We start from the raw sequence: 280,968 nt of genomic DNA, 5'->3' as shown, positions 1-280,968 counted from the left end.
AACCTCGTTTCACTAGGATACTTTACATAGCCTATTTGGCCCACTCTTTCATGCACGAGGAGTAATCTAAAACCAAATAGAAATTTACCAGCTCTAGTACTGCGGTCATAGCCGTCTTTCGTTTTCAGGTAGCCAAGCCAGCCGCTCCAACATTTTAAGTGCACCCTTATTACAGACTTTATGGCAAACACACAGAAGCAAGTGGGAAAGCCAGCGCTAGAGCACTGGAAAAGAGAGTAACGACACGCATTGGTTCAATGGAAGCGCCTCCTGGTGGAGGAATTATGGGTATTGCAAAAGCGCCCAAGAACTGACATCTCGGCATTGTTGGTGAATGAGCAAGTGTGGTATTTTCAATAATTTAAGGACATTTATAGATCCCCCTTGTTAATAGCATCATTGAGGATCCTTTACAGATAAATATTAACACATAGGCGAGTAAAAAAAAAAAAAAAAGTTGTCTACATTAATGTTTCAATCTACATTTTGTAATAAACAAATTATAAGTATAATTTGATATGACCAAGACACCTAAAAACAAAAACACTGCCGTTTTCATCAATTTACAAGCAAGTGGGCAACACACATACATTGGAGTGAATGAGTTTTCTGGGCGCTTTTGCAATACCCATATCCTGCCACTCGGGGCGCAAAACCCTTACCACGGGAGTCAATGGCATGGATGTATTATATTGGTCAATGGTGGTGTCGTTCATAGAGTGCCGAAGCGGAAGCAGCCCCATGGGTCCTCAAATCGAAAAAAGTCTCCATACGAATGAATGGGAGTCCAAGTTTTATTTCGTGATCCGTTTGAATTGTGCCATGACAAAAAAATATGTCCTCTACCTGTTTAAAACATCACGTTTCATGAAGAGAAATCAGCAGTTTATCGTAAAACGACAACAGAAGAATGTATTTTGTGTGGCGACGTTCTACGGACTACAGATCTGTGTCCCACAAAAAATACGTCACCAACTGACATGGGAAAGGGCGGCATTTGGTGTGTGACGTCACCTACGCGACCTGTAGTCTTTCTGGTTACGGATTCTTCTGAATTTTATTTTACAATAGTTTTACAACAAACGGCTGATTTCTCGGCATGAAACGTGATGTTTTAAACAGGTAGAGGACACATTTTTTTCTCATGGCACAATTCAAACGGATCACGAAATAAATCTTGGACTCCCATTCGTTCGTATGGAGACTTTTTTCGATTTGAGGACCCATGGGGCTGCTTCCGCTTCGGCACTCTATAGACTGTAAAAGGTGTCGTTACTCTCTTTTCCAGTGCTCCAGCGCTAACTTACAAGCGCATGTGGGAACTTCCGGTTTTCAAAATAAAACTACATTAAAAATTCATAAAAATATTAAATAAGTTCGAATGCAATAAAAAAGAGGTGTGTGTCATAGAGCAAGCTTAGATCTACTGTCCTACACTGATTCTGAGGCAACAGGTCACATGACCTGGGTGTTATTGAGCTGTAATGCTCATATTTACATTATGACAGGTATTAAAAATTCATAAAAAATATTAAATGTGTTTGAATGCAATAAAAAGTGGTGTGTGTCAGAGCAAGCTTAGACCTACTGTCCTACACTGATTCTGAGCCAACAGGTCACATGACCTGGGAGTTATTGAGCTATAATGCTCATATTTATTATGACAGGTATTAGAAATTCATAAAAAATATTAAATGTGTTTGAATGCAATAAAAAGAGGTGCGTATCATAGAGCAAGCTTAGATCTACTGTCCTACACTAATTCTGAGCCAACAGGTCACATGACCTGGGAGTTATTGAGCTATAATGCTCATATTTACATTATGACAGGTATTAAAAAATCATTTAAAAATTTTTTAATGTGTTTGAATGCAATAAAAAGTGGTGTGTGTCATAGAGCAGGCTTAGATCTACTGTCCTACACAGATTCTGAGCCAACAGGTCATGAGTTATTGAGCTATAATGCTCATATTTAGCCTACAGTATAAAATACATTAAAAATTCATAAAAAAATATTAAATGTGTTTGAATGCAATAAAAAGAGGTGCGTATCATAGAGCAAGCTTAGATCTACTGTCCTACACTAATTCTGAGCCAACAGGTCACATGACCTGGGAGTTATTGAGCTATAATGCTCATATTTACATTATGACAGGTATTAAAAAATCATTTAAAAAAAATGTATGTGTTTGAATGCAATAAAAAGTGGTGTGTGTCATAGAGCAGGCTTAGATCTACTGTCCTACACAGATTCTGAGCCAACAGGTCATGAGTTATTGAGCTATAATGCTCATATTTAGCCTACAGTATAAAATACATTAAAAATTCATAAAATATTAAATGTGTTTGAATGCAATAAAAAGTGGTTGCTCTATGACACACACACCAGCCAACAGAAACATACTTTTTATGAATTAATTTTTTACCATGTCATAATGTAAATATGAGCATTAGAGCTCAATAACTCCCAGGTCATGTGACCTATTGCCTCAGAATCAACACAGGACAGTAGGTCTAAGCTTGCTCTAGGACACACACCTCTTTTTATTGCATTTGAACACATTTAATATTTTTTATGAATTTTTAATACCTGTCATAATGTAAATATGAGCATTATAGCTCAATAACTCCCAGGTCATATGACCTGTTGGCTCAGAATCAGTGTAGGACAGTAGATCTAAGCGTGCTCTATGACACACACCACTTTTTATTGCATTCAAACACATTTAATAATTTTTATGAATTTTTAATACCTGTCATAACGTAAATATGAGCATTACAGCTCAATAACTCCCAGGTCATGTGACCTGTTGGCTCAGAATCAGTGTAGGACAGTAGGCCTAAGCTTGCTCTATGACACACACCTCTTTTTATTGCATTCGAACTTATTTAATATTTTTATGAATTTTTAATGTAGTTCTCATATTTTACAAAATAAAATCTTACATTTAACACTGACGTTTTATTTTGAAAACCGGAAGTTCCCACACGCTCTTGTAAGTTAGCGCTGGCTTTCCCACTTGCTTCTGTGCGTTTGCCATAAGTCTGTAATAAGGGCGCACTTGAAATGTTGGAGCAGCTGGCTTGACTACCTGAAAACGAAAGACGGCTGGCGTGACCGCAGTGCTCTAGTGGAAACTCCCGGCATCCCACTATTTCAAAAGCAACTTGGGCTGTATTTTTTTTTTTTTTTAACTTATAGCTTCCTCATAGACCATTATGTAGACATGGCAATCATTTCAATTATTCCATGCAAGTCTAATGATTAGCCTGTAGCTATTTGATTACATTCACTACATTCTGTTAGCCTATTGCAACACTTACCATCTTGGCACACACAATACATTTTGTGGATCTCACTACAATAGCTAAATTATCATTTTAATCTTAGTGGCACTTATTATTTTATTTTATTATTTTACAAGTCAGATGCCAGTGAAATAAACATGCTAGTTTAAACAGCTATAGCTTAACTGCAGACCATTGAAAATAATCACTCTCCTTTGATGGCCCAGCCACATTATTAATTTGTGAACACATTGAAGTGAATCATTTTTGCCAAATGTGTAGCCTAAAGGAAAGTTCAAAGTAATTTCTTAGCTCCGAAGGCAGAAATACCGCTCAAATCGTTGTGAGGAGAGAAACAATAAAACACAAAATGATGGGAGGTCAAAATGGCTGATCTGCAGCCTGCAGAAAGGGGCGGGACTAAATGTCGATTTGTGATTGACCGGAATTCAATTGTGGGCGTGGCTAAAGGTCGCCTGTTATTGGCTGAAATTCGAACGTGGGCGTGGTTAAAGGTCACTTGTGATTGGTCGCGCCAGCTGTCAATCAAACTCAAAAGAAGAAGAAGGAGGAGGTTTATTAGTGCCCCTAGCTGGGCCGCATGGCCGGCCAGCCTCCCCTCCCGAGCTCTGGCAACACACAAAACACACTTTGCTCAGCACCAGCACCGGTACCGGCAACGATGGCGGCCTCATACCAGTACCGGTGGGCTGCTGTGCTTCTCGGTAGACGACACAGACAGCAGATAGTTGCCCTTCTCAACCAGAGTACCAGTACCATGTAACCGGGCCGTTGCTAGGGACGCCGCTTAAGTTTATAGATTACTAACGTTGTATTTTAACCAACATTTTGTCTCAAATTAGTTATTTCACCAGTAAGCAGCTGCAGATGATGAGCTGCTTACCGTAGATGACCAAATAATCGCCCGTGTGCAAATACGCGCCTGTGCTCTAATAGCCGCTGGGGTCCGACCTCATTTGGCATAATAAACGCCGGTTCAATTAAACGCCCGGGCGATTAAGTGTTTACCATAGTCTTGCACAGAAAACAAAAGTTTTTTTTAACAGTGCTTCACCGGCTCTCACCTCTGTCAGTCAGCCCCTCCTCTCGCTCTCTCTCTCTCGCATGCAGGCGCACACACACACACAGACACAAACACAGGCGCCCTAGACAGGCAAGGACCGCCATTGACCCCCATTCCGAAGGACCGCCATTCCGAAAATTTCCAAAGTCCATCATTCCGAATTTCCGTGGGACCGCCATTCCGAAGGTGTCAATTGCGGTGTTTTATTTTGAAAATTGATTCTCTCGTGTTTCTTTGTTTGTCTTCCTGCCTGACTTTGTGAATCGCTCGCGGCGTGAAATAAACCCCAACAGGACGGACAGAACCCCCCAGCTTCGAATCCGGGGGTTAATCATAATAACCACCTCACTACATCAACCCGCCTATTAGTACACAGCTGCTTACTGACATAACTCATTTTAGACAAAATGTTGGTTAAAATGCGACGTTATTAATCTATAAACTACCGTAAAAAAAAAAAGAAAAAAAGAAACTACCGGAAACGGTTAAACAAGAGGCCTGGTTGCATGGTACTGGTTCTCTGGTTGAGAAGGGCAACTGTCTGCTACCTGTGTCGTCTACCGAGAAGCACAGCAGCCCACCGGTACCGGTACGATGCCGTCATCGTTACTGGTGCCGAGCAAAGTGTGTTTTGTGTGTCGCCGGAGCTCCGGAGGGAGGCTGGCCGGCCGTGCGGCTTCTTCTTCTTTTGAGTTTGACGGCTGGCGCGACCAATCACAAGCGACCTTTAACCACGCCCACATTCGAATTTCAGCCAATCACAGGTGGCACAGGTTTTAAATTGTTATCTTTTACATGACTGACACACTGACGTTCTACGTCGTATTGTGCGTATGCACTGTCAAAACCATCAGTGCCCAGCGCCATCCAAAAAGCTGATCGGCGCACCATCGGATTTATCAACCATCGAGGTGCCAGCCTCTCAGCCAAAGCTGGTGACATTCCCAACTACTGTCATAAGTGGGAAATTGTGCTCATCAACAGCAATTGGTATGGGAAGTTCAAATGGATTGAATACAGTAAAGAACAAGACTCTGCATTTTGTAAAGCATGCATTTCCCCAAGATGCATACAGAGTTTACTTTCATCAGAGATGGCTACAAAAATTGGAAACGTCTCGGAGTTGCCTGCGACAAACATGAGTCAAAAAAGCAGCATGCAATTGCACTGACTAAGCTGGCATCGTACAGAGACAGTCATGGACCGCAAAGGCGCAGGAGTCAGGACTGTCCTGAACCAACTGCACGGTGAAGATGATGGGAGTTAGACTGGACTCATGAGAGTGTCGGTCGGCCTCTCTCCTACCCAAATCTGCCACTTTTGGCGTGAAAGACCCATTAAAGGCTCCATGCTATCTGTTTGGGATTGAAATTGCCGATGCTGAACTGACTGTTTTCACCCAGCATATCAGACAGAAAATGGAAAGGGAGAAATTCTACACACTAATAGAAGTACTGGATAATTGTCCTGCAGACATTTTTCCCAATATGAACAGTCATTTAAGGGCCATCACAACCTTCCCTCTAACATCCTGCAGTGTTGAGAGATTTTTCTCTGCAACAAACCGGATCCAGATGCGTCTTCGATCATCCATGTTGTCAGTTGTCATTTGAAAGAGAACTAATTAACAATACAGACTATGATGACATCATTAGCCTTTTCAATGCGAGGCCAAGAAGACTCCGCCTTGTGTAGTGCAAAAGCGGGTAACCCAGCTAGAAATTTTTTGTTCTAAAAACATTCTGACAATGTTACCTATAATGTTGTTAGAATGTTTTTAGCGGGAAGTTTTCTTTAAGTTCCCAGAACGTTCTAGAGGAACATTCTCTGAAAACATCCTAAGAATATTTTGTGATAACCTTCTTAAAATGTTGAAAGAAAACATTGCTATAACATTATACCCTAATGTTTAAATGATGTTTTTAGCGGGAAGTTTTCTTTAAGTTCCCAGAACGTTCTGGAGGAACATTCTCTAAAAACATCCTAAGAATATTTTGTGATAACCATTTTTTGTTCTAAAAACATTCTGACAATGTTACCTATAATGTTGTTAGAATGTTTTTAGCGGGAAGTTTTCTTTAAGTTCCCAGAACGTTCTAGAGGAACATTCTCTGAAAACATCCTAAGAATATTTTGTGATAACCTTCTTAAAATGTTGAAAGAAAACATTGCTATAACATTATACCCTAATGTTTAAATTATGTTTTTAGCGGGAAGTTTTCTTTAAGTTCCCAGAACGTTCTGGAGGAACATTCTCTAAAAACATCCTAAGAATATTTTGTGATAACCATCTTAAAATGTTGAAAGAAAACATTGCTATAACATTATACCCTAATGTTTTAATTCTGTTTTTAGCGGTAAGTTTTCTCCAAGTTCCCAGAATGTTCTGGAGGAACGTTCTCTAAAAACATCCTAAAAATGTTTTGTGATAACCTTCTTAAAATGTTGAATGAAAATGTTGCTATAACATTATACCCTAACGTTTTAATGATGTTCTTAGCGGTAAGTTTTCTTTAAGTTCCCAGAATGTTCTGGAGGAACGTTTTCTAAAAACATCCTAAAAATATTTTGTGATAATCTTCTTAAAATGTTGAATGAAAACATTGCTATAACATTATACGCTACTGTTTTAATGATGTTCTTAGTGGGAAGTTTTCTTTAAGTTCACAGAACGTTCTGGAGGAACGTTCTCTAAAAACATCCCGAGAATGATTTTTGATAACCTTCTTACAATGTTACAAATGAAAACATTGCTACAACATTATGCCCAAATATTCTTGCAAAGGGTAACAGCTGAAAGTTTTTAATGTTTCCAGAATGACAATACTAAGGGACTCAATAACATGCTTTGAAAAAAAAAAATCCACAAAGGTAATGTTGTAACATTTCATTAAAATATTTAAACATTGAAATATGACATCATCATTCAATTTCAAGATTACACTTTCCTAACAGACCACTAGGATCACTGAGAATTTACCTAATAATAGAACTGGACTACAAGCCCATGTTAATGTTTGACAACATTCATTTATTTAAAACATTTTTTGATCTACTTCAATAAGCAATGCAAAAGTACAAGGTCATCTACTGTATGATTTGAACCATTTAAAGGGATAGTTCAAAATTTTTGAAAATTGGCCCATCGCCATGATCCCCCTAGTAATAGCAGTAGGTTCGTTACCTTTAATTGTTGGTCCAAGCTGCTTTTAGATCGGGGGAGAAGAATACCGAGCGGCGCAGCTACACTACGGAGGCTAATGGAATTTCTTGGTTTTGCTCATCAAACTCAGCAAATACACAACCAAAAAACTCAAAAACGCTGTGGTGGACAAGTTGTGACCTGCACATTTACCACGCTATGAGATAATAGCGGAAAGTTAAGAGAAGTGAAGCAAATACTCGGAACTACTTTCTTCAGTGAACCACTGGTCGGAGGGACACAGTGTGCGCACCTCAGCCAGTGCCGTAGTATACGGACGTATCTGCAGTAAACAGGCGCTTTTGAAATCACTCCGCCGAGCAGCCGTCTAGAGTGTAAAGTCCGACTTTGCATCTAAAACAACTCCATCTCGCAACTTTCCGCTATTATCTCATAGCGTGGTGAATGTGCAGGTCACAACTTGTCCACCACAGTGTTTTTGAGTTTTTTGGTTGTGTATTTGCTGAGTTTGATGAGCAAAACCAAGAAATTCCATTAGCCTCCGTAGTGTAGCTGCGCCGCTCGGTATTCTTCTCCCCCGATCTAAAAGCAGCTTGGACCAACAATTAAAGGTAACGAACCTACTGCTATTACTAGGGGGATCATGGCGATGGGCCAATTTTCAAAAATGTTGAACTATCCCTTTAAAATATCAATCACAAGGAAAAAACCCTAACCCAAAAATACAAAGAAAAGGTGTGTGTTCACTGTTCATGTGTCAGAATCCTCTGACAGCAGTGTGGGGCTCACACACTGCAGGACAGGAGTCTTCCTCTGTGACAGATGGTCCAGTTGCCTTAAATCACCACCTGCATTATGACAAAAAAAATCATAAAATCATGATTGTTTCGGCTTCATTAGATGTCTTTTGGTTATCCTGTAAATTACAGACCATTAATAATGAAGTTAATACCGGAAATAACCAGTTATATCAGCAATATAAGTAAAGTAGATAAAAAGTGAGGTATGGTATAGTGGTAGTGATACAATGTCTAGTAATTACTATACTATTTACTACTATATACAGGATTCCAAAAAACTTGTTAAAGGGATAGTTCAACATATTGGCAAATTGGCCCATTGCCATAACCCCTATAGTCATAGCAGTAGGTTCGTTGCCTTTAATTGTCGGTGCAAGCTATTTTTAGAACGGCGGAGCAGAGCCGTGAGCTGCTCGGAGCTACGCTACGGAGGCTCATGGGATTTCTTGGTTTCCCTCATCAAATTCATCAAATACACAATCCAACAACTCCAAAACGCTCTCCTGGACAAGTTGTGACCTGCACATTCAGTTGTTTTAGAGGTAAATTAATGCAAAACCGCTGATGCACATTGGCTTCAGGGACAGTTTTTCATCAAGCAGTCTCTGCATTTACCTCTAAAACAACTCTGTCTGGTAACGTTGTGTTATTATCTCATAGCGTGGTGAATGTGCAGGTCACAACTTGTCCACCAGAGCGTTTTGGAGTTGTTGGATTGCGTATTTGATGAGTTTGATGAGGGAAACCAAGAAATCCCATGAGCCTCGTTAGCGTAGCTCTGAGCAGCTCACGGCTCTGCTCCTCCGTTCTAAAAATAGCTTGCACCGACAATTAAAGGTAACGAACCTACTGCTATGACTATAGGGATTATGGCGATGGGCCAGTTTGCCAAAATGTTGAACTATCCCTTTAAGCCCGGTGGTAGGGTGGCACCAGCAGCCCAGGGACAGGGGACTGACCCTGACCATTGACTGATGGCAGGACCCTATAGGTAACAGATACATTAATGGAGTAATAGAATTTAGAAGGCGTGATTTCATAATACCCAGGGGGCAAAGCAAAAAAAACGGACACGGAGCGTTGTAAAAGGTTTGACACCAGAAATGATATCTATGAACTTCAAGGATTAAAACCTGGGTGGACAACCCGGTCAACTAGCTGCTGGAAAGCTACAGGGAGCCAAAACCCCTTTCTGGGGTCATTTTGCTGGCGAAATGATGTAAATGCAAATATTTAGGTACTACAATGGCATAAATAGTCATACAACTATAAAATTTGGCAGAGAGTATCTTGACACATAGGGGGAGGCATGAAAAAAAGATTCTGGGGTTTGTTGCAACTCGTTTTTAAGATATCACCCTCAACATCCCAAAAAAGACCAAAAAAAGTACTGTTCGCCTGACAAATTCTCATGAAAATTATTATTTTTCAGCACTTTATGGAGAATATCTATGCCTAACATATATATAGAAAATTGCCTTAATTCATAAGCTTCCATTTGAGACCAAGATAGCCTTTCTATCTCAAAAGCCCCACTTGCTGTGGCCAACGGTCTTCTCTATCTATCTGTTCACTTTGGGGAGACCAGAAATAGAATGGTTTCTGATCATGCCAGTTAACATGTAGTTTTTCACAATAGGTGTTGCATTGTTTGGAGACAGCCTGTAGCTTTCCAGTAGCTAGTAGAAAGGCTATCTTGGACTCAAATGGAAGCTTATGAATTAAGGAAATTTTCTATATACATGTTAAGCATAGATATTCTCCATAAAGTGCTGAAAAATAATAATTTTCATTAGAATTTGTCAGGCGAACAGTACTTTTTTTGGTCTTTTTTGGGATGTTGAGGGTGATATCTTAAAATCGAGTTGCAACAAACCCCAGAATCTTTTTTTCATGCCTCCCCCTATGTGTCAAGATACTCTCTGCCAAATTTTATAGTTGTATGACTATTTATGCCATTGTAGTACCTAAATATTTGCATTTACATCATTTCGCCAGCAAAATGACCCCAGAAAGGGGTTTTGGCCCCTGTAGCTTTCCAGCAGCTAGTTGACCGGGTTGTCCACCCAGGTTTTAATCCTTGAAGTACCTAGATATCATTTCTGGTGTCAAACCTTTTACAACGCTCCGTGTCCGTTTTTCCAAAAACTGGGATTTTGCCCCCTGGGTATAAGGGCTTAAGATCAATATTAAAAGTTGAATGGAAATGTGAAAATATTACCATTATCATGTCTTATTATAAGACATTTATATAACATATTTAAACACCAGCTATAGCCAGTCTCACAGATTGCACTCTTGCTGTTCAATCAACCACAAAAATAAATAAATAATAAAAATACTATTTAAATAAATCAACTGTCTGCACTAAAAACTAAAAAACAACTGCCTGGTGTCTCTATTGTTAAAGTCTAGTGTTATTTATCAGAGATTTTTATTTTTTTCCTCAGAGGTTTTTGCAATCTGAAGTCACGTACAAGTAATGTAACACACCGCCAGTCGTCATGGAAACGAGACAGTCACGGATCTACTAAAGATACTCTATCTACTGTTTGGACCAGAGTGAAAACAAACATGTGTAAACGCGAACCTTACGAGCTGCAAAATGAAACAATGGAATGGATCATTTTCACATCTGGTGAAAGCGTCTCGGCTCACAGAAGTCCGGAGCTCTGACGTTGTAACTTCACATCACAACTTCGTTGGGCATAACGGGACATGTCACGAAGGAGAGGCCATTACGTATTAAGTATTGTTTGTTTGTTACCTCAATAAAGTCATTTCTATTTAATTTGTGTATATCTTAGTCATTAACATTTGTTACCTCAATAAAAAGTAATTTCTATTTAATTTGTGTATATATCTTAGTCATTAACGTTGAAAACACTCTCTTTTTTGTAGTAGAGTGAAAGGTAAAAAACAACAACTAAATTCCCCAAAATTAAAACGGAAAAAATGATTTTATAGGGCCCCATTTGTATTACAGCTCTGTTTACAAACTTGTCGGCTTTCTTTAAGTAAACAAGCCCCTCGGTGTATGTTTGAATAGCCATCTGACGTTGTCTGTGGGGGAAGAAAATGTGGTTTTGAGGGAAACAGGTAAACAGCCTAAACAATGTAAGATCTGCCTGCTCCCATTACGGGGACAGCTCTCCATTCCGACACACCTCCACTTCGAAACACCGCTTTTCCGACGGGGACAGGAGGGCTCCGTCTCGCGCGTGATTTTCGATTTTCGGCGTTAGGTTCAGTAGACTTTTTTCTCTGCTACTCTACACAACTCCACAATGGGTTGAAACTGCTTCAGCACACTGCTGCATCGTGTTGTCAGACATGAGTGTTGCATGATTCTCTATGTCAGCAGCTTTTTGCGTAGTTTAGAAAGGCAAATTGTACCAGCGTATTTTGATGTCAAATTGCATACCTGCTTCGCAAAATGTGTACACACGAGAAGGTCTCAGACTCAGAGCAGAACTTGGTGCAGTGGCCCGGTGTGTGTTGATTCCTCCAGCAGCAACATGCTACCTGGCTCTCAGAGCTGCAGGCTTTCAGCAGCTGTCTCTCGGCACACGGCAGCTCGATCCCCTGGTCCAGCCCCAGCTCTCTTCTCCACAGCTTTCCAGTTTTCAGCAGGACACCGCAGCTGCCGTGACATATTGGCATGTGAAGTGTAACCCACTAAGCGCCACAGGGTAGTATGATATATGGACCAGGGACAGGTTCCTAACAGGAGGGTTAAAGTGACAGAGAGAGAGAGAAAATGACACATTATCATAAATGGAGCCACAGGATACAGTCAGCTTGGCTGTATTGACCTGTATGGAAAATAAAATAAAAAAATACATGGAAAGTGTCCAGTGTTATGTTCGTTTCAATGTCCCTTTAATGTCGTTGTTGTGGTCAAGTCAGCACGCTCAGTCCAAAGGGAATAAAGTCAAGTCAGATGTAGTTTAAAAGTCTTAAAGTCTGTGTTAAGTGTCATCCGAGATTTGATAAATATGTTAGAATATGGTTCTTGAAAACACATGCAAAGACCGATAACTATGGAGCACTGATCTGAGGGTAAAACTATTTTTGAGGACAAGGATTTCTCAGTCCAGGTGAGACGCTGAAGCATCGGACTCATATCTGGCCACCACTGGCAATGGGAGCCCTGAGCTATGGGCCAGACGCTCCAGCGCCTCACCTGGACTGTATGTCTTTTCCCTCACCATGTGTTTATCTGAAGTATTCAGAATTAGAGCTGGACTCAGACTCAGAGGTTCAAACCTGTAGCTGCCCGGGTATGATGTGACAGTTTGCATGAATGTCATTTGGTGGTACTTGATTGAAAGTTCAAATTTGACAACGCTCAGCAAGTGGGCAGGGCTTCAGTGCCTGCAGCAGACACAACTCCAGCTTCCAGAGCTAGGAGAACTGCTTGATTTTGTCATGATTTTAAAACCTTATTTACTAAACTAATTTTTCTAGCATTAAATCAAATTTGACAGGATGGTTAAGACATCTGTGGTGTGACTAACTAGTTTAATTTTATACAGACTTTAAGTTAAGTAGCCGTGAGTCTATGGTGGTCCTACCACAGTGTGGATGAAGGTGTCGAAGAGGGTTTGGTGTCCTCCTTGGGCACAGTCGATGTTGACCCACTCCTCGGGAAGGAGAAGCCTTCTCACTGGGGGTTCGCCATCTCCCTTGTTAGGGAGAATCCAGAGTTTCCTGACAGATCTCAAAAACCTAGCCTGTAAAGACAATGCTCTTACTATATGTTATTTTGAAACTCTCTATGGCCATATTCAACACAAAACACTAGTATAACACAACAGTGATTAAATGATCCTTTTCTTCTAATCTGAAATGGAGTATTTTAAAGCAGAAGTGAGTGATATATTTGTGTTAATATAAGTCTTAAATAGTTATATCTTCCGACAGCAATCACTTACATAGAGTGTTTGGATTGAAACACGGGTCTCTCAGTCCCTCTGCTCTGCTCTGAGCCGAGGAGAAAACATTTATCGTATCCTACAGTTTTTATCCAATGAGGAGAGAGAACGGCATGCAGGGCTGTGTGTGCAGCCAAGGAACGCCGTGAATGTGGTGACGTAGCGACGAGGACTGTTATGGTGCGTTCAAGGAAACTCGTATTTTTCCGACCGTGAAGTGGTACCAGTTCGATCTGGTACGAGTTCACCGGTCGGAAGTTACGAGTGGCCGTTATAGTGACTTTCACCGGTAAAACAGGTCGGAAAAACACGAGTGGGTTGCCTGGAACGCTACAAAGTCGTAAGTTGTGACTTGAAGCTGTAATTTACGATTTCAAAAGCCTGCCTGGAACGCAGCATTAGCGAAAACGACCGGATCACTCACTTCTGCTTTAAGACGTTCTGTGTCCTGCACAATATGGCGGCCCCGCTGACGTATCGCCAGATATTGAGAGTGAGGAGTTGTCGTCACAGCTCAGAATCCCAATACATCCATGTCAGAGCCCCGCCCCCCTTCTCCGCCATGATGGAAGGATTCCGGTGGCAAAAGCCATACTAGTCTATGGGCAAAACAAAATCGTCTACTCCGTAATTTACTGTTTTACAATGCCGGAAATCACTGCTGTGTTAAAAACTGCTCCAGTGATTTACTTTCTCCTTATTCTTTCTTGTAATTTGTTCATCTGTTGGCGCAAAAAAGAGCTAGAATTTAGTCCGTCTCTGTGCTGTTCTGATGTGTTGCCCCTGGCAACCGATAGCGTCTCCTTCCATCATGGCCGACTGGCTGCTCAAATCGGCACGTGACTCCTCACTCTCAATAGAACGCGGCATCTATGTTTATATATCTATGATATGGTTGTGATGAGGCATTCTGGGGGTGGAATATGAGGTGTGTTCATGTCCGCACCATTCTTTGGTCCGGTGTGATTTATCAATGGAATATTGCGCGGAGTTGTGCGTACGCACAGCTTGATCAGTGTTTCTCACTAACAGAAAAAAAAAAAAGTTTTTTTTTCTCCTCACGTGTGTTTACATGCGGTGCGCCCGCACGCGAGAGAGGCGGCAGGTTGAGAGGCTGACAGCTGACAGATGAGAGATGGTGAAACCCTAGCATGATTATTAAAAAAAACACCATATCTCATCTCTGCCCGCACATAGACATACACAGGTTCACATACAGACAGGGGCGCAAGGTAAATGCAGCTGCAGCGCCCCCCCCCCCCCCCCCAACTGGACGACCACAAATTGGTAGATCATTTTGACTTGGTCACTTTAAAAGTAGCTCTCAGGCTGAAAAAGTGTGAGCACCCCTGTACTACACATTATGAACAAAGTAAACACACACACGGTAGCATAACAAAATAGCATATCTCATTTTCTATTAGGTTATCAGTGCAGAAATATGCAGCTCTAAATCTTGCTTTAATACACTTAGCATACAACACTAAACGGTAACTGTACGTTCACACCAAAAGCTTCCAAAGCGTCAAAAACGCCGGAAGTCAATTCATTTTCAATGAGCGCCCGGCGACACCGAGCGTCCAAAGCGTCAACAGGCGTTGCCGCGCTTCCAGAGCGTCCAAAGCTTCCAAAGCGTCCAAAGGTCACCAGATGAAAAGTTGAGCCAGGTTTAACTTTAGGGTAATGAGCTATGACGCGGTCAAGCGGCAACCGGCGGCAGCCTGTCAGAATAGAGATGTCCGTCGGCTGCCTTTTTTTTTTCTTTTTTTGTATTTCGGCTCCCCAATGACCAGCGCGATCGAACTTTGACGCCAGTCACGTGACGAGCGGCCAAAGCAAATATTTCCCGTTTTGGGAGCTGTCTTGTCTGACGCCCACCCCCGAGCGTTTTTGACGCTTTGGAAGCTTTTGGTGTGAACGCACAGTAAGTCAGGTTCAATGTATCCTCGGTGGTTTTCCACCTCTCCTGTTCCACTCACCACATGGCTAATACAGTTAGCATGCGCTAGCTTAACTCCACCAACTCACCATGACACCGCCAAAAGTAGTGATAGTCCTGGCTCACGGCTCCTAAACCACCGCTCGGACTCAAGTTGCGTCCCTTAAATAATTATTCAGTGGTGATAACCGCGTTCACAACCACTGTGTGCTTAATTTCTGCTTGTTTTGTATCTCACCCCTGCAGCCTCACCGCTCTGACTCGGCACTGACGAATTCAAACTGGAAGGGGCGGGACTTACTCCCCTCTGACCAATCATTGATCTGCGCTGCCTGATCTAGCCAATGAGGATCAAGTGTGTGCAAAATCACTCTGATTGACAGATTAATGAACAAATGGGGAAATAATGTGAATAACTAGTAAACTAACTGGACCCAATTCTCTATTGGGGATCAATAATCAATTCAAAACAGTTATAGTCTTACCATGATCCACGGTCACAATCTGTGCCTCCAATGTGGACTTGGGAGCGAAGTAGTCTGAAGTTGCAGCAGGTTCCTGGTTCCTGTTGTGTCCCGCCGGCTTGGGGGTCAAACCACCAGTCAATCACTATTGGTGCAAGTCTTGAATTTTAATTTGTCAGACGCCCACCTGCTGGGCCGTAAATCTACTACATGCCAATGATCTTATCAACTGCCTAGGCTAGAATAGATCACTGACACCTTAATAACTGTTGTGTAAAACGCACACACAACAATGAGCAAGGCAACATATGCCACTAAAACACACATAGCCCCATTTTATTTTATTTTTTTAAGATCATCCAGTGAAAATACATTAGCATTACATTATTATCCTGTAAATATACCCCAAAACCATTAAATCCAAATTGGCAAGCTTTCAGGCCACCATATAGCTTCCCCCTAATGTACACAACCAAGTTGCCCACTTATTTCAAACAGCCCACACAAATATAGTGGGCTGCATAGAGCTGCCTGTATTTTATATTGTGGCAAAGGAGTTGTTGTCCTCATTCGGGGAAAGATGGACTGTAGAGTAGACAATGGATAAATAATTGCCTGCCCATCTCTGTCAGGTTTCTCATGTTCCCATGATAATTACTGACTTTTCTCATATCAAACTTCATATCACAGATATCATAAAATTCAGCTGCTGCTGATTTGAACATTTTCTAAAGTAGCCTATGTGAAAAATAACTTTTGCCCCATACTGTAATCAGTGTCATACAAAACGTGTCCATTGATATCGTGAGAGAAGATGAGTCAACCTAGTGCATATTTCCTTATAATTGATGAGTAAAATATTGATAAGTAAAAAATAATTATTAGCTGATAGTGATGACTGACTGAGCAGTCCTCTAGTCATCATCAATCATTGTGATAGAGCAGGATGGTTTATATATATAAAAAAAAAAGGCTATAATGTAATCGAGGCCTTGTTAACATACTGAAAACCTGTTCTGAATGTTGCTTTGAGAATGTTCCTCTGTTGTTTTCCTCTAACATCATGGAAATGTTTTATAGAATAACATTCAATAATCCATTAACTCAAAAACATCCCCAGGACACCCTAAGCATGTTTTAGACAAATATTCTACGTTTGTTAACATATCACATTACAAAAATGTTTTGGAAAAGAACACTGCACAATCTGAAGTATCAATAACATCATGAAAACATTTTCCAAATATTACTTAGAAAATGTTCTTAATGTGATATTATTTAACATTGAGGGAACATTGTATTAATAACATGCTGTAATCTGTTACCTAAACATTGTCCCTAAAATATTCTCATAATGTTACATGCAAAACATTCTTCCTTTGTTTACATAAAACATTAAAGGAACATTTGGTAAAAAAAAAAATTGTGATCTGAGGGATCAATAACATCCGGCAAACATATTCAAAATATTGCTTTGTGCATATTCTTCATTTATCATAATATAACATTGTAAGAATGTTTTATAAATAACATAATATAATCTGAGGCCTTAATAACATAATGAAAATATTTTCTGGATGTTGCTTTGAGAATGTTCCTTTGTGGTTTTCCTGTTACATCAGGGAAATGTTCTCTAGAAGAACATTCAATAATCAATTAACTCAACAACATCCCCAGAACATCCTAAGCATGTTTTAGACAAATGTTCTACGTTTGTAAACATATCCCATTACAGAAATGTTTGGGAAAAGAACATTGTGTAATCTGAAATATCAATAACATCCTGAAAACATTTTTGAAATATTACTTTGAAAATGTTCCTCATGTGATATCACTTAACATTGTGGGAATATTTTATTAATAACATTTTGTAATCTGTTACCTAAACATTGTCCCCAAAATATCCTCAAAATGCTATGGGTAAAACGTTCTTCCTTTGTTTATAAATGACATTACACAAACATGCTATTTGTGATCTGAGGCATCAATAACATCCTGAAAACATTTTCCAAATATTACTTTGAAAATGTTCTTAATGTAACATTATGGGAACATTTTATAAATAACATTCTGTAATCTCTACGTAAACGTTGTCCCTAAAATATCCTCAGAATGCTATGGGTAAAATGTTCTTCCTTTGTTTATAAATGACATTACACAAACATGCTATTTGTGATCTGAGGCATCAATAACATCCTGCAAACATTTTCAAAATATTGCTTTGTGCATATTCTTCGTTTATCATCATATAACATTGTAAGAATGTTTTATAAATAACATAATATAATCTGAGGCCTTAATAACATAATTAAAATGTTTTCTGGATATTGCTTTGAGAATGTTCCTTTGTGGTTTTCCTGTTATATCAGGGAAATGTTCTCTAGAAGAACATTCAATAATTCATTAAAGCAGATATCAGTGGAATGTTTTTGTTAATATAATTCCTAAATAGTCCTATTTTCCGTCAGCAATCACTTACATGAAGTATTTCAGCCTAAACACGAGTCTCTCCGTCACTCTGCTCTGCTGTAACCCGAGGAGAAAATTTTCCTTGTGGGATACAAGTGTTATCCAATGAGGAGAGAGAACGGCATGAAGGGCTGTGTGTGCAGCCAAGGGATGCGCGTGAATGTGGTGACGTAGCACGAGGACCAATTGATGCCTGACAAGGGCGGGGGCTGCTAACTCATGGTGCGTTCAAAGAAACTCGTACTTTGTGTTTTTCCTTCCTGTGAAGTCATACCAGTTCGATCTGGTACGAGTTCACGGGTCGGAAGTTACGAGTGGCCGTTATAGGGAACTTTCACAGACAACAGGATGGTAAAAACACGAGCTACGGGTTACCTGGAACGCTACCAAGTCGTAGTTGTGACTTGAAGCTGTAACTTACGGTTTCAAAAGCCTGCCTTGAACGCAGCATTAGCCGAAACGGCCGTGAAGCTGATATCTGCTTTAACTCAACAACATCCCCAGAACATCCTAAGCATGTTTTAGACAAACGTTCTACGTTTGTTAACATATCACATTGCAGAAATGTTTTGGAAAAAAACATTGTGTAATCTGAAGTATCGATAACATCCTGAAAACATTTTTGAAATATTGCTTTAAAGGGACAGTATGGGACTTTATTGGCTTTTTATTGACAAAAATCAAATATCGCTTTCATAAATACGTATTTCACTGAAGTGGAATCGCGCCCGCATACAAATGAGCGCTTTCTCGTACCTTAGAATGAGATGTTACAAGTCGTTACAAACATACAGGGGGGGGTTCACCGAACCTTCTCTGCCATGTTGAATCGCCATGTTTTACGTTCAGTGTCACCGTGGCTGTAAGTAACCTCAAACTCGGGCCGCCGGAGCTTCTCGGCTCGGGGAGAAAGTTTTCCAGACAGCGGCTGTTAAAACTGTCACCACCGTGTAGCTAGTGTGAGGAAGGACGGAGGCACTGGTGTTGCCTTCAGGTGCAGTCAGACACCTGAATGACGCCGTGAGTGACGCCGTCGGCAAACCAACTGGATGTTATTTTACTCGACGAGAGAAAGCCGGTAAAACGTGGGTCAGGTAAACAATACGACATCACCATGACAACATATTGTCACGCCTGTATTGTTTTGCCTCGTGCTGGCGGACCGTTTGTTTACATAGAGGCTTGTTTATCCTGATACATGCAGCGTGTGTTGTTTTTCTGACTTCTGCCCGAGTTTACGTAAACGCAACAGCAAGAATACGTGCCGACATGCAACCGCACCGCTAGATGGGGGTAAATCTCACATACTGTCCCTTTAAGAATGTTCCTTCTTTGTTATTGTATAACGTTGTAAGAATGTTTTTAAAATAACCTATTGCAATCAGAGGCCTTAATAAAATCCTGAAAATGTTTTTAAAATGTTTTTCTGATAATGTTTTTCCTTTGTTATTATGGAACATTTAGATAATGTTTTATAGAGGAGCATTCTATAATTGTTTACCTCACCGACATCCCCAAAACATCCTTAGAATGTTTAATCTAAAACGTTCTATCTTTGTTAACATTTAACAATACAGGAACATTGTTTGAAATAATAAACATCATTATAATGTTCTTTAAACATTAGATGAAAATGTTTTCTTTAAAACACAAACAGAACTTGTAGGGAATGTTAGCCAAAGTTGTGGGAACGTTCCCTGCTAGCTGGGAAGCCGGTGTTTAATTTTTTGTCAGTTTCATCATTACAAGGAGGTGGTGGTTTTATCATTGTCATCTGACTGATTTTGACTATAGTATTAACGAAATAGAGTATTCTACTAGGAAATTATATGCAAAAATATATATATCAGTCCACAAGTTTTTTTCCCCCTCCTGTCATATGATTTTTTAAACATGTATACACTTAAATGAATAAATAAAATAAATCAGGCCCATCCAGAATTTTTCAGGCCCACCCATCAGTCACATATTCTGTATCCGCCACTGATAGAGACAGAGTACTGGAGTTTTTTTTAAATCTGTTCCATACTAGACAGGCATACCCGGTGGTGGAATAGCACAGGGCTAATGCTGTTGTTCGCAGCGTACTTGGGTGAGGCCCCCACTTAGAGCTTGTTAAGCCTGTTTCTGGTGGTGGTTTGTCTTCCTAATGTGTTTTCTGTAACTTAGGGTACAGTCTAAGGGCCATGATATGATTGCTGCTTCATCGAACGTACGCGTACACAACGTGTCGTGTCTGTGCCAGTCTGTGCATATACTGTACTTGTTGCAGCACTACACAGCCAAAACGGACAATACTGGCGGTCTCCACTTGGGGCAGACAACAGAAATATAACCCGGAAATTGTGAAACGCCCCACCGATCTGTCGCCAACTATATTGACAGTCATGCCTGTCACTATGTAATGACATCAAAACATAGAGTTTCGCACCAGGGGCCTCATTTATGAAAGAGGGTGTAAAACTGCTACTAAATATTTGCGTACGGCGAAAAGACGAAAATGGCGTACACCCTAAATATTTACACCTTTTTCAGATCAATCAAACTGTGCATACACACAACTCTCCGCAATAAATCACACAGGACTCAAGAATGGTGCACACGTGAACACACCTCTTACTCCGCCCCCGGAACGCCTATATAAACTATATATGGTCAGCACGTGCATATTTAATTAGCCATGTGCTCTCTGTGGCGCAGCAACTTTTGTGACAACAAAGTGACAACGGAGACAACCGGCGGAGGACGGGGGAAAGAAGCGGAACTTCTCCGCTTCTCCGAAAGCAGATACACGGGCAATAAATCAGTCAGAAAAATGATCTTGCATTTTAATAAGCTACAATAAAAACAAAAACCTCCCAAATCTCAACAAAAGGGAGCAGAAAGAAGAAGAATCTTATATAATCTGCCCGTTTATCCCAGAAAATCTTTTTTTTTTTTTTTTTTTTTTTTACCTAGATGTTAAAACAATGTAGGAAGCAGGACGATAGTTACCATTACTTTGCAGGCCTTCCCACTACACAGTTACAGCTCTACTGGACTCGGTTTAGGTCATTTTCCATTACAGCTGAGTCCTTCACAGTTCCTCCTCAGAGCCGCGTCGTCTCACTCTTTATTCTCTCCTCTCGTCAGCTCCAAACACACGTGCACCTCGTTAACTCAGGTGACAGAATAATAACAGTCTAGGCTGCAGATCAGTGTGCGCTGCTGCCGGTGTGTTTTTAAACTTGGATGGTTCGATCCTTATCGGACGTCACATAGCCTAATCAAAAAAGCAAAATCCTCAATCCGCTCTGTTTATCAATTAACATAAAGCCTAGTGTTATTATAGAGCGGGTTGGATTGCCAGCATCAACGGTCCACCACTACCACAATTACTTTAAAAAATCCTCTGTGCTCTTCTAAATGTACTCCGCTCCTCTCTCCCTCTCACACTGCAGTTCTCTGACTCAGCAACGGTGTCGCCAATTCCTCCTGTTCCTCAAAAAAGGCGTACGCCAGGGTCAAAATGGGTGTAAATGTCCGCACTTTTCCCCGTCAGGTTTTGGCTTGATAGATCCCAAATTTGGCGGAGAAAAGTGCGTACGCACAAAACGAGGGGAAAATGGCGTAAAAAAAGGTGTATCCACGATGATAAATGAGGCCCCAGGTCTGTCAGTCTCTCCCTCTGTTCTGGTCTGATCTCGTCAATGTGTCCATTCACAAGTGCCTCTAGCCGTCATGTCAATATTGCAACTCCAGCACGCGCTGTCGCGCCACGGCACCTCGTGTCGAGATGTGCGACCGACCGTGGCCGATGCATCAAACAAACGCAGGTAACGCATGGCAGCCATGATGAGCTCGCGTTGTTTGCAAGAAGTACATAGTATATCACAGGGGATACACCCAGGGACACTGGATGGTTGTTTTCTAGCCTCGTAATGTCCCAGGTTATGTTAAGTTCCCATTTTTGAGGTGGAAACTGCAAATTTGGATCTTCCCAGGGTTTGGGTGCAGGTGGTTTTCTAGAATGTATGTTGACATATTTGAAAGGCCTCAGCTTCTGGGAAATCATGTGGCTGCATTGCATGGGCTAGGTCATCCGCATAGATGAACCTGCTGCATCCTTCCAGTAGGGGCTGGTCATAGGTGTACACATGTACACAGGTGACAGACACTACCCTGTAGCAGCCCACTGGTCTGGAGGTCTGCTTTTCTTCTTTCTTTGCCTCGCAGTCGGGGGATGATGGGGCTCCTGTTGCTGTAAGGGCAGCTATGTTTTGGACAGCTCGCTCAGCAACTCGGGGTTGACAGGGAGAAGCTGTTTAACCGCACTATGGGCCAGGGGGAGCCGCTTGCCTTTGTAGTGGGACCGGGTGGGCTCCGCTATTGCAACTGGCCAGGGGACCTCCAGCTTCTCTGCCGCACGTTTGCACATATCGATCCTCCCTGGTGGTAGGTCTTTTCAGCCAGGGCTGGGGCCACAAAGATGTCGTCTTCCTCCTCGTCCTCTGATATGAGGAACGAGGCATAGTCGTCATCCTCTGCAAGGCTGATCTCCAGCACGTTTTCCTCAGGAAACGGGGTGCCTGGAGATGCTTGCACTGGGTGGCCTAGTAGTTCGTCTCCGGGATTCCCGAGACATGTCCACGTCTTTCTCCACGGCTGAGTCAGCAAGGCTAACTTGGCGGGCTAGCCTGCGCCTGAGGCTCTTGACTGTGAACACTTTGCAGTGTCCACAGGACCCGGGGATCTCGAGGGCTAACCTGGCGTGGTCAACCCCCAGACAACTGCACACTGGGCGGGTGCCCTTCCCCGAAATTTTGTTCCCGCAGCCACAGGGTTGAGAGTCTCCTCTGGTGTGAGGGTTTTTCGCGGTCGCCATCTCGCTGACGAGCTGGAGTGCACGCAGGAAAAAAGGGACCATTGCTAGCTGGTGTGTTAGCTGGGGTCAAGGGAAGTAGCTGGCGTGCTAGCTAGCTCAACCAACTGAAAAAAAAAAAAAAAAAAATTGGCAAAGATTTGTAGCACTTTATTGGATCTGTTTATGTTTATCCTATCATTTTTCTCTGACTCTGAAGACAACCATTGTTGTTTTTACATAGGGGAGGTATTTTCACAAACCTCTTCCACCTCTCTTGCACAATGTTGAACTTCCACTATTTGCATTGTTTTTATGTAAATAATGTGCAAATAAACTTAACTAATAAACTAAACAAAAGGACAAGATGAAATGAAAACTGAGGATATTTCAAGTTTGGCAGTTAAACATATAATTAAGATTATCTATGTTTATATCAATAAAATAAAAATATATTCTGACCATACAAATTTTTGCACTGTAATAAAGGGTGGTCTGATTGTTGCCAATAGTAACACGAAATCATCCCATATTTTGGACAGGCCAACAAAAATAGGTACTGTCCACAGAACAGCACATTTGTCAAACATGAACGCTTTACTGGTCGATTAATATTCAACTATCCCAGTTAGCTAAATAATTAGGTGACAACTGAAATGTCACCAATAATAACACCAATTTAGACATTCAGTAATGTAAAATCATTGCCACATTTTTTTTATTTAAATTCTTTTTTTTGTTAGACCTTTACTCAACCAGGTAGAGGCCTACTGAGATCAAAATCGCATTTACAAGGGAGACCTGGCCAAGAGGTCAACACACACGTAATAATAAGATTGTACAAATCAAAAGACAGTTTACAAACAAGAAAATTAAACAATAGATTAGAAATCGAAAGCAATCTGGTGTTTCAAAGTGTGCGAGATGAGGTCAGCAATTAAAAAACACAGGCACTATTCGATGGACTCTCAAAGTTTAAAAAAGAGCTAAATGCTTCAAGTGAAAAGAGTTCAGTTTACTTGAAGTTCAGTTTCAAGTGTATTCCATACAGACGGGGCGGCGAAACTGAACGCATAAACTGAATACTTCACATTTAGAGTGGACACTGCAGCAATTAAGAGGCATTTAAGGGAAGCTGATGTGCTACAGCTCATTTCTTATTGGTGAATTACATTCTCTATGTGTACGATGCAGTAGCTTAAACGTGACGTCCTCTGGCCAAAAGAATGTTAGGCTCATTATATTCTTGATTTTTACCACTGGGCACATAGACTCAAACACATAGCAGGCATCATTGTCTACATGGTTGCCTGCACGGTTTGTGCACATTATTTTAACCCAAAGCCCGACCCAACTGATGATTTCTACTGGAGCATCCCTGTCTGGGTTGCTGCAGCTTCAGCACAGTGTTCCAATTTCACACAGTTTTCATCTGAATTGTGGGTTGTTCAAGTGCCACTTCCATAAGACAACGATTTGATGAGGTTTCAGATGTATTTATACAGCCCAAAATCACAAATGACAAGATTGCCTTAATGGCTTTAACAGTATAAAGCTTGGCAACACCTTCTGTCCTATATGAGCCTTGAATCAGACAAGGATTCAACATAAAAAAAAATACCCTCGACTGCGGTGTGCCTCTACCAATGAGTCAGGTTGTCACAATTTCCCTGTCTGTTTCCGAGTCAGTGTTATTGCAAAACATTATGATGTCTCAATGGAATTGAAGTTTAACGATTTGGATATAAAATGTTTTCGCTTGGTGCAGTGGTAGTTAGTGCTTTCAGTGGAGTTTGCAGGTTTTCCCCATGTCTGTGGATTCTCACCGGGTGATCCAAAAACATGTACTATAGGTTAACTGACCAATAGATGTGTGTGTGTGTCTTGTTTGTCTCTATATGTCGGCCCTGCGATGGACTAGCGACCCTTCTGCCGCCCTATGTCAGCTGGGATTGGCTCCAGCCCCCCTGCAACCCTAGCAGTGTAGGGTGAATGTTTTCACTTCATTTTGTCCTCAGGCCTACCCGTACTGAGAAGGATGTATTCACAGAGATTTGGATCAATACTCCAAATGTTTTACTTTGTGGATATGATCAGCTGGGCAATGAAATTCAACCACAGGCCAAATGGCTGCAAAAACAAACAGGTTTCATGTTTCCTATTCAGATGGCCAATTAGTCAGCAAGCAGAGCCCTCATTTGCATTCATTAAACTGAATCTAAACTTCTGTACCATGAGGAAAGATTTATTCATTGTGAATTTAAATTGACTGTTAATGGTATAACAATGGACAACAAGCCATCAAATGACACCAAATAGACCACAATATAGAAATGCATTAGCACTTCATTGTCGACTTATTGAATCCAAGGGACAGTTGAAACATACTGTGGCCTCAATAGATTTTATATAAAACATTTGAATATATTTCCAAGCATAAATTAATGTGAATTTGTCCCCATTCACTTGCACTGGCAGCATGACAGAAAGTGATCTCTTTGATGTCCAATATGAACAGAAGGAATAAATACAGCAAGAAAACAACAGGTCTCTATCTTCATATGGGCTTCTGAATATACTGTTTTAAGACAGACTGAACCTGTCCTTTAAATTGGGCTAAATTTTTAATCCTTTTTGACATTGTTTGATTTTCAGTAAATAGTAATTTTATTTATTTTAATTTATTGTTCACAAATCTGGCTAAATCCGTGTTAATGAGCACTTCTCCTTTGCCGAGATAATCCATCCACCTCACAGGTGTGGCATTGCATATCAAGATGACAGCATGAATATTGCACAGGTGTGCTTTAGGCTGGCCACAATAGAATGTGCAGTTTTACTGTAATGGGGGGGGGGGGGTATCTGGTGTGACCACCATTTGTAGTCACAGTACAACACATCTCCTTCGCATAGAGTTGATCAGGTTGTTGATTGTGGCCTGTGGAGTGTTGGTCCACATCTCTTCAATGGCTGTGCAAAGTTGCTGTAAACGCCGATCCAGAGCATCCCACAGATGCTCAATGGGTGACGTGTCCAGTGAGAATGCTGGCCATGCAAAACTGGGATGTTTTCAGCTTCCAGGAATTGTGTACAGATCCTTGCAGCATGGGGCCGTGCATTATCATGCTGCAACATGATGTGATGGTTGTGGATGAATGGCACAACAATGGGCCTTGGGATCTGGTCACGGTATCTCATTCAAAATGTCATCAATAAAATGAACCAGTGTTCGTTGTCCATAACATACGCCTGCCAATACCATAATCCCACCGCCACCTTGGGCCACTCGAACGTTGACATCAGCAAACCGCTGACCCACACGACGCCATACACGCTGTCTGCCATCTGCCCTGAACAGTGAAAACCGTGATTCATCCGTGAAGAGAACACCTCTCCAAAGTGCCAGACTCCATAGAATGTGAACATTTGCCCACTCAAGTCGGTTATGACGACGAACTGCAGTCAGGTCGAGACCCCAATGAGGACGACGAGCATGCAGATGAGCTTCGGTTTCTGACAGTTTGTGCAGAAATTCTTTGGTTATGCAAACCAGTTGTTGCAGCAGCTGTTGAGTGGCTGGTCTCAGACGATATTAGCCAGATTTGTGAACAATATTTGAGAGAAATAGTTCTTTTGTGTACATACAAAAAGTTTTAGATCTTTGAGTTCAGCTCATAAAAAATTTGAGCAAAAACAAAAGTAAATGACTAAGGCTGTCCACATTCTTTTGGCCATATAAAATGTATCAGTTGAAGCAAAGGCAATATACTGAAAATGATAATGCACCACATGTGGCTAATGTTCTAGGTGAAAAAGAGTCACCAGACTCACAACGAGGATCTCGAAGTCAATATCTCTTTATTGAAGCTATGCACAGAATCAGTCATGGGAAAGGAGCTCCCCGAACAGAGAAATTCATCAGTATTTCAGCACAATGCAGAGTACTCAAGGACACATTATACAGCCGAGCAACGGCCACATTGTCTCTTATGTTGCAAGGAAGATGTTTTCCAAACTTTGCCTCTCAGAGGCATCTGCATACTGCCGCTATCTTCAAGGCCACTTTGCAAAATAAAACTGGACTGAGACTTCTCACAAAAATTTCCAGGAAAACAGGACATATAATCAACAAGGTAAAGTGAACAGTCAGTATTTTTCTATCCCCATCCAATACTAAAACTAACACATCATGCAAAACATTGACACGACAACAAATCCACCATATCAAGTCTCTGTCTGAGGGTCTGCAGACACTCGTCCACCAAGTCCATCCCTTTGATCTGTCATTTGTTAACTTTGTGAGCTCGCCTGCAGAACGTCCAGTTATGTTCCACTGTGTTCTCGTTGGCTCGTTCACTCATGTGGTGAACACGTGTGTTGCGTATTGTGAAGCCCTGGAAAAAATATCAAGACAGACAAACAGAGTTATTTCCCATGATTTATTCTGATTTTGCTATTAATAAAGAATTAGGGGGGGGGGGGGACCAAACCAAAACAAAGAGTGCCGTTTCATACAGCTTTTGAGATGAAGTCGAGCAGGTGGACACGCAGGCCGACTTCCTGTTGGTGGTCGCATGGTCCAAAAGTGAAGGACACCTGGTAGTCTCTGGTGTCCATCATATGTTTGTTCCACTTTGTGAAACTGCTGGAAATGGACTCTAACACTGAATGGACCTTTAAGAGAGAGAATCATATATCAAATCATTAGAAATTATTATGTTATTATTTTAAACACACACACTTATACACTGACTTGAAACCCACTACCTCACACAAACTGTCATTTATTGGTCACATGGACACTATTCTATCTTGCCTGTCTTTTGCACTGTTTTTATTTATTTATTTATTTACACTCGTGTCAATGTGAATAACTGCCTGTGTGTGCTTTTTAATTGCCCCTTGGGGACAAATCAAGTTTTATTGAATTTAATTGAATTATCATGCTGTTGATTAATAGTGGTTTTGTTTGTAGTTCATGTCTTTATGTCAGCAAGTTTTGGTATGACAAATAATTTTGCCACGTTATATCAGTACAACCCTGGGCCGACCTGTTTGCTCTCACCTTCGTGGTGATGGTGAGCTGGGTGATGATGACTGCGACAGGGTTGGAGTACTTTGATAGCTTCCTGGTGCTGGACAGCTCCACTACTTCCTCATAGGTGTCAGTGGGGTAGGGCAGCGCAGGTTTGGGGTCTCCAAGGCACTGGATCAGGGGCTCAATCTGATAGAAGTCAGCCTCCTTCCTGAGCAGCTCCGTCTCCTTGAAGTCGCACGGTAACGTTAGCTCTGAAGTCCGCAGGAAGTTGAGAATGTAGCTGAAACAGCAGAAACACAGACGGGATCGGTCCAGGTGCAAAACTCTGAGCTGTCAGTTGAAGTCAGGACAAGAGAGGAGAAAGCTGCTGTATATATATATGTATGCTATATTCACACCACAAACAACTTATCCAGACTGGAAGAAGTTTGTTTCAGTTTTTCTAACATTTGAGTTTGAGTCATTCCCGTCTTGAAGGATCAGGTCATTTTATTCTGTATCAGATCTTCAACATATCCTCTTAAAAGACCAAAAACAACAATATGAGTCTGCCTCTTAATACTTTTTGACTTTTCTGTGGCTCTCAAGCCAAAGTCAACTGGTGCCTACTGAAACTGTTAAATAAATACGGTAAATAAATAAATACAGCTGGTCTCTGTAGTTTTTAGTGAATATTATTAAACCATGAGGAGCTGAACTATTTTCAGCTGTAAAACCATCCACATTTGGCACTCCAGTATTTACACTTATGGGATGGTCTGTGGGTTGGATAAGTCAAAATAAACTACTGTGTGTGTGTCTTTATGGTAATGAGGGAACATGTCACCCAGTTCAACAGTGTGGCTCATTTACGTGTATTTTATAAGATCGGGCATTGGCAAGACAACTTTTTCATTGAATCTGCAGACATTAAAAAATAAATAATCACCAGTGAGATATTTTCACTCCTTTGTAACTGAATGGATATTACACCAGGAGCATGAAGCTGCTGATTTAGGCTTGTAGGGCTTGCAAAGTGACAAACGGCACCGCTGCACTCTGAAACCCAATATTTCCATTGGCTTGCACTGCTTCCCTGTAGCACAGCACTGGGCAAGCACGAGCAAGCGCTGCAGCCAAAGTTCAATCTAGTTGAACCTCTGCGCTGTGACGCAGGCCAACACAGCCAATAGAAGCAAGGCATCCAGCCAGACAGGAAGACAAATGCAAAGTGGACGAGAAACTGTTGCCTTGGAAACGCAGCTTCTTCCCCAGATGCTCTCTGTACCTGAGGCTCCCTAAGCCTCTGCCCTGCTGCTCTCCTTCTCCTTGTCATAAGCAGGGCAAATGCTAACCCTTGTTTTTTTTTCTAGCTCTATATTAAACATGAGTCATTGTTGCTAATGAGCTAAACTCCACCTATGTTCCCGTTCTCTACGACTCTATCGTGAATTGCGCTGGCCCAGGCAGGGAGCGCAGTGAACGCTGCGTTCTGTCTGTAATTTGTTGTGTAGCTAAATTCAGATTGTGTTAATGCCAAGGTGGCAGTTGTGGGTCTGAGAAGTGAAGCTCACTTCCGCGTTCAAAAAACTGCAATCCCCTCGGCTTCCTCTGGGGGCTGGTGTCAGAAGGGAGCATTCCCCATAGACCCCCATGTTAAAATCGCCGATTTTACATCCTCAATAAACATGTTAAAAGCCTGGTGTCAGAACGTTTTTTTTTCTCAATCGATAGTTTCTACCCCCGCACACACTCTGAGGGGGGTGAATTTTTTTTTAACTCTACCGTTTTACTGTTATTAGGTTAAGATTCTGGCCAATTAGGACGCGGAAACGTTGAGTGACAGGTCCGAGCAGCTCCGTGGACAGCTGCTTCGAGGCCAGTGGGCGGGTTCTCGGCCGGCCAATCCAACATGGCGCTGTCCAGGCCGCCATATTTGAGTCACAAAAACAACTCCCCAAAACCAATGGGTGACGTCACGGACGCTACGTCCATTCTTTTTACAGTCTATGGTTAATGCTAAAGCCTGGTTTATGCTTCTGCGTCGTGTAATGGTAAATTTGAATATTCCTTTGTTTTAATCACTTGAGACGTCCCCACACCCTGCTTTCCCCCCAAGGTATCAGAACTCCTTTTGTTTGTTACCCATTTGTGTATTTTAATGTCTCTAGACCTTCACCCTGCAGGACGCCCCAGGTGTGAAACACACCCTCGGGGGTCAGTGCCAATACCTACAACAAGAACAACAAGGGGTGTGGAACACACCTTAGGAGGCGTTCCGCAAGTATAAGGCCCCGTCCAGACGAATACGCGGCTTCACCGAATCCGATCTTTTTCTTAATCGTTTTGAAAAAAATCTCCGTAAACACGGCATCGTTTTCAGAAATATCTGCGTCCACACGATCACCTGAAAACGACCTAAAACGCTGTAGTACCTACATACTGCAGGCGTGTGTGTGGAGTGTGTGTGTCGCTGTAGCGCTGCCTGCCACACATAAACACTTAAAACAGCTGAAGAAGACGGGAGGTCCCCGCTGTAATTCAATAGAAGAAGTCCCCCGCTGTATTCAAACTCCAACATGGGATTAAATGTTGACAGGGAGTCGTGTCAGAGTAAATATGATGATCAGTGATGATTAAACAGGCGCGATTCAGCTGCAGCGTCTGAGCGACGCGACGTTAGTCGGCCGTTGTTGTTGTTACGTGCATAGACTGTCAGTGTGCAGCAGCTGCTGCAGCGGTGTGTGTGTGTGTGTGTGTGTGTGTGTGTGTCTCAGGTTACAGGTAGAGCGGCGGGGGGCATGACATCATCGTTTCTGAAAAAATCCGTATTGGCCGTCCAGACGAAAACGCTGGGGCGGCGTTTTCAAATTTTCCCACTCTGGGACCCGTTTTCAAAAAATACCGTTTTCACCCCCTGAAAACGCCGGATTCGTGTGGACGCGAGGCCAATCCGATAAAGTATTTATCCGGATTCGAAAAAAACGGATTCGTCTGGATGGGGCCTAAATGTTCAGGTCTCCCCATTGTCTTTGTCTTTCTGTACAATCACCGCTCGGGTGAGGACTGACCTTTCCTTGCAAGGAAATAAAAACATGTCGGCCCAAACACACCCCACTTTTCAATGAAAATACACCGGTAGACCTGAGTTGGTCCAGGTTCGCGTTCTCACCAGAGGGACCGCACCAGATGTTGGCATTTGGTGTGGAATCAAGCGGACAGAGACCACCCCGCTTGATTTAGTGCACACCCGAGTGCGATTGATGCTTTCACACCGACGAAAACGAACCGAACTAAGAGCTTTTGGTTCGAATGGACTGTTTAGTGCGCACCAACTGCTGTTGGTGTGAAAGCGCCCTAATTTAAAGGGAAACTTCGTTCTTTTCATCCTGGGCCATGTTTTCACATGTTTTTCTGTATACGTGAGTGATGGATAATACAATTATTGAGGTGGCTCCAGTATTGAGCCGGGCAGGCAGCCTGCAGCCCAGCTAACACTCTTCCACGGGGGAAGTGGCTCCCGTCAAAGTTCGCCCTATAAATGGGCATTTTTTTCACACTGACAGGCTCAGACAGTTACAATGAGTGTCCGACAACATACTAGAAAGGAGAAATGAACGTATGTCTCTACCTTTAGCTGGAGGTCGCTGTTTGTTGTGAACTGTGTCCAAATCTCACCACGCTAGAAATCTCGTTCTGAAATCTCGCGATAACTCGCGGCAAAACACTGGTGGGGAATACTGTTATCTGACTGAGGTGGAGAGACGACCGGAGAATTTACAAATTGTAACAACAAAATGTTGGGCTGCTCTTCGCGCAGCTTTCACAGACTACCTTACTTCGACACGGACACGCTGAAGTTATGGCTAGCTGTGCTACAAATGGATGCTGACACTCCTGTGGATGCACTGCGCCGTCGCCGTGCCGACCACAGGGTCTGCTGTGACCACTTTGACCGGGACGACTACTGCCAGTCAAAGAAGAGACGCGCTAAAGGTAGCGACATACGTTCATTTCTCCTTTCTAGTATGTTGTCGGACACTCACTGTAACTATCTGAGCCTGTCAGTGTGAAAAAAATGCCTGTTTATAGGGCGAACTTTGACGGGAGCCACTTGCCCCGTGGAAGAGCGTTAGCTGGGCTGCAGGCTGCCTGCCCGGCTCAATACTGGAGCCACCTCAATAAAAGTATTATCCATCACTCACATATACAGAAAAACATATGAAAACAGGGCCCAGGTTGAAAAAAACCGAAGTTCCCCTTTAAGGCAAAAAAGCCCAAAAATATACAAAAAATTCATGAGGCCAATATGCTGACACGCATCTAAACCATAGACTGTAGATACCAACATGTATCAAATCTTTAGCCGGCTGGTAAGATGCTAACACCCCGTTAACATTTAGCATGTTAGTGACGTGCGAACTCCCTAACAACACTTAGCATGTTCATATGGCAACAAGCTAAATTTCCTATTGACATTTCACATTTTAATGTAGTAATATGTTAACTCCCGGTTAACACTTAGCTCATCAGAATATAAACGTATGTGAATTCATTACAGGGTAAATGTGATTAATCCGACCAGCTAGCTGCATTTACTGTTCACACTGACCGAAACAGTGGGCCGTCGCGATCAATGAAGTAGTTCCCGTGTGAGTCCCTCACAGTGGGGAGGTCTCCAGTGAACATGGCTCCCAGCATGGACTCCGGATAACGCTGCAGCGTGGACATTGACGTGCTGTACACGCAGCCGCCCACGTTCACAGTCACTGGCTCCCCCATCTGGACAGAACAGGAACAACGGTCAGAAACAACACTGAGGAACAATTTGTTTTGTTAATGCGATCTGGAGGAAACGGCGCTCAGTTTAACCCCACAGTTTTTTATATATATATGTGTAAATTTAATTTGTTGTGTGGCAGTGAACTAGGCTGCTGCTGATAATATGGACACAAAGATAAGACCCTTTGCTGACTGACTGCAGCTGTCTTACACAAATGTTACCTTTTCACTCAGGGGAGGTAGTGGAGGAATTGCAATTAAATCTATGGCAAAGGTGGAGGTTTATTAGGCAGTCAAATTAATCCAAATAAATTAATTCATGTTAATGGGCTTTATGCACAGCTCCACTACTTCCTGAAATAAGCCAGCTAGTTTATTTCCTGTCTTACATTATTGGACCAATTGATTAATCCAGGTGTATCTGACCTCACAACAATGGTCAGGCACACCTGGATTAAAGGAGCTTGAGGCAAGATCAAGGAATAAAACTCATTAGCGATACAACGGCCGTAGCGGCTGTCAGGGTTACTGCAGCCATCAGCCAAGCTGGTGCGGGAGCGCGCATCAACTCTCCACAGCAGTGCAGCTGATGCTGTGACAGTGACACTGTGGCTGAATTGGAAACGTTACTACGTTACTATACCAGTGTTTTCCATTAATCAGCCGCCACAGTTTGGTTTGTGTCCACCGCAGCAGTCTCTCAAAGAAAAAAAGAACAGCTTTCACTATCTCTCATCTCTGCCAGTCAGCCCCTCTACCTGCTGTCTCTCTCACGACACACACACACACACAACCACACACACACACACACACACACACGTCGCGCTTGGCTGTTAATAAACAGTAAATGCGCCATGCCGCGCTCATTGTACAGTGCTCAAATTACAGCGACACCGGGAGGTTGACCGCCCAGGCATCAGGTCAGCACCGGAAAAAAAAGAAAAGAAGAAAACCTCTAAAAACCTGTGGGGAAGTTACTAAAAAAATGTCGGAGCCAATCTACTTACAGACGTTATTTGGATAAACTGACAACAGATTGGGAATCTAAACTGTCACTTTCTCGCATGAAAAAATATTAAAATTTAAGAAAGTGACGTTATTTCTCTACTCGCTGCTCACATAACTGTTCAGGCTGCAAGACATCCGCCGACCGCTGGTCGCAAGCGGTGGAAAGCCGAAGCTGTCGAGGACGCGCATGCAGCGGCATTTGACGTCACATCCGCGGACAGCGCGGGAAATTCGGACCCAGAATTGCAGCGCATTATGCAGCACACAGCCTGTTCAAGGCAACGGAGAGATACGCGAGTGGGCTCATTCTTTTTGGTTTTGAACGCTTCATCGCCCATTAGCAGTAAAAAACTTAAAACGCATGTGCATTTCTTCACAAATCTTGCCTCATGAACCTTTAATCAGTAAGTAGTGGAGCTGTGCATAAAGCCCATTGGTTAAATAACTTTGGCAAAGTATGACCCCCTGCATCGACTGTCCAGTCGTGCCTTGGACTAGTCCCCCAATACTACAGCCTGCAGCCCCTGAGCCTAACCTTAACACCACAACTAAATGCATGAGAGAAACATTTTCAAGTGAAGAAGGGGTGTTCAAATCTGATGGTGTTAGCGCCAGTACTGGCCTGAATGAACATTGCTCATGATGTGACCAATCCATTAACTATAGTTTCTTCATTAATGTGTTACAGAGAAAGAATTGCTGAAGCAAAGGGATCCATCCAGTCCAAGCAGAAAACACTGAGACAGCACCACAGACTGCAGCCTCCAGAATGAACATGAATCATCAGCACCTCAGTGAAACAGTTTCAATGATATCATAACCTTCATAAAGGAGGATTAAAATAGGACGGCTGTATTAGACTGCATTAGTTAGCTGTAACTAATAAACCGCTCACCAAGTGTGTATCTCAGTTTTCACTAACGAGTTAAGGCAAAAATACATAAAAAGAAAAACATGCACACAGACACACACCATATGACCCAGGTCTCCATTCTCCATCTGCAGCCCTGGGATGGCTGACCGTGTTGATTCCCTTCAGGTCAGACTGTTGAGAAGATCATTTCTGCGTTTCCACCAACACCTGTAACAAGAGGACGAACAGCTTGTGAGATGGTTGCCATGGAGATGAGCGGCCAGCTGATGCAGCAGCGTTGCCATGGCCCAGACATCATCTGGCTGATTGGTCTTGCCTCCCTGATGTGTCCTAACTCTGCTAGCTAGTGAGAAATGGGAGGAGGAGCTGTGGGCCTCGTTTCTTCAACCTCAGACACAAAATAACGCAGATTCAGAGCCGATGAATGAACCTCCCTGTCGCTCATTAATGAAACTCACACAGCATTTTAATGAGCTGTGGCTAAATCGTGCGTCAGTTGTGTGTTTATGGGCTGGAAATCTCTTGGTACGTCTTAGTTTCAATTGTTATTCAGCATGTTGCAAACTAAGTGAAAAACATTTTCATTCTGTTATTAAAAAAAGTCATTGGAACAGATCCAGAGATATTGTTTAATTTAAGGCTGCAATGAAAATGTGTAGAAGTGTAGAAAATGTCTAAAATAATGGCATTCAAAGAGCCAACCAATATCCAGGGCTGAAGATATTAAATTATGACAAAGAAAAGCAGCACATTTTTTGTAATTCCATGAATTCTTCTTCTTTCCTGAAACCTGGCACCTGCATTACCCACAATGCAAAACCACTGTCATAATAGTACGAGAATAAAGCCATAATACTTTAACCTGTTGTTTTCGAGGAGGAACATGGTTAAAAAGAGGACAGTACGTGGAGCATTTCGTAAAGTTGTACTTCAGTATAGGTTTCACAAACAAGGAGAACCCCACCATGTAGTTTTTTACCTTAAAATAATGTATCTAAACTCACTGAAGTGGTACATCGCAGCTCCGCTAAGCTCCAGAGCCTGAGCTCAAGCCCAGTCTCCCTGCGCCGTGTTGGGCCCCCCGGCCGACCAGCCTCCCCTCCAGAGCTTGAGCTCTGGAGCTTTGCTTGGCCCCGCTACCGGCAACGGCAACCGCAACGGTACCGACGATGGCGCCGCAACAAATTCATGTAGGTTACTGTGTTTCTCTGGGAACGAGGTAGCAGACAGTTGCTCTTCTCAACCAGAGTACTACCAGTACCACGAATCATGGGGCTTTAATCTTTTGGCACATCAGCACCACATTGTCATCAGGATCAGGACTTTGAAAAGAATATGCAAGAAAATGCATCTGTTCCGCAGAAATAACCAGGCGGACTGCCATTTTCTCATAATATTATGACTTTTTCTCGTAAAATTATGACTTTATCCTCAATTTTTTTTTTCTCAATGTGGCCCTAATACTCAGTCGTATAGCATAGATCTTAGTCACAGTTGTTTTGTTTTGCTTGTTTTTTAAATCTGCGGGATCTGTGTTATGATGATTATTTTAGTTATGTGGTAATAATAAAAAAAACTCATTATCACCCAGCTCCCAGTTATTGATTGGTGCTGATCTTAAAATCTAGGGATGGAGCACTAAATCATCACAGTAGCTGCCCGGGTTTGGACGCCGCCATGGGAGGGAGATACTGCATGTCGCTCTCTCTCTCTGCTAAGACATCGTCAAATGAAGAAGAAAATAAACTAGAAAATTTCCTCTGGGGAAATTTTGAAAGGCCCACGGGGCTACTGCCGGTTTTGCCATCTCTGTCAACATGGGAATCAAACCCACGATCTTAAGGTCAAGAGTGTGTGTGTGTGTGTGTGTGTGTGTGTGTGTGTGTGTGTGTGTGTGTGTGTGTGTGTGTGTGTGTGTGTGTGTGTGTGTGTGTGTGTGTGTGTATAATCACATGAAGTTACCTGTGTGTGTTAGAGTGTGGGAGAGGAGTGCGCGCTTCCGCGCGCATTTGTATGTTACCTGTGTGTTTTGATGTGTGTGTGTGTAACTGTAATCACATGAAGCTGGCTCTAGAGTCTGTGTGTGTGTGTGTGTGTGTGTGTGTGTGTGTGTGTGTGTGTGTGTGTGTGTGTGTGTGTGTGTGTGTGACTGACTTGACACATGTTATGAGCTGCGTCCTGTGTCAGTCTGATTTAGTGTGTCTGTGTTTATAAACATTTAAACGAGCGCCAGGTGGATTGTTTATGAAGTTAACGAGCTCTGGCCTGAGGATCAGAGGTTACCACGGCAACTCGAGGTGGTTACCACGGTGATAGGGGCCCCCCAGGCTGAGGCAGACAGAAACGTGGAGAAAAGGAGCGATTTTCTGCCTCTGCACAGTCTTCTACAGTAAATATTTTGGAAACGCTGGCAGTTTTAAAACATCGGTCCGTTCTGGTTCTCTCAGAAAATATTTGTATTGGAGTCAATGAGGAGCAGAGACAGACGTGGCCGCACTCAGAGGCTTGTTCTGTAAATTCTGTAAGTCTCTCTGATATTTTGAGCACATGATATGAGAGATAACAAGTTTGTCTTACAAATTCTGAAACAATTATGTGTGTAGAGTGTAAATTGTGGCCGGGCCGAGTGTGGAAAGAGAAAAAATCTGGAGTTTTTCTGGCCTCTCTCCCACTCTAACCGATGATGTCACGCGCTCTGACACAAACATTCCGTGCAATAGACCACTTCGGTGTCGACGTCACAGTGACGTACTGGTGGCAGGAAAATACCGGAAGTAAGCAACAAATACACGTCCTGACCATAGGTCCTGACATACAGCTCAACTTTAAAAAGCAGCGCAGCTGCTTGGCTGCAGCACGACCCTAAGCTGTGATGATGATCCCACATTAGAGGGTGAATTTTATTTAATTTTCGTAATCGCGGTGCAGAACAGTGAGTTTGGAGCTGACGAACGGAGAGAAAAAAGAGAGTCGTGCCGCGGCGAGACCGATGAAATGGTGATTAGAGAGGGAGCGATCAGCGGTGACCGCCGCGCTGACGGACCCAGTGGAAATTGGGGTGATACAACGACTGCTGAGGAGGAACTATAAAGAACTCAGCTGTGATTTAAACTAGGACCTAAACCGAGTCGAGTAGAGCCGAGCTGTAACTGTGTAGTGGAGAAGCGGCAACACACGCGCGTCCCCTCAGATGCGGCTGCATCTCTAGGTCACTGGTGTGTGAGTGTGAGAGAAATAAAAGCTCTGACTTGCTTGGGCAGACGTTGTTTGGTGTCACCCGCTGATTTGCACATGTAGGCTACAATATCTAGTCCCCGAATATAAGACGACCCGTCCTTTCCAACTTTTTTCGACGGAAAAAATACTCTTATATTCGGGTCAGTGTATAAAATATATGTAGATATTGCGTGCATCGTTTAGGGATTTTTATTAAACATTTACTGTTTCATTCAGTGTAAACGTTAACACGTGTACACGTTCACCCTCTTATTCATTTATTTTGACATTCATTCATTCATTTTTACACACATCGGGTCATGAGCGGTGTCCCTAGCAACGGTCTGTGATATATAGCCTAACAACGGTCTGACTAATACAGAAATAACAGACATGGATCCGTTAAATAAACTGTAATATACAGTCATACAAGTAGGCTACAGTTTGCTGTCATACCGTAGTTGATGGACTTGTTGATGATCGCCCACGCAGCGTTTTGTGTCCCTAGGCAGTAGCCTACGTCGGTCCGTAACACACAACACACTCCGTTGCTAATCGTTAACTTAGCCTACTCAGGTATGACAACCTGTTTTCTGTTGACAAAGCATTAAAATAATCAGAGAAGGCCTCTGTATGATCCATCTTCCTCTGATTTGATCGCTCTTGATGCCGGCTTTCCACTATTGACACCAGATCAGCTGTCACGTTCTGCCACCAGTGAAGCCCGCCCACAACATACGTCATCAATGTTTATAAACATAGAAATGGTCTATACACACCCATTATAATCTCATAATTTCTCCAAAAATGATCATGGTCATTGAACAGGGATTGATCAAAAACTATATGACCTATCAAAACGTGGAGTAATACACCAATACACAAGACTTGTGTCTACTGTTTAAAGTTTAAATGGAGTCTCTAGGTGAAAGTATGCCTGAGCAGTAGACGTTTGTTAAACTCCAATGATTGGTATTTTTCGCTCTTTTTTTTCCGCCCGCCCCATTGACTTCAATGCAAAATTTTGCACAGTTTTTCGCGACTCACGTCGCGAAAAATTTGTAAATTGTTGAGAAAAGTAATAGCACACCAATCCCGATCAAGCCGCACGTTTTGATATATAATTTGTCCTAGTACTGACTAGTAGCGAACCGAAAAGCGTCCGGAAGATGAAAAAAAAAAAACTAGGAAAAAATCCACACAATAACAGTAGTTATTCGCCCGGGCACTGGTCCCTGCAGCTATTTCATAGCTGTTGGGACCAGTGCCCGGTGCGATGGCCCGTGGCCCTAATGAACAAATAAAAAATTAAACCACAGACCCAAACAACACTGACTTAAGTGATATCACTTGTGGCAATAAATCCGATTTCACACTGATCACAACTGTTTCATATATGTGGTGGTACTCAAGACCTGGGAACAGCGTTCACAGTGTAATGAGTTCACCTCTCTCTGACCCACCGCAGAATACAGCTAGCTGCCTCTCATTAGCAGTTGTCTTCATCTTTGCGGGCACTATAATCAGTATTTTTATATTAACAACCCACAGAGAATTATTACACTACTCTGTTCTCCACTGAACTCTGCAGAGCCTCATAACCTCCCTCAGCTTCTGGTTTTTCAGCCCGCGGCTTTACAGCTCAGAGTCAGTGCTCTCATTAACTCTGTTTCCAGCAGCAGTTCCTGGAGAAGCCTCTGAAATCCTGCAGCACACTTCCTGCTCAGCACCGAACACCAGACAGACGCAGTACGAGATGAGCTGGTGGAGCAGGTAAAGAGTCAGACTGAACATCACACAGCATGAAGAGATGCTCAGGTCAGGGGACTGTGAGGGCCGCTCTGAAGCCCCCAGCTGGAGTTTAACCAAGTGGTTCACGGTGGAGTCGCTGTAAATGCTAGCTGCCATAACATATTTATCACCATTATAACTTTACTAATTTTTCTGTTGCTCACAGTTTGTAACAATTAACTTCACAGAGTTCTTATAATGTACACACCTTTTTAATTATTGATTTGATATTTTTCTAGGTTATGGTGTTGTTATTAGGGCCTACTATGAATGGATTTCCCCAGTGTGGGGATCAATAAAGTCACATCTTATCTTATATTTTGTGTATTGGAGCCATACTTATTTATATCCACGTGTAGGCTACTCTGTCTCCTCTGATTCTAATTGGCACACAACCCCAACAAGGAGACTATACTTTCATCCTCCTGTCACATGTTGGATTTTCTCTGTTTATTTTGAGTTCGTGCAGTTAAATCTCCATCTCAATCAACGTTTACTGCTTATTTTAATGTCTATTTCCTGTGGTGGTTGTATTACATTTTTCTATTCCATAAAACTAGATAAAATCAGCAATTTCCTTTAGGTCAGCCTTGTTAAACCCATTGTATGATCCAAGTGAGTGAAATTAACTGTGTTGGGCTGCTTTCCACTGGTGTTGCTATGTAATTTAACTGTGGTTATTTTACAGGCCGTTTGCGGTGATGCTGCGTCACTCTGTTAGAAAGACAAGTTCTGTTTTTCCCCACACATTTTAGACCCCTGAAGGCAGCAGGCTAGAAACAGCTCAGTGTTGATGATGAACGCAACGTCTCTAGGTTTACTGTCGACGGGTTAGCATGATGTGTGTGGGTGGGTGAGACGTTTCACCTTTGATGGGTTAAATTAAATGTATAAATAGACTCTCACCTGTGACCTGTGCTGCATCGCTGCCGCCTGCTCCTGAAACACGACCCAGAGCCGGAGGAGCAATAAGCCTCTAGCTGACCCCCGCATCTCCATCCATGCCTCACTCACCGGCGTCCAGTCACACGGCGAGCACAGGCGGGCTTCCGGGAAGTCCTATCAAAATAAGAGTCGTGTTAAAGACGAGAACAATAAAATTATAGGCTATCTATTCAGGGAAAATCGAAAATATATAAAATAAAACGCTTAGATCATAAGTGCTTGGTCCTCTTTTTACATTATGTTGATTTTTCTTTTCTTTTTTTTCATAATTATGTCTCATTTGAAATTAATAGGCCTATAGCCTACATTTTATTTCTTGGCGCCTTTCAGAGCAGCCATGGTCGCCTTACAGAAGAACAATACTGTAATACAATGGCACAGAGATAACAGAAAACCTTAGAACAGTACAGTAGCAAAATGAATAGCCTATATAATAAACATGCACAATACAGATGGCGAAAACGGATGGATAAACAATTGGGTTAGAGGGAGTAGGCAGCTTTGTGTCTTGAGGTGTGACTTGAAGGTATCAAATTAGTCCAGATGTGTAGTGGGAGAGTGTAAAGTCTGGGTGCTGAGCAGCTAAAAGCACGAGCACCAGCATTTAAATGGGGGTGTGGTGAGCAGAGCAGCAGATGAGGAACAGCGTGGCCAAGGGGGGATATATAGGTGAAGCATGTTAGAGAGATGGGGGGAAGGGGGACCAAAGTGGGGACCAAACAGCCATCGATAGGAATACTGTGGGGGTGGGCTTTGGAGAGTGATGACTTGGATCCAATGAGGAGAACTTCACTGTTATTGCTATTCAGTTTGAGCATGGTATTTGACATCCAGTGGCTTACAGGCAGTCAGAGAGGGCAGCTGTGGGTGAAGTAAAGTCAGGTTTAGTGGAGATGCAAATGTGGGTGTCGTTGGCATGTCGTTAGGGGTGGATTTGGTGCCTATGAGAAGGAGCTCTGTTTTGTCACTGTTGAGTTTGAGGAAGTTGTGGCTTAGCCATGTTTTTATTGTAGAGATGCAGGTTTCGATGTGGGTGAGGGGGGTTTGGTGCTGATGTAGATCTGGGTGTCATTGGCGTAACAGTGGAAGTCCAGGTTGAGTTTGAAGAAGACTGCTTCATTATTGGCTGGGAGTTTCTAATAATCTGCTGAATGGATGTAGAATCAGTGTTATCAGAACAAATTCATACAAATACCCAAGCTGAATATCAGTGAATAATTATGATAGATATCACTATAATCAGGGGCACCGAAAAGGGGGGGTAAAGGAGACGGATTCTAGGGGCCCATCGTTGAGGGGGGCCCAGAGAGGCCCCTAATGATGATGAAATGATAATACAGAAAAAATAATATGACACTAAGTTATTAACTAACATATAAAAACAAATATTTTATTTTCAATGTCCTGGTAACAATAACTTTATTTGTTTTGGAAACATCAAAGCCTGCAGGGCCCCCCCTTCCCCCTCTCTATTTATGTTCAGTCCGACTGGATCAGCTGCAGGTAGCGCACCGGCGCTTTGTCACACAGCGCCACAGCAGGCAAGGGGGCAGAGACGGCAGTATGCCTCAAATAGCAGGCAGCCAAAAACGAAAAGAAAAGAAATTAAGAGAGGAGAAGGAGTTGAAGGGTCGACAATATGTCACCCAGTATTTCAGAAAAAAGGTGGGTTTGTTATTTGTGGTGGAAAACTATGGAATATTAACTTTATCCCTGTCTGTGGTCTATAGCTAGCTCACTTTTCCCACCATGTTAGCTCAAGAAAACTCTGGATTTTTACATTTCACTGTTATTTTAGTTAAATAATCAATCCAGTCAAACATTTATCAAGCTGTTCTTATTCAATTAGTTGACCTTCCCTCTGTCAAAATGATGCCTCATTCTGAACAGAGTCAAGTGCACCAGAAGCTGCAGCAGCTGTCTGTCAGCCCCCAACTCCCCATGCCCCTGAACCAGCCCCAGTGCCCCCACATGAGGAAGGAGGTGAGCAGCTGTGTGTGTTGAAATAATAACAATAATAATAATAATAATAATACATTTTACTACAGTCTCAAAACAATACAAAGGTGAATCTGTTATGGGAAAGATTAATTAAAATGAATGAAATAAAAATCATTTTGAACAATTTTAATGGTTCAAAAAGCATAAACCCTTAAATAGAATTAAATAGAACACGTGCAGTAAGAACAGAGGAGAAAATCTGTGGTGTGTGCAGCAGACTGGGGTGACTGCTCTCAGTCCAATCTGAGAAGTTTACATGTTGGTGACTATGCTATTACAAATAGTTTTATTATAGGAAATACTATATAATTAATGTCTATGCATACACTCTACAGAGCCAGGTCCAGGACCCTCTTCTGGTTTGTCAGGGAGGAATGTGGAGGAAGTGGAGGAAGAGATGGAAGAGGGTACAGATGAATGTGAGAGCGCAGAAACACAGGCGACAGAGAGTGAGGACGAAGATGTTGAAAGTAATTCAGAGGAGGATGGACTGAATGAGTGTACAGAAAGAGTCAGAAAGACCACAGAGAGGCAGGAAGAAAAACAAGCTGATGTTGAGGTAGCCTATTTGAAAGGGAAGAAGATAATCTGACTGATGACCCTGGTTTCTGGCCAGCAGATTTTACTGATCATTGTTTATTTCCTATTTAAGAATCAGTGTTGCAGCAAATAAATGAATCAAAATTAATTCCAGTGTATTCAGAGTGCTCAGTTCTTCCCCTACTGTACATGTCAACTGTCATGTTGTTCTTCTTTCACAAATATGGTAATGATAGTCAAAAATACCATTAAAATGCAGAATTGTATGTAAAATAGCATCAAAAAATGTTGCCGCTGTGTTGGGGGCCCTGTAAAGATTCTTTTCATGGGGCCCAAAATCCCTAGCGGCGCCCCTGCTTGAAGGGCTACTGACTCGCCTTCACATAGCCTACACAGACACGTGTGTGGGGGTGTTAGACCGACCTCCCACCACCAGGGGCAGCAGCAGCGGTGAACAGACCCTTGACAATAACAGGAAACTATTTGTTTATTAGCCGCTACATCCGGTTGGCCACAGGTCTTCTGTTTTCCACTCCGGAGACGATCCTGCAAAACATCCGTGTCTGTCTTTTTACTCAGATGTTTTTGTTGTAGTGTTGTTCAACAAACTTTGCAGCACACCACCCCTCCGTCCGGAGGAGCTTTGCACCGGTACGTGTGTGCGGAGGTGGGCTCGGCTCCGTCCCTGCGGCTCCAGCAGCGTCGCCCTCCGCTCCCACAGCGATGTCCGCCGACAGAGGCTTCATCTCTGCACGTTTCCCCTGCTGACTCGAGCCGGAGCTCCACGGTTCACCATGGCGAGCGAAAACAACGACACCAACGCGGGCACCGAGGGGGAGGAGGCCGGCCACCCGTCCGAGACCAACGAGCACGACTACGCGCACGCCGCGGCCGCTGCCTTCCCCGCCCCGGAGGCTTCCTCCGTCTCCGGTAACGGTGCAGCGGCGGACGGCGGCCCCACAGCCGGGGAGCCCCCCGTCTCTCTCACGGTAGAGCTGCCCGAACCGGCCGTCGGGGCGGAGGTGGACTGTCCCGCTGAAAACTACGTGGGTCCAGCAGCCTCCACGCCGCCGCCGCCCCCTCCCCAGCCCCAGGCCGAGGACGACCCCCAGGCGGCGGCCGAGCCCGAGGCCGCCGCCGCGGGGTCCGGCCGGGGCGGCGGCCGGCAGCGCAGCAGGCGGCCGGAGGACAAGAACTGCGCCGGCTGCAGGGTCGAGTTTGAGCGGCAGGGTCGCCGCTTCAACCGGAGGGCGGTGTACACCTTCACCACCCCGGACACGGTGCACTGGGTCTTCCCGGAGTCCGCGGTGAACGAGAAGTCCTTCCTGTGCGAGACCTGCGTGCAGGTGATCCGGAGCAAGGGCAAACGCAAACAGACGGGGAAGAGGCGGTCTCTGTGGCTGAAACCTCCCGATACCAAACAGGTGTGTGTGTCTGTCATTCATCATTTCAAACACAGCTGTGAAGTGTTACATGCAGAACCACCAGTATGACTGTGTGTTTCACACTTGGAATAAGTTTCGTTGTTTTTCTGTTTGTGTCCTGTTGTTGGTTTGATGACTGCAGACAAGTGCAAAGGCCAAAAAGAAGAAAGGCCGAAGGATGGGGAAGAAGGGCAAAGCAGCGTTGCTGGTGAGCAAGTCCTGCTACAAGTCTGCTTTCAAGATGCTGTGGTCGGCTAAAGGTGCCAGGAAGCCCATGCTGGAGTTCTGGACCAAGCAGCTGAAGGAGGAGGTGAGGCCGAGGACTTGAGTTGTTTCAGTTTTCACATGTTGCATTGTTTTGTCCTGGTGTCATTGTGATGCTGACCTGGCTGTTTCCTGCAGATGAAGCTGCTGTCTCGACAGGGAGACAGCCCCTTCCAACAGAAGGTGACGAGCAGGAAGCCCCTGTTGACCTTCCCGTGGCGGCGGTGCCTGAACTGGGCCCAGGACAAAGCTCCGCTCGTCACCACCTGCCTCCGCACGCTGTTCCCCGACGTCAACAGTCTCTCCAAGAGCAGCCAGTAAGTTTGAGTTCACACCGTCCACAGAGCTTCACCGTGGGTCAGAGAAGTTACAGATGAACATCTGTTTGTTTGTGTGGCAGCCAGATGTCAGAGGAACAGGCACAGACGCTGCTGGAGCGCCGGACTGTGGTGGCGCTCTCCATCCCGCTCTTCACCAGGAACATATGGAAGAACAACTTCATGCAGGCTTCTCTAGGGGCCGAGCTGCGCCTGCAGGGCTGCTCCGGCTCCGCCCTCGACGCCCTCAACACCATGGGACTGTGCCAAAACAAGGACACTGTCAGATTACTGACGCAGAGGCTCCAAAACGGCAAGAGGACGGTGAGTATACTGGTCAGTGGTGCAGCAAAACCACCAATGCACATGTTCGTCCTGTTTGAGTGAAGCTGAACTATTAACATCTGACAAAGTCTCATATTATGTGAATTAGTGACGTTGACCAGGCTCCCTTGCATCAGCAGCACTACACTTCTAGTCACTGGCAGGTTGAGATCAGTCTGCGTTTGGGCTTCTCCTGAGGATGAATATTTTTCAATAGTTTTCAAGTCTAGACTGTAAAAATAACGCTAATTCACCAGTACGGAAGCCTTAAGGGACCATTCATCCCTCGACTTTATTTCTTCTGTTTTCAAAAACGGAACTAAGCAAAGTTTCTCTTATTTTACAGCCATGGTTTGTAATGATTGTTTCTGTCAGACGGAGGCGCTGCTCTGTGGTAAAACATAATTTACTAAGTTTGTGCTGCTTTGTGTTTTGTCAGTCAACACAGAACGGACGACAAACTTCAAAGCTGAAACAGGAACAGATGGCAGACGTGGAGGAAGAAGAAACTGAGGAAGAAGAGGAAGCAGAGGAGGAGGAGGAGGAGGAAGAAGAAGAAGAAGAAGAAGAGGATGAAGAAGAGGTAGAGGTGGGCTTGGAGGAGGAGGATGAAGACGACGAAGACGAGGAGGAGGAAATGGAGATTGCGGAGGAGGAAGAAGTAGAAGAGGAGGAGGTGCAGGATGGAGTGCAAGAAGAAGAGGAGGAGGAAGAGGAGAATCGTGCAGCTGAGGAAAAAGAGGAGAAGAAGAGAAAGAAGGAGGCAAAGAAGCAGAGGAAGGAGGAGAAGAGGAAGGAGAGAGGAAAACGAAAGGCGAAGGCGAGAGAGGATGAAGAGGAGGAGGAGGATGAAGATTCGGAGCAGAAGAAGAGGAGGGTGGTGGTGGTTCGGCTCGGCCTGCTGAAGGGACACTCCGAGGTCGGACGATCCGACCTATCAGCTCCCTAAGACGTTATTGGCCCCGCCCACGGACTACACAGGCATTCTGGGAATAGTAGGAGGTCCGAAACTGGATGAGAGCTTTACTTTTTCATTTTTGTTTTTTTGGGATGTTTAAAAAAAATCAGATTGAGACTGAAACGAGCTGATCTGAGTCCAGATGACCTCCACTGAACTAACGATGAAGACGCAGCCGATTGGTCACATGAACATCTGCATCGTCCTTATTCTGACTGATGGTCGTGTGTGACAGTTCGGATCTCAGAGTGACAACCAGAAAAGACAACTTCCTGTTATTTCACTTTACACACAGACGCCGCAGCAGCTTCCAGAACACTGTTTTATTCTGGTGAGATTTTCTTTACAGGTGATTAATACGATCAAGAAACTGATCTGAAACTTAAAGTCGTACAGATGTTTCTGAACCAAAATGGGTCATTTGGTCCTAATTATACAAACAGTGGTTGAATGGAGGTGGGAATGAGTTCGACCGAAGAGTCATTTAATGTTGCAGCTCTTTAAAGTCATAATTTGAAAATAAAGTCCTACATTTTTTTGAAATTTAAGAAGAAAGTCTCTTTTTAAATCAATAAAATTTGTTATTTTGAGAAAAACTCCATGACATTTAGAAAACAACATGTCAGGAAGTTTACGTTTTACGCTCTTTCACTGTCATGTCATGGTTTATCGAACTGTTTATTCAACTCGGTAAGTGAGGGTGAAGAGACGGATAACACTAAAACCAAATCTGACTGAAGGATGAACTTGCTCCAAAACAAAATATCAACAACATCTGCAGCCTCCGTCTCCTCAGTGTCACAGTTATTGCAGCTGATTATTAGTAGTTTGATTATTTCTATTTCTTTTAATTTCTCTTATATGTTATTGTCTCAAAATTTACAATAAGAAAGTGATGAGCTCAGGTTGTCCACATCCCTCAAATGACAAAGCAGTTTTCTTGTTATATTACAACTGGAGCTGTTGTGATTCGTTGATTAATTGATTTGGTATTTAAGCAAGGATTAATCTACCACTATTTTGATTATGAATTAATCATTAAGACCCTGTGCCTGGCTTCGGCTTCTCTGTGTGAGAGGATTTGCTGCTTCTTTCTGTTTTGTTTCATTATCATGTTGGAAAATCTTTGGGTTTTTGAATTGTTGGTCACAAAAGAAGACATTAATCATGTTGGGCATTTTCAAGTTTCTGATATATTTATTAACAAGGAGTTATTGATTAGTAAAAAAAAAAATTACTCAATGAAAATCAGTCTTTCACAAGCCTCATTACAACTCAGAGAAGTTTGTTGAAATAACATTTTCCCAGTTACGTCTTTGTCAGAGGTTATACTTTTCACATCGGCCAAGTTCTTGTTAATTAAAACTTACTGTCATGGTAATATTACTTTTTTTTTTTCATTCATTCATTTTCATTTTCATTTATCTGAAAGGTAAAATGAAGATAGTGTTGATGAAACATTCCTAGTTTGATGTGGTTGTAAATTAGAAGTTAACAACCAACCATCATCCACTCCAACCAACAATATACTATACTGGGAGGACAATTTTTGCAGATAAAATAATTTTGATTGTTTTTTAAAGTTTTCTCCAATATTTTTGAATGTGACAGATCTCTGTCTCTTTTCAATCTCAATGTCTTGAAAACCATCAGCCTCCAATACAGCATCCCTGAAAGGCCAGTGTTTATCATTTCAAGACAAGTGAGTCTTTTAGGATCATTTTCGTAAGTTTATCGTTTGGGGTAGAAAGAAACACACAGGTTATATGCAAAGGAGCATCTGCACTGATACTGGATTAGTGATGCACTTCATCCCCTTATGACAAAAATCAGTATTATAAAAGCAGACACAAAAAATCCTTTGCAGAAATTTTTTTTTGTCTTTAAAAATGACCCCAGAGAGGCAAAAGTTAATAAAATGTTTTACTTACCTTTCAGGGCTTCATAGTTTCAGGTTATGAGAGTTCATAGTTTTTCTTTTCTTTTTGTATTTCCTGTTTGTTGGCCACAGTGAACCTGAGAGTCTTTATGCTTTGTTCTCATCACGTGGGACAGATGTTAAGGATGGGATGTATGCCTTCTGATTTTCAAGCTATAATGTTATCTGACAACTACAGATGGCTGTGTGATCACAGAGTTGGTTGTATGAGGTTTGAAGATACCGTCCATTGACAAAATAAAATTGTAACCATTGGATAAATAACTGCTACAACAAACTTTGGTTTAACATAAAACGTCCACATGTTAAAAGTAACATTAGGACTGTAATGGCTGTTAATTACTGTAACAGCAACGTGACATGAACGCATCATTAAAGTCCTGACAAACAAGAAGTTTTAGGATTCATTTATTAACTCTGAGGAAGATCATCAAAAATCTACATTGTCAATAATCTTCCTAACAATCTACATGTTTGTCAGAAATCTAATTTTTTTCTTCCCCTTGGCAAGATGGTTTTACGTTTTATAATTTCAGAATAATCTTTTTCCAAAAAGAAATGCTAATTATGGCGAAAACAGATATTGCTTAACTGAGAATAAGAATTACTTTATTAATGCCCAAAGGGAAATCCATGTATTCATTAACTAGTCAGATTAACCACATTTTCTCCTGTAATCAGCAGCAGACTACAGATAAATTACACCTTCACCGGATATTAAAGAGCCGTAAAATCAAGTGTTAACACTGAGCTCTTCCTCTCTGCTGTGATCACAGGGTACTTTCACAGTTTGTCATCACTTATCTCTCCTTTATTTTAGGTTTTAGTTCATTTTCTCAAAGCTTCTCTGCTGAATGCATGTGTTTGTGTGTGTTTGACTTGAAAACTATGACAGGTGTGTTTTCGGGGTGTTGGTCTCAGATCTGATGTTTGACTGGTTCTTCTAAACTTTTGCCAATAAAAAACGCCTCGTGTCTCTGCTAGTGACTCAGGTGTTGCTGCTTTTATTTGTTTTACAATGTTCTTGATCAGGAGAGTTTCTATCAATTCTATTGAAAAAAAGGCTCATACTGTCACAAACAGTATAAACTCCTCAAAAAAAATAAGTAGGCTGACGTTTTTTTGAGGAGTTCATTTTACATAATGTATACAATTACTATAGGCCATTATGATCATTTATTGGTAAGAACATAACAGATTTAGCACCTGCAGTAGTAATCTGTAGTAACAGCACTTCATTTTTTGACGAGGGGAGTAAATATTGCTCTACATGTATGAACATGCAAAGATAGAGATTTAACCCGAAACAAAACAAGGTATATATCATACATGTGTGTGTATGCATATACATAGTGTGTATAGTCTAGTAATTATTCTCCAAAAAAAGTTTTCTTTGAAATGTAACATTTTTTAAAAATACGGTTACACCAGGACTGCACAATAATCATAATGAAGGATTAAAGGTTTTTATTTCTGTAACAGAGTCTTGTACAGCAACAAAAACATCCACAGAGCTGCTGCAGCTACAATAAATATTCATGGCCACACTCCACCTCCAGCGCTCGGCTGGTTCTTCTCTTCTCTGCTGCTTTTAGAGCCGGACAGAGTTAAGTGCGAGGAATTAAGTAAATAGATCGATACAGTATGTTTTTGTGGTTAGAAGTACAAGAGCATATTAACAGCACAACTACTGAGAGTACAAATTATGTTTTTGCCAGTCTGCAAAATTTCATTTTCAGATTTTCAGTTAATTTTCTCAGGTCTAGGTTTGGGGAAGATAAATAAAGAACTTGGCCTGAAGTTCCTAATTATAGAAGAGCAAATATCTGATTTCATTCAAAGGTAAATGTTGAAGACTGAGGATTTTTCTGTCAGTCAAGAGTTTCAATCCAAACGCAAAGACCCCGTGGTGGTCTGAGGATTATTCTGACCTGCAGACTGATCAAATCCTGACATTCTTTATCTCACTCAGCAGTTTTGTTGTCACAAGAAAAACTACAGGATAGAGCGACTTTTATTTTGAAGGGGAGAAAGTGGACAGAGCAACCGGAGACACGCACAGTTCGGTGAAGTTTGTAACGGTGACTTGACTGAACTGTGGGACCGCCGCTTTCGGTGCGGGATGAACAGCTGTGCGTCAGGAGCGTTTTTAAGAAATGGTTTGGCTGTATTTACACATTATTTGTAGATTTTGTCTGACTACGTTTCCACTGTCTGTGTGAACAAGACAAAGAGGATCGAGGTGTGGGTCATCCTGTACGTGTGCGTGTGTGTGCGCGTCTCAGACGTTGAGGGTCTTCTTGATAGAGAAGATGATGTCTTTGATCTGCGGCACACTGTTGTCCTCCAGGATTTTGGCGTACGGCATGGGGATGTCGACGCCCGTCACTCTGGTGACTGGAGAGTCCAGGTAATTGAAGGCAGGACCTACACACACACACACACACACAAGCCCAAAGATTATGAAACCCATTCAATCACATTTTAAGTTGAAATTCATCAACATACAACATAATGTCACAGCAAAAGTAAGTTAAGATTTTTCAGTTATACTTTGTGGGATTTTTTGTGTCTAAACTATTGATTAAAAAAAAGTAATAAAGGATGACCAAACATTTACAAGCTCAGATTTCTGACATACAAACAGCCGACGTATCTAACCGGTCACTTGTTACCTTCCATGATCCTGGCGCAGATCTCGGCTCCGACGCCAAACTGAGGCCAGCCACCCTCCACCGTCACCAGGTTGTTGGTCTTCATCACGCTGGTCTCAATACTCTCCACGTCCATAGGACGGATGGTCCGCAGGTTGATCACCTGACACACAGACAGACAGGAAGTCGTTAACAGATTGCCGACCAGGTCACCTTCGTCAGGTGGCAACAATCCTGTTTCCCTACCTCACACTCGATTCCCTCCTTGGCGAGGACGGCGGCAGCGTCCAGACAGTGGCCGACGTACCGAGAGTGAGAGACGACAGTGACGTGTGTCCCTGAAACACAGAAAGGAGAAGGCGGAGCTTTAAGTTGGTGATCAAAAGAGCGCCAGTCAATCAACGATGAAAAGAAGACAGGATGAAATCAGTGTTGTTTTTGGCAGGCATTTTAGATTTAGTCTTAGTCTTATTGACGAAAATACTTATTAGTTTTAGTCAATTTTAGTCATTCCTATATGTTATAGTTTTAGTCTAGTTTTAGTCGACGAAAACTCAACAAGGTTTTCGTCTAGTTTTAGTTAGTTTCAGTAAAAAAAAAAAAAAAAAAAGTCTTTCAACAAATTAATTCAATAAAGGAATGGTTTTACACATAATGTTTCCACCCAATGCCAAATACTTTATGGTCTAAGGATTATCCATTAGCCTACACACAGATAAAGTGGTAACAGTAGTGCATTCAGTTTTTTTTCTGATGGAGTGACGGCAGGTGTGTTGAGCAGAATGTGCGCTGCATGCCAGGTGGTGGGCGTAACCACACAAGGATGCAGCAGTGTTGCAGACACTTGTTGATTTTAATGGACAGATTACACGCACAATAAGAAGAAATGTCGTGCATTTGAACGTCTGACCACCCGTCAGCGCCGCGGAGCGGCTGCACCGCACTGACCGAGGTCACCAGAGCAGCGGATCACTGCCTGCTGCTCTCTGCCGCTCTAATCACAAGCACCGGGCGGCGGCGCACCGCGGCTCGTCTCAGCAGCGTCGTTCTGTTGTTGACGGAGCCGTTGCTAAATCGTGTGCAGCTAGTAATGACAATCCATAATATGGAATGTAGAGGCGATCACAGCCCGACCACTAACATTTACGTCCGTTCTCGTCTCGTCAACGAAAACTCACACACGTCTCGTCATGTTTTCGTCATCAGAGAGCCATGTTCGTCTCGTCACCGTCTCGTTATCGTCATGAAAAAAAGGGGCGTCAACGAAAATATTTCGTCATCGTCATCGTTAACGAAAACAACACTGGATGAAATACGACATTTATCTCCTTGTCAGCCCACAGTGGGACTGTCAATCAATTCATATATCTAATCACAATTAATCACACATCTTTTTATTTACTCAAAATACATCAAATTAGAAAAAAAAAACATCTTTAAGGGATATTTGTCCTATGATGCTGCTTTATGCAAATGTCACTTATGGACAAATTTTGTCCAGAAACTCTCAAGGTCTCAAATAACAACATGGCTCCATCTGACTAGTTACTGCTAGCAGACGCTTTAGCATGTGACTGCAGCCGATTAATTTCTAGCAACTGACTGAAACTAAGGTCAAAATCATAATAACAGAACGTGCGTTAATCACGTGTCAAAAAATAAATAAAATAAAAAATAGTGTCATTAAAAAGGAGGAATTTGCTTCAACATAATAATAACAACAAGGCATTAACTTCACTAGTCCACATATCACAACTGACCTTGTCTCTCCACCTTGGCCTTGCCGATGGGAACGGTGAAGTCTTTGGACAGAGCCTCCTCTGACATCTCAAAGGGAACACCGTACATCAGCTCGTTCTCCAGGAACACCACTGCAACACACACACACACACACACACAAGGCAGAGTTCAGTGAGAACAATTATACAGACAGCTTCATTCAATATTGGGCTGATCTCACAGCTATGATATATATATAAAAATTCAAGCAGCATTCAAGACTGAAATCCAACTGCTCAAACATCAGGTGTCAGTCAGAGACCCTTTCTAGCCAGACGTTGAAAAGATGAAACAAACTACTTCACTCAGTGACCTGAGGAAACCACTGAGCTACTTCCATTCAACCTCATGTTACAGAAGCACTGGTTTGAGGAACAGGATGGAAAGTGCTAGAAACACTATGTCAGAAAATCAGATATATGGCTAAAATACTGTTAATACAAAGTAAAACAGTTCCTGTCAATGGCAGAGACAGAGGACAGCTTCTCTCACCAGGGTTGTCGTCTCTTATGGCTGCTTTCAGGAGACCTCTGGCGTCTTCTGAGTTCCAGGGGCTGACGACCTTCAGGCCTGGACAGTGAGCGTACCTGCGGACAGAGAATCACATAATCACACTGACACAACTGTTGATGTTTTATGTTGATTTTTTTTTTTATGTCATCAATCAGATTTCTTTGTTTCCCTTCCTTTCAGTGTGTGAATTCTCCCCTCTTCACTCACTGTTATACAAGCTAAACAAAAAGGAGAATAACACGTGTAAGTGAACGCACCACGCAGCGAAGCACTGCGAGTGCTGTGCAGCGACGCCCGCTGACGCTCCGTTGGGTCCCCTGAAGACGATGGGCACCGACTGCAGACCGGCCGACATGTAGTAGGTCTTTGCTGCAGAGTTGATGACCTGGTCGATGGCTTGCATGGAGAAGTTGAAGGTCATGAACTCACAGATGGGTCTGAGGCCGGCCTTCAGGAGACAACACATTCATTTAGACAGAGCTGCAGCGCAAAGAAAGAGTCATGTTTGAGTTTACTGCACTGAGGCCATTTTAACTCATAAAAATGATTCAGTGTTAACCAGTATAATATTTATCCTCCAATGTATTTGTCACAATTGGTTGAACTGTACTCGAGGGATCATCACAAAAAATGTGTGTTTATGTAAACGTGAGGAATATCAGGCAATTATTCGTCATCATTTACTTAGTGTTGCCAAGAGGCATCGGCTTTATTTGTCTGACCTTATTGATATGGCAACATTTATCATCACTACATACACTGTAATAACCATATTGTACAATCAGAGGGTTGTGCGTGTTCACTCACCATAGCAGATCCCACTGCAATACCAGTAAAGCCCATCTACATATGAGAGAGAGAGAGGAAAACAACGTTAATACACTTTTCCTGTGTGTTTTGATCAGACATCAATTAAACCAACTCTGACAGAAGACAACTCAAACAGCTTAATCATTGCAATCAACATTTGTGGAGTTGAACGTGTCTCACCTCTGAGATTGGAGTGTCAATGATGCGTTTGTCTCCATACTTCTTCCACAGTCCTCTGCTCACCTACACACACACACACATTTACTAGTTACTAGTACTAGTTAGGAATCAAACTTACTTTCCTGGAAGAACACTTGTAACATTGACAACTAACTCCCAAAAATCATCGTAATCCCTGTTGGGGACCCAAGTTTCTGACCCCAAATGGACAAACTACGTACAATTAATTAAAAAAAAAAAACGTATAGTAGTTCACTTACTGACCTATTCCAAACACATATAAAAAAGTCTCTACAGTGAGACAGTAACAGAGATAATATATGAGCCTCTTTGAGTTAAGAACTGTTTGCAGATATCAGGCAGTCTTGTCAACAAACTGCAGATTAATCAATGAGCAGACTTTCATTTCCCTCAGTTCCCCCAGTTTATTATCACAGTAGAGACACAGACAGGATACAGTGATGTTGCCTTCAGGGACCCTGACCCACTGTGTGGTAACATGGGTCCACTCACCTTGTAGGCTCCGTCGTACTGAGCCACCTCCTCGCCCATCAGGAACACCCGCTCGTCCCTCTCCAGCTCCTCGTCCATGGCCTGGTTGAGGGCATCGCGGACCGTCACCTGACAACAGCAGCACCACACAGTCAGTACTGACCCACGACGGGCACCCAGAGGACACGGCTCGTCCTCAAGTCTTCTACATGTCAAGACCTGTCCTGTTAGTGAGGGTTTTACCCTTTGGATTTCAAGCTGCTACAGTTTTAATTCAAGTTGTCTGGAGAAACAAATGCTTCAATTGGTACAGTAAAATAAGTAAAGAAGTTGTTTTTGCAACAACATCATTAGTTTATATTTTACCCCTACAGCAGCAACGTCACCCGAGGCACAACAAAAGATAAAAATAAGTGTTAGGTAGGAATGGGCGATATTTTACCGTTTGCGATATACAGTCAAAAAATTTCCCCACGATAAGAATTTGTCATATTGCGATAATAACAATAAATTCTAGTTGATGACGTTTTTTATTTGACTTTATTTTTTAAACTTTATTGTATTCAGATTTACTCCCGTTTGATGATGTTGTGTGCAACCACGCACTCGCAGCCCAGCTCACGTTACAGGCACCTGCGTGCAGACCTGACCTCTTGGCTCACATGAAGAACAATAACAAACATGGTGGAAGGCGGAGCTGAGAGCAAGGAGCTCGTTGCTAAACGAGGCTCCAGCATTTGAATAAATGTTGAATCTGTTCTCACATTTCAAACTTGTTTGATTTGAGTCATTAAAATTTTGCAGTACTGTACAGGTGAATTGGTATTTTTTATCGTCACTTTTATCGTTACCGGGATAAATGGCAGAAATTATCGTCATACATTTTTTTGTCCATATCGCCCATCCCTAGTGTTAGGCCTTGGAAACATGTTTAAATTTTCATCCACCACATATAATGATGGTGGAGGCTGCCTGCAGCAGGACAACAAACCCAAACACACAACCAGACTCATACTGAACTATCATCTGAGACAAGAAGACATATTTCAACAGATGGTCTGGACCCCTCACAGTCATGTCATGTGGTCATTACACGAAGAGACAGAGGACACTGAGACAGACTAAACCCCAAGAGGAACCAGGGCAGGATCTTTAAGATGCTGGAACAACCTCCTTGATAAGTACCTGAAAAACTATGAGCAGGTGAACTGATGTTTTAAAGGCAACAGGAGGTCACAACAAATACTGATGTGATTTGTTTGTTTTTATGTTTTTTGTTTTACTAAATGTTTAATTGAGAAGTAGTCTTAGTATTTTCTGTTGCATTTCTCCACCAAGTTCTCTTCACTGACATTAAACTCAATACAACAGTTAATTCTGCACCCAACATGCACTGAGACGACCACAATGCAATATAATTGTCCCTCAACAGTAACACTTTATCATTCACTAATCACAAGCACATTATGATTCATTTAATGCGCACACATATCTGTATAAGGTAGATAACGTTATAGACACAGATATACATCAGCAATAGTTGGATTCATCTTGGCCACAAGTTCTCATCAATGTCAAACCTTCAGCTCCTGCCAGTCTGACAGACACATCCAGTAATCACTGTGGGAAATTGTCCTCTGTGGGGTTGAGGGGTTGAGATTAAGGTGGAGAAAAAGGGGAGGCTGTGCTGGGATGGACTGACAGAGAGCTGAAACATCACCTGTCCCGTTTTCTCACTTGGCCCAAGTCTTGAATGAAGCTGCTCGGTGCCTCTGCCGTAAGTTTGTTTTAATGATTCAAAGAAATTTAATGTCTTCAACATAATCTGACACTTTTTAAAACAACGATTCAAAATGGCCAGTGAACCGGTTTGCTGGTGGCTGAGTCTGGAAGACTACCAACAAGTGAAATCCTCGCTGTCTGTTTTGAAATCGATGAGACTGAGTAAAATCATCAGATGTCTGCGGGATGACATGATGCGAGCTGCCACCAGCGGACACACGCGTTATTAATAATAAATCTAATTTAAGTGGGTGGTAGCGGCAGCAGCTCTGATACAAAAATACATCGTAATAGCACCCGCACTTTGTCACAAAACCCGGAATAGAGTAAATAACATAAATCAGTGAATAGGTGTTGTGGCTAAGGTTAGCCTGCTAGCTGCTAACTGACCTGCACTGCGGCCGGGAGGCTCCTGTGAAATCCCCGCCTCTGCAGCGCCGACACGGCTTTCTGTAAAAAGACAGCGAGCCGCCATTAACAACATTAAACATCTTACAATGTACTGACACTGATACGGAAGAAAGATCTTTAAACAATCCCTTACTTTGCTTGTGCGGAGAAAGCACCTCAGTGACACCGCCATCTTCACTCTGTCCTCTGCCGGAGAGAAGGCGGGGACTACACAGAGGTCAGTAGACGTCGACCAATCAGCACTGCGCTTGATCTCTACGTCATTGTGCGTCATGACACACAGCCTATCACATCCGCTCACGAGAGACAGAGGCGGGAGAAAGCGGAAAAAGGAGTCCAAGGACACAGTAGCGCTGTCATTTTGTATGGAAGACAAATCATGCTGAAATAAAATTTTTTTATAAAAAATGAAATAAAATAAAATAACAATGTGGTTTTGTTTTATTGATGACTTAACCAGGAGAGTTTCCTCCTTGTATTGTGGTGTAGGCTATTGTTAAAACCATGTCATGTAGCCTAATTATAGTTATACAAGTGCTACAATGAAATAAGAAAGAAGAAACATTGTTTTATTGTTTTTAAACTATAAGTTACACTATAGACTGTGATCTTGAGGTTTGAGTCACCAGAGCACAGTAGATACAACTAATAAACTGATCCATCAGTGACATTGTACAACTTCTATCTCTTCTAAAAGCGTTACGCTACACATTTGAAGCCTTTGGGCGCAGAAGCAAGTGGATAAATTATTAGAAATATTTCCCAGTGTAACAAATCTCTATAGCCTACATATTTCATCACTTAACCTCCTAAATTATCTGTCACCAGTCAGATTTTGAAATTTCGGCATCAAAATCTGATGTCCACTCAGTGGTAGTTGATGTGTGTCTGACCTAGGGTTGCAAAATTCCGGGAATTTTCAAAGTTGGAAACTTTCCATGGGAATTAACGGGAATATATGGGAATTAACAGGAATATATGGGAATAAACGGGAATATATGGGAATTAATGGGAATAAATCAGAAATGTACAAAATTGAAGGTTGGCCCTTAACAGGGATAGTTGGAGAAAATATATTGTAGCATAATCTTGGCTAAAACAACCAGATTTAATGCAAGTGCACTATATGCTATTCCTCCATTACATGCACACAGCACACTTCTTACTGCAGGGCTATTGAGGCCACGCCCCCTACATGCACTGTGCATTCCTCCATTACATGCACAGATGATTTCTTGAACCCTGAAGGCCACACTGTTGAGCCCAAAGCACAAGAGGGGGGCTCCTTTCATTTAAAGGGACAACGAGAAGTTTTTGAAAGTGAAGGGTTTTCACACTACATTTCCCATGAGCCTCCATGCGCACTGTGAAATAATTGGACCGGCGTAAGATGAAAACAGCGAAAACATTTGCCAAAAATGTTTTCATTGATCAAGAATGAAAGTCGGAAGTTGGAAGACGATCAGATACCGTCGTAGTTCCGACCATAAACCGCGATTCGGCGGCGTTATTCCCATGACCCACAGGGCAGCATCCGCAAAACCGAAACTAGGAAATGCTGGGTGAGCCGACCACTAAATAATAATAATAACAGTAATGTAGATTCATCCACATTAATATGAGACTTTTTTTATAACCAAATAAAAACTCCTCGTTGTCCCTTTAACATTTTGAAAGGGATTTTTTTTTTTTGGGGGGGGGGGGGGGGATATTTCCAAAATTCCCCAGCTTAACTTCCCATGGAAAGTTTCCGGAAATTTACCGGAAATTTTTCGCCCCTTTGCAACCCTAGTCTGACCTAAAACTACGCACTTCTGATGAAGCACATTAGCCTACATAAACTTAAAAACACAAACACACATTTGAGGACATCAACACAGACTCAAGCATATATATTTTCACATGTAAATTTAGACAAAAACTAATGAAACAAAAATTTGGTGATACACATAGCCACTTTAATAGATGTTTCCCTTCTGTGTTAAATGTGTCGTAATTAAACGGAACAGCTAAAATAAGTATTTTCAATAAATGCTACTTAGTCATCATTTTCTTGAACCATTTTTAATCAAATGTTCACTCAGTTGTTACAGTTGTCATTTCACCACAGCAGGCTGCTGGAGTTATTTCAATACTGATAATAGAGAAGGTCATTTTACAGCTGCAAATCTTTTCATCTCAAGACAACAGTTGGACCAAACTTGAAAACATTTGATGCATCTAGTGTGTGGTAACTATAAATGACCTGGACACTGTAGAGAGTTTCACTTTTTTTTTAAAACCTGCTTCCTTGTGATCCAGCTCCTTCTGTGGGACTGCAGATTGTTTTTATAAACACAAACACACCTCTGGACCTGCCTCCTTCCCCTCATGGGTTAAAGTGCTGCAGAGAAACATTCTGATACAATTCAATGACCACTCAGGACGTGAAGACCATCGCATTGGACCGGATTGCACTGAACAATAAAGACAAATCATCTCAGCACAGAGCACTGGGTTTGAAACAGTCGCTCTTTGCTACAACTTGGTTTCTGGTGATCAGTGTCATCAGGCTGCAGGAGTCACCCGTGCTCAAGGTTCACAGCTCAACAGCCACTGTGACACAGGAAAACGCTTCAGCACACAGGTGATCTATGTGAAAGGCTTTTGATAGAGTCTATGGAAGCCACGCCCACTTTTAAATGTATGTTTTTAGGACATTTTAAGAAACTGGCTTTGATGTTTTCCAGTGGAAAATTATATGAGACTGGCATTGCTCTCATATTTGTTAATCAAATGTAGCCTATTGTAAGGCTTTAGCCAAAACTGATTAGCTTAACTTTGAGAAGTGGAAATCTGGGCCAATATCTACGCCTGGCTCTCTCCACTGGTAATAACATCCACCTTCCAGCAACCTCTAAATCGACATGCTCAATATCAAAAATTAACATTTAATTACCATGCTGTATCCTGTTTGATTACTGTGTGCAAAATAAGTGAGTTGGTAGATGGATTGTGTATTTCAGCCTCTGTCGCCAGTCTTTATGCTAAGCTAAACTAAGCTAACTGTCTACCTAATAATAGAAAACACTAGAAGGTGTAAGCTTACTCTAATCATTTAAACCTTTAAATACATGACATGGAGTTTCACAATTAAATCTGCAAAGAGCTCAGAAAAATGAAAACCACAATACACAACTGCTGAAAATGAAATATATTTTGTCTCTGTCTGAAATCAATTTTCTTTTTGGCTTTCTTATGAAATGTATTAAGAAAGCCTCGGAAGCACAGCATTCCCTTTGTATTCTAATAAGTGCTTTATTATCAATTATAAGTTTATATATTATATATTAATTTATACCTCTGTACTGTTTGTTCAGGAAACTTGATTGACATTTTCACTATGTTCTGACATTTTACAAACTAAATAAAAAATAATCTTTAGTAGTGTATTTCGGGACATGGCTCTGATTTGTCTTAACATCCTGTGTGCTGAGGCGTTTAAATGCAATCCTTTGTACATGCAGATGACCCGGTGACAAATCATATCTATGTATGATACTGTCACATGCAGTATCTTTTTTTTTTACAAAAAGAGAAAAAAGACATTCAAATTTCCATAGGCACAAAGATCCATATGGCACAATAAACAAAATAAAAAATCTCAGCTGGACGACAACAAACATTAAAACACAACAGAATAAAAACTGAGGAAAAACACTTAAAATATCAGGAATTACCACAAAAAAGGTCTGAAATTAACCTTCATATGAAGATAAACTGAGTTCTGTGGAGTAAAACATTAAAGACACTGTGTCTGCAGTGAAAAGCAGACGTCACTTATCTGATGGCTGCAGGTCATTTCAATAAAAAACTGGAAACCTGCTCAGAGAGATTTATTTATTTGATAACTATCTTGTATGAACTTTAAATGTTCATAGTCATGTGCGCAGGGACATCATGTGCCTTTAGTTTTTGCATTTTTTCTTACCTGTGAACTCAAACATGTGTGTCCAGATACACATTCAATTGTAAAATCTTAAGACACTATGCAGCTCAAACAGACAAGTCTCCAATCTCTGATGCAGTTTTTGGACAGACGTGGTTTACTCTCTGCAGCAGGTTGATTTTCATAGAAATGAACTGAAACTTCCCAAGCTGTTGGTTTAAGCACTGATTCCAAAGGTGTATGATTTGACAAATAAAGTTAATTCTTAGACCTACTGTATATTGATCTTCACGTTTCTTCACTACTACCTGCCGCTGTAACTGGTGGAAAAAAGTCCTTTCAGATTAATTTCAGACCCTGAGTACAATCAGAGATGAATGCTCTCAACACACAAGCTTTCACAGCAGCAGTGCAAAGCCTGAAGTTGCATTATTATCATGGCGTTTTATACTAAGACTGGAAATGAGAGGATGAGGACAATGGGCCAGATGCTTGTCCAGATGTTGAGCTAATTACAACAACACTTTCTGAAAATCTGCTCAGGAAAATGGGAATTTCATGTGCGCTTCCATCTGTTACCATAATGTGAATGTAAAGAGTTGAATGTATTTTGATAATGTAAACAGTTGGTGGCGCTAACTTTCTGGTACGGTGCAGAAGAAGAGGGCAGCAGTTAAATCTCAAACGAAACGCATGTAGTGTCGTAGGCAGGATCAACATGTTGTGCTCTACCAAGTTCAAACTGCTGTCTCCTGCACATTTGGTCTGAAAAAGTCAATTAATGAATCAACAACTGACAAATCAACTGGCTGAACAGCACACGGAGGAGTCTGGGTAACTGGGACGAAAACCACAGGCACAGAGGAGGAGGAGGAGGAGGAGACCAACGCCAGGCATTACTGTCAACTCACTGCCACAATCTAACTGATGGGTTAAATGCACAAAAAGCAGCAGAGTCACATTAATGAATGTCTCCCACAAGCTGAGACCAAACTAAATCAGCAGCCAGCAGGTGTGATCTCTCCTCCGCTGTGGGTTGTGTAGTTTCAAACACATTGCAACAAACTTCCTTTACACTACTGTAGGTCATTTCTGTCTGTAAACTGAGCCGTGATCTCTTGTATAAACAGGTGAATTTAATTTTTCTAGTTTCTGTTGCAACCTCCTGTCTTATTTTTTTGTTTCAAGTTGTAGATGCACTGATTTCTGGAGAAATTTGGAAATTAGAAGTTGATTTATTTTGAAATTTGGTGCCATGACGGTTTGGGGGGCTGAACTACAGGCAGAAATGACTTGATGATTCTTTGTGATGCTGCTCTGTTTTATTTTCTCCACCTGACATCCTGCAGTGACCCAGCAGCAGTGTCTGGAGGGGTCAGTTTCATTGTCGCTCCATGGTGACAGTGTGAGAGCACTGGCATTAGAGTTTTGGATCCATGAAACTGAAGTTCGGGATCAAGCATATTCAGAGTTTCAATTCCCAAACGTTCAACCGCCGCTTTTATGAGCCCAAAGAAGAAAGAAGGAGGCGTCGGCTTCCTGCAGATCAACCCACCAGACTCTGAGTTCGCCACCCATACATCTGAAGCCCAGCAGTTGCGTCTTCGACAGAGCAGACCTCTGGGATTGTCATACGTTTTTTGAAAGAGCTTACTGAGGCCATTTATCCCGGCCGTCCGGCTTCTAGTCTCTTCAACCACAGCAATGGATTAAAAGTTTAAAAGCAGGAAAAAGCAGAAGTAGGGATAAAAACTAAGATGTTACTTGGATTTTTTGTTGTTGTTAGTGATTCAAATGTGAAGGAGCGACAACATGAACCGGTCCACACCACAGCGCAGAACCAGTGGGTCATCATGTCACTCGACTGTCACGACGGCTTCCAGGCCGAGGACGGATTGCGGCGGTGGGCGGGGTCAGATGACAGGGTTGCTGCGGTCGGTGGTGTCGGCCTTCTTCAGTTTGCCCTTACTGAAGGTTTGGATGGAGCTCAGCAGGGCGGTCCGACCTACCCCTGCTCCATCAGAGGAGGACTGAGGAGGAGGAGGTGGACAGGAGGAGGAGTCCAGCATTGGAGGGGGTGGAGGTGGAGGAGGCGGGGGAGGCGGAGGAGCATTCTGGGCTCCTGGATTGAGGAGAGAAGAAGAAAGGGAGTAAGAAAACAACAGCAACAAAGTCTTGCCCCTCAGTTTTCGAAGCGGTTGGTTGCACAAAGATACATCAGACTGAGTTTACCTCGAGTTAACAAGTGGCCACATGATGATCTCATTTAAAATCAAACAACTATACGGTGGGAAAAGTGTCAGCATCCCATAATAGCCTCTTACACTTTACACCAGAGTTCAAGCTTGATGAATTCTAACCCTAAGATAAAGACACTAAACCAGTGGATGTGTATTAAACCACAGGAAAGACAGTTGTACCTATTTCTAATAAGATGCCTCTTATAAAGGGCTTTAACTAATAGCTTAATTAATTAATGGTTAATACATCATTTACTAACATTTTTAGATCAGTTATGAGCCATCAATAAGCTCCAATTATGGGTTTCCAGGTTGTCAAAAGATCGTACACTAGCCAGATAATGGGTTAATGAGACCCAATTACATGTGTTGTAATTTGATAACATCAACATTTTTTTTTTGTTTTTTTTACCTTATATACACTGACTTACAAATCATTAGTTAATTGTTTATTAACCATTATCAAAGCTATTAGTTACAATCTATGAACCCTTTATGTAAAGGCGATTTATTATCGTGTGTTGCCTGGACTTTCGAGAGTAACAGGGAAACTGTTTATCTTTGTGAAACCAGCACCTGCAGATCAGCGTCGAGGCTAAACTCAACTCACCATCAGTTCAACATTGGAGCCAAACTACACACACGGTTTGATCAACATCAGAAACATTCTGACACTTAAAGCTGCAGTTGGCATCAGTTATGTAGTCCTCCTCTGGCTCCACCTACACCCTCTAATCGTATTTACTAAAATCCAGTGCCCCCAGAGCTTTTCCACCAATTAGGTAGAGGGGGCAGGAGTAGCTGCCAATCACAGCTCGTACAAATGCTGCAAACACGTACCCCCCAACCCCCATAAAACTTCTGATGCCGCCGTTGACAACGACTGCCTAAACAGCGCTTGGCAAAGGTTGGGGGAGGGACCTGAACGTTGTATCGGTTTGAAATGTCCGACTCCCGGAATTTCGATGACTTACCAACTGTAGCTTTAATACTCAGCGTCGTTTGAGAACTTACAGTAAAGAGGTCCACTAGGTCCTTATGTAAATACATTTGGTCATGTTAAAAATATGTGACATTCAGGACTGTGCAAAGGTTTTTGACATTTTAATGTTTAGATCACATAATATCACATAGGACTCTGATTGGTCCTGAACTGACTCTGCAGAGTCATGAACAACCATCTCCAAAGATAAGAAGAACATGGAGACCTGGAGCAGATTACTGAACTCAAGACAAACTCCAATATTATATTTATATCCAATATTATTATTATATTATATCTGAAAGCATCACTTCATATTCTGTGAATTCTGTGAATACTACAGTACCCATGAACCTCGGTAGCAGCCACTGTAGAGGACTGAAAATAGGGTTTGAAAATATTCAGATCAGACTGATGATCAAAAATTCAAACATGAGATTGTCTGACTTCACCTCAACATCAGCTGAATAGCGACATAATCTGGAGCTCTCTGATTGGATGATTCTGACCGCAAAGCCCTCTGGGATTGGCAGTTGATTCTCTCCTGGAGCTCTTGTCCTGTGTTATCTCAGCTAGCACAGCAGAATCATATTGATGGACAGAGCGAACTGATGGTGAGTTGAACATAAACCTGGTCCATCTCTTTCAGTTGTGCCATTTTGCATCCCAAACTGAATGAAACCCAGGTGGTTGCAGGCAGAGAAAGAAAAGGTTGAGGAGCTTAAACATGAAGCTAAAGCAGAGGCCAAAAGCTGCCGCCTGTGTCCTCGCGCTCCACCTGCTGTGGGACTGCATTGTAAATGTCCTGCTATGTAATGAAAGGACATCCATCAGTCTGACAGATGGTGACCAAACATAGAGAAACTGCTCACGACAGGAGACAATCAACACGTCTGCAGACGATACTTGTTTCCAATAAACACTTAAAATATTTCACAAGAGGGAAAACATAAGAAATGATATTTGAATCACTAGTGTCTGCAGTGGTGATGATTTCTCTCCAGGAACAAATTGGCTTTCATTACATTTAGCAGCCCCAGTGACCTCCCATGTGTTTTATATAACTGTCAGATGGTTCTTCAGAAGCATCCACAGTTAGACCTCACCTGTGATCAGATCTCACATGCTGGCAAAAATAATTAGACCATCACCTGCTCACAACCATACAAGTTTTTTTTTGTTTCTTCAAGTTGCACTTAAAATGACTGAAACATCATGGAAGAAAACAATAAAAAAAAGGCTTCAATGCTTAATGCATGTGATAGGAGTTACCTGTTCAAAAGCAAACATTCAAAGATCTGACACGTGTCCACAGTGACACCCCGTCCCAAACACATAAACACCGGCAGACAGAAGGAACAAGACAGGAAGACAAAGACAGACAGACAGACAGACATGCTAACTGACACATCACAATCTCCAATGAGAGCAGGAGGCCTGAATCAGGGAGGAGCTGCACTGGCCGTCAGGTTTTAGAGATCATTGTAGATTGTGAGGGTTTTGTAAAGATGTGCGTTCACCCTGCTCCACGCCAGAAGAGACGACACTTCATCACACACCACCTGCTGCTTTTTTATAGTCTGTTGTTTTGCATAATGATGTAATGGCTACTTGGACCCCAAGGGGGGGTTGTAGTCACTACCCCGGTGGTGGCTGATGGAGATCCAAGTAAATACATTTAAAAACAAATGTGACTTTTCTAGATTAAATTCCTCTTTGTCAACCTCCAGCAGTTTGGTCTGTGATGATAAAGTGTCAGAGAGAGTTGGAACTATCTCAGAGTTGGAAGCATCAGTCTGTGGTTAAACTCAATTTTAATTTACTGTTCTCCGGTTTTAGATTACATTTTTTATTCTCAAAAACGGGCAACTGGTTTTCAGGTCAATTAGCAGTTATCAATGTTTAAACAATACATAGACAAAAAAAGACATAATGCGCTGAACAAAGAAATTGAAACAGATTCTATAATTACTTGCTTACTTTCTATTTATTGTTTAATTTCCTTAATTTCTGAGGTAAACTGTGCATCGACTGAGAAATTGCAGTAAAAAATTCCATTAGAGCATTTGTCCACCAGAGAGCACTGTGAGGTAAAATTTTTTTAACTATTCACGTGCCAGTCAGTAAGGTAAAAAAAAACACACAAAAAAAAACACTACAAACAAATAGAAAAAGCAAATCAAATAATCCCTACTTCTGCTTTTTCCTGCTTCACAAGTTCTAACACCAGCCTGTGTCAGAAAATGTGCCAACTCAAAATTATTAACATCCCTGCACATAAAGAGCCAAAGGACCTGAGTCCAGGTTCCAGGTTCATAATACGAGTCTCTTTAGCTCCTCATGAGATCAGGCTCCGTCTGTTCTCAATACTAATCACATCCATATTATTTTTTAGTCTATTTATCAATCAGTCAAATTCATAATGGCCATGGGTCTTTGTGACCAAAAGCCTGATGGGAAGTCAGGGTGTACGACAGCTTTAAAAACCACCTTCATCATCATAATCATCATAGCCGACATTATAAATCTTTTACTTTACCCAACGACACGGTCAGAATGGAGCATGCTCTATGGTGGAGACAGCACGGGAAGAAGAGAGAGAGGCAGATGACAGTTAACTGTTCAGTGGACCAATCAGCATTTACACAGTATCAAGAGGAGGAGAGAGGAGAGGGAGGGAGAGGAGAGGAGAGGAGAGGAGAGGAGAGGAGAGGAGAGGAGAGGAGAGGAGAGGAGAGGAGAGGAGAGGAGAGGAGAGGAGAGGAGAGGAGAGGAGAGGAGAGGAGACCAGGGTAGGAAACTGGTGTCACATCTGTAACAACATGGTGAGGAAACGATATAGTTACATCTGGTGATATTCTATACTTTCCTCATGATCAATAAACTTGTTCTCAGTTAAGAAACATAGAAAACCACCAGATCTAAACTTATAGAAAATCAAAACACTGATGTTTCCCACCCTGTCTCCAGCTACCTATAGACACAACAGAGTCCATAAGACAGACGTCTACAGTAGAGACAGATACCTGTCTGAAAACCAGGTAATCACACGATGAGAGAAGAGGTGAAGAGACAGACAGGCAGATTAAGTCATTAATTAGTTTTCATAATCACTCGTGCCCATTTTAGATGGAAATTAACAAGCAAACAAACAAACAGACATGTGGACACATGCACAGAGAGACATACCTGTGGTGGATGGGGGTGTGGGGGAGGAGGGGCATGTGGGAGGGGAACTGGCTCCAGAACCTGAAGACACAAAAAAAGAGCAGGACAATTAAAAACACCACTGATTATTCAAAACACTTTCAATTGGATGCAGAATGAGGAAACGTCCTTGAGTGCAGGAAGTGTCATCATCACATGTTTGAAATCATTTTATAGTGAGAGGAAATACATTGATTTTGATGTAAAAATACTTTAATAATTTTTTTAACAAATTAAGCAAATATCACAATCACCAATGAGATACAACATTTAAGATGGAAAAAACACATTTTTAATTTCATCAGGTTTTCAAAACAGTCTTTTCCACAGGCCCCTGTGTTGCTTTGTTTTGGACTGAATAAAATTGAACTAACGAACTATATAGTTTAACTATTGCACTCATATTTGGTGTTAAGCATTACAGCCAAACTAACTAACCCACTCACTCACTCACTCACTCACTCACTCACTCACTCACTCACTCACTCACTCACTCACTCACTCACTCACTCACTCACTCACTCACTCACTCACTCACTCACTCACTCACTCACTCACTCACTCACTCACTCACTCACTCACTCACTCACTCACTCACTCACTCACTCACTCACTCCAGGATTTCCTGAGGGCAGTGGCAGCAGCGACTCACCAGAGTTGTTGTTGTTTCTGACAGAGACGTCTTCCTCATTTTCATACGCCGACTGTCTGGACTTCTTGAATTCATGAATGGACAGTAGGTTAGTAACAGGAAGAAGAAAAAAAGGGAAAGAGTCGTGTGTTGTTTCACTGTCGAATGTGACCTGACGACATTTTTAAGATCTTCAGTGACAACATCCTCCATGAGTATTAGTCACAGTGGCAGTGTGTCTCATTACCAGCCGTTTGTACATGTTGGGATGAGGTTTCTCTGTATTGTTGTGTGTGTGTGTGTGTGTGTGTGTGTGTGTGTGTGTGTGTGTGTGTGTGTGTGTGTGTGTGTGTGTGTGTGTGTGTGTGTGTGTTGGACTCTGCTGCCACCTACCTTCCTCGCCAGAATCTTCCTCCTCTTCTTCTCCTCCTCTGAGCCATGATGAGACTGCGCTCTGGTCAGCCTCCTGTGCTGGTGAAGCTTCAATCAAACATTCAGACACAACATTAAACTTCTCACAAAAACACAAAACTTCATCTTCATAAGCTGGAAGTTAAAACCCTGCATCATCATCACTGCTAAAGAGTCACAATGCTTCCACATGATGCACTGTCGCCCTAGAGAAGTCAGTGTATAATTAAATCCCTGAATTTAATATATAAACAAACTGTGCATGCAGGAACTATCTACTTTCTTCTTTTCTTGAGGACACTGAGCTGCTCTCTGACACAGCTGCATATGAAATAATAAATGTGCGTCCTCAAGTCCTAAAGGACGGCTTTATTCCTGTTTCAGCTGATTGGTGGAGACTTGATCTGCCTCCTGTGGTTCACACAGAGTTCAGTCTGACTCATGCGATATCAGACACTCAGGTAACACAGTCTGTTTCTATTCTTGTTTCATCACTGTGAGGTGATAAACCTCAGCAGCTCAGACAGGGGGGATGCTGCTTCGCTGCAGTGAGTGTGAAGACAGAGACAGAAACAGGTTCATTAAAACACTGTTCTCCACAACTTCATGGCCTGATGCAGTTTGACTGCTAACTTAGGGCGCTTTCACACCGTCCTCATTTGGTCCGCTTTAAACGGACCAGAGTTCGTTTCCTCAGATAGTCCGCTTCGTTTGGGCAGGTGTGAAAGCTCTGGTGTGGATCAAACAAACGAACACTGGTCCGCTTGAAAACGGGGGTCTCGGTTGGTTTGCAAGTGAACCCTGGTGCGGTTCGTATGCCGTGTGAAAGCTCACCAGACCAAACGTACATAGTGCATGACGTAGTGACGCAGCAACACCAACAACTCGACATCTCTCATCAGTCTCCGTCTTTTCCTCGGGTGCCGTTTCTCTGTCCTCAGTGCAGTTGTAAGAGCGAAATGCGCTCTGCCTCGCTGCCTTACATGGTGGTCGTACTGCACGGCTTGCCGAGCCATGTGCAATTGATACATAAAAAAAGAAACAACATCCCAGAAACAGCCAACTTCACATGCTGCTCTATGTTTACTGTTATCCAGGAGTGATTTCCCCTCTTACTTTGTCCAATCTACGAGTGGCCGTTTCAACCGTTGTGACGTTGATTGTTGACGCTCAGAAAGTTTGGTGCGCTTGGTGCCCAAGTTTGGTTCAGAAATTGCAGTGTGAAAGCGGAACCGAGCCAAGTGATAAATGCAACAATGTTGCAACTTTCAGGGACCTTAGTTCCACCTATTTTCATCACGCTCTTCAAAGTACTGTCCAGACAGTATGAAAGTAGCTGCAGCATTTACTTTGTGTTTCTAGGAAGGTTTGGAGTTTCACTGCTGCATCCCATGACTACTAGGGGAAGAGACTCTTACAGCAATTTCACATTGATTTCAGCACTGGGTTTTTCTTTGTTTATGCAACATGGAAAGGTTGTGGGAAAACTGTGTTGCAAGGTTTTCCATATCAATCGAGTCATGAGACCATCACAGTGAATGCACTTGTGACCCAAATGTTTCCAGTGATATACTAATTCAGAGACCGGTGACCCACCACTCTCTGCTCCTCCTGCAGCCTCTTCTCCAGACTCTCCTTTGCCGTCTTCAGTGCCTCCTTTAACCTGCTGGGAACCTGGGGGAGTGGAGGAAGGGTCAGATGTTTACAGTTTTTTTCCCTCCCATTTCTGTTTCAGATCATTTACTCCGACAAGGAGAGAAAAACAGTAAACCCTGTGTAAACATGCACAGAGAAATTACAGCAGACAGAGCCTCGCACCTTGATCTGGAGTTTTTCAGAGTGTTGGAGCTGGACATCACTGAAGAGCCTGGAAAAGACAATAACAGCAAGAAATGATGATGTTTTACAGATTTCCTGCAGACCTTCCTCTAAATGGTGTGTAGTTATTATAAAGTGTTTCCAGTATTTCTCTTGTACACACAAAACTGGCAACTATCTCTTCTCGTATGGATGCAGGATAAAGTTGATTCTGATTCTGCCTTTTAGCTTAGTTAGTAAACACATGTACAGTTACTTCTATCTGCTGTCATGGTTTCAGTCTGTAGAGCTCACAACGAAATAAAGTGAAAATTCACACAAGCTTGCTGTGGAACGAACACACACACACACACACACACACACACACACACACACACACACACACACACACACACACACACACACACACACACACACACACACACACACACACACACACACACACACACACACACACACACACACACACACACACACACACACACACACACACACACACACACACACACACACACACACACACACACACACACACACACACACACACACACACACACACACACACACACACACACACTAACCAATAATGTGTCAGACTGGACACACGCTGGATTTTGAACAAAGACTCACGGTGTCTGGATGAGCTCGGAAACTGTCGGCATCCCACTCTTACAGGCTTCTGCGGACAGAATGGACTGCAGCACTGACACTGAACACACACACACGCAATAGATAAAAATTAAAAAAGGCACACTGCTGTAAAGCATCTGTGTGAATATACAGTATATGATATGTGTGTCTGTGTGAGTGTGTGTGTGTGTCTGTGTGAGTGTGCTCAGACGTACCCACAGCTGTGTAGGGGACGGTGGGGTACTGATCGACGGGGACACTGTCCGGTGGTCGGCCGTATGTCATCTCATACAATAAGTGTCCAAAGCAGAAAACGTCGATGCTCTCTGTGGTCTGCAGACAGACAGATACACACACAATTTGTGAATCATAATCAACATGAGATATATATAAACATTTCTGTACTAAATTAAAAACATTTTATCCAATTTAACTCAGGCTTAACTGATCCAAGCTGATCTAACTAGGTTAAATTAACCCTGGTCAGTGTTTATGTACGTTTATCTTCCTGAGTGGGGTGAAGCTGGGTCGGAGCACCGAGGGAACTCCCAGCATGCCGTTCTCAACGTCTGTCAGTCGACACACGCCGTCATCCACAATGATGTTGGATGCGTGGAGGTGACCGTAAAATACGCAGCTGTCATGGAGGAGCTTCAGGCCCTGCACACACACAAACATACAGACTGGTTTAATGACGTGGTGGTTTGTGTTTGGTGTGTTGTTTTCTTGCTTGTGTGTATGTGTGCGTGTACCTCCAGGATCTGGCGGCCGTACTGTTTGATCTGTGGCAGTTCAAGGCCCTGGCTCTTCTTGGGGTTGCAGTACTTCTTTAGGTAACTCTCTTTGTTCTTTACCTGTGGAGAGAGAGAGGCGGACAGAGAGAGAGAGAGTCAGCAGCTCTTACCAGAACTACTTTCTGCTGAGAAAATAGGCTCAATAAAAACAACCTCCAGTGTCTTCTGAGTGGAGAAGAGAGAGACTTGGATTTCAGATCGGATTAAAACTCCCGAAACACAGACTGTCAACTGCTTTAAACAATTACTCCTGTGGTTTTCTACTTAAGTTGCAGCTCTGCCTATTTTCCACTGGTGTAAAGCATTCGGGGGTGTGAGTGTCAAATTCTGTTCAGGCATCTGATACACACTTCCACATGGGAACACACACACACACAGATGTGTACCTTACAGATGTGGTCTCTCAGAGAGCCTCTCTCACTGAACGGCCGGATGAGCAGAGCTGAAGACTCACTGGTGCTGGAGAACAACAGCGGACAGAGATATGGAGTCTGTGCAGGAGGAAAAGGAGTAAAAGGAGTTACTTATTATGAGTCCACAGGTAATTGAGATTAAATGTAACATTACTAATATTCTACTCTACAAGGCGAGCAGCTGCGGCATTCATACAATTGATATTCACGTTCAAATCAATATACAGTAATCAACAAACTTATACTTGAATATTATGAATGTTTGATTTCTATGTATCCGATGATCCACAGCAGATCACATGAACCCATCTCCTGTGCTGTACACCCATTAGCTTTAGCATGAAAGTAGCTGGCTTTTTAGTTGCAGCCTCATTTAATAATGTCGACTGAGGACACAGGGACATGAGGACAACTAACTGAATCACTAAAATCATGGTTTTCAATCCCAAGACACACACACACAGTGTACGTACAGAGAGGTTGGTGAGCAGCTTCATGGCGGACTGCAGGTCTTTGTCAGACAGGAACTTATCAGGTCCCAGATCCACCTACAACACACACAGTCAGATGTTTGAATTGAACTCACATTAATTTAGTGTTTAATTCATGTTTCCTCTAATATGTTTGAAGAGGAAATTAATCAGTAATGTCAGCATAATAATTTTTAGCTACACACGTGTGAGTCATGTGTGTTTCAGAAATATCCTTCAACAAATCAGCTTTTAAACAAATAACAAATGAGGAGTCCAAGTCCCTTCACAGTCAAATGACCAGAGTGAAGCTGTAGTCTGAATGTTTACAGACTCCATCTGACTAGATGATATCTTCACATTAATAATTTCCATTTGATTGATTGTGGGAAATGTTCCTGAAAACATCTGATTAACTAAAACTCAGAGAAGAGTAAAACAGAAAAGCTCTTTTAAACATTGCTTGTGCAGATTCCTACACATTTTTGAGCTCCTGACATTTTCCCATAAGGTGTTCACAGAATGCAGCCTAAAAAATCCCATCTGCATGTAACTGTGAGGAGATCTGCTGAAAATTAATGTACATCTGCAAAATACTTGAATGGAAACATGTGTGGAAATATTCACAATTTCCTTCCTGTTTTTGACTCGTTATCAGTCTGTAAAGAACGTACACAAGATTATCAATGCATGAAACCTATTAAAACGGATATGTATGTTTAATATATAGCACTTCTATAAACATCATGCATAAGAAAGAAAAAAGAAAATGTTGCACACTTCCTCTTGTCACTGATGTTTATCTCGGCCTGTTGTTTTTATTTTGACTAAGAGCTGTATCCTGTATTGAACACCCAGAGCTGTATCACAGGTTTTTGCCGTTGTATTGACTCACCCAGCTCAGCAGATATCTCTCCTTGGGCTGCTCTTTGTTTTTAATTAAAAAATATTTCTTCCTGATTCTCCAGCCTGCAAAACGAAAAAACAAAGATTCTTGAGCATTAAAGTAATATTAGAGTAATTAAAGATAAATGTTATGTCATTCAAGGTTTTATTTGCTCAATGACGAGAACATTTTTCTTTTTTCTCTTCTGGAGACTGAACAAAACCACACAGATAATTCTGTTGGACCAACGACAATAAAAGACCACAGGAAGTTTGTCCGACCAACTGCAGGTTTCACAACAACACACCATCTTTGAGCTTGTCTTAAACAGCGGGATGAGAACACTGGGTGTCAGTCTGTGTGTTTACGTACACACCGATCATTTTATCGTAAATCAGTTGTCAGATTAAGCTGTCATATCACCTTCAAACTGTTTGGTCTCTCAGAGTTTGGATTCGCTAATTTCCTGACAGAAAACTGAAAAGACAATCACTAATATACACAAGGAACATAATTACTATATGAAACGATTACCGATGTCTCTGAGAGGCTCCAGGACCTCCCACTTCAGGTCTGACCTGAAGAACATGGACACCTGCTGCAGGGCGATCTCTGAAAGAGAGAGAGAGAACTTTAAACACCTGTTGGTTTGTTATTATATTAGCATTATAATACACTTTTTCGATATAGTAATTTTTCAGTTACCAAAAACACAAGTTCATAAAATCAGATATAAAATGTTATGCTCAAAAACATGTAGCTCTCGGGGTAAAAAAATTTATTATCATGGTCTCCTATTGTGTCTGTCACAGTGTCCACCTTTGCAAACCATAGTCAGACATTTTAATCCAACACATATTTCAATGTTTAGAATATTTTCAATTCATAGATCATATCTTTTGTCTGTAATATATAAAACTGCAGAGCAAATAATCACACAAACACAGTCAGGTAACGGTTGAGGGGTAAATATTGTGCAGGTGCAGCTGTTGCTGATGCTTTTCATCTCTGGACAAAACAAACAGAACAAACCTGTGTAGTTGGCACAGTAGTTGTTGGGGTCCAGGAACTTCTTGACGGTCAGGGAGCTGGAAAGCAGGGGATGCTGGGTAATGGAGTCCAGGTAGGTCTGCAGTCCTCTCTGCCTCTCCGCTATGAACTCCCTGTCCATGTTTCCAATCAGCTTCTTAGGAGGAAGCGGGAGAGTGATGCCACACACCTGGAGACAGAGAAAGGTTTATCGCAACTATGAATGCATTTTCCTCCGTCTTTGTCCTCAACAGACAGACACGCATCAGGTTTCCAACTGTTGTGCTGCACCCTGACTGAAGATCAGGGGTTGATGTCGGGTCAGTGTGAGACTCTCTACAGGAAATGAGTCGACAAAACCTCAGCAGAAAAACTGCTAACTTCCTGTTATCCAGGAATGATGGGACATGACCATCTGACGAGTCACCACCAGAACAATAACACAGCACGTTTATAGACAACTGCTCTCTACTGGCACTGCATTAGTGCACATGACTGATCAATGGTTAACAACACCAGGCAGAGCTGTCAGGCTTTACTACAGCATGACATTGATCAGGCCGTTCTTACTGAAGAGTTTAAAGATTATGGTACCTCTGTGATTTTTTTTCAATGGAAGCATAAAATATTAGATATTAGAGTTTCAGGTGCAAAATTGTAAATGTAGACGAGACGAGAAGAAGGGTTGAAGCAGGAAAACCATTAAAACAGGAGAAACATTTAAAGGTCCAGTGTGCAAAATGGGAGGGAAATCGTGACATCCAGCGTTCAGGTTCTAGTTTGCAGCGCTCACAACATGGCGGCGGAAGATGGCAACATCTATAGCAAGACCCTTGCTATATGTTTATTCATTCATTCATTCATTTTCTATACCGCTTATCCTGCACTAGGGTCTATATATGTTTATATAAAAGAATAATTATAAGGCTACGAAAACCGAACAAATTTTATTTTATAGCGATTATAAACTTATTCTAATATATTCATGGGTAGTATATTCAGATTTGATTTTCAGATCCAATTATTACACACTGGACCTTTAAGACAAAAAATGTGCACATTGGAGCTAAATGAGTATGAAGCCACAGTTGTACTTTGGCCCTGTGATGCTAGAGTTAAATACTACAGTCAGCAGGATGACAATGGCAGCTCTAATTGGACAACATGAAGCTGATATATGGTAATGTGTTCACCATGATCACACTTTGTTTAGCATTGAATTAGTTAATAAGCACAAAACGCAAATTTAGGCAGTAGAACAATCACCATTAGAAACCATTAGGATTCATGAACTTGATATATTTGACAGGAAAGGTGAAAACCTTGACCTGCCACTCAGTCTTGCTGAATAAAACAATTGAGCCTCTGGTCGCCATGGAAGCCCGTGTCAAATTTGATTATCAAATCAGTCCAACAGCTGCTGAGATATTTCAATCTGGATCAAAGTGGTGGACGACTGACTAAAGCTGCCATCGGCTAGTAATGAAAGACAAGATGAGCCACATCTCATCAGCAGCTGGGTGAAGAAGTACTTTGAGACTGTGCAGTACAACCGTAAAAATCATCTTAAGACTAAAACGGCTACCCTGCACAAAGTTCATTGCCCTTGTGCAGGAGCAGCTGAGACTTCTGGGAAACTAATGACACAATAGCAAAACCCCGAACGTGTCTTAACACATCATCATTTCCCAAACAGAGAGGAAATTGGCTAATATGGAGGAGTATGTGAAGCAGCGAGCCGGGTAAGGTGGACTGTGTGCCTTCCTCCTCCTCACAAAGCAAACACTATGGCTTCCATTGTGTGATTTAATGTTCTTTTGTGTGTTTTTCCTCCATTTCTGCTTTATTTTCAGGTTGAGGTTGAAGGCTGGTGGGTGCAGGGCCTGCTGTGAATGATTCATGAGGGATTGCAACAGTGAATGCAGAGCCTCATTCATGGAGTTAGTTGCTAATGAGTGACATTCACTCATTAGCAACTAACTCCATGAATCCCAGAAGCCTTAAATCAAAGTGGATCATGATGTATGAGCCAGTCGTCCCTTGTAGATATTCATGGGAAATTAAAAACCATGGGATTTTTCCTTTTGCATGACATGTTTGAATTCATGTTTTATTCCTGGACATATATTGTGCAGCCCCAGTGATTATGAGAAGTTTGTGGAGCCAAAGGGTGTGGAGAAGTTTCTCATACTCATCCCTCTACTGATCAATCAAAGCTGTAAAACATTAAGAGCTGTTGATGTGTGACTGGAACACATGAAACTCACCATCAGGCTGCTGTTGAGGACGTCAAAGTCACTGTAGCGGCGAATCACCTGCAGCACACACACACACACACACATACAACTGTGAGTTATCGATAAAAAGGCTGAAATAAGATCATTTCCAAACAATTTGTTATTTGTCCAGAGACATTCTGCTTATGTAAATTCCCTACTCATTGACATTAAAATGAGACTGAACATTAGCTTCCTCCATCTCCATTTAAGCTCCCATAGCTCACTCAGGTACATCAGCCCAAAACTACTCAATACTACGCTAAACTACATTTATCTTTGGTTTCCAGGATCCTATAAATATAAATATAATACAATATAAAAACCATATATTTACGTATTATTGTTAGCGGCTTTCAGTGGCCGTGGAAATTATGATGGTAACAAACGAGGAAGTCAGGTGACATAAAATAACAAGCGATTTACAGTAAGCGGACATCAGGACAAGGTTGTGGGGGATGGATGAGTCGACGAAGCACAGGAGACCATGTGTGAAATCAATAATCAGCTATTGTAACCATGTTAATGGGTCGTATGCGAGGCAACAGGCTGAGGTTAGGGGACTCCTTGCCGACACCTGACGTTGTGATTGGTTTATTTACCTGCCAGCTGTTGTCTGTGGACACGCCCCTCTGCACTCGGATGATGTACTCCTGAGAAACAGAATAAATCAAAGCAGTTTATTTGAATCTGATAAAACAAATATATTGTTATTATAAGAAACAGTAACGGTTGAAACAATGAGAGAGCACTGGAAGGAAAATCTGATCAGTAAGAAGAGGAGAAAAAAGCAAAATGAAAAATATAAGATCACAAATAGTTTATGAGATTTATGGGGAAAATATTATGAGCGTAGATTCACACAACATGATTTTTAAAAGCTGAGAATGATGTTGTGAATTTACTTGAATTAAAGTGTGAAGTCTCACTTATGAAGGACAGAAAGGAAACATTTGAACATAACATTGGAGACAGTATACCCAATCTAATCACATTTTTATCATATGGCAAAAAAATCTATAGTAATGATGACAATTTTTTTTATAAAACAGCGACATTATCATAATAAGTCCAGTTCAATCATAACCAGCATAAGTCCCTCGCTGTAGTGAACTAACTCCATCAGCAGCTGTAAGGTTCACTACTTCCTACAGAACAAACTTAGTGAAAGGATAAAAAATAAACCACTTTGCCTTAGATCCTTAACAATGATACAGTAGAAACCAGTTTGTTTGTTTGTTTGAGGTTGGCACACTCAAACAAAAAAGGCTCTATTGAACCTGAATCAAAAGTGGTTTCATTTTCATTTCCCAATAATTGGCTTTGGTAATCCCATTCAGTTGAGGATCTGTCTGATGGTGTCACTATGTTCACTGACCTGTGAAATGAAACAGCTTAGTGAAATATTCTCATAACAGGAAAGCAACGATGTAAATGTGGAATTTTCCTTCAGTCTAATCCCCTCAGACATTTTTACAGTCGGACTGAGTTGTGCTCTAATCCTGCATTCATTCAAGTGAACTGAGCAGCTTCACAAACAGCCAAGACTCATGACTGTAAACAGCTCAAGTCCTGACACCAGTGACAGTTTAAAAACAGAAATGTTACACAACGAGGAGGCAGCAATACAGTGGTTTGGCATCAGCACTGAACTTAAGTATCAGTCAGATGTGACTGACCCACAGTTTTCTAAGTCAGTTTCATATAATTCAGTTCTGTATTCATGGTGAGCTGCTGACTCAGTTTATAGTAGCTCCATAGTAGACATCATGTTATATTATGAGACAGTGAGCTATTCAGATTTAAAGTTTGGGACCAAAAGACAATATCAGGGCAAAGGGAGAGGATCTTGCAACAAGCCATATAGAATAACGTAAATATCAGCACTTGGATTTTTGGTAAATTATGTTATTAAAAATATCAGAAATCATCCCAATATCAAATTATTTTATTTTTTTCCATCAGTGTCCATGAAAAAGATCAAAGGAAGTTATTATTTTTTACCATAGCCTGTATCAACAGTTCATCATGTTCATTTGATTTAATTATGGGAGGAAGATATGGAACCATTGAACTTGTAATAGGGAACTAGAGGGAAATGATTAGTATCACTGAAGCTCAAAGAAGTAGGCAACTTTGTGCTGTCCAAACATAATTACACAGAATTTAGAGGCCTGTCCTCACAGTGGTGCTTTAATTTTGGAGCTGCTTACATGTCGTGACAGATTTGGCATCAGGCACATCTGCAGTAATTATTTTCTGATGTACAGAAAAGAGTGGACTGGTGAAATAACAACTGACCCATCAGACCCATCTCTATTAAACAATGCAATGGATTAACAGAATGTAAAAAATACTGTGTATCATCCCTATGAGTTACTCTCTCCTGTGAGATCACGATGGTTGTGGTTGTTTTACAGGTACAATAAGTGTAAAGCTAAGTGGCTAACTCAGCTGATTCCAGCCGGACTGAAAACAACAAACCCACAGCGCCTGCGCCCATTATCGGACAGCGACATTCATACGGCTTTATGACACCCAACAACAGTGACAAGTTTACACTGTTTACACATGAGGTCAAAGTACACGAAGTAACAATGACCATGGACTTGTACACAAAACTGTTGCGCACTGAAGCTGGGAGACTCCCACCAAACCTCATGAGAAAAATCTATCTACTTTATGTATTGTTCCCGTGGATTTCAGCAGTTACTTACTGTAAATGACAGGACTGTTAAAACTTCATACATATATCTTATTATTCTCTAATTGGGCATGGATAATTAAAGATAGCAACACTTGTTTACACATAATCTCACCATTTTAACTGACTCAGTCTTCATAATCTTCGCAGGAAGCTATATGACAAGAGAAAGTAGCCTAATATCTACTTATTCTATCACATGTGTTAAGTTGAGGTGATATATGCCGAATATTACAGCACATTGTAACTAGGTAATTCAAAACAACCACACATTATGTGTTGAGTAGTAGGGTTTATTAGTCTGTCCTATTGAGAAAATAAACAATATTGACTGGATTGACTGTTGTGGCCATGTACCATCGCTCAGCGACGGTTCTCGGCCTTTACGTGAATAGTTTTGGCTCATGGGCTCTTCGTCAGTCGGTGCCAAAGCCCCAGTCCAAATCCCTTTGTATCAGCAGTTTGTTGAGTTGCGGACGAGCTTCCAGGAAATTGCTTAATCAGTGACAGCACCACGAAGCCCGCGTCAGATGCCTCTCTGTCCGATAATAGAGGTATGATGCAGCCCCAACGCGTCGCATCACGGTAAAACGAGACTGTCAGCGGACTCACGGAGACGACAGTTTTGTTTTTACTGCTACACGGTGCTCGGTGGTCAGGGGTGGTTTGTCGTTGTTGTAAAAAACCCAGAGAAAGAGGCGAAATGTAGCCTCCACAACCGTGTCCGATAATGGAACTGGTGACGCAGCTATAGGCTTAAACGCCCCCTTCAAAAAATTGGCCTTATTTTAAATAGAGCAGCAGCAGGGCAACTGTCCCAACCGCAGGGAAACACTGGTGAAAGTTTCACAGCTGCTCTTACACACTGATAACTTGTACCTGCCATTTATTTCCAGTCGGTACTCACCGTGTGTGACTGCAGGTTCTGGCTGGCTTCGATCACCGCCGTCAGGGGCACGGTGTCGTCCAGCAGCAGCCTGCCGGGGGCCGGCTTCTCCAGGAAAGACATCCTGGAGGATTACCGCTGAAAGTCTGATCAGTTCGTCCGTCTGTCACTGACTGAAGCCGCCTGGGAGTCACTGAGGCGGAGCCCCGCCGAGCGCAGGAGGGACGACAACAACCCGGGAGGACTAGCCGCTAGCTTTGCTTTTAGCTCCGCCGTAACCAGGAAGCGCTGCTCTGGTCAGACGTCACCACGCACCGGACGCTTCGGCACCGTTGCTACGTTACGTCAACGCGTCCACTGCGATAATATAATACATCCATGGTCCACTGAACCGGACCGGGAAAGAGAGGCCTGTATCTGAAATTATCAATTAATCAACCAAGATATGTAATGAAGTGAAGTGATTGAAGTGATTTGCCCCTCCCCCCTCCCAAAAAAAAAAAAAAAAATCAAACAATCCTTTTTTCTTTTTCTTTTTTTCAAATTTGGGATTTTTCCTCACAAAAAGTTAGGGCAGTGTTTCTCAACCTTGGGGTCGGGACCCCATGTGGGGTCACCTGGAATTCAAATGGGGTCCCCTGAAATGTCCAGTAGCTAATTGATAAAAAATTACTGATAAAAATATTGTTTTAATTTATTTTATTTTATTTTTTAATTATGATTAAAAACACCACACACAATCTTAAACAACTGTTTTCTATAGTTTAACTTTCTCGAATATAAAATGAGCATCTTGATTGATGGCCGTGATCACATGGGGTCGCCAGAAATTTGTGATGTCAAAATGGGGTCACGAGCCAAAAAAGGTTGGGAACCACGGAGTTAGGGATATTGGCTTTCGGATGAAATTTCAGAATGGGCTTAAAGTGCAGCGTAACCTTCACAGGTGAAAACCTCTTCCACTCCTCCATGATGACATCACACAGCTGGTGGAGGTTAGACACCTTGTGCTCCTCCACCATTTGAGGATTAGATGTCCCACAGATGCTCAATAGGGTTTAGGTCTGAAGACATGTTGGACAGTCCATCACCTTCACCCTCAGTGTCTTTAGCAAGGCAGTAGTCGTCTTGGAGGTGTGTTTGGGGTCGTTAGGGGACAGGCTGACTGCCCACCCCTTCAACCTCTGCAGCATGTTGCAGAGGTTGAAGGGGTGGGGGGTCTGTCAGTGCTCAGACCATACGCCACACACTGCATCCATTGGTCTGCATGGCTGTCGTCCCAGAAGGAAGCCTCTTCTAAAGATGATGCACAAGAAAGGCTGCAAAGTTTGCTGAAGACAAGGGGGACATGGGGACATGGATTACTGGGACCATGTCCTGTGGTTTGATGAGACCAAGACAAACTTTTTTGGTTCAGATGGTGTCAAGCATGGGTGGCGGCAACCAGGTGAGGAGTACAGGGACAAGTGGGTCTTGCCCATGGTCAAGCATGGTGATGGGAGTGTCATGGTTTGGGGCTGGATGGGTGCTGCCACACAGGATAGGGCCGTTCGACACGGGTTTCGAACTGGGGCCGCCTGCAGTGAGGACTATAGCCTCAACACAGGGGCGGGTGCTCTACCAACTGAGCTAAACACCGCCCCCTTTCTCTAAACTTTTGAATGCACATGTCCAACTGTTCAATGTTTCAGTACCAACATGTTCTCGAACAAGGTGATTAACAACAAAAATCACAAGTATCTGATCCATGAATCGAAATGTTCTGGTTCAATGACAATCATCATAATGCTGTTCACATTTTGACACTATGAGACCAAGACAAAACTGCCACTGAGCTTAGAGTGTCAAGAGTGTCATCGGCAGATTGCAACAGAGTCACAGAAGGAAGAGAAGTGGACGTTCTTGGGCCACATGACAACTTATTGAGACACTGACAATTTTTGTTGTGGTATGCCCACCACTGATGTCAGCTTATGTTTCAATAAACAGTTTGAGATGAAGAAATGACCATTCCATACTTCTACTTGAATGCCCTACTTTCATGATGTATCGCTGTAGCATGAACTTTTTACATTCTCCATAAATTTCACACAAAAGTTGAATATCCATAACTTTTTGTGAGTGGTACAACATATAAAAAATAAGAATACAGTACAGTACTATAAGAATGACTTTATTAATCCCCAAAGTGAAATTAATTTGTCTGGCAACTCATCTACCATTTGCAGAAGAAAAAACACACACATACAGTGTATGTCATACACACACACACCAAGGTTTTAGATGAAGAGACGTGGAGACACTAAATGAATTAGACAGAAAAACTGTATTTAAACCATGATAAGACGTAAATGGACTGTACAAATTCAATGAAAACAGCATTTGTATTCCAAATGAAAATGTCACATGTTTCACAGTCAAACACACACAGAGAGTAGGGCCAACAATATGCAGACACTCAACAATTAATCAGTGACTTGTCTCTTTGGTAAGTGTCCACACGCAATTCTTGTCATGGTTCAAGAACATCATCTAAAGCAGCAAAACTAAATCGACATACAGCAGTTTCCACCGAGTAGAAACGCCGCTGCAAACCAGTAACAAATAAACTCAGGAGATGATGTTTAATCACATCATCTGGTCTGGCTACTGTCAGGCTGCTGTGACCTCTGACCTCTTTCCTAATCTACTCCTTCCCTCCTCTCATCCCTTCTTCTGCTGATCCTCTGGCATCATCACCATCACCTCACCCGCCATGACCACCTTGTCCTTCACCGAGCACGTCACAGTGATCAAGGCGAATGACATCTTGATCTTGAGGACCTCGGCTTCGGCCAGCACCTCCTCGCCGACGTACAGCGGCGCCGGGAAGCGAATCTCCTGGTGCAGGAAGACGCAGCCGTGGCCGGGCATCTTTGTGCCGAGCACAGCGGAGATCAGGCCGTTGATGAGGACGCCGTGGACTATGGGAGTCTCGAAGGAGGTGGTCCTGGCGTAGGCCGGATCCAGGTGGAGGGGGTTGTTGTCGCCCGTCAGCTCAGCGAACAGCTCCACATCGCGGGAGGAGAAGGCTTTGGTGAGGGACGCTCGCTGGCCGACGTGGAGGAGGCGGCGGAGGGGAGGAGCGACTGCGATGGAAGTGAGGCAGAGCCGCGGCTTGTTAAAGACTCTCTTCCATATGAAACTCATCCTAAAGAAAACGACGCTCCGCCTCCTTCAGTCCAGCTGCAGCTCTCGGCTGTTTCCTGACAGCGCCAGCAAGAAGGGCGACACCTGTAGAGGACGCAAGAGAAACCCGTCAACCTGACAAGTCTGGGGAACACAGCTGTAGGAAAACATAACTTACGGTTTCTATTTACATTTTATGTTCTGCACTTTAATTGTTCAGTTACATCTATTCACTAACACAAGCACACCATAAATCATATTTATGAACTATGAAGGCAAACTGCGTGCATGAGTTTTTTAACAGGCCCGAATCACTTTGAAATGTTATTCATACCTCCAAGAAGAATCTAAATGATCAGAAAACGGGTTGAAGTGACAAGCTCTCTTTAATCACTTCTAGCGTCTGAGCCACTAGAGAAGAAGAATACATCTGTTTCTGTTTGCACAAACAAGAGCCGCGCTTAGTGGAAAAGGAAGTCTGCTAACCTGCAGCACTCTGAAGGCACAGGCCTGGTTCTGGTAGGAGCCCAGCAGGGTCAGGGAGCTCCACAACTTCACCAAACCCCTAACAACACACACACAACAAAAAAAAACATCTAGTCAAGTTCCATTATCAGTAGCAGGTAGTTTCACATAGGAGATGACACAGAAGTGGAAACTTGTTCCTGCCCTGCTGATGATTGAAATTCACCTGCTGCCAACGCGAAGAAGGCCAGTGAGGCTGTCTTCATCGTACTTCAACAGGTCAAAACTCAGAGCTGCTCCCACCTGAGGAACATATAATATACATGAGCTAATTGTTAATGTCTTATACAAAAAAACAAAACCTCTCTCTCTGCACCTCGAGTTGGCTGTTTATTTGCCACTGCTCTTAGCTGCAGTTCAGAATGAGGGGTTGCAGCGCTGTGCTTGAATGCTACCCACCATGCACCATGCATGCAGGTACATAAATTATCGATACCAGCAACTCTGAAGATTTAGATTAGACTTTTATATATTTTCTATTGATCACAAAAGCCAATTTAAGCACCAGCTGCTTGAGATCGTCTGGAGGCTTCCATTCACAGGTCTCGACTGTTTCTGTGCAAAAATCCCACACTGTTCAGATGTGGGTGGAGCCAAACCAGAGACCCCAGCCCTGTTAATGATCTTAATGATCTCACCTCTCCAAACAGGTTCTTCAGGCCTGTGATGATGAACTGCTTCAATTCAACTGCACTCAGTTTGGTAGACTCATCCTCCAGGACACTATACACACACACAGAAATATGATTAGTGATGAATGTACAGTGATTCTGATTAAATATGCTAGTTGATTTTCTATCAAACACAGAAACCACCCAGCAGTGACTTACAGGCAGACCTTCATGTAGTGGTACGGCGAGGCGTTCTTCAACACGACCCGTTGGTAAACAGCAGATTCGTCCTTCTTGTCCACGGGTCTCATGATATTAAAGCATCAGTGACTCTGCCTCCCTCCAGTGATGAACAGCAGGTCAATCAGCTGACTTCAGGCTAAACACAAACCACCACAGTTTAAAGAAAAGCAGCTACAACAAAAACACAATTAAGTCAAACACGAAGGCCTGTCTGATGTTTCAGATTAATGACCACAAACTTTCCTAAGACAACATAATGCAATTTGCCCAGGCTTGTAAAGGTTGTTTGCACATGGCTCTCAGGTGTCGCACAGCAGTGACGTATGTTTATCGTCACTCACTACTGTTTTTCATTCTTGGGTAGTTTGCTGCATGGTTTTCTGTGTCGAGTCAGAGTGGTGACCACATCATACAAAATGTTTCGCCATCACCACAAATCAACATGTGTCTCCGCTGATTATGAAGAACCAGTGAAGTGTTAAACTCATGTTTGTAGCACGAGAAGCTAAACCAGCTAACAGGAGGTCAAACGGCCTGAACAAACTAACTACCTGACACCAGCTCGTCGCTACAACACTGTGTCCACCTAACACAACTAACTGTTAACAGTGTTGTTGTGACCGGCGACAACAAAAAGCTGCAATATTTTACTCACCTGAGGCGCCGACACCAAGAGATAACAGTGTGTGTTGTGTTCAACTCTCACTGCGTCCGAGCAGCAGCAAACTTCCAACCCGCGCATGTGCTGCTGTTACTGTGGTGCGTTCATGGGCTTTACTCCGAGTCGGAGACATGTAATATGCACTACCGCTGTCAGTAAGAATTCAGCAATGACACTAAAGCAATCCATCATCATACAGAGCTATACACTGTTTGTGAAAACCTGGCTTTATTTGGTGACCATGTGCTACAAATGCGTAAAACAAAGGTAGGTAAATTAAATTGATAGTCGGGTGTGACCACCAGGTTAAGAGAAAATAAAATGTTCTTTATGTTTCAGGTAATGGTCCCAGCCACCAATATAAACTACTACTGTACTGTCAACACGAATGTCAACGAATACAGCGTAAAAACTTACAACATACCATTTGGTGATATTACATGAATGCACCATAACATCCAGCCATATCAAAGGTGTGCAAAATAATAGTGTGATATAGATTGGACCTCACCACATTTGAAATGAACATGTTCCAATTTTATATGACAGCTATTGTAGGCCTATAGGTTTTACATAGATACTTAACACGATAACTAGGCTATATAAAATACATGAAACCAGTCATTGCAAACCATTTTGTTCTATAACCTGTAACAAGTAAAGTTGTTTTCCCACTAATTGATGTCTCTTCTAAACTTTGCGGATGGTTCGATTTAACTGTTCAAGGTTGTGAATGATGAGGTTGTGAGGTAAGATAAGATAAATAAATGCAAGAAATGCAATACATCAAATATGTAATTATTTCTTGCAACAAGCTCAATGGGCTCTATGCACAGCTCCACCACTTCCTGAATTTAAGGCAGGTCCTTCATTTCCTGTCTTACATTATTGGACAAACTGATTAATCCAGGTGTGTCTGAGTAGTCACAATGGTCAGACACACCTGGATTAATCAGTTTGTCCAATAATGTAAGACAGGAAATGAAGGACCTGCCTTAAATTCAGGAAGTGGTGGAGCTGTGCATAGAGCCCATTGGGAATATTTGTTTCTTGTAGAAGGTGTAAGTAAATGTGCAAACATTTTGATGCAAACTAAGAAAAAAACACACTAGTGTCCAGGTTTTCAATCAATCAATCAATCAATCAATCAATCAATCAATCAATCAATCAATCAATCAATCAATCAATCAATCAATCAATCAATCAATCAATCAATCAATCAATCAATCAATCAATCAAGTATTCTTTAATTCTTTAATTTATTTATTTTACTTATTTATATTATTTGGTTTTAATTTTGTCACCCATTGACAAATTCTAAAAGGATGGAATCACTTCATTTATCAACCTTTTACTTTTTTAACTAAGACGATAAAAATCACACATAAACCACACAGCTCATTCACATACAATGTTTTTCATGAGGTTAAATATGCAGTCAGGTCCCAGCAGGAGATGTAACACATGACGCCAGCCATTCTGAGACAATGAAACAGTACAGTTTTCTGAAAGAGAAATGTGCAAAGTCCTAATGTGGAATGTTTTCATTCAACATGAATGTCTGAAACAAAAAACACAGCCTCCTACACACAGTGGAGCTGTGTGTGTGAGATCCAACACTTCAGGAATATTTCACTGGTATATGCTGATAAGTGCTATTTTGGGGCATTCATTTAATTTTCACATATCTAAAGTCGTAGAAAAGTCTTAGAATAAACTATAAAAGAGAATCATCACCACAATCATAACCTTCATTGCTTACATCATCATTATCCTAATCATCCTCATCATCACAATCACTCTTCTTGCCTACATCATCCATCTTGAGGTCAGGGGTCAGTGTACAATTAAAAAAAAATTCAACAGTGCTTCTTAGCGTCTTCTCCATTGACTTCCTGTGCTAACAGGAAGTCTGCGATGAGCTTAGCAGCTTTTCTGGGTCGCTCCAAAGCCACAGAGTGACCACAGTTGTCCAGCAGCTCCACGTGGCAGCTCGGCAGCGCCGCCTGCAGCACGGCCGCCCCCGACACATCCAACACCTGAGAGAGCAGACAAGTTCATTAGGAGCTCGTCATGTTTGTGGATTTGTTATTTTCACACCTTATTAGCCACATCAGCGGCACGGCTCTGTGGATGTCAATGTACAATTCCAGTCAAACATAGGTCAGAATAAAATCTCTTTTCATGGTTCAGTTTTTACAGTACATGTTTGAGTTTCTGACACTGCTATTTTTTGAACAGCCTAATATTCCCCTTTCTGTAAAGTAATAACACATTTGATGAATTTTTCCTAGTTTTGATTTACAATGTGCAGTGTTCCCAATGCATTTGCATGTATGGAAATAAAAGCTATTATAAGGCTTTTGAGCTTCACTCACTTTTTTAAACACACTGCTTATTATTATTTTGAACACAACTGTACTTTCTACATGACCAGTTGCTGTGATTCATCTACCTGGTCTTCTGTCCCCCAGATGACCTGCAGAGGCACCGTGATCAGGTGGAGATTTTCCTGCAGCGAGTGACGAGACTTCTCCCCGACGATCTCCATGAATACTGAAACACACACTCACTCATGTTAATCAACAAATTCATACGCAGATAAAAAAGTTACCACTACATAAACATATTGTGTAGGCATGCAGCAGACTGACCTTCTCTGTAAAAATCGTTGCTGGGGAGTCTGTTGTCCAGAAGTCCTCGCATTACCTGACAACACACACACACACACATCCATGACTTATTGACCCTGTACATTCAGGAACCAATGTATGTGACGCCTTGGAAGAGTCTTAATTTGGATTTTAGCCTTTACCTGTTTGGGGAGGTTGAGAGGGGTATGACAGCAGAGTCTCAGCATGTCCTCCAACTCCTGAAGACTGGTGGGGATCAGAGGAATCCTGTCCTGGTCCTGATTCTTCTCCATCTCCCTAAGACGAATGATGAACTCAGACTCTGTGGGATAAACTAGACCTGAAGAACAGAAAGAAGAAGAAGGAGAAGGAGGAGGAGGAGGAAAAATGCAATGCATCAGTATCCTGCTTCATGAAACAGTGCCATGTTTGAGTCCTGGAGGTTAAACACAGAAGCATCATGTTGAGTTTACCTGCAGGACACACCAAGCTGACACTGGACAGGTGAGCTGGGTGGCGGGCAGCGTACACCCCGGCCACGTTCCCACCCATCGACGTGCCGACCAGGTGAAAGGGTTTTTTTTCCAGGCCGACGCTCTGCACAAACTGCACAGACAGAGAAGTGTCACCTACTTTATTGAGAACAACAGCGTATCTGTCAGTCCAGTGCCCTGTGCAGCACACAGGTTTTAGCTTTAGTCTCTGTTCAGGCAGGACGGATGGTACTTTACAAGCTTCAAAACAAACACACATACATACACACACACACACGCACACAAAAAAAACTTGGTCCTGTACTGAACTCCCACCTAAAACACAAAGGGTTGTTTTCATAGTTCTGATTAAACCAATGAGATACAACACATACTGTATGTTGTTAGGTGTGTTTTTACACTCTAGTCAAAGTCAGGCAAACTGTTTCCAATTGTTTCCAGTGTTTACACTAAGCCAAGCTAGAAGATAACCAACTCTGACTCTTATACTTCACACACAGACATAAGATCATTATTTACCTTCCCATTAAATTCATAAAAATTCATTAAAAAGTCTTTATAGTACAACTTGCCCCTAACTTTCCCCCATGTTAGTTCAGGCTGTGTACAGACCTGGTGGATCCGGCCAACCTGACCCTCGATGCTATAGTCCTCAGCACAGGTGCGGCTCGTCCCCTCATGTCCGGGCATGTCCACACACACCACATGATGGTTCCTAGGAAGGTGCTGCAGCAGAAAACAAACACACCCAAAACCGACACAAATGAGAGGCAGGTAACATGTTCACACTGACAGGTCAGTATGTAGTCAACGTTGTATTCCTCTCCTGCTTCTTTAATCCCTCCTCCCTTTCTTTCCATCTTTCCCTCAATCATTTCTTCATTTTATTCATCTCTCATTCTTTCTGTCCTCTATGCTTTCTTTTCTTCCTTGTCTCCATAATCCCCGTCTATGTTCTTTATCAGTTCGATTTCCTGTCATTTATCAAGTCATATCATCTGGTTCACACATAACCTGCTCAGTTGAGCTCTTATCCCACATTTGGCACATTAGTGCTGTGGCAAACAGACAAATTTTGAGTTTAAAAAAACTAAACCTAATTTAGTTCATATAATAGTATGTTTTTTGCTTAATTTATTCTTCGTTCTAGTTAAACTCTTCAAATTTATGTCATGCTCTTTGTGAGTCGTGAGATATTTTTTATCCTTGCTCTCAATGTTTGAGCCGTTAGCTGGTTAGTTATCAAGTTAAGCCAGTTCATTGCCATGAGAGTCTGGGTTATGTGTAATAACAATACACACAGACAGAGCTGGGAGGAGGCCACGGGGCAGACCGAGGACCAGGTGGAGAGATTATATCTCCGGCCCTGGACTGGGAACGCCTCGGCATCCCCCAGTCAGAGCTGGCCAATAAAGCCGGGGCACGGAAAGTCTGCGGCTCGTTGGTGGATCTGCTCATGACCCGACCATGGATGGATGGATAGGCACAGCCTCTTGCACTTTTTGTGTTACCTTGACGACGGGAAGCCACATGTCCTTGGTGGCAGAGAAACCATGAAGCAGCAGCAGTGATGGCGTGGCGCCCCCTGGTGTCCCACGACTGGAATAACAGAAGCGGTAACTTCCGCTGTAAGAGTGGCGGACCACCAGACCCAACCTCTGACGCCAGTACCTGCAGAGGATTATAGATCACTGGGAGTTATCATCACATGCATCTCAATTAATAAGCTTGTCTTTCCTCAAAGGTTAAACAGAAACAACGATTTAACTTGTTGCAGAGAACAAAAAACATTTCATGATTAACCACAGGGCAACTTACAATGAACTGCGACACCTTAAAGTTATGATTGTAGTTTCTTAAGTGGAGCTTAAACTGCAACCTTTGTCCAGAGGGGGGCGCTAGAGGAGATACTGTAAATCTGGCCAATAGCTGTTATATATAGACCTTGTGCCACTCTGGACGAAAACATCATGTGTTCCCCTCAAACCTCACTCTGTATGTTCACTACATAAAGCTGTAACTGTGTTAGATGTTGGCATCTTGATTTTGCTTGTTATGGTGATAATATTCACGGATTAGCTCTAGACAAAATAAAGCTGACACTGATGGGAATGAACCTGATGCCCTGAGCAGCGCAGTTATTTTAGCTCTCCCTGGGGGTCATGGACTTTTATATCAGAGTCATGACAATCATTCAACTATTGCTGAGGTAGTTCACTGAAAGCCACAAATGATGCGACCTTGAGGGAGTGCCGGAGGAAAAGCAATCACAATAGTGTTATTCATCCTCTGTACAAAATGTATTGGCTGCATATGTGATACAGGTCATAATGTAACCAATTCATTATTAATCTGGGATATTCTTCTAGATATTTTCTATTCCTTGCCCCAGGCCCAGGTTGGTCATTTTGTTACTGTATGTGCTAATTGTTTTTATGTAAGATTTTCAGGGTTTTGCTGCTTGATCTTCAACTTTTATTCAAATTACAAAACTGCTGATATAAGTGTTACATGACAGTGACTCAGCAGTGTGTCTCTGAGTGTGTGTGTGTGTGTGTGTGTGTGTGAGAGAGAGAGAGAGAGAGAGAGAGAGAGAGAGAGAGAGAGAGAGAAATAGCAACAATTATCTTTTTTTCTTTACAACTCAGACAAAGTCCAACAGGAGAGGTCACACTAAGAGTGTATTGTGGACACTGTGACTAAAAAAAGAAAGAAATTAAAATAAAAAGTCTGGGGTGAATGTCTTTACAACAGTACGATAATGTGTTCAGACAAAAAAAGGTTTTTATCAACTGAAGATGTCAATATAAACATAACTTAAATCAATTTAAAGGAAGACTCATAAAAATGAAATGATATTTTAAAAAAAATTAACTAAATCAAAATAAATCATATCCTAAATTTCCACATCCACATTTTTCAGTAGTTTACTGGTAGTTCAGTTACACTTAGATGTGCACAGTGATTCAAGTGGTTAAATGACTTTTTGCCATTAATGAACTGCTATAACTACACACAGTTTTGGGCTATCAAAGGAAACATTTTGCCACTGCTTTTCCACTGTAAATGAACCCTGTTGTGACCAGTATTGCCCCATAATCCCATCATCCCGACCGCTGGGAAGGCAGCCCAGGAAATGCATTCGTTAGGCCGTCACCACCACACACTTGACCTTTGTGTTGTGCGTGTGCAGAGGCCAAAGTCGGGCACAGCTTAGCGATCACACAGTGACAATATCAGCGTGGACAAACCTCCTGAATCTCAGCCTGAGGAGGAATCACCACCGTCAAAGCCATTTTATATTTTTAGTTAATGTTTCGTCCTGTAAACATGTTTTTTCAATTAACTTAAACTCAAGTCAGAGGCGTTTTTTTGACTTTGTTTTGTCACAATTTCATATCACATGCACATTTTCAATTTCATAGTTTTTCTCAGAATTTTTGAGAATACAAAACTGAGCTATTTAAAATGAAAGTACTTTTACTTGTGTTCATGCCTGAGAGGAAAATGTTCTTTATGGAAATGTTTTTAATTCTCTTTAAATATAAACCTACGGCTAAGTTGTAGAGTTGTGTAATAAAGTACCAACTAGCCTACTAAACATGAGGCACTAACTTTGATGTATTAATAATAATAATAATAATAATAATAATAATAATAATAATAATAATAATAATAATAATAATAATAATAATAATAAAGGAATTTCTGTTATTTTTGGTAAACATCAACAAAATGAGTAACAGTTCATGTGATCCATAAAATGTAATTAACATAATCTCAGTAGAAAACACCAGCAGTCTCACTTTGCTTTGTTATAATAGGCCTACACTGATATTAGGGACAGACGTTGCAAATCAGCATCTGCTATGAACACTGAGATGGCTGTTGAGTATGTCAGTTTATATTGTATCATTTCATCAGTTTCTTAATATATTAGTCAATGTAAACCATTGTTATCCAGCTGTATTTCTGCTGTAGTTCTGTATTGTGTGTTTTTACCAGTTGTAGGCCTTCAGGAGGACTCCTGGCCAGAAGACGAGGGAGGTGATGAAGGCGAGGACAGGTAGAACCAGAACACCTCCTACGAGCATTATTGTCTTAGTCGCACCCAGCTCCATAGCTGCTCACTCCCTTTAGAATAAGACATACACAGACATCATCATTTTAAGTCAAATAACTCTGTGTTTGGACAGTAGATGCTGATCCTGGGGCCTGTCAGCTCACTTATGTAATGATGGCTATGATGATCTTAAAGGTAGTTTCACCATTTCTTCTGTCCCATTAAATAAACCATTAAAGCAGCTTTATGTAAGTTTCTGTTATTGCTACATGGTCAAAAACAGCATCACAGATCCCTGCACTGTTATAAGATGTGTCTGAAAGTGCATTAGGCCACTTTAAGTATAAGTCCACATACAAGCATATAGTGACCAATTATTACTGCTGCTGCTACTACTACTAACTAATAACTATTAATAGCCTACTACTAACAACAACAACAACAACAACAACAACAACAACAACAACAACAATACATTGTAAATATATTCAAGAATTCTGTGCATTTTTTATTATTATTATTAGATTTTTGTAAAAAAAAAAAAAAAAAAAAAAAAAAAAAAGCGTGTCATAATAATCTCTTTGTCTATGTGTAATTGTACAAGTAGGCTACAGTAGTAATAAGCTCAGAGGAGTTTGTGAACGTTTTTAGTCTCAAGACAGAGGGACTGTGGTGAAGTAAAGCTATGGCTGTCAAAAATAAACCAACAAAAAACGTGTAATCGGCAGCAGCAAAGAAAAAGGCCTGAAAATGAAATTTTAGTTTACACTACAGAGGCAGAAACGGGAACTTCACCTATCGTCGAGTTCACTGGTTTCCTGTTAGTTTTTCCTTACATTTTATTTTGAAGGTTCAGAGGTGAAACAGAGGTCCTAAGCAGCGGTAAAGACCACACATGTCACAGTAGTTACTCTGGTCCTCCTATTCTCTGAGAAGTCACTTTAACGTGTTGTTGAAGACATAACATGTGTTGTTGAAGACATAACCTACAGTTAGGACAAACGTGAACACAACACGGACACTGCAGGATTAATGAACACATACAGTAGCTACACTCACGCAGTCGCTCAGTCAGACGCTGCCGTGAATAGAAACAAAGCCTTTGTTCAGTATCAGACGTCTGTTGTCACCTGTACACAGAGACTCCGTACCTGTCCGAGTCCTCTTCGGTCTGTCACCGCCCGGCTGTCCTCCATTCAATCCGCTCCTTCTCCTCTTTCACCCAAATTACACAACACTACTTTCATCTGCACTTAAAGGGGAAGTAGCTACAAAAGAGACGTCCGTGCTGTGTTCAAGTACAGTAGGACGCACAACAAAGAATCCTTTTCCCGTACGTGTGAGAGCAATATGAGCCCACACGAGGTCGCCACCACTTCAGGGTCATAACTGTCATCCTACACAGTGTATATAAATTAAACGAAATGCAATAGGCTACTAGACCAACTGACCCCTAGGCTATGACATACATTAGCCTACTACCTTTTTATCTATAAAGTTTTAACTGGTTTCACACCACCATACCATAGTAATTTACTGAACTGGCCATCTCAAAATGTCCCAACATGCTCAAATTATTATCTGATCTATTATCTATTCAGTTTTTCTGCTGCTCACACCTGGAACTCTCTACAACGATCTCATTTGTTACCCTGGGCCTGTTTAAAAACATTGTCAGCAACATGCACTCTTCTGAATGTAACTGCTTCAAAAAATGATGATTATGTGTGCTGTGACTGCTGTTTTGATTTGATGTTCTCTTGGCGTCATTGGAAACAAGGGTTTACCCTCATGGCCCTCGAGATCTAAATAAAGGTTAAAGAAAAAAGAAACAGCCTAAACTCATCACCGTTAATATGAATTATCTGACATTCTATGCAACAAAATTAATCACTTGATTAAAAATAATATTCAGCTTTATTGACTGAGGGAATAAATGTTGGCTGCAGCTTTACAGGTCTCCTTACAGAGAAATACATCTGATTTTAGAGGCTTTAACCAAATTTGTGATTATTTTTATTTTATTTGATCTTATCATAGAAGTAGAGCACTTTCAAAGTTTGTCCAGTTTATTAAAACTGGAAAAGTCACGTCCTGATATTGGCCTTTACTTTATGAATTTGACTAATTTAGAACAGAGCAAGACACTTTTCTGAAACAAACAACCCATAACTAAAACACTGTCACTCCCACAAGAAGGACAATTCCTTCACAAGGAATTGGGACGAATAAAGACTGGATCTGAATGTCTTTGATTCAGTAGCCTAGTTGATAAAATGATGATAGGGCTGGCTATTTTTGAGAATTAATGTAGCATTTGTTTGAGTTTGCCCATATTTATCATGTTTGTAACATTTTGTTTGTTGTATTTGACTTGAGTTACAACAGGTGTCACTGTACATTGAATTCATTTTAGTTTTTACTTGTCTCATCCATATGTTCTTGAGGAGTGACAGTGTTTTAGTTGTGGGTTGTTTCAGAAAAGTGTCTTGCTCTGTTCTAATTGAGTCAAATTCATAAAGTAAAGGCCAATATCAGGACGTGACTTTTCCGGTTTTAATAAACTGGACAAACTTTGAAAGTGCTCCATACTTCTAAATGCAACTGTTTAAAAAAAAAAAAAAGATTTTAATGAGTTAAGATTTAACCATCTTGTGTAATCTGTGGGCAGAATCAGAGGAAGAGCTAAATTAGTCTCACAGATCCTCTGTAAACCCTCCCCGATGACGCAGGCTGCTATTAAAGTCTGTGAAACTCAAACCAAACAAAATTGTCTCCGTTTGGGACTAAAAATATCCTTTTCTGGTTTTTCTTTCACGCATCAGGAAACAGCTGTCAGACAGTCAGCTGAGTGGCGCAACTGCCCAGGAACGCTGGCTGAGAAACCACAGGAATACTTCACATTCCAGCAGGTAGTAGGTCAGTACACACACACACATTCTTAGCTCATTCCTAATTTTTATGCCTTTAAACCAGAGCTCTGCTACGAGGCCGTAAAACCTTTTGCTCCAGCTGGACGGATGATCTGATGAGCTGGATCTTAATCTTTTGGCTGACATTACAAGTGATACTTCTCAATGCAACTTAGCTGTGTGTAATTGAATTCCATCAAGGTTTATCACTCCCCACTACTAACTCAAATGGTAATTGTTATGTTTATTTATCTGCTCTAATTCATCACAAAACCTACTCGCTGTAAAGTTCAGGTACACAATGACAGCAAGGGGTGTCAGGCATAAGTAAGTATTGTCAGTATTTACAGATAAAACTTTGTCTCATATACTGAATGTCTCTAAAAAGATGATCAATAGCAGGAAGATCAATCAGAAGTCAATTTTATTCTAAAACATCAGCTGTGGAAACAAAACCACTGATATCCTCACCTGGTGTGGAGATATCATCAAGTTCCATCAAAGCTTGTTATTTGTGGGCTCTGCCATTTACTATTCACAGTTGAAATAGTAGTGTTGTTGTCTTACGTAATTCAACTGAAAAGGCACCAAACAAATGATGGTTACCTCTAAAGCACCATCTTGATCATGTCCTATTGCAGTGAAGCAACGCTGCACAGTATAAAGTGTATAATGTGCATGACAATAATCATATGACCTTTCACTTTTTCAGTAAAAGACATCCGGGGCCCAGGTGGATGATTGTTTGTCATTACATCCTTGCCACTGAGTCCTCACTCCGTATCCGGTAGGTCAGATGAGAGCTTAGATACCATTTTCCAAAAATGCATAACTCAGTAAACAGAACATGTGTAGAAAAGAGCCTGCGGTGGCCACAGTCGCCAGAGAATGAGCTTCATCAGATAGAGTTGGAATTTTAAGTGTATCAGTTTACGGTTGGGATTTTTGGAAGTACGACCTAAATTGTTCCCGACTTTTAACTAATAAATGTCAACACACAACAGCCAAGGTCCACGATGGACTGCCAAACGTTTTCAGATACAAATCAGAGTAAATACTGTATATCCTAAGCTTCTGGTTTGTGCAGCCTCACGTGTGCAACAGAAAATTGAGTGATTGAGTTGTTACAGCTACAACTCACAGGACCCCACACAAGTTTCCCCCTTGAATTAACTTGAATTAACAAAATCTTACGGTAAAATGGGGAAAACAGATTTTCTAAAAGCTCCAAAACATCTGTTGCTAGTGCCTGAAAATAAAACTAGCAGAGTCAGAGAGAGTGTGTGTGTGTGTGTGTGTGTGTGTGTGTGTGTGTGTGTGTGTGTGTGTGTGTGTGTGTGTGTGTGTGTGTGTGTGTGTGTGTGTGTGTGTGTGTGTGTGTGTGTGTTGCCATTAAAGAAAATAAAGAGGAGAAGTGAAAGAAATATGTGATTGCACAGTATTATAAGTCTTACACTCACTTGTTCTTAACATGGGAATATTTTGATATCCATTCCATGTACAATCTGGAAAATGTTCTCCAATGTTGAAATTCCTTGTCGTGAATTGTACATTTTAAACTGTATTAAAGTTTTCTGGAGTTTTGTTGTTTTTTTATTTTATTTTCAGAAAAGAAAAAGGAATTATTTCCTTCACAAATATGATTTGGAGAAATCCCTTTTTTGCCATTTTACTCAGAGAAAGATACCATCTCATCTCTTTGTTTACCTTTAAATTGTATGTTAACATCTCATAACTCACTGAGTAAAGCTAGGCCAGCACTTTCCTCCTGTATCAAATTTAAACACTAAACATTTCGGTTGCACAGAGATGACAAAATCAATTCAATTCAAATCAATTTGATATTACTATAATCTATTATGGCACAGATAACATTGTATTGAACAGTATTGTCTACATGCTACATTTAGCTAATCACGTCAAACTGTAGATCAGCCTTGTTTCTGAACTAATAGCATTTTGCTAGCAGCAATCCATTCAAAAACTAAGAGAAGGATTAAAACACAAAAGCAAATGTTAACTAATGTTATGCTACAATTGTATTGACACATTTTATCATAATGAAACAAAAGCAAAGCTAATCAACTTAGCTTCTGTCTAGGAAATATTTCATTTATGGCCTACTTGTTTTTAATAATTTTTACAGCAAGAAACTTTTCTCTCTTACTGTTCACACACTTCTTTGACACATAGGAACATTGCTTTTTAAAGCGTTTAAACCAAAAATATAGACTTTATCAGGAATACAACAAGCATGAAGCAGCACTCAGCAGCAGTACAGATCAGTCAAGAGCTAACACATCAGACAGAGAAGAAAATCAAGAAAATAACATTTTGGGTGATAAAATCAAAGTTTCCATTTCTACACTTAAAAAGCAGAAGGTTGAAGACTAGAAAAATACATCGGCAAAACACTCTCAATATCTAATTAGTGATATGCCTTTTCCAGCCCTCTACCTGTCCAGTTCTCTGAGGTTTAGGTTAACCAATAAGATTATTTGTGCCTGAAGTAAATGTTAACTAGTGAAACACAAACGTACACAGATCCCACCTTGTCACAAATTTGTTTTCTTGAAGTGTCGGGTCTGGTCGTCGACAGTGAGCTGCTGCTTGTGTCTGTAGAGTCCAGGCTGGAACCAGCACATCTGGCTCCCGTCACTGTCGGTGCTTTAAGTGCCAATAAATCAACAAACTGTGCCTTTAAGTACTTTAAACACTCTTGTGTCAACTAAAAATTTCGTTAAGCACTTGAGACACCAGTAGGGCTCTGCTGCACAAGTACTTCAACATCAGCTAAACGTCTTAAGTATTTTAAACAGAAATTCATCAACTGGACATGTCCTCTACTAAATCAGTGTAATTATTGCAACACTTTTTCTTTTGTTTAATATAAAACAAGGAAACCAACAACAGTCAGTATGAATAATATTGCTATATTATTCATACTTTTACTACTTTTTGTAGCACCTTTTCAGAGCAGGGCTGACACTTCTTTAAAGAAAACACTATGTCGTGTTGTGTTGAATCGTCGTGATGTGTTGAACAGTGTGTGTCTCAGTGCTGACAGGGTGTTTCCAGGGTTTGTCCGCACCTCCAGCAGCAGTAATGATGATGATGATACGTCTGTCCATCTTTCGCCGTATGAAAAGACTGGCAGAAGATCAACTGAGGGAGCAGGAAAGAGACAACATACGTCATTATCCCAAACTCACACAGACTTTGTGTATTTGTAGGGATATATCCTAATATGGTATGATATTGTGTGTCTCGTGACGTCGTCTCACCTCATCACAGCCTGAGCATCGCGGCCAAACCGTCTGACAGTAGTGGCGTCCGCACAACAGTTTCTGATTGGACCAGAAGTAGACAAGGTCCGCCAATCCCTGGCCACACTCTGAGCATACAAAGCAGGTGGGATGCCACAGGGCGCTATGGTAACCCGCACGCTCGGCATACACAGCTGGACTCTCGCTGGCAACCTCACCATGGCAACCGGTACAATGCTGGAGGATGGAAAAGGAGAAAATGTGAAAAGTGAAAGGTGATGGAACAAAGTACCAGGATAAACATTGTGTTTCCAGATCAGAAGGAGACGTGGTTCACATGAACGGGGTCAGAAACATTAGAGTGAGGCATTCAGGGGGAACAGTGTTACACAATCTGGGAGGAATGTGATAAGTATTAGTATAAGTATAAGCAACTTTTTTGAGTGAAGGAGTGCAAGTTGGCTCAGGTCGGAAGTCTGTTAGAGGCAACAGTAAGAGATCCAACAACAAGAGATGAGGGAAATAGATGTAGCAATACACACTATAAATGGAAGATACTTATTTTTAGTATACAGGCATTGTTTTTCAAGATCAGTACTGATACTGATACCTTGACTTTGACTCTGAATCTTTTAAATTAAACTAGATACCAATTTCTATCAAATCCGTTTCAACCAAAACAAAACTACAGCACAAATCTCTGATTCATTTTTGGTCTCTTTACATAAATACAACCACCAGCGTTACTGGATCTTGGTCAAAGCATGCTCCATTCTTACTGTCCCACGCATGCTAAAGACATTTACTCTTTATGTATTGAAACTTTACAAGGATTTTTCAATCCCTGATAGCATCAAATTTATTCTGATCCATAAAAGTATTGCAGTCTGGTGGTTTATCATCTTTCTACAACCAAGATGACCTGAATTCACATTTCATTTAAGACGCCAGGCGCCTCATTCACTCACATATTCACTCTTGGTGCCGTTAGTGGAGCCAGTGGGGGCGGAGGAGGTGCTGCTGTCAGTCGAGCCGTTGTTTTGGTGTACTGGAGCATCTTTCTTGTCGCTGTTGCTGCGATCCTTTGCCTCCTTTGCAGTTCTCTGAACGGCTGCTTCCCTCAGAGCGCCAGCCTCCCCAGGTAAGGCCACCTCCGCAACCCCCAACACCTCCTGTTTGTAGCTCTTCACGAACAACAGCATGGAGGAAATCTGCAAGAAGACATGGGAGAAGTAAGAACATAAAAATTGCTTTTCTACTGGTTTAAGTAATATTGATCAGCTGATACATTGATTAAGGTTATTAGCAGTGGAGGTGTGGGAGCTGTGGGAAACAAACTGAAACAGATTTGTTAACACTGTTTTTTCTGTTGTTGATAATCATGAGTAATGAAAAGTGTTTGGTTCTGGTAGGACACTGCACCTCCTCATCACTGGCCAGGCTCTGACATTTCATGGGGTCCTGATCGTAAACCGGGAGCTGGCTGAGGAGCTGCCTGCGTCGCTCCAACGCTCCATGCGTCCCTGAAAGCGGACGCTGATTCTCTGGGATGAGCTCCATGTACTGCATTGCCTGAGGAGGGTGAGGGACGGTTTAGTAACAGCTGATGGAGGTAAAAAACAAATTTACTTTAGACTGAGAAATATCTATACACTCAGTTGTGTACACTCAGCAGTTTATTCAGTACACCTACTGATGCAGTCTATACAACAGTCCTGCAATAAAACCTCTTTTTTCAAAGGTTGGTGTTCAACTAATAGTTGTTTTCAACACTTTGTAATTGATTGAATTTCACCTTCTGCCTTTATGTCACTGTGTTGGTCTGTGTCTGTTTATAATTCATCCTAATGTGATCATAATTTCACTGAATTACAATTTAAAATGCATCTCATTCTCTTCATTTTTACTATCTTGCCACTGACATCTTAATTTGTTACTTACATTCTGTAAAGTGAATGAATTAGATAACATTGGTATCACGTTACAGTGTGGTTGGGATTTCCTAACAATGCATGGCTGGATGTTGAACTTCAAAGCAGGCTAAACTTTCACATGAACTACTCACTCCAGATGACACACCGTGTGTCGTCATGTCGTCGCCATAGAAAGGTAGTTAGTCATTGTCTTTCTCTGGTACAATTATCTGACTAACAGTCTGGAGCAGCAGACTCTACACGCTGTAATGTTCATTCCACAGCAAAATACAAAAACATGCCGAGGATCTTTAGAGACATTCGGAGAGCAGTCCCACTGTTGGGTCTGTCTCCACTAGTTCAACCACAGTAATGTCCCCCACTACTCTCCCACCACACTGCAGGCCTACCGCTCAATAATCACTGTCATCATCATAATTATAGGCTGCAAGACCTGAAACATACTTCTGCCTCTTTTTAATGGAAAGCAGACACTCAAGTCTTTTCAGTATGCAGAGCAGACCGCAGGACCCGAACTCAACTACTGAGTGAAGTGTTGTGTTCTCGGGCAAACTAAACAGTTCTGCATCTTGTTATTAAATTCAAACCAACTAGGAGGGAGATCAATAAAACATTGATTATTCCAATCAGAGAAAACCCACATATCTCTCCTGTTTAAAAGTCTCATGGCCTCTCTTTTCAAACGTCTTACCCATGATAATTAATTTCAGAAAGTTCCAGGTACAAATGATACCAAACCAAAATAATGCCCACTTAAAAAAAAATCTCAGCTCAAATGAAATCTCAGCTTAACAAGCTTAGTTTAAAAATGTTTGTGGTTTAGTTTGCCTGCTATAAACTATGAGTTTATTTAAAACCTGATGTGTTTTGTGCGACCCTCACCAGTTTCTGGTTGAGGCCGGCCGGCGCCCAGTCGTAGGTCGTGGTGTTGAAAGTCGGGTCTTTGCGTGACACCACAGGATTTGTCACAATCATACGGTTCCTCTTGTACATGCGAAGGCCGCCGCCTCCTTTAACCTTCGCTGTTAAATGGGAGCAGGGTGAGTCCGCGAGCAGGCGTCCCATCCGCTGGTCGTCTTCCAGGTCGCCTCCAGGAGCGTGGTCTACCGTGCTGCAGCCACAGGCCGTACAAGCTTTCCTGTGCAGGAAGAATGGGAACGATGAGAGTAAGGAAGCTGATGAGGCATGAAGGAAAATAATAGCATGTTACATAATCAGCTTGTTGGGATTTTAAAGAATTGAAATGCAGATTTTTGTTTAATTGCGTGATCTTTACCAGTTTGGTTAAAATATGTAAAACCACAAGCATTTTTCAGTCGCTTCATTCCTTTCATAGTTTTTCTTTTTGTTTTGTTCTTCAAGCAGAAACAAATCATTAAAAGATGGTGTGTACCTCCAAGAATGTGGCTGAAATCCAGAGCAGCTCCCTTTACATAGGAGACACACGGCTGCTGCTCCTCCTGCACTCTGCTTCATCGACATCTGGGAGGAGACAAGAAGCCAAATTACTGCAAAAACACAAACATGGATGCACTTTTATATACATATATATTTATGGCATTTATATAATGCTCAGTGCAGTCCACTTTAGTTTCTACATTTCAAAGAACTGACAGTGAAAGTATTAAAGGTCAGAGATCACAACATGCTGTTAGGAGATTGAGCATTACTATTACCACACACACACGTAAATACTACACGTCTATTTCGACTTGAATAGTCCCAAACACCACCATTTACTCTAGTCTGAGTATTCTTGAGTATAAACTACAGTGAACAGCTGTCTTAGGGGATTATCAGGACTTTTAAAAATGAAATCATAAATGTCAGCAGGTGTTACTACAAGTACTACAGACCTGGCAAGGAAGAAAGAAAGTACTGAGGGACAGAAAAGTTGTAGTCTTAAGAAAACACTGGATAATATCAGGCAATAAATGAAGAAATAAAAACCTTGAATTAATATCTCAAGTTATATTTCAGTATTTTCATTGTTGTCTTTCCAGATATTTGAGGTACATTTCAACTTTTTCCTGGAAGACTTGACTTCCCCCCTAACCCTAGCCCTGTTTCCGACGAGGAGTCAGTTTGACGATTAAATATCATACTTTTTCTTAGTGCATCTAAGAAGGCAAGAAGTTTTTACTTTATAGCGACAGAGAAACCCTGATAAGAATATCAACCAAAACAACAAGCATGAAATTTCTCTCTTCAGTTTTGAAATTGAGGTTTGACTAAATAATCTTCACTAACTTCCACAGATTTTGACAAACTGTGTTTCTGGGAAAAAGCTGACACACAAACATGAATTAACTAAATCGACTTCACCTCGACTTCCCCTGATTACAGTGTTACAGTCGTGTGTTTGTTGAAAACAGTATTTGACTTTGGTGATAGACGCACGGAAAGTTAATGGAGGAGATGAAGGGGAGTTGTTGTTTTGAACATTTCTCAGTGAGAGTGGGAGGAAGAGAAGGGAGTGAACACACACACACACACACACACACACACACACACACACACACACACACACACACACACACACACACACACACACACACACACACACACACACACACACACACACACACACACACACACACACACACACACACACACACACACACACACACACACACACACACACACACACACACACACACACACACACAGGGTGCATGATCTCATTGATCCACCCAGTGATATCATCTGTACTGACAAATCCTCTGGAGTCTTATCTGTCATCCAAACACTTTTTTTCCCCTCAGCTCCACAAACTTTTCTCCTCTTCCATGTGTCCCACTCTCTTCTGATTCACTCCTCTCCATAGTTTCTCTTCCTGTCCCCAGTGTGCCCAACCCTTCATTTCTAATTTAATTAAAACAAACACGGGAACAATCTTCTCCCAACACTGTCATTGTGGCCTTCATCACGACTTATATAAGTGTATTAAACACGCAGCATCTGTGGAGGACAAATACTTCTAATTTTTCCCATTTGTATAGATTTAGTTGGGAAAACCTGTCAAGCCCTGCTCCGTAGCATATGTTTTTTGTTTTGTTTCACTTGTCTGTGCTGGGCTGCCCCACCCTAACTGGCTTCTCTGTGCTCCCCTTCATTTGTGCTTTGTGTATTATTTCTAGTGTAAGCATTTGTTATAGTTCCTGATTTTGTTTACTACCTTTTGCATTTGTTTGCCTGTTTACTGACAGCCGACCTGTGTACAAAACACCTTTTTTTTTTACAGGTAAAGAAATGTGATCACTGAACTCTGTTTCTGAGTCGTGTTGTTGAGTTTTCATCCCTGCGTTCACAAGACCTGGGTTAATGTTTGGGTTCAAGTTAAGTTTAGGAGAGAAGTGTTACTTTACGGTGAAGGTACGTCTTCAGAAAATTCATGAAAAGCCTCTACAAGGTGGGAAGGCTACACCTATACACCGTTCTATTTAAAACGTACAGATAGAGAATATAGTCCTCTGATTTAACAAAGGCTATTGTCCTCTGAAGTGATGGAAACATGACTCTGTACATGTCTCTCAGGGTTTGCTGTTTTTAAATCCTTTGGCATGAAACCTGACAACCGTCCTGCTAAAACAACCTCCTGCTATTTGTCTGACAGAAAGATGGACTTCCCCACCTGTCCATCTGTCAGCAGGTATCAACGAGACAATCTCTCCCAGTGGAGATGCTCCTGGGTGAGTTCTGGCTCACAGTCGGCGCTGCAGTTCAGCCCCAAGTTGTTAGATGGGGTCGAGGTTGGGGCTTCGTGCAGGCCAATCACGTTCTATCACACCAAACTGGGACAATTATTTCTGTATGGACTTGAAAGTGTTCACCAAACTGCTGCTACAATGATTAAAATTCACCATTGTTTAATAAAATAGTGTAACACGTTTCCAGTCTCTATACTGATGTAAGCTAACCCACTGCACAGATACGACTGTGGTGTGTTACCCCATGGTAAGTTTTAAAATAAAACCAAGAGATTATTATTTAACTCATAATTTCGACCATTAGTGCAAATTTGTAAATACCTGTTCTCAATGTGGGGCCATGGCATCTTTGTGTGACAGGATACAGTAAATGTCCTGTGATGATTCAATGCAGGAGCTTGTAATTCTGATATTTGTATGTATCATTGTATGTATTTTGTATGTTTTCAGTAGGCTACGTGTCTTTTATATTAGGTTTGTATAGTCACTTAGAAAAATGACAAGACCCCAGAAAGAATAGCTGCTGCTTTGCAAAAGCTAATGGGGATCTTAATAAACTAAACTAAACTAAATTAACTAAACTAAACTCTCATCTCACTCTGAACAAGACGGCAAATTAGTGCATTTTCCCAAAAGTCAAACTGTTCCTTTGAGATTTTCCACCTTTGGAAGTAAAGCAAGCTGTCTGTCAGCAGGTAACCTAGTATGTGAGCAGGAGTGTCCACACACTACTGACTATAAAGTGTTTGTGAGTCGACTGTCAGACTTCAGAGGCCAGTGACAGACGGTCATTAACAGTGAGGGACAGGACAGAGGAGTGTGTTTAGAGGTGTGAAGTGTGTGTGACAGTGAAGAGGCCGCTGATTGGCACCGTGTTGAAAAGGTCAAAGTGTTGATGGCTGTAATAGAAACAGCTGAAGAGGAGCAAGCCCTCATTACATCCCTGTGGGAATAAAACTGACCAACATAGCGCACGTGTGTGTGTGTGTTTATTGTTGTGTTACTGGGCTGATGCCATTCAACTGGAACATTTTGTGATCAAACTTAAACCAGCTTTAAAGGGAACATTCCTCTGAAACTCTGCTGATGGTGACGAGCTCCCATTGCGTCCAGCTTATCTAGAAACCATTTATTTATTGGTGGCTCACTGTCACTCTGGTGGGAGGAGCCTTCGAGTCACAGACATGACTCAAAACTTCCTCGAAATTAAGAAATTACCTAATTACTCAGCACCAAACCAGACATCAACTCAGCTGCCACAAGACAGATAATTATGTTTACACCAGTCATCTCTGACATCTCTCTCTGGTTTCATAAACAACCATTTTGTCTGGTTATCTTCTTAAATTTCTTTTTTTTAACATCACAATTACTTTTATGTGGAAGATGCTTTTATTTGACATGTGGAAGTGAGGGACAGCACTAAAGCTCCAGTTCAGTAGGAAGCATTACATCCTACATCTATTCAGTGCACTGAAAGCACAAAAAAGGCAAAATGCATGAGGCTATGGTCACAGTGTTGTTTTGCTGACTACAAGAATAAAATGAACAAAAGTCAAATGACAAAAAATAAGGCTTAAGCACAAACATTCATTCTGCCAGCTGTCACTGACAATCTCCGCCGGTCAGAGTGACAGTTTCCTGACGACAAGCACTGAGTGGTACGCGCTCATACGTTTCTCTGAGTGAGGGATTTATAAGAGCCAAGCTAGAAACGCATTTTTTCAGAAAGCGGGAAACGTGAGGCGGCTCTATATTTAGGAGTCCGATAAGGCGAGTATGTTGTTGGTGGACTGGACTCAGCTGAGCCTCACTGAGTAACTCCAAACATGTCAGCTATGTAAAGGGGAAACTGCAGGAAACGCTGTGAGATAAGAGGCTGGAGGTCAGAGAGGGTTGGGTCGACCTGCTGCGCTTTAACATCCTGAGCCCAGACCTCTGACACACGGCATCCTGGATACCACTGTTTTCTATTTAATACAGAAAATATTTCATATGTAAGCCTGGGAACATTTTCACTTGTGTTTCACTCAAGTGTGATCGTGCAAACGAAGGGCAAATCAGAGAGAAACAGAGAGTAGGTGGGAGGGGCAGACATTATAGTGATTTAAAATGAATTAGTCAGTTAAAATGAAGGTTTACTGGAGACAAAACTGAAATTACAGTGTTTAGTGATGATTAAACTGTCTTTGCTTTGTGTTTTTGCAATTGGAATATCTATTAAACTGTATAAACTGATTGACAGTAAAAAATGATCTGTTTTGATCTTTTGAAGTTAAGATTAAGTTAATTTTCCATTGATCTATTTCATCATTTGAGAAATGCTGCTTTTATTGGTCTCATGTGATTGAAAATGTAATATTCGCATATGGTGTTTGTATGGTCAAATAAAACAGAAGATAAGCAGAACTTTCTCTGTTCAGTCACGGCTGAATTCAACTCTATTTTGCCTCTGAGTTCTTGTTGGTGATTCAGTTTTTGTGCTCTGAGCTGAGGATCAAAGCCACAACCTCAAAACTCGCAATGGTCTTGTGACAGCGGTGCCTCGATTCTCGGCTGCCATGAGCTGCCAACTGGGCAGCGCCAGAGGGAATGAGTCAACAGCTCAGAGAAATAGAAAACTGAGGAAGCTCTGAGGTTTTATGAGGTGAATTTTTAAGTCCGACACCCAAAGTTAAGACTGAAAAGTGATCAGAGAGAAACTCAGAGTGCAGTCGATACTGTGATATGTTGATCTGACGCCTGTGGTCTCTTTGTTCTGTTTTGTTTTCAGTATTTGGAGCATCCAAAACAAATATTGGTGTGGTGAGCCATATAAATCTATATATGTCTTTATGTCCTGGTGTGTGGTCATCACAGACAACAGGCTGCCATCAGCCAGGGCTTCAATGTGACTGCTGTGAATGTTTAAAGGAGAATCAAAAAGCAGTTTTGCAGTTATCATGAAAAAGGTCTTCACTTGGTCAATGAAGTCTGACAGTGTGTGTGTGTGTGCGCGCGCGTGTGTGTGTGTCGGGAGTTATTTCTATCCTGGTGATGGCAGTTTTTCCATCTTCACAGTATGGGGGGGGGGGGGTGTCACCTGTCCAGGGATCAAACCGTGGACAGGTGACACTGATCCGTCAGGTTATCTGCCTCAGACTGATGTGACCTCTGGACGGACAACCAGAGGATGAATTATGAGGGATCTGTGGGAGACAGATCCCTCATAATGGTTGTCCACCTGCCAGAGCCATGATATAGTCTTGTGCGCCTTAACAAGAGGACAGAGTGGATCATTTAATATTAATCTAAATTTCTTCTGCACGATATAGTTTCTATATTTTTTTGTCAATGATTTATGAATTCTGTTTAGGATAATAATGATTTGAAGATGTGGAATGCTTACATTTCCACATTCTGCAACTTTCTCTGTTGTTTGAAAATAAGTGATCTTAAGTGTATTATAAAGACCCATGCCTAAAGAACTTTTGTATCCATTAAGTATTTAAGTAATAAAAATGTCCTCTAAAGCAAAAGGACGTGTTTAGCAACATGTTAGAGTAGAGTATTGATCCTGGATGGGTTCAATGTTTGTTTTTTCTCTAAGACTATGCAAGCTGGCTACTGAAGTTCATTCATTCATTCATTCATTCATTCATTCATTCATTCATTCATTCATTCATTCATTCATTCATTCAACAGAGGATGTTGTATATCGGTGTATAGAAATTATTCATCAAGCTGATATAAAATATCAGGTTGCTTGTTTCAAAATCAGCTACTAAAGCCTGTAGCAACTGATGCTGCTACGAGTGACACATGTCTATATCATCTCTATATGTCTAGTGTAAACAAAGTAAACCTCCTCTCAAACGAGATCAATTGACACCAATACAATCCCAGTATAAGTTAAAAAAAAAAAGAAAAAAAAAAGATTATGAACTAACCCTATGAGGCTGAGTCTCTCAGAAATGTGAGATCCTTCAGGAGGCTTGTGAATAAATCATATTTTAAACTTGGAGCTGATATTGACTAATAAAATATTTTATGTACAGTAAATATACAAACACACAATCTCAAAAGTATCAGAAGTTCCCTCAACTCAGTGAAGTCGTCTCATTCAAAGACAAGAGTTTCTCCAGGTCTCCATCAACAGCAGAGTTTACATCACACCAAACTGTCTGACCCTTGACCCCCACATTGCTATTCTAAATCTCTCCGTATCTATGAATGATGAGTTTCAGATGGACACATGTAAACGTTTCTGCCCTACCTTCGCCATGGCTGAGCTCACGTCCATGTTGTCCAGTGTCTCTGTCGGCTGTTCGATACCTCGACCCTTCAGCTCTCTCTGACTCGGCTCCTCCAGAACAATGGGACTTTAAATTCCTCTCCTGTCGACCACACTTCCTCTCTGCCCGCCCACAGTCGCTCCTGCCGCCGCTCTGCTCCGCCGGCTCTCCACAGCCCACTGCAATTTAACCGTCTAGACTTTCATCTCATTCCTGCTCAGCAACATCAGCTCTCTTCTTCACTTTTTGAACTCACTTCACTTCTCTTCCTATTTACATTTATTTTTTCTATTTTTTTGTAAATCTAAAAGAACAAAACTCACCTTTCTTGTCTTTTTTCCTCCTCTGCCTTTTTTCTCTCCACTCTTTCCTCCTGATTTGTCTGCTTGCCAACTCTCCTTCTCCACCCTCTGCAACGTGAACTGAGCAGGTTTCTTCACCTCTTGATTTTGCTCCAACACGCCACTGAAGGGAAACTGATTTGTCTCTCAGCGCTTTCTGCTTCACAGCAAAACAACAGTTTCTTCATTCACCCTCTGTTTGTGCTGAGCAGGAAATTCACTCTGCTTTGTTAAATTCTACAGGTGCCTGCAGCTGTGGACTTACAACAGCAGACTGGCAGCAATCTGGGAGATTTATGGTCTTAAAAACAACAGCTGTACTGTTGGTAATGACTCCTGACTCTGCACCAGGACAGATCAGGCTGTTAGCTCAGCCCTGGTCTTGAGCAGACTGGATGACTACCTGGAGCAGCGAGGCCTGACTGGACTGTTTGTGTTTTTAATCTGAGACAAAGACAGAGAGAGCCCTGAGGGATTCCCTGCTCACATTATACCAGCCAATCAGAGTGAGTCTGAAAAAGTGCTCAGCCAATGGGAACGCCGCAGAGTCCTCCTCCTCCTCCTCCTCTCATTCTGCAGTTTTCAGTGTGTGACTCAGAAGAATGTGGGCCACAGTGCCAAGCTGGGCCAAACTGGGCTGAACACAGCGCGGTAACATACTGGGGCTTTACTGGTCCAGATGAGTCCAGACCGTGTTTAAAACAGCCAGGGATAGAGGCTGAGGACAGGGCAAGTCCCTAAGAGGGTTAGAGTGATCCATGCTGAGCCACACAGAGCTGGGCAGAGCCAGGTTTGTCCAGCAAAGGTTCAGGAAGAAGGCCAAACTGAGCTACATAAACCACACAGAGGTCAGCAGAACCAGGCTGGACCAAGATGGACTTGCACTTATATAGCGCTTTTCTAGTTACAGAGAGAGGGGAGCTAATCATTCACACACATTCATACAGCCGATGATACATTGGAGGGATATTGTGGGTTCAGAGTCTTGCCCTAGGACACTGACTCGACATGCGGACGGAGGAGGACAGGAATTGAAAAGCCTTCTGGTTAGCAGACAACTTGCTCTTCCTCCTGAGCCACAGCCGGGATGTAGATGCTGGTTCCCAAGGCTTGGGAGAAGTGATGTCATGTCACATGACCAACCATCATTTACACTGTGACCACATGGTCTGTTTGCATCGTGCTCACAATTTACTTTAAAGTGTTTTTCATCTTTTGGTTTTGTTGCTGAACCTCTGAAACACAATCCTGGTTTCATTTCACATATGTCACTGAGTGTGTGGGATCTGAACTTACTGTATTACACTCATGAAACTGTCTGTTATCACTTCCTGTCCTTTCTTCTACTAATTCCACCATGTTATGTGGTACCTGTATGTACATTTAACAATGCTATAATAAGGTAGGTCTAGACTAGGTGCTCACCAAGGACAGTGTAATTAGTTTAACCATTAGGCAGAAAGGTGTTGACAGATGAAGTTTCTTTCAGGGTTAGGGTTAAAGAGCAACGTGAAAGTTTTATTACAACAAAGATGTAACAACGTATCTAAATTTAAACAGAGCCTGACAGCACAGAGTCTAGGCTGCAGAACTGAGCTAAACCAAACTGGCTAGGGACACACAGGGTTAAACTCAGTGGGATGGCGCCACCTATCGGTCATGTGATATTTAAAGTGTGTGTGTGTGTGTGTGTGTGATTTATGTATTTCAGGTCTCACACCTGCACAAATTCTCTTAAATATTTCCTAATCAATTGTGTAAATTGGTATTCTGCATTGTATTGTACCTTTTTGCATTGTACCTCTGCGTGTAGCTTCCTTTGCTTATACATGCTGTGCTGATGCGCTAATGAATTTGAATGACATGAACATGCATGAACTTATATTCCCTCTGATTAGGTCATTATTGTTCACACCTGAATGCATCAGGTGACCCTAGGGGTTGTATATAAGGAGGTGCGTCTCCACTTTATTACTTAATGTCTGATGAAGGGCAGGTGCCCGAATTGTCACGTTTATTAAATTTTCAAAGCAACTTCTAAAGTGTATATTATTAACATCTGTATTGGTAAAAGCATAGCTTTTCCTCTTCCTGAGTCCTTCCTTCCTCATTCAGTGCCCCACGGTGAGGTGCTGTGTGTGGGTGTCTGTACCACTGCCAAAAATGGGCATGAAATAACATGCACCATATGACAGTTTCACTTTCAATATTTGAGAGTCACCATCGAAGCAGAAGTTACATATACGGTGTAGAGAATACTGGAAACACTGGGACACTGGAAAGACTGGGATATTACAACTCAAATTGCTTCTGATTTCATGTTTGCAAAGAGAGAAGTTTTACCAGAGCCACGCCTGAGTGAAAATCTTTCAAGGAGGTTGACGGGTTGGTACTGTTCTCTCTTCTTTGTTTCCCGCTTTGTTCAGAAACAAAATGTCCTCTCCTTTAGAAAAGGATCTCTCCTGTCCTGTCTGCCATGATATCTTCAAAGACCCTGTTGTTCTGTCATGCAGCCACAGCTTCTGTAAAGACTGTCTACAGAAATGGTGGACAGAGAGACAAATTCAAAAGTGTCCACTTTGTAAGGAGATATTCTTGCTGAAAGATCCACCTTGTAACTTGGCATTAAAGAACCTGTGTGAGACCTTCTTACAGCAGAGGGATCAGAGACCTTCAGCAGGATCAGAGTCTGTCTGCAGTCTGCACTCTGAGAAACTCAGACTCTTCTGTCTGGACCATCAGCAGCCGGTGTGCGTCGTCTGCAGAGACTCAAGATCACACAAGAACCACAGATTCAGACCCATCGACGAAGCTGCTCAGGATCACAAAGAGGAGCTTCAGAAACTCCTGAAGCCTTTACGAGAGAAACTGAAGCTGTTTGAACAAGTTAAAGGAAACTTTGATCAAACAGCAGAACACATCAAGGTCCAGGTCCAGCACACAGAGAGACAGATCAAGGAGCAGTTTAAGAAGCTTCACCAGTTTCTAGAGGAGGAAGAGGAGGCCAGGATCAAAGCTCTGAGGGAGGAAGAGCAGCAGAAGAGTCGGGTGATGAAGGAGAAGACTGAGGCTCTGAGCAGAGAGATAGCAGCTCTGTCTCACACAGTCAGAGCCACAGAGGACGAGCTGAGAGCTGAAGACGTCTCGTTCCTCAATAACTACAAGGCTGCAGTGGAAAGAGTCCAGCAGCGCCCCCTGCTGGATGATCCACAGCTGGGCTCAGGAGCTCTGATAGATGTGGCCAAACATCTGGGCAACCTGGCCTTCAACATCTGGAACAAGATGAAGGACCAGGTCTCCTACAGTCCTGTCGTTCTGGACCCAAACTCTGCTGAACAACATCTCATCCTGTCTGAGGATCTGACCAGTGTGAGAGAAGGAGAGAAACAGCAGCTTCCTGAAAACCCAGAGAGGCTCGATACCCACCACTGTGTCCTGGGCTCGAAGAGCTTTAACTCTGGGACTCACAGCTGGGATGTTGAAGTGGAAAATGATAAATTCTGGGCCCTAGGTGTGGTACAGGAATCAGTCCAGAGGAAGGGGACAATACCATTGGGATTCTGGGAAATATGTCTACTTAATGGAGAATGCACAGCTGCCTCATCGCAACTCTCACAGAAAGCTCTCTCACTGAAGAAGAAGCCCAAGAGGGTCAGAGTTCAGCTGGACTTTGATGGAGGAAAGCTGTCTTTCTACGATCTTGAAACTAACACACACATATACACATTCAAACAGACCTTCACAGACAGGGTCTTCCCGTACATTGGCAACCACAATAAACTTCCACTGAGGATATTACCAGTGTCACCTTCTGTGAAAGTGGATCACTGAACAGTATCTTAATAAACACAAATCTGCTGTTAGCCAGTAGGTGAAAAACCACTCCTGAAAACTGTACAGCAGTGGTCTGACGAGGGGGAGGAGGAACTCAGACAACACTGACTGGTAACCGGTTGTTTGACACCTGAGCAAACCCCATAGACTGTAAAAAGAAACCCACATGAACAGACTGACACAATTACATGCTACATTAGATCATTCTGAGGATACTGTTATCAAAACTAAGACTTAAAGTGGGAGGGATTGAATGCAAAAATGGGCAGGGAAAGGAAAAAGCTAAATGTAAACATGGCAGACTGTGGCACATATGTTAATGATTTAAACATATTCTGTGGAAGATTTGATGTGAGAGAATCAAAAGCAGGCTGTCTGTCTGTAATGTAATTTATTATTATTATTATTATTATTATTAATGAACGCTGTGATGAACGCATCCACCTATACTGTATGTATGTGTCTCTGTGTCCCCAAATAAGGGTCCCAAGGGCAAGCCGTAATATATACAAGGAAATCTTTTATTCCATGTGATAGACAAGCACTTGATGCAAATGACTGCACCTGATTTTAAGTATATACTCTAAAGGTTTTTCTTTTTCTTTTAACATACTGCTGCTGTAATTTCTTGGCCATTTGCATAATTTGTTATTGTGGTATGATGAGAAGTCTCTTGTGATGGGGAAAATTTTCCACTAAGGTGAACAATAGAGTTAAACTAAACTAAAATAAACTAAACGTTAAGATTAAGTGAAGCTTCTCACAATTGACTGGTGAATATGATAATTATAGTTTTCTTCACACTTGCAGTAAGGGGTTAAAGATGTATCATGTACAGTAGGCTTGTCTATAGTAGAGCTCATATGATGAATATCTGCTACTTATTTTGGAAACACTGGACTTCTGTGTTTGTGTGATGTGTGTTTTACTGAAATGTTTTTTGAGGGAGAGGAATATGAATCACTGCAATATTTTTTAATTCTTATAGTGCTTCTATTATGGTGATTTTTTTTTAGCATGTATTATTTATGAGGTGTATGTATGTGTTATGTTATGGGATATGTGCCATACTGTTATGTAATTGTTGGTGTTGGTATGGCTGAGTGTGTATTGTTTGTTGTCATTGTGGCTGTCAAGGCATTCATGATGCAGCACAGAGATAAATTTCCCTGAGCAGGACAATTCACACAGTGATTTATACATATATACATTTATACATATATATATAAATCACCGTGTATGGGAGGGCAGATGATTTATTTTAAATATAAAGTTGATCATTCTGATACTAATGAAGAATAAAATATAGATTGACGACATGTAACTGTTCATATGTTTTTCAGCCTTATCACAAACTCATGTTAGGCTGTAAACTAACTATTAGTCCAGTGACAATGCCCCCCAAAAATTGAGATACCCCTACCGGAGGTAGAACAAAACCTAACAATGTTTTTCCTCATCTCCAAGGTCTCCCATATATGAAATGGATTCTTATGTTAAAATATTTTACTGCAAACATTGTTAAATTGATACATATTGTCATACACCCCAAACTTAAAAAAGAACATAAATACAGCCTGGCCGTCTGGGAGTTAAGACACATAAACTCATGTAGATTAATAACACAAGCTCTGACAGCTTTGAAACTTGACATAATTGTGGCCAGGAAGTTCCTTTACCTATTAGAAAAAACTGGATGTGAATATCTTGATGTGTGTAACATATAGAGACCTATAAACACTTGCCTTAAATAAGCGGACATGCAAAAAAAAGAATATCTATGCAGAATATTCTCATTTACTTTGTAGTTGCTCAGCCAGGGATTGTCATAGAAACACATATGATGGCTTGTTTGAAAGATGGAGTTGTGCAGAATCCAGTGATACCAAATATGTGAATATAGCATGCATAGTCAGCATAACACATCACCAAATGTATGAGGTGTCCCAAATGAAAGAAAGTGAAACATTAACATAATCAAGTCTCCACAGCCCATTATCAATGGTGACAAGAATGTTGACCAGTTCAATCTTACTGCAACCTAAGCAAGTAACTTTGGGTAAGTGCTACTCTTTTTTTATAATACATTAAATAAAAGCATATTTCATGATGACACCTTATATAGTTCATATGGAAACAAATATCCAGTAGAATCAGTTTAAATTGAAATAGAACACCTCAAAAATAGGCCCACTTGAATTTATTTTTAGTCAAGTCATTGCTGCATAATGGAAAATAATTCTGATGTTGACCCTAAATTTTGTAAGAGCCGCCCATTGCCATTTGCCATGAAGTCAAGAGTGGATGCTGAATTAGATTAGACTCGAGAAGGCTGGTATGGTGGGTGGGCTGCGTCAGTGGTGCCTTTAGTGAAAAGAGACAACATAATTCGGCTGTGTGCCGATTATAAATTAACAGTAAATCAGGCTGCCACCACAGAGACCTATCCCTTGCCCCGAATTGAGGAGCTGATGGCGGGACTGTGTTTTCAAAGATCGATCTTGCCTCACCATATCAGCAGGTCCTTCTAGAGGATGAGACAAAGAAACTACTGACCATCAATACACATCAAGGGTTATTTGTGTACAACAGACTGGCTTTGGTGTTGGTTCAGCACCTTCCATTTTCCAAAGGATTATGGAAAATATAATGAAAGATCTGGATGTTGTTGTCTATTGGGATGATTTGTTAGTTACAGGAAAAACTGAACAAGATCATCTGAAAAAGCTGCAAAAGGTGCTACAGAGACTCCAAGAGAGAGGCTTGAGAGTCAAGAAAACCAAATGCGAGTTTGGTAAATGCAGATTGAATACTTGGGACATGTTTTGAACAGCCAGGGCATTCACCCATCTTCAGACAAGATAAAAGCAATCAAGGACGCACCAGCACCATCCTGTGTGAAAGAACTGAGAGCATTTTTGGGGTTAGTGAATTAATATGACGATTTATGAATAACCAAAGCACTGTACTAGCTCCACTCCATAGGCTGTTAAAGTATGACGTGGCATGGGTGTGGAAGAAACCAGAGCAGGCTTTTGAGGAGTGCAAGAAGTTGCTAACAAGTGCCAAGATTTTTCTGCACTATGATTCTAACCTACCCCTCACTCTGGCTTCTGACTCCTCAGCTTATGGTATAGGAGCTGTCATTCAGCATGAGAGGCCAACAGGAGAAACCCGTCCCATTGCTTACGCGTCAAGGACGCTATCCCTTGCTGAGAACAAATATTCTCAGATTGAAAAAGAAGGACTGGCTGATTTTTGGAATCAAAAAGTTCCATCAATATTTATGGGGAAGGAAATTCAAGCTTGTCACTGATCATAAGCTTTTGCTGACTCTTTTTGGAGAACACAAAAGCCTGCCCACCATGGCTGATGCCTGGATTCAAAGATGGGCAATCATCCTCTCTGCTTATGACTATTGCATTGAGTACTGTGCTTCAGAAAAACACAGCAATGCACACGGACTGTCAAGGGTTCCTTTACCTGACACGAGCGATGTAGGGACTGAAGCCATAGCGCAGAACATTCATGCATGTTCTATGAACTGAACATTTGATGCAAGTGCCAGTGGATGCTGATCAAGTTGCACGTGCCACAAGCACAGACAGTGTGCTAGCCAAGGTTCTGAAATACATTACGAATGGTTGGCCTGATGATGTGGACAATAGTCTGAAACCCTTCCACACACGCAGATATGAACTGTCAGCTGAACGTTGATGTGTACTCTGGTGCACCAGGGTGGTTTTGTCTGAGAAGCTCAGAAAAGTTGTGTTGAACGAGTTGCATTCTGGTCATCAAGGAGTTGTGAAAAGCTCTGGCACGCAAATATGTATGGTGGCCTAAGATTGACACGGATGTAGAGCAGGTCTGCAAAGCCTGTGAATCTTGCCAGATGGAACAACGGATGTCTCGGCAGGTGCCTTTACATCCTTGGGAGTTTCCAGGCCAGAGCTGGAAAAGATTACACGTGGACTTTGCAGGCCCCTTCTTACTGTAGGTCACCCCTTCATGATTGTCGTAGATGTCTACTCCAAGTGGCTAGAAGTATTCGGAATGCCCAGCACCTCATCACAAGACTAAGGAGACTGCAGCATACGGTCATCCGGAGCATGTTGTAACTGACAACGGAACGCAGTTCACGTCTGCAGAGTTCAAGAACTTCATGCATCAGAATGGAATTCTGCACTCTACAAGCGCCCCAGGCCATCCTGCTTCTAATGGTCTCACAGAGCGATATGTGCAGACATTTAAAGGATCATAGGGCAGGATTAATGAGAACGGCCAGTGACGTGACGGCCGCTGCGCGTAACTACAGCAACCAGCGAAGCCACCGGCACGGGAGCGCGCACAGACTTTTCACTGTTTACTTTACTCTTTACAGTCTTTCCTATCTGGGGAGGGGGGGGGGTATTTTACTGTAGGTTCTCTCTCTCTCTCTCTCTCTCTCTCTCTCTCTCTCTCTCTCTCTCTCTCTCTCTCTCTCTCTCTCTCTCTCTCACAGACAGACAGACAGACAGACAGACAGACACACACACACACACACACACACACACACACACCTCTTCACTGTGCTGCAGCAGGGGGCTGCTTGTCTGTTCCTCTGAGCTCCTCTGCATGGATCTGTATGGGCTCCTACAGGCCGGTACTGAGAATTAACGCGCCGGGTCCGGGTGTCGGACCGCATCTGTCAGGGTCCGCGATCCCATGCAAACCAATCAACACCGGACATATTCATGATTTCATAAAAATAAAATAAAAACGGACGCGTCGCGGACACGCCGGCCAGGACGTGAAAAGTGGACGTGTCCGGGCAAAAGAGGACGTTTGTCCACCTGCCTGATAACGTTGTTAAAGTTATAACGTCGTCTTTTAACCGCTAGCTGCGGCTAACGGTTAATAATAAGACAGTAGTGTGATGAGGGAGAGGGTGTGTAAGTAGTGACCTGCCTGCTGCTGTGTGCGTGTGTGAAGGGAGGGGGAGAGAGAGTGTGGGGGGGGGGGGTTAACAGGGCTTTCAGTTGTGCTGGGTCGTTTGCTGGCAGTAACAGTAATTTGGATCCACCGCGGTTCAGAGCGATTGATATAACGGGGAGTGTCACCACTATATCAGTCGCTCTGCCGCGGTTGCCCTCTTCATGTGTCCATTCCATTGATCCATTCGAAGGCAGTCGTGGACGCGCTGACGTCAGGTCCGCCGGCCAGGGCGCGAAATTCACCCCCTGAATTGCAGCGCATTTTGCAGCACAGACCCCGGTCAGAGCAACGGAGAGATACGCGGGTGGGCTCGTTCTTTTTGGTTTTGAACGCTTCCTCACCCATTATTATTTAAAAAACGTAAAACGCATGGGTATTTTCTCACAAATCCTGCCCAAATCCTGCCCTATGATCCTTTAAGAGTGGAATTAAGAAGCTTTCTCAGACTACACTCGACATTGAGGACAAGATCTCTGTGTTTCTGATGCAGTATTGCTGTACCCCAAACTGCACCACTGGTCAGTCGCCTGCGGACTTGGTTCTAAACAGACATATGCAAACTCGCCTGGACCTGATGCATCCTGACACTGCAGTCACAGTTCGCAAAAAGCAGTACATGCAGAAGTTCTATCATGACCAGCGGGCAGTAAGCAGATCTTTCTCTTTGCAAAATACGGCAGGGGGGGGAGAGAAGTGGATTCCTGGAGTGATAGAGCACCAAGCAGGACCAGTGTCTTACAAAGTGCAAGAGACAGACACAGACATAACATACAGGAGACATGGGGATCAGTTGAGATCCCGTGTCACAACTGATGGACTCATTTTGGATACTGACTGTACAACCTCTAATACTGACACGTCCACACAGCCAAGTGTGCTCCAAGACAACGTGTCAGCCAGTGCTGATCTTCTGCATATGGACAGTGCAGAGGTGCCAGCAGCATCTCCAATGCTGCGCCGCTTAGCCAGAGAAAGGAAGCTGCCTGAGCGCTATGACCGTTAATGTGCAGATTGATTGTTCTTTACAAGCAGGTTGACACTTGGACTCAGTTGGTCAATATAATAATGTAACTACTGTTTTCAGTTCAGTATAGCTTTGTTACATTATCCCTGTCTTAAAGCAAGACAAGGGAGTTTGTTAAATTAACTTAGAGACATTTGTATGAGTTTGTATGGTAATACAAGGCACTGATATTTTAAGTCATGGTGTAACAAAAGTGTACTTTCATTTAAAAAGGGGGGGTGGGGGGGTTACTTATCACAACTCACTACTGTGATGTATCAGATTTTGAGTTTTGTATTCTGTGTGACCATTGTGCCGTTGTTATCAGTGTACCAAGGAATGCTGGGATATGTATGTGAAGTTCCGGTTTTGCACGAGCTGAGTAAAGGTGCCATGTGCAGTAAGAGTCACTGCGTCCTGTGCGTTATTAGGGAAATACACAACACTAACACTATTATTTTCCATTATGCAGTAATGACTTGACCAAAAATAAATTCAAGTGGGTGTATACAGTATATATTTAAGGTGTTCTATTTCAATTTAAACTGATTCTACTGGATATTTGTTTCCATATGAACTATATAAAGTGTCATCATGATATACTGTATGCTATTATTTAATGTATTATAAAAAAGAGTAGCACTTACCCAAAGTTACTTGCTTAGGTTGCAGTAAGATTGAACTGGTCAACATTCTTGTCACCATTGATAATGGGCTGTGGAGACTTGATTTTGTTAATGTTTCACTTTCTTTCATTTGGGACACCTCATACATTTGGTGATGTATTATGCTGACTATGCATGCTATATTCACATATTTGGTATCACTGGATTCTGCACAACTCCATCTTTCAAACAAGCCATCATATGTGTTTCTATGACAATCCCTGGCTGAGCAACTACAAAGTAAATGAGAATATTCTGCATAGATATTCTTTTTTTTGCATGTCCGCTTATTTAAGGCAAGTGTTTATAGGTCTCTATATGTTACACACATCAAGATATTCACATCCAGTTTTTTCTAATAGGTAAAGGAACTTCCTGGCCACAATTATGTCAAGTTTCAAAGCTGTCAGAGCTTGTGTTATTAATCTACATGAGTTTATGTGTCTTAACTCCCAGACGGCCAGGCTGTATTTTTGTTCTTTTTTAAGTTTGGGGTGTATGACAATATGTATCAATTTAACAATGTTTGCAGTAAAATATTTTAACCTAAGAATCCATTTCATATATGGGAGACCTTGGAGATGAGGAAAAACATTGTTAGGTTTTGTTCTACCTCCGGTAGGGGTATCTCAAAAACTAAAGCCCTTTTTGACAGTTTGTCACTAGCCTATATACTTCAATCCACTTCAGTGTACTCGTGTAGTAATTAACTTCCAACTTGAAGTATGACAGACTATGACATTTAACATCCCAGTCAGCCTATACAGTGTCATTAAGCCACTTGTAAGCAACCGGGTAAAAGACATTAAAAACAAAGTTTAAGGATACCACAACTGGGTATTTGCCAACACATTTAATAAAACGTGAAATGTCTTCAGCTTATATTTACTCATTCATCCTTATTTCATTTTAGCGTGTAAATAGTGAGTGACAAAGGAAAGAGACAAAGACGAGATGTGAATATGGTCAGTAGATTATATTACTCTCTTTAAAAAAAGACTTCATTACAAGAGTTGACTTCATTCATTCAGACACAGTCCAAGTCTTTACATCAGTATCCGACATACCATTCATCACTAATTGCATAACAACCACAAAACCACTGCATTGTATCCAAGTAACTAACCTCTGTGCTCCCAGATGACAAAAACATGGACCCCTGAAGTAATAAGCTTCAGAAGAATCAACTCTTTAGATTGAACAGGTTATTTTACTCAATGGAGGCGTCTACTGATTTTACCTAATCTCTGCTCAACATTAAAAATGACCCATTGATGGTGCAGTTAGAGTTTCACTTCAACCCCTCTTCCCTTTATATTTATATTCATGTATGTTAAATTCAGCACCTCTCATCTGACAGGCAGCCTGGTGGTCCAATACTTTGGCAAAGAGTAAAGACACCTCAGCTGCTTCTCAAAGGATTAACATGAAACCAGGTGAAGACATTCATGGTCCCCAAAAGATGAATCTGAATGACTCCGATTTCTCATCCAGCATCACAAAGATTTAACTTGTCCAACAATTCAGCGCATGACAGCATCCTACTTAAACTACAACGTGAGTTCCCAGCAGCCTCAGCTGGAGATGAAAGCTAAAAACCACAAGAGACAAACAACCAAAACCCCCCCCCCAAAAAAACAGAAAAACAAAAACAAAACAAACCCCCAAAAACAAAATACATGATTTGAAGTTATGAATCTCTGCTGCAGTCTCACCGTCTGACTCAGGTCTGAACTCCATAAACTGCAGTGCGTTATATATAAAACCTTTCTACATGTAACTTTTTACAGGGCAGTAAACAGTTTGGCATTGAAGCGCAGTTCGTAAAAAATGAAAGAACTGAAAAATGTGTGAAGTTTACCAAGGCAACGTGACAAAACTGAGATGTACTTGACAACTAAATTGAAGCTGAACTGATCAACATTCAAAAATGGATCAAATTACATTCGGCATGTAGACACGAACGTGACTCCGATTGACTGATAGTGTTTCTCTGTGCCTGCTGGACGTGTAATAAGGAGAGACTCACCATAACTTTATATGGTGATAAAACTCCAGATGTTGTGTTTGGAGCTCGTTCTGCTGCATGTGCAGCTTTAAATACAACCAATACTGCATTTTATTGAATACGTCAGATCAGAAATCTCAGTGTCAATGAATGTAGGCGTAGTTTGATCCTATCCTGATCACTGATACTCTGTAGCCATCCAGCAAATGGAAATGCATAGTGAATCTAAAACAGCAGTGTTCATATCGCTCTCTAACCCCGTTCTCTCAGTATTTTTCCCTCCACCAGCCCAGGTATAGCATCCTCCCTACCTCACCTGTTCTCCGTTAAAGCAGCGTTCACACCACACGTTCCCTGTCCCCCACTTTCGGAGACATTAGCGTTTGATGTTTTACGTGAAGCTGTGACACCGCTTTAATGAGTCAGGCTGCTCTTTGACGGATCATACGTTCAGGCTCACGTCATCGTTTCTGATAGATGGAAGTTGCAGCCAAGCAGGGCTAAAAACGAGTCCAAAGTATTTAAAAAGAAACAAAAATACCTTCTTTTGTTCGTGTTTCTCCTCCTACTCCTTCCCTCTGCCCATTTGTTCATCCCTCCCTCCCCCCTCTCTCTCTCTCTTTCTGGCACAGTTTGGGTGTTTTACTTGAGTTCATATAAAAAGGCGCTGAGCTTTTCTCCTCCGCCCCGATGCTACATGATGATCCGTGGCTCTGGGACCGACTCGTTGATGGATTTGTGAGGCAGGACATTGGCGCCGTTGAGGTAGAGCTCGTCATTCACGATCACATCCTCCCCCAGCACCGTCACGTTCTCCATACGAACCTGACGACACAGAATAACACAGACTCATGTCACACTGAACCATCATCATGCAGGTGAATGAAGTGATCAAACCTTTTTGTCTTAAGCGAAACATCGCACATTTCTTTATTGAATGTTGTTATACAGCTCATTTGATCTTGAACTGGTCATGATGTGGTGACAACCATGGATGGTAGCTCAGCCTGTAGCATGTTTACCATAAGGACTTTGTCCTAAACACAGTGGACTCCGACCCGTCGCTGCATCTCATCCCCCTCACTCACTCCCTAGCTTTCCTGTCGCTCTTTCACTGTCTCTTTAATGAAGCCATATGGGCCCTGAAAAAGACATTATAAAAAGTTGTTTACTCTGGAAAAGTAGAACTGGATGCTGCTTCAAATATTGCAGCCAAGAAAAAACAGCCACTATGGGTTAGTGAGATTATTATCAACGGTTATGATTTTAGAAACTCTGGTGTTGCCCTGCCCTGTTAGCTTTGGGAAAACACAACAACAAAATGAGAGTAAAAGCCACAAGATCCTGCTCCATGAAATTAAATCATCTCAATGAAAACTTATTTTTACTAAATCATTTTTTTCTGGCGAAAATTTGATGATTCATGGTCAGGAGTTAACTATGTGAAGTGCTAAGTTAACTATTTTCACATGCAGATAGTGGAGGTCAGTTCACAAGATGTTTTACTAAGGCCTATAATAATTAATGTTAGTGTTATAATAACTAAGAAATGTGAAATAAAATCCGCAACAGCTTAAAATAAACAGGCCTGGGTGCGGAGTGAAAAGCGTAACACAAAAGATAATAGAAACCGGCACTCACATTGTCTGTGCCCAGGGAAAGCAGATATAAATGAGCTTACAGCTAAATCTGGCACAATATATGTATTGATCATTGTCCCTGTTTAATAAACAAACAAATAAATAAACAAAAAAGTATACAAAATGTATTGGGTAAAGGATGAAATCGGACGCGATTCGACTCTGAAATGTGTCCCAAGACATAACAACTCCCACTTTCACACAGACCTCCTTCATTAATCAGAGGCAACAGTGACCGATCGCAATTAAACCCAAACATCTGTGTCCTCGCTGTCACGCCGGCGCCAGAGCAGCTGGTGACCTCTGACCTCTACTCACCCACTGGCCGACGGAGGAGCTCCATCCCACGATGCAGCTCTCCAGCCAGGAGTGCGATCGAACTCGTGCCCCTTTCAGCACAGTGCATCGTTTTATCCTGACGCCGTCTTCCACGATCACGCCGGCGCCGATGGTCACGTTGGGGCCGATGGTGCAGTTCTCTCCGATCTGAGCCGTCGGGTCCTGCGGGCGAAAGACAGAGAGGGTCGTCATGGAGCAAAGCTCTTTATTTCAACCGCTCGGACCAACAGAGTCAAAAAGATGCGCCACTCACCACCAGGACGTTGCCAAGGAAACCGGGGCCGGTACGTAGCCTCTCGGGAGCGTGTTGCCGTACCGACTGAAGGTACATACACATCCCTGTCAGGAAGTCTTTAGGCTGACCGATGTCCATCCAGAAACCTGGAGACAGACGGACAGAGACGCAGGCAGACGGACAAACAGCATACGGAGATAGAGACAGTGAGAGCAGTTAGTTACCATGGAAACAAGGGCACGAAACAAGGTCACAGGAGGAGAGACGGATTGAAAAGAGCAAATTGGTGCTTTTTAATTTTTTCTCTTTTATTTTTTTGTATCACTGCTGAATATTTGGTTTCCTGTTTCCTCTCCTAATTACAATTCAACACAGACTTTCTAAAAGATGAAATAAACCAAACAGCTGCAACATTTATCTTAAACCTCATGTTTTGCTCTATTTTAAATGCTGGGAAATTATGAAATCCTCACAAAATATATAAAAAAGTCCCAAACTTCAATATAAGGATTGATTTGCACGAAACAAAACAATGAAACAAATACCACCAGGAAATTAAACTATGATAATTTTTTAGAAAGCAGAATTGTGTAATAAACTAAATATAATAATAAATATAATATAACAATTTATTGTTTCACAAATTGACAGTATGAAATGTATACCTAATGCGCTGAAGTTCTAATTTATTCAATCTCAAACTTTTAAGCCTGTGCACATCTTAATCATGTAAATGAAACTGTTGCAATCATTCGACCATATTGAGGATTTCAGTGATGATTCTTTATTTGACCCAATCTGAAAAACGGCTGACCTGTCATGTGACTTTAAAAGGCGATCTACTGTTGATAGTCAACTGTGAATCAAGTGACAGATCCACCTCATTTCATTCAGTAAATCCTCTGCAGGAAATCATAAGTAACTCCAGTCGTCCTCACAGATAAATAAACAGGAAGCTGCTCGGAGACTCGTGGTGTCACTAGGACCTGGACCAGAGTCAGCAGCGACTCTGACCGGTCCGCCTGCCTGGACTACAGGAGGAGTGGGACAAGCATCTAGTGAAGCACCGATAACAGACTTGGATCAAATGTATTCTCATCTACCGTTTCCTGACATGTAGATGACGTTGGTTGTTGTTGGTTATCTGTGCTTCTCTACAAGCGATTTCTCTCCAGAACTACGTGAGCTCAGGTGTGAAGAAAAAGCCCAAACACTTACGTCTGGTGGAGCTGTGAGCTGCAGAGACCAGAGCGAGCACACAGGTTCAACTTCCCACAGTGAATCAACACAGAAATCAGCCAGATGTATGTATGTATGTATGTATGTATGCGTTATAACTACAGAGACGACATCTTTAAATGTTCCTGCAGTTTTTCTCTCTCTACCGTGTAGCTGGTTTTCATCCCTTCATCAGCAGACTCTAGAAACTCTGTTGAGTTGTGTAACTGGTCACAGCGAACATCAGGTCGTCTCCATGTGCTCTAACACTATAGTGCTGCAGCAGTAGTCATAGTTACCCTGTAGCTCCATGGCGTACAGATGACCCTCTTCAGCCATGACAGGAAATATTTCTTTCTCTATGGACGTTGGTCTCAGCTGCAGACACACACACACACACACACATAAAAAGTCATCACAGACATAAAAATGCTGCCTCTATGTTATGGACAAAGATCTGCAGTTATACAGTTTGGTAACATAATGACACATTTAGGCCGTGTGTGTTGGTGTGTGCGTAGGTGTCTTACCTGGATCCTGCTGAGCATGCTGGGATTGAAGATGTACATGCCGGCATTGATCTTGTTAGAGACGAACACCTGCGGTTTCTCAACGAAGCGATGGATCCTCCCGCTCTCCGACTCAAACACCACCACGCCGTATTTAGAGGGTTCCTCCACCCGAGTCACCTTCACACACACACACACACGCGTACAGCAGCCGTTCATTAATCTATTCACTTTTATTCCATTTATCATCTGTTTATCTCATTTCCTTTATCAAGACAAAAGCCTGACAGCAACAAGGATAAAAGGACAGTCAGAAAACACACACAATACAAGAAAACATGATGTTTAGATTATAAATTTGCCCAAATTAAGTTTTACCATTGGAGCTTTTGTTTTAGAGCAAGTATATTTTATATTCACTTAACGGTGTCTAATGTTGTTTCATTTGCCATTTAAAATCAGATTTAATCATGTCCTGATTCTGAGTGTGACAGTGTAATTGTTGGTTTTGGACTGACAGTCAAAGATTTCACCCTGTTTCTCTCTGTCAACGTTTATGTAGAGCAGCTCAAAGTCACAACAGTCTGACTGGACCTTCTGCACAGGTCGTCAGCTTACATCCAAACAAATGTTAAATCTATTCATGTTGCATCCAGTCTGTCTCACCACAATGGTTCCCTCCTTGCCGTGGTTGCGGTGGAACTGCAGCATATCGTTGAAGGGAAAATCACAGATGACGTCTGAATTCAGGACGAAAAACGGCTCGTTGTCCACGTTGAGCAGCTCCCGGGCCAACGCCAGAGGACCCGCTGTCCAGAGCACACACACGCACACACACACACACACATTGATGTCTCAGTTTTATTTATCAGGTCCAAGCTCCTGTCTGAGCCCTGATGGATCTTAACCTGCAGCGTAGCACTGATGTGTAGAGTGGTGACAGAACCTCACCTGTTCCCAGAGGCTCCTTCTCATGAGACAGAGAAATACGAATCTTCAGCTGAGGAGAAAGCAGAGAAACTTTCAAGTTACTGCAGAGTGACATCAGAATATGTCAGGGTGGATTCACATTATCTTTTTGAATGAAAAAGCCTGGAGTCAGTGTGTTGGTGTGTTTTCAGTGTAACAGTGTGTACATACTCTCTCCTCCTGGACTCTCATCTCTCTCTCCAGCAGCTCTGACATGTAGCTCACTGCCAGAACCACATGGTCCACCCCAGCCTACACACACACAGAGAGAATGACTGAGCACCTCCATTCAAGACAAAAGCATCGACATCCACAGTTCGTTAAATCTCCCATGTGTTGTTGCTCCGTACCTTGACCAGCGCCTCCACCTGGTGCAGCAGGATGGGTTTGTTGCAGAACTCCACCAGAGGTTTGGGGACACTGAGAGTGAGCGGTCGCAGCCGGGTCCCGTAGCCGCCCACCAGGATCAGAGCCTTCATGCTTCTAGCGAGTTAGCAACCACAGATCATCAATAACAAATCCGCAAGCAGCCTGGAGGAGAGATGAGAGTCACAGTCACACACTGATCGTTTATCACTTTGGTTTTGTTTCTTTTTGAACCAATTAGGTAATAGCAATAATCATAATACTTTTTTTTTTTTTTTTAATTCATCACTTTATTTGGTCTATGAAAAGTCAAACAGAAAAAATGCCAATTACATGAACAGTAGCCAAAATAACATATATGATATGACACAGGGAGGAGCACAAAGTATCTGAAGCGAATTCTGACTATTAGCAATTAACTGACTAGTTAATAAGATAAGACGTTTGACTGACTGGTCATTTTAGATTTTAAATTAGCCATTTTGCTAATAACTACAGTCTTGAGTTTATACACGCATGTGATGTGACTGAGTACACCCCGTGTCTCAGAGGTTATAATAGCCTATTTACACCTCATAAATGACACCACATCATTTTTTTTATTTTGTATGGGTGGAGCAAGAAGTGCTGATATCTACTGTATGTCAATAAAGATTATATAGGCCTATGGTAAATTGGTGTGGTCCTCTTCTTTCACTCCCGTCTCCGCTGTTTGTCGCCTATTGTCCCAACCGGTCCTGCCAGACAGACGCCTCCACTGAGACTGACTCTGCCGGAGGTTTCTTCACCACTGTCATGACGTGAAACTCACTGTCAGAGCTGTGGGGTTTCTCGATATAAGGTCTTGACCTAATCTACCCTGCAGTATGTCAGTGACAGTGATGCTGAATGGGATTAGTCCAGGAGCCGCCTCAGATTCACTCCTTGGTTAAGTCTGGTTGTAGATGTGTGTCAGTGTGCTGGTCTTATTAGGGCTTCAGTCAAGAAAACAGCAGCAGCAGCAGCAGCAGCAACAACACAGACTCAGATTTAAAACAGGTTCATCATCACTCTGACAGCTAATTAGCAGGTGTCACCAACACACAGCGACTCTGAGCTCTCACCGCCATAAAACAGCTTCTGTCTGAGTATTAATATCGGCTCGTTAGAGTCTAAACATCTGTCCACTGCTATGTGACTGAGCTCATGTGTTGGTCCCTGACAAATGAACTTACAGTGATTGTAGCTAACTCGGGCTAGCTAAGCAGGCTAACAACCCTCTGACTTAATTCACAGCAGTTCAGAACAAACCGCCGACTAACTACAGTTTAACATCCTGTCTGTGTTTTCAGTCTGTGTGGAAGATAGAAAGAAAAGAAAAATAGTAAAAACTTACAGGTATTTGTTCAGCAGGAGATTTCTGAATGACTGAAACTCTAATAATGACACGTAAGACTGTTCAAACCCAAGCTCACGTAGAGTCGGCGTGACACATTCAACATCCGGTTTAGATTTTCAAAATAAACTGTAAGTGGTTAGTGGGATTTGATAAACCGGTTCTACAAGTACCCTGCTGTATGATAATTATGATACTTTGGTATGACTTTATGTTTTGTGGTTTTTTTTAATTATTTGACATCTATAAAAGACAAACCAAAACTTCTTACATTTTTTCTTGAAAATGTAGGTGAAAACTATATTACGGTACGTGCTTTTATTCTGAATGGCAAATCACCCGTTATCCGGCTTGTTTCTCACTGGTTTCACTCGTTGAACTCCACCCGCCCCCTCCCCACTTCTGACCAATCAGAGAAAACAGCGTAGCGAGAACAAAGATATTCAATAAATGGATTGGTTTATAAACCGTCTTTGGCGAGAAGAGGTGGGGTCTAGAGTGCCTGTCTCTCTATAGGCACTCTAGTGGGGTCTAAAGCGCGTCAATGCAGCACATTTACATAGTGAAATAAAGCATCCACAGCATCATAAACCGAGATGTGCTTATCCATGAATATTTTGTCGAGTAAATTAACATTAATTTGGTCATCAGAAATTATAGCATATTACCTGACAGTCCAGGGACAAACCTGCACTGCTTTTTGATACAGTTGAACATATTAGAATTGAAAACAAATCACAAAAGAAGAAGAAACAAGTCACACAAGGATATTTCTGTAGACCAGTTTTATTAAAATCTTGTTTGACCACAATACTAATAATGAATGCTTGTCTCTTAATATTTGCGTATTAATCATACATGTCACTTACAAACCAGTGTCCATGTGGTCAAAATTAGCTCAGACTGACTTTTATGATCAAACCATGCACTGCAAACCTGAAGGGGCAAAGAAATCACTGCTCAGAAAACAACAAGCAATCTGTAATTCATTACTTTTTTAAAGTAACAAACCAAACACTGAATATCAGTGATGAAAAAAAATATTACTGTACATTAAGACCTTTAAATAATTTGATGTGAACTTCATCACCATATTTTAGTTGTACTGCATCATCCATGAATTTGCTGAATTAAAATCATCTGCACTAAACCTGCAGTAACACGTTTCCCTCTTCTGGGACTTCTTTCAAGGATAAAGAAATCCAAAGTCTTTAACTGTCTATACACAACTTCTCAAACATCTTTTGTCCAGGCGGTCGGCGGTCGGCGGTCGGCGGTCAGCGGTCAGCGGTCAGGGGCTCCAGCGCAGGTCACAGATGAGGGCAATGTGATCGGAGGGGTGGGCCACACTGGGCAGAGCCTCGTACGTGGTCACCTCCTGGTGGCTGGGCAGAGGAATCACCTGATCCACCTACACACACGTGAGCACACACATCAAGATAAGGTCAACTTTCCTTACAGTAATAATAATTTATTTATAGAGCACTTTCCATCAAAGTGCTGTACAGTTACAGTAACAGAACATTTAAAAACATGTAAAAACAGACACAACAATAAAACACACAATTCAAACAAGAATGAAAGAAAAGGCAAAATACCTAGGACTCATATGTGACAGCATACAAATGGGTCTTAAGCTTGGCTTTAAAGACCTCAACTGAACATGACTTCCTGATGTCCAAGGGAAGACTGTTCCACAAAGTAGGTGCGCGGAAGGAAAAAGCCCGCTCACCAGCGGTTTTTTTATTTACCTTTGGGACACTCAGATAATCACTCGCCTGGGAGCGCAAAGGCCGTACAGGTACATAGGTGTTAACAAGGTCTGACAAATAGATTGGAGCAAGACCATCTAAAATTTTGTACGTCAACAAAAGCACCTTGAAGTCGGCTCTGACCCGAACAGGGAGCCAATGAAGAGAGGCCAACACAGGGTTAATATGTTCATATCGGGATAGTCCAGTCGGCAAACGGGCTGCTGCATTTTGGACTGACTGCAGACCAGGAAGGCTCTTTTTGGGCAGCCCAGATAAAAGCACATTACAATAATCTAACCTTGAAGTCACAAAGGCATGAATAAGAGTCTCTGCATCTTTCAAAGAGAGGATAGATCTGATCATAGCGATTTTTATGAGGTGGAAAAATGCTAATTTTGTCACCTCCATGTGACTCAAAAGAAAGGGTCTGGTCAAAGAGCACTCCAAGATTTTTTACCTTATCCTTGCAGTGAATAACACATTCATCCAGTGACACAGTAAAGTGATCAAACCGGTGGCATAACTTTGCTGGTCCAATAGCTATCATGTCGGTCTTAGCTGCATTAAGCAGCAGAAACTTATCATTACTTTTGAATTTTTAAAAAATTGCACTCCTAGTGCTACTAACTATTCATCTTAATGGTCTCCCAGCAATCACACCCTGCACCGGGAGCGGATGGAAACATTTCCCTGCCCTCATCGGTATTAGTACCTGCATGCTGTCTGGCTGAATGAAGATGTAGTCCAAGCAGCCATGAAATCCTCCCACGTAGTTGGTGTAGGCCGGCTGGCTGCAGGCGCTCAGCAGTGGGGGGAAGGTGGAGAGCAGCTCCATACTGCAGGCCTCCTCCGGCCCTGAGCTGCTCCAGTCTTCATGCTGCTGAGGAACCCCAGCTTCACTGACCAGCTGGAACACACCTGAGGCGGCAGGTGGACATAAACAAAGGACGATAAGACACATCATGACAATATTGTTACTATTGGTTGGACATGGGTTTAGCTGTGGAGTTACCTGAGCTCGGGGAGGAGTTGAAGTCACCACAAAAGATCAGAGGGGCTCCAGGTGCGACCGCACTGATCACGTGACTCAGGTGTTGCAGAGCCACGCCCATCTGGACCAAGCGAATGTTCCCCCCTTCAAGGTAAATGACGTTTTAAAAACTGAGGTCAAAGATTATCACTCAGTGGCTGAGGTGTGTGTTCACAGAGAGGAGAGACTATTTTACCTTTTGGGTGCCAGTACAGGTGAGTGTTGGCCACACACACCTTCCTGTCTGGTTTATTTACGTCCTCCAGTATAGTGACCTGCAGAAAAATAAATGAATTGTAAATGTGACAAAAGACGACACACAACACACAAAAATCAAACAGGTCTGAATCGTCCTCCATATTAATCTCCTAGGATCTGTAGTACCTGAAGCGCGGTGGATCTCTGGAGTATCTTGTCCTTCAGGGCGCTGTTTGCAGAGACTTTCTCCAGCAGCTCAGAGTGGATGGGGTCAGAGGTCAACGCCTCGCTCAGCACGATGTCATGACGGCTCAGCAGCCGAAACTTTGACCTGCAAACAAAGCACGATTTCATTTTCATATTACTCCATTTACTTTCATGACCAAATGTTGGGCAAATGTTAAAAGAGGACCTGACAATCATAAAAATAACAAATCCCATTATAAGGGGAACATACATGCAATGCTTTCACTTTTAAACTAAGATCTAAATATCAAGAACTAATGCACTGAGGAATATTGAGAATAAGAATAATAATTCTTTATTAATCCCCAAAGGGAAATTCATTTGTCTGGCAGCTCTTCTACCATTTGCAGAAGAAAAAGCCCATATGGCTGTCTTCTATAACTCTCGGTCCTGCAGCGAAGAGAGGGGAGTCGTCCACCACTGCTGTTTCTTTTTTGGTCCAAAACAAGTCATAGTTACCTCAGTATAAACTGTATCATAAAATCTCTAATCTCTGACAAATGTGCATCATCTCATGATGATTGAGTCGGCCGTCAGTCCTGACCTGCGGTAGAACGTCGACAGTCCTTCATGCTGCTTCTCTTTGATCTTGAAAACACCGTCCAGACCGAAGGCATCGAGAGCTGGAGTCAGACTGTCCAGAAACACTCCTGCAACATCAGAGAGCAGAGTCAAGCATCTATCAGTAGGCGCTCCTCGAGAAAAAAGACGGACACTTGTTTCTTCTTTTGCTGATGGCGTTTCTTTTCAGTAACAATTAAATGACACACAGAAGCTTCTGCTAATCTTTAAATATCCACCTCAAAAACCGATAAATTTCATGAAGCTCAATAAGGTTCAGTCATAAGATTTCAGACATATCAGTTCATCTGAGCTGTACTGTCTCATTCATGTAAGAAAAATACATCGGTGCTACTGTTCGTGATCATCAGTGAGTCTGGTTCAAGTGTGAAAACGTACTCTCTGAACTAAAGAGTTAAATGTGGTGTTGTTTTTGTATTAGCTACTTTACTTTAAATTAATTTGATGGACGCTTTCGTCAGAGGAGAGTTCATTTAAATAAATTAATCACATAAACACAGTTGATTGATTTTCTATAAGTTGTCTCTGTGTTTGAGTACTGATTACCTTTGTCGACCTCCTGCAGACAGACGATGTCGGCGTTGTAGCCGGCCAGTTCCTTCTTGATCAGGTTCTGTCTGTAGTCCAGCTGCAGGGCGTAGGGGGCGCAGTACGGGTAAAGCACCGTCTTGGACAGTTCTGTCTGGGCGTAGACGTCAGCGAGGATGTTGTACGACATCACCCTCACAGCGGGCCACTCCGCCTCTTTGATTGTGTATGCGTGCCGGTTGTCAAACGTGCACACACCTGGCCCGGCCTCCACAGCTCCCACAGAGACCAGCTCCTTCGTCAGGCCGCTGCGACTTCCATCTTTAGGTGTACAGCAGAGTTTGAGCCTGCAGCCGATGTCCTGATTGGACGGGACGTGGACTCTCCCGGATCCAACCTGAGTCCAGCCTGGATCCTGACCTGGAGCTTCCTCGGCAGCTTCTGACCTGGCAGAGGAGAAAGAAGAGAAAGAAGAAAAAAGGAGAAAAAGTGAGAACAAAGTGCTTTATATGTCACAACTCTTCTTTAAAAAATTGCATTAAATCTGAGGATGTTTTACTTTGTGCAACATCAGAATGATTCACAATAAATTCAGTTATCAGTGTAAGCTATTGTACAGTCATGCTCTATCAAGGTAATCATTTTTTTAAACCACTATTGGAGTTAAAAAATTCTATTTAAGTTTATCAAAATGAGGCAAAAGGAAGAGATATTCTAATGAGGAGGTCATACTTGTGACCAATTATGTGCTGAACAGGGCATGTTACTTCTTTCTGCATTACTGTGTTCTTAACACTTTTTAACTCTCTTGTTATTACTAACACAGTTCAGTCCCATTTGTGTCTGGAAAAGCTGTGAAATTGTTGTTGTTCTTTTCTACATAAAAAGTGGTAAACAAAGGTTTTCAAATTCTATGTGAGTTTTAACTTAAAAAAAAAAGTCTCTTACTATAGTAAATTGATAATAAAGGAGAGGTTGCCACTGAGTATTATCATATCTCTCCACTTCCCCCTCCACTTCTGCAGAGATGACACTGATATGAGGAGGCAGTGAACGCCTCACAGTTACATTAAAGGTCCTTATTGACAGTGTAGTTAACATTTTTTACCCTGTGTTTGGGGCTTTCTCTTTGAACCAGGTGAACTCGCAGTCTTCGAGGCTGCCAAACTCCACCTCCAGTTTGGGGCAGACGGGGAAGTCGGCCAGCAGGGACCCCGGCAGCTCGGCGGTGGTGAAGGTGGGCGCGTTCCTCTGCACCGAGTACTTCATGTCCCCCACCTGCAGCACGGCCCCGTCCCTCCAGGCCTCCGAGTTCAGCACCGTGTCGGCCACCTCCTCCCCGCCGTAGTACAGCTTCACGGCGGCGGGCTCCGGGCCTTCGCTCGGCTGCTGCCCCCGGTGCTTCTTGGACTTCTTCGCCTTGCCTTGACTCTTGGAGGCGTTGTTGGAGATCCGGGCCAGGACCTTGCCCAGCGGCTCGTCCTGGTCCCGCAGCATGTGCTTGTGGCTTCCGTCCAGAGAGAAGGAGATGGTGAGTTTGAGCTCCCCGGGGAGACACCGCACCACGGCCGGCTCCATCCCGCCGAGCAGGCGGCGGGTCCGGGGCAGGGCTCTGGGGGAGGAGGCGAGCAGGCGGCGGGGGAGCAGCGGGAGGGCAGCGGAGAGGCGGCTCAACATGAAGCCCCGGGCTGTGGGGGGAGAGGACACGGAGTGATTTATACGCAATCGAGCAGTTTCTGATTCAGTCAGTTGCATCCAGATGGTAACTAACTTACCTGTGGGATACGAAACACAGGTTCAGTCTATGGTTGAGTCACTTAGGCCTCTTTCTCCTATTAATGAACAGCTGACTCTCGCTTATCACACGACTTCTCCACAGCTCACACACAGATGGTCACATCACCGGCCAATACACGGATCGTTAAACCCCAGAGGACCCGGTCCGGGGTTGACAGAGAGCTCACCTGTGGCGGATCTGTCCCGAGCTGCAGCTACACCGGTTAGCCTGATGCTAACACGCAGAGGAAACCATGGAAACAGCAGGTTTAGTTTCACCTGCGGCGGTTCGGTTAAAAACTAAACACTACACCCGTTTCAGAAACAAAACCTCAGCTTTTAACAACCGCCTGTCTTTAATGTTTACAAAAGTTATTGTACGAGCAGCCTACACTTCCCTGAGGTCAGCGTGTGGCTGCTGCTGCTGCTTCTTCAGGTTTTCTTTTTTTACTGTGGTTGTCAAACAGTAAAATGGCGCGTTACCGCCACCAGCTGGTGTGGAGTAGGAAGGAAGCATAGATATACATTTATGTCTATGGTAGGAAGTGCCACTTTTCATTCATGAATTAAAATAATTAAAGGAATAGTTCACCATTTTGGCACCTATCACCATAATCCCTAGGGCCATAATACAGTAGTAGGTTTATTACCTTTAACTGTCGGTGCATGTTGTTTTGAGATCCGCGGGGCAGAGGCGCAAGCTGCTCAACTAACACAACGGAGGTGAACGGTACAGGTCCCCTGTCCCTCAAAACTCATCACTGCTGGGCGGAGTGAAACAACTCCTAATGTTACATGATTATTTCATAACATTATATTATATTATTATATTATATTGTGACCATATTATATCATGTTTTTTTGTAAAGCGACCTTGGGGTTTTTGAAAGGCGCTAGGCTATATAAATTAAAATTCTTGTTATATTATTAACCATCAACCAACCATCAAAACGCTGGATCACATTCATTCGAGCGGGAGAACATCCCAACTTCCAGCTAAAAGTTCAAGCAGGCCTCCTGGGAAAGGCAAATGATAGGCAGATGAGAGTGGATCTGGGGAAACAACTCAGGTTCCTGCAATCATAGAGACAACCCTCAGGCCAGTCATTGTGCTGTTCTCTCAAAAATCTAAGCGGTGGTCAGGCTTGATATAACTGTTCCCAGGGAGGAGAGGATGGAGGAGCCAGTGAAAGGAAGACGGGGAAATCCTCAGAGCTGGCAGAGGATTGCCGCAGATGGGGTGGTCGGCTCTGTGCCTGCCCATTGAAGTAGGGAGCAGGGGCTTTGCAGGAAAATCGTTATGCAAGGCCTACAGCTGGGCTAATGCGACTTAATGGACACAGGCCAGGAATTGATAACTCCTGGTCAGGTCGTCTGGGTGAGGGGGTCTGAAGTTGAAAGACTTGAAACCCCCTATGACCCTAGGTACTTCACTGATGATGTGTCCAAGTGCATCAAGAGATGTATGTAATAATCATGTTGATACAATTATATAATGCATAAAATAAGTTATAATTATTTTAACACAAATGAAAGAAACACTGTCATATACTGCCCTGACAGCTGTGTCTATATATAGATATATATATAGATAGATAGATAGATAGATAGATAGATAGATAGATAGATAGATAGATAGATAGATAGATAGATAGATAGATAGATAGATAGATAGATAGATAGATGGGAAGATGGACAGATAGATAGATTGTTTTATTATATTTATTATAAAGACAAATACAGAAATTCACTAACAGGCAGATTACAAAACACTATAAATATATGGGTAAAAAAAAAGAACAAATCCTGAGCCAAGAGTCCCATCACACCAGTGGTTTGGTGTCTGCATCACATCATTCATGTCTCTTTGTGAAGTGTTAACAGTCTCTGATGGTTTCTCTGGTCACTCTACAGAATATTCTTCTCTACGACGCTCTCCATACAGCAGTGTTCAGCCTGTTCCGGGCTTTGGGGGTAATAGATGTCGCCCTTGTGTTCGTCGTCGTGCTCTATGTGTTTCAGGTGGACGACCATGTGCAGGGCGTAGGCCAGGACCAGCAGCAGGATGAGGGAGGTGATGAGGCCCATCAGAATGGCCGGTGTCAGGAAGGTGGCGCAGTCGCTTGCAGGAGAAAACTTCCCAGAGGTGACATTGAACGCCTGAATCTGAGGAGAGAGCGGAGACATTTCCCAAATAATTAAAATTATATGGTAAATAGAGTTCATCCAAACATCTTAGATCCAGATTGGCCCCTCTAAACCCGAGGCAGCTGAGGTAACGGACAGATACCTGGAAGTCAGTGAAGGTGACGGCCCAGCGGCGGGCGTGCTCGGTGCTCGGCAGCAGCAGAGCATTGTAGCGCTGCAGGTTGCTGACGTGGACGCAGTGGTAGGAGGAGGAGGCCGGAGCGTACACCTCGCTGGTATTGAACACGGCCTCTTCAGATGCGTTGTAGAGCAGAGAGACGCTGTCCACCGAGAACCACCACTGACCCGAAGACTCGTACAGAGTGTTGGACAGCTGCAGTCTGACAGAAGGGGGGCAAAAGAAGACAGTCAGTCCAAACTTATTCTTTATGTCTTTCACCTGCCCTAGTTTGTTCAGGGCAGTGTTAGACTTCTTGGTCTAGAGGTTTCCTGGGGGAGTTTCTCACCCCACGCAGAGCTTATGTCATGCCATGGAGCCATATTGGTTTATGGTTTCAAAATTTGTGTCAATACATCATACATCAATCACCAGGATCTGGCTCATGAACTCTTGATCACCAGTTTGAAAAAGGTGATGAAGACAGACAAATTAATTAATTAATAAAAAAAACCCATAATGAAATTAGTGTTGGACTCTTGAAAATCAGAGGGCAAAAGGAAAAATGTGGAGTGAAATAGATCAAGAGTGGCAGTAGAAGTGGGACAATGTAACAAAATATGACATCTTTGTCAAAATTAGATATGGTAAGAACGAAGCAAGGGAATAACAGGTGAGTAAGTAAGGGTATGTAAACTTGGAATTGAATAGGCCTACATCATTACTTTTCACAGGAGGAGGCCATCAAATCATTGATCAGTGTCAGGGTCAGAGACACAGTAGCCACACTGTACTGAACACAAAACAGAGCAACCTGACTAATCAGAAGACCATAAAAACAAACCGAAATCCAGAAGAAACTAATTTATAAAGTCTTTAACGAGGAAGGAAGCTGTTTGTTAGAGCTCAAGAAAATATGACGGGTTATTATGAGTAACTCTGAATACATTAAACATTCATAAAAAAAACTCCCCAGGGAAACTCTGAAATCAAATATTAAAAACAAATGTTTGAATAGATCCATAATTTAATCACATCTTTGGCTTAGCAAACATTTAGGTTTGTAAGTCACAGTTGAAGTGACTCACCTGATGGAGAAGCCTCTCAGATCGTCCACATCCCCAAACCTCATGACCAGCCTTCAGAGGACAGACAGACAGACAGACAGACAGACAGACAGACAGACAGACAGACAGACAGACAGACAGACAGACGCAGATTTAATATCAACATGTTTTTTGATGACACAGTGTCTCTGGACTAACCCCTAACCCTAAAGTACTGGACGTCCTCCATGAGTCTTGTTCTATCTAACCTGCTCCATCATGTCACAGGTGTATATACGTCTACGTACGTGGCCTTGTCCTGGTGGCAGACGGACTGACTGGTGTCCACAGGCTTCTGGGGAGAAAACGCTCGCTCTGTCAGGTCCAGCTGCTTCTGCTTGTCATAGCGCACAGACAGTTTCCTGGCCTGGAACAGGAGGCACGGCTCCCCGTTGGACAACACCTGGTGGGTGGACAGTGGAGGAATGTAAAACTAAGTACATTTAGTGCTCAACCCTTTCTCTCACAGTAGAGCTAAACTATGAGATTCAAAGAACTCCTCTTGGTCTCTATTGATTCAGAGTGAGTGAGAACTGAAGGTGGATTCAAATTTAATGTGTGTGTGCCCAGTAGAGAGACATCCACATGCTTAGTTTTAGTAATGAGCAGGTAACTGATGGTATCTTTCTCATCTGCTCCAGTGTGTTATAACATGGCTAGTTAAACATCCAAGGGCTACGCCACCTTGAGGGGAGGGAAGGGAACGGCAGCTCCTGGCACCTGAAGTAACCTCCTCCGGGAAACATCTGGAGACTGGACACAGTGAGAGGGAAACACTTAACTTTACCATTTCATCTGTAAATATGATAGATTCACGTAGATTTTGATTATTACCTCATTTAGAGCACATCATATTACAATTATTTTTTTTCATCTACAGGAAATTGTGCTTTTCTAACAGTTAACATACTGTATGTGTTTTATTATGAAACATGTAAATATTCCACATGAATGTTGATGATAACATCCTGAAAAGGGGAGAAAAGCCAGCACACTCACAATCCCTTTAACACATTTTTATTACAGGACAGGCAAGCATCCTGATAACATCCTGACCGACTCACTTAATTTTGTTTTCTTTCATATATGAACATTAACACCTGGCTGTATCACTGTGCAACATAGGTTTTTTCCCCCCTCCTATTGTACAGTATATGACATCAGACCTTCCTACTTTCCTTCTTTTGTATCTTTCCTGATATCTTTCACTCAGTCTTTCTTTACAATAGATCTTTCTATCAAAGTGACGACCTGTTTACCTGCAGCATCCATCTGGCCCATTGGTCTGTAGAGATCAAACTGTCCATCTGCATACCTGTCTCTGATGGGACAGCAGCACTGCAGACAGGAAGAGGAGAATTAAAAAAAAAAAAAAATCATTATCATTATCCTTTTCAATATTGTACAAAATATTATGTTGTTTTACACTCATGTTTAGTTTTCTTAATTGCTTGTTTTTATTTCACCCTTTTTTGTTTTTAATTATCAGACTCTATTCTACTCTGTATTCTTTGCAGGTAAATGACAAATAAAATACAATAATTATTATTGCACACATCACAATAGGCTATAATTTGGCAAATTATTTATTAACATATTGACACAGCAAATAATTATTGATGCAAATAAATGAAATAATAGGAAGTAAAAAGGAAGAGATTATGTGACACAGTGACTGTATGTTAAATTACAGTACTACAGACAAATATACAGTAAATCATGAGGACTAGAAACAGAGGACATGATTCTTCCAGGTTCCCAGAATGCACCTGTGTAGTCCACTGACCCAGCCGTTCACCCAGTGGATTAAGGTAACGGACAGTCTGGCACAGACATGTACAACTGCAGAGGCGTCCCACTCTGACCCAGATTCCACGTGAATGAAATGAGTGTAGGAGTAAAATAATAATGGACCAGGTTTTAATATGAGAATCAGATTAACAGCAAGCAGGTTTTGTATCAGATCAGAAGGTCAAATGAGGCAACGACAGGGACAGAGGTTTAATGCACCATGGAGACACGTCTGAGGTTAAAACCCCCAAAACATCACATTTTCTGAAGAGTTTACCACTCAGATACTTTGCTGATCTGCCTGTGTGGGTGTGGTTTGATCAGCTCTGATTAACAGTGGCCTAATTACACATCTACTGTAATTACATTCTTGCAGGTTTTTTCTGAATCCTGTCGTCGATAAGCTCCAGACCGACACCGGTCACAGAGGACTACGAGACGATCGATTAGGTCAATGAGAGAGAGAACAAGGTTGACCCTTACACAACCACCTGCTGTCCCACCTGTCTACAACTCACCCACCTCCATGATGAGTGATCGGCTCCATCTGCTGAAGAAGGCCAACAGGTGTGGTCGAAAGCTTCTGAGACAAACAAATAAGTCGTACCTGCATGGTGATCTCACCTCCTTTTCAAGGGATCCATTTCAAACCAGTGAGAAAAAGAAACAAAAACCCTTCAACTGTGCTGTTGGTGAAGAAATTCTAGCTATGATTTAAAAAGGGTTTAAAGGTTTATAAAGCTCGAAGAGAGAATGCATTCATTAAATTAAATTAAATTTCTTATTAGGTCTGACTACCAAAGTCTGATCCCTGCAGCTATAGCTGCCCTGAACAGCAGGCCCCACTGATCTGTCTGTCTGACATTGATCTGTCTGTCCGCTATTTCACTGTGTCGTCACGTATGTTGTCACTGGTGTTGTCACTGGTGTTGTATACGTATGTTGTTACTGTTGCTATGTGTATAATTACTGTTCATTGTACTCATGTACAATGATGTCCTTCATTGTAACGTTCAGTCAGTGAAGACGAATTTCCCCATGGGGACCAATAAATCAAATCAAATGTGTTGCCAAATTGACAAACACTTTGTTGAGCTCTCAGGGTCACATTAAGAGAGGGTGCAAAATGTCCAACCATGAACAATGTAATCTGAGCGCAGTGCTCCTCCCTCCACATCTGTAAAATGACTGTAATACCTCTGAGTGAATGTGGAATACAACATGTTTCACATACTGTGTGTGTGTGTGTTATCGCAGCTCTGAACAACAGGCACAGAGTTGCCAAATCCGCCCTGACTCGGTGACTGCAGCCCTACAAAAAAGCTTTAGCCCCTCTTGTGTCCTGGGTCACAGCAAAGGACTGTGGATTGTGGGATTGCATGGATTACATAATCATACAGTCATTACACACACACACACACACACACACTGGATGTAAAGGATGGGGTGGCTCTTGGCCAAAATGAGATTTTGCAGCCTCTCCCTCTTTCAGCATGAGCTGCAGCTGCACACTGTAAAAAATGACAGAGCTGTGTGCACACACACGTCCGACAGAGAAGCAGCAGCATCTCATTGCAGCATTTTTGTGTGAAGGAGGTTTGACACTGAAAGAAAAACCGATTCTACAAAACCTCAGATTACTGTCATAACCATGACCATTCATCACTGTGTTTTTTGTTTTTGCTTCCAGCATCTGCACATGCTAACCAGGCGGGATATGGTTGTGGCTTTGGTTGATAAAACACCTGCATGATACCCAGACATGCCGTACCTCCATCCTCTACATTTAACTCTCTCTGCTCCTCTACCAGAGGAATTTCCGCACTGACTGAATATCAGCAGTGGAAAGGAAACGGTGAGGTGCAGAATCATCAATAACTGTGAATACTGCAACTCTGGCTCATGTCCATCTGATTAAGCCCAGTTCACTCTCCTTCTAGTTCTTGGCAGTGATGAGCCCACAGTAGCTCTACAAAGCTGTTTGTCCTGATTTAGCTCCTAGTTTTGGCTTATTGGTGCATTAACTGCATGATTCAGTCTTGGAGATCTGTTATGTAAAACAGGAGGAATCAGAGAGAAGAAGAAGCAAATGTCTGGATCTCTTTGCTGGAAAAATGTGTCAAACATCAGAATATCTCAATCGTTATCTAATCGACTAGTTGAGTTTTTATATTTTTCCACTACGTCCAAATGAATGAATGAATAGAATCACTTCATACAGCTTTGGCAGACGCAGTATCTGAAACTCAGCAGTCTGCGGAGACACATCAGTAATCTCATAGCTGAGCGTGTCAAGAGTCAAAGATTAGAGCCAGCAGAGGTCGAAATCAACACAACCACGATCATCAAAGTCAAACTGCTTCACATCTCTGCCTCTGTCCCTCCTACCTGTCAGCAGCAGGTCGCCGGTCGAGGCAGGTGCTCGACTGCAGATGGAGGAGGAGGAGGAGGAGAGAGAGGAGGAGGATGCAGCAGCAGCGTTTCCACGGTGAAGCCATCGCTGTGGTGACCGGAGAGTGATGCCAGCACACACTCTGTCCCCCTCTCCCCCGCGTAATCCACTTTAATCAGCCCACCGCCTTTAAACCCCCTTGACAAGCTCGTGGCTCGGCCAATCAGAGAGAGGCAGGGTTGAGAGAAAGACCGCCCACTGGGTTAGAGACATTTGCTGTTTCCACATTTTCTCATTTTCAGGTCAGCTCAGTCAAAAATACATTTCATTTTAGCAGATTAAAATGTGATGATGGCGCTGACAAATCAATCTCAGTGTGTCAGATATATTTGGTCAAGTTTACCCACATCCAAAAGCCTTGAATCTGCTCTTTGTGAGGGAGGATGAAAGCATTTATAAGACATAAAACTGTCCACCATGGTCCATGGCATGTTTATACAAGAAACATCTTTTTCTGTTTTCACTAAAAATCTGAGTCTTGAGCATATATTAACACAAACCTATAATGACTTAATGAATTTATTAGGCACCATCATTTTCTTCATTGAATCATATATATTTCAATCATCATTTCATCATCAAATAATGATTACACGTAGCCTAGGGCGAGTAGTAGGCTACATGTTGTATGTTAAAAGTTCAAAGACTTTCTTTTAATAAAATTACTGTTGTATAACTAGGCTAATTTACCTTGCACTTTCCCTCTGTTTTAAATGTCCTGATGTTGATGTCTATGTCAGTTTTTTTTCTCCATCTCATACCTAAATAAGATAGAAAAAAAAGACCTATGAATATGGTAGCTATTGTTCAGTTGCTTTGGAGTGAACTAAATCAATTCAGAAAACTGTACAATTTACTCCAGGGCCAATAAAATAGCACATAGCCCAACTGTGTACACAGCTAGGAAATCACAATACACGTCTCTGTTTTGTAGTATTTTGTGTCATAGGCTAATGTTGAAAATCTAAGGGACGTGATAGTTTCAGTCAGGCATCTATGCGGCCACCCCGGGCTCCACGGGCCGGGGTCCTCGGACTCGACTTCACCGCGGTGCACCCTGGATCCTTCCTTTCGATCCCAGGCTCGCTACCGAAAACATGGGTACGTCTCAAACTAAAGCAAAAACACCGTGTTACTGTGGTCGCTGTGTCGAGACTTGACACCGATGGTGAACATGAACATCTTAGGAGTTTGTTTCGACGCGTCCGTGCCGGTGGAAACCCGGCGCGAGGGAGAAAACCGGTGTTTTTACGGTTCTGCTCCGACACAACGTGGAGCGGCCATGACGCGTCCGAGGCAGCGGCGAGTTAGCTCCGCTAGCTTAGCATGCAGAGCCCCAGTGTTCAACGTTACAGCCGCTGTTGTTACAACTGTGTTATTTAACCTTAACCACTGGGCGGTGAAATCACATAAACAAGTTAACCTTTTTATTTGTTCGTCCAGATGTTCGTGTTGTGAGTGTTTGAGCGCAGGCAGCTTCATGTTGGCGGCTCGGCACAAGGAGCCGAGTGTGACAGGAGCTGCTGTGGGAAAATGTCGCTAATTATTGCGTAGAGGTTATTTACGAAAATGTAAAAGGTGTAGTTCAGTTTTTCACAAACACGCAGTGACGGTGATTTTTTTCCCGTGCTGTTGAAGCTGATTTTTGTTTTATCATCTGTACACTGGCCAGGCCGACTGATGAAAACCATTTCCTCTGGTTTACACTTTTCTAGTTTCTGTCAAATAATTTGTCAGGTTATGATTCGTATGATCACAACAGGCTTTATCTAATCGGACACTGTAACTCTAATTTAACTAGTGAGACTACACTGACATAATGTGGGCATGCTTGTAAGACAGTTGAAGATGCTGACTAAAAATTATGCTGAACAGTATTTCACACTAAAAGCATTTTATCTTCCTGTTTGTACCAATTGTTAGGGTTTCCAGGTTCTCTGACTGGGTGCTTCTATTACTGGATTGAAAAATACTTATAGATATAGGAAATTCATCCTGTAGAAAGCTTCTTTTTGAAAGTGAGAAACTTGATCTCAATGTGTTTGCATCTTCTTTTCCCTCCAGGAAAGTGCCGTGGTCTGCGTACAGCCAGGAAGCTCCGTAATCACCGCCGTGAGCAAAAATGGCACGATAAACAGTACAAGAAGGCTCATCTGGGCACTGCCCTCAAGGCTAACCCCTTTGGAGGAGCCTCTCACGCCAAGGGCATCGTGCTTGAGAAAGTGTGAGTACCACATGATCTGCTCATCTGTTGACTATTGAAGGTGAAGTGATAACACAGATTCAGTCAGCTGGTTGTTCTGCCTGACGATGTAGACTTAAATTCAGAATAATTAGGTGTAGGTGGGTGTGTAAGAGATGCATCTGACATTTGAACTGTCCTGTAGTTTCAAGTTTTTTACTGAGTGTTGTGTGTTTTCCCTCTGCAGAGGTGTTGAGGCTAAGCAGCCCAACTCTGCCATCAGGAAATGTGTGAGAGTTCAGCTCATCAAGAACGGAAAGAAGATCACTGCCTTCGTCCCCAACGACGGTTGCCTCAACTTCATCGAGGTAAATGCCACCGACAGTGTGCCGTTGACATGAAAACTGAAGACCATGTAGCAGGAATTTGAAGCTAGATTGGGTCAACTAGTTGCTGATGAAAGTGACATTTCACAGGTTGCACATATGGTCTTGGTCTATGATCTGGTCTTGCAATTCTTGAAATTTCAGCAGACCTGAGAGTTTTTGTAAATTGACTGACTGAAACCACCTCCACTGATGCTCATGGTATTTTAAGCAACCTACAAGTCCTAAATGTGAAATGTAGCATTGAAACATGCAGGGCACATAAGGTGTTTTGGTTCTGCTTGTTGGCATTTGTCACAGATTGACCCCCTACCTGTTCTCCCTCTGTAACCACGTCTCTTCTCTTTTGTTCCCGTCCCACAGGAGAACGATGAAGTTCTGGTGGCAGGATTTGGACGTAAAGGTCACGCCGTGGGTGATATTCCCGGAGTTCGTTTCAAGGTGGTCAAGGTGGCCAACGTGTCCCTGCTGGCTCTCTACAAAGGCAAGAAGGAGAGACCCAGGTCATAAATAGTTGATGCAGAAAATAAAATAAACACGTTTTCAATTACAGTCCTGGTTGTTGCATGTTCTCATTCATTTCCCCAAACACAGTGTTTTTGGAAGATGTAAAGATTTCCTCTTTAATGACAAAGGGCTTTAAACATTAAAAAAAAGCACAGACTGGTGTAAATGCTTAACTTTGCACATAGTTTTTGTGCAAGTGGAAAATTATTTCAATTTGTCAAGTCTGTGTCTTAATGGTTTTTTAAAATCATGGAGCAAAGTTTCCTAAGATAGACCTTCTCAATATCAAGCGTAGCTTCAAGTCTATAAAGATGTGTTTTTTTATGTGCGACGTGGACAATAATTGTGTAGCACTGCTATTAAAACTGATTCTAAGTTAATTGATTGTGGCTGGTCACCACACTGGTGCAGACTTGGGCGTCTTGTCCAGTACGCATGTTGCGTAGCTGGTACGCAATTTGACATCAACATATGCTGGTACGATTCGCCTCAAACTACGCCAAAAGCTACTGACATCTGTGAGTGAGAAATGTGCACGTGCAATACTTGTGTCTGGCGACATGATGCAGCAGTGTGGTGGTGAAGCGGTTTCAACCAATTATCATGGTGCGCGTTTGTTTGCGTGCACGCGTAGGAATTAAAACAGGGACAATGCACAAAAACATTAATCTCGTGAGACAAGAAAAGATGCCTTGAGCCAGGTAGTAGCAACATTTGCTAATTTCCACCTGTGTGTGCGCCTGTAATGAAGTGGAAAGTAGCTACATTTTAGTCAAGAACAGTGTGGTTGTATTTGAGTAACTGTAGGCTACCAATGCACTTTCCACAGTGTTTTCCTCTTACCCTAGAGTTAGGAATCCATTGCAGAGGACAGGACACACCAGTTTTTGGTTTTTCTGTTGATGGGTTTTCTGATGGATATCTGTGAAGAAATAGTTAAAATGTCTATGTTTTGTTCATTAAAGGTATTTAGTTAAAGTAATCAAAAATATTTATTTATTTATTAGTTTATTTAACAGGGACAGTGCATGGCTCTCAGCCATACCACAATTAGCTACTAGCTAAATTTCATCTGTAGTCCCTGGGCAGAAACAAATAACATGAATCTAACAGACAAGCACATACAAATATAAAAACATCATCACACAAGCAGCCTTTCAAACAACAATAACAAAGTTTCACACTCTTAAAACACAATACAACACAGCAAGAAGATACAACACTAAAATAACAACACGAAATATATAATTTCATTGTTTTGTTTTGTTTTATAACTGATTTCCAGCCAGTGAATCATAGGGAAATCACTGTGTGCAAAAGCAAAGTAGTTGCAAAAGTCTGTGAGAAAACAAGCTGTCTGCTCTTGGTAGGTTAGAACAGAAACCTGCAGCCACACGGCCCTTTGTGGAGCAGCCTGGACGTGCCTGAGCTACACACACACTGCACAGTGTTGGGATACTGGGGGTGGGGCAGTGGGTCAACTGATTTCTCACCCCTGAACAACTCAACCTGGCTGGGGTCTGTTCTGCAGAGTCACACCCACTGTCTGCTGATCCGTTCACTGCATAAACTTAGCTGGAGAAAGTAAATATAGTAACGGGTGTCAGATCCCCCGTGACCCCTTGAAGCCAGAGCGCTGTAGAGAGTCGGCTGAAACATGAACGTCTGGTCCTCACATGAAGCTCGACTGCTTTACCGCTGCCGACCAGGCGAGCTGATCTGGAGTCAGAATCAGAGCGTCTCTGCTGTTAAACACAGAGTACCGTGGTTTTGTTGACGTAACCTGTGCAGACATACAGCTCTGGTTTCAGGCTCAGGTCAGAGATCTCTGTAACCACTCGCCTTCACCAGCAACAACAACAGATTGAATCTGAATCTTCAGGGAGTCCACAGCTGAGCAGAGGCAACCAAAACAACAAGCGAACGCTAAACAGCAAGGTAACTAAGTGTGGGTGACGTTTGTCAGTTTCCTTCAAAATACATGTAACACTGAATATTTACACTAACACTCCAGCAGACAGACTGCAGCATGTATTAAAATGTTATGATAGAGACATGATGACATGCAGCAAATGATCCTCAGCTGAAAATGAATTATTGATGTCTATGATAAAATCCACTGCTTTAGACAAAAATACCTGTGGGTTTAAAAAAAAAGTCAGTTAAAATCGGATAGTGATTGATCTTAGCTAGATCTTGTGACTTTGTGGCAGTTATGGGGAAAAACTTATTATTATATACTTATTATTTCTACACTGCACACACAGCCTGTGGACAACATGGAGTTTCAGCAGTTTGGGTTTGAAGAGGAGGATGATGAAGATGACGCAGCCATTCAGTTCATGATTGAGCAGAGTCTGCTGGAGAGCAACAAGCAGAGGGAAACTCACAAAGAATCAAGAGCGCCTCCTAACAACCCTGAGCTCTGCACAGACAGCAGCCGGATCTTCAGCGCTGTGAGAGGAGGTGAGGAGGGACGACGCCAAGCTCCGGCTGCGATTCACCTTCTAAATCATATTTTATAACCTCTGGAAGCGTAAATGACTGTTTTGCTTGTTGACTGTATCAAATTTAATGGTCAGTTGTTGTGTTGACTGTGTTTGTGCTGCCCCCAAGTGGTGAACTTTTTTTTTTTTCAGCAGACTGAGTCTACACTCTGTCTGCATGACTCCAGCTCCAGCAGAGTGACAGGATAAGGGATGAGGATCAGTGTTAGGGAAAGTGGAAATGTGCCTCAAACGACTGAGCCAGTCCAAACACCCCAACCCAAAAAGAGCTGATATGTTTTTATTTACGCCTCAGTGTGTGTAATTCTAGAGGAAAGAAGGGAGAAAAACAAGTGACTTTAGTTACAAACTGAACAGGTCTTCAGGATTTGTGCCTTATTTGGTCTCATGCAGGTGGCAGCACTTTACACTGACCATGTTATTGAATTTGAATGTGGCAGATGTGAAGCAGGGATGGCCTGACACCATGTTATCCGACACCCTAAATCTCACTACTAACACTGTAAAACACAAACTGACACACAAGTGCCACAAAACCTCTCGACTGTGTTCGCCACACCACATCCGAACCCTGAACTCTCTGTCCACGCCTCCTCCTCTCAGGTAATGAGAAGCTCCTGAAGGATCTGTGCGTCGGACACAAAGATGTGTTTCTGCAGACAGACAGCAGAGGGTGGATTCCTCTTCATGAAGCCGCGGCTCAGAGCAACCACACCATCCTGGAGCTCACACTCAAAGGTCCACGCCGTCTCTGTGCAGCTCCACTGTAACAAAAACACCCTCACTCATCAAACAGACAAGATGTATGGTGATGGTGATGATGCACTGTGTGTCCTGTCCTCCAGCTTCGGGCCCAGAGTCGGTGAAGTGTCGGACCCTCCGTGGTCAGACTCCTCTCTTCGTGGCGGTAGAAAAAGGCCTGATAGAAAATGCTTCCTTCCTCCTCCAGCACGGATCAGAGCCGGACGCTCAGGACCAGGAGCAGGACTCGGCGCTGTTTGTAGGTAGGCTGCATCAACACTACTCAACCCTCCATCGGTGGGACGGAGACTGACACAGTCTTGTAAACACTAACCCCTCCCTCCCTAACAAAGTGCAGAGTAGCTCAGGCTGTTTGCATCAGCTCTGTGTCACCTGTCACCTGTCTGACTCCGCCCCTCTGCAGCGATACGCTCAGACCGCGCTGACCTGGTGAACATGCTACTCATGCGGGGCTCCAGGGTGAACCAGGACGGCTGCCACGGGCGCTGTCCTCTCCACGAGGCAGCGCGCCTGGGCAACGCTTCACTGGTTAAGATGCTGCTGGAGGCCGGAGCTCGGACAGACCCTCGCAGCCACTACGGCCTCACGCCGCTGGCGCTGGCGGCTCAGGCTGGACACCTGGAGGTGGTGCAGACTCTACTGCAGAAAGGTCAGAGGGAGGAGCACTGACTAAAGTCTAAGGAAAACAGAGATGGCAAGTTGGAGTTTGGGTGGTTAATTAATAGTTAGTTACTAAAGAGTCAGTCAGTCACCAACGCTGAGCCAAGCAGTGGGCAGTGTCTGTACTTGTACTTGTTAGTCTTTGGTTTTGGTGTCTTTCAGTTGGATACTTTCCTGTTGTTTTATATTGTCTTGTTATAGCTTGTTTGTTTTTTAATTTATAGTTTGTTTTTTTTGTCCTCTCTTATGTATGTGATGTTGAGGGTTTGTATGTTACTGCCACCTGATTATTTGTGACATTTTTTTCTTAAAAAGAAAAAAGAGAAATAAAAAAGTAAAAAGTAAAACATGAAGAAGAAAAAAAGGTCCCCACTAGGGGTGTTGGTGGTTGGGATTTAAAAAAAAAAAGAGTCAGTCAGTTTAATAATATGCAAGCTGCCAGGGAGGCTGGTGACGGTCACATTCACGCACCAAGATGTAAAAATCTTGATACAAAAAAACCTTATAAAAATAAAAAAATTACATGAATCTCATAAAGAGCTCACATCTCTGGTGGTGTTGAACTATGAGAAGACAAAATGCAGGGGAAAAAAAAAATAGATAAAAGTTTATTTATTTATTCAGAGGGCAGAGCACTGACTCTAAAATAACCAGAGATGGCAGAGTTGGGTTGAGGCAAAGTTTGAGTCTGGGTAGTTCATTAATAGTTAGTTAGTTAGTGGAGAGTCAGTCAGTTTAATAATATGTTATAGTTAAGGACGGTTCGATAATGTCAGTCAGATGTTCTTCTAGCTGAGCAAATACGTTAAGTATAAGTTAAACACCTCCAGTGCTGCGTTCACTTACATGGCTCTGTGCGTGCGCTGCTGTGTTGCTCCGCAGGTGCCGACGTCCTGTCTGAGGCTCAGGACGAGGCGTCCATCCTGTACGAGGCGTCTGCATCTGGAGACCCGGCCGTCATCAGTCTGCTGCTGGAATACGGCGCCGACGCCAACGCTGCCAAACGCACCGGACATATGCCGATCCACCGTGTGGCGCACCGAGGACACCTGGAGTACATGTTCCATCACTCAATCAATCAATCAATCAATCAATCAATCAATCAATCAATCAATCAATCAATCAATCAACCAATCAATCAATCAATCAATCAATCAATCAATCAATCAATCAATCAATCAATCAATCAATCAATCAATCAATCAACTGAACTTTATCTGTATAACATCTTTACTACAGGCTTGTGCAAATGATATTCAGTTGCATTATGGGAACTGTAGGATCCACTGTTCCTGGAGTGCTCCGCCCTCATGGAAGCACAAAAATCAATCAAGTAAATCGTTTTTTGTGATCCCGCCTTACACTCTGTGTGTGTGTGTGTGTGTTCTTCAGAGCTCTGAACCTGCTGATTCCAGTAACTTCGAGGGGAGACGTCAACGACAGCGGGATGAGTCCCCTCCACTCGGCTGCTGCAGGAGGACACATACATTGCCTCAAGGTGTGTGTGTGTGTGTGTGTGTGTGTGTGTGTGTGTGTGTGTGTGTGTGTGTGTGTGTTTGTGTGTGTGTGTAGCAGTCAATAAAGATCTGTGCCATTTCAATGTGACACCCCTGACTCCCATCAGGCCTTGCTGAAATCTGGATACGACCCCAACTACATGCTCCACCCCTGGGTTCGCCGTAGCTACGACGATGAGAGGAAGTCAGCGCTCTTCTTCGCCGTCTCCAATAACGACGTTCAATCAGCCAAACTGCTGCTGGAGTCTGGAGCGATGCCCAACCAGGACCCCGTCAAATGTCTGCAGGTATGAGTGTGTGTGTGTGTGTGTGTGTGTGTGTGTGTGTTGTAGTAGTGACGGTGCAGCGGTGAGGATTGACCACATCAGACAACGTGCTGGACCAACTCGCCGGGACGACGGTCTGACTGTGACTCACCGTCAACACAGTAACAACACGGCAGCTTCTGTGTGTCTGTAGCTGATCCGCTGTCTGCCTCTGTAAGGTCGCACTACGTCTGGGCAACTACGAGCTGATCGACCTGCTGTTGAGGTCTGGAGCCAACGTGAACTATTACTGCCGAGTGAACACGACCCACTTCCCCTCGGCGCTGCAGTACGCCTTCAAAGACGAGGTACGCTGCTGAAACCTGTTACTGGTGCTTCAACAGCTCTGGGTTTATGTTCTTATGCACTTTGAAAGTCTTTGATCTAATCTGGCCTGTCGTGTGTGTGTTTGTGTGTGTGTGTGTGTGTGTGTGTGATAGGTGGTTCTAAGGATGCTGTGTAACTATGGTTACGACGTGGCCCGCTGCTTTGACTGTCCCTACGGCGGCAATGCCCACATCCCTGGAGACTACGAGGGCTGGACCGACAGTGTGATCAAAGACACGATGGTAATGAACAGGGTTGGTCCAGACTGGGAGTGGGATCACACCTGTAGCCTCACCTGTGCATCATCACCGTGGAGACCAGGTTTGTCTCTGAGCTCTGCGTCTGTGTGTCGGTGCAGTTCTGCGAGGTGATCACCGTCTCCTGGCTGAGGCACCTCTCCGGGCACATGGTCCGGGTCCTGCTGGACTACGTGGATCACGTGACCTTGTGTTCAAAGCTGAAGGCGGCGGTGATGGAGCAGCAGCAGTGGCCCGACATCTGCAGGCTGCAAGGTGAGTCAATTCAACCTTTATTGATCCCTGAGGGAGACAACAAGTGACAGAAACAAGAACTGATCTTCATTCACTCCTATTTCTTCTGCAGAAAACGCTCGCAGTCTGCGGCACCTCTGCCGGCTGAGGATTCGTCGCTGTCTCGGTCGCCTTCGTCTGCGTTCACCCACCTTCATGAGTTTCCTGCCGTTGCCGGGGCGACTGAAGGATTACATCCGGTACCGGGAGTATGACCTGTACGGCCAGCAGAGCAGCACGCCGGGCTGATGCAGGCGAGAGGAAACAAAACCCACAGAGACAGCAGCTCAGTACAAAGTAAAATCCACAGACTCTGGAGTCACTGTTTCACTTTCTGAACTTATTTTCACAAAAATACACACATTTAACAGTAGGAGCAACAGAAAATGCATTATTTGTCGACTTTTATTGTATAAATGTATATGTATTATACAATAATGTATTGTATTTTTCTATCAAATATTTCATGACCCTCACAGAAGAAGGCCTGTCCCAATTATGACATAATTGCCTCAATTATTTGAGCTGACTGCAATCACTTATCATAATCGTTAAAGTCGTTTCCATTCATTCGTATAAAAACACCTGGAGGAAACTGACCAATATGTCATATTTCCATCACTGTTTCCTTGTTGTTTTCCACCGTTTGAGGTTTGAATGGTACTCTTTTAATGACATCATCACGTTTTACCCTCACCCTCTTCTGCTGTGGTTTAATTGCACATGAGTGGAGTGCATGGATCTATTATAAGAATATAATAATATAATACATCCATGGTGGAGTGTCACAAACTGTTGACGATTGCATTTTGATGAGCATATTGACCTAAGCAAAATGGATTTAGTTGCAAAACCTAAAGGTAAACAGAAATGCAATTTTTTATTTATATGTTCCAATGTTTAATGCCAATAAATAGCTCTAATTCATGAGGTGTATGTGTATTATTTATAACTATGTTTAAGCTTATACTATAATAATGTCATAAAATGATCAGAAAAAGTTAATCACAATTATTTGTAAATTTCATGATTGTGACAGCCCTATGAAGAGCAGTGTGTTATTGTAAAATGTTATTTGTATGTTTTGTTATAACAGAAAACAAAGTGTCCCAAAGTCAAACACATCAGGAATCATTTATCAAGGATATTTAAAGTCTCTTGAGAATATGACATAGAAAATGAAAATAGGCTACAGTAAAAATTAAAGGATTTCAACAATATGTCACTATTATGTCAGCTGTTTAATTAGTATGTGAATTGTATGTAGCAAATCTATTCTCATGTCGATGTCGGGACAAGTTACACAGTATAGACCTGTGTGTTTGTGTGTGTGTCCACCTCCGGATTTACTTGTCTTGATGATTTACAACTCTTCAGATAGGACCTTCACTCATGAAGACAATATTTTAATTCAGGACACATCTGAAATTAATTAATTTACATAGCCTACCTCAGACTGTAAAAAGAAGCCTACCTCTGACAAAAATCCTGAAGTCTCTCCTCCACTGGAGATTATTTTCATATGTTTCCACAGTTAGCTTGTGCCGTCATAAAATGCACACGGACTGCCCATGGATGTATGGGACTGCGGGCTGCGGCTGCCCCATGTGTAGCTATGAAGTGCTGCAGACTGTGTGGCGAACTTTTGATAAACTAGCAACATTGAAAAGAAGAAAAACTTTCTGACCTGCTAGTTGCTTTGTCTAATGCTACCTCAGGTGTGTGCTGAAGTATCCAGGCTTCTTTTCTTCTCATTATCTTCTGACCACCAGACGACTTTTATTCAAACATTATGTTTATTTTATTTTTTCGCCTGTGTTATTACAACCGTTAATCTGTGACGCGGAGTGATACCTGTAGTAACAAGTCCCAGAGTTTACAAAAGATATTGTCTGTAATGTCGCTTGTCCAATCGAAATGCTTTAAACTTTCAGGAACTAACTGTTGTACAAAGACAATATATATTTACTGTATGTTTACTGTACATGTTAACTGTTAAAAACTACAGGTTTTGTGATCTTTCAGCCATTACTGTAACAGCGGTCAACATAGGATCTAGCCTACAGCGGAGTGATACATGTAGTCAAAAAGGTCTACTTGGTGGGAGCTAAACTCTTGTACACAAACAATTACCTTAACCGTCAACATTTGACAAAGCTGTGTTCACTGCGAAAAGGTTAAGTTAACATAGTAGACATGTGGTTTGCTGGTGTGTCAACAGCTTTTTTTTTTCTTCTTGTTTTGTGTTTTTTTCCTTCATGTGACTGGACAATAATAAAAATATAACTGGTTTGGGAAGTAGTTGGTGATGTAGCCAAAAGCAACAGGGTTTAGTCATAATTCATAATAAGCTCTTCCAACACTGTGATCAAAATGGGTCTGTAATTCATTTTACCATATTTCCCTCTGTTTGTCCTGAGTCATGTGAGTGTTTCATTCTCTGTCCATATGATGATTTCTCAAGACAACTGGTGGTTGTAGTAGAAAAACATTTTCCCATGAACTTTCCAACCCCTTTGATGTCAAAGGTCTTGGACCTGTTTGTGTGGTCAGGAAATCACGACACAAGCCCAAAAGCTTCTGGAAAGATTTAATCTCATTTACTGTCACTGTTCTAACAAACAGTCAGGATGATGTCAGATGCAGAAAATACTGCTAAATAACTCTGATCAATCATTGAGGCTAATATCCATGAATAAATATCACGATCTGAGAAGACACGTGGACCGTCGCCGCCTTAGACTCTGTGAAGGACTGTAACAAGACTGTTTGACGCTGTGCTGCAAACTGACTCAAACAGAAGGACGTGAACGTGCATGCAGTTCTTTACCAACTCCTTAAATGTGAAGTGAAACAAACCAAAGACTAAAAGATGGCGTCTACATCTGCTCTAACACACACACGTTCAGAAGAGCTTCCCACCAGAGCGACGACTCCACAGCAGGCAGAGGTGTTGGGCTCAGTGAGCTGACTCCGGTCTGGATCACAGACGAAACAGACTGGAGTCAGCTCAAATAATACTGCTTATAATCCTGACATTTCACACACTGTGTCTCTGATGCACTTAATTTCTTTACATTTTATACATTTATGGGGAAGAGACATGTAAAAGACAAAACATTTACCCACACCTGTGAGTAAAGGTACAATAAAAAAATAAATTATCACCTCGATAAACCAAAAATAAAATATTCATATTTGCTCTCTTGTTATTCCTGGGGTAAATAAAGTTCCTGTTGTTGTCCAGCGGGGGGCGTTGCAGCGTCGCAGCCAGCCTCTGTAGCTCCCTGAACTGTGATTGGCTGACACCGTCTAATCAGGTCTGATCAGAGGAGATAAAACGGTGACATCCTCAGTAGAGACGCCACAGCGGCTTCTGCTGACACTGACAGGATGGTGACTTCTATCTTATATATCCATAGAATATAATTACGTCTTGACACATTTGATGCAGGGCTGGGTGATAATAAAAGTTACTATTTGTCAAATTTCTGTCATCCAAACACATCACCCAGCACCAATGTAAGGAATAAGGCTCGTACTACTCTATACTTCTGTTAACTGACAACAAATCCCAAGAAAAGACCAAAACCAACAACATGTTAGCTTCCATACCCTGTGTGAACCAGCTTAATGTCACTAATATACAACACTATCCCCCCACAAAGTCCATGGAGCAGCTGATTCCCTGAGCCTCTTCAGGACCTCTCTTCGTCTTAGCTTCTACTGATTCATTCTTGACACTGAAAACAGCAAAACTGAAGACAACAATGTCACAAATTAAAGTCACATTAGCAGCTGATCTGTGGCTTCGGATCTGGACGTCTACAGTCCCGTGACAACGACGGCCAGCTGGAAGCTGCAGAACGACTGCCGAATGGACGTTGGGAGATCATTGTTGAATGCTGCTGTTTCCAGATGTGAAGAGATCAGGAGGTTGAAGCACCAACCATGAAACACAGCGTCTGCACAGAGACAGACCACCTTGTTTCCAGTCCTATCCGATCAAATAAAGGCATGAGACCCCCAACAATAATCATAAATGGAGATGGACAGTCTCATATAAGAATATGCTGCTCAGCAAATGATGTTCAAATTTAGTGCAGGACAGTGTGTGTGTGTGAGTGTGTTCATAATAACGAATGGACACAAGATCCAGTGCATCGGTGTGTCAGACTGATAGAGCTCTATGGCACAAAGGAATATAAGACCTATCAGTGTCACACACACACACACACGCACCTGTTGTTGGTTTTGGTTTTCATGGGGTTTGTTGACAAGATGAAAATACAGAATATCACTCCACCAGATTTGGGAAACTGACACTTCCAATATTACACAGAGGATGATTTTTACAGGACACCAACTACTAACGTTTTTGAATAAGCCCCAAAAACGGACACGTAGCTTTTTTTTTTTTTCTTAAAAAATGATCTCTAATCTCTCCTTGAAGCCTACGTCTATAATGCGCTTTATCGCCGCTCTACTGTGGGCGATGTCGCCCTCTGCACTGCCAAAGAGTAAAGTTGCCGTCTATCGTCTCCATCTATTGCTTTAACAGATGCTTGGATGTGTTTCTGAGTGCGTTCTCAAGGTAACGCTGACAGAGTCTGTTCTCCTGTCCAGGTTTGGTTTCTGTAGAGAAAGGGGGGTGAGGAGGAGGAGTGGTGTCGGTGGTGGGGTGGGGTGGGGTGTGGTGGGGGGTTGGAGGGGGAGTCGGGGGTTGAGTAATGTGAGTGTGGGCCAACTTCAGTGGGCGGTCCCTGGGATTCAGCTGATTGGTCGTTCAGAGAGGACGCTTTGTTCCAGAGACAACTGTTCCCAGGATGTGTGTGTCAATGTGTATGTGTGTGTGTGCGTGTCTGCTCTCATTTGTCTATCTTTGTGAGGACCAGATTGTTTGACCTTCACTGTGCAGACTGATGCATGTGCAGAGTTTGACACTGGATGGCTGCAGTGGGAAGTTTCAGGATCCTCTCCAGACACGTTTTAAGACACATAAAATCACTCACGCTGCGTCTGGTTTGGTTTCCTGCATAAAAAAAGAACTAAATATAGTATATATTTATTTATATATATCGTATATATAAAAAAGGATTTTTTCTTTTACTGAAAAATCTATAATACGGTATGTGAATACGCACCACAACTGACTGTGATGTTACAAAACCGAGCTCCTGCTCAGATGCATCTTAAACTAAGGTTAAAGGCAAACACAGAAAAATGAATGTGAAAATGTCTGGTGTCAAACTCTGCTCACGGCAACAGTTGCTACGACCGCAGCCCCTGGAGATGAAGTCTCATCCAGTGGGCCGCTGTCCTGTCGGCTGCAGCTTCAGGTGTCGCTGCGGTAACAGAGGAGCACCTGTCTGAATGTGTCTGAACAACATCTGTATTGGAGCAGGATCCTGAGGTCAGGACCGAGCTCAGTGAGTACTGGGGGTCGTCACGGTGACGGTTAGAGTAGAGGCATTAAGTCACGGAGGGTCCTCACAAACATAGACGTACAAGTGTGTGTGTGTTGTGTTGTGCAGAGGTTTTCCATTTCAGCTCCACTGTCCCACCTCCTGCCTGTTGCCATAGTAACCACTCGACTGTAGAATGGCCATGTTTCCATGACGACGTCCTGGACAACCCTGTTCCACTTTTACAGTCGATGCAGCTCAGCAACACGATCTAAACTACTGCACAACAAGATGTGTGTGTGTGTGTGTGTGTGTGTTCAGAGCTACGGCAGGTTGTCGTCCCGCAGGCTCTCCAGGATCCGGACCAGGCTCTCCAGTCCGAACACGTAGCCCCGGTCCGGCCCGTCGTGCACCGCCGTGTCGCCACGGAAACCCTTAAAGGTGGAGTGGGCAAAGTCAATCATACGAACGTCCACCAGGGGGGGCTCCTTGGGCGGAGGGGCTGGAGGAGGGGGGAAGGAAATTAAACTGGGAGAGGAGGGGGAGGAGGAGTCTGAGAGGGAGTGAGGCGAGGGGGGAGGGGGGAGGAAAGAGTGGCAGTCTGACTTGGTGGGCGGGGCCTGAGGAGGGGGGCGAGGGGGGGCAGTGGGTGGAGCCATTAGTCCAGGTCCCTGAGAGGACAGCGACCCCGGGTCTGGGCTTTGGCTCATGTCCGTTTCACAGGGAGCGCCGGGGGCGGGAGGAGCGAGGGGCCCGGGGCCGCAGTGGGACTCTGCAGGGGCCGCGGGCGTCTTCTGTTGCCAGGCTGCGTGCTGCCCGGAGCCGAGGCCTGAGGGGCCTTCAGGTTCCTGCGGACACAGTCAGACACAGCGTAAGTCCTGGAGGAAAACTCTGTGTATTAGTCACACTTTCTTTCATCTAAAAAGTTGGGTGCGGGTTACACACTGGTACGACCAAGGTACATTTCAACCCTGTTTATACCTGGTACACTCGGTCTCTCTGTCTCCTGTTGCGCTAAATGTACAGTATTCAAATTACCCCGTGATCTCTATTTTCTTTTTTTAATTTAAAATAACAAGAACGAGCTACAATGCAGCACAGAAGCTTCACGTTGTAGAATTAAAAATTGGAATTAAAAAATAGGAATAGAAAACCTTGTTTTCCCAGTTTGAGACCCTCAAAAATAGACTGCAACTTTTGTTCTGAATTTTACGGTTTAAGTCCTGGTTGGTGCTGAGGCCGACTCACCTTTCCCTCATAGATGATGAGCAGCGAGGAAGAGTAGAAGCGGTAGGACGCCTGCTGCTCCAGCACCGCCTTCAGGCTGCGAAGCTTATTCAGGATCGGCTCAAAGAGGTCCTGCCTCAGGCCCTTCCCATTGTGCATGTACTGGTAGAGGGCCTGGCGGAAGCCTTCGATCGACAGGCCGCGGCCATAGTACTTGTTCCTGCAGAGGTAGTGACCGGTGTTCAGCTGGTACACCTGCGGAGACGGGAGAAGCAACAACAGCACAAGTGTTAACTGTCGAGATAAAAGGCCATTTCATCATGTATCATCCGTTGTGTCTTCTTCATGACTGCGAGTCTGGATTCGTGCTTCTACCTGCATGCCACACACTCTGACTCCCAGCGTCCCCGAAGTGCTCTGTTCACATTTCTTCATCTGTCTGGCTGCCTTCTCCTCAGAGGCGTCATCTCCGTGCTGCCTGGTTCCCATCTTCAGGTCCAGGATGCAGGGGTACGAGAAGTGGTGAACCACGTTCTCCAACAACAGAAACTCTGGTTAAAGCGCCACCGTTAAGGAGCAACAACCAACGTTTGGATGCACACACATCACGTATTCAACGAGGATTCACTTCCTGAGTAAGAAGTAAAGCAAGTCAGGGGCGGTGCGTGGCACAGTGGTTAGAGCGGCCGCCCCATGTAGAGGCTACAGTCCTCAACGCAGGCGCCCCCGGTTCGAATCCCGCGCCGGGGGGACCTTTCCTGCATGTCATTCCCCCTCTCTCTGCCTCCCCCTTTCCTGTCTATATCACTATGTACTATCAAATAAAAGGCGAAAAAGCCCAAAAATATACTAAAAAAAAGAAAAGAGAAAAAAGAAGTAAAGCAAGTTTGTCAGAAACCAAATATTGTTTTTAGGCTGCGAGTCGACAGCCGCCCTGCTGAATATGACTGGGACAGATGGACTTTGTTGAGGACAGAGATCATTGCTTATTCCTCAGCTGTGTTTTCCTGGCAGCTGCAGTCGGCTCTTTGAAGCTGAAGATCAAAACATAACCTTTAACCTGATCACCTCCGACACATCAAACCCTCACTCTTGTCCCTACGGTCTCAGTCATATGTACATTCAGTGTCTCCCACTGCTCAGGTTATTACTCCACCAGCACCAGAGTTAGAACAGGCTGTACAATTTTACATCACGTCTACAGCCTCACTCATTCACCTGCCCATGATTTGCCTTGATTATCTCTATTTAATCAAACTTTACCCAACAAATCTTCACATCTCATCTCCTGTAGTGGATGACATTAGTTTTTAAGCTCTGGAAACAAGGACCGTGATTGGCTGAGGAGTGAGGAAGGATACTGAAGAGTTTGCGGTCCTTGGACTCAGATCTCATGCGGCTGAGCTGCTGTTTGTGACAGCGGAGGCTCCAGGGGTTGTGGCTGATCTTCTCCGAGGTCAAACCGCTGTTCCAGTCCAACATCTGGAAGGGAACGTCTGAGTGGAGCTTTGGGTCCAACCTGGGACTCTTCAGCTCTGCAAGACTGTGAGAAAGGAGGAGAGAGGAGAGAGGGGGAGAGAGGATATCATCTATGAAGTCCAATTGTATTCAATACACCGACTGTCCAGGTGTAAACGGCAGCTCAGACTCACCAGAACATTTATTTATGCATTTATTAGGTCCAGACTCAGTTCTCTTCTTTTATTCCGTTCTACAGTTAATGACTTAAAATAGCAGAAAATATTAACCTCATGGTGGTGATAGAGAATAAGTCATAGGATCGTCAGTGTCAGCAGATTTCACCCTCTTCTGCATGTTATAAATGTCTGGAGAACATTTCATGGTAAATGGTTGTTGATAAACTATAGCGGAGGGCTGGTAAAATTAGATCAAAGCGGTGGAGCGCCTGACTGACACTGGCATTCATCTTTTTATTTGCAACTAATCGAGCAATAATATTTTTCATTACTCAACAAATATCTTTAAAGGTCAGAAAAATATCCAACCAGCAATTAAAAAAGACAGACAACCAGTTTAGAGTTATGTAAAAAACAACTGATCTCACTTGTCTGAGGTGTCGGTGTCGTGCGGCTCCCTCCTGTCGGGCCGCTCCTCCTTGTGGTCCGAGGAGGAGGAGGAGCGATGGAGGCTTCGGCGGGAGTGTTTCCTCCTCGGCTGCTCCCTCTCGGGGGGGTCGCGCTCCTCGTGCTCTGCAGTCCCGGCATCCATGTGGCTCTCCACGTAGGGGTAGGCCACCAGGTTGATGTAGCCATCAGAGTCACCCTCGAAACAAACCAGCACCACACCTGACAGGACAGAGGGAGGCACGAAATATTAAAATACCAGGAGAGACACAGAGAAACATAAACCACCAAATCGGACCAGTGGTGGGGGAATCTCACACTCATTTAACCCGACATGCAGTTCTTTGAAATGAACATCGTGTTTATTTTTCATCCAAACTCTCCTTAGCCTCAGAAAGACCGGCTCTATATTTCTTTTACTCAGTTCTTAGTAAGTATGACCTGAGACAAGGGCTGATTCTAAAATTTCTTCAAATTTCTTTTTTAAAATTCACTTTTCCCTTTTTTTTGTACATCTATATATGCACAAGGCTGTGTACATGTATGTTGTTGTATTTGTGTACAGGTATGCAAGTTAGTAGATGGGTGGGTCAACATATAGATATAGATAGGATACACTTCTTGATCAGTAACAACTGTACCGGCGCTCTCTATTATGTGATGTTTACACTGTGTTCTGAATTGAGAAAAAAAACAACAGCCTGTGGAAGTACTGCAGCGTTTTAAGTTTTTGAGCTATCACTGACCAAGCTTTAAATAAAACTCTGACAGTATTTACAACCAGTGGCTGTTTTTAATCAGGAAATTGAGGAGCTTTGCTGTCAGTCAACAGAAACTGATGGCACACAGGGGCCTGGCAGCATTTTACAGTTAAACACAACTGCTTGGTATGGCAACTTCAGTGTGAAGGACAAAACCAAGCCATCAAAACTTGTAAATATTGCAGGGAATGCGGTTGGCAAGCCACAAGAACAGCTCTGCAATGAGAGTGAGGTACTCAGGAAGGCCAGACAGATATCTGAGGATGACTCTCCCCCACAAAACTCTTAAGTTTGAGTTGCTCCCATCTGGCTGTTGATTCAGGGACCTGAGGGTGAGCACTGAATGCAAGATGGCTGAACTAGGTAAGACATAAGTAACTCTACGATGTGTTTTTATTTAACCTATTCCCACTTTTCTGCCAATTTGCACAATTCTCTGTTGTTGTATGTTTTAATGCTGACTGACTGTCTGACTGACTGTCTAGCAGTTAAAAGTCAGTAAGATAAGTAAAAGCCTGTATCCAAAAAAGTAACAAGAAATGTAAAATGTCTAATTGACATTAACTAACACGATAAAGTATAAAACAAACTCACAAATATAAGTCTGTAGATCTTTGTGTCAATATGTTTAACACTAGAGTATACACATGGACTCTTGAGTTGTACAGTTATATTTCTCCATCGATACATCAAGATTTAGACGTTCTGAAATTCAATTGAAGACCCGCTAATGGATCAATTAACCAGACATGAATGTCTGCCAATGTTTGACTGAAACATTAATCAGTTATTTTTAGCTTTACTCTCCGAGTATATCATCTCGTCCCTGGCTCAACACTGTAACATTTTCCCTGATTCACTTTGCTGTCAGTTTGCTGGTGGGAAATCAACTCCACATCAAGTCCAAATTGTAGAGTCCAGATTCATCTGAGCAGCAGCATCAGCGAGAGAGAGCATCGTCTCCACGGCGACTTCACCAGCTCCTCGGCACAACACAGGGATAAACTTGATCGGACCGAGTCACACAGTCTGACGATGAAACAACCTTGACGGTGTCTGGACAGCTGTTTGACTGTGTTTATTCAACTGGCAGGACAATAGTAGTAGGCACAGATCCAGGGTTAAATATAGACTCCTCATCGACCACTGTTGTCATGGCACTGGGACCCACAACACCAACAGGATGACTGGTGGGAATACAGACGTACTACTGACGTACTACTGACTGCAGATCAATGCACAGGGACGATATCATCCTGGTCTCATGTACAGTTGAAAGCTGAATGTGGGGAGGGGGTTTATGACTGTGGTCGCTTATGTGGCGTCCCCAGTGGTGGGCTGGTGCCATACCACTGGTCACGCCCTTCTGATTAAGGCCCGGTGTCACCAGGTATAAAGCCAGGCCTGCTGATTGCTCTCACTCTCTCTCCTTCTCCCCTCTCCTGCAGGTACCGGTGACGGCGATGCAGTCTCCTTAGTTTACTTTGTTGCTCCTTTGTGTTATGCACCTTACAACACCCCACACACACATACGTCTCACACTCACACAACATGCTCTACACACCTATTTACTGACACTCACACCCCATGATCTGGTCTTTTGTTACAATATATTATTATTTATCATTAAATAAACATTTGTTAATTGTTGCCACGGTGGTCTCTCCCTTTTTGTCATGGCTGTAAGAGCCAGGCTGTGACAAAAGTGGGGGCTCGTCCTAAGCTTATTTTGGTGATAGATTAAATTTGTTTGGTTCGTTTGTTGGGGCAGCGTGGCTGTGTAATCAGGTGAGTGGGCCCTGGTGCGCGCTGTGCCCTGTTGTGTGGGTGGGGAGATCCGCCGTGCGCTAAGTGTCGTTGTTGCTCCGGTTGTTTTTTCTCCTCTCTTTTGTTTGTTCTGTTGCTCATTCATGAGTTCCAAAGAGAAGGTAAGTGTTGCCGCCCAGTTGCGCTGCGAAGTTTCCCCTGTTAGGTGAATGGCGTTTCCCCTTTGGGTTACGTCGGTTTGTTTTTTTCTATAGTGTTGTGGCGACGTGGTTAGTGTTAATTGTCTTCGGGCAATTATCTCGGGGGCACCTCCGTGGGATATTGTGGGGTCGCCTGCGTGCAGGTTGCTTTCACAAACCCACTGGTTTTGCGTGCGTAAATTCCCACCGCAAGCCACATGAAGACTAGGGTTGAGGGATAGGTAAGTTTTGGTTAGGCAGGTAAGTGGGGAAAACTTCGGGGAGGTAAAGTTCGCCTCGATTGTGCATTTTGGGAGGGTAAACACTGTGCATTCTGTTTGGTTCACGCGCTGAGCTATGGCTTCGGTGGCAGAGTTTGTTGATGCGCCCTCAGAGGGGTTTCTTAATAGCTGTTCCTGGGAGCAGTTAGCGCAGATAGCTGAGCATTATGAGATGGATTTTACAGGGAATGAGTATAAAAGTGAGTTGAAAGAAATTGTTTTGTCCACGTTGGTAGGTAAAGGAATTGTGGGGAAGGGAGAGTCTCTTGCAGACTTGGCTGCGCCAGATGCGGCAAGTTCTGGGCCGGTGTCTGAGTCTGGGCTGACGTTTGAGCAGCGCAGGGAGTTAATGGCTTTGCAGTTAGAGCAGGAAAAAGTGAGATTTGAAGTTGAGAAAATGAGGCTCGAGCAGCAGAGATTGAGTTTGGTCCGAGATGGGAAGTTTCCGGGTTCCGCGTCACCTGAAGAGGGACAGTGTTTTTTTGATCTGGGTGCAAATTTGAGACTGATGCCTAGGTTTAATGAGAAGGACCCTGATACATTTTTTGCTTTGTTCGAGCGCGTTGCAGACGCGAGGCGGTGGCCAGATGCGGATAGAACGTTAATGCTCCAGTGCGTCCTGACTGGGAGGGCCCAGGAGGCGTACTCTGCATTAAGTGCCGCTGATTGTTTGTCGTATGTTAAAGTGAAGTCGGCTGTTTTGAAAGCGTACGAATTAGTTCCGGAAGCGTATCGCCAAAAATTCAGGAATTGGGTAAAGGGTGAAAAACAAACGCACATGGAGTTTGCGCGTGAGTTGTTGTCCCACTTTAACCGTTGGTGTTCTGCTGCCTGTGTGGGTGATTTTGAGAGCCTTTTTGAGTTAGTTGTACTGGAACAGTTGAAGAATTCGATTCCGCAGCGCATTGCAACGTATTTGAGTGAACAGAAGGCGACTACTGTGTTGAAAGCGGCAGAGCTTGCCGACGATTTTGTTCTTACGCATCAAAGCAGCCTGGGTGATGCGCAGCGTCAGGCAAGTAGTTATGGTAATTCCCGCTATAGCGCGCAGCTTTCCACATCTGGCCCGTCACAGGCCTTTAAAGCCTCGAGGGGCAGAGATGAGGGGGGCAGGGTGTGTAATTATTGCCAAGGCGCTGGGCATTGGAAGGATCAGTGTCCCGTTTTGAGGTCTAAAAGTAAATACGAGTCGTTCTCACCTGCTCTTGCGTGTTCCGTTGTCCCGAGGTTGAAGCCTGGGTGTGCTGATCCGGGTGGTAGTAATGGTTTTGAGCCTTTTATCGCTGATGCAGTTGTGTCTTTGGTTGGCGGTAAGGAACGTGTGCCAATAAAGATTTTGCGTGACACTGGTGCCAAACACTCGTTTATTGTGGAGTCAGTTTTGCCTTTCTCATCGAAGACAGAGACAGGGGACTTTATTTTGATGCGAGGCTTGGGTTTGGAGCTGACGCCGGTTCCACGCCATAACATGGTGTTGGAGTGTGATCTGGTGCGTGGCGCTGTGGCTGTCGGGGTGCGTCCTGCGCTGCCGATTGAGGGTGTAGCCATGATAGTGGGCAACGATCTGGCTGGTGGTGTTGTGTGGGCGGATGGCCTGCCGCCTCCGGTGGTTACTTCGAAGCCACTTGCGTCTGGGGAGCTGGATGAAAGTGGTCAGAGGTACCCGGAGGTTTTTCCAGCTTGCGCCGTGACGCGCGCACAGAGCCGTGTTCTGGCTGCACCTGATTTGTCTAGCCCAGTGCGTAAACCAGAGTCGGTGGTCTCCATTCCCGATTTGCCTCCATCAGTTTCTCGAGATGAGTGGATTAAAGGCCAATGTACTGATCCATCTTTGTCCGGGTTGGTTGCTAGTGTCATCGCAGGGTCTGAGTTGGAAAATGTTGCGCACGGATACTTTGTACAGAATGAGTTGCTTGTGAGGAAATGGGTGCCATGTGATGGTGATGTTGTGGGCGAACCAGTGTTTCAGATTGTTGTGCCTGAATTGTTTCGGGACGCAGTGTTGAAAATCGCACATGAGTCTGGGCATTTGGGCATCAGGAAAACGTATGACCGTGTCCTGCGTTTTTTTTTCTGGCCAAGGTTGAAGCGCGATGTTGCCAAGTATGTGAAAACGTGCCACAAATGTCAGTTGACGAGTAAGCCGAACCAGTGTCATAGACAGCGGCGCCGGTTCAGCCCTGGAGATCAAGTTTTGGCGTTGACTCCAGTAGTGCATTCCCCATGTCAAGCCAAGTTTACAGGTCCTTATGTTGTGGAGCGACAGGTCTCGGAGCAGAATTATTACATTGCGACTCCGACGCGACGAAAATCCTTTCGTCTTTGTCATGTAAATTTATTAAAACCTTATTATAGACGTGACACTGAATCTGTTCCTGTTGGTCCTGAGTGTGGGTTGAATGTAAGTCCTGGTCTTACGGTTGAGTATAGTGCGCCAAGTAAGCAGCGTTTGTATAGGTGTGCACCACACAAGCAGAAAGTGATGGAGTCAGCCAGAGTTTTGAAGTGCATGTAGTTTCTGGTGGGAGTTCTCTGATTGTGTACACGGGTCATGCTCATTGCTTAGACGTTAGACATGTTGAAGGCAAGGATAATGTGTTGGCCGGTGCCCTTTCTCGTGCCCCGGTGGGTTAGGCGGGGTATTGGGATGTTGGGTATTGTGTGTTCTCTATTGTAGGTATTATAGGATGTACATTTATTTTGTTCATGACACCTGTGGTCCCATGTTTTCTTCCTGTCCTTCCTCTGAGTTTGTTTGCAGGTGCCGGGTTGCAGAGGTTGGCAGGGTGGAAAATGTGGGGTCTTCAGTTGTTTTCAGTGATCCCGTTGGGTCCCTGTCTTGAGGGGGGGGGGTGTGGCGTCCCCAGTGGTGGGCTGGTGCCATACCACTGGTCACGCCCTTCTGATTAAGGCCTGCCGGTGACACCTGGGCCCGGTGTCACCAGGTATAAAGCCAGGCCTGCTGATTGCTCTCACTCTCTCTCCTTCTCCCCTCTCCTGCAGGTACCGGTGACGGCGATGCAGTCTCCTTAGTTTACTTTGTTGCTCCTTTGTGTTATGCACCTTACAACACCCCACACACACATACGTCTCACACTCACACAACATGCTCTACACACCTATTTACTGACACTCACACCCCATGATCTGGTCTTTTGTTACAATATATTATTATTTATCATTAAATAAACATTTGTTAATTGTTGCCACGGTGGTCTCTCCCTTTTTGTCATGGCTGTAAGAGCCAGGCTGTGACACTTAGGTAAAGTAGCTAAAGTAAATTTTTCATCTGGCTTAGCTAAAACTGTTCTATTCTCCTCTGCCTACATTTGACCTTATCTGACTTGAGGTATTATGGAATGACAAACAAGTATATATCAAGTATATCAAGTAGAAAATAATGTTGTGAAATTGCAGTCTAGATACTGAATGTATGTGAGTCTACAGTCACGCTAACAGCTCTGTAAGGCTCTACTGCTTTGAGCTAAATGCTAATGTCAGAGTGCTAACGATGAAAACGGTGACATGTGTGACAGGTTGAAAGTTCCTTTGATTTAATATACAGAATTAATTAATCATCTACAACATCTGTTTGGAATGGCTCTGTTACATCTGGAAGGGTTTTTCATCCTACATCCTGCTTCTGAGATCTTTTCCCTCTTTATAGCCTCCTGTCAACAGGAAGTGATGTAACGTGTGTGGTGCTGGATGTCTTTAGAACATTCCTGAGGAAAATTTCATATTCAGAAAACCAATTCATAAAGCTTACAATTTGAATTAAATCAAACTCTATTTTTGATACTATACACTGTGATTACCCCTGTGGACAATAAATCGTATTATCTGTAAAGTCACTCCTGCTGTGAATTCAAATTGCCTTCCACCGCACAAGGGATTCACAGGAAACACTGCAGTGTGTAATGTAGCGTTTCGGTTTGTAATGCTGTTATCTCATTTACATCAGCTTCACTGTTTACACTTCACTCTCCCACAGCCCCTCGGAGCTTTAAAAACTCAACTGCTACTGAAAATTTAACATTTTGATCCAGCTGCAGCTTCAAATGTAAAGTTATCAACTGGTGGATATTACTTGAAAGTACATGTCAATGACGTAAGTGAGAGTTTGTCCAGTCTGTGTCATTTCTGGTATTTTCTATTATTACATTACTGAAGAGAGAAGTGGAGCTGGAGGAAAACAGCCCGTTCTATTTCTGATAATGTCGCTTGTTGTTCGCTTTTGTTTTTAAACACACTTTCTGTTGCCTCCAGTGACAATAGGTGTCACCAAAAAAAACAAGTGAAATCTATGACTACCTCTATGAATCTCTAGAGCTGTTTTCACTTCGACTACGTCCACCCTGCTATGTTTTTGTTAAAAACACACCCATTTTGCTATGCTTGCAACACGTAGCAAACGTTCTGTCCACACAAGTGTTAGAGCTCAGAGGACGGAGAGTTTTGAAAATGCTGCTGGCTCTGCTTTATTTTAAAAACTCCAGGGCTGTCCATTGGACAGGCAAAAAGAGAAACAGTGATGTCGACGACTCGACCGGCCACGGCCACTTCCTGATTAGGTATCATTAACCTCGACTACCAGTGGTGAATTGACAATGAAATACAAGTGTAACTGGCCTTGTTGTCTTTACTAGCAGCCGTTGAGATACATTTTGCATATGAATTCTTACTGTCTTTGCTGTTCCTCTTTGTAGTATGTTTTTTAATTACAATTAATCAACTGCAAACCAGACAGTTTATTTCCTGTTTATAGACCGTTTCAGAGAGTATAAACAAATACAGGTGTTACCAAGGATACTAATTAAGGCTCCATTCAATTTAGTGTACCAGAGCGTTTTCTAATGAGCCACACCTGTCTTTGTTTATACTCTCTGAAAGGGTCTATAGGCTCACACATGCCAAGTGCACCTGATTGCTCAAGTATGTGTACGTTGTCAGGTGTGATAACTTGGATGGAGATTATTTAGTTGTCTGGATGGAGCAGGAACACTGGTTTAAAGTGGAAAACATGGCAGTGTGGACATGTCCTTATTCTGGATTACTGGAGTCCTGCTCTGGATTAAGTTGGGCAGAGCTGTGACTGGAAAAAAAAATTACCAGCAGAAGTAGGATAAAAGTAGATGTCTCCCCACCCAAGCAGGCGCATTAAGCCAGCAGGACAGTGAAGGACATGTCAGTCTGGGCACCCACACGGTCCTTACATCAGGCCTCTTCAAGCAAGTCAGAGAAAACACCTGTGTGGCTGCACTGCGGCTCAGCTGGGGATTTCACACTCACTTTTATGTCTTTCCTGAGATTTCTCACCCGACCCTGCTATTTATTAATCTAATTTCTTGCGGCTGTAAGCGGCACCCCGATTTCTTTCTTTTTAGTTTTCCAGTTTCCACTTTGTTCTGAATACCTGTTCAGAATCAGTTTGCGGGTGTCGAACGAGGACACGTCTCCTCGTGTCTTGCGGCACCTTCCTGTCAGACCTTTCTCACACTGAACTGCCAAAGAAATTAATAATAAATCATCATAAAAGCTGCCTACATTCCACCTCTGAGTGTTTCGGTGTCAGAGCCTCTGTGTTCTTGTTTGCTGGCTCAGTGTCGTGACTTAGAGGCACGGCAAACTGGAACAGAGCCGTCGTTAATGTTATTAGTTCCACCTGCTCCACCCACCATCAGTCTCTCTTCATCTGCGTCGTTATCTCTCTGCTTACATCATCCGCCAAAATGCTAAATGGGCTGCAGTGCATACATGTAGTAGAAGGGTGTGTGCGCGTGTGCGTGTGTGTGTACGCTGGCTTGTCATAGTGTGTTTGGGTCTGTTACTACAGCAAATGCAAGTGGAACCAGTGTCTAGTGATGAAGAGCAGAACAGCTAAACCACTTTACTTCCATTAAACATCCGCACTTCCTCCCCTCTTCTCTGTCTGTTTCCTTCTCCTCCATCACTAACAGATGAATATTTGGAGCATTAGATTTCAGACCAGTGTTTGAATTATGGGGAAGAGCAGGAGGTTAGGAGGGAGAGGAGGGGTGGGGGTGGGATTTCTAACCAAACCATGAAAGATATGAGGAATAACAATGAAATCAAATAAAGATCCAATGTCCAATAAGTGAGAGAGTTTAAAATCTGTGTGTGCAGCTCTTTGAACTGGGTTTTATCCTCTGTCCATAACATAATTGAAGCAGACATGTTTTTGTGTGTGTGTGTGCTTTCAGGTTGTATTGTTTTGTGGGCCTGTGTGACTGTTGTGTGGATCTGGTGTAGAATGGGACATGGACTGATCCACACGGAGGTTACATTGTTATCTTGTGTCGTGGTGAAAAGGCCACAGGGCGACAGACGTTTACATGGTTGGTGACACTGTCTTGTTGTGAGAATGTGTCTTCGCCGTGTAGAGAGGAAACAAGAAAGTCTGGTGGTTTTATTGTCAGAGAGAGCCCTGACCCTTAAGCTTCAAAAGACAAACTACAGCTACACCTGAAATAACTGATTAGTTGGGTAACTTGGAGCCAGTAGAATCAAGAAGTGTACTGAAGACAACGACTATGTATCATCATTGACATTATTAATCATTTTGAGAAGTGTGTGTTTGTGTGTGAACATCCCTCTCTTTCAGCTCTGGTTACGGTCTCTACCAGCTCCTGAGACAATCATCAGTCTTCGCTCTGTTCACCAACCGGTCTCTTACCGTGTGTGTCTATCGGCTGTTTGCTGCTGAACAGGTTGCAGACTGTGTATTTTTAGAGCTTTGCCTGTGGCAGCCAAAAATGATGCCATGAGCAGGGAGAGTGAAGCGAAGGAGTACATTTACAGAGTGGACAGTTAATCAATGAGCTGAAACTCACAATGAAGCTCTGTGGAGTGAAGTGAAGCTGCAGATTCAAGTGTATAGTCATCCTCTTTTTACATTGTCACTGATACAACGTCAATATAAAACACTGATTAGAGCTGCAGATTAGAGTGTTGTGTTTAGAAAATTAAGAAGTCAAATCAATATTGATGCAATATCGAACCTTTTCAAGACCTTAATAAATTAACAAGTCTGAAAGTCTGAATGTTTTCTTTTGTTCTGACTTTTGTTTTGGTTCTATTGTAAACGCTGTTTTAAAATAGAAGAAGCAGAGTGGACAACTCAGTCCTGGATGGTCATGGAAGTTCAACTGCACATAGTTGACAAAAATAGAAACACAGCAATAAAAGATCCAAACACCTGCAGCAGCAGAATCAAAATCAAAGAAGCACAACATTAATGTTGCATGTTGGGAGAAAATACTGGTGCCTCTTATTACTGCCAAACATTTTTCTAAACCCCATTTCTATTATCTGATTTGGACGTGTGAAGGTGGAGCCCAATGTAACCCCCTCCGAGTATAGATATAGGTTAAAGATACATTTATGTGTGTGATAACACAGCAATGCCAGTGACAAGCGGCCACAACACATAAATTATACTAACTGACTTTTTCTACCAGTCTTAAACACACTATCTCTAATCCTAACACTCACAACAAATTTACAGTAAATATAAGACTTTTGAAAATCTTATTTTCCTTTGTTTAAATTCAAGATGTTTTAAGTGTTTTTAATGATCCGTGGGGATATAACCTGGGTATTAGTACAAATGCAAACCTGACCAAACCAACAGGGCAAAGAGAAAAATGAGAACAAACTCAACAAGCCTGATGATCTGATGATAGGGCTGAGGAAATAAATCAGACACAAAGGGGTTGGGGGGGTGGGGGGGCATTGGGGACGGCCGGGCTCTGCTGCTACTGAACAACACTGAGTTACTACTGACCTTTATACTCCGGAGTGAACTCCTTCATCTCTGGAGGCAGTGACTCGTAGAAGCGCTGCTCTCTGCTGATCAGAGGCTTACACACTGTGTGGTCATCGTAACGCATCATACTGGTGTGACCCCCCACCTGCAAACACACACACACACACACACACACACACAAATATGAAAAAAACAAAATCCAAACCAATTCAAATCTCCTCCTGTGAAATAAATTCTGATATATCGCTACCTGTGTGTCTGCGTAACTATAATGAGCTATAAACCATTATTAAATGTTTTTGTTTATTGAAGCGGACAAAGTATTCATACCAAACACATGGAGCTTCTTTATAACAGAGACTTTTCCCTCTCACCTGGTGTACGAAGGGCTCCAGTGGAACCCCTCCTCCTCGTTGTCGAAGTGAAGCCCCTCCCCCCTGCCCCGCCCCCTGTAGCTTGCTGTCCATGTTGTTGGTGTGAGGGAGGCACATGGCTCCTGGCGAACGCACTGCGCCTCCTCCTGTGGAGGGGAGGAAGGTGTTCACATGGAGGTGACAGAAAGAAACCCGGTGCACACTAGGCAGCAGCAGCTGGTGTTGTTTACAGGGTTCAGGTGCTCACACCAACACCATCGTCTATGATAAATTGATTTCCTTTCAGGGTAACAAAGTCTATCTATGTATTAATCAATGCCAAAATCATGCTTTATTCAAAAATAGAAACAGGAATTCAATACATTTTCATCAAGTGTTAATCTGTAAATCTTTATGAATTTGACTTATTTTTCCTAAAACTAATGATTAAGTGCCAAAATATTGGTAACTGTCCTAACTGATAATAATTGCTAAAATAAAACAGTGTGAAAACCCAAAGATGACCAGTTTTGACTGAAGAAAAAGAAAAAGAGAAAATCTGCATATTGCAGAAGCTGGAGAAGCTTAGCATTATAAGATCCCAAATTGTTTTCTAGGCCGACAAATCATTGCAGCTCTTGTCACAACACGGTCATAACATACAAAAACAAGATTACTGTGGTGATGTCAGCTGTTGGTACTCTACATACATCCATGGACCAGATTAAGTTTTAAACACACGGTCTATGGATGTATCTCAGTCATTGTTGAGTGGTTATGACTGAACCTGTAGGAAACAACCGCCACTGAGCTGCCTGCTCTTACCTCGGCCACATGCTACAAGTTGCTGCATGTTTTAAACCTTTTCATCTCATAACATATGATTAACAACTTGACACAATGCAGAATACAGAAAGGTACAGTAAACCAAGAGTTATCAGCACTGACTGTTGCCATGTGGCACCAAACCCTTATTTTTAATTCATGTGTTTGTTACACAGTGCTTAAGTGCAATGTTTTTCGTCAGTTTGGTTTCTGTGGTTGCCATTGTTACGCTTTGAGCCCAGATTAAATCAATCATCATCACTCATTTTTAAGAGCAAGTGTAATTCTTTGACCTCCAACCGACTCAGACTGAGACCTGCAGTACCACCATTGTGATGCGTCACTGGTCCCGCTCCGGCTCTTACCCTGGGCATGGGCTCTGGTGTGCAGTGACGGGGAGGGGGGGGCACAGGGCACCACGGGCTGCTGGGAGCGCACGCCGGCCCCGGGGGGAGGCGGCGCCAGACCGAAAAACCACCTCGTAAAGCCCTCCAATCAGAGTGCTCTAATCCACCGCCGGCAGCACAGAGAGCCAGTCAGGACTGAGGGTGGGGTGGGGGCAGAGTTGGGGGCGTGGCCTGGAGCAGCAGCGTGTCGACTGGGCAGCGTCACCGCCTCCTGCAGAGACAGGAAACAACAAATTGTTATTTGTTTCAATAGTTTTTTAATAAATAAATCAAACAAAAACTTTGAACTTAAAGCAGATATCAGCTTCACGGCCGTTTCGGCTAATGCTGCGTTCAAGGCAGGCTTTTGAAACCGTAAGTTACAGCTTCAAGTCACAACTACGACTTGGTAGCGTTCCAGGTAACCCGTAGCTCGTGTTTTTACCATCCTGTTGTCTGTGAAAGTTCCCTATAACGGCCACTCGTAACTTCCGACCCGTGAACTCGTACCAGATCGAACTGGTATGACTTCACAGGAAGGAAAAACACAAAGTACGAGTTTCTTTGAACGCACCATGAGTTAGCAGCCCCCGCCCTTGTCAGGCATCAATTGGTCCTCGTGCTACGTCACCACATTCACGCGCATCCCTTGGCTGCACACACAGCCCTTCATGCCGTTCTCTCTCCTCATTGGATAACACTTGTATCCCACAAGGAAAATTTTCTCCTCGGGTTACAGCAGAGCAGAGTGACGGAGAGACTCGTGTTTAGGCTGAAATACTTCATGTAAGTGATTGCTGACGGAAAATAGGACTATTTAGGACTTATATTAACAAAAACATTCCACTGATATCTGCTTTAAAGTTGCTGAATCTCTGAACAGGTCAGTGACACAGAGATACAAATCTTTCAATTCAAATCTTTATTGTCATATGCACCGGAGACGTCACACAGTACAATGAAATTCTTATCTGTGATACCTCTGGCAAGTAACTAATAATTTAAAAAGCAAGTAATTATCAAAACAACACGAGCTTAAAAGACAGTAATAAATAGTGCAAAAACTGTGTTAGATAAGTTTTATACGTGTTCATTTGGTCCTACTCCTGTTTTATAGGTGATAAAAAAGAGCTGCACAATTAATCCAAATATTACTGAAACCGCTATATGCCCAAGAGCAATGTCTAAATTGCAACAGCTTAAATGTTAGTGTTTTTTAAGCCGCCAAATATTTTTTTTCAATATATGAGTTCACAAACACAAGACATAAATAAGGTTTAGGAGGACATAAGGTTCAATACTACAATGTTGCAAAAAGCAAAAATCTAAATGAGCTGCAACTTTTTTAATAAAGGTAAATGTGTCACAACATTGTTATGCATTGTAAGTACCAAGTGTTGTGTTGCTATAGAGATGCTGTGGCCTACAACTCATATTCTTCAGACAAAAAGGAAGCATGTTTGTTTGGTACAAGCTAGCTCCAATAAAAAAAAGCAGTGAACATGAACCTTACAAACAACAATTCCTGAAACTGAATCACATATCATAATATCTGCCACAATAATAGCAAGATAATTTATATTTAATCTTTTCTTTTTAGGCCATTTGAGTAGCCGTAGTTGATGTTGACATCTGCTGAGAAAACTATTTCTGGATAGACAACATGAGACATGTTTTATTGTGTTGTCCTTCAGCTCTGAACAACATTTACTACACATTGATCCCGGACCAGCCGCTGGGAAAAAAACAAAAACAATCACGCGTTCAGTTTTCTGGGCTCGTTGCCACAAACAGTTGACACCAATATTTCAGCCTGTTGGCACCCAACAGATGCACACGCAGCATACAGACGCACATTTTGACTCCATGCAGCTCAGTGAGTCAGTCACAGCAGCAGCAACATGTCCACCTGGACGCTGTTCATGACCCGACAAGACGAGCCCTGTTCGATGGTGGAATTATGCTTTCGGCTGTTTTCAGATTTAAAACATCAGCAGGCGTCTGAGACGATTTCCCAATAAGCTCTAAGAGACACAATCAAACAAATACAGAATAAAATCAAAGCTCCTCTGTTGTTGAGTATCATCCAAAATAAAACCAAAAAAAGCGATTACCATTTGAAAAAATGACACTGGGGCCGATAACAATAGAAAACAACACCAGATTTTTCTTCTATTACCACATCAAACAGCTGGAGACACGAATGTGATGGAGCTTATTTCTAAAACCATGTGAATTTACTTTGGGGGAAAATGTAAATTTTTCATTTGAGGTTTATCATTCAGCGTACGCAAGAGATCATCCAGTCTATAAACCGTCCCAATTAATCAGCTGAGGCCTCCTGAAAATAATTATAATATGATCTGGTTTAATGTTGTGCCCATTTTATAATTGTTTTTTGTTCTATTAGATTGATGCCGTTATGAGAAAAGTAACATGAGAAGCATTTTTACAATGTAAATTAGTGAAGATCTGCATGAAAATGTAGCTTTCATGGCTCCTAAAAGCCTCCCCACTACAGCCCTCCTGTTTTAAATGAACAGTGATGTAACAGAGAGACAACAACTAATTCTGTTTATTTATTCAGTTTAGAGCGAAAAGCCTGTGGACATCCCTGTCATCCTATTTCTGTCGATTGTCCTGGTTTGATCTGAGCCATTATCCTGCTGTAGTGGTACTTTACTAGAACTAGGGCTGCACAATTAAACATAATGTGATCGAAAACTGTAAGTGCAATATCCACATCACAAGAGCTGCTCTTTTTTTTGTGGATAAATGTTTGCAACATCATCATTGAGCTTTGTTGGCATCCTGCATGTTGTGTTACAGAGAAGCCCTGGTCAACAAATCATATTCTCAAGACAACGGACGTGTTTGTTTGGTAGGCTATATGACTAAACAAACCCTTATTCATTTTTTTAATGAATGACCATTCACTGAAATCATAATAATATAACTGCAATGTTTGTTTTTTGCACACTGTTCAACTAGAACTAGAACCAAGACTAGACAAACAAACTCAGTGTCAACTAGGTGGGGAAGGCCTCTCCTGCTTTAATATGACAATAATAAAATAATAATACAGAATATTTATCTATAGCACTTTTCATGGTTGGCAAGGAATTTTTAAGTGAATTAAAAATCACACAGAAAGATATTAAAACATCCTAGGACTCTGTTACATATTCAAAGTAATTGTGAGGAGGTGTGTTGTGTTCGAGTTTGTATGTATATATGGGCAGGCTGGTGTACTCTGTTGAGGCAGGGGGCTGCAGCTATGGAGAAGACCCTGTCCCCCTCGGCCCCTGGGGACAAGGCCAGGCAAGTAAAGAAGCAGTGTCCCACTTTGGTGTGGGAGAATTTCGCAGCTCTGAGATGAACTGAAACACCGACTGTGAGCCAGAACTTATCACACATAGCATCAGGGTCAGACTGAGACTGATGATCTGCTGACTTTTTATAGAAGAGGAAAATCCCTGCAGCAGCTTCCTAAACTAAACTAAAGGGAATTGTCTCTGCAGCAACTTCTTCATATGGTTTAACGTTCACATGTCCATTTACTTTAGGCTATATTATATTCTCCATCTGTCACCTCCTGACCAACCCTCCTATCCCACCATGCACTTCAAAACTGCTCCAAAATGGCTCCTCATCAACATGAGAAACGAAGAAGAAGATGATTGGAGGAAAGAAGCAAGCCCACTAAAGATGTCACAGACTGCTCCTGTGTGTGTGTGTGCGTGTGTGTCTGAAGGCATCATCTGGTCAATGTCAGGACTGCAGTGAGACATGGTGCTTGCTAATGATATCATGATGTGAGCTCAAAATAAAGAGCAGACATCCTCTGTACACAGCAGCTCAGACATTTTCCAAACATTAAACTTCTCCACCTTGCACAAGACAAGAAGTCCCCTCATATCTTTCACCTACAAACACACCTTCAATTTGAGCTTTGAACAACAGAGGAATGCAGAAACGTGTCGTTTTTAAAATATAATCACTGAGATTTCAGCACTTTGTTTCCTCTGTCAGGCTGCGACGTTGGACAGGTAACATTACACTGTATTGAACACATTCACCACAGTGTTTGCCTTCAGCACCACATGCCAACCAGCAGATGCAAGCTTCATTTCCTGTGTGTGGATTAGGGCTGAAATAAATATTCAATTAATGGTTTCACTCAACTGTGACAAAAGAGTCATTTCAGTCTTTCTTCCTGTGAGGAGCTGGAGGCAGCTGACAGTTTATTGCTTTGATTTGTCATTACATACGTCAGTGTCAGTACATAGTATAATAAATATAACAAACATTTTTTCTCTCTAGTGGATCAACTATGCAAAGATATAATTAAATACCTGATATATTCGTGCCGGACATAATGAATCTCATAGGAAACACTGCATGCATGTCTCTAAAACTTATCAGGCAGGTTTCGTAGCCTACTCATTTCAATGTAACAATTGCCGATGAGAACCGGTGTCATAAAGGAAAAAAAGGAAGAAAAAAAAATTGATCACGGACTTCATGATTGATTACCATGGCATCGATCGAAGCTTCAATTTCTTTGGGTCAGCTGTAGTGCTGAGCTCTTGTTTTAGGGCATTTAAACGATTAAATAACCGAACCCTAGTTTGTTGCAGCGATTACCTGAATGCAATACAGTCTCCAGAGGAATCATGGATTCATTCACTCCACTTCCATACTGCTTATCCTTTTAGGGTCACAGTGGGGCTGGAGACAGTCCCAGCTGACCTGGGTGAGAGCACCATGGAGAGAGGTCTGACATATAGAGACAAACCGGCAATTTAGAGTTTCCATTTAACCTAAACCTGCATCATGTCCCGGAGGAAATCCCACAAAGGCATGAGGAGAACATGCAAACTCTAAGGAACCGTGAATCTTCCTGCTGTAAGGCGACAGCGCTAACCACTGACCCAAGGTGCTGCCAGTAACGACATCCACTAACTATACAGAGAGGTAATTACACCATGTAAATACACATTTAATGTACAGACTGACAGACAGGAGGTGAATTATCTGCTGTTTTGTCACACAGCACAACCAAGACTCTCACCAGCAGGAACTTGTTTTTCAGCACCATGATAAAAATGTTGGACAGCAAAAACGTTGTCCCAGTATCAATTTCAAATATTTAGGAATTCACCAGTGTGACTTTATCACTGGCGTCATTTGGGCAGGTCTTGGGATTTGTTCTTCCCGTCCTGTAAACATTTCAAGCACGAGGTGAAAGGACAGAAAACCTATGCGTGGGCTGCTTACGTGAGGAACTGCAGGCATCGGCCACACGCTGAAAACCTCAGACCTCCAACATGTCATGAAGGTAGGACACGCCTCCAATGCCGCTGCTCCTCACACTGGACCCACATCACAGGCTCCAATCATGACCGCTCACAACACGCTGCTCACAGAGAACCACCATGGAAACTCAGCATCCGATGGTGAGCTCAAGTCGCGATCCAAGCGTGACCAACCGTGAACCCCACAGCGCCGAACACATACAACAGTGTTTCCCACGAGCAATGAATTCTAAAGTTAGCCGTAAACAGTAAACATCAGGCCACATCTGTTGTTTCCTGGGATCAGTGAAATGACCCTCATGGTCCATGACCTCAACAATCCACTGCACGCACACGCACGCACCTCAAAATGTGATAGCTTCCACTGCCTGTGTGAGGTCTGCTTTTATAATCATTCTTTTGATTTATCAAAGAAATGGTGTGTTGCACGATTTATGCAGCAATCAGTATTTGAGATTATATTAAGGAAGAATTCCCAGTTATTTTATTCATTAAATATGCTACATGTTGCTGAATCACATTTAGAGTCTAGACTAGTCTTGGACTAGAAACTAGGATTGTGACTAAGGAAATTAATTCTAACCCAACCACATCTCTTCCTTCACTGACTAAATTTCTTGGAATTATTCAATTAAGTTATTCATTTTTATTTGTTCCATTTATCTACACTGTAGGTTCTTCACACAATGTTCCTATTATAACTCTTCAACACATATTCCTACTTATTTGAGTGTTGTATATATATTGATATATTTATAATATATTAATAATTTATTCAATACAGACTGTTACCTGTGACTTCAAACCAAACTGAAAATCGTTATCATAAAACTGTGGATTTACAATATAATACAATACAATAAAACTTTATTGTCCACCATCGTGGACAATGCCTTCGCCTCACCGTAAGAAAAATACATATTTCAATAAAAACACAGTTAAATACTAGTAGGCTACTACTAGGCTAGTGCCATTTAGGATAAATTGATACATTTTGTGCACCGTTCCACCTTTACTGTGAAGGTACATACTACACACACTGCACACACTTCCTGTTCCTGTTCACACCTTCTCAATATATGCCTGTTTATGAATGGCCAGCTCTACAATTAAGTTAATTATGGTTACAAAACTGAAACTGGCAAACCTGCACTTTCTCGTGGATAGTGCAGTGCTGTTTTTGGTTCATTTTATAACCTATGACCTGACAAAATAGTTACTGTAAACTTTCTCTGAGCAGTTTCAGCTGCTGTAATTACACAGCGCCTTGATAGGTAAAATTAACAGAATCTTCTGATCACGTCTCATTATGAGCTGTCACCGACATTCTGTTCTAGTGATGTCACAAACACACTGAGGTAGAACCTTGAACCACAGTTTCCATCAAACTATATCAGCAGAGCTACACATCTCAGCAGACAGTTATACATCTTCTGAAAAGTTGGTATCAAGCGCTATTTCGAGAACTAAATGAAAAGCAACAGCATTTTTTCCTCTGGCAACGGCTCAGTTGAATGTGGAGCAAACATGTCAGCAGCTTTGTCTCCACTTTGCCCCACCAAACCATCCACAAACCTGCGGGACAGTGGTACAAAAAGAAAGGCAAGCATTAACTGCGAGTCTGCAAGAAAAAGAATGAAGGGTGCCGGGGAACCTACTGAGGTAGAGGAGGAACGGGTGGTAAAGGGCACCAAGAGGAATAACAACACTGGACAAGATCCCCCCCTGCAAGAAGCTGAGGAGTGGACGACATGAAGCTAACACCAGCAGCACTAAACCACTGAGGGCCACTGAGAAGGAGGCCAGAGCTGATGAATCTGACACCAGCAGCAGGAGCAATCCGGTGACGGCCATTAAGAGGAAGGCCACAACTGAAGAGTTGGACTCTGGCAGCGGCAGCACCAGACCAGCAAAACTGAGAAAAGATTAATCCAACACCAGCAACAGGATCGCTGACTCCGGCACTGGGTCAGCTGAAAGCATCAGTGGTAAGAAAGATACTTCAATACTTCTGCTATTTATTCATACTTTTTTTTGTTTAATGAGACAATTCCCTTTAATTCAGCTTTGGGGATGATATCATCATTTTACTTAGAAGCTGTAGTTGCCATGTGCAGACGATGTAAGGAAAAACTCTCTTAAACATTACAGAAATTTGCAGGCGTGTAGCTTAGAGTGACTTTTTTTCTATTATACTCTAATTTATTCCTTATTTTTTCTACATCTGTGCTTTAGCTGCTGAAATGTTTAAAGTTCCCTATTGAGGGATTAATCAAGTCCTGTCTTGCTTCATCTTATCTTATCTTCATGGGGAATGTGATTCCTTTAGGGAGAAGCAGCGAATCGGCAAAGGTCACAGGCAGGGGGGCTAGACCTGAAGAGCCGGACACCAGCGGCTGCATTATCGGTGAGTAAGATACTTCAGTACTACTGTTCATTGACTTTCAGTTATTCAACATTTTACTTCAGTTAGATGAGATTTAGATAAAAATTTTCACACGTCACATAAATCACTACCAGACGATCAGACTGAGTCCTCTTAACACAGTTTCAGAGCTGTCAGACCAGCACAGAACCTCACACAAACACACTTGGTTTTTAGGATGATATCATTATTTCGCTGTTGTTGTTATTTTTACTTTTTTTTTTTTTTTACAGATCAAACAAATAGACTTAAATTGAATATGTAACTTTTCTACATTAATATATCTAAAAATAACTTGACCTATGTTATATAGCCTTTGTAGTTGCAATGTGTTCTTACTCTTAAAAGTTCTCTGCAATTCGGGCACATGAGAAATCAGTCATTTCAATCATGGTAAAAAGTTTCATCTGTAGGTTTGTAGTGATTTGTTAATTATGTAACAAAAAAGTTCACTTGACTAAAACCTGTTGAGTGGATTTGTAGTTTCTGCAGGGTCCAGAGGAAATCACGTCACCACAACGAGACCAACCAACAGTCTGTGGGACGGTGATAATGAAGAGATGGTCAATATTTCTCATGAGCCCACCAAGGATGCAGAGGACATCAAAGGTAAGAAAGATACTACAGTGCTCCTGTTCATCAACTTTCATTGGTGCTTACTGTGATTATATGATCACATTGTTTTGAGAAATTAATTATCATAACTGAGCTAATTCCATGACTTCTAAGTCTTGGAAATATATCAAACATCCTGAATCATCATTCTTCGTTTGAATATTTAGAGACTCACAGTTTTGTGTTTGTTTGCGAATAGATGATTTTGAGGTAAAGTACCTGCAGCTAGATATGCTTGGAAAGGGAGGCTTTGGATTCGGTTTATGCTGGCATTAGAAAAATGGATGATCGACCAGTGGCCATCAAACGCATTCAGGGACGGGTGGAGAGAAGGCAAATGGTGAGTGACCTGCTCTGATGTCTCACACACAACGCACACTGATACAACCCATGGGAGTGACTCCTGAAATGGTTGTCATTGTTACAAACATGTTGTCAGTACTCAGATCTGAATATTAGATTCTCTTTGTTGTCATGGCTACAATTTAAACTGATGTTTTCACATGGCAGGGTGGTTTCCTGTATGTGTGTGTTTGGTTATAACTAACCCAGATGACCGAACTAGCCGTTAACTAGCTAAGAGCTCTCTTACATCTTGCACGAACGCCTACATAGACCCACAATAAAGATGATTGAAGTTTGAGGAGCTTTACTGCTGCTTTCATGAATAACCGTGACAAAAATCATAAATGAGAAAAAAAAACAGATATTTTTTGCCTCTAAAACCTGGAGCTATTTCCTCACATATAGACTAATCTAAGGTGTATGATATGTAACTTGTCCCTGTGTTACAACTGACCCATGTTACAACCATGCCTGGTCCTCCATGTCTTTCTTTTTCTCTTAAGATCATGAATGGGAGGGTACGCATGGTCCCCATTGAAGTGTTCATGATGCTGAAGGCGGCAGGGGGACCAGAGTCAGAGACAACATCTGCATCTGTGGCATTATTAGACTGGTATGATCGGGAAGACAAAGTCATTGTAGTCATGGAAAGACCCATCCCCTCTGTGGACCTGTTGGACTTTGTCTTGCAAAACAGAGGACCTCTGGAGGAGGACCTGGCCAAGGTACTGAAGCTGGTGGAGTTTTGGAGTTGAAGCCAAAAGTTTGATTTTATTCATTTGATTACCTCATCTTTATGGAAGGTTATTCAAGTCTCATGTAGTATAAAAGTATCTGTGCCTGTTTTGAATAAAATTTATGGACGACACATGAAATTCAAAAACCGACCCTGAAAATGAGCCGTCAGAATCTCTGTAACTTTGTAATGTCACATGATGTGTTCTGCTCACCTTTCCAACACGTTGTTGGAAACAAATATCAGCATCATGTTTCCATCACTCATCCATGTCTTTCACAGAACATTATAAAGCAGCTGGTGGCCGCAGCCAATGAAATGCACTCCAAGAACATCCTGCATCGTGACCTTAAATTGGAAAACATCCTCATTGAAACCAGCTCCAATGGCCCGCGAGTACGTATGATCGACTTTGGATGCGCCTGCATTGTGGGCAGGAAACCTTACTGCACTTTCTCAGGTACAACATCTGGCCTCTGCTCTTGATTTACATATAAAGTCTAAGCTTGCTCCTCATTCTCCATATCTGCCTTGTCTTTTGCAGGAACACCTGCATATGCTCCTCCAGAGCTGTACAAAACAGGGATATACAAGGCCGGCCCCACTACAGTTTGGCAGTTGGGTGCCATGTTATACGAAATGGTGAATGGGTTCAACCGCTTCAACATAATACATTTCTGCTGCTCTGGAATTAAAATCAGCGACAAGCTTTCCAAAGGTAAGACAGCGCATGATTCAACAGAATAGTTACAGTGCATTTGTCATCACAGCACATCCCTCTGACCTCAAGTCTGACCTTCTTTTTGTTCACAGCTTGCCAAGACTTCCTTAAGCAGTGTCTGGTCCAAAACCCAGAGAAACGAGCCACCCTGAACCAGCTGCAGCTACACCCCTGGATCAGATAACAGACATTATCACATACATGAATGTAAATTAGGGCTGAACGATTTGCTAAATTAATCTGTTCAGCTCTAATGCAAATTAACTGTGTAACGGTTCACAAAATCCAGTGTTTGGTTCATGTCACAGTTTTGGGGTAAAGGCTGTACATTGTTTTTGACACAGCAAATGCTATACATTAGTATATCCTCCTTTTAAATCTAAAGTTTTAAAGATCTTTTATGCTCAAGGACATGTGATGTATTCCTGCAAAAAGTCCTGCAGTTCAACATTAAGCTTCTCACTGTGACAATCTGAAGCTAAAGCGTGGTGAGGTCGAGTGTCGACCAGTTCACTACCAACAGTAGCTTTATGAAACCAGCAACAACAGGTCAGATGAGCAGAAACTCACCAGCCAACAATGACTGAACCATGTTGGCAGAACAATGAACGATTGCTCATTTGTAGAAAGATGTTGTTGTTTGTCCAGAATATAGAGCTGTCACTTCATGTTTATCATATTGTCTGTCCATTCGATGGTGTGCAAAAATAATTAGGCCGTATGCCTAGTACGCCACAGTTTGAAATTTAATTCATTGCACGGCCCTATAGCCTGAGTCGAACAATACACCAATGCCCAAACTGAGACGAGTGAACTAAACAGAACTGTTCCATCCCTTGTAAATATGTAAATAATATGTAAATAAATGTTCTTGAAAACATAGATTTGAATGTTTTTTGCAGAATTGAATAAAACCTGATGACCCTGCAACCTTTTAATGTGAGGCCACAGACAAAGCAGCTGTCAAGGGAGACATGTACCGGTAATCATGTATCAGCCAAAAGGTTAAGTGATTAGTCAAGCATGTACAGATTGACTGTCCAATATTGAGTAATAATAGCAGGTTCAGTTACATGTGGATAGAAATGAGCATGGGGTGTTGAGTGAACAGCTGGTGTTCGGTAAGTCCTCCATACAGGCCTGTTTGTCTCCGTTTGTGGATCTATATGTGTCCAATGTCTCCTGGCTCAAAGACAACAGGTGTGTGTTTCCGCCAAGCAGCCTCCTGTGTGCAGTGCGATGCAGTTGACTGGGAATAGGCTGGTGGAGGGCAAAGTCAAGGACAACCCCTCCTCCTCCCGCTTCCTTCATCCCGCTCCCCAAGTCCCCTCACCTCCGAGCCCTCCATTTTTATCCCCTTCCCCCTGTTAGCCCACCCCTTTATAAAGACTGAGCAATACTGAAAAAAGGTATTATTTTGACCAACTGCCTAGAAACAATACTGATGTACTGCAGTGACTGGCAATGTTATAACACATAGCTCTGTAATGACGTTTAACAATATCCTTCAATATTTCAACCAATGGTTATTGTTGTGTGTATAAATATGGCATACAGTATGTATATGACGCATGAGAATACAAACAGAAGGAGATGCAATACCAGACAGTAACCCAAACAAGTATACATAGGTGGTTGTGAGTGTGGATGGGTGTTGCTTGTTTTGAAATGAAGAGGAGGAAGAAGAAAAAGATAGAGAAATTAAATAAAGAAACTATTTTCTTTGAAAAAAGAGGAGACCTGAGCTCTGTGTAATGTCTAATATGACAAAAATGAACCAAGTTACAAACCGCCATTTGATTACAGCAAAGCTTTATAATATTTGTTGTGTATAATCTTGCCAACTGGCACAATTACAAGAATGCCAACTAGCTATTAGCAGCTCCTGATTGTGATGCACTTGTGCTATAAATATCACTGGATTCGCTTTGATACTGTGGAAAACTGTAAAAATGACTCCAAGTCAAGTTCTGGCGTGTATCTATAGGGGCTTTTTCCCTCTATGCTTTTATAGCAGATTTATGGGTATTTCATCGTGATGGACATCTGGGATAATAATATCCTCGGATTGTAAATCACACTGCCGGCCGGGAGTGTGATTTTTTATGCTAATTGTTGCGATTGGGGTGTGAAGGATTTCCAAGTAATCCGTAATTGCCTCTGTGAGCTGTGTCACAGCCTCTGGTGCTGCTACAACTGCTGACTGTGTTGACAAGCAAGACCAAACAGACACAAGTCAGCAGACCCAACAACAATAACCTCACTTCCTGTTGTTTCAAAGGACCAGCATGCACCCATAGACATATACAGTATACATAGACGCCGCATTGGCTGTGGAGGGACGTGCCTACAGCGCCGCCATGTTGGTACAGGGCTAACAGAGGCAGCAGTAGGCTACATGCAGCTATGGAGAAAAGAGGAACTCCTCAACCTCAAATTCGCAGAATTTTGGACCGATTTCCAAACAGTTTGATTTGTTAAAAACGTCACACATGTAGGTATGATACATGATGCTTGGATATTTTAAAAATGCTTTACTACCCAAATACAAATCCTATGTTATCAGCAGACAAGCTTCAGAAAATTTGCCATCATAAAAAACAGATCTTATAGAATCACTTTTCAGAGGTCAGATGTAAGTAAAGGATAATATATTGTGAGCAGGTTGTTATATAGTGAAATAAACCCAGGATGGACAGAACCCCTCAGCTTAGAGTCCATGATCATGCAGGTTTCATTCATAATATAACCAGCTCACTACATCATCCTGCCTATTACACAGCTGCTTACTGGTGAAATAAGTCATTTGAGACAAAATGTTGGTTAAAATGCGACGTGGGGCGGTGTTTAGCTCAGTTGGTAGAGCACCCGCCCCATGTGTTGAGGCTATTAGTCCTCACTGCCTCCCATTTCCTGTCTCTCTCTGAACTGTCCTGTCCATTAAAGGCCAAAAATCTATATATACTGTATATATTTTTTAAAAACGACGTTATTAATCTTTATAAAACGGAAAGGTGAAATCCGGCGATCTGATTGGTTGTTAACCGTGGTATATTGAGCATATACCACGGCTACTATTCTAAAACCTTATCACAGCGCAGGCTATCACTCCGCGTCAGGCACGTATGACTGGTATGAATGGAAGTTGTTGTCATGTATCCATGACAACGGACTGTTGCCGTCCGTAGCAAAAGACAGCTGATGTTTTTACGATGTTAAAAAACGGACTAAAGTAGTTGAATTCACATGTTTAAGGTTGACTTTCACCTCCGGGGAGGGTTAACAATGGTAGAGGGGACTGAGCAGTGACTTTCACCTGAAAAAATGCGGAGGAAAAGACGAGATGCAGAGCTAACTTGGAGCTAACGTCTGGAGAGGTGGGACTATTTTTTCACAGTGAGGCTATTTTATTGGATAATATGTATTTCTGGTTGAATAAAACTACATGAAATTGATTGCGTATCCCTCTTTTATATTGCCTTTATTCGTAACCGCTTCGCGTCGGGCCGAACAACGCCCCTTAGCCGTGGTATAATGAGCATATACCACGGCCTGTCGTGATATATTGCTTAAATAATGGCCGCCCTGTAGGCACGCAGCTCTAGTGGGCGGCAGCAGTCAATGCGGCATCTATGTATAAGTCTATGCATGCACCTGTGCCTTTCGTATCAAGTCATGTGCCTCTGTGCCCTCCTCAAGGTTGATACTGTGTTTGGGGTTGATATCGAATCAATCAGTGAGATACACTGATGTTACGAAGAGAACAGAGACCGTCTTCACATCGCCTCCGAGTACACCACTGCCACACCTGTCAATCCATGGACGTCAGCACAGGAGAAAATCCATGGTCAAAACAAACAACTCCACCTCTACTTTCTGCCAGGTGTGGTGAATGACCTGAGTGGCCAGCCAATCAGCTTAGAGGATCTGTGTGAGCATATCTTACATCATCAGCCATCACTGGGACAAAGCTGTGGGCTCACTACGGCTCTGTGGCACCAACAGACTGATTAAGAAGCTATTTCAGACTGACCGACCGTGTGTGTGTGAGTGTGTGTGTGAGGAAATCCTGCCGTCCTTCAGGTCAGAGATAGAGCCAATTAAGGACTTCCAGGAATATCTAAGGGTTGAAGCGCGTAGTTCTGCAGCCACTTGCATCTGTGTGGAATTTTAAGGCTTTACTGAGGCTTTGCAGCATATTTCTCATTTCTAGGACTCACCATCAGCTCGGAGGGAAAGTGTGAAGGACAGCAGAGGTGCTTTCTGAGCTGCATGTCACTCTGGTTTGTCAGAAGATTTGAAAAAAAACATCCGGCCAGAATCCAAAAAGTAAAAAAATATTAACGTTTTTGTGCCATTCACTGGATTCTTCTCTTGGAGTGCGTCTTAAATGGATATAAGAAACAGCCATATACTGTATATATATCACTCAGTAATTATTTATTCACATTTCTACACTACCTTTCCATTGCAGCTTGTACAGTATAAATACACAGAGCAGCTGAGACACACGCACACTATACAGTCATGATGTTCTCTCGTCGTTCTTGTATTATAAGTCTGCTGGGAGTCATCTATTTTTATGTATTGTCGATATTGTTTAGCACTTTTTAACTTAATATTCATTTTTATGTCAGTTAAGATACAGTGTTTGAGAGCAATGCTAAACTGGAATCAAATTCCCTGCATTTAAAATTAATCTACAACGATATAATAATAATTTTGTTTTTTTTGGGGGGGGGGGGGATAAAATATACATGAGGTTTGTAGCTTCTCTAATGTAACGATCTGATGCTCTGTTTTGTCACACATGAGTGAAGTGAACATGTTATTCTGTGAAAAAACTTAGACAAGTGTTTACTTTCCAGAAATCTATACATCACATGATTAATCAAATGAATTTCATCATCAATTATTAGCATTGGGTAGACTCAAATATCTTTCCATAAACTAAACGACACAGCTAAACTCACAGCTCTGCGTGGCCCCTTGGTGTTTAAGCAACATCAAGCGTTTTAAGGAATTCATGACGCTTAAATAATAAACTTGCTGCATGTCGTCGTCTTCGCTCTCTCTTGCTCTGTCTCTTGCTCTGTCTCGAATATGTCGCTCCAGATGCTTCAGCCGTTCAACATCCATGTATGTTTTCAGGAGGTTCTTGTGTTTGTTTTTTTTCTGACTTGTGCGCCTTCTTATATTGACCTACTTTAAAGCCTTAAAGTGTCACTGTTGTTGCAGCCACATCACCAACAACGGTTCCTGACCATTTTCTCTCTGTTCCTGTCACATTTACACAGTGAAGCAGAGACAAGCTGCAGACTCTTACTGCAGTTTGAATGCACAGTATAACAAGACTGAGAGAACACGCAACGTCACGAAAATGTGTAGAGTCATACAATTAATAACATAAGGCGCAATTTGCTATTTACACAACCTTGCACTGAGAAACAGACGAGTGCTTCTGACTTGACACAAGGATAATTGGTGGAAAGACTGATCAGACTGTGTGAAGGACACTGCGTGAAGTCAACCTGTATGGATGGTGTCCAAGAAGTAAAACCATCTCACACAGAGCTGCAAGATCCAACTTTTTAAAAGGAAGCTCAATGATTGTATGTCCGCAGCAGATTTTCTGCTCAGATAAAACCAAAACAAATGTGTTCGGGGTCCAGCTCATTTGGTGTGGACCTGGCCAGGACCACCACAGAGACTTCACAGTGCCAACCGTGAAACATGGACACATGGAAGCGGGCGTGTGCCGACACAGGGCAGCATGAGCGCAAAAAAAAAGTAGTAGAGTTGATGTTTGTAGATGGCACAATAGGTATACGTTTGTTTGTTTTTCTGGATAATATAACTGAATGAGAAGATTTAAGCCTCAAGAAGACAGGCAGAGGAAGAACTCCCCAGTGTATCAATGATCACAATCTCACTGCATCAATCACACAAGTTTGGAACGAAGAAAAAAACACCTCTGGGGTATTTAAAGCAGGATTCAGAGCAACAGATCCCCTTCACTGGGTTATAGCCAGGGATCTGAGCAGTGGTGCACTCAGGTTGCTCTACATCAAACAGCATCAAAGTGAAGAATTATTTTACTCACAATAAGATGAAGTTGGATCTAAACTGAGACCCACAAAACTAAGGCGCCTCTGGTTTATGTCTAAACTCTTCCACAGTGTGTTGCCTGTCATGCTGCTCAATGTGCCAAGAAGAAAATAAATGTCTTAAAGCATATAGAGTAAAAGTGGTCCAGCCTGACCCCACAATAGAAAAAATGGTTTGTCAGGGAGAAACAGTAAATGTGCAGAGGTGAGAGTCAACCTGATGTGTTGACACTGGTTACAAAGACGCCTGCATTAAAATCATCTGAGGTAATCAGATTATAATCTGTCTGCTACGGTCATGGCCACATTAACAGCCGCGAAACTGGAACACATCTCCTACCCACACAGGCATCACGCTGGGAATTCTGGGTAGTAACAAACACGATGCTGCATCAGTTTTTCCCCTCCCCTTATACAGTATATACAAATATACATACACATGAATATCCTTGTCTGCCAAAAGATCAAAATCAGTCCTTTGTAGGCCGGAGTAACAGATGTGGATGAAATGCAGTAGCTCAATACTCATAGTTATAAGAGCAAGTCATCCATTGACTAATATTAAATCAACACATTCCTTGAGTAAACAGTTAAAATAAACACCATGACGACTTCACACTGAAGTAAAAAAGGAAAAGGCCATCTCACCTCCAGGACAATATTATCTGTCCAGATGAAAAACCAACACCGGCTTCTAGGGCTGGGACGATATACTTTTCTCCCGATTCGATTCTTCCACAATTTTTTGGATAGCGATTCGATTTAAATTGCGATTCTACGATATTGCCGATTCTCTCGATTTTTAGTCTGCATTTTTAACATTTATCTGCACACAAATACTGTAGGAGCCTATAAATTAACATACTCCATTATAAAGTGAACTTAAACCCTTTTCAAAACCTGTACTGACTGTAAAAAAGGCTAACAAATGCACATTGCACAATATTTTAAAAAATTCAAAAAAAATATTTATTTTTTTCAAAAAATAAAATCGATTTCAAAATCGTCAAAAAAGATATTGCGATATTTATGTGAATCGATTTTTTCTCCCACCCCTACTGGCTTCTCAATTGTGAGAGTTTGCTCATTTTTCTGGTCTAAACATTTGAGTACATTGAATATTTCAGAGCTCTAGACAAGCTTGAATGGACAAAACAACACATGAAATATATCTGACTGATTGATATATTGGTTAAGAGAATAATCATCATTACTTGGCCAATATGGAAGATATTCCTAGTGCACACATTTCACCACTTCAGTTCAACTCAGTAAATAGTAAATAAATATATAAATATATAACTCAACACTGTCACCTCAAACCATATCCACTCACTGTTTTGATGCCTTTTCAAAATAGGCAAAGGCCAAGATGTCATCATCATCATCATCATCATCATCATCATCATCATCCTCACCCTCATCATCATCATCATCATCATCATCCTCACCCTCATCATAATGTCTTAACTCAGCAGCTTGTGTGTATGTTATTGCTGAGTGTTTGTATTAGTGAATCATAACCGTGCTGAATGGTGCTAAATAAGGGCTGTAAGTTGCTGCTGCTGACGTGTGCTATTATCCTGGGAATCACACAAACATGGAGAAAAACAAATGAGGTTCAAGCAGGGCACCGGGGATGGAGAGGAAAACACAGAGTCACGCTCATGTGTAATAGATAATCGATTGGGTGATCAACACCAGGTTATGTGTCTGATTTTTCAGACGGAAACTGAGGGAAAACAAAGGCAAAGCATAAAAAGGAGGGAGTGAATGGGAGGAGCGAGGCAGGAAGAAGAGAGTGAAAATAACGTGATGAAAAAATATGACATTTTGCCAAACTCAAAGTGAAAAAGTTTGCAAAATACACAAGATACTTTATTTTAACGTAATACTGGTATGAGCATTTTCACACTGGAGAAACCACAACCATTAAATTTGGGATGTTTTGCATGACATTCACACAAGTCACGGATTCATTTTCCATCAGTAACTTTAACTATTAATCAATTTATCAACGGTTGCAGTTATAAAAAAAAAAAGAACAGGAGGAAAAGAGATACAGTAGAAGTAGAGAAAGGGCAGTGAGTGTGTGAGCTAGTGATGGACACACAAAGACAGGGAAGGAATGAAGGGAATAGTGGAGGAAGAGAGATGGAGATCAAGATCCAGCTCCGTCTCAGTGTCATGTGGCCCTGCGGGAGGCAAACCCCACACACATCTGTCAGTCTTAAACATCACAAACTGCGACTGCAGAAAACACAAAAACACGCACACAGCTGCTGCCAGTGTCCCCTGACAGAGCTGAACAGCTGCTGAACAACACACACACACACACACACACACACACACAGAAGAACAATTCGTCCTGTCAACAACTGTCTGGGTGACACAACAACTCGGATCAGTCAAAGCAACTACCAAGATCACACATGTCGACCATCTGGGTTCCTTTCTCACCACAAACCGCAGACTCTGGCGTTTCCAAGGCGACCAGATCTCACAACATGTCAGTCAGCTGATAGGAGTTGCATGTCAGTGCAATGATATGCTCAGATTAAGTCTGAACTTTTTGGTCAACGCTGTGGTCAAATGTTTCTAATTTTCTCCCCCGACTCGTTTTTGGAAACAGGCTGGGAAAAACCCTTTACTCAGTATTATAGGAATGTCAGAGATATAACTACTGATCACTGTCCTGTCATTATTGATTAATCTGTAGACAATTATAATAAAACGGATCACTTAGTTTGTCTATAAAATGGTCAAACTTGTTGGATCTCCCAACACAAAAATAGTTTCAAAATGAAACCTGCACCTTAGGGGAGGTGTTACACATTTTGACTTGATTTTCAAAATCATTATGCCCTATTCAATATAATCCAGCTCAAAACTACTGCAAAACCACTCAAAGCAAATTACAACCTCGATAGTTGTGTACTGATAACATATACTGTAGTATGTTATCAAGCTGGGGCATCCGAGGACGGAAATGTGAAAAAGCTGAATTTCTGCTGCCGATATATAGAGCAGAAAACAGTAGGGCTGCAACTAATGTTATTTTCATTATTGATTACTGATATTAATCTGTCAATAAAATGTTAAAAAATGTTGAAGAATGTCAGTGTTTCCCATATCACAAGATGGCGTCCTAAAATGTCTTGTTTTGTCAACAAACCAAAGAGATATTCAGTTTATTGTCATAAAGGAACAAAGAAACCAGAAACATTCACATTTAAGAAGCTGAAATCAGAGAATTGCTTAAAAAACTACCCAAACTGATTATTCGATTATCAAAATAGTTGACGAGTAATTTATACTAACTAACTAACTAACTAACTATACTAATAAGCAATTATCGTTCGATTAATTGTTGCAACTCTAGAAAACAGTGTGTGACTATAGATTATTAACTTTCAACATTCACATCATCTTCATTTTTTATCCACTCCACTATCCACAAGCTGATTCCTGTCAGTGGTAGGAATACTTTATTACACTGTCATCTGATTTCTGCCATTAAGACTTTCTATTCATGAAGTCACCTCAAGGCTACAGAGGCTGAATATGAACCATATACACTGGAAATTAATAAAGCAAGGTTGTTATATCTGTTCATTTTCTACAGTAGGTAGACCAAGCACTGGTCGACCAAAAAATCATTAGCCGACCAAAATTTCATTGGTCGATTGGTCGCAGGAAAAAAAAAAAACATTTGGAGCCGTGTCTTGTCAAAATTAAGCCAACATCAATGACTGAACTGTATATGAAAGGTTATGGGGCTTTTATTTTGAAGGGCCAGATACAGGAAGTCGTGACGTGACACCTTTTTTTTTTTTTTACACGGCACGGCCATCTCTCTCGTATCACCGCTGTCACCATTAGCGGGTGCTGTCTGAGCCCCGGTCCCGTCCCACAGCGCTCACCGGCGGTCAGTCTCAGTGTCACGGAGCGGATCCATGATAGTCCCCGCTGCAGTCAGAGACCCGCACCCATAGACACATGTCTATGCCCGCACCGCTCCACGCCGCGGACCCCCACCCCCCCCCACACCCCCCCGTCACAGCTCAGTAACTTTTTACCCTCCTCATCTACTGTGTTTATTGGTGATAAACGGGCATGCCGGTAATAACGGTGAAACCCGACCGGCTTGTTGTTGAATCTCGGACCCAACACGGCCGGAGTCTAGGGCTGGACGATTATGGCAAAAATCATAATCACGATTATTTTGGTCAATATTGAAATCACGATTATTTACACGATTATGGGGGGGTACAGGATTTATAGCTTGACCATGCTACATTATTACCTTAAATAAACAGTGCCAATGTGTGTTTAAGGTTTTTAAGTTTATAATTTTAAATATTTATTCAAAATGTATTTAAAACTTTATGTGTAACTTTTATGTGTATTTAAAAGTTTTATGATCCAGCAGCAGAAACTATACAGGATGTTTAGCTTAACCTTTCTACATTTTTACCTTGAATAAACATATTTGGAGTAATTGTCATGGTTTAACTTATTAAGAGGGAGAATGGAGGCTCTCTGCTTCCGTGTGTGTCGCTTATTGCGTCTCTGGGATGAAATCCAACCTGGGAAGATCAGAGCCTCCGCCCTGCTGCGCTGTCCCAGCTCTCGTCACAAACGCACCCCATAACTTTTTTTTTTTTGACGCGCCCCATAAGTGATCTCTTGTTTATGACAGATTAAACTACACAACAAATACACGTCGTAACATCGTATAACGTTATCCGCCGCTCTACAGATTGCTTCCTTGCCGGCTTTGTAAACATATGCACATGTAGCCTCCGGGCCGGGGGAAGAGGAGGAGGAGGAGGAGGAGGAGGAGGAGGAGGGTTGTTGTTGTGCGGCCGCTTTGAGGAGACGAGCGAGTGGTTCAATTATTATTTCCCGTTCATTCGTCCTGAGCGGTGGCCGCTGCTCTCTCTTCACTGGCGCTGCTTTTTAAACGCCGCCGTCAACACATGAGTGGACTCGTCCACAGCATTAACTGAGAGGAGTGCAGTGCAGCGCGGGGGCGGAAGCGCGCATGTGTGTTTTTCAGAATAAAACACCAATAGACAAAAAAATAATCGTTTATCTTCGATTACAGTGTTTTTATGATCGTGAGAAGCCAAAATCGTAATCACGATCAAAATTCGATTAATCGTCCAGCCCTACCGGAGTCACAAGCATTAATTAGGCTAATTAATTCTCAACCTGACCGTGACCAACTTTTTCCTCAAGGTGGGGGGTCGATTAGTCGACTAATCGCCATAAGTGACGACTACTGGTCGACCAACAAAATCTTTGGTCGAGGGCAGCCCTAGTGGAGTGTGTGAGTAGTATCTTCTTTTGGACTGAGTTGGGATCCTGTGAGTTTCAAAAAGCCAAAAGTAGCCAGCTAATTTACAAATCCTTGGGCATGGGACTGGTCAGGGGTGAAATAATCAAGACTGATCTATTCATACCAAAAGGCTATGCAAGATCCTCCAGGGTCCTTCCTTTGACTGAATGGATGGAGCAGAGGCAGAAGTGGTGGTTGTTGGTTGGTTGCCTGGAAAAGGCCGAATTATCAAATTATAGACTCACGGCTTAATTATACTTCAGCTAGTCGACAGAAGTTTGCCATGTCATTTCTTCTTTTATTTATTTATTTATAGTTTTGCAACGCGGTATATGCTGGTTTTATAGTGACAGACATGGAGAACGGCCGAGGTTTATTTACATTCCACAAAACACAACGCAGCAGCACAGGAGAGCAAGTTGGCGAGTTTTGGAGGAGGCCATTTCTTTTTTTATTTCCATTTTTATTTTCCTTTAACATGATGAGGTGAACAAGAACGGTCAAGGTGCATCACCTGAATGGAACAAAACTGACCTCAGATTCTGTATCAGCAACAACGCTAACCTATGACACAGACTTTGAAAAGAACAAATTAATGTGATATCCTGTTGAAAATTATATAAAACAATGGACACTACACTGTTGGCGTGGTTAACCCTCCACTGTCGCCTCTCAGCAAGAAGGTTTTTGGTTCGATTCCTGGACCTGGGGCCTTTGTGGGTGGGGTTGTTCTCTCTGTGCCTGCTTGGGCTCTGTCTGAGTGGTGACTCTAAACGCCCATGGGTGTAAATGTGAGTGTGTGATTTGTTTGAGTCTGTATGTCGCCCTGTGATAGACTGGCAACATGTCCAAAATGAACCTCGCCCTCACCCTGTGTCAGCTGGGATTGGCTTCAGTGACCCAGCACGTACAAGCTGTGCAGCCTGGATGGATGTATGATATGAAACAGAAACATGCTGAAAATATATGCACTTAAGATGGACCTAGTTAACAATGATTTTAAATTGATGAAAATGATTCATGAATTATGAAAAACAATTGCAGCTTACTGCATGGGCACAAGTACTGAATACAGCAACAGGAGACAACAAGTGGAGAATTGCTCATTGCGATACAATCCCTCACACCGGTCCGGTTGGTGTTTCAGAGTAACTGCCTTCATATTCTTGTCAGATACATTTTTCTCAGTGACCAGCCACAACCCTGCCACCTCTTGACAGCTCTCTGATGCCGTCAGTAACTTTCCACACACAAAAAAGCAAAATAATGATATCTGCATCTAAATCATTTAAATCTCCAAACATGTCAACAGTGTTAAGCAGAAATTCAGTTTTCTCACTCTAACACACACAGTTGACACTAACGTCACTACCACCATGTTCAAGTATCGATGCAGCTGTAGATTTGGATTTATGGCTGTGGGGGGCTGTAAATAACTGCAGCCATCTTCTACAGAAATACATTTATCCCTTGTTTCCCAAAGTTTGTGCCCATAATATAGGCTATTGTTATTACATTTGCTTTGAAGAGATATGGAGATAGTCATATATTTTTTCTTGAATTCAAAATAATTATACTGCTGGAGCCATCACAGAAACATCCAGTTCAACAATACTATCCACTATTGCAAGAGTATAAAAGCTCCGAAATGCTGTAGAACAGAAAGGATGACTGCATGAAATATAATTATACTTTCCAATGCAGGTGGCCAGAAATGACATCTCCTCTCTTACAGACATGATTACAAAAAAAGTAATATTGTGGTTGGAGGCAAATACAGCCGATAAGACTTAATTTGCTCCATGTTGTACAAAATTACTGCTTGTACATGTTGGTTCTCTGCATTTTATGGACTTAAAACTAATGTCGTGATAGTAGTAAGTGGTAAAATCCATGTAATGCAGCTATCATGCCATGACTATAATGTGTACACCATGTGTACTATGCTTCATGTGTATATTATAAGTATGTTGTGAACATGAGTGTGGTTTTAGGAGGCAGCTGTGTCAGCACCTTTCAAGGAAAAATAAAGTTTATCTTATCTAATGAAGCGTACTGTACTCCATAAAAATTTCTCACAATTACTATCTTCAACTTTTGTGTATGGAGACCTGGACACATGCCCTTGATGTAAGCTGGTGATGAGAGAAACCAGGCACACAGAGGGGAAGTGACCCTCTTCCTTTCCCCATATGACAACAGAGACTCTTGTTGTCATCATCAAACCCTAGTGCACCCTGCTAACTGGGGTGGATGTCAGGGACAGAGTGGTAGCCATCACCAGCAGGATATTTAGCATTGCATACAGGCCAAATCACTCTCACAGCCTCCGGAGAGCCACCAGTCTATGATATATACATCAATCTATACAACACCAGAAGTGCCTCGCTGATGGATGACAGTGGGTTATTTACCAATATTATGGTCACTGTGGGGCAGCATGATGAGGCAGTCCTGCATCAGTAGTTTGACAACAAATAAACACGAGTAGCAGCGTGGTTATCATCATCACACCCAGCGTAGCTTAAACTAAAACGTTTAAAACCGGTTACACCAACCAAACCTCTCCTGCCAACACAACATGCAGTATTTGCTCATGATAATAGGACACGACACATTTCACCAGGTAATCGACCTGACCTTAATGATATTTACAGCGAGCTAGCTTCCAGCTAACAAAACTTTTAAGCATCCACTTCTTATTACCGCAACAAAAACAGCCCGGTTTCTAAAGCTAAGCTGTTAGTCCGTGTTCCCGTTCGCCGACAGCGATGTTAATAATGCGCCTGGCTGCCGTACAGCACGTTTCCAGGCTGGTAGTTAGTTACCATGTTGGTTAGCGTTAGCTGTCAGACTGGCCAGCTTCTTGACCTTAGCTTGGCAACACGCTAGCTGGCTAAGCTGCTACACTCCTCCCAAATCACGTTAATACACGTAAAACTTCACAATGTTTCGTGTCATCTCGTTTTAAACCCCCCCCTCCCTTTATTTATTTTTCCTTTCAGCGGCTCTCTATCCCGGACACTAGCGGGAAACACTACCGTTACTTTACGACACGGAGCGCCGTTGAAGTAGCCGTACATGCTAACGCGAGCTAACGGGCTAACATCACGGTTTGACGTTACGCAGTGTCTCCGGTTAACGACACCGGGCTGTCACGGTGACCACATACCTGCAGATCCCCGGGCCGACACCGACTGGACTTCGCGGAGTTCACGGTGGATGTGCTTCAGAGACAGGAGCGGTTCATGGATGTCGGTCCCCGGTGTCCAAACTCATTAACGACGAAAAAAAAAACATCCCGGAGGCTAACGTCATTACAGGGAAGCTCACGCAGCCTGTTTTGCTTTTACGCTCCGTTCGCCGGAGTGCGACGCTGTGGCGCCACCTGGCGTCTGGAGCTGGGCCCACCGCCTCATCCGCCTCCAGCCCCGCCCGCAGGGAAACCTCGGTGATTCACGCCTCCACTACTCAGAGCAGCAGTAGAGCAGTGCTGGGTTTCCCTAAGATACAGTTTAGGTAGCACAATGGTTGATGATGAGCAAACAAAATATGATTAAAGTAGATAAAATAAAATAAATATACAACCTTATTCAAATTGGTAGGTATTTAGGGGATGTCATGTTTACTGCAACTGGTCTATAGGCCAGGTTTTTATGTCTCAGACATGAAATCCTCTATGTCTGAGAAACAATTAAATTCCGTTTTTCTGTTATTACACAGTGTTATAACAATATGTGTTTATAATTCGTAAATTGCAATCTGTTTGACATTGTCATGTAATAATAATGCAACAAGATAGCAAAGTAAACGTGGCCTATTAAACTGTTGGTTGTAGAACATTTGTTTTATTTTCCATTAAATTCTCAAACCTATGGCAACACTTTTAACCGTGTCTGTCAGAGTTCACCTGAGAGCCAGAAGCTCATGTGGCTGGATGCTGCTGACAGGACTTTCAAAATAAAATGTCTGACATCTAATAGTAAACAACACACCAGTTTACATAATGCGTTTAAGCAGCAAACAACCAGTACTCAAGTAAAGTATAGGCATAGCAAGCTTTATTCCTTCTAATATTAAGTCACATTTGTGTAAAAAGAAGAAAAAAAGAAAAAAAGAAAAAAAGAAGAAGAAGTAGGATACAATGCATCTAGTAAATCACAACAGATCTGCTAGTAGGCTGCCTACATCAAACGTATCCTGCGAGGCACTATTTCCCGAGGGCTTAGGCAACAAAAAGAAAAATAGATAACATTGTCAGTTTTATTCTTCAATTGTGTTCAAGTAAATAAAGTGAATTTACGTTTGAAAGAAATAAATGGAGCCCTTATTTTGAAGTCTGTAGCCTATTTATTCAATTCCGGTGTGCAGTGTTGACAGCAGCTACGCGTTTGTTTCCACCGTGTCCCGTGTTGACAGCGGCTGGAGTGACACCATGGATAACACACATTCACAATCCACACACACACTTTCGATACTACTGCTGCTCTATAAAAACCCACACACTCACACACAGCGACACACTCACACACAGCGAGCTGGTAAGTGCAGAGAAGAAACTTTCTACGTGAAGCATTATGGGCACCATCATCTCACTCGTCTTCTCCCGGTTCACCTCCAAGAGACCCGTCAGGATTTTAATGGGTGAGAGACCTGATTAATCAATTTTTAAGTTGTGGTTTTACAATTAGACCCATATAAAGTGTCTGAGAAATTAAATGTATTTACTCCAAAACAGGTTACATTTACATTAAATATTGAATTTTTTTGTCTGATTTTGGCAAAATAAAGTATTGCTTGGAAATATTTTATGTAGTATAGCTAGTAAAATGTGATATAACTATCAATACAATCATGAACCTGGGGATAATCCTTCCTCATCTTCTGCAATGGTTTTCATACTGTAGGCCTACTTTCTTTGTGATCATGAAACAGGTGTTAAATTACATTTGTATGTGGTATTTAATGAATGCTGTAGAAACCCTGTTAAATGTTTGGGAATAGCCTAAAGGTTTAATTACGGTTACATTTTCCCATTAGTGTTATTTGTCTCTCCGTCTGTGTCTGAAATGTTGTATAAAGTAACCTGTTGCAACAATACAGTAGTATTAATGTTGAATATTGCTGAAACAGTTCATTAATTAGTCTGTTACTACATCAATACATAATCAATATTGCTATTGTCTCTCATGTATGTGTGTGTTGCTGCAGTGGGTCTGGATGCAGCAGGTAAAACCACTCTGCTGTACCGACTGAAGCTGGCCGAGGTCGTCACCACCCTCCCAACCATAGGTCAGTCCACCTGATGTGTTTATTATGTAATATTAAATGTTACAAGTTCATGTTCCATAAAATGAACCGTATGTGTGTGTGTGTGCGTGTGTGTGTGTGTGTGTGTGCAGGTTTTAACGTGGAGACAGTGGAGTATAGGAACATCAGTTTCACAGTCTGGGATGTTGGTGGTCAGACTATTATCAGACCTCTGTGGAGACATTACTACACTAACACACAGGTAACACAACTACTATTACTATTACTGTTACAGAGTTACTACAACAACAGGACCTGCACGTGCAATGACCTGCTTCTGTGTTTCTCTCTCTTCAGGGTTTGATATTTGTGGTCGACAGCAACGACCCTGAGAGGATTAAAGAGGCTGCAGATGAGCTGCACAGGATGGTAACTGGCTTTTTTAGTGTTTCAACACTATCACGCGCACACATGCATACACGCACACACAGATACATGTTAAAACCTAGTTATAACAAAACTGATTCAATAATAGCTGTGTTTTGCCATAGGCTACAAAAAAAAAAGAAACTTCAATTTGTCTTTCCCATCACTGGTTAGACTGGATTACTAAATGACAATAGAAATGTCTCCTAATGGATCTCAGATTCTCGGGGGCCAGAAAATTTGTAAAATTTACTTAATTGGACAAATCAACTCTGTGTCCCCAGCACTGATCACTCCCATATTAAATTACACTTGAGGAGGACATCTCTAATTGGTTCATGTCAGAATATAATGTTCACTCACCTTTGTTGTGTCTGTGTGTTGCAGTTGGAGGAGGACGAGTTGAGAGATGTCGCCCTTCTGGTTTTTGCCAACAAACAGGATTTGCCCAGAGCCATGCCAGTCAGTGATGTCACTACAGCACTGAGCCTATCAGGGATCTCACGGCCAGTGAGTCACAGATTCATCTGATCTTAATCTGTAACACCATTTTGAACACAGAAACATGAACTGACACAACAACGGGTTTGACAAGAGTTTAACACACCATGACTGTTGTTTTATCCTCACAGTCCGGGTTTAAACCAACTGGCTGATTTAAAGTCTTTGTCCCTCTGTGTGTCCGTGCAGTGGTTTGTCCAGAAGTCCTGCGCCGTCAGTGGTACAGGTCTGGTCGAGGGTCTGGACTGGCTCTCCAACCAGATCCTACAGCAGTAGGAGCTCTGGATTATTCCTGGTTTCCTGATGACTCTTCTGTGAACTGGGCCGAGACAGGGAAACCCTGTAGATCTCAGCTCTTCTGAAAACACCTTGAAAGGAATCACTAAGTCAGGGAGAAATGTCAACGCAACAATGTGAAAGGGGGAAATGTATCTTTAGCTTTATCACCTCAAACTGTTTTTAATCTGCAGTAAAGGGGAAAACGCGGTGCCTCGAACAGATTCTTATACTCTATGTCTATGTTATGTTGTCTATATGAATAACATCTACATACTTCAGTCAAAAATGTTTAACTTTAGGAATAATTCAACAGTTCAAAAGATGTGTTACATTAAAATCAAAAGATATTGAGCACTATAAAAGTCAGATAAGTCTAAAGTTTACATTTAAAAGTTTAAATGTTTCAAGTTCCTCTGTCAGGTTGATGTGGCCTTAATCTGGAGCTGTGATTAATCCAGCTAAAGAACAATGTTCAGTCAAATCTGTTGACATTTTTTGTCACAGAAGTATCTGATGATCCTGTAGGACAAGCAGGTATGTTGTTGAGATGGTGAACACATTTTCATTGCACTGATTATCTTCTTCTTTTCATCTGTTTTTGAATTATTGCACCACTTACAGTAGGTGTTTCTCTTATTTTCACATGTACTGTGAGTCTGTATTATTTATTATTTATCATGTGTGTCATATATTAAAATGATTATGGTCAGTTTGTGTGTTGTCATTTAAAACAGCAGGAGCAGCCTGTCGTTGTCTTAGGAAATATGAAAACAAATTGTGACAAAATGCGGAAAAAATGGAAATCCCCATTGACTCAGTATATCAGCAACAGTACTGAGTCCACGCTGTGATATTGGCTAATTCATGAGTGAACTCAACAGGACTTAGAGTTTCCCATGACCAGATGTTGACCTCTGACCCTGCATGTCGATGCCTTTAAGATAGTACAACTCGTCAGAAATGAAGGTGCAGATCTAGATTTTTAGAAACCTTTAATTAAAGCAGAAGTAAGCGATATATTTGTGTTAATATAAGTCTTAAATAGTTATATCTTCCGACAGCAATCACTTACATAGAGTGTTTGGACCGAAACACGGGTCTGTCTGTCACTCTGCTCTGCTCTGAGCCGAGGAGAAAACTTTTCTCGTATCCTACAGTTTTTATCCAATGAGGAGAGAGAACGGCATGCAGGGCTGTGTGTGCAGCCAAGGGACGCCGTGAATGTGGTGACGTAGGGACGAGGACTGTTATGGTGCGTTCAAGGCAACTCGTAACTCGCGTTTTTCCGACATGTGAAGTCGTACCAGTTCGATCTGGTACGAGTTCACGGGTCGGAAGTTACGAGTGGCCGTTATAGTGACTTTCACCGGTAAAACAGGTCGGAAAAACACGAGTGGGTTGCCTGGAACGCTACAAAGTCGTAAGTTGTGACTTGAAGCTGTAATTTACGGTTTCAAAAGCCTGCCTGGAACGCAGCATTAGCCAAAACGACCGGATCACTTACTTCTGCTTTAACACACAATTTTGAAGTATGACATAATGACAAAGAAAAAAAGGTAAGATTCAATGTATATTTTTCATATTGAATTAACAATTTACCAGAGAAATGTTCATAGGTAAAATAATAAATTAGATTTTATACATTTATAATAAAATATTTTTCATAGTAAGTTTGTATTATAATTATTATTTGTCTGCATAATAACTTGTGTAAAATAATTTGAAAAATCAATCATAGTGAGGGTCAGTCTCTGAAAATTACAGATAACTTTTTAAATGTACAAAATATGAGAAACTGCAGCTCTTGGAGCTCCAAGAGTTTTGCTTGATTTGGGAAATAAGCAGGCTGACTCAAGTGGGTGGAGTTAGTGCTTTATTTATCACAGAAAAGCCTTTTTTTTTTTTTATTAATTATGACACTAGGACATTTATCACTGAAACATATTTACAGTTCAACATCGTCAATCCTGTTGTGTTCTGTCTGTTGTTAAAGTGCAGCTCCATCAACACAAGTCCTTCACCTGGTTACAGCAACAAAATCCTCCCAAAAGTAAACATAACAAGATCATCATTAGTAGTAACTGTTGATTTCCATAAGCGTTAACTTCCCCGCAGCCGACTGAAGAGGTTTTGGCCGTTGAACATGCAAAAGTCTATGATCCTGAAACTACAGATAATCTAGAGAATCACTCTGGATAAAAGGGAAATTAAAGGCCTCAAAAAGTGACTTGGATAAACGTGTGTGAACACACGGATCCACACTGTGACGTCAGGAGAGACACAGCTGGTCATTGAGCAGAGAAGACGGACCGTCTGTGTCTTTGAAAGAAGCACAATTCTGATGCTTTTACACCTCAGAGTTGAAAATGTATCATTCAGCAGAGAGAAACCCAAAAGCTGAGGCCAGAATTTCTTCTTTTTTTCTTTTAAGAAGCAGGAAATCTCTTTTATTTATGTTTTTATTAAACCAGAGAAACAGCATGAGCGAGGAGACCGTTCGATCAGGTTTGTGCTTTAGTCGACTGATCTCCAACGTTTCTGAATCCAAACACGGGAAGAGCGAAGCATCTGGCAACTGGTAATCGGTATATTTTTCTTATTAATGATCTTTTCTTTCATGCAGTTATTAATTTTGTTAGAGACAGAAGTTGCAGAGAAACTCTTCAAATGACATCAGCTTAAAATCCGACTTTCTTTACCACACGCACTGACAACATGCTAGTAGTAACACACGGTGCAACAAAGTGCATGAACAGCTGAGGACGTTGGGCTGACGCTGGCTAGAATGACACAGCAAAGGAACAAGTGTGACACATAAAATAAAATAAAAAGTTAATATTGGCACAAAGTTGTTTAGTGGCTGGGCGCAGAATATTTTCAGTTGACCTTTGACCTCTGGGAACTAAATCTTTCATTCATTGCAACTACAGTGACAAATTTACAACAGAATCGTACTACATGATGTTTGTATTTTTCAGTATTCACTATTCAAATTCATTTGCATTGTAACTGTCAAGTGCGTCACTTTCCTAACTTTCTGCATGACATATCTAATATCTGGTCCTGCTGAAAGCTCTGGGATCTTTTGTTGGATTCATAATTAAGCTCTATATCTTTTTTTTTTTTCCATGATAGTAGACCACTAATTTTGTTTAAGGGTTAATTATCATATTCATACTGTATATGCTGAAATGCAGCAATACAAATACAGATGAACCTACACTTATATTGACACCCCAAACTAGCATCCACTTGCAGTCAGCTGTTCTATATTTTAACCATGATGATTCCTACATTTTTGTGCGAAACTCGATTTTTTGACAGTTTTCCAAAGCACGGGTCCTGTTCTGTATGTTGTGTATATCAGAAACACTAATCTGAGTTGGGGTTTAGTTAACCAAAAAATATTCTTTTCAACCACATTTAGCATCATATGAACTAAGTTATCTGGAGACTTGTTGATGTTTCAGATTTCTGAATCCGTTCCTCTTCCCCTGCCACAGACAGTAACTTTCCTTAGTTTGAGGTTCTTTTTTTTTTTTTTTTTTTTTTAAGATCACGCATTTGATTATTGGAAACATCTGAATATTACAAACCAAAAATACCAACCATAATTTCTTACAGCAAACCAACAAACTCCCATAATATTTAAGTTGCTCAAGATCTGGAAATGAACAAATTCTCACCGTTGAGAATTTGAAACCACAAGATCTTAAGCGTTTCCTTGTTATTACTATCATTGCTAATTATTATTAAAATAGTTCCAAATTAATTTGCTAACAATCCCTTAACTGATAAATCATCTAATCATTGTAGCTTTACAATGATGATGACTCGGTAAGTCATTTTGTATCCTGTGGTGAACAAAAACCAGAGATAAGATGAGATACTTCAGTCCAACAGGATGTAAGAAAAGAAGAAGCAGATGAACAAATCACAACAGTAAGTCTTCAAAATAAGACTCTCTCTCTCTCTCCATTTTTGTTTCAGAGCATGTCTAGTCACATGTTTCCTCTCCTGTGGCCCTTTGGGATCTCTGACACGGTCCAAATCTGCATTCTGTGATTCCTTAGACGTCCCCTGGTTCATTAGTCCTCACGTGTTGTTCTGCTTAAAATCCTGTCGATATTCGTAGCTCTTTTTTTTTTTTTAATAAAATAAACATATATAAAACAGAAACTTACAGGTTGATCTAGATTTTTTGTCTTTTTCTCGATAGCAGAGCCCGTAAAAAAAAAGCAGCATTTTTAAACACAGATAAAACACAAGTCTGCGATGAGACCTTTCCTCCTCCTCGTATACTGAGGGTGTGTTTAGTTTATCCTCCGTTTTCAGAGTGACCGGTTCCACCACCAACTTCAAACAGAGTCCAGCAGAGAGGGTGCGCATGTTTTCCAGCCCCGGGCAGCCCAGGTGGGCAGGTGGTGTCCCCCTCCTCTGATTCCTGAGCTACTGCAGCTGGGAGCTGCGTGGGAGGTAAAACATGCATCCCCCTGCGTGTTGTTAGGCTTCAGACTCGCCTTTCTTCTTCCCCTCATCCCCAGCGTCGCTGTCCTCTGACTGGCTGTTGCTAAGCACTAGGAACTGTCCATCAGCAGTGGGTGGGTTGGCGGGACGACTAGAAGCCGCGATCAAACGGCTCTGCTCCTCCAGATCCTGAGAGACAACAGAGATGTTATGATGAACACTCAATGATAAATGAAGTTATTGCCCATTCTGTCATTATTGCACTTTTTTCATTTTTGTAATTTCAGACTTGTATTAGTTTAACAAGTCCTAACAAAGTGTAAACAAATTCCTCTCTCCTCCTGAAGTGGTCCACACCTCTGACAGGTTGGAGAACATTTGTAGGCCCCACCCACATGTTATTACTGTATGTGCCGCTGACAGCCAGAGACAGAGACATGCCATTTTCAGGTTGTCCATCCGTCCTTTACACATGGACATTATATCTCATTTATTTATCTTTATATTTGTTTCTCTCGTCTATGACAGAAAATGCTCATATTTCAAGGCCAATTCTTGTGCCATATAAAGATATGAATCTTTATGACCCTCTCCTGTTAGTACTGATCTAACGGTGCACTGGATGTATGATCAATAAACGTTTCTAAAATAAAGGTCAAGGCTGTGATGACCTCATATCTATATATCAGCCAAGATGTCACACTATAATTAACTAGTCTGAGTGGCTGAGGCAGACAAATGGAGGTGATGATTTCTAGTTTTTTGTTTTAGTTTTTTTTAATGTTTTGGCCTTTTGTCCAAATGGAAACTCTTAGGTTTGAGTCATGTTTCAGGGTTACAGGTTAAAGGTCACCTTCTCTATCTGTCTCTGTTTGCTGAGTTCCTCCTGCTGCTTCTCTTTGGCCTTGTCCTGCTCCTTCCTCTTCTCCACCGCCTGACGGTCCTGCACAGAACAAACAGAAACAACAAACACCTGAAGAAACCATTACCACTGCTTCATTATCGTGGTGTTTCGGTCGAGTCTCACCATCTCAGAGTGGAAGGCTATCTGCTTGGCCAGACCGATACTGTCACAGATCTGCAACACAGGATGGAGACACGCGGGTCAATGAGATGGGTCAGGGACAGACAGAGTGTTGGACAGTGAGACAAACACAAAAGCAGAACCTTCTCTCCATCGTTGTTGGACTCGAAGATGTAACAGATGGCTCGGCTGTCGCTCTGCGCAGTCACTGACTGCAAAACAAAACCAAACAGCCTCTTGTTGTCCTGATGGGACGAACACTGGACCACGCTGGACAGAGGGAACTGCAGCAGGTGAGAAGAGGGGGAGGACAAAGGAGGGAAGAGGGGGAAATAAATTAGGACAAAAAGACACTTATAAACCACTAGAAACCTGTCTGAAACCACAACAAGGATCTGGTGTCATGAGAAACATTATCTTACCCTGAGACGAGTGACCTGTGTCTGAGGGTCAATAAGCCTGAAAAGAAAAGTACACACATTTATTATATTTAAAATGTTCAAGGGATATTGAATAATGAACAAAATATGCTGCAACATTATGATACATGAACCAAATCAATGACAAATATTGTTCAGGAACCCCTTAGAGGTTTCACTGCTTTTTGGAATAAAAAATAACAACATGACTGCTCCATCTGAGTGGTAACTGTTAGCAGACACTTTAGCTTGAGGCTGCAGCTGATTCATTTCCAGCAAAGTGAATCAAACTATGACTCAGGTCAATGGTTAGTTTAACAATTCGCTGAACGAACCCCCTCCCCAGAGGAGGAAGCATTAGATTTTCATGACCTTTCCGATTTCTTGTACATGAAACTGATGCGATGGACACTTTGATCTCTAGAGGCTGCTACTGCTGCTGAACGCTCATTCCACGCTGAACATACGATGATGGCTCTTACTTGAGGCAGTCACAGGTGACCAGCAGGTGTGACTCGGTCATCCTGAAGATGTTGTGGATGGCTCTGGCGGCCAGGATCTGTCTCATGGTCTCAGAGATGACGTCTGCTGACTCGGAGCTCCTCACCTCCATCGAGCCTAGGAAGCGAACGATGAAGAGCTGGTGGAGGATCGAGTCTGAAGACACACAGAGACACACAACGAAAATAAAACACAGACAATATTGTCTGTTTATGTCTCCACTCGGGGAGATTCAGTCAAGATTATAATAATCTTAATGAAACAAATACTTCAAAAAGGTTCATCCATTTTAAAAATTAATATAATAAATGCAATGTTAAATGCAATGTTAAATGTGTTCACTGTGGTTTAGTGCATCACACTGAGGAGAAGACAATGCTGCACTCAAATACTGACTTGGACTTTCTGTTGAACACAACGACACATTTGGAAGCAGATACATCAACCCAACAGACACCATGAAAATGTAGGGTTATTGAGAAAAGACAAACACGCTGTACCTTCACTGTCTTCTGTAGTGCCATCTCCTGTCTCTCCAAATGGATTACTCCTCCTGTACAACACACACACACACACACACACACACAAGATGGCAGTTCATGCTTCAGCTGCTTTGAAGATCTGTTTTTGTATTGATCCAAATATTATCATTGCTATCATTAAAGCATCACACACACACTCATACACACCGACCTGCCAGACTGTGCTGCCGACTTGTTCTGTCCTGCGATTTCCTCGCTCACAGGGGAAATGATGTCAAACTGGATTGGGGTTTCTGGGGCAACCAGCGCGTCCAATGAGAGCACAGAAATAGCCGGCGAAGGCTCGGACCCCACAGAGCTGATACTGCTTGTTCGCCCCGTACGCCCTTTACTAGAATAAGGATAAAGTCAGAAAGACAGAAAGAGATACTCTAGCAACGTATCAATGGAGGTCTAGTCCAGTTTAAAATCTTCATCTTCATTAAAACTGGCGGCTGATTGGTTATGAGGTCATCGATGACACCTCTTCAGTGTCTGTAATACCTGCCAGGTCTCATGCTCTCGTGTCTCTGCTGGAAGGACGGTGATGGCGTCACAGCTTCGATAGCTGATTGGTTCACTCTGGCTGCCAGCTCCTGCCAATAGGAAGACGGCACCGTCAGCACTACCAGCCAATGGGCAAACAATGTGAAAGCATCTATCCAAAGGGTTTTTTATTTCCCGTCACCTTTACTGTCGACTTCCTAAACGAAGACAATAGTAAAAATGGTCTTGCTGTTTACATCAGGAACGTCTCGACAGTGTTAGCAACTGAGTGAGAGAGGCAATTTATGCATGTGTCATCAGCATGTCACATTATCATTATAGTTATGATGTGGTGATTTAAGTTATAGATTAGGTTAATTGACATGGGGTTAATGCATGGACATGTTATTTATGTCTTAAATTCATTACTTTTCAATATTACAATACTTCTGTCTAGTGACTATTGTAAACCTGCTGCATGAAGAATCATAGTCCTAGTATAAACAGTAAAATAGTGTCTGTTCAGAAAAGCAATTCCAAAAAATGGCTTAATTTAGACACCCCATTTATAGAGGACTGCTTTGATTTTACCTGTGAAATCTTTATAATGGAAAGAATCACATCAAGAAGGATTGGAAAATATAAAATGTCCTTAAACTCCATTATTTCATATAATTGAATTGATTTAATTATTTTGTCTGCTATGATTACTTAGGTTTTTTTTTTTTTTTACATCGATGAAACATAACCTGTTTTTTTGTTCTGTTCATCTTTATAACTACATTGTAAAAGAGAAAGGGATTTAATTATGGAGATTATGTGCACTGTTGCCATCATGTGTTTCCAAATAAAGGTAAAAATGTAAAAATAAAAAATAGTATCCATGTGTTAAGCATCATCACCACATCCATCCCAACCTATTAAAACTGCCTTCATCTCAGAGCATCTCACATATGCAAATAGTAACATGTTAAAATGGACAGAACACAAACATTAAAACTGAGAATGAGTGAAATCAGGAGGAAAGACAGATCTAAATGGCTGAACTAATAGCTTGACTTATGCCTCATGAGATCTGAAACCAGGATGGACTACACCTGAAAACATCTGCTAAAGTTTTCTCTTTCACCGGTGACATGACAGCTGAGGAGTGAACAATGACACAGACCTCTGCGTTCTCACTCAGGTAGATCCTCTTGGAGATGTTGTTGATGGTGGAGATCCACTGGTGGAAGAAGCAGCAGAACGACAGTGTGAGAAAACACACAACTCACAGTCAGTGATGGTCACTGTGACAGAAAAACTCTTTACCTCCTCGCAGTCCTTCCTGCTCTCCGCCTGCAGCGTCACCACTCTGACAGAGGAGGAGAAAGAGCGTCATTAACCCTGAAAACATCCGAGCGGCGAGAACAGAGAGGAGTCACAGTGTCGTCACGACGGAGGAAAGTAAAGAACGGGGGATCTCTCACTTCTTGCCATCGAAGGATGTGACCTGGAAGCAGAAGCGGCGGTCGTCACTGTCGACCGCCATGACAGAGCAGTTGTCGAGGTCTGTGACCAGCCCGCCCGCCACCTCGCCACGGCCCTGCTGCATCAGGTTACCGCCCTGCGTGAAGAAGTACTGACGCTCCCAGGATGTTGACACCAGACCCGTCTTACTGAGAGACAGACAGAGGACAGAGGGCTACTTATCCACCTGGCAGCTAATGTAGTGGCATCACAATTAAAATTGTATTCATATTTAAAGGGATAGTTCAACATTTTGGTGCAACAATGCCATGTGACCTGCACATTCACCATGCTATGAAATAATCATCTATAATTATGTAACATTACGACACACTAAGCAAATACTCGGTACTACTTGTGCTTTTGAAATCACTCCGCCCAGCAGCCGTGTCTGTCCGTCTCGTAATGTTACATTATTATTTCATAGGGTGGTGAATGTGCAGGTCACAACTTGTCCACGAGAGCGTTTTGGAGTTGTTGGATTGTGTATTTGGGACCTGTACCATTCACCTCCATTGTGTTCACTGAGCAGCTCGTGTCTCTGCCCCACAAATCTCAAAACAACATGCACCGATAATTAAAGGTAATTAACCGTCTCCTATGACTATAGGGATCACGGCAATAGGCAAATTTGCCAAAATGTTGAACTATCCCTTTAAGGTTTTTTTTAAATATAGTTTTTGTTGATTTTTATCATTAATGACAGTAGACGAGGTTAACAGCTGAGATCCAGAAACATCACTGAAAAGCGACAAGATCAGATAATAAGACAGGTTGGAAACAAGCAAACAGTTTCTGAATGAAAGTACTTAGGTGTGTGTGTGTGTGTGTGTGTGTGTGTGTGTGTGTGTGTGTGTGTGTGTGTGTGTGTGTGTGTGTGTGTGTGTGTGTGTGTGTGTCTTACTTGCGGATGTACAGGTAGCCCTGTTTCCTGGTGAGGTTACGACAGACAGGTGAGTGGGCGGGGTCGGGGTCACACGGTGCATACAGCGAGTCACACGACCTCTCCATCTGCTGAATGGTCTGCTGCATCTGCCCCACCTCCTCCTCCATCTCGCGACGGACACTAAACACACAAACACTAAATTCATATTTGCTGCCCACTGCTAATGCATTTACTGCGTTTAAGACTTTGAATGTAGAACAGACCGACAGAAGAAATGCAGCCTCTTTTTTTCTAGCAAAGATGCGTGTGCATCTTAGGGTTCTTACTTTTGGACGCTGGTGCCGATGGTTCCCAGGAAATCCTCCCACTGCTGGGTGAGATTTTCTGACCCCAGCTTGAAGAAACTGATCTGCATAGAGCCAACACGGACACAACATAAAGTGTACGGTCTGTCATTTCAGTCTTTCACTCTGATTGGTTACTCTGTAGACCAGGTTTGCAGCAGCAGTTGTGTGTGTACCTGGGCCTGCATGTAACCCAGCAGTGGCTCCAGCAGAGCTGTTTTCTTCTTGTACTGTAGAGTGTTAAGTGAGCAGAAGTAGTGCATCATGGTCTGGTGCTGTTTCTTGCGGGAGGTGTAGACGTCCTCCACAGCTTCCGCCCGCACCTACAACACACAAGATTCAACTCAGTAACGAGATTTAAGAAAACATCGCCTTGACAAAGATGCAGCAGACGGCTGGGAATCCTGAAAACTGCTGTGAATATGTAGCACTGTAGCAGTGCTTTGAAAGCACCCTCTGTCATAGCTGCATCCCTTCACAGCACAATCAACTGACCAATGCTTCACTGAGACAAGATGGTGCCTCTCAGGGAGGTTAATCCTGATACAGGATTAATGAAAAAAAAAACTGAAATGGCTGCCTGGAAAGAAATCAATATCATCAGTTGAAGAAATTGAAGAGCGTATTAAACAATGAAAATGTCCAATTAGACAATAATGATTTAAAAAACTTAAACCAGACTGGAAAATGCAGAGGTTGAGTCCATTATCGAACTGTTTTCGCAGGAGTTTCCTTATGCAATTGGGTTCCAGTTATTAAAAAAAACAAACAGCTCAGCCGCATTTCTATTTATTTTAATCCATGACATAAAAAGAGTTATATTGTGAATGATTTGTGAACAGGTAACTGAAAGGATACTTGACTTGATTAAGAAAGCATCACCCAGGAGTTTAGTATCAAACTCTGAAAAGCACTGAATAATAAACCTGTTTGAGGAGCTCCTGTCACTCATGTGGTTACCTTGTCGTTGTCCCTCCTCTTGGACAGGCGGCTGTATCGGTTAATGGCTGTGTCATGATCTGCAGACAAAGTAATTAAACTTTTTTTTATATATATAAATTTCTTTTTCCAGCAGGAACAGAAGTTAAAGGGGGAGGATGATTGGGAACTTGTGTGGGAACTTAGGGAGCATTTAAAAAAAAAAAAAAAGTTTTAATCATAAACTTAACTTACCATCGCTGGATATCTGGAAGACTTCTTTGAGAGTGAGGATCTCTGGTGTGAGAAAAAAAAACACAAGGTAGAAAGCAGTGGATATTACTGCTTGTTCTGTTTATGTGGACTCTGGTACATGTTTACTTTCTGTCTGGGTCGAGGGCTCTTCAGTTCTACTAAAGGAAAGTTTTAATGTTTAAGACAACTGTGTGCTTGCAGTCCTTAAATTCCTGCAGTTAGGTCCAGACATCCTTTGGAAAACCATGCAGCACTACACCTTCAACCATCACAACTGAGTGAAATGAAAATACTTTTGACCATGCAGTGAGTGTCTTTTTGTGCATTTCCTACCCTTTAGATCTCTTTCTTTAAACTGAGTGATGGGAAACATCATGGCATCTGCAAGTTGGGTGGACAGGACAGCGTGACAGGAGCTCAACTAGAAGAAGAAAGAGAAATCAGTGGAACGACAGTTTGAAGGTGAACAGTGTTTATTTCTCTCCATCTTACAGATAACAACAGTAAATTGATTCTGGGGTCATATCAGGTCATTTCTGTTTGTGCAGCAGCACATCCAAAAGGACAGAACAAAGATAACATCTTGGTGCGTTTGTTTTCTCTCTCACCTCATCAATGACTTTTGCAAACTGCTGCAGAGTGGAGCTCATCACCTCATCATCGCCCCCTAGGGGAAAACGCTGCAGAAAACAGCATGGAGGAATGGATTATTAGGAAAATGCATCAAACACACAGCATATGAACATTTCCTCATCATCATCAAACAAAATGCTGGACAAAGGTTGAGCTGTATATGTTTCTAATGGAAAGGGTCATTGCATATTTATAAAACTGTCAAGATGCCTTGTTTCTAACTAAAGCAATGGGCAGGTAGATGGCATGATAAGGTTGACAGCCAGTATTAAAAATGTGGGGCGAGTGTTATAAAACTGTAAATAACATTATTTGGCCTGTGGCTCTAAGTCTCATGTGTTAGGGCTGGTGAAGAAAGTGTCCCACCTGTTTGTCATACTCTTTCAGCAGCCTGGAGGTCAGGTGTGTTGCAGCACTGAGCTCATTCTGAAAAAAAGAGACACATATTCAATCAGAAGCCATGTATTACTGTTACTGTGCGTTCCAGCCTGTACCTGCAATGCCGGTGGCACTGGATGTGTGAAGCATCATACCTGTGCATCATAAATCCTATGCATGGCCTGATAGAGCTGTGTGCAGTAGTTGGAGATGGCTGCAGTGTCCTCCTCAAACACTCCCAGTAGAGAGCGCGTCTGCATTCAAAACACACAAAGGATCAATAAAAGTGTTTATCATTTAGTGCATCCACAAGGCTTTGCAAGTTATGGCTCCAAACGGTCTTTTGTGTAGCTGCCAAAAACCAAACCCATATTTATCTATGTAAATCCACACCTGGCAACTGGTCCCTCAGTACAGTCCTCTTATCAAGGTGTGACTCAACTTTTTTTTGCCTTTAGCAAGCTTATCTGCCACAGTAACTCTCAAGTCAACTGTCATTTTGACATTTAAATAAAGTTGTATGTAAAAGTCATACAACAACTATGAATTGTGGTGTATTACTCACTAATATAAGGATTTGTTATAATTACACAGGTGTTACACTATGAATGGAGCACATATAAAGACAAATCAGTGTAGATAAATCCCCTGTTATACAATTATTTATGATATTGATTATGTTCTCAATGAATCGACCTTTTGAAATGTAAGACTGTTGTAAAAAGAACTTGTTATAAACCCCCACAATCCTAAGTTACTTCCTTTTTTTGTTTTGAGAGTCCAAACCCACACATGTTCAGTTTACTTTATCTTATATAGGAAATGAAAAGCAGAAAATTCTCACAATGAAGTGCTTCACACTTTTGCAAAATATTTAATAACTTATTTAGATAATTGTTCAATAATTTCCTGTAGATGCAGGGAGGGCCCATGCACGAGCCTGATTTTCCTGGGCCAATAAATCGATCAGTGAAATTAAACGATCCAAACATCCTGCAGTGGGTTTATTTGACTGAACCTGTCAGGTGTCTACTGTCCGTTCAGTGGCGTCACAGCAGGTGATTTGCACTAACTGTGGTATGTTGATCTCATCTGGAGCCGCTTACTTCTTCTTAATGTGCCCTACTAACAATAGCAAAACAACGGCAGAGTGACACTACTGCTGGGCCGAGAAATACACAGTTACCCCTTGAAAGAAGGGGGGCTGTTATCTCAGATGCTAAGGAAGTAGCTAGCTGCCCATTTAACGAGTTCATGTCAGTGCAGAGCTACCCTGCACGGTGCTTGACATTTTGACGTTTTAACTGGCACCTCCCCCAGCTGAGGTCATTTTAATACCGATACACAGCCGGTGTTTCCTATTCAACCCGTCGACCTGACAGCTTTGGTCAGCCGGCCCGTTAGCAGCATCTCTTCCGTGGCTGTTGGCAAACACTGAGCCTACAAAGACAGTTAGCCTAGCCGGATAAGTAGCTAACGTTAGCGAGCTAGCTGGTGCCTCCGAGGAGGAGACGCGTTACCTGCGGACTGTCCTCCAGCGTCTCCTCTATCGGCAGCTTCTCTATACCGGGCATGACGGCGGCAGGTGCGCTGGAAATCTGTGCCAATCGACGAACAAAACAGTCCACAAATCGACTACTCCCACTCAAGATTTCTTGGCTACACAAATTCACAACAGCCCAAAACACATCCACCCAGTTCCGAGTGTCCCGCCCCCCCAAGTGGATTCTGATTGGTAGGAAACAACTTCCATGAATCTGATTGGTTCTTTGTTTAAAGGGGAAAAGGCGCCATTTTGGCTCTCTCTGGGATCGCCCTTTCACTATTTTCGTGAATAATTCAGAGCCATAATGGCGGCTTGGCTGCTGAGTTGAGAAAAACTCTATCTTTAGCTTGTATTTATTACTTTACTGTTGTCATCGGTTCAAAAATGTTTTTAGAGTTATAGAGAGATTAGAGACTACATATGCTCTGTATGTAGGTTACTGTCTTTAGCTAGATTTTATTTTCCTATTCATTATTCAGACTTATAACCATTTAGTTAATTTTTTGAGTAATAAAGTTTATAAGGGACTGTGTAAAGTCAATCAGTCCACTGAAAGGAAAAAAATGTGTACACAAATCAACAACATAAATGACAGCGCCCCATTTCAAAACAGTTTCTTCTTCCAACCTATCTCATGCGAGGAAATAAGGAAAGCTCTTAAAGGAATTAACTCAAGAAAACCACCTGGGCCGGACAATCTGGACCCGTACCTATTAATATGTGCAGCTGATTTTATTGCCGAACCCATCTCTCACATTTTTAATCTGAGCCTTCAAACAAATGTCATCCCCAGAATCTGGAAATCAGCTTTTGTTGTACCACTTTTTAAAGGCGGGGAGCCATCTGATTTAAACAACTACCGCCCCATTTCAAAACTGCCTGTTTTAGCTAAAATATTTGAGTCCCAAGTAAATTCTCAGTTAAAACATTATTTGGTAAATAATAATATTCTGTGTGAAACTCAGTCTGGCTTTAGGGCAGGACATAGCACTATAACTGCAACTGTGTCTGTGCTTAATGATATTTGTAATGCTTTAGACCAGAAGAAACACTGTGCCGCCCTGTTTGTTGATCTTACCAAGGCTTTTGACTGTGTTGACCATGGGTTGTTGCTCAGCAGACTCAGAGAGATTGGTATTTCTGACCAGGCTACTCAATGGTTCAATAATTATCTCACAGACAGGACCCAATGTGTTACTTTAGAGGGACACAGATCAGATCTCAAGACCATTTCAAATGGGGTCCCTCAAGGCTCGGTTCTGGCTCCTAGCTTATTTACTATTTTTATTAATGATATTGGGCGAAACATGAACAATGTAAAATTTCACCTTTATGCAGATGACACTGTTATTTATGCAATAGCCCCCTCTCTCGCTCAAGCTGTCAGTGATCTACAATCTGCTTTCGAACAGTTTCAATCATCACTGAATGAGTTAAAGTTGGTCCTTAACGCAAAGAAAACTAAATTCATGACCTTTACTAGAGCTCGCTCAATTAACATCACTCAGCTCGAAATACACACAAAGGGAGGTGAAACTATTGATAAAGTATCATCATATAAATATCTTGGCATCTGGGTGGATGATAAACTGTCATATTCTGTACATGTGTCTCAATTGCTGAAAAAACTGAGGGTCTTGTTGGGATTTTATTACCGAAACAAAAATTGTTTTAATCCTGTTGCCAGGAAAAAATTAGTACAGTCAACTTTCTTGAGCACCTTGGACTATGGAGACATTATTTATATGCATGCTGCCCCCTCAACTCTCCAGTGCCTCAACACAGCTTACCATAGTGCTATTCGGTTCATCACCAACTCAGCATTCACAACACATCATTGTGTTCTTTACTCTCTGGTCTCCTGGCCCTCACTATCACTCAGAAGACATCACCACTGGATTACTTTCACCTACAAAGCGCTCCTCAATAAGTTGCCGTCATATCTGTGCGATCTGTTATCTCCAGCACACACTATATACAACTCCCGCTCCTCTACACGGAAGTTGTATAAAGTCCCCAGGACTCACACTGAGCATGGTAAGGCAGCTTTCTCCTACGCTGCCCCCTGGTCCTGGAACACCACTCAGAACACACTTCAGTTATCCAATTTTATCTCCCTGGGTGAATTCAAAACCCTTATAAATTTTAAAGTAATAGAAAAGTGCACCTGCTTTGAATGTTGATATGTTTGTATTATATGTAAGTGTTTATATTGTTATGTAACCTGCTTCTGCTGTACCAGTGCACCCAGGTCTCCCTCGCAAAAGAGATTTAATCTCAAGGGACTTTCCTGGTAAAATAAAGGTTGAAAAAAAAAAAAAAAAAAAAAATAACAATGTATTCATGTAAATAGTTTTGAAGACTTTACGTGTGTAGCCTATGTATTTCTAAAGCTGTTGTGGTTGGTAGGCTACAATCCTCCAAATTTATTAAATGTAGCCTATTCTTTCCTGCCATATCACAAAGATAATTTTGTGCAAGTAAGTAGCCTAGTATAGTAAATTGTATAAGCTAATTCTCTGTACTGAAATGCTATATTTAATTCAGACAAAAATACATGCATTTTTTTTTTTCATTTTGCAAATTATAATCTGTTTTTTAAAGAACCAATATCATATGTGTTGGTAACATACATTAAGGTTAATGTATAAATATCACAGTAAATACAATATTACAAACATGAAATATATAGCCTATTATATATTATATCTGTATCATATTTATACAGTCATAATGTATGATGGAAATGTAAAGGAACAATAAAAAACACTTATTTTAACATGCAAATTATATAAATTTGTTTATTTAAAAAGTTATATTTCATGTCAATCCTATGCCATTATGGAATATGTGTCAGGACTGGGCTTCCTGCACAGTGAGGGTTTTCAGGGGACCACGAGAGAATAATTTCTCTGCCACACTGTGGAGCACACAACAGCTCAGCCCATTGCGGTACCGCTCAATTTTAGCAACGTTGTGCCACAAACAGGTGTCTGCACTGTAGCGCTCCACAGTTGATAGAGTGGAGCTATTGTGTCCTCCAACCACAAAGACCTGGTTGTTCACCACTCCAATGCCAAAGAAGCTGCGGGGGGTCTTCAAGGATGCCATGTCGCTCCAACTGTTGGTTGTGGGGTTGTAGGCCTCAACACTGCACTTGTGGTAGGAACCATCAGTGGTGCCACCAACCTAAGAGACAGGTAAACCATACAGAGACTATAGGAAACCCTGAGCTTTTTAATTTTTGTCTCCAAATCTGATAGATCATTCCTGAAGGCATGAGTCAAGCTGCCTGCCACCGAAGCTCATGAGCAATCTTGATCAAGCCATTTTAATGTTTTAAAACCAAACTTTTGAGCAATATATTAAATCTACACTTACTGCAAAGATCTTGTCTTCGAAGGCAACCACCCCCAGGCCATTTCGGCAGGTCCTCATGGGTGCAATAAATGTCCACACATTAGTGTCTGGGTTGAAACATTCAGCCGAGGAAAGAATACAAAACCCATCGTAACCCCCACATATGTGCACCTACACAGAGAAGATAGCTGAATTAATGATCACCAGTCACTGATTGGTTTGGGCACAGAGAAAGGAAACTGGCCAATATGAGCAAGATGCCAGGCTGAATAATCACGTGAAAATAACCTTTCTATTATAATCATGGTGGTTTGTGGTTGAATTAACACCATTCCCCTATCAGAGATTTCTTGTTTAGTTGTTTCTGTTTCACACACCTTGCCGCTTAGACTTGCAGCACTGGCCCCACTCCTTCTATGATAAATGTTTGTTGTCATGATCCACTTGTTAGTCTCAGGCTTGTAGAACTCGACTGTGTCAAGGTAAGTGTCTCCACAGAAGCCTCCCATGGCATAAATGCAGCCATTTTGCACAGCAACACTGACATGGCAGCAGCAGTGGTTCATGGGTGCCACCTGGTCCCATGTGTAGGTGATTAAGTTGAACCTTTGCACAGTGTTCAAGTAAGTTACATGGTGACAGCCACCAATTAAGTACACAAAGCTGTTGAGAACAGCAGCACCATGGTGAGCTCGAGAAATCTTAGCGTGACCCAGCTGTTGGTTTGGACATCGTATGCACCAAGGTTGGTTGAGACATTGTGGAAGTCATTCCCTCCAATGACCAATAAAATGTCAGTGGGCAGGCGTGAGCGAGTGAACATGTTTCTGTAAAAAGACTTTGAGTCTCCATTGGTCTTGAAGAGAGTACATCTTGATTACTTCTTTGAGGATGGGTTCACACTCATTGCTGTTTTTTACCAGAGCATTGTCAACCACAGTGTGTTGGAGGTAGGAGGGGGTCATCAAGCCTAGCCGCATCTAAAGAGATATAAGAAGGCAGCAGTAAGAGGCCATCTTTAAAATATTGTCAGTGTGCTCCTTCACTGGATAAATTTTCATGTGTGCTCATGTTACACCAATCCAAAAACAGACACAAAAGAGATTAAAAGAACCACAAGTTCTTCCTGACCAGAACCACTGCAGGATCTCTGACTAACAGACAAAATGTGAACATTTATACATGTGTGCATATCATCATCTAATCATAGATGATCAGTCTTTTGAAACTGTAATCAAGTCTGATCAAGAAATGCATCTACATCTACTCTGACTTTTCTGTCTGCATGGGTAGTCTGTCTTAACCATTACAGTGGCTACAAAACAAATTAGAGAGAGTAACCTCTTGCCACACTCAATTATGTTTTTAGTGTCACAGCCACATTTGTTCGTTTATCAAGAAAACATAATTTTAGCAAACTGTGGTTGCTACCAATGATCAGGCAGTTTCTATCCAATACATGTTATGTTAAGGTGATAACAGTTGGTTGATTCATTGTTTAGTTACCTTGGGTAACAGCATAGAGATGAGGTTCTGTCTTTGTGGATAATCCAGATTCTGACAGCCTCAAACACTGCGTCTTCTGTTTTCACATTGAGATGATCACTTTGGATGATAGTAATCAGCTCCTGCACAGAGAGCTCAGGTAGCTCCTCTGAGACACTACGTATCTCCTCAAAGTTGTGCAGGATGTAGGAAAACACCTTGTCCCTCAGCTCATGGCAGTTGTAGAAGCCCACTAGCCTCCACATCAGAAGGCAGTTCACCGGGCTGAGAATGTTCTCCAGGAAAACACAGCAGGCCTGAATCATGCCTGGGACCATCAACTGGTCAGCAGCTGCCAAAGCCTCCACCACATTATCCCCTGTCAGGTGAACAGAGTGGGTGTAGGCACAATTGATGACAAGGTCCATCATCTTAGATGACACCCCAGGGATCGTGTAGATCTACTTCTCGGAGCTGCTCCAGGCACCGGTGAAGAGAGTGCTGTGAGGCCAAGATTTCAATACGCTATCAAATCCAAATTTCAGGCTGCAGATTTGTTTATAGCTACGACATAGTGCTGAGGATTATATAGTATAAATGTCAGATATGCAGGGTAAATATTCTACTTCTACACATAATAATGTCTAAATTGAAAAATATAGACATGATGGGCGAATTGAAATGATCAGATCTGATTCCTTCCTTAGCCAACACCAAATTTTACATTTAGTCCAGATGTGAGTGATGCTGGAAATATAAGTATTATACTGATGCATCACAAACTTAAACCTACATCTGTTAAAATGTGTTGACAGTAAGATAGTGATTTCCTCTAGTCAGTATTAAAAATATTTACATACCACACAAATTTTCATTACAGGAGGTATTGGTAGTATAGCCAGTCTAGAAGAAATGTTGCAACAAACTTCCTTTACAAAATGCCAATGTTTTGAAATGTCTTTTATTCTACTGAAGTCTTCACCTGTTTACAGTCTATGCTCCGCTAATATAACCTGAAGTAGTGGCTACAGCTACACAGGATGATCTTGTGGGCCCTCAACTCGGTGCCGTCCACCTTGGTCACAACATCACACAGTCTTCCATCCTGGCGAAACTCAGTGAAAACTGCAGACAGCAGGAGGATGGAAACAGAATCTTGCCCTTGCTCGTTCATCTTTGATATCAGTATTTTTCACTGTAATTTCTGGAGTCTGTAGAGAAGGTATTTTCAGGTGCTCGTTCCTCTGCAGACAGAAGTGAAGCTTCGGGTTTCTTAACCTGTTAGAACCTTGTGAGTAGATTCTAGAATGTTTCATTGTAACATCACAGAAGCTGAAACTGTCACTGTCACACAGATGTTTATGTTTCACTGTGAACATTGAAACTTATTTTGGACATACATGAAAGACTGCACTAACAGAAAATGCGGTATTATTGTATAAATTAAGAAAAATTTTATGTTCTTTTTTTATTCCAATTCATCCACATGTCAAAATTACAGTGTACATAACGTATATAACAATGTACCTCTAATATACAAAAATATAAATGTGGAAATGAAGAGCAACAAAGCTAGATTTATAGGCTAGTATACCGGTAGTAAGTTGAGAAGAAACCAAAACACAGATTTTTATGTTTTTACTTAATATTCGCCACAAGAGGGTGACACAGAGACACTGTGGTGCACTCCTGCAGGGATGGACTGTGTCAGTGACCCAGCTCTTCATGGCTGAAATTGTCATTCAAAAGATGACTGTGTCATCTTCCCTATGTGTGAAGGACGTATTTAGTGTTGCCTCTTGTGTACTTGTATAAATCCTGTCTTCTTTCCTCATCATGTGGAAGAGGAAGCTTATCATTCATAATATTAGGGCTGGCCCTGCAATGTTGGCGCCCTCAGATTGTAACTATAAACATTAATGACAAACACAATCTTGGTGATTCTTACGTTGTTCTTTCTTCGCCTCCTCTTCTTTACACTGCATATTGTAGATCTGCTGTTGCTGTAATTTGCATATTTGTTTGTCTTTTTATTTATTGCATGCGTGTCTTGGAAGACAGATCCCCTTTAGGCTACTTCTCTGATTTCTGGATCTTAAGGATGGCGGGTATTGTATGCTGCACTAAATGTGGCATTAGACCTGTAATTTGGGGTTATAGAAATCAATTTGACTTGACTTGAAAAGTCAAACATGCAATAAACTGAAAAAATAATTTATCATCTTGTTGAAATGCAGTGCAGTCCTTTTGAATTAATTTACTTTTAATTAGACCAAGTGTAGGCTACCTGAATGATATGTGGTTGAGGCTGTGGGGGCCTACAGGCTCTCGGCCCATTGGCACCGGTTGGTACAATCTGAGGACCGGACACAATGTTCTCTGTTCTCACCTTTGAGATCTAAAACCTTTAACAGGTCCTCACAAGCATAGTGAACACACACACACACACACACACACACACACACACACACACACACACACACACACACACACACACACACACACACACACACACACCTCCTTCTCCTCTCTCTGGCTCTCAGAGTTGTTCAGACTTGAGGGAGGAATGGCGGCCCCTCGGAGCGTCCTCATCTCTCTCTCCGGGATGTTTCTGGTTTTCTGCTTCTCTTGTGGATCTACGACTTCAGGCAGCAGGAGATCAAACCAGGAGCGATGTGGCTTCAAGGTAAAAAAAAAAAATAAACACCAAGTCAAACTTTGACCGTAGCCTATTGTTTTATGCGACACTGAGCGAAACCTGCCGCTGCTGCGTCGACTCAAGTCTCGAAAAATGTTGAGGTTGAAGATTTTTTTTTTTAAGTCGGTTTCGTTTGTTTCTGTTTCTGTCATTTCTGTTTAACCTACTAAACTAACAGGTGAAATGCAGTGAAGATTGAAGTTAAACTTTTCTTCAGACAGCGGCGTCCCGGCGTCAGTCACGTTACCTTGCTTACCTGTGTGTCTGCGGAGCTCGAGCTCAGGTTCAGACTGTCTCTCTGCAGGACAAACTCTACTGCGCCCTTATGCAAACTACAGAAATGTCTCACATCTACTCTGAATCAGTCGAGAGTCCTTTTAAACACGGCTTATATGTAATTTACCGCACATGAGGGAAGAGACAGTGTGCCACTAAAGTCAACTTTTTTTTAAAGGCGACCAATGTTTTGTATGGTGGCAGAAAACTGAAAGCTCGTGTTTGAGTGATTTATTGGCTTATAGCCTACGTTTAGATTTATCAGCGTGTCTCAGCATCAACAAGACATAAAAACAGTAGAGACAAGATTAAACCTTTGTCTTTAACATCAAACTGCGTCAGCTCCTGTCCTACCTGTCCGGAGTGTGAGGAGCTTTCTAAACGACCTTTAGAAAGGCCTTTTCCTGTGTCTGATATAGGCTATATTTATATAGTACATCAATAGGCTACATAAGAAATCGAAGAGCAAAATCAGGGGATCAGTGGTTAGAATATAAATATAGCCTAGATGTAAATGAGACAGTTTGTGATGTGGTGCCGAATTAGGCCTACATGGTTTTAGAGGGTTACAACAAGGCAGAGCTTCCCCCTTATTTCCATGTAAATGTTGGTGTTTAGGTGAATTGCAGGTTGTAAAGCTGATTTCCTGCCTTTTGTTGGGTTTAAACACACATTTGATGTGGAAAACAGGAATCTGTGAACTGACCCACCGCCTCCACACTGCTGCTCTGCTTTTGCACTTCACAACTGCTTTTTTCCTGTGTTTCTGGCCACGAATTACTGCTGCCTCCTTTGAGCTCAGAGTAACTGCATTTTTGAATAATCTTAGCCATGTCAGAGATTGCAGTCTGCTGATTATTTTACTATAGATAAAAATCCCAGTTTCCTATGTCTTGTTTTGTCAGTCTAGTTCATAAATTCATGAAAAATTCAGTTCACAAAGATATAATACACTGATCTGAATCTGAAAGTGGACTTTTTTTTTTTAAAGAAAATTTGCTCCAAAATTAACCTTAATGATTAATCTGATAATTTTTTCTGTGGATTGATCAATCTTGAATCTCTAAATATCACATACCAGCTTCAGTGTGGAGACAGGAAGTGCTGATTCACTGCATGATGGGATGTCGTGGGTCACTATCATGGGTTAATTCCTGGTTGTTCCTATTCACACGGTAATGTTGCACCTTTTATTCCACACACAGAGACCCAGGTCCACCTCACAGACCAGTTGATGTTGCTGTAGGGTCTCAGGTTGCCACAATAACCACACAGTAATCCTTCAGTCACTATAGCAACCAGTCGTTTCCCCTTTTTTAGACCAAAGTGTGGTTTTGAGCTCAGGTGAGGTCACTTGTGTGTGCATTAAAGCTACAACAAGTGGATTAATAACGGACATACAGAGAGATAGTTTTAAAAAATATGATTGATTAAATCTGTTATCAGTCATCAAATTGATTAAGAGTAACTTGACTCTTCTGAATAATGACAGACCAACCTGTGGTCAGTGTTGCAGACATTGCTGACAGTTTTATAGTGTGTGCGTGTGTGTGTGAGGCAGATGTGATCATAAAGCGTGCAAAATAATTTTCTTTTCTTACGTGTGTGATGTGGAGAATGATCTGATGGTGTGTTTGTGCGGGCACTCTACAGGTTTTAATTTTCCTGTGTTGATAGACGACTCCTACCTGCCTTTGATACCGCGCGTGTCTGTCCGTCCGTGTGTGTGACTGTGTGACTCTGTGTGTGTGTGTGTGTGTGATCCTAGTTTCCTCTCTCTGGCTTTGAAGTGTTTTCTACAGGAAGCTTCACACTGTTTACTCTGAAGAAACATTCCTTCCTGCAGCCCCACCCCCCGCAACACACACACGCGCGCGCGCGCGCGCGCACACACACACACACACACACACACACACACACACACACACACACACACACACACACACACACACACACACCTCCCCCTCTCGCTCCCAGCTTCCCCTCTCCTTTCAGAAACACACACATCAAAGGCAGCTAGATGGGGGTGTGAGGACCTGCTATTCTACAGGTGTGAGGTTATTAGAGCTCTGTGTGTGTGTGTGTGTGTGTGTGTGTGTGTGTGTGTGTGTGTGTGTGTGTGTGTGTTACCCATAAATGCTCTGCTAGTTTTACATGTCTGCATTATGTTTGAAAGTAACCCTTGGGCAGGTATGTTAAAAACAGAGCTTAACTAATTAGTTTAACAACCGATTAGTTCATTGACTAAAAATAAATCTGTTACCATTTTGGTCATCGATTCATCGTCTGTCATTTATGTAAGACTCAATTTTTCTGACCAAAGTGTCCAAGAAATGGCGGAAAAATTATTAAAAGATGTCCAGCACAGGCCAAGATGTGGAATTTAGATGTACTGAAGTAATCAACTACTTAAGGAAACAGTGGACAGTGAAAAAGTGAACTGTTCCATTTATTTGACTACTAGTCACAGTCCTCACTGCTGTGACACTGTCTGACTTTGATTTGAGTTTTTTTGTCAGTGATTTCTCAGTGGTGATATTATGGTGTAAACATTGTCCCTTCTTAAAATTTAATTTTTTTTATTTTACCTTTATTTCCCTTTTTCTTTGTTATGGACACCTGTTTTCCTCTGAGAATGTCCTTCACATATTGATTGATCCTATATTAATGCAGCAGAAGCGGAGAACCTGGCATCTCTCACAGTTCAAGTTGACCACCAACAGTTTGCTCAGAGATTGGGGAAGTTATGGTAGATGTGGCTATGTAGCTTTGATCCAATTGCCTGAAGCAGAGATGAGGAGTGAGCTACAGAGCTCTGGTGAACTCACTTCCCTTCAGCTCCACACCCACAGACTTTTTTCATTTTCTGACTTGAGTCCGAACCAACGGCGACTCAAGTCACCTGATCACTTTATCAGACCTCACCCCCGCTCCCACAGGAGCAACAAAAGGCTTTCTACGACTTTTCCACATATGCGGTAGTACTTCCTGAGACGTCAACGTGGAATTCCCCTCTCGTCGTCTACACGGACAAATAATGCGGTGTCTTTAGAAGAGTTGCAGGAATCACTTAAATGCTGAAGATGATGAAGGAAACAGTTCCTGTTTTAGTGGATGTTTCAAGTTAGTGAAGAAGACTGTGGTGATGATGGAGATGATTTAGGTCCGTGTAAAAACCCTCCCTTCCTGGTGAAACACATCTGCTGAAGCCATCACATCTGTCTCCGCGGAGGAGGACGCACCAGGAAATCATTCAGCTTTCTCTGCGTGTTCTTCAACCTCCCCTCATTTTTTAAAAGCAGGTTTCCAGTCTGTAACCATGTCACATATCCCAGCATCCTCCAGGGCTCCGGTGTGTTTTTGGCATCAGAGAGCCTCAGAGGGCGTCACGGCTGGGTGGGCGGCCGATGTGAAACACGTGTGTGCTCTGGGTTTCTGGCGACTGAATCAGGCAGGGGATGAAGGATCGATAATCGACCTTCACCTCCGACATACAACATTTTGGGGAAATATCTCTTCAATGTTGGTCTCTGAGGAACCAGCTTTGACGCTCAAGTAATCCCTTAAACTATGTCCATCTGAAGCAATGCCAAGGTTTCATTTCGTTAATGAACAGGATGAGTGTTTGGAGACTCACTCAGAGGAAACCTCCATGTTTTTTCTTCATCTTTTTTTTAGTTGAACAAGTCCTCCCTTTATAGGTTTGGACATTTCGACCAGGTTGAGTCATCTCAGTCCCAATGGATTCAAACGTGAATCCTCGTCAGCGTCCCCATGTTGTGCTGATGGGCAACTTTGGTCTTTGAGTCTTCCTTAATCTATGACATATCTGACTGTAATCTTCGTGAATACCTGCAGAAATATGTGAGAAATGGTCACAGAGTCAGTTCTTGTACATCTGCTTGAGCTGTTGAGTTTGGCCTCTGTTGGTCAATTAAAAAAAGGGTTTTTGTTGAAAATCATCTTGGGGTTTCTCAAAGCAAGGGAACCAAAAGTTTTTGCATCATATTAAAACTGAAACAAAGATCAACAGGCCCCATTCATTTCTCATTTTGCATTTTCATTTGTTTTGCTAATGTGAAGGAAAAATATGATTGCACCAAACACTGTGTTACTGCAGAGATGACCTGACCTACAGATGATTAAGATGTTTGTACAAGCCTCAACTAAAATCATGACCATTAGAGATCCAATATTATCAGGTCATGTCAGGATAAGTTACAATACAGTACAATATTGTGAGTATTGCAGTAACATGTTGTGATAGAAAGCCATTTATTGCATTTTTGTGACTGAAAATTATGTCCCTGAAGGAAAACATCTGTGTCAACATCTGTTTTATCTAATAAGATAAAGTTCCTGGTCTGTTCATTTCACTGAAATAATTTTTATTCTTTTAAAATGGGATCGTCAAGCAGACAGACTGACCAGTCATAAAATATGCTCTATGTAGAGCCGAAAACTTCAATTTGTATTTACAGTTTATAAAATATGATGATTAATACAATATCACACAAGATATCACTATACTATGCTGTATCGATTGAATCGATGAATAATATCAGTTTTTTTTCTTTTGTATATCGTGTAGGCCTACTTTCACATGTGTACATAAATCACTGTGTCTTCCAACCGTGTGCCTCTCGGGACCATTTTGGCCTGATCACAATCAAGTGATCACGCCTGCGGTAAAAGATAGCTTGGTGTAATTAGCTCAAGATGGATAATAACCCTGAGATTTTGCACCCGGCCCCCACCCCCACTCCGCCACCCTGGGCACATTCAGTGTGGGAACATTTTGGTTATCCACTAGTCTAGACCAGCAAGAGTTTCTCCCTCTCCCTGCTTCCAGTCTTGATGCGCAGCCAGGCTAAACCCATCCTGGATGCTGGATTACTGCATGTTGGTCTGCTCACCCTTCAGTAGCATTGGGTAACTGCAGGTCCAGGTCACATGACTCTGTCACCTTTTTTCGCCCGACTGGATCCTCAAACACTGCACATGTACAGTGTCATTTAATGCTTAATGTCACTGTTGGCGTCCTTAAAGGAAGTCAGAGCAGGTCCTGGTGCTCTCTGTCTGAAAAGATGAGAGTCTTTTAAAGGACAAACTGTCACAGCAGGAGTGGAGCAGCTCCTCCTGGGTGAGGAAGAGGAGGGGGTTGGGGGTTGGGGGGGTAAACGATGAAGAAGAGGGGCGGGGGGTCATTGAGGGGCAGTCATGCAGGAGGAGGAAGCTGCAGGTTTTGTTCCTGCGGTGGGAAATCTCTGGTTGGCTGCTCCCAAACACACAGAGTTTGCATTGTTGCACCTCTCTTTTGTTTCCAGATTTTCTTACTATTTGCATGAGCCAAGACTGAAAGCATACAATAATATTAAAAACGATGAAACATTAATCACACACACACACACACACACACACACACACACACACACACACACACACACACACACACACACACACACACACACACACACACACACACACACACACACACACACACACACACACACACACACACACACAGTGCAGAGACCTGTAGCGATACAACAGGACCCTAACAGACCTAAGAACACCAAATATAGCTTTGACCTGGGGTTCTGGTCATTAGCCGGTCGGACCCCAGAGACATTGTGGTGCGATGTTGGCAAGTTAACCCCCCATAACACACACAGACACACACACACACACACACACACACACACAGCTATGTTGTCCCATATGGAAGTGTTTGGAGGTGTGTGTGCATGTGTATGTGTGTGTGTCTGTAAGAGACAGGAAGACATTAAGAGGAGCAGGGCTGAGTTTTTAGCCCTGGGGCGCACACACACACATTACACCACACAGTGTTAGCACCAAGTCTTTTAACCAAATTCATCCTTTATTTAATTAAAACAGGGTGTGTAAGGTTTTATGTTTTTGTTATATTTGTGAAGCAGGTGCTTGTCGGTGCTAAACTAGTGATTAGAATAGATCTTACTTGGTGAGTTGTTGGGAAACTGTGTTTGTCTTTAGAGAGCGCAGTGCTGGGTGTTTGAAAAAGCACCAACATTCATATTCATGCAGTATCTGTCAAAGTCAGAAACATGTTTTTTTAACAGTTACACACTCAACACACTGAACATACAGAGGAGTGCAAATTTGTTTAACAAGCAAACAGGCCACATCTGAAATGTATCTTCATATGGACTGTAAACAGCTTTTACATGACACTGTTTGACACCTTTCACTGGTGCTCATTTTGCTAAATTCACAACATGCAGTGCTATGATTTCCAACATGACTTCATTTCCTCTGTAGTTAATACAGAGATGTTTCATAAGTCACAACAAACCAGAGACACATTGAGGAGACCAGGGGGAAAGAGGACATATCTGGAAGATGCAACCGGCCATCATTTGTGAAACATAATGTAACTGTACTAGCAAACTACTTTTATTGTGAAACAATATCAAAATGTAGATTTCTCTGGGGTTTTTTTTTTTTTTGCAAAGGGAATAAATTCAGTATTTGAACACGAAAGCATAGCTGCTACACTGTCACCAGAGACTGGGCTGTGCAGGGACATAACTGATCCTGGGATTTGTATGCACTACCTCATCAGAATACAAAGCGAAGCAAAAGGTGAACACGTTCAGATACCGTTTCATTTTAAAACAGTGTTTTCTAATTAAAGACTCAGACCAGATGAGAAGACGCATACCTGAGCCATCACCTTCACTGAGCATGTAAGTGTTGGTGTAAACAGGAAGCTGGTAGTCTTTTGTGTAGTTCATTAGTTCAGCAAAGAGTTGCACAGTACTAGTAAAAGTCATTTAGTTTTATTTCCTCATCCAAATTGTGTTCACCACATTTAGTTGAGGCTGATGAGACCCAGTCAGGGAGCGACTGAGGGCATCTGCGTCATCACTTTCAAAAGTTCTCTGTTTTCATCTGTTTTCTGTAGTCGTGTGGCCAGGATGTGAAAACATAGCAAAAGTGATGCATTGTAAAGCAAACCCGTTGTGACAGCGATGAATCACACCTGTTAGACCTTCCAAGTCCACAAGCGAAGAGTTTGACTGATGAGACCGAATCAGGGAGGGATCGTAGGCGCCTACATAACCATTTCAAAGCTCTTAGTTTTCACCCGTCCAGACAAAAGCTTAGCCCTGATGTTTCCAAGAGACTCGGTTTCTGATGCTTGAAACGTCGGCAATAGTGGACAGAAGGTGAAAACCTTTTGTTTATCAGTTTTGTATGTCAAATTAACAACAGTATGTGGTCCAACATTTACAACAAAAGCTGAAAACATCCAAACCCCACTCCCTCCAGGTGTCATCTCCTCATACGCGCATACAAGTAACATTATTGCCAAAAAAAAAAATATTAGGAATAAAAAAAAGTTGTATTAATCTGAAAGATTATGAAAGTAATAAAAAGACAAATGGGTAAAAACATGATAGAAATGAAACATACAGCCACATCTGGTTATACGACTCATAATACCAACACTTCAGGACCACCAGGAAAAAAGTAAAAGAAGTAGAAACAACACAACAGTCATCATATAGAGAGAGGGTTTGATAGTTGGTCTTACATATTTACACAATTCCAGGAACTCTCTGATGAGCAAATTATAAGACTGTGGGTCTTGGACAGATACTGATACAGAGTCTGATACAGATTTCCCCGGTTACTTTTCTGGCTGTTTGTGCCTCAGCTCATGTTGATTAAAGGTCAACTGAGAGTGTGTCCCATGTTCTCTGCCCCACATCTGGAACTGGTCTGGTCGCCCCAAACACAACGAGGGAGAGGAGAAGTCTGCTCCGTGAACCCTGAAAGCTGTAATTGAAGGAGTTCCTGTTTAATCAGATTCCTCTTTCTCCTCATCCCTCCCTCTGTTCTTCCTTCCCTCTTTCCTTCCTTCCCTGCAGGCCCGGTGATTATTTCTCCCGTCATCCCTCACTCCCACTTTTGATCCCTCCTTTTTGTCTCCGTCTTCCCTCGGCATCCTTTGCTTCCCTCCTCCATATGTCCTTTCTCTGCCTCCTTATTTCCTTCGCTCCAGCTCTGTGATTAATTACTGTTGATGTTCAGCTAACTGAGGCTGCAATTAGCTGTCTGATTACGGCAGGAACTCTGTGTGTGTGTGTGTGTGTGTGTGTATTCCCGAGGGGACTTCTTCTCTCTTTTCAGAGTTTAACTTCTTTGTGTTTACATATTTGTACTTCACTTCAGTTGTTTGTTGTCGTTTTATAAAGTGACTCGTAGCACGGGCTCAAACCTGCAGTGTTTCCCCAATGCTGAGTTTTTCTGCTGCCTGTGTGTTGGATCTGCAACAGCTGCTCTTTAGTTCTTTTATTACTGATAATGAACTGGTCTTTCTCTTTTCTTCCTTTTTCTCCTTTTCTTTTCAGTTGTTTACCGATGTGACTCAGTGTGCTCCGGCCTCGGGCCCTGTGTGTTTGCGCATGTGTGTGTGTGTGTTTGTGCGAGTGTGCATATGATTATTACTAGTGAGAAACACCTGGCAACAGGAAGAAAGAAAATTCTCTTTCTCTGTTAGAGAAAATTGCCAGTTGTACAAGAATGAGGCTTTGGCTTGTGGCGGTGGGTGGGGTCACCAGCCCGTCCTCGCTGTAAGACACATCCACTGATGCCTGAACTGGATTTGGGCCACACACACACACACACACACACACACACAACACACACACACACCCCGAACCGAAGGCGCAAATACTTTTCTGTGTCTCTGGGCAAAAAGATAATTTTGCAGACACAGATGACGTCAACCTACTCTCATACAAGTTTTTCTGTTGTCATCAGTTACAGACCTGTATTATAATCTGACTCAGACTGATATTTTACAGTCTGACTTGCACAGCGAAGTAAACAGTAATTGTTGACATCTTACTGTGTTGCATTCATTGCAGCTTTGACATTCAATTGCCTCGGTCTGCAGCGGTCGGCCTATCAGAGAAGACCGTGCCGAAGTGTTGAGTCAAAGTAGAGCTGCACAGTTAATCTGAATATAATTGAAATGGCAACATGGCCACATGAAATATCCAAATCATATTTGAGGTCAAATGTGTTAACATGACACAGTCTTAGTCCAATTAAAACCAGACTTTTTAAAATACATGTAAACATATTACTGACCAAATTGAATTTCTTAAAAAGTTGGACGAACTCACCCAGATAATGTGGCTGGGAGTCAAATGACATGTTTACCTCAGCCTCAGTTCCTGCCTTTGCTGCTTTGACTTGAAAGACAGAGAACATGCATAAAAGAAGAAGTTGGTAACAAAAAGTAAAGCATACAGCATACAGAGCTGTAGTTGTATGTTTTGTTTGCAGTTTGCTGCCAGGTAACTGTCTGTGGTGACCAGAAAAGCGCACCCATCAAAACAGAGTCACACGGACCTTGGTCAATAAATCAATTCCCCTCCCATGCTTGTACACAAGGACCGGACACTTGGACTGTAGTCACATTTAATGGCCAAGTGGAGCTGTAGCTGTAGCTTAACTTAGCTGCCTGGACATGCCTGGACATGCCTGAAAACCACACCAGTTTTAAATTTGATTCGAGAAGAGATTTGATTGGAGTGAAAACGAAATGTAAAATCTGAAACTGTGGCTCGTATCACAATATCTGCCAAAATAATCTGGTGGTGAGCCTGAAGAGCTGCCACGTACTGGTTGTCAGGCGTGAACGTGAAGCGAATTGAAGTACGACTCAAAGTTACATCTGTCACCTTTTATAATTACAGACTTCTCTAGAAACCTGTGTGAGTGAAGTGAGACACTCTCACTGCTCATAAATACCAGTTAAGGTGTAGGAAATGGCTTTCGTCAGCCTCAGCGGTGGTTGGTAACAGCACTGCCCTGCAGTTGTATACCGATGCTCTGAGGCCGTGTTTACGCAGACAACAGCTCTGCATGAAAAATGCTCAATGCTCATTCATTGGAACGACGCAGTTCACTGCTGCAGCAGGGGTCCTCACACAAAGGAAAAGTGGAACCTGGCTCAGCTTTTGTCACTGCGCACTGGCCAATCAGAAGCGTGCAAGCTCATATAAATACCCTTGTATGTCAATGGCATATTAAAAAAAAATGTTTGATGTAAAATTATACTTTACAAAAAACATGAAATTCCCTGTTTTTACATTTTTTAGGGCCTTTTGTTTTTGTCTTGGTTCTCAATCTTTATGTCTTTAGGAGCTCTGTTTTTTTTGTGACACTATAACAAAATACATAAGCAACCTGCTCGTTCATCTCTCTAACATCCTCTCTGGTGACTTCAGTCTGTCGTACAACCGGCTTTTTTGGGAGGGGGCAGGGTAGTTTAGTTTCCCAGTGCAACCAGTCAGGAAGTCTGCCTTTCTGAGCTGTCAGTGAAAAGCTTCCCTTGATTTTAATTAGCCTCCATTTCATGCTGCCAGCGGGACGTCTGTGGACACAGCAGCATGTAAAACCCCTGAAGGTCAAAGGTCAGCAGTGGAGGCAAACCAAAGGCAAAATATATAATTAATAGGAGCATGATAGGATAGTTTCTATGTTTCTGTCTTTCCAGTGAGTGTGTGTTTCTGGTTTAAGTGTCAATGCTAAGGTTTGTTTTTAGTGCTGCATGTATAATGTCTATTAGGGTCTTCACAGGTATTTAATTGTGTGTGTGTTTTTGTGTGTATGTGTGTGTAGGTACAGTGACTACTAACAAGCATGGCGCACCTTCTGTAACACACACACATACACACAGACACAGTAAGGGGTCTGTCTGATTGGTTTCAGGTGTGTGGCTATTGCTTGTGTGACCACAGTCTGACACCTCTGTAACAAGCGTGTGTGTGTGTGTGTGTGTATGTGTGTGTGTTTCACTGCAGGGCAACATGAAAACAAGGTCAGAACTGTAAAACAGCTCTGGCTGTTGAACAGGCCTCATGAGAATCGGTGTCTTTGTGCGGAGACACAGAAAGAGAGGGGGATTGTGGGTAACTGTAGCTCACAGGGGAGGCAATGTTCACACCTCAGCTTATCTCTGTGCTCATCGTGTGCCACTGTGTCTGCCGTCCTCTGTATGAAATGGAGCTGCTGGGTGGAGCTTGTAAGCCTATCCAGGTCCTGGCAGCTGAATGAGTAGAGGCAGAATCAAGCAGATCAAGTTTTTTTTTCTTCTTCTGATGTGTCTCTCGTGGCAGCGTTTACTACAGTAATACAAAAGCCATGTGACGTTCCTGGAAGTTTTCCACAGGACGGAGCCTGGTGTGTCATTACAGAGAAGTTAACTGTAGCAGAAGGAAGTAAAGCTGCAAATACTGGATCCATGCCTTCATATTATTGACATTATTAAGTTATTCATTTGTTCATTTGTTGCACTTATCCAGTGGTTGTGGCCTGCAGCTGCATCTCACTGTGCAGCCGGATCAGTGTTTCCCACAGAGTTACATCCCATCTGTGGTGGCAGGCAGCTCATCAATGGGGGACTAAGTGGTGTGGCTTAGCTATGTATTGTGATTGATCAGTGAGATATGAATGAGGACCCTCGGCCTCCCACTGAGCATCAGGGCAGCTAACTCTGTTACAACCCTTAAATCACATCTCAAAACTTATATTTGTATTCAGTGGCTCATGCTAACACCTGACGCTTCTGTGGCCGTTGACCTGACAAGGATAGTTGTGTTAGCTTTGACTTCCCTTGAACTTGTTTAAATATTACAAGGCTTGTAATATTACTAAAATATCAGCAACATTTTGAAGTCATGTTTTTTACTATCAGATTCAATGTTCACTTTCCTTCTGTTCTTTCTTTAAATATGACATTTGGTTCATTTTTATTAGCTCGTGCTCTTTGTTTTGATGAATCAAGTGATGTCCCGTGGTTTTCAGGTGACAGGGGTTGGAGTTTTAAACAATTAAAAAACATGTTGACACAAGAGTTGTTAGTTCCTGTAGTTGATTTACAGGTTGTAGTCGACATGTAAACACTTTCCTTCTCATTGTGTTTCTGGTTCTGGCTCAGGAACATGGCATGACGGAGCCGCCTTGGAAATTGATTCATGTAATTGATCTTCCTAAACAGTTGATCATCTATCAAGCCAAAAAAAAACAAAAAAATAAACACCCCCAAATCTTTTATTTCCATGTTCTTGGGTTTGAGCATTTGCTGCTTTTCTTTGTTATAAATTATGATAAAACAAACAGTCTTTTCACTTCTGTATCTGTGAATTAATGAAATGGAATTGGTAGCCTACATAAAGTTGCAGCTCTTACTTTGTACTTTATAGCATAGTTACAACCCAAAAAATCCAGTAGGTACTACTCTTTATGATATTGATTTTCAGGAGCGTGATCAAACTGACAGACTCATATGAGAAGCCTTTTCTAACGTCTTGTAATTTCTCTCTCCTCCTCTCTCAGGTGCAGTCGGGTGCCGATGGAGGCCGCAGGTTGCCTGTCACCTTCAGAAGCGACAGTGAGTTTCTCCTTAAAACTGCTTTAACTATGGATCATCTGACTCTTTCTGTAGTTTAGTGGCACTAATCCCAGTAACTTCATATTTAGGCATGAATGAAAATAAAACTCATCATCTTCATGTTGAGTGTGATGTTGGTCACTTCCTGTTAATGTCCAACACGTAGGACATTTCTCTGACTTCAGTCCCCAAAATGTTTTTTTTAAGTTTCCATCATGTTAATGTGAAAATTTGCAATATCCCCCTTGACCCCACATCTCCGACCCACCCTCCCCCTCCTCCTCCTCCTCCTCCTCCTCCTCCTCCTCCTCCTCCTCCTCCTCCTCCTCCTCCTCCTCCTCCTCCTCCTCCTCCTCCTCCTCTTCCTCTTCCTCCTCCTTTTCCTCCTCTTTTGTTCTTTTCTCTCTAAAGTCAAGTTCCTGAGCCGTGGCCGATCCCTGCCTCCTGCTTTTGTCCGTGACCATGAGCGAGAAGCACTTTCAGCTTCCTCTTTGTGCGCGTGACGTGTGTGTGTGTGTGTGTGTGTGTGTGTGTGTTGGCAGTCTTCATGCAACTCTAATATCAACCTGTGATTTTACTTTTTTTTACTGAAAACTAGAAACCAGAAAACCAGAGTTTAATTCATTCGACAAATCAGTTATCAGAATATAACGTATTATATTTATTAATTTACTTTTATTTATATGTTTTGGTGGTCCAGTAATCAACAAATGAACAAACTGTGGTGATTTCACAGATCTTAAAACTTTGCATGAAGAATCAGAATCAAATCTGATGATTTCCACCAGTCTGGCTGTTTCCCTCTGGTTCAAGTCTATATGCTACGCTAAGCTAACGATTTCCTACCCACACAGACATGAGAGAGGTATTGATCTTCTCTTCAAACTTAAAGAAGTGAAAATGTGAAAGTGTTCCTTTTAAGTACGACATTTTATCATCATAATATCCTTAGTATTCACTGATTGATGGATGGCAGGCCGTTGCTCTCTCTGGGCGTCTCCCAGTGAACTTAAAACTTCAACTGCTGCCACGTCTCAAAGGAAGTTTCTTTAATTCTTCGTACACATTATGTCACCAAAACCACGGAGGTCAGCGCCACGGCCAGAAGGTCATGTTGCTGAAATGATGATGCTTCCTCTTTTTAAGATCTCATGAAATAAAAAGCGTTGAAACCCACACAGATTAAGTCAAAGTTAAGCACAGAGGTGTTTTAGCATGACAATCAGAAGCAGCTCATTGTGTGTGTGTACTGAGGTGTGTGTGTGTGTGTGTGTATGTGCCATGGTGGGGGACACACCTCACTGCTTCCCTTCCTCTGGACCTCCAGCTGTTGGAGGATGAAGGAGGACAGAGGAGACTCTGTGTTCTCCTTGTGTCTCCGACTCTGTTTGCAGTGATGTAATGGGGAGTAAAAAGCAGGGTGACCCTTGACCTGCAGTCGAGCTCAGCAGAGCTAAACACAAAAGTCTGAAGACATTTCGCTATTTTTCTCATCGTTAACAAACCAAGAGAGAAGTCTCCACTCCACTGTGATGAGGAACTAATGTTGCTTCTTTTCCCTTAGCTTCTGCTGTATAGAAAACAGTCTTTATCTTCCTCACTGTCATCTTCATCCTCTCCAAACTCCACCAGCCACAGTAAAATGTGGTGGAAAATGCAAGCAGCCAATCACAGATATTCTCCCTTTTTGAGGACGAGCTTGTCAGCTGAGACAAAGCCTAAACAACAACCACCTGTTGGACTCTTCACCTTCAAAGTTAAAGTCAAAGGCCTTTTTGAAATTGCCACCAAAACTTTAAACCATTATTTGACAATAAAGCTGTGGGTTTATTATTTAAATGTAATAACTTTTTTTTTTACATAATTAGTGGGAGTGAAGCAGAACTCAGACATTACGCAGTTTCACTTTGCCTCTCCCCAACAGAAACAGCATTTATTCATTTGTGACCAACATTTTTGTTTAAATGTAGAGTCCAGCTGTTTAAGGATGAGAAGAAATCATTCGAAAGTCTGCAGCCTCATTGTTGCTTCTTAAACTGGAAGGAGAACGGGAGGAAGAGGAGAAGTGAAGAGAGAGCTTCTTCTCTTCACCCTGCACTGAACTTCTCCTTTGGCCCTCACATCCTTGTTTCATCCTCCTTTTCCTCCCCCTTTGTCTCATAAAAAGACTCTGAATACAAAGAGGAGATGGAAGAGGAGTAACAAGCTGTGACCTTTCCCTCCTCCTCACATCCTATAGAGGAGCTGGATAATGGCAGAGAAGGAAGAGGAGCGACCAGCCGTGACCTTCTCCTTCAGCCCTGAACGTGACCCTTCTCTGACGATGAGGAGAAGAGGAGCAATGGCTCCTTACCTCCTCTCAGTCATCTCTGCCCTTTTTAATCTCCTCTCATCTGTCCCATCTTCCTCCTCCTCCTCTTCCTCCTCACCTCAATCCTCCCTGTCAATAGGTTGCTGGCAGGAGGAAAGAGGAGCAGTCAGTCGTGTCTGAACTCACGCCCATTTTCTTTCTGCGCCCAAAGTCCAGCTTTTCTCCTCCAATCCTTCTCTGTTCATGGCTGGCTGCTCCTCCTCCTCCTCCTTCTCCTTTTTCTCCTCCTCTTCCTCCTCCTTCTTCTCCTCTTCCTCCTCCTCTCTTCATTTTTCACAAGAGAACTGTTGGAAACAAGAGGAGGTTGTAAGAATACACATGCAGATCGAATGAGTTAGGTGTGGTTCATTTAAAATAGGAACAATAAGTGGAGTCTGCTCCTGCTGACAATCCCCTGTTTCCTGTTCTCATGGTTTCCAATCATCATGGGACTTAAAACAGCGTTGTAATCACTAAATAGAAATGCAGTCAGATCAGGGCTTCATTAATAATTTGTTCCATCATATTTCTTTCAAACATCAAAATATTGTTGAGGTGGCAACTTCATGTGTCTTGTCCTAAGATCACCAGATATTCAGTCTGAGTGTTACATCAGACGAGCAGCAAATCTTTTCTTTAAAGACTGAAAGCTGAATAGTTTTTTTAATCTGTTTTTACACTGAGAAAATGATTGACATGATTAATAAATGATGATTGAAATCATTGATATATATATATATGTATTATTTTCTATTTTTTCTGTCACATGACACAGCCTCTTAGAGAGCGAACATTACGTTGCTTTACAAAACTTCACTCACGAGGATGGACTGATACTGTTATCATCCTTTTGATTGGTGTGTAATGCAAAAGAATGAAATGAAACAATGAAAACGCATCAATCACAGCATCGATACGCCGACACAGCTGATGAACTGATAGATGCTGCTATAGCAACACACGTAGAACTGTTTTTAAGTGATGGAATGATATATATGTATATGGTATATAATGGATATTTATAATCTGTGTTATGTGCAGTTGTTGATCTCTTTCTGTCTTTGTCTCTGTCCTTGTCTTGTCCCTTCCTGCAGACTGTTCATTAAACTACCCGCTGGGGAAACACGTGATCCATGAGGTCGCCAACGTCTCCTTCAGCCACCTGGCCTGTGAGGACCAGGCCGCCGTGGTCGTCCACTGGTCCGCAAGTCCACTAGGTAACTGTCTGTCTGATTACCTGTGTGTTTACCTGTCAGTTTACCTCTCTGACTGTCTACCCATAGAGAGAGAGAGAGAGAGAGAGGGAGGGGGGGAGCAGAAGAGTAAAGCCTTGTGCTCAAATCTGTAAGATTACCCAGCTTTGTGTGTGTGTGTCTCTGTGTGTGTGTGTCCATCCCTTTGATCAGCTCCAGAGAGAGAAAGAGAGAGAGAGAGAGAGGATCACATCTCACACAACAATACCAAGACTTGACCATGAAGGAATGTGTGTTGGTGCATGTGCTTAGTGTAAGGTGAACCTCTCTCTCTCTCTCTCTCTCTCTCTCCCTCCCTCCCTCCCTCTCTCTCTCTTTGACAATGCCGCCTGTTGTTTTCCCGTGGATGGACAGAAATCCCTCTGAATGTTCCTCGTCACTTGTGTCACATCTGCCTGTCAAAGTCCAAAGTTCTCGTCTCCGGCTCAGACTCGGAGCTGAAAACTATAAAACAAACTGATTTTGCTTTATCTGGCCAAAATGTTTCCAACACACTAAGAAGAAACAAAAAATGATCAATCCGAAGATCAAAGTCATAGGATAGGATAACATAAAACATACTTGGTCTCAAACTGGTTTCATGAACCTGACAGTGAGTTCAGTGAACCCCAGTGATTCATCCGTGGAATGTGGTCAAATCGCTGATCGCGTCATAACGGAGCCGAGACCAAAGAAACGTTTCTAACATCACGTGGAATCGATGCTGTGAAGAACTCAGGCCATTCATGATCCTAACATGGTTCCCACAATGTCAGATGTTCACTACATGGTTATCGTGACCATACTGTATGAGTTCAGTTCATGGTAACAATATTGTTGCGATAACAATGGCAAATTTAGAAAAAGAAGTCAGTCAAATGAATCTTAAACTATAATCTGTATCGTGTCTCTTTCTTGGCTCAGATATGAGTGTGGTGAGGTGAGAGTCTGTATCTCTGTGATCACGGTGTTTGGTGCACTAGATATTTAGTCTGTACATCTCAACATGTCAAGAGCCCCGAGAGCCTGCACAAATATTTTAAATCAACGTTAAAACATGCAGATGCCAACACACCTGTTGTAACTCGGCAGCTGTTAATATGCAAAATATCCTCGACTCTGCAGGACCCAGAGAGAAAGAGAGAGGAATCTGCCTGAAGACAGAAAAACCTGTTCTGCTGCCTCTCTCTGTCTCTCTCTTCGTTCCTAATAGGGAAAACACATCTTGTGGATGTAAAGGTGTAATTACACAACGGTAGTTGTGGAGGAGGGGAGGAAACAGGAGGAGGAGAGGAAACGAGAAAGAAAATAAGGTGTCAAGGAGGACAGGGGAGAAAGAAAGTATGAGAGGAAAGAGAACACGGAGAACAAATTCTGGTGAGGAGAGGACGGAGGAAGGAGGCAAAGAGAAGACAGAAACAGAAAAAAGAGGGAAGGGAAAGAGAAAAGGGTAGGACAGAAGGAGGGAGGAAGGGAGAAGGAAAGGAAAATAAATCAGAGGAGATGAGATGTGACGAGAGAAGAAAAGGAGAATAACAGAGGAAAGGAAACAAGGAGAGGAGGATGGGAGGAAAGGAAACACAGGTTGGACGCAGGGTGAGAGAGAGAAAAAAGAAGACATCAAGTAATCAGGACAGGTGGAGGGGAAGAGATGGAGGATGGTGAGGATGAACTTGCTGCTGTGTCTCTGCAGGAATCGAACACATAAAAGGCTTCAGAGTTTATCTGGAGGACAAGAACCCGGAGGGGAAACAGTGTCAACACCTCGTCCTCAAAGACCCTCGCCAGCTCAACTTCTCCTACAGGAACACGGTAGGACCAAAAAACTCACCAGTCACCCACACACCTGCCAGGACAAAATATGAGCGTAGCATCAATATAAAGGTCAAAACATCTTTGGCCCCAGAAACCCCAGATTAATTAACTGATGTTGCCAGTTATTAAGTTTTGCTCTTCTGAAAACTGTTAAAAATTAAAAACCAGTTTTTTCTTTATGTTTACTTCAATCCCTTGATCTGTTTTTCCATTTTAGTCTGTAAGTCCCACTATATGTCCCTGTTGATGTCCTTTCTATTATCTTCTTTGTAACTCTTAATTTATAACTATAACTTGAGCTGAAAACACTTTGTCAGCTTCTGTTTTTGAAAGGTGCTGTTATGACGATTATAATTGTCAGAATACAGAGTAAACGGGTGTAGCTCCCCTGACCTTACATACTGTATTTACCAGGATGTGAAACCTACCGGTCCACCTCTGCGTGTAAATGCTGCGTTCACACTCTTTGTATTATTCACTAATAATTTGTTTTTGTTTCCCTCTCACAGAAGCTGAGCAGTCAGCCGTTCAGCGGTTTGACCTTCGACACCGACTACATGGTTCGTGTTGTTCCTTTCCCATCTCTGATGAACGAGAGCTTCTTCCCTCCATCCTTCCTCAGGACCAACAGTGAGTCCATCTACTCATCCAAACAGGATGGGTTAATTGATTAACTTGATTGATTAATTAGTCCCCAACAGACCATTCCTTCTTAATACCTGACAAACATTTTGAAAGCTTCACTTGGACATTTCTACTGTAACAATGAAACCATTCAGGATGGGTACTGTTTGTTGTTGACACTTTCACTTAGAAAAGCTGGTTCAGCCGACTTCAGCTCTGTCAGGCTTCACCCACAGCTCCTCCTTAGACAAACTGCTCTGAAGCAGCTGTTCCCAAAGTCAGGGCTGTGACCCCAGCGAGGTTTCAGAAGAATAACCTCAGAGGGCACTAGATCGTTACCAGGTTAGAGAGATAAAATTAACCAAAATGAAATTCAGCTACACAACATGTTGCTTAAATTGCCTTGTTCATATACTAAAAAATAAAGATACACAGATCAGTCACAACATTAACCACCTGGTTTAATGTCATTTCCAATGGTTGTAATTTAACCGTAGTCGGACAAAAACCTCCTTAATGCGTTCAATTCAATTTGAATGCTCAATTTTTCAAAATAAAAGGAAGGAACAGTTGACTGAAAATCCTTACAGTTAAAACACAAAGATTAATGACAGGGAACTACAACCACAGAGACACTGATTATAGTTCAGTGTAGCTAACTGATAACATGAAGAAACTGCAGAAATTAGGATTACTGAACCGCAGAGCCTCCACAAACCGCCTCAGTCGTCATACTGCCAGGTAGGAGGTCTGTCTTGAACCCGCTGTCAAAAGAACGCAGCTAACTCTCGACCATTTCATGTCAGGTTAAGTTAAACAAAGCCTGGATCTGTAAGAAGAAACCTGAATCTCCCCGAGGAATACAAAATAAAGTTTATTGGCCAAAATAACAGACTGTCCTTTCCTTTTTATACGTGTCTCATCATTGAACTGGAGGGGACAAACTGTCTAACCATCTGTGTGTGTGTGTGTGTGTGTGTGTGTGTGTTACAGCGTGTGAAGTCCTCCTGGGATCAGACAACTTGGTTTGCAAACCATGTAAGTTCCTCAGTGTTGTCGTCATAACCAGAGCCATATGTAGACAGAGTTACCCCAGAGTGTGGGGGTCTTGTTCTCTAAGTAGTTAAATGTTGGTGATACATTTCCATAAACTCATTTTAAACCTATAGTAGTTGACACAGCAGACACAGTGTTTACGTGAGTAATCCCATCAGCACGCGAAGAAGCTGTAACCTAACCTGAATAATAAAGTTGTAAATTCTTAATTTCCACACCTGACAGACCCAAAAGAGGCTGATACAGATGTTTCACATTAACAGCAGAGCAGGAACAAGGGATTATATTTGTCATCTTTGCCACATCTTCGAAGGAAGTGTTGAGTTTGAAAAATCTGAAAACAGTTTTAGGGCTAAAAAGAGAAACTGTGAACAGCTGGTGATGATGGTGCTGAATTAATCAAGACAACAGGTGAATACACTGCAGGTTAAACAGGAAGTGGATCAGAAAACAAGAAGGTTTCTAACTAAATATTAACTTAGATTTTACCATTAAAGATTTGTTTGTGTCACATCTGTGCAGTTTGGAAGCCAAAGACCCTGAACGTGTCCCAGCTGGGATCAAACCTCCATGTGGCGTTCGACCAGGCCCCGGCCTCCTTCGGCTTCCACTTCTACTACCTGTACTACAAACTGAGGCAGGACGGACCGTTCAAGCTGCAGCGTTGCAAACCAGTAAGTAAACCAGCCATTTTTTCAGTGTGACGTTTTGTTTTGGAAAAGCTAATGCCCCCCTCCACTACTCTTTTATTCTTACTAGGTCCTGACAGCATGCTGATCATTTATATTTATATTGATGTATTTATTTGTTTAATTAAAACAAATACATTTATATTTTAATAAATTTGATATGCACACTTCTCCCAATGGACCAGTTTAAATCAATAAATTTGGGTTAATTAAATTGAGTTTAACATGAAACGGTGCAACAGAGTTTAGTTTGATTTTAAACCTGAATGATTAGAGCTAACCATAAATTAAATCAAATCTTATTGGTGCAATCCAGCCTTAGCAACCGTAAATAATCCAGCAGTGTTACAACACACTGACAGTCACTGTGTAGAGTCGACATGATTATTGTGTTTAAGGTTCAGAGAGTCACCAAAGCCATTATCCTCAGCCCCCAACCTGATGGTGCTGTCAGAGAGTGGGTTTGAACATGTTGCCAGACAAGTGTTAAATATCGTCATTTGTTCTGACAGCTGAAAATGGATAGACTTTTCCACCTGAGGGGACAGAGCACTTTATACAGTTCACCTCTGGTTCACCTGTATCCTGTTCAAAAAATGTAAGAAACAGCACTCCAAGTTGAAGGATTTATTTGCCACACAGATGTTTCAGGTCTAGCCCTTCTTCAGTGTGATCCATCTGGCAAACAATACACAGCACTCACTGGTGCCCGTAATTATAAATCAATCAAGACGGACTCACCTGTATCCTGGCCATCAATCTGTGGTTCAGTGCCCAAACAACCCTGTGATTAGAGCAGGAAGCTGTATTTAGGTTTATTTTGCTGTAGAAGCCGATGCTTGTTGAAACTAAGATGAACTTATTATACTGTTACTCTGGTTGTAAACTGTGGAGAGTTGTAGACCCGTTTCCTGTAGAGTTTGCCTATGCTTTTAATAATAATTATTATTCTTCTGTGTGCAGGACGTGAACCAGCCCAGAACTACGTGTATCCTGCAGGACGTCATTCCAGGGACCTACACTGTGGAGGTACCTGAATGCAGCACAGGACTGACATCCTCTTCACCCTGACACATAGATAGATAAAAAAAAAATCACCCACTTTCATATCTGTTGAATATCTGCAGAGAATCATGTTATGCCCATTTGACTTATTTATGTTTTTTTATTTTTTGTTCTTTTCCGCTTCAGCTGAGAGACGACGGTAACACCACCAGGAGGCACACGCAGTACCACGTCAGCCAGGGTGAGAACATAACCTTTGTCTATATGACTCTCTAAAAAGCTGAGTGCAGGTAAATGCACATTTCTAATGGTTGATGCTTTGCTATTGTATCAGCAACGACAGAAGAAATTCTAATCTAAAAATTCACTCCCTTGTTTCTGTGCATATTCACCTTTTCTGGTATATATATATTTTAAATACAAAGACATATTTTTATGATGTATTCATCCCCTATACTGTACTTGTATATGCAGATATTTATTTGTATATATTTGTTCTGTTATTGTGAAGGTGTTTCAGTAATCTGATTGTGCTGTCTCATGTTTGGGTGTGTTTGTTTCATCCTTCAGTCCACTCCCCCTGGGCGGGTCCGATCCGCGCTATGGCCATCACGGTGCCGCTGGTCATCATGTCGGCCTTTGCCACTCTCTTCACCGTCATGTGTCGCAAGAAGCAGCAAGGTGAGAAGCCAAACAATAAATATTGGTAATATTTATTTTGCTCCTTTCACACTCCTGTACATTTTAATGTTCTAACTAACATGACAGTCAAATAGGACCTTCAGTATTAGTAACATCTTGCAGTGTTCAAGGATAATTCAGTATTCAGTGTTGACTGAAGTCATCCAACAGAAAATAAATAACAAAATATTCATCAGCTGTATGGATAATTGAAAATTATTTCACACAGTCTTAAAGTAATTAGAAGAAAGCCCTTAAAATTGCAACTTCTGTTTTTAATTGAGGAAATAAAATGCCGATTAATCAATAAATCCTAATGAAGCTGTAATTTAATGTGGCTGTGAGCTGGGTCTGAACTCGGTGTTGGTGCATTCATTCACTGATGCTCCATTATAACATTATTCTGATATGTTAATCCATTTTGTCTGTTCATCATCTTATCTCCTGTTAGAAAACATCTACAGCCAGCTGGACGAGGAGAGCAGCGAGTCGTCCAATCACAGTGCAGCATTGAACACGGAGCGACCGTGGCCTCGTCCCAAAGTCTTCATCTGTTACTCCAACAGAGACTGTCCCAAACACTCCGGTGTCATCCAGAGCTTTGCCTACTTCCTGCAGGACTTCTGCAACTGCGAGGTGAGACAAACAGTAACAATCATTTAAATCAAAGTTGTTAGTGTGAAGATTGGATGTGGTTCCAAAATCCCCTGTTTACTTCTTCTGTCCAGGTTGTGTTAGACCTGTGGGAACATCTGGAGATGTGCAAAGAGGGTCAGATGTCATGGCTCAGCAGACAGCTGGACGAAGCCAACTTCATCATCACCGTGTGTTCCAGAGGCCTCCGGTACTCCACCATACTCTAACATACTCTAACATATTCTAACTAACATACTCTAACGTACTCTCCTGCTTGTTTTACAACTGTCCTGAGCTGCAGTACCTCCAGCGGCCACTAGATGCTGCTAAAACTCTGAGTGCTTAGTAGTGAACGTTCTTAAATGTCACTAAGAAGTGAAATCTTCAGTAGTTATGATGTTTTAAACTGATAATTTCCTTAAAAATAATAATGAACTTTATTTCTATACCACCTTTGTTAACAATTACAATGTGCTACAGGTAAAATAAAATAAACACAAAAGACAACAAGGGTTAAATGAAAGGCAAAAAAAAAACCCAAAAATAAAGTAAATAAATAAAAAAATGTTTTTGAATCTCCTTGTTCCACAATCAATCTGGCAGACCAGAAAAGGTGGTGTTGCCGTAAAATTTAAAAGATGAGGTTAATTACATAAGGATGAGAGTAATAAACAAAATCTATACTATAGAAAGGCTGTTTGAGTGTATTAAACCTACATGTTCAGGTTTGGTTTGTCCGTCCGTCCCTCTGTATTAAACATCCCCATTCTCCCTCTGCAGATACTATGTGGAGAAGAAGAGTCGCAAAGGCAAGACGCCAGTCAGTCGCCGTAGTAACAACACCAACATCGGCAGCTCTCCAGTCACTGGATCTGGCAGCGACCTGTTCATAGTTGGCGTGGCCATGATCGCCGAGAAGCTGCGGCTGGCGAAGCAGAGCGAGGGGGGCGGGGCTCCGGAGCTGAACCGCTACATGACGGTTTACTTTGACTACTCGACAGAGAACGACATCCCCACCATGTTGAGTCTGGCTCCGAGGTAACGGCCTGATGCTGAGACGTGTTGGGCTGTGTGTTTGTCTCGTAGGTGTCAACCTGGGTTTACAAACATATGAAGTCCTTCACAGCATCTTTTGATCACAGAGTTTGCTTCTTTCTGTTTGGTCTGCTATGTTTCTCATCACCAAAGACTAACAGAGTGGGGGTCTCTGGGTGTCCTCTGTCCCCGGTGCAGGTTCAAGCTGATGGACCAGCTGCCCCAGCTCTTCAGTCGGCTCCACTCCAGTCAGTCCAGCATCACCGACCGCGAGCAGCAGCCCCTCAACATCTCCAGGAGGAACTACTTCAGGAGCAAGTCCGGGCGCTCGCTCTACGTGTCCATCTGCAACATGCACCAGCACATCAGCCAGAACCCCGACTGGTTCGAGAAGCAGCTTCCTGCCGCACCAGGTGCCTCCTCGTCCTCCTCCTCCTCGTCCTCCTCCTCCTCCTCCCCCTCGAAACACTCTCCTCTCCCCACCGTCCCGGCTCCCAGTCCTCCCCCCAAGCCGTCCTGCTCCTCCTCCTCCGCTCAGCCTGAGCAGAGGTTTGACTCCGGCCTGGTGCTGAATGAGGTGGTGGTGAAGACGCCGTCGCTGGAGAGTGGAGACGTCGTCCCAAAGAGGAACATGCTCCTGCTGGCCCCGGGCTCCAAGCCTGGCCCCAGCCACAGTCCCAGCCCCAGTCCTGGCCTTGGTCCTTGTCCCAGTCCTGGTCTCTGTCCCAGTCCTGGTCTCTGTCCCAGTCCAGGTCTGCCACACTGCTCCCTGTCAATGCTGGGACCTGCTTCAAGGTAAAGAAAGCTGGGTCACATGCAGGATTTAAATATTTTCTTACTGTCTCCAGTTCTTCATGCTACATTCACACAGTTTGTTTGTTTGTTTGTTTATTTCACATATCAAAAAGTTAAAAAAGATATAACATGTAAAATCCAAGACAATGTGAAGGAGAAATGCCAAAAAAAACCTCCAGTCTGTTGGTAAAATGGCAGAGTTACTGTATCGCTCCCGTCCTGCTGCCATGAAGCTTTTATTGGCGACGCTCTGTTGTTTAAGCATTGACAGAGAGCTTGAGAGTTGGCGATGGAGACGCTCACTGGTTGCAGTCAGAACAGTTTAGATCAGCAGTTTCTGTGAAGTCACTCATCTGTCTGACCGCAGCTCTTCTTCCTTTCCCTCAGGTCAACTTCTGGAATATCTGGACTTTTACCCGGAGAACCTTCCTCCTCCTCCTCCTCCTCCTCCTCCTCTGCTCCCGCCATCCTCCAGGAGGGGCTGTGCCCTGTCCCCACACAGACAGAAGAAGGCTGTCCCATCCCTTCGGACATCCCACCTCCAAGGGATTCAGGAATTTATGACTCATCCGTCCCCTCCTCGGAGCTGTCCATCCCTCTGATGGAGGGGCTGTCACACGACCAGGCCGACTCCTCCTCCCTGGCCGACAGCGAGTCGTCTTCTTCAGGGCTGGGTGAGCCCGACTGCTACCACCTCCCCTGATGTGTCTGTTTTCATTTGTTTCACGTTGTGTAACTGTCGTTCACACCTGGCTGTTTGTCTTTTCAGGTGACGAGGAGCCACCTGTGGTGTCGACGCTCCGCTGCAGCACCGCCACGGTTTGTAAAGCGGAGCTGCACCATCACCACCACAGCGACGGACTCGCTCCCGTAGCGTCGCTGTAGAGGCCAATCACAAGAGGACTGAATCCTTCCTCAGCAGCTTCTGATCGCCACGGGAAACAAACTGGAATCATTAAAGGGCATTAGAGTGGGTCACCTGTGGAAATGACTGACTTCTTGAACGCTGCTCGATGGAAACTATGGCAACCGCTGACTTGGAGAATACCGACCACTGTTGACGGTTGTTCTAGAACACTATAGTCCTCGGTAACTATGGTAACCATTACCTTCTAGAACATTGATAGGTATGATAACAATGCTTACAGCTGCATTAAGAACATTCGTCTCTAGTAACTACGGTAACTGGTCCCTGACGACTGCGGTTACCATTGGAATCCAGAACAACACCCGGGGAAACTATAGTAACCATAGAGTTCTAGAACATCACGTCCTGGTAACTGTGGTAATTATCGGGTTGTACAATATTATTCTTTGATAACTATGGTAACCACTACATTCTAGAACAATAGTCCATGTAACTATGGTAACCACTGAGATATAGAACATTCTTAACTACAGTAACGTTGGGACTGGAACACCAGGCGGTTCGTCGTTGGCCCTGCCCGCAGGATGTTTACGGAGCAGACCTGTTCAAACCAAAGACTGCCTCAGCACTGCGCTCCGATTGGTGGACAGACTGCTATCTGTCTGATGTTTGGTACCATAACATGATGCTGCAACACTGTTCGTTAAGGCACAAAAAGATGCAACACAGCAACAACATCTGATGGGATCAAAGCAGCTTGTGAAGTCCTGGTATCGACAAAGATCTTTAACAGAAGCTGCTGAATGTAACAACACCTTAAGGACGTTGATGATAATGAGGATGTGTTTTGTATTATTGTCAACATAATGGACCAAATGCATGTAAACACTAAATACTTTGGGGGAAAACCACATTCAGTAGGTTATTCATTTATGTGCCTTTTTATGAGTGTTTTTATTAGGAACAGTCAGTACTACAACATTTTCTTAATATTCATTTTTATGAGTGCTGTTTTTCTGCTGTGATACATTTTTTTTTTTTTTTACACATTTTTTATAATACATGTTTTTAACAGTAGCAGGTCACAGGATGAAAACTGCCTAATCACAAATCATTAAAGTGTCACAGCTTTGATAAAATGTACTAAAACCTGCTAATGTGATACAATAAGGTGTTGGAGTTGTATTTGTTGGATTGGAATTCAGTTTTTTTTTAATTTATTTTATTTTATTTTTCTCTGCATCTTGGGTCACAAATTCAGAATCAGCAGCTCAAACTCATTTGGCTGGTGTCGCCACCTCAACACACTACTGTACTGAATACTGTGGTTACTTTGTGAAGCTTATGGTTACATATATAAGCATTGAATATTAATGTTGCATTTATAGTTTTATATCTCCGAACTCTTTGTAAACACTTTAACATTGTTGCAGGAAGCAGCAGTATGAGGCATTATAAAACTGAACCACTTTATAAACAGCACTGTGGAGAGTAGACCCATACCTGCCACAGCAAGAAATAAATATATGGAAAAAAGTCAACAACAAAAATTACCATCAGAATTATGAGATGGTAAGCCATTATTTTGAACAGCAAAACTCTGAAGGACTCCATGCCTTTCACTTATTGATTCTTTCCTGTTCAGCGGCTGCCGTCACTTTGTTCTGTCCAGTTAAAGTTTTATAAAGTATTTTTATTTTCCTACATAAATGTTTTGTCTGCTGCTGACAGCAAAGTGACAATTGCTCTGCAGCTCTGAGTTTATTGGAAGGGAAGATCCAGAATTTTCTGCTTGTAAATATGATTTGTATTATTTCACTTTCCTTGGAAATGCCTTTTCTGTTTCCATTTTTGTATAGTTAGACTGTTCTTATTTTTCTACATTTATTATATATATATTATTTTTTAGAAATGTACTGTTTTATAGTACCTTAATGTAGGAAATAAATAAGTCCATCTAATAAATCCTCCTCTTTTCATTTTGTTCAATGTCTAAATCTTTATCTAAAATTTCCATTATAATGATGAGCACAGTGTTGATGCAATTTGTGAAACAAAACTTCTGAAATGAAAAAGGAAACATAATAGGAGGCAAAAGTGAACCAATGGATTTTGTTCAAATTAAAACAAGTTACAAAGTTGTAGTAAAAGCAGTCTAGAAGAAACTGCATGCAGTAACTGTTGCATTATGACTTGTAATTTTCTGTCTTTTGCTTCAAGCTGACAGACGAGTTTTAGTGTCTTGCCATAAAATGCACGCGCACACACACGCGTGCACACACACACACACACACACACACACACACACAGAGAGAGAGAGACAGTCTTCACTGACTTATAAAGCAGCAGACAGCTCTTTAGTGTGGGAGCTGTGAGGCGTCAACAGTTAAAACAACAGAAGCCTCTAAAACACACACACTCAGCCTGGCACTAAGTCAGCCAGCCCAGCAGCCTGCTTTCAAAATAAAAGCACAAGTTTTCTCACTGCATAGCATTGACTGTGGCTAATTATTGTCTTCTTGCATAAGACAAAGGTACTGAAGTTCTCTACTTTCTTGGTGCAGACACACACATGTCTGTACTCGCATCACAACCACACTTGATATACGCTGACTTATTTTAACTGTTCATAGTTCATTTAACTGTTTATCTTTATTTCAGGGTAACCTTAGTTAGCTATATTTGTATTGGTTTCAGCATTAGCATTGCAAAGTCAAAAAATAATGTAACTTAGGATGTTTAAGTTTTGCTTGTGACGAAAACTGCTTCTACTATGAACTAAAGATTTGACTAACAAAATAGTTTTTGTAAACTACATTTTCTTTTGCCAGCACCACTGATTTTATTTTTATGGGTAAATTTAAAATTTCATCCATTAATAAATACATTATTAAATGAAAGGCATGCATACCGTATGTTGTAGGACAATGAGCCTTCTCTTAATTTTAATTATTTGTGTCCTTGTGGAGGTTCAACAAGTCCTGGTTGTTAGTGCAACTTGTGTTTTGAGTTGTTTTCTCTCTCTCTCTCTCTCTCTCTCTCTCTCTCTCTCTCTCTCTCTCTCTCTCTCTCTCTCTCTCTCTCTGTGTGTGTGTGTGTGTGTGTGTCTGTGAGGATATGAACAGAAAAACATATGAACAGATACAAGAGATAGCCTACACTTGTATCTGTTCATATATATAGGCTATATTTTTTCACTTTCACAACAAGAATTGTTATTTCGATAAAGGCAACAGTTCATAGATAGATAGATAGATAGATAGATAGATAGATTCTTTATTGTCTGCCCCAAAGGGTAGCAGAAATTTGTCTTTGACAGGGCTCATCATGGGTCATAATCACAGGCACTTTTGGCCATAATAACACATGGCCATAATAACCTTGGCTCTTATTTTGAAGATGCCCCCGGAAACGAGGTGTGTGTGTGTGTGTGTGTTTTCGTGCCTGTTGAGAGGCGGACTGGGTGAATCTCAGCAGCTCAGTTTGCTGCTGAGTCTTCGGGCTGGATTTCTGACGTTTGCTCGTTACAGATCAAGAGAGAGGAGTGTGAGATTTTCACATTCCGCTGACCGAGGATCAGAGCTGGATCTCCGTGGGCAGCCGCGGTCTGATGCGGACAGGTGATGGATGTCAGCGGGGTTAAAGGTGAGAGGCTGCACCGTCCGTCACACTCGTGCACTCAGTAGTTTGGGGGAAGAGAAAGACAAAATAAGGTGAACCGGAGTCTAAAGGAGGAGAAACACGGAGCTAACTCACCCTCTGTCTGTCTGTCTGTTATACAACTCGAGATTAAGTTTGGTTAAAATGAGTGATCTGTGGTCGATGCCCTGAAGCCTGAAGGGAGAGAGAGAGAGAGAGAGAGAGAGAGAGAGAGAGAGAGAGAGAGAGAGTTTTATTGCAGCCCAGTGAGTCACAAGTTTGCCTGAGAGTGACTGAACACACACTCACACACACACACACAGTCCTCTGTAAACAGTTTGCCATCATAGCAGGTCAGTGTGGAGAGATGTTTATTTGTTTCAGGAGAAAATTCTCTGGAGATTTTACTTTAGAGAAAATATCAAAACAACGACATAAACCTCCTGGATCTTAGAGCCAGTACTGAAGTATTACTATCAGTTACATTAAGTACTTGGATGATCAGACCTTGTGGTTTATTCAGTGAAGCTGGATTTAAATGCTGAATATACAGTCAGCCAGTCCAGTCCAGTGGTCACCGAGCCAGGGGTCAGAGATGGGTTTGTAGTCATTTTTCCAGCCCCCCCCCCCCCCCCCCCCTGCTGCTCAAGTTTTCCCTCAAATTGTTACTTAAATGAAACCATGTATGAAGTCCAGAGGGGAAATCTGTTTTTGCTGAGACTAACAACTCGGGATCTGAAACACAAAGTAATAGTGATGGTGATGAATTTAAAACAACAGCAACAGCAGATTTTTCATTTTTACTCAGATTTTCGGGAATATGAACACAATGAAACTGTATTAAATGATTAATACAGAAAGAAGCTGAAGTTGGGTTGTATGTATAGAGAAGAGAGAGCAAATAAATGAATAGTAAAAAGAAAGAAGTTTAGACACTGGTAAACTTCTACAGAAAGACAAGAAGAAAGCGAGGAATCTGACAGTGATTCATAAATGTTCTTCTGTCTCTCCGTGTTTGAATTACAAACTGAGAAGTGGATCTGTCTGAGGTTTTGTTCAAGGACACGATGGCACATAGTAATACCACATGTCTGAGACAGGTTAAGATCACAGTGTGTCATTACATCGGAGTCATCATCTCCATCATGCAGTGCCGGCAAAAGGTGACCAGAGAGTTGGGTTTTATTGTCAAACCTGAGGTGTAGGGATCGTTTTTTTTATTTTCAAGTCTCTTCCAAACAAGGTCCAGACATGTAGAAAAGATAAGCCTCATCATCTCCTCTACATCTGTCACAGCAGAGATTCACATCTGGATAAATATGACATGATTGAGCAGTGGACATGTTCTCTCTGTTCATGGTTGTAAAGTGTTACAGCAAAAGTCACTTGTGGATTTTGACCTAAGATCCTGCTCCCGTATAGTACTGTACACCAGACCACTCATCATATACATTAAACCTTTGTGTGATGGGTGTGAGAGCTAAGAAACTCATCACCAGCTTTCACAGGCTGTGTTGGTATCTGAGAGTGGAGAGGGTTTCCTCTGTGCAGGGAGTCAGAGCGGCTCTTTGATAGGTTTAACTTTTCAGAAAGTTGTTAGATGGCAGTGTGGTGGGCAGCTACATGTAGGTGGGCTTGACATGTAAAGCAAAAACTTAATGTTTAACTACCCCTAAAGAACGTAAATACCAGCATCTGTGTGGTCAGATCAAGAAATGATGGGGCATCATTAATGAGGTACCTGTCACAGGTCAGAGGTTAAATCTATCTACCTCAATCAACTCAACTTCCATACATCAATGAAACAGATGTTGTCAAATAAAACATACAGTAATTTAACAGGTTAAAACAAACAAACAAAAACAGAAGTGAAAAGGTTAGAGATTTAAAATGTAAGATGCCCAAGAGGAACCATTTTTAAAAAGCTTGGATCTCCAGGTAGATGAAAGCCAGAAGCAGCCTGAGTGTCAACAAATGTGATGAGGTTAAGTTAACCAAACTAACACAGAAGTGAGATATGACCCCGGTTTTCCAACTGGGTCTTTGTAGATAAACAAATAGACATGAAAGTCACACCTCACAGAGAGGAAGCAAACTATATATACAACCAGAAGCTAAAAGTGTTTGACAATGTTTTGAATTTACAACTAATGAAATGAATGAAGATAGTTTCAGTGTGGGCTCCATGTGAGTGGTAAGAAGCAGCTGTGGTAACAGCTGTGGGAGCTGTGAGGTGAAGCTGTCACAGTCGGAGGAATGTGGTTCGGCTGCTGCTGACGGACAATGAAGATGTTGTTCAGGTGATGTTTGTTCTGCTGCTTTGTTCTTTCACTAATCATCATGTTTCTGTCGCCAGTATGTTGCCCTGCTGGTTCCTCAAGATGGCTGTACATGTGTGTGTGTGTGTGTGTGTGTGTAGTGGGGGATTAACAGTCGCGATCAGGCTATATTGTCGGCATCAGTTTTTCTAAACAAGAACCTTAAAAAATGTGTACGAATGGCAAAAAGCAGAGAATTGTAATAAAATAGAAGCAGACATCACGCTCCGATACAGCGTCAGATAAGAAAGGAGAGAATAAAAGGGGCAGATATAAACTATATGTGTATGTGATGGGGGTCTGCGTGCATCTGAAATGAGATCAGGTAGGTGAGAGAAGCTCATCCAGCGCAGCGTTGTTTCCTCTGCTGTTTCCTGGACAACGTCCTCATATCATAGTGACCTTTTTCCTTAGCAGGAAATGACATCATCCCACCTACCTTGGAGATGAGACACTGTTACTGTAATATGAGGCTGCCCTGAAACTCACAATACTTCTGTTCAGCTGTAAATTACATTTGTTTTGTTGCCGTTTTATAGAACAAAATCACACATTTTTAAGTTCAAGTTCATCTCCACCTACTAGAGGTTGTGACCACATCACAGTCTTCTTCAGTTGATAAAACTCTGCATTTTTATATTATCACTCTAATGGTGTTTTTTCTAATGTTTTATCATCATTACCAAGTCTCATTTAAAGACCAATCTAGTGTTGAATCTAGTGGCATCAAGATCACTGGTCCCTACTCATGTAAATCTTTTAAAAATGACTAGCAGATATCAAATTTTTAATGGGCTAGAAAAAACGCCTCAGTAACTTCCTAAAACAGCTGATCGCCATGCAGTCTTTAGCAAATCTTCCTCAGACCAGAGGAAATAGTGCTTTAGTTGGGGACTATTTTCAGTGGCGGATTAACCCACATTTGATTTTTGTCTACAGCAGCAGGACAGTGTGTGTGGGGCTGAATCAAAATAAATAAACTATAGTGTGTGTTTATGCCAATGAAGCAAGGGGGGATCTTTGGCCCAGTGGAACGTCTCCTCCTCACAACTATCGAAACAATCAACAATAGATCAAACCAATCAGATAGCGTAAATCTGTGTGTTAGTTTTAGTAAAGAGGCTTCGTCTTCTGCTGCTGCTGCTTTACAGAGCAACAGAGCCGCCTGTTTACATCTGAAGAGTGATGTTTACTGAAAGAGAGAGAGAGAGAGAGAGAGACATTAAAAACAGATGGGGGGTGTAAGAGATCCAACCAGAGAAAACGAGAGAAAGAACGTAAGAGAGAGAAAAGTGAGAGCCTGCAGCAAACACACCTCTGATCTGAATTATGTGTGTGTGTGTGTGTGTGTGTGTGTGTGTGTGTGTGTGTGTGTGTGTGTGTGTGTGTGTGTGTGTGTGTGTGTGTGTGTGTGTGTGTGTGTGTGTGTGCGCGCGCATGTGTGCGCGCTAGGGGTGTAAAGGTATACCGTACTTCGGTATACCGCGGTATTGTAAAGCCACGGTGGTGACACCGTGAGATTTCCAAGCTCACGGTGACGGTAATTAGCCTAATTAATTATTTTAATATTATGCAGGGCTGCTGCGCAACTCCACTTACACTTTGGGAACTCAAAACACATCACTTAACTTTCACACGCAAGTCGGCTGGAAATAGCTCGCTCCTTCGTTGGTTTCTCTTTTTTTCCCCTCTCCGGAGCTCCCCCACAGTTCTGGCAGCCTCACCGGTCTCTCTGCACCGCGGCGCCGTGGAGCTCCAGGCTCCGGTCTTTCTGCTCCTCTTCCCCAGACACAGCACCCTGTGACCGGTCATCCAGCGCGAGGAGTCTCCCTGTAGCATGAGGCTGTGCTAATGGCTGCTAATGGCGGCGCTGCTCGTACCAGCGGCCGCCCGCCGCGGTCCCGTTGCCGGGGACGGCGACGACGGCAACTGGCATCGCCTCATTACCGGCAGCTGGTGCACAGCGGCGGCATCGGGGCTGGCGCCGCCGCTATTAGTAGGCTAGCGCCGAGCACAGCCTCATGCTACATGGAGACTCTTGGCGCTGGGTGACCGGCCACAGGGTGCTGTGTGTGGGGGAGAGAAGCAGGAAGAGTCGGGCTGGAGCTCCGCGGTGTCGCGGTGCAGAGAGACCCGGTCAGGCGGCTGTTTATGTTGAACAGGTAATCTTTGGTGTGGAAGTTGTGACTGTGAATATGACATTTTACTCCGCATTCAAAGCCGCATTTGGTTTCTGCAGGCAGCAGCAGGCTTGTTGCTTGCTCCGCTCTGCTCTGTGAGGGGGGGGGCGTGTCACGAGGGGGGTGGGGCGGGCCATACGAGCTCGGGGGGGGGGGGTGCTTTTTTTTCAAAATTTTCTCATCCTCTTTCAAATCGTAGACCATAGTTTTAAGTATAAACCAAATATAAGTTGTATTACTTTACATAAAGCATGTACTTTAATTTTAATACCGTCACCGTGAAATACCGTGGTATACTGTACTAATACCGTTACCGTACCGTACTGTAAAATGCCATACCGTTACACCCCTAGTGCGCGCGCATGTGTGCACGTGTTGAGGGTGGGATGATTTGCGCTATTGGAAAAAGCACTGCAACTCCTAGGAATGAATGAGTCACCCACTTAAACACACACATATTTAAGCACTTGTACTGTACACACACACACACACACACACACACACACACACACACACACACACACACACACACACACACACACACACACACACACACACACACACTACAAAGTTTGCTCAGGTTTGTTGATTGATGAATAATTCATTCTCTTTAACATGTGCTGACGAGAAACTCCCTCTGAGTCTGTCACCAACAGTGTTCATGTTTGACACTAAGTTTGTTGTGTGTGTGTGTGTGTTAGGTTGAGATCTGTGTTGTGCTTTCTAATGATCCCATGATGCAGCACCGTGTTGCACGACTGGTCACCAGGAAAAATGTCTCTGTTCCTGCTGGGTCCTGTTTTCCTGCCAGTGAGAGTTCAGCAGCAGCACAAACTCCCATGTTATGTAACGTTCATGTTCCTCGAGCGTTTGCACTGTTTTCCTGGCTCCACCCAAACCCACCGGCACCAAGGTGGCGGAGATGGTGCAGCTCATCGCACAGACAATGTACAAAGCTTTGGGCACTTTTGGGAAAATCACATCATGTATTTTAAAAGTGAAATAGTCAAAACTTCGTCTTTACAAGAGAAATCAGCATTCAGAAAAAAACATGCAGTACTTGGTAAAAAATTAGGGGTGTGCCAAAAAATCGATTCACATAAGAATGGCAATTCTCATTTAATACGATTCAGAATCGATATAAAATGTCCCAAAAAAACATTTTAAAAAATAAAAAAAATGAAACAAATCTGCTGGTTGTCAGCCTCCAATGTCCTTAGAATTTATAAGGCAGCATGTTTAACTGCACTATTTTTTTTTAATAAAGAGGCACTTTTAATTTTGTTACATGATATTACTTTTATGCAACAGTTTCAACAATTCCATCTAAGCATGGATAAATGTTTAAAACTCAATAAATGTGAAAAAGACACTTTAGTCATTCTGTCTTGCAAAGCAGACTGGAGTAGATCATGAGGATCCTTTGCACAACGATAGACTGAAGCAGAAATCATTATGAATCAAATCGTTTTGAATCGAAAATAGATTTTGAATCGAATCGTAGCCCCAAAAATCAGAATCGAATCGAATCGTGAGATAGCAAAAGATTCCCACCACTATAAAAAAAAATGCAGATGTTTTGTCTTTCTTTCTGTTGTGAATTTAGAAGTTTCCTATCAATCACTCCAGGTGAGTTGCATCTCATGTCTGTCAGATCTCAGTGCTGAGGTTAAGCAAGTTCTCTGCTTCAGAGCCGGGTGGAGGCCGGGGCGGAGGTGACGTCACCTTCTGGGTGTTGCACGAGGCGTTGAAGGTTCCTGTGATGTTGAATCATCGTTAATCACAATGAGTCACAATGAGCTGAGAAAGAAAGACTCCTTCCAAGATTAAAAGAAAACAAAGGAGGAACAAGAAGTGCAGCTTTATTGGGACTACGAGTCCCAAAGGGCTTTGCTGTAAGAGGAGTGATTCAGATCGTGTTACTGTGACAGCAGAGGTTGTGTACTGTGTGTGCGTGTGTGTGTGTGTGTGTGTGTGTGTGTGTGTGTGTGTGTGTGTGTGTGTGTGTGTGTGTTTCCTCTCTCAGGTGAGGTGAGAGAGGGCAGGAAACAGGACAGGACTGATGTGCAGGGATTGGCGAGGCCGGTGACCTATGGCGTTCTGTTTCCTCATGTCTGCTTCATTCTCTGCAGTTATTGTGGAAACAGTTAGTTACCATATCCTTTTCATGCAGACACTGCTGAGCTGATATTTCTGTTTCGACGCTCCCTTTCTCTGTTTGGTTGTAACTTGTTATCCCCACAGATAAACAGGGATAGACGTGGCCTCTGTGACGTCACCCATTGTTTCTTAAGAGCAATTTTGAAGCTCAGAGTGAGAGTGAGCTGCTCCGCTGTCACCATCTTGGCAGCACCTGACTCCGCCCTTTAATTCTTGGCTAATCTAAAAATGGGCAAAGACGAGGGGCCTGCGTGAAGCTGAGATGAGGCGCATACCGCCTTGTGGCAGACATACGCTTACCCACCTGTCTCTCAGAGCAGCATGCCTTCAATTTACAGAACTTTAAGCCTTAATAAAATTCAAATAATTGAATTATTAGAAAAAAGTAATTCATTTTAATCATTAAAGTCCATCTATTTCACACTCACACTGTAGCAACTTAAAGAGTGACATTTGTTGAGAGTCACTGCTCTGCTAGTCCTTCATGTACTGACTGACAGGAACCACAGGGGGGAGCTCTAGTTAAACTCAAACCCACACCACAATACAAGTTTTTCCCCATTGCGAAAACACAATTGTGCAAACTAGGCTGGTTTTTATCAAAAATACTTAACACAATTCACAAAACCACACGCCCAAACTCATATATCCTGCAAAATGAAGCACTGCAACCAAAACTACATATCATTATCAAAAATCAAACTTTTGCACCAAATAGCACACACTTCATTCATATTACCAGATTTTTGTCCAACCAACTACACACTGTTGGGCATAATGAAAAGCACTCTCATTTTATGCTTTGCCATAGGCTGCAGATACACACACATACTGTTGAAACTTTTTTTTTTCACCAAACAAGTCAGTGCAACATATATGCACATCAGATATATTTACATTGGAGTGAACAAAAATATGCTCACAACACAGTAAACTGAAAAAGGAAATTGCAGAAAAAATATAGAAAAACTCTCACTCTTCCTCCCCCTCTCATTCTCCCCCTCTCTCTTCCTCTTCCTCTCTCTGCAACGTCTTCCATTATTGTTGTAAAAAAAAAAGAAGGAAAAAAAGGTGCTCACCTGTGATCATTTACGTATTACTTCCTGATTGAAGTGGTAACAGTAAAAGTGTTTGGCCAGGTGGCACATATGTTGTTGGCGAATTGGCTCATGTAGTGTCATTTTGAATGGCAGTGTTTTGAAATGGCAAACATGTGACTTTATGTTTGTTGTGTCTTATAACCGTGTTCAGTGCATTTAAAAAGTGACATTTTGAATTGCAAAATGTGTGTAAAGCAGAAAATATGTTTAAAGTTTTGGAGACTTGAAAAGAGGTTTTGCTCTCTGTGTGTCAGTTTAAATATTTGTGCTATGCATCATGTCATTTTAGTATGTTAGCAATTGGAAAAAACTGTAATATAACCGAAAACCACAACTAAGGGGGGTGGGTGCTCAGGTGGAATGGCAGCTTGGCCTTGGTTCGATCCTCTGAACCTCTTCCTGATGACCTGAGGCTGCGTCTGGAAGGACATCCGGCAGAAAGCTAAATCAAATATGCAGATGGCAGTGGCTGTGCGGAGCCCACATAGGAGAGGCTGAAACACAACAACAACAGCAGCAAAAATATACAAACTGTCTGGTCACTGGAGAGATGCAGCGGAAAATAGGCTTTTTGCCCAGAGTGAAGCTTGTCAGTCTGTGTGATGATTTAAAGCAGTGTTTTCCCTGCTCTTCGTTCGTTCCCACATGTAAAATGATGTTGTCACTGGTGTTTGTGATCACTGCTTCCGCTGAGATCTCCTCCTCATGAGACTTCACTTCTCCTTCTGTCTGTAAGGGATGTCCAAAGTTCAGCTGACAAGGCTTCGTTAGAACAAGTCATAGACAAGAAAATACAGATGTTATTGTTTCTCTTGTATTGCTCTCTGATAATAAATGATAATGATCTTTATTCACATTGCTATTAAGAAAACTAAAGACTTACCTTTTACCTAAGTACCTTTTGAGGCATTAACTAATGGTTGCTGTTATTTTTGATTAATTTCTGAATGTTTCACAGATTATTTATTGATTAATCTTCTTTCATGTCTTCTCTGACTCTGTCTTCCCACCCTGTCTTCCACTCCCCTTCTTTCCCTCCTTCATGCCTCCTCTGTGTCCCGCCCTCAGGTCAAAGCCGCAGGAGAAAACTTCCTCCATCTCTCTTCTCTCCTGATGTCTGGTCCTTCAGAGGGGTAAGAACAGCAGCAGATTCATGTTATTCACTGCATCATGAAAACTGTGCAGCTTTATAAAGACAGAATCCTCCAACAACGTGACTCATTTTTCCTAAGTAGTGAAGGAGGAGATGGAGCGACCCCGCCTCAAACGTTGAATCACATTTACTGCATGTAGTTTCATCAGTGATGGATAGCTTGTAATATAGTATGAAACAGATAAGGTGACAAATTAATTAATTTACCCAAGTGCATATTCCTATAATAAACCAGTGATTATTTCCATTTTGGAGAATGGTTTATTTGCCTTTAGGTTTTAGGAGAAGATATGTGACAAATGTGCTAAACTGTTTTAGTATGGCCGTGAATTCCTGCATAAGAAGTAATGAAAATCCACCCAATAGATATGTCAGTTTGAACAAGTCCCAACTCTGGGCTGAGAAAACACTTGAATCCCACCTGCATTTACTGGGTTAAAAATGATCAAATCTGTCCCTCAGAGTGGCCTGGCCTTCATTTGTGAAGAACTTTACTATGATATAAACTGAGAGTTATATAAAATTCATCCCCATACAGTCGTCTTGAAGAAGGAAATTAGCCATGGAGACGAAAACAGTTTTTGCACCAGGCTATAAAACATGTTCGTGAAGCTGGACATTTTAACATGGGAGTCTGTGGGGACTGTCTCAGTGTCGGAGCCATATACTCTAGTGGTCATGAGAGGAACTGCAGCTTTTGGTTCTTCAGTGTTGGCTTCAGATGTCCATCTTCAGAGACAAGAAGAGCAAGGAGTCCTGCAGCACGCTGCCTGGTGTCAACATCTGGAGTCACAGGAGACATTGAATAATAGATCCACTACTCCACTGTGGCGGTTCTCCAAGAGGCAAGAGCAACCTACCTGTCAGTAACCTGAAGAAGTTGCAGAGCGTGCAGGTGAACTGAGGACAACTGAAGGCAACAAAGAGACACTGAGCTTTGATTTATTTTTTCCCTGCACAGAGCACATCAGGGCTGAAACCAGTAAATGACCGTGACTCAAAAATAAACCAAAGTTTATGTTCTTTGTGTGTCAGGGACTCTACGCTGGTGTCTCAGTGTCTCCTGTAGACCCTAATTATAGACGCCTGTTTCCCCCACCGGCCGTCACTTCCTGTTTGTCCAACACACACACACACACACACACATTGTGAAGGGTTCCTGTTCCTGAGGGTCTGTAGATCCACTCAGAGTTTGACCTGATGTGTAGAGGAGTAGAGACGGGAGGTGAGCGGGGAGAACCGGGTAGATAACAGAAGGAGAAGTGAGAAAAGAGGAAGAAGAAGAAGGAGAAGAAGGAGCACTGGAGGAGACACACTGGAGGAGAAAGAGAGGAGAAAAGGAAACAAAGAAAGGAGAAACAGGAGAGTAGCGATGTGACTGTGAAGGAGGTGATTCAGAGGAGGAATCTGTGGAGAAGTGACTGCAAATGTGGAGCTGCACGTGAAAAGAAAAGGAGAGCTGATGTGACTGTGGGGTGAAAAGAGGGGAGACGTGGAGGAAGAGGAGCAGCAGATGTTTGCAAAGCGAGGCGATTAAACCGCTGTAGCTGTGTGCAAGAAGCAGATCAGGTCCTGATGATGGGCTGCTGTCTGTTTGTTTACTACCGGGTGAGTTTGGATCCCACTGTTTCTGTCAGAGATAATAAGGTTCATGAACGCATCACAGGCTGAGGACAGAAAACCTCCAGAGCCGTCGTCCTTTTGTTCTACGTTGTGTTTGTTACTTCATGTATAAGGGTTGTGCAGTAATTATAATTGTATTATACAGTTCAATGTGACTTTTTAATGTCCACACACTGGGTCAGGCAAACACAGCTATAGTTTATGCAAAGGTCAATAGGTCAAGATTAAATGGGACATTACCTAACTCAGTACAGATCAGTTTTCATGCAAACATATACAAACAAACAAAACAATGATTATTCAAAAATCATGAATGAGAGCACAGGAATAACAGACCCTGATTAAATAGGCATCACACTACTGATTAAACCTAATCAAAAAAAGTTCATTTTATACATTACCATAATGGTAGATATTTTGTAGTAAGTATTTAAGTTTGAATTCTGATCCAAACAGCGCTTCATTTTGGTAGATAGTCTCAATTTCCTTTCTGTCCTCCTGACTATGAAATGTAAAAAACAAACAAACAAACTTTATAGTGTGTGTGGTTTAAGTTGAACTTTTGTGGAGTTTTGCAGTTTTTGCAGCTGGACTTAGAATTAAAGAGTTAAGATTAAAACATATTTCCAAATGCAAATTAGTTAGTTGGTCAAAGTTTGTCCTTTTAGTATAAAAGTCCCTTAATGTGCAACAGACCATATATGGAGTGGAGGAGCAGGCTCCTCCTCCTCCTTGTGGTTTCCATAGTGGCCAGGAGTTAAAGGTAAAGTCTGCCAGGTTATATAACGTCCGGACAACAACAAAGTCTCCACACAATACTGAACAAACAGCCGACTTCCTGCTATTGTTATTCTCTGCTAGACTGATCGCATATCCTCCACCTCCTCCTTTTCCACCTCCTCCTTTCCCTCCTCCTACTTCTCCTTGTCCTCCTCCTCTTCCCCCTCCTCCTCCTCCTCCTCCTCCTCCTCCTCCTCCTCCTCCTCCTCCTCCTCCTCCTCATCCTCCTTATCCTCATCCTCTTCATCCTCTTCTCCTCTTTCCTTCTCCTTATCTTTCTCCCCTCCCTCTGCCCTAACCTGCAACTCCTCCTTTCAACATCTCTCTCTCCTCTCCTCTCTTCTCCTCCTCTCTTCTCCTCCTCTCCTCTCCTCCTCATGTCCTCCCTGACCTGCTTCATCAGGTGTTTGTTTGTACGACTTCTTCCTGTTGTTGTCGTCACGGGAACTGTTTTGTTCATTCTCATGCCGTTGCACCTGCGCAGCTTCCCGCCACATAAATAGTGGTTGCCACAGTTACCACAGAAGTTGCCTATCCCAGACAAAATTTGTGATGAACATGGGACATTATATAAATATAATAGATCGTTTCCTTTACCCTTTATCCTATAGATATACTCATTAGATAGATGTGTAAACTGACCGAAGTGATGAGATGGAAGCTGACGGAGCTGCAGGTTTCGACTTCATCACAGTTTTTTATGATGGCTATGACCTGTTTTTCAATACTTTTAACACTTTTTCAAAACTCTTCACACAGTTACCACAATATCAGCCTGTGTGGGCTATACAATTGACACAAAATACATACATTTTACACATTTAAAATTTGTTTTAACTGACACACAAGCTCAACTAAGACCAAACAGTTACTGCTAAATTTTCAATTGCTTTCACACTGTTTGTCCACACAGAAAACCTCAGAAAGCCGAACCTAAAGGCTGAAGAGAACATTCGTTCACATTGTAGACTGAATTTAATTTATGTCCTGTATTTTGTTTCATTGCTTTTGAAAAACAGTTGATTGAACTAATGCAAATACATCAATCACATCTGTGTGTACTGAAACATCTAGGAATCCCACTCAGGTGTTGAGGTTCTTTCAGTCACATGGCCTCTTGTTTGAAAAAAAAAAAAAAAAAAGATAGGGAGAGGAAAACAGAACACCGGCAGATTAGCAGTGACTTTGTACTTTTTACTGCATTTTTTACTGTTTGTAAATTGCATTGTCACACTGAACAGCTGCTATGATGTAGATTTTCTTCTTCTGCGGTTATTTTCAGTTGTATTCATCTTGCAAAGCTGCTCTGAGATTGGTTGTTCACTTTTTATAGTGTTTCCAAAAAAGGAACAAAATACCTGCATTTACTAAACCCAACAAAAGCAAAATGTAGAGAGGTTCAAAGGAAACTACAGCACAAAAGTCAATTAATGATCAATACACTATTGTGTTGATTGTAAACAGCAGATCTGACACATGTAAAGTGATTCAGTCTATGTTATTGCATCAGTTATTAGTGTGTTCTATGACAATGGGCTGTGACTACAACATGAGACAACATGTGTCAGTGTTTACACTGTGTCATTTTGAGCAAGAAATGAACCGTTTTGGGAAATGTGTGTTTTACTGTAGGTGTGATGTGTGTTAATGGGTTATAATGATCTTAAAAAACTGTAATTCACTTTGACATTAAAATGTATGTTTTAATGGTTCCTGTTGCACCTGTTCTACCTCTAACATTGTATTTGTTGTGTTTTGTGCTTTGCAGAAGAAGAGGAAGCAGGCGAGCAGAGATGCCGACTCCCTCAGTCTCTGCAGTCTGGACATCAATGTAAGTTCAGCTCGTCTTATCAAGAATGTGTGGTGTCAGCTTTGGTTTAGAGTAAGGGTTAAAAGCTTCAATAAAAGTTGAAGTTTATATCTATATATGTATATGTATATGTGTATATGTATATATATATATATAGCCTATATATAAAAGAGGAATTTAAAGTTGTGGGTGGATTATAAGATAGTAATGCACAGACATGAAAAAACCCCAACCCACTTAAAGGGGCAAGATAACCATAGAAAAACAACACAGCTCTGGTTGTTTTTCTCATTTTATGAGAAATGTGTCTTTGTAGCTGTTTGTGTCTCTTTGTGGTTTTTTAACCTACAACAACAAAAGTTAAGACACATCAACTGAAACTCTGACCCCTGGGACCCTCAGAAATCCATCACTAACTAGTTCAGGGTTATAATGTTTAGAGGCATGCTGATTATTTCCACCTCCTAAGTTCACGTGTGTGTTGCGTTGTGTTGTGTTGTGTTGTGTTGACAGGAGCTAGCTGGTTAGCATGGTAACTTCAGTAGAAGAAAATAAGTGATAGAAATAGAAGCAAAACAAACAACACATGTAACTGCTGGTGTTGGAGACAGATGTTGGTCAGAAAAGGAAGTTTGATGCTGAAGTTGCTGAACAGTTTTATTATAGTATTATCAACCTGTTGAGCACCAGTAATGCACTTTGAACTACACAATGCTCTTTGAATACACAAATAATGGCTTATTGATTTAATTGATTAAAGACAGCGTGCTAACAGATGTGTACTTTATAGACCCTAACCTAATTGTCATGTAATATACTGGGGTATGAACACAATGTTCCTTACTGAATTTTTACAGTTCAGTATGATCCATTGTCTGCCAGCTTTGGTAATGTAGGCCTACAGTATAAGCAAAAGACAAAGCTACTATAGCATGAGTTGGTTGAACTTTCAATTAAGGACAATTAATTACTTACAACAACAACAAAAAAAGGAATAAATGCAGAGGGTATGTACTTTATCCTGACTGTGTCTTATTGTACATAAGACCCCCTGGGGGCCTCGGTCCTCATGTTGGACCCCCTGTCTGTTTTTAGCCCTCTGCCAACAGCCCGTTCCTTCCCGGGCGTTTCCCTCTCGGCTCGGTCTAACACAGGATGTCCACCCTGTTCAATACACTCCAGTGTGACAAATAGACCCAAACCCACCGCCGGGTCTGTGTTGCTACAAACCAGCGTTGGCAGATACTGAACCACGAATAAATTACACTCTATTGTTCCTCTACTGTTACTCCCTGTGGCTCAGTGAGTCACATACACTCACATTGTGCCTTTACTGAAAACCCGGGACCCGGAGGCGACTTTATCTGATTTAGGGGTTGAAGGTCAGGACAGATGTTCATATTTCTGGAGCAAGACCATCTTTGTCTGGAGTGGAGACATAAACAAAAGCTCAGATCACATAGCAAAGTCTGGTTTGACAATATTATTGATGTCTTTGCTTGAAAATGACTGAAAGTATAGGTGGATTATCAGAATAGTTAATACATTTTTCACCATCCATCAGTGAATCGTTGCAGCTCTGCAGGTAACTAACAACAACTAAAACAGGGCTCCTGCCACCTTTCAAAGTGTTGCTTATTAACTATGGAGGTTTCTGTTTGGCACCATTGTGGTTATTGACTTTGTCACTGGTTTAATTAAAATCTGCTGAGCCCCTCGGGGTCACATGGTAGATCAGAACAGTTATTGATTTGTTTTAGGGAACCAATGTTAGAAAACTAGTGTGAGAAGACACTTCTATGTGGAGGCAAAGAAGACTGGCATGTTTTTTTTTCGTACTATATCTGTCAGACATCGAGAATAAAAGCAGGCAGATATATTTTCTTATATATGTTCAAAGTTTTAAAAGTAGTACATCTTTTTTTTTTTTTTTTAAGAGAAGTCTGTTTTCATTTCTGATTTCTGTCATTGATTGCATTTTCAGTATCTGCAGTTCGTGTCTGTATGTGGTTGTGATTTACGTAAGTGAGACCACTCTTGACTTCAATTTCTCTGGAGTTATGGTAACACAAATGCATGGAAAACCTTTGGATCAATTGTCTTGCCCTTTGGGTTTGGATATTATGAAGGTTGTTATAGGATTTTTCAGAGGTTTAACATTTGTCAATTTATGTATTATGCTTTTAAACATCTATCTTCACCAGTATGATTTCATTTAGTGGCTCTTTGACCCTGGTGGTCTCTGGGCGTCCACGACACACTGTCCCATTTACAGACAATGGAGCTGAATCAGCGGGGCAGCTTTTGTCAGCTAAGCATTAGGTGTGCTCATATTAAGTCGGAGCGAGGTCAGTGATGATATTGTGACTCACAGTTTTCGAAGGAAACCATGACAACGTTCTAAAATTAGCGCAAGGATCAAGGTTGTTCTGATGCCCCTTTGATGACACAGGAAGGACTGTACTGTCTCTCTATTTTTAGATTGACTTTATTTTTGTAATATTTCCTTTTTATTTCCCTTAAAGGACATTGCATCAACTTCCCCTAAATTTAACCATCACCTTAACTATGGCCACTATAATGTACTCCCAGAGCCCACAGTGATGTCTTCATGTGCCTTGTCTACTTTCAATCCAAACCCCCCAAAATATTGAGTTTACAAAGATACTGTATGTACAGTAGGCTAATAGAGAAACGCAGCAAATCTTTATTTTATTTTTTCCTAATCTGAAAGTATTTTGATTAGTTACTAATAAGTCAGTTGACTGATTTTAATTTATTGCTAAAATGCAAAGAAAGTGCAGGTTACAGCTTCTTAAATGCCTGATAATCTGATATTATCATAAAATAAATCTCTTTGTATTGTTTGTTAGTAGGCATCTTTCACCACTTATAAATATACAATACATAAATATGCAGGTATACAGTACTGTGTATAGCAGTAGCGAAGTGTCACCACTATTTTGATAGTTATGGACATTTTGAGGAGCAGGCAAGAGGAAGTTATTTTCTGCAGATTAATAAATAATGAAAATAATCATTATTTTCAACTCTTTCAACAACCCAGCTCTAACCCTATTTTGTTGTCCCTGCATGAAGTGTGGCTCTGTAAATGTGTATGTTGTTTTGATGTGTTGTCTGTGTGTGTACATGTATGAGTAATTCAAATGCACACACAAACACACACACAGTAATTAACTTGAAAACTACTGGAAAACCAGGACAGAGGTTTAGCTGCCTGCAGGCAACCCCACTATCTCTCTGTCTCTCTGTCTCTCTGTCTCTCTGTTTAATAATTACGACTCAGTTCGACATTGACTGGTTGATGAACTGAGCTGTGTTGCAGCACCACCAGCAGAACCAGTATCAGCTCCAGTAGCATTCAGGGTCATGATACTGGGTTACTTGAGGAACACTTCATAAACAAAAGGTTCCTGTTGTTGCTGCTTTGTTTGTGTCAGTTGTTTTACTTATAAATCCTGTGATGAGGTTTAAATATATGATGCACTGAAGTAGATTTAATTCACAAACACAGCACAGGCTGGGCCAGAGGACATGTTGCCATTCACACCTGCTGATTTATTTTCACTTGTATACTGAACCAAGGCCCATGGGTAAATATTTAAAAAAATGGCTGGCTGGCTGGCATAATGTAGTGTTGTGTTATTATAAAGTGTCTGTGATTTTCTAAAATAGCTGAACTGTAGTTTTTTTTTTTTGCAAACTTTACCCAAAACAAAGGAAATCTTGCATTTGTCTGGGACTATTTTCAGTGGTGGATTAGTACACATGTTTTTGCTCTAGTGATTATTTCTAGCCACAGGACGATGTGTGTGGGATTTAGTCAAAACAAACTAGTCTGTGTTGCTGTTCACTGTGCAAAAATGTGTAGGGCTGCCAAAGTTGTAGTGATAATAATACATTAATGAAAATCCCCTTCAACACCAGCCCACAGTTTTTTTAAGGCATAATTTTGGCATCTTCTTTTATATTATACGTTCTATAATTGGAGTATTTTTTCCTACCAAATACAGTGACCTTGAGGGTTTAAATTGATCACAGTTTGGGTTAATGTATTGTTAAGTTATATTTGCATAAGCAATTTATGTATCCATTATCACACACTTGAAAAATATCTCAATAAGGTACACTTTGACGAGTAAAAATGTGTGATAAATTTGTGAATAATCGTGATTAACTGTGAACACTCTTGCAATTAATTACATATGAATATAATATAATAAGTGACTGACAGCCCTGATATATGATAATAATCTTTATTTATAGCATTTTTTTGAACAAAGTAACAAAAACTGTTTTAAGGAAGAATAAAACAGTAATTAAAACAGAACATAGGAGAATGAAACATAAAAACAAATATATGACAACATATAAAACATATCAAACATTTATAAAATAAGATAATAGTTCACCAGAACTTCTGTCTGATGTGGTTTCAGGAGAGAGATAAGCTCATTGTTATTTGTTGGTCTTCTCGTAGGGTCACTTCACAACAAGAGAGATACAAACCTTATCTAAATCCTATTGTATACAAAGCCCAGAGTGGTGGGTGGGTAGAGGTAAAAGGAGAAAGAGAGGAAGGAAGTAAAATGAGTGAGTGGACGAGTGAGCAAGTGATCCAGTGAGTCAGAGGGAGAGAGAGAGAGAGAGAGAGAGAGGGAGAGAGGGAGCATGAGCAAGCTGTGAGTGTTAAAACAGAGGGAGAGTGAGACGATCATCACTGAGAGGTCACAGCATCAACAGGATCATTTACTGGACTCTTCAGCTGAGCTCTGTCAGCACCGGCGTCCACCTCGACTCTCAGCTGTTTGTGGACTCTGCTGGTCCCGGGTCAGACCTGGATCCTCAGCTCCTGTTGGTTTTAGGACAGCACTGTGGATGGGATGTTGGTAAACTGTGGGAGCTCGATCCAGATACTTCACTGGTGTTATATAATCTGACGTAACTTCTGGTACCAAACCTTCTCTGGATGTGTGTAAAGGTTCAGTCAACCAGAGCTTTTTGGATACTGGATACGGGATCTTTATGGACACTGTGAAGCTGCTGGACTCTGGACCAGAACCCGGCTTCCTCTACACACTCTGACAACTTTTTGGATACTTAATCGGTGTTGCTGATATTTCAGTGTGTCCACTCAGCCTCTGTTCTCTTTACTGGTGCTATACTTAACTATACCAACTATCTTGGATTATAGATCTTTGTATCAGACAATTTTTCAGCCTCCTTTCCAACCTCTTCTGAACACTTACACCTGGATGCTCCAGCATCACCAATCTCTCCCTGGACACTCTACCACGCTAAAACGATTACTCTCTGGGTTCTGGGAAAGGTCCAGATCGTGTGCTGGGCTCTGGTGAGAGCAGCATGGTGGCGGGGCAGAGCCCCCTCTGCCTGCTGGTACAGCACTTTAAGTCTGGATGCTCTGTGGAGGTCAGCAAAGGGCACAGCAACATGGGGAAACAGGTGGAGGTAAGACAGAGGAAAAGCGGCCTGGTGGATTTTTTTTTAGTTTAAAGGTGAAATGATTCATGAGCTCTGATTTAATGTTATTGTATGTTATTTATTCTGATTAATCTGATTTTCTGATCTGATTTGACTTAATCTGATTGGATCTAATATGATCAAGTATCTGATAGTAGACTCGACTTGAACTTGTGAACTGATGACTCATAATTGGACTCAGATTTGCCCTGTGATTGTGTTTGGACTGTTGTTGTTTTTATGTCTGTAGTAATTTGGCTGAATATATAATTATTTAATGTAGCTGGATGTAGTGGAGTCACATCCTTGATCTCTTCACAATCAGGCGTTTTGATGATAAAATACAGAAGCTAAAGGAGTCAAATTAATCACAAGGTGAAACATCAATATGTTGCATAATCTACTGGTCTCACTGGGAAAAATATTTTCATTAGAAATATTACTGAAAAAGTGAATCATTTGAGCCTGTGGGATATGAGTAACACAGTGACATAATGTTGTAGCTCTGTTTTTGTTTCTATAGCAAAACAAACATTTTGAAACCAAACAGTATCCACTTTAGAGGACAGAAACAGCAAAAATTATCACATTATTTACACAAACCACAGACTTTTCACCATTTATTTTCCCTAAAAGATGAATTAAGCAGTACACTGAGAATCTAACCAGCTTTGTTCTAGTGTAGTTTAAGGATGTACTAAAGAGAGTAAAACACAAATGTAAAGATAAAACATGAGACTTATGGGATGCTGTTACAGGAGTTATTATTGACCTGGGGGTACAGCAGCCTCCTGTAAACTTTCTGCAATTAGATAACAAGTCTGTTGTTGACTAACAGCTGAATTGATCTTTGTCAGATTGAATCAACTGAAGCATCATCACACACACACACACACAAACCTCACTACAACATGTCCAATGGAAACTTTTATTTCTTATTTAACATCCAAACTGAACCCCGTCATCCTTTTAACACACAACAGTTATGTCTTTAATAAATACAACATCATTGACAGCTGAAAAAGAGAAAAGACCTTGATAACAGTTCAACAAGTTTATTTACAGATTTACGTAAGACTCATTAGAGCAGTGTTTTTCAACCTTGGGGTCGGGTCGCCTGGAAATCAAATGGGGTCACCTGAAATGTCTAGTAATTGAGAAAAAAAAATACTGATAAAAATATATATTTTTAAACTAATTATTACTCTTTTTAAAAGTATGATTAAAACACCACACACAATCTTAAACAACTGTATACTTTCTTGAATATAAATCGAGTTCAAATAAAATACAGCATATAAAAATATCTTGATTGACAGCCGTGATCGTAAGGTCACCAGAAATTTGTGATGTCAAAATGGGGTCACAAACCAAAAAAGGTTGCATTAGAGGCTCTTCTGCAACTTGAAATGATTTAATATTCGCAGGTTAGGATGATCTGAGTCCAGCTGTTGAAAACTGTCCTTCTTTGACTCAATCAAGTGGTCGAGGACAAAACAAAACAATTAAAAACAAAACAAAAGAAGAGCCTGTTCTTTTGGTCCAGTGGTTCCTGAGCACTGATGGAAAAAAAGTTTGATGGTTTTGCTGTATTCCAGTAGGTCAGCTGACTGTGGGCTGCAGGGCACACACACACACACACACACACACACACACACACACACACACACACACACACACACACACACACACACACACACACACACACACACACACACACACACACACACACACAATTGATTTATTGTAAGTCTGTATTCAGGACAAGCAGCTTGGTGGTATTTTCACGCACACAGAGACCAACCCTGATATTAGACCTGATATCTGTGTGTTTGTGTGTGTGTGTGTGTGTGTGTGTGTGTGTGTGTGTGTGTGTGTGTGTGTGTGTGTGTTGGCAGGGAGGAGAGGGCTTTGAATCACACTATTGTTTAATATTGCAGTATATCAACAAAACAGAGTCAGCTTTCCCGCAAACTGCTACAGTACATCATCTACAGTACACACACAAACACACACACACATACACACGGTTGTTTAAAAACTTTCAGAGCAGACGTTGGTGTTGAGACTGACTGGAGAAATCCTTACCCAAATAATCATTTAGTTCTGTGTTTATTGCAACTGTCAGACACTGATTTAGTTCCTGCGATAGTGATTGTTTGATAGTGATTTTTTAAATATCTGTCTCCTTTTAAGGCCTGGAGCGAATGTTTTGTTGATGGCATTGTTTTAGGGCTGTGAGTGATGCACTGTTGTGATAAAGAAAAAAACCATGAAGTTCCCTTTAGTGAGACATCTTAAAACCGTTTCCCAGTTTTTTGACATACATAAATCCTACATGCTGTACATAATTGTACCAGTAGTTGTAGTGGAAGCATGTGGTTTCTTTGGTTTTTTGGGGGATCTGTGATCCTGACCTGGACTCACCACCTGCAGCTGCTGGTTGAGTAGTGACGATGGACCAGAGATGTTCCTGTATGTGCAGAACATTTGGACTTTAAAGTGGGCTGTCCTAAAGTTTGTCTATAGTGTCTCTCTTGTAAACACCTCTGGGGATGTCTTCTTCTCATTATACATAAAGCCTTCAACAAAGCGTGTTTGTTAATTCACAGAATATGAAGAAATGAAATATTATTATGACGGGATTGAGATGTTATCGTCTCTGGCACGGTGGCCCGGAGGTCTGTGTGAAAGTCATCTGAGCTGAATGTGGCCTCATCGTCCGGGCTGCGGTCCTCATGTGAACACGTGGATCAAAGGACTGTTGTTTCTGTGTGATAATGTCAAACTCTCCTCTTCCATAGGAGCCCAGCACCAAGCGCAGTAAAGCTGTGTCCAGGGTGACGTCTCTGGCCAACCTGCTGCCGCCCGTCAAGACAGCGCCGCTGAAGAGGATCAGTCAGACGCTGCAGGTGAGCTGCCGATCGGATCAGATCAGATCAGCCTCCCCCGGATCACATGTTCTCCTCCTCCATTACAAGTGGACTCATGTGTCCTTCATCTGGCTCCAGATGTTGAACTCATATTAACAATAAAAGGAAAAATAAATATTGATATTGTTTCATAGATGCCTCTCTTTTGTTTCTGCAGCGCTCCATCAGTTTTCGTACTGACAGCCGGACAGAGAGAGCCGCTCCTCCTCCTCCCCCTCCCTCCTCCTCAACAATGAAGACGCGCGTCATCTCAGCGACTCTCTCCAACCCCTCGTCCTCCATGACTGCAACTCGGGGCTCCTCAGCAACAGCCCAAGCTGCCAAGCGCCGGGACAGCAAGCTTTGGAGTGAGACGTTTGATGTCAGACTGGGAGCAACACAACCTCTGAGCCCAAAGGAGATAAAACGTCAAGAGGTGAGAAACTCCTCTCTACGATATTTACTTTGTGTTTTATCTTTAACTTCCTTCAGTTAAACAAAGTCTCTCTCTCTCTCTCTCTGCAGGCCATATTTGAGTTGGCTCAGGGCGAGCAGGACCTGGTGGAGGATCTCAAGCTGGCTAAGAAGGTAAACAGTGTCAGACTGTCCTCCCACATTCAATCCACAGCACTGATATTATCTTAGCATGCTCATGTGTGTGTGTGTGTGTGTGTGTGTTTGCTCGTGTCCCTCAGGCCTACCATGACCCGATGCTGAAGCTGTCAATCATGACTGAGCAGGAACTGAACCAGATCTTTGGTACTCTGGACTCGCTGATACCACTGCATGAAGGTAGGACGGAGAATCTCACCGTAGTTACAGCATCACACAGTAGATCACAGGGACCGGGCTGTAAACGGACAGCAGCCTCTGTAGTGTGTGAAACCCCACTCAAACATGTATCTCTTTATATTAATCTAAGCATAAATGTTATATTCTTATATACAAGTCATCAGCTTTATACTGTTACATTTTTGTCACCTTTCTTGTGTTACTGTAATATCTTATCTTATCTTATCTTATCTTATCTTATCTTATCTTGGGGTCTGGACATTTAACATCTTAATAGTGTGTTTGATTAAAAACCTTTTAAAATAATAAAGTAAATGTTATCATTTTAATAACCTTTCTCTCACTTTTCTTCTTGCATATTTTACTTAAAGGGATAGTTCACCCAAAATTCAAATTTCACTCATTATCTACTCACCCTCATGTCAACTAAGAGCTGTGAGAATTTTCAGAGTCCTCCGTTCCTTCTCTGAGTTACGGGGGGGTCTGCGCAGCAGTATTGTCCATATAATGGTTGTGAATGGACACCAGAGCTCTTCGTCCAAAAAGACACACCAAAAAACATCCAAATACCTCCATACTGCTCGTCTGTAATGTCCCTCTTGTATTGAAGCCCCGACATGAGAAATTGTTCCGCCGGTCAGTGCAAATCACGTGAGATTTGCACTTACACAGGCAGAGCAGTGAACTGAGACACTGGGAGCTTCCGCTACAAACAAGCTTAAAATATAGACTTATTTAATTTTTTTCGGAACAATTTCTCATGTCGGGGCTTCAATACAAGAGGGACATTACAGACGAGCAGTATGGAGGTATTTGGATGTTTTTTGGTGTGTCTTTTTGGACGAAGAGCTCTGGTGTCCATTCACAACCATTATATGGACAAATACTGCTGCGCAGACCCCCCCGTAACTCAGAGAAGGAACGGAGGACTCTGAAAATTCTCACAGCTCTTAGTTGACATGAGGGTGAGTAGATAATGAGTGAAATTTGAATTTTGGGTGAACTATCCCTTTAAGGTAAAAACATCTCTGTCTAAAGATCAGATAGAAAACAAATGCATATGGTGACGCAGGAGGGTTAGCATCTTTATGACTGAAAATACACACTCTGAAACTGTACAGGGAGCTCTGTAGAGAAAGCAACCAAAACAGCAAAAAAGCCCCCAGACTTCCATAATGAGTCACACTTTTTGAACTTTTATATGTTTATTGCATTTAAGCCTAAACTATGCAAAAATAAAAAAGTAAAAAAACAGACATATGTGGTACTGTAATATGCATACATATATACATACATAAATAGCCTAACCTACATACATTACCAAGATTCAAATAAGATAAGATAATGTAATAAGAAACAGATATGGGGGCTACAGCTGCTGTAGCTGCTCGGGGTCTTGACCTCTGACCTCTCTGTCTCTCCAGACCTGCTGAGTCGCCTTAGAGACGCCAGGAAACCTGACGGGTCCACAGAACATGTGGGACACATCCTGACCGACTGGGTGAGTGAGTGCTTCCCTTCACATTATAAAACACACCGAGTGTTTAATTACAGCCATTTAGTCTCCTACGCTCTGCAGTGACCGTGTCTCTGTCTCTTCTGTCCTTGCAGCTGCCCTGTCTCTCCTCCTACACCTCGTACTGCAGCAACCAGGTGCAGGCCAAGGCGTTGTTGGACCAGAAGAAGCAGGACCGGCGAGTCCAGGACTTCTTGCAGCGTTGTCTCCAGTCTCCCTTCAGCAGGAAGTTGGACCTGTGGAACTTCCTGGACATCCCCCGCAGCCGACTGGTGAAATACCCCCTGCTGCTCAGGGAGATCCTGAAGCACACAGCCAATGACCACCCAGACCGACAGCACCTGGACGAGGCGGTGAGGAAAACTCTGAAGCAATGGGAAATAAAATCAGCTGTGTGTGTCAAGTGTACAATCAAGAAATGTGTAATATACTGAATGTATAAAAAATACAAGAATAAAATGAATAAAAACAGCCAACAAAATCAATCTGGATAAAAATACGCAGCAATCTTGTAATGTCTGTAGCCTATTTTTTCCTAATGCAACTGTTTTTCATCATCATGCATGCACGTACTGTAGCTTGTTTGTTTCACCAACATTTCGAGGTGCTGTGGGAGGGGTTTTATAGGCTGCCTCAAACAAACACGAGACAGAGGAGATGAGTTAGATTTTTGTTTGCTCCACAGATGCTGATGGTTCAGAGTGTGGTGGCCGACATCAACAGGCGGACGGGGGAGTCTGAGTGTCAGTACTACAAAGACCGTCTGTTGTACACAGAGGACGGACAGAGGGATGAACTCATTGACCGGTCCCGGACCCTGAGCTGCCACGGAGAGCTGAAGAACAACAGAGGACTTGTCAGTACATTTCAACATTGTTACACACCCCATATTCTTTTATCCTGTGTTATATATAAAGATCAGAGGATTCACATTGTGATAACATTCAGTGTGATTGATTTACATGCATCAGAGGATTAGAGAATGCAAAATGTTTCTTCAGTGGAAATATTCAAAACAGTGGCAAAGCAGCTTCATTTGTAAACTACATTTAATACAGCAGGGTGAGTCAAAGTGCTTTAGACAACATTGAAATATAAAACATAATAAAGAGCATTTACAAAATGAGATTAACAATAAAGGAGTAGTAAAGAGAAGTAAATATGTGTGAAGGTGAAATATAATTCTAAACTATTTACAATTTAAAATGCACCCAAAAGTAGTCATTGGAGTGGATTTATTTGCATTGTGGGGCAACTTGAGTTAATGCACAAACTCAATTCACATTTTGCCTCTGTTTTGTTTAATATTCAATGTTTTATGGGTGAAAATGTGAGGAAATTAGAAACATCTCCACAACTCTTTTGTCACATTTTCTAAAGCTTTGTAATGTGAAAATGATTTATTTATAGATATAAATACAGTATATAGATACCTGTGTAATTTATTATTTTATCAAAGAAGAATAACAATATCAAGGAAGATTTTTTGTTGTGTGGCGGAAAAAATTCAAGTGGAGAGAAATTAACCTCCAACTCTCTCTCTCTCTCTCTCTCTCTCTCTCTCTCTCTCTCTCTCTCTCTCCAGAAGCTTCATGTGTTTCTCTTCCAGGACGTCCTGGTGATCACCAGGTCTGTCTCTGCGAACGACCAGCCTGTCTGCTACCAGCTCTGTCGCCAGCCCATACCCATCAGGCAGCTGGACCTGGAGGACCTGTCGGACGGGGAGATGAGAGTGGGCGGCTCCATCAGAGGAGCCTTCAGCAACAACGAGCGCAGTCAGTCCTGCACCAACATCACAGAGACACAAACAGTCACAGACACATTTCACTCTGTCACTCTACAGGCACAGACAGGATCCATTCACATGCATTCACCTGTTCTTTTTTCTTTTTCTCTGTAAAAACAATTGATATGACCCAGTTCCTACAACATCTGTTTTTGGACCCAACACAAATCACATCATCATTTTATTTTGAGAATATTTGTTACATTTTGGAGGAGGGAATACTCACAAATAAAAGACAATAGCAGGAGTACACACCCTCATTTCCAACTCGACACAGAACACGTTCCCCACTCTTTCTAAAGTGAAGTCAATATGTAACTATATTATTATTATTATTATTATTATCATATTTAGCATATTTGTATTTATGTAATATTAGTATTATTATAATTATTATAATTACATTGTTTTATCCTTATTATTATTATTATTATTATTATTATTATTATTATTATTATTATTATTATTATTATTATTATTATTATTATTATTATTATTATTATCATGTGAAGATACATGTAAGATTTGTTTGATGTCATTAAAAATAATGTCTCCACTGGAGAGTTTATATTTACACTATAAAATATGTAACTTATCCACAGTACATACCATGATCACAATTTTTTGTTACCAAATTTAGATGTTTGTTTATGTTTATGTAACATTTAACACAATATCCAGATGATAGATTCCTTCAGTTTCAACATTCAGTTTAGTAGAATTCAACATCAGTAAATTAAATGATAAAGTACCAAAACCAATAATAATAATCAACATAATCTGTTCTGTCTCCACAGCGAAGAACTTCTTCCGAGTTTCGCACCGCACTGGAGCTCAGCTGCAGAACCACTTCTTCCAGGCCAGTGATGCCTTCAACAAGCAGCAGTGGATAAACTGCATCCGACAGGCCAAGGAAGCTGCAGCACTGACCGGAGACCGGCCACCACAGACCGGGCCGTGTCTGGACAAAGAGCCAGGAGAACAGAAAGTGACACTTGATGGAACAGCACTGAGTTTGCGAAGTGATTCAGGGATTGAAGACGAGAAAGGGATGTGGGGGGAGATGGAAACTGGGCTGTGTTTGGGAGAAAAAGAAGGTCTGGTTGAAGATCAAGGTCTATGTTTAGGTAAAGAGGCGGAGGTGGGGTTGACTCCAGAGACAATGACAGACAGGGAGGTGGAGACAGGTTCGCCTGTGGATGGACAAACAGGGATGGACAGCGAGACGAGACTGGTGATGATGAGTGAGACAGAGACGGTGGATAGGAAGACAGGGCAGGGTCTCAATGATGAGGTGGGGGCAGACCCAGCGGCTGGAGCAGCCTGCACTGCCCTGGACGGGGGAGCAGAAGGAGAAAGAGAGCTTCTCAGTGGAGGTGAGAACAACATCCCGACCTCCCCTCTCTCCCCTGTGTCTCCCACTCAGGAGGAGGAGGTTGTGATGGAGGGAGGGCAGAGTGGAGCTAATCAGGAGGAGGAGGAGGAGGAGGAGGTGTGCATGGACACTAATGAGGTTGACCCACTGGAGGAGGAAGAAGAGGAGGAGGAGGAGGAGGAGGAGCTAAACCTCAGGTGCTGATACACGACCAGACAAACACAGGACTGGCCCTGCAGCGAATCAGATCGCGGCTGATGATAAAGATGATGATGTCACTGACAATAATCACTTGAACTTGTTCAGAAACATTAACCCAAGTGTTCCAGAACACTGCCACTGCTGTATCCTGGTAACCACGGTAACCACTGCATTCCAGAATGCCACAACAAGCATCGACCAGCCCCGGCCCTATGTATCTCTGGATGAACCTGGCACATACTGCCAAAAGAAACAAAACTTTTTTGGCTTTCCTCTGCAACTTTCTGAGTGTGTTCAGGAAAATGTTATTTATTTGCTTTTGAAATTATCTATCAGTATGGGGAAAAATATTTTTGGGCCAGTGGCTGTGGTCACATGACCTGTAGCTACAAATCACCTCACAGCCCAACAATGTTTTTCTTAGTTTGAGCTTGAGCTTAACGCATGTTACTTTGACTACTGCTGTATCCTAAATCAGTGGCATTGTGTTACCATAGTAACAACATGTCACCAGGTTAGAGGATGCAAGAGAAACTTTTCCCTGGCTCATTTTGTTCTAGTTTGCATCGCTAATATTTTGCTTCCTTACTTGTGTTTTGCACTAGACCAAACTCTGTTTTTCTGCCTATAGTCTTCACCTGTGCAAAACCTTTGTCACTTATTAATTCATTCCACAACTGTTTTTGATTGTTGATGTTTCACAGTGGAGCCTGTCACCACTGCTGGCACAAAGGACAGGTGTATGCTAACATGCATGCCAGAGCAAACTTACTATGCAATACACTCTCCCACCAATGGTTTCAAGCTGCAGGCACTAATAGCTGGTGACAGTAACAACCCAAGATGAGGAATTAAATGTGCTAAGCACATTTGTTAAACCTCCCAATAATCCATTGTTGTATTTGTGAGAAATGAGATAATATGTTGTCTTTAAACATTTTAACATTTAAAGACTTCATGAGGTCTTTAAAGACACACTGCCGATAGTTAAAATTTAACAAGCAAAAAAAATACACATCCTTCAAAAGATAAGATCAGATAAGATATGATGTTTACTGATCCTATAGAAATGAAATTCAAGATTTGCACAGCAGCACAAGGGGAACATATAATAACAAAATAAAATAAGAATAGAAACTATATTAGATATAGATAATAGAAACTGTATCTAGAATAAATAAGATCAAGGAGCCTCTGCTACAGTAGCCTATACTCTACCATCAGTTTCACTCTCAGGTATTACATGCCAAAGTTGTGAAGCCAATCACAAAACCCAGAATTTAAGTCAAATCAAGGGATGGTTGTAGAGTTGTGTAAATTAAAATTAAAAAATATGGATTTAAGAAACTTTTGGTGAATTAAAATGAAACTTGTGTAGCTATAACTGCCCCTTCACACTAACTTTCTGTTTCTGTTGTAGAGATCTGGCCAACACAGAGATAACACTAATTTCCATTGCTTTCAAAAGCAATAAAAACAAACTTGAATATCTAATTAAAGGGATTTGTAATTTTTCAGGTCAGTTGAAGTTTAACTTTCTCCTTACTCACTCTGTTTCTAAAACCTCTGTTTCATTGTTTCTTATAACCACCTGTACTGGTTGGGAACACTGAAGCAAACAGCTTTACACCCACTTCCCATGGTTAATCAAGTTCTTCATTATTAGAGGTTATCTATCTCTGAGTTTACATATAGGCCTACAACCACTTTTAAATGTGAGTGTTAATGTTAATTCGCCAAACAAACACAATGTGCTGTGAATAATAAGAACAAACATTATAAGTGAAAAGGGATTCAGGTCCAGGTTGCAATGACAACAGCACATGTGATGGCAATCACATGTGGGAAAGAGTGTGGAGGATGTGGTGTACAAACAACCATGATGTTTCTGTAAAAGAGCCTAAACTTGCATTACATATTTTTTATATTTTGATGTGAAATAGAGTTGTAGGATTTTGGACCCAAAGACCTTTTTTTTTAAGACTCCTTTAGCTCCTAGATTTGTTTCACAACAAAATTATTTTTATAGTTCACTTTTAGGGTTTGTTAAATGTTTCAGTACACCCACTGCAAACTCCCTGACCAGCATTACAGGACACACAGGAAAAAACTGTAGGAGAATTGCTGGTGGAGACCAAACCAAAGCAAAAAAAAGAGTGAGCACTGGCGTTCAACAGATGGACATAAATGTGACTCTAGGGGGATGAGTTGTGTGTGTTAGTTATAACAGCATCAGAAAGTGAGATGGTGTTGGCTGTTTATTTGTCAGCTTGTTTGATGTTTCTCCAGGTAAAATGTATTAATGGAGGGTTGGAAAAAC

At 42.2% G+C, this 280,968-nt stretch overlaps 18 protein-coding genes across 27 annotated transcripts; 8 read left to right on the top strand and 10 right to left on the bottom strand.

The window, feature by feature from the left end:
* Positions 1 to 27,029: 27,029 nt before the first annotated feature.
* On the bottom strand, positions 27,030 to 40,696 carry kctd6a (potassium channel tetramerization domain containing 6a). Its single transcript, XM_083971205.1, has 6 exons — positions 40,579 to 40,696; positions 34,764 to 34,872; positions 32,614 to 32,783; positions 28,050 to 28,302; positions 27,500 to 27,658; positions 27,030 to 27,378 (listed from the first exon to the last, which is right to left on the bottom strand). The coding sequence occupies exons 2-6, from the start codon at positions 34,788 to 34,790 to the stop codon at positions 27,268 to 27,270; spliced, it is 720 nt and encodes a 239-aa protein (XP_083827331.1). The 5' UTR covers positions 34,791 to 34,872; positions 40,579 to 40,696; the 3' UTR covers positions 27,030 to 27,267.
* A 2,979-nt stretch (positions 40,697 to 43,675) lies between these two features.
* Positions 43,676 to 49,361, top strand: LOC310986629 (uncharacterized protein). 3 transcript variants are annotated; one of them, XM_083972623.1, is made up of 6 exons: positions 43,676 to 44,582; positions 44,725 to 44,892; positions 44,985 to 45,163; positions 45,247 to 45,487; positions 45,927 to 45,980; positions 46,023 to 49,361. In XM_083972623.1, the coding sequence occupies exons 1-6, from the start codon at positions 43,953 to 43,955 to the stop codon at positions 46,434 to 46,436; spliced, it is 1,686 nt and encodes a 561-aa protein (XP_083828749.1). In that variant the 5' UTR covers positions 43,676 to 43,952; the 3' UTR covers positions 46,437 to 49,361. The 3 variants fall into 3 exon arrangements, with proteins under 3 accessions (XP_083828749.1, XP_083828748.1, XP_083828747.1); XM_083972622.1 differs by having other exon boundaries at positions 45,936 to 49,361; XM_083972621.1 differs by having other exon boundaries at positions 45,927 to 49,361.
* A 475-nt stretch (positions 49,362 to 49,836) lies between these two features.
* On the bottom strand, positions 49,837 to 57,212 carry pdhb (pyruvate dehydrogenase E1 subunit beta). Its single transcript, XM_083972625.1, has 11 exons — positions 57,139 to 57,212; positions 56,985 to 57,044; positions 54,834 to 54,941; positions 54,321 to 54,383; positions 54,138 to 54,173; positions 53,588 to 53,778; positions 53,310 to 53,404; positions 52,799 to 52,909; positions 51,285 to 51,376; positions 51,060 to 51,201; positions 49,837 to 50,811 (listed from the first exon to the last, which is right to left on the bottom strand). Exons 1-11 carry the CDS (start codon positions 57,175 to 57,177, stop codon positions 50,666 to 50,668), a joined length of 1,083 nt encoding a protein of 360 aa, XP_083828751.1. The 5' UTR covers positions 57,178 to 57,212; the 3' UTR covers positions 49,837 to 50,665.
* A 5,232-nt stretch (positions 57,213 to 62,444) lies between these two features.
* Positions 62,445 to 80,593, bottom strand: pxk (PX domain containing serine/threonine kinase). Its single transcript, XM_083971021.1, has 18 exons — positions 80,332 to 80,593; positions 77,323 to 77,373; positions 76,712 to 76,759; positions 74,448 to 74,634; positions 73,950 to 74,027; positions 73,425 to 73,498; positions 72,533 to 72,607; positions 72,033 to 72,137; positions 71,605 to 71,706; positions 71,351 to 71,512; positions 71,068 to 71,185; positions 70,853 to 70,931; positions 70,223 to 70,271; positions 70,001 to 70,078; positions 68,387 to 68,473; positions 68,015 to 68,078; positions 67,345 to 67,404; positions 62,445 to 63,055 (listed from the first exon to the last, which is right to left on the bottom strand). The coding sequence occupies exons 1-18, from the start codon at positions 80,431 to 80,433 to the stop codon at positions 62,847 to 62,849; spliced, it is 1,728 nt and encodes a 575-aa protein (XP_083827147.1). The 5' UTR covers positions 80,434 to 80,593; the 3' UTR covers positions 62,445 to 62,846.
* A 2,024-nt stretch (positions 80,594 to 82,617) lies between these two features.
* On the bottom strand, positions 82,618 to 85,603 carry rpp14 (ribonuclease P/MRP 14 subunit). Of its 2 annotated transcripts, XM_083972732.1 has the most exons (6): positions 85,513 to 85,603; positions 84,834 to 84,993; positions 84,642 to 84,726; positions 84,170 to 84,246; positions 83,965 to 84,043; positions 83,379 to 83,583 (listed from the first exon to the last, which is right to left on the bottom strand). In XM_083972732.1, exons 2-6 carry the CDS (start codon positions 84,923 to 84,925, stop codon positions 83,527 to 83,529), a joined length of 390 nt encoding a protein of 129 aa, XP_083828858.1. In that variant the 5' UTR covers positions 84,926 to 84,993; positions 85,513 to 85,603; the 3' UTR covers positions 83,379 to 83,526. The 2 variants fall into 2 exon arrangements, with proteins under 2 accessions (XP_083828857.1, XP_083828858.1); XM_083972731.1 differs by lacking the exon at positions 85,513 to 85,603 and having other exon boundaries at positions 82,618 to 83,583; positions 84,842 to 84,973.
* Positions 85,604 to 87,371: 1,768 nt separating this feature from the next.
* Positions 87,372 to 93,935, bottom strand: LOC310986011 (monoacylglycerol lipase abhd6-A-like). Of its 3 annotated transcripts, none has more exons than XM_083971706.1 (9): positions 93,860 to 93,935; positions 92,648 to 92,779; positions 90,157 to 90,316; positions 89,258 to 89,371; positions 88,625 to 88,757; positions 88,334 to 88,491; positions 88,173 to 88,227; positions 87,974 to 88,074; positions 87,372 to 87,557 (listed from the first exon to the last, which is right to left on the bottom strand). In XM_083971706.1, exons 2-9 carry the CDS (start codon positions 92,764 to 92,766, stop codon positions 87,378 to 87,380), a joined length of 1,020 nt encoding a protein of 339 aa, XP_083827832.1. In that variant the 5' UTR covers positions 92,767 to 92,779; positions 93,860 to 93,935; the 3' UTR covers positions 87,372 to 87,377. The 3 variants fall into 3 exon arrangements, with proteins under 3 accessions (XP_083827832.1, XP_083827834.1, XP_083827833.1); XM_083971708.1 differs by having other exon boundaries at positions 93,839 to 93,906; XM_083971707.1 differs by having other exon boundaries at positions 93,768 to 93,890.
* Positions 93,936 to 98,624: 4,689 nt separating this feature from the next.
* lmcd1 (LIM and cysteine-rich domains 1) lies at positions 98,625 to 109,551 on the bottom strand. The gene is made up of 8 exons (XM_083971912.1): positions 109,128 to 109,551; positions 108,786 to 108,983; positions 102,214 to 102,302; positions 101,703 to 101,958; positions 100,309 to 100,458; positions 99,855 to 100,097; positions 98,905 to 99,123; positions 98,625 to 98,785 (listed from the first exon to the last, which is right to left on the bottom strand). Exons 2-8 carry the CDS (start codon positions 108,810 to 108,812, stop codon positions 98,675 to 98,677), a joined length of 1,095 nt encoding a protein of 364 aa, XP_083828038.1. The 5' UTR covers positions 108,813 to 108,983; positions 109,128 to 109,551; the 3' UTR covers positions 98,625 to 98,674.
* Positions 109,552 to 111,578: 2,027 nt separating this feature from the next.
* LOC310986299 (E3 ubiquitin-protein ligase TRIM35-like) lies at positions 111,579 to 112,976 on the top strand (the record flags this gene model as incomplete). Its single annotated transcript, XM_083972143.1, has 1 exon — positions 111,579 to 112,976. One exon carries the CDS (start codon positions 111,579 to 111,581, stop codon positions 112,974 to 112,976), a length of 1,398 nt encoding a protein of 465 aa, XP_083828269.1.
* Positions 112,977 to 122,239: 9,263 nt separating this feature from the next.
* Positions 122,240 to 128,352, bottom strand: gmppb (GDP-mannose pyrophosphorylase B). Its single transcript, XM_083971913.1, has 10 exons — positions 128,281 to 128,352; positions 126,890 to 127,070; positions 126,711 to 126,791; positions 126,522 to 126,570; positions 126,237 to 126,379; positions 125,592 to 125,750; positions 125,361 to 125,439; positions 123,862 to 123,989; positions 123,588 to 123,770; positions 122,240 to 122,454 (listed from the first exon to the last, which is right to left on the bottom strand). Exons 2-10 carry the CDS (start codon positions 127,016 to 127,018, stop codon positions 122,323 to 122,325), a joined length of 1,083 nt encoding a protein of 360 aa, XP_083828039.1. The 5' UTR covers positions 127,019 to 127,070; positions 128,281 to 128,352; the 3' UTR covers positions 122,240 to 122,322.
* Positions 128,353 to 129,176: 824 nt separating this feature from the next.
* Positions 129,177 to 134,822, bottom strand: pde12 (phosphodiesterase 12). Of its 2 annotated transcripts, none has more exons than XM_083971904.1 (9): positions 134,394 to 134,822; positions 133,727 to 134,306; positions 132,637 to 133,064; positions 132,053 to 132,158; positions 131,449 to 131,593; positions 131,261 to 131,339; positions 131,047 to 131,169; positions 130,747 to 130,952; positions 129,177 to 129,691 (listed from the first exon to the last, which is right to left on the bottom strand). In XM_083971904.1, the coding sequence occupies exons 2-9, from the start codon at positions 134,293 to 134,295 to the stop codon at positions 129,572 to 129,574; spliced, it is 1,776 nt and encodes a 591-aa protein (XP_083828030.1). In that variant the 5' UTR covers positions 134,296 to 134,306; positions 134,394 to 134,822; the 3' UTR covers positions 129,177 to 129,571. The 2 variants fall into 2 exon arrangements, with proteins under 2 accessions (XP_083828030.1, XP_083828029.1); XM_083971903.1 differs by having other exon boundaries at positions 133,727 to 134,388; positions 134,507 to 134,822.
* Positions 134,823 to 143,060: 8,238 nt separating this feature from the next.
* Positions 143,061 to 145,168, top strand: rps23 (ribosomal protein S23). The gene is made up of 4 exons (XM_083971916.1): positions 143,061 to 143,149; positions 144,113 to 144,272; positions 144,478 to 144,598; positions 144,980 to 145,168. The coding sequence occupies exons 1-4, from the start codon at positions 143,146 to 143,148 to the stop codon at positions 145,124 to 145,126; spliced, it is 432 nt and encodes a 143-aa protein (XP_083828042.1). The 5' UTR covers positions 143,061 to 143,145; the 3' UTR covers positions 145,127 to 145,168.
* A 1,812-nt stretch (positions 145,169 to 146,980) lies between these two features.
* On the top strand, positions 146,981 to 152,124 carry asb14a (ankyrin repeat and SOCS box containing 14a). Its single transcript, XM_083971907.1, has 12 exons — positions 146,981 to 147,075; positions 147,391 to 147,589; positions 148,234 to 148,368; positions 148,476 to 148,634; positions 148,796 to 149,041; positions 149,935 to 150,106; positions 150,445 to 150,550; positions 150,677 to 150,856; positions 151,054 to 151,182; positions 151,315 to 151,443; positions 151,560 to 151,713; positions 151,805 to 152,124. Exons 2-12 carry the CDS (start codon positions 147,403 to 147,405, stop codon positions 151,978 to 151,980), a joined length of 1,773 nt encoding a protein of 590 aa, XP_083828033.1. The 5' UTR covers positions 146,981 to 147,075; positions 147,391 to 147,402; the 3' UTR covers positions 151,981 to 152,124.
* A 2,181-nt stretch (positions 152,125 to 154,305) lies between these two features.
* ip6k1 (inositol hexakisphosphate kinase 1) lies at positions 154,306 to 197,740 on the bottom strand. Of its 2 annotated transcripts, XM_083971909.1 has the most exons (10): positions 197,572 to 197,740; positions 183,024 to 183,119; positions 172,768 to 173,020; positions 171,599 to 171,744; positions 171,243 to 171,369; positions 160,429 to 160,669; positions 159,725 to 159,906; positions 158,739 to 158,914; positions 158,385 to 158,618; positions 154,306 to 157,984 (listed from the first exon to the last, which is right to left on the bottom strand). In XM_083971909.1, exons 4-10 carry the CDS (start codon positions 171,713 to 171,715, stop codon positions 157,460 to 157,462), a joined length of 1,602 nt encoding a protein of 533 aa, XP_083828035.1. In that variant the 5' UTR covers positions 171,716 to 171,744; positions 172,768 to 173,020; positions 183,024 to 183,119; positions 197,572 to 197,740; the 3' UTR covers positions 154,306 to 157,459. The 2 variants fall into 2 exon arrangements, with proteins under 2 accessions (XP_083828035.1, XP_083828034.1); XM_083971908.1 differs by lacking the exon at positions 183,024 to 183,119.
* On the top strand, positions 181,427 to 183,132 carry LOC310986298 (serine/threonine-protein kinase pim-1-like; the record flags this gene model as incomplete). Its single annotated transcript, XM_083972142.1, has 5 exons — positions 181,427 to 181,486; positions 181,995 to 182,216; positions 182,510 to 182,687; positions 182,772 to 182,945; positions 183,041 to 183,132. 5 exons carry the CDS (start codon positions 181,427 to 181,429, stop codon positions 183,130 to 183,132), a joined length of 726 nt encoding a protein of 241 aa, XP_083828268.1.
* A 1,065-nt stretch (positions 197,741 to 198,805) lies between the features above and the next one.
* Positions 198,806 to 201,373, top strand: LOC310986135 (ADP-ribosylation factor 5-like). The gene is made up of 6 exons (XM_083971915.1): positions 198,806 to 199,043; positions 199,611 to 199,691; positions 199,802 to 199,911; positions 200,007 to 200,078; positions 200,463 to 200,585; positions 200,766 to 201,373. Exons 1-6 carry the CDS (start codon positions 198,977 to 198,979, stop codon positions 200,850 to 200,852), a joined length of 540 nt encoding a protein of 179 aa, XP_083828041.1. The 5' UTR covers positions 198,806 to 198,976; the 3' UTR covers positions 200,853 to 201,373.
* A 3,002-nt stretch (positions 201,374 to 204,375) lies between these two features.
* appl1 (adaptor protein, phosphotyrosine interaction, PH domain and leucine zipper containing 1) lies at positions 204,376 to 214,886 on the bottom strand. The gene is made up of 22 exons (XM_083971902.1): positions 214,717 to 214,886; positions 213,352 to 213,450; positions 213,185 to 213,244; positions 212,794 to 212,865; positions 212,519 to 212,606; positions 212,186 to 212,227; positions 211,973 to 212,031; positions 211,189 to 211,335; positions 210,995 to 211,077; positions 210,687 to 210,848; positions 209,743 to 209,931; positions 209,585 to 209,627; positions 209,442 to 209,498; positions 208,292 to 208,383; positions 207,960 to 208,139; positions 207,767 to 207,819; positions 207,248 to 207,422; positions 206,769 to 206,805; positions 206,490 to 206,630; positions 206,350 to 206,400; positions 206,176 to 206,265; positions 204,376 to 205,511 (listed from the first exon to the last, which is right to left on the bottom strand). Exons 1-22 carry the CDS (start codon positions 214,768 to 214,770, stop codon positions 205,359 to 205,361), a joined length of 2,127 nt encoding a protein of 708 aa, XP_083828028.1. The 5' UTR covers positions 214,771 to 214,886; the 3' UTR covers positions 204,376 to 205,358.
* A 7,243-nt stretch (positions 214,887 to 222,129) lies between these two features.
* Positions 222,130 to 247,818, top strand: il17rd (interleukin 17 receptor D; the record flags this gene model as incomplete). The annotated part of the gene is made up of 16 exons (XM_083971905.1): positions 222,130 to 222,273; positions 234,961 to 235,015; positions 238,460 to 238,582; positions 240,291 to 240,409; positions 240,922 to 241,042; positions 242,030 to 242,074; positions 242,615 to 242,766; positions 243,745 to 243,810; positions 243,973 to 244,027; positions 244,357 to 244,467; positions 244,919 to 245,103; positions 245,196 to 245,311; positions 245,884 to 246,141; positions 246,337 to 246,933; positions 247,321 to 247,607; positions 247,703 to 247,818. The coding sequence occupies exons 1-16, from the start codon at positions 222,154 to 222,156 to the stop codon at positions 247,816 to 247,818; spliced, it is 2,526 nt and encodes an 841-aa protein (XP_083828031.1). The 5' UTR covers positions 222,130 to 222,153.
* Positions 247,819 to 251,372: 3,554 nt separating this feature from the next.
* arhgef3 (Rho guanine nucleotide exchange factor (GEF) 3) lies at positions 251,373 to 279,927 on the top strand. Of its 3 annotated transcripts, XM_083971899.1 has the most exons (12): positions 251,373 to 251,446; positions 260,267 to 260,331; positions 264,523 to 264,585; positions 272,871 to 272,978; positions 273,157 to 273,414; positions 273,504 to 273,566; positions 273,674 to 273,770; positions 275,195 to 275,271; positions 275,382 to 275,639; positions 275,972 to 276,142; positions 276,872 to 277,061; positions 277,870 to 279,927. In XM_083971899.1, exons 1-12 carry the CDS (start codon positions 251,425 to 251,427, stop codon positions 278,649 to 278,651), a joined length of 2,154 nt encoding a protein of 717 aa, XP_083828025.1. In that variant the 5' UTR covers positions 251,373 to 251,424; the 3' UTR covers positions 278,652 to 279,927. The 3 variants fall into 3 exon arrangements, with proteins under 3 accessions (XP_083828025.1, XP_083828026.1, XP_083828027.1); XM_083971900.1 differs by lacking the exons at positions 251,373 to 251,446; positions 260,267 to 260,331 and adding an exon at positions 261,548 to 261,959; XM_083971901.1 differs by lacking the exons at positions 251,373 to 251,446; positions 260,267 to 260,331; positions 264,523 to 264,585 and adding an exon at positions 269,963 to 270,054.
* Positions 279,928 to 280,968: the final 1,041 nt, after the last annotated feature.

Source organism: Trachurus trachurus, assembly GCF_905171665.1.
Source record: "Trachurus trachurus genome assembly, chromosome: 5".
NCBI classification, from domain to species: domain Eukaryota; kingdom Metazoa; phylum Chordata; class Actinopteri; order Carangiformes; family Carangidae; genus Trachurus; species Trachurus trachurus.
The sequence above is the reverse complement of the archived record's forward strand: the minus strand, read 5'-3'. Positions and strand labels throughout refer to the sequence as shown.

What these genes read in the sequence shown, in the direction of transcription:
- ip6k1 (XM_083971909.1), bottom strand. Translation starts at nt 171,715, where the DNA reads ATGTGCCTCCCTCACACCAACAACATGGACAGCAAGCTACAGGGGGCG. An exon ending in TGGAGCCCTTCGTACACCAG is followed by an intron (nt 171,370 to 171,598) that starts GTGAGAGGGAAA and finishes GTGTGTTTGCAG; the next exon opens with GTGGGGGGTCACACCAGTAT. An exon ending in GACACCGACACCTCAGACAA is followed by an intron (nt 159,907 to 160,428) that starts GTGAGATCAGTT and finishes CCTTTCTCACAG; the next exon opens with TCTTGCAGAGCTGAAGAGTC.
- lmcd1 (XM_083971912.1), bottom strand. Translation starts at nt 108,812, where the DNA reads ATGGACGTGAGCTCAGCCATGGCGAAG. An exon ending in GCCTGGCCAGTGATGAGGAG is followed by an intron (nt 100,098 to 100,308) that starts GTGCAGTGTCCT and finishes GTCTTCTTGCAG; the next exon opens with ATTTCCTCCATGCTGTTGTT. An exon ending in ACGGCACCAAGAGTGAATAT is followed by an intron (nt 99,124 to 99,854) that starts GTGAGTGAATGA and finishes TCCATCCTCCAG; the next exon opens with CATTGTACCGGTTGCCATGG.
- pdhb (XM_083972625.1), bottom strand. Translation starts at nt 57,177, where the DNA reads ATGGCGGTGTCACTGAGGTGCTTTCTCCGCACAAGCAAA. An exon ending in GCTTTCTCCGCACAAGCAAA is followed by an intron (nt 57,045 to 57,138) that starts GTAAGGGATTGT and finishes GTCTTTTTACAG; the next exon opens with AAAGCCGTGTCGGCGCTGCA. An exon ending in AGGAGGGAATCGAGTGTGAG is followed by an intron (nt 51,202 to 51,284) that starts GTAGGGAAACAG and finishes TCTGTGTGTCAG; the next exon opens with GTGATCAACCTGCGGACCAT.
- rpp14 (XM_083972731.1), bottom strand. Translation starts at nt 83,499, where the DNA reads ATGAGTTTCATATGGAAGAGAGTCTTTAACAAGCCGCGGCTCTGCCTC.
- asb14a (XM_083971907.1), top strand. Translation starts at nt 147,403, where the DNA reads ATGGAGTTTCAGCAGTTTGGGTTTGAAGAGGAGGATGATGAAGATGAC. An exon ending in GCGCACCGAGGACACCTGGA is followed by an intron (nt 150,107 to 150,444) that starts GTACATGTTCCA and finishes TGTGTTCTTCAG; the next exon opens with AGCTCTGAACCTGCTGATTC. An exon ending in GACACATACATTGCCTCAAG is followed by an intron (nt 150,551 to 150,676) that starts GTGTGTGTGTGT and finishes GACTCCCATCAG; the next exon opens with GCCTTGCTGAAATCTGGATA.
- LOC310986011 (XM_083971706.1), bottom strand. Translation starts at nt 92,766, where the DNA reads ATGGAGCTGGGTGCGACTAAGACAATAATGCTCGTAGGAGGTGTTCTG. An exon ending in AGGTTGGCCGGATCCACCAG is followed by an intron (nt 88,758 to 89,257) that starts GTCTGTACACAG and finishes CTGTCTGTGCAG; the next exon opens with TTTGTGCAGAGCGTCGGCCT. An exon ending in TCTGGGGGACAGAAGACCAG is followed by an intron (nt 87,558 to 87,973) that starts GTAGATGAATCA and finishes CTGCTCTCTCAG; the next exon opens with GTGTTGGATGTGTCGGGGGC.
- arhgef3 (XM_083971899.1), top strand. Translation starts at nt 251,425, where the DNA reads ATGGATGTCAGCGGGGTTAAAG. An exon ending in GCTGATACCACTGCATGAAG is followed by an intron (nt 273,771 to 275,194) that starts GTAGGACGGAGA and finishes CTGTCTCTCCAG; the next exon opens with ACCTGCTGAGTCGCCTTAGA. An exon ending in GACACATCCTGACCGACTGG is followed by an intron (nt 275,272 to 275,381) that starts GTGAGTGAGTGC and finishes CTGTCCTTGCAG; the next exon opens with CTGCCCTGTCTCTCCTCCTA.
- LOC310986135 (XM_083971915.1), top strand. Translation starts at nt 198,977, where the DNA reads ATGGGCACCATCATCTCACTCGTCTTCTCCCGGTTCACCTCCAAGAGA. An exon ending in ATTACTACACTAACACACAG is followed by an intron (nt 199,912 to 200,006) that starts GTAACACAACTA and finishes CTCTCTCTTCAG; the next exon opens with GGTTTGATATTTGTGGTCGA. An exon ending in TATCAGGGATCTCACGGCCA is followed by an intron (nt 200,586 to 200,765) that starts GTGAGTCACAGA and finishes GTGTCCGTGCAG; the next exon opens with TGGTTTGTCCAGAAGTCCTG.
- LOC310986629 (XM_083972621.1), top strand. Translation starts at nt 43,953, where the DNA reads ATGGCGAGCGAAAACAACGACACCAACGCGGGCACCGAGGGGGAGGAG. An exon ending in AGTCTCTCCAAGAGCAGCCA is followed by an intron (nt 45,164 to 45,246) that starts GTAAGTTTGAGT and finishes TTTGTGTGGCAG; the next exon opens with CCAGATGTCAGAGGAACAGG. An exon ending in TCCAAAACGGCAAGAGGACG is followed by an intron (nt 45,488 to 45,926) that starts GTGAGTATACTG and finishes GTGTTTTGTCAG; the next exon opens with TCAACACAGAACGGACGACA.
- rps23 (XM_083971916.1), top strand. An exon ending in GGCATCGTGCTTGAGAAAGT is followed by an intron (nt 144,273 to 144,477) that starts GTGAGTACCACA and finishes TTCCCTCTGCAG; the next exon opens with AGGTGTTGAGGCTAAGCAGC. An exon ending in GTTGCCTCAACTTCATCGAG is followed by an intron (nt 144,599 to 144,979) that starts GTAAATGCCACC and finishes CCCGTCCCACAG; the next exon opens with GAGAACGATGAAGTTCTGGT.
- pxk (XM_083971021.1), bottom strand. Translation starts at nt 80,433, where the DNA reads ATGTCTTTCCTGGAGAAGCCGGCCCCCGGCAGGCTGCTGCTGGACGAC. An exon ending in CGTCCCCTACACAGCTGTGG is followed by an intron (nt 70,932 to 71,067) that starts GTACGTCTGAGC and finishes GTGTGTGTTCAG; the next exon opens with TGTCAGTGCTGCAGTCCATT. An exon ending in CTGAAAAACTCCAGATCAAG is followed by an intron (nt 70,079 to 70,222) that starts GTGCGAGGCTCT and finishes CCACTCCCCCAG; the next exon opens with GTTCCCAGCAGGTTAAAGGA.
- gmppb (XM_083971913.1), bottom strand. Translation starts at nt 127,018, where the DNA reads ATGAAGGCTCTGATCCTGGTGGGCGGCTACGGGACCCGGCTGCGACCG. An exon ending in AGGTGGAGGCGCTGGTCAAG is followed by an intron (nt 126,792 to 126,889) that starts GTACGGAGCAAC and finishes GTGTGTGTGTAG; the next exon opens with GCTGGGGTGGACCATGTGGT. An exon ending in GCATGCTCAGCAGGATCCAG is followed by an intron (nt 125,440 to 125,591) that starts GTAAGACACCTA and finishes GTGTGTCTGCAG; the next exon opens with CTGAGACCAACGTCCATAGA.
- appl1 (XM_083971902.1), bottom strand. Translation starts at nt 214,770, where the DNA reads ATGCCCGGTATAGAGAAGCTGCCGATAGAGGAGACGCTGGAGGACAGT. An exon ending in CACAGGTCACTCGTCTCAGG is followed by an intron (nt 206,631 to 206,768) that starts GTAAGATAATGT and finishes CACCTGCTGCAG; the next exon opens with TTCCCTCTGTCCAGCGTGGT. An exon ending in CCAACAACGATGGAGAGAAG is followed by an intron (nt 206,401 to 206,489) that starts GTTCTGCTTTTG and finishes CCTGTGTTGCAG; the next exon opens with ATCTGTGACAGTATCGGTCT.
- kctd6a (XM_083971205.1), bottom strand. Translation starts at nt 34,790, where the DNA reads ATGGAGAATGGAGACCTGGGTCATATG. An exon ending in ATGGAGACCTGGGTCATATG is followed by an intron (nt 32,784 to 34,763) that starts GTGTGTGTCTGT and finishes TGTTCTGTCCAG; the next exon opens with ATGGGGGAGCCAGTGACTGT. An exon ending in CGCGACGGCCCACTGTTTCG is followed by an intron (nt 28,303 to 32,613) that starts GTCAGTGTGAAC and finishes CTGCTGTTTCAG; the next exon opens with CTACATTCTCAACTTCCTGC.
- pde12 (XM_083971903.1), bottom strand. Translation starts at nt 134,373, where the DNA reads ATGCAACTGACTGAATCAGAAACTGCTCGATTGCGTATAAATCACTCC. An exon ending in CCTGTACTGGCACCCAAAAG is followed by an intron (nt 131,170 to 131,260) that starts GTAAAATAGTCT and finishes TTTACCTTGAAG; the next exon opens with GGGGGAACATTCGCTTGGTC. An exon ending in CAACTCCTCCCCGAGCTCAG is followed by an intron (nt 130,953 to 131,046) that starts GTAACTCCACAG and finishes CTGCCGCCTCAG; the next exon opens with GTGTGTTCCAGCTGGTCAGT.